General features: G+C 43.1%; 5 protein-coding genes and 1 long non-coding RNA gene across 9 annotated transcripts; 4 read left to right on the plus strand and 2 right to left on the minus strand.

Annotated features, from left to right (window-relative positions):
* Positions 1–1,744: 1,744 nt before the first annotated feature.
* On the plus strand, positions 1,745–27,529 carry AZIN1 (antizyme inhibitor 1). The gene is made up of 12 exons (XM_036400973.2): positions 1,745–2,023; positions 7,601–7,738; positions 14,550–14,747; positions 16,775–16,948; positions 17,210–17,382; positions 20,006–20,140; positions 21,637–21,718; positions 22,540–22,614; positions 23,685–23,850; positions 24,380–24,498; positions 24,673–24,887; positions 25,510–27,529. Exons 3-12 carry the CDS (start codon positions 14,646–14,648, stop codon positions 25,619–25,621), a joined length of 1,353 nt encoding a protein of 450 aa, XP_036256866.1. The 5' UTR covers positions 1,745–2,023; positions 7,601–7,738; positions 14,550–14,645; the 3' UTR covers positions 25,622–27,529.
* Positions 27,530–50,779: 23,250 nt separating this feature from the next.
* LOC118683958 (uncharacterized) lies at positions 50,780–51,805 on the minus strand. The gene has a single exon (XM_036378599.1). The coding sequence runs from the start codon at positions 51,803–51,805 to the stop codon at positions 50,780–50,782; it is 1,026 nt and encodes a 341-aa protein (XP_036234492.1).
* A 519-nt stretch (positions 51,806–52,324) lies between these two features.
* Positions 52,325–56,044, plus strand: KLF10 (KLF transcription factor 10). Its single transcript, XM_036378985.2, has 3 exons — positions 52,325–52,564; positions 52,671–53,547; positions 54,467–56,044. The coding sequence occupies exons 1-3, from the start codon at positions 52,334–52,336 to the stop codon at positions 54,724–54,726; spliced, it is 1,368 nt and encodes a 455-aa protein (XP_036234878.1). The 5' UTR covers positions 52,325–52,333; the 3' UTR covers positions 54,727–56,044.
* A 26,648-nt stretch (positions 56,045–82,692) lies between these two features.
* Positions 82,693–103,936, minus strand: LOC118694239 (uncharacterized). 3 transcript variants are annotated; one of them, XR_008508835.1, is made up of 3 exons: positions 103,567–103,936; positions 88,620–89,680; positions 82,693–88,224 (listed from the first exon to the last, which is right to left on the minus strand). It is a non-coding gene; the product is annotated as an uncharacterized LOC118694239 (long non-coding RNA). The 3 variants fall into 3 exon arrangements; XR_004981388.2 differs by lacking the exon at positions 103,567–103,936 and having other exon boundaries at positions 82,693–86,156; positions 88,124–88,224; positions 88,620–90,493; XR_004981387.2 differs by lacking the exon at positions 103,567–103,936 and having other exon boundaries at positions 88,620–90,493.
* A 349-nt stretch (positions 103,937–104,285) lies between these two features.
* On the plus strand, positions 104,286–189,245 carry UBR5 (ubiquitin protein ligase E3 component n-recognin 5). The gene is made up of 59 exons (XM_036398885.2): positions 104,286–104,584; positions 121,945–121,989; positions 122,459–122,540; positions 122,717–122,793; positions 123,580–123,699; positions 126,789–126,978; positions 128,701–128,860; positions 135,295–135,444; positions 137,432–137,643; positions 141,961–142,077; positions 142,157–142,267; positions 142,971–143,125; positions 145,001–145,118; positions 145,932–146,116; positions 146,889–146,998; positions 148,607–148,719; positions 155,314–155,457; positions 155,555–155,666; positions 155,872–156,026; positions 156,866–157,063; positions 158,195–158,405; positions 162,133–162,259; positions 163,179–163,330; positions 163,730–163,825; positions 164,241–164,364; positions 164,684–164,781; positions 165,586–165,734; positions 166,181–166,272; positions 167,188–167,334; positions 167,434–167,552; positions 167,648–167,774; positions 167,874–168,003; positions 168,235–168,395; positions 168,903–169,142; positions 169,285–169,408; positions 170,006–170,117; positions 171,168–171,299; positions 171,941–172,198; positions 172,542–172,810; positions 174,713–174,924; positions 175,278–175,508; positions 177,028–177,101; positions 177,664–177,836; positions 177,936–178,049; positions 178,587–178,807; positions 179,455–179,575; positions 179,682–179,780; positions 180,049–180,292; positions 180,876–180,987; positions 181,535–181,679; positions 181,966–182,096; positions 182,968–183,028; positions 183,316–183,491; positions 183,860–183,944; positions 184,847–185,002; positions 185,383–185,496; positions 186,733–186,877; positions 187,463–187,548; positions 188,625–189,245. The coding sequence occupies exons 1-59, from the start codon at positions 104,523–104,525 to the stop codon at positions 188,835–188,837; spliced, it is 8,397 nt and encodes a 2,798-aa protein (XP_036254778.1). The 5' UTR covers positions 104,286–104,522; the 3' UTR covers positions 188,838–189,245.
* Positions 189,246–194,631: 5,386 nt separating this feature from the next.
* Positions 194,632–215,303, plus strand: RRM2B (ribonucleotide reductase regulatory TP53 inducible subunit M2B). Of its 2 annotated transcripts, XM_036406926.1 has the most exons (10): positions 194,632–194,912; positions 199,414–199,566; positions 200,987–201,103; positions 202,043–202,176; positions 203,716–203,810; positions 205,779–205,912; positions 211,202–211,306; positions 212,399–212,512; positions 212,986–213,156; positions 214,857–215,303. In XM_036406926.1, exons 1-9 carry the CDS (start codon positions 194,805–194,807, stop codon positions 213,136–213,138), a joined length of 1,113 nt encoding a protein of 370 aa, XP_036262819.1. In that variant the 5' UTR covers positions 194,632–194,804; the 3' UTR covers positions 213,139–213,156; positions 214,857–215,303. The 2 variants fall into 2 exon arrangements, with proteins under 2 accessions (XP_036262819.1, XP_036262817.1); XM_036406924.1 differs by having other exon boundaries at positions 212,986–215,303.
* The last annotated feature ends 71,748 nt before the right edge of the window (positions 215,304–287,051 follow it).

The raw sequence follows: 287,051 nt of genomic DNA on the forward strand, positions 1-287,051 counted from the left end.
AGTCCTTTTCCTAGTTTATATCCCTTCCAAAGATGTGTTTTGAAAAATCTACCTTCCTAATGAATACAGTTTTCTTGGTTGCTCTTCTGTATACATCACTATGACCTTTGTACTCCCCTCTATCCCTTCCTTCTTTCTTTGCCTGTTAATAATTCACAATTACTGTACCATAACGAAGCTCTGCCCAAATTTCTCTTCCTGTCTCTCTATAGCTTTTTCTGGTTTGGTTTTGTTTGTTGGTTGGTTGTTTTTGTTTTGTTTTTTAATATAATCTAATCCCTCGTCCTACACTTGCATTCTGGAATGGGAAATCAAAATACAAGTAAGTCACCGATGAAGGGTATAATACACAACACACCTGAAAAAACAGCATTGTAAACTGTAAATTTTGGTCTTCAAGGGTTTGTTGCAAGTGTATGTAAGAGGTTTTCTGACTTTCTAATCAATGTACTTGCTTTAACTAACTTCATCTATAACCTGCTAGTGCTTTTATCACAAAAAAGGAGACATGATAATGAGACTGCATATATTTCTCAGTTCACTTCCTCCTCTTTTAAAATTATTTGCAAAAGAGAACATGGTAACAGATGAAAAGAATAAACAAATTCCATCTCTGTGTGCTGTGGAACCTCACTCCCATTCTTTTACTGAAGATATGACAAGTGTGTATCTATTCACTCCTTTTCTAAATTCTCTCTGCTATACAACTAAACAAACCCAAATTTGCTTTGGAAAAAAAAATGCAAACTGTACTAACATACCTTTTAAAAAGAACATAAATGTGCCCTGAGAAGAAGTACTTTTGGGAACAAGTGTATCTTTTGGTGGGTTTCAGTGAACTGCATCCCTACATATTTTAGTATCTGGAAAAAATTGTGCTGGGATGAATTTTTCAAAAAGCAGTTCTGTGAGGTTTAGTAAAATTGACAGAGCAGAGCCAGGCTGGTAGATCAGGGTTCATCCACAGCTCCACCATGAAACAGTTTTGTGGCTTTTAACTGAGGCACCTCATTTCTGGGTGGCTCTTTTCTACTTGCAGCTGAGCAACGCTCCCTCATAAGGGCGTTGAGAGAGAACTAAAGGCTTTGAGGTGTGCTGAAGATGTCCCAGAGCTTCAGTGAAACTCTGTGTGAATTCTATGGGTCAGCTAAAGTCTTCCATTCATGTATTTACTTACAGGATTCTTGAAGGCCTGAAATTGCTGGGAGACTGAGGCTGCCAGCTATGCAGTGTAATTAGTTTCCTCTGGTGAGCATTATGAGCAGCTTATCAATGCCCAGGGAATCAGGGTGAGCTGTCAGGCTGTTATTAACTCGGTGAACGAGGCCTCTGGCTGAACATTGAACCCTGGGTTCTTTTTCCACCTGCTCAAAGCCGTAGTGACACAGAATAGATCTCGGGTTAGTGGAAGCCATGACAGAAGCACAGATCCCAGATACCGTGTGAAGACACATATGGTAACCACCTGCCCGGGATGCTGACGGTGTCCCTGCCCTGGCTTGTGTCAGGAACTAACCAAAGACCAGACCGCTCCTGCAGCGCTCTCGGTGCCAGCCAGGGCGGGCGGCCCGCCGCGGACACGCCATCCCCGCCGGGGACACAAGCCTCACTTCCCCGGCCCAGCGCGCCCCGACCGCCGCGGCGGGGGAAGGCGGCGGATCCCGCCCCCGGTGCGGTGACGGCGGCCCGGGTCCCGCCCCCCGCCCGCTCTATAAAAGCGCTGCCGGCGACGGCCCCTTCTTCTCGCCCCGTGTATCCGCTCGCTCGCTCGCAGCTCATCGGCCGCGCTCTCATCTCTGCTCGCCGCAGCCCCCGGCCCGCTCCGGCTCTGTCTCTCTTCGCCTGTGCCCTCTGGTCCCAGCGCTGCGCTGCGCTTTCCCCGCCGGCCGCCCCCGCAGCCTATGGCCCTGGAAGGCGCCGCTGCCGCCGCCTGTATTTCTGCTGTAGGTTCCCACATCCCTCTTTAAAAATTCCGCCTAAAAAGAGAAGACGATTTACCAAATCTTTCGGGCCGTTATCTCACGTGAGTACCGGAGCGGGAGTCCTGGGGCTCTCGCCGCCCGTGGGGGGTGGTGGTGGGAGTGAGGAGGGAAGCAGTGGCGACGCCCACCCCAAGCTCCGAGCCGGGCCGGAGGGTCCGTGGTCACCGGCGGCGGGTGGTAGCGTTAGGGGCTTCCCTCTGCCCGGGGCCTGGGGCTCGGGGCAACGCAGGGAGGGACGGGCAGCGGTGGTCGTGGTGCCCGGAAAGGGCGGAGGGGCAGCCGGCGGGCAGTACTGTGGCGGTGACTGCTGGGGAGGTTTGGGGATGGGGCCAGTTCCTCCCGCTGCCCTTTCTCCGCCCGGCGGCATGGGGCGAGAGCGGCTGCCACCGGCAGCGGCAGATGGAGAGCGGCGGAATGAGTCAGGGCCGGAGCTCCCCCCGTCCCCCGGCGCGCCGGGCGGTGCGGGGCCGCAGTGCGGGGGCCGAGCGGGCGGGCAGCGGGACCCCCGCACCCGGGAGGTGTCGGCGGCGGCGGGCGGAGGGTCAACGGCCGCCGCGCTAACATGGCGGACAGCGCTGCGTGCGAGCAGTGACGGGGCGGGAGCGGAGGCCGGGCACCGGGGTGAACGCTGCGGCTGTGCCGCCGGTCCCCTTCTCCCGCAGTCCTCGGGACGCGGAAGGGCGGCGGGGCCGCCGGCTTCGCGGCCGGCGGGGGCTCGGGGCGGCCGCCCTAACATGGCGGATTCCTGCGGAGGGGGGCTGTACGGTGTCTTCCCCCTCGCAGCCGGGGCAGTGCCCGCGGCTGGAGACCCGCGCCCACCGGGCGCTGCTGCCTCTCGCAGGGCGCCCCTGCCTGGGAGTGGGAGCCGAGGGGCGTCCTCGCCTGGATCCCTTAGGGCGAGGGACTGCCCGATGCCCTGTGGCAGCAGCCTGGGCTGGCAGCACGGGCTGCGGTGCGGGTGCTGCAGGCTCCCTTTACGCGTGTGACCCACACGCCGTACGCTCCCCCGAGCCCCCGGGGGCAGCCGTGTGTGACAGGCTTCAGCGTTGGCAGCCTGACGGGGGCAGAGGCAGAAGTGCTGGTGGCATGGCCGCGGCGTCTCCTCGCCTGCTTCTCAGGGGCCATGTTGTGCTTCTGTGAGCGTGATTATCCATCCGGGCTCCCGCTGCCATGCTCCACTTTTCCCCTCACCTGAGCTGCACGAGGCCTCCTCACCTGTCCCCTCGGCATGGTCAGCAGGGGCCACGCCGAGGAGCAGGGCGGCAGCGCCGGCTGTCAGAGCAACGCCCGAGCCGTAAGGGCATTGCACAAGTGACGCTTTCCGGGACTGCCTTCACGCTGACGGGCCGTGGGGTCATCCGGCATTTGGAAGGGGAACCCTTCCCTCCCGTTAGCAGTCCTCTCCCTTTGCCCGGGGAGTAGTTCTCTGGTCATTAAACGGGTGCACCCTTGACCCTTAGTGTAGCAGTAGCAGGTTTGGTGCCTCCGGTCCTCTTGGAGGTCTCTTGGTTGAGCTCAACCTTCTGGGCTTGGCTGTCTCTGCCAACGTATTTTGGTCCATTTGGCCACTGGTGTACTAGTGGCTTTTGGAAAGTATGGAGAAGAGATTCTGGTTCAGCTGCCAGCTGAATTCTTGTGTGTAAAGTGTGTGCACCCGAATGTTGGGGTAGCCAAAGTGTGTGCGTGTTGCCTGCAGTGCCGTTCCCTGTTTGGTAGGAGGACAGCAGAGTTATAGTGGTAGGAGATCAGTGGAGGTGTCTGTTCCTGGTGGTAGGGGAGCTGAAGGCACGGTGAGCAAGTGGGCTCATGTGTGCATAAGTGGGACGGTGTCGTGGTGTGGCTGAAGAGGATGCTGGTATGACTAAGTACTGGACAGCACTGCAGATCTTTTCCAGTCATCAGTCTGAGCCCATGAAGATGCCTGTGTGTGCTGGGGGTTACCTGGTTGTGGTGAAAAGGCAAGAAAGTGAGCTTAAATCTTTTGAGCCTTTCTGAAGGCATCCCCTGCGGTACTAAATCCTGTACGGCTGCCTTGTGCCTGTAGGCAGGAGAAGCACTGCATTTCAGACCTCTGCAGCAGTCTCTGGTGACTAACCAGGATACAATTGTGTAGTCCCAGTCGGTTGTAGCCACCCTGAATGAAAACACGGCGTGAAGGCCAATAAAACAGCGTAGAAATGCCTACCATCTAGTCAGATACGTGATTGGGTCTCTTGTGTGTGAGTGGATTGGGGGGTAGTCCTGCCCTACTTCTTCTGCCCTCCCCAGCTGCCGGATTTTTGTCTCTGAAGACACTGCACTTGCCCATTATTCTTCCTTGGATAAACGTGGGAGGCAGTGGTGCTGGGGGGGAGGTGGGGGTTGTGAATAATGGTGATGGTAGGAGGGGTTTGTTCCAGTCTGGACTGGTCCAGTCTAGTTCTTTCCTTCCTGTCACCGTGTGAACAATGCTGCTGCTGCTGTGGCTGATGGCTGTGACAAGGCAGCCCCTTCCCCGTGTGCCTCTGGCTGTGGCGAGCTCCCTTCTCTGCCTCCTCTAGGCCAAGACCCCCAGCCTGCTCTCCCCCATCCCTCCTGCTGGGCATTGAGCTCCAGGGGAAGGCTGTTAAACCCCAGAAAAAGGAGGCTCTTTGGGAGGGGGAGGGTGTTGTTTGGTGGTGAGCAGCTGTGGGAATGTTTCTCCTGTGGGCACAGTTTTACTGGAGGCAAGAGGCAGGATTACTGCCTTTCAGCACTGCAGCCGGCCCCTGGACCCGCAGCTCATGCCTCTCACTGCTCCCTGGAAGGCTGCTGCAGGTGTGTGATGGCAGCAGTGCTGCTGGAAATGATTCCAGCTCTCCAAATTAAAGGGCAGACAGAGTGCTCTGGAAGAGAATTAAGACTGTCCCTTCCTAGAAGCGAGGCTTAATCGTGTAGTGCACTAATTGAGGTATAATGGTAGATTTCAGCTCTGGATGCCGTTGACGTATCACAGGAGCAAGAGTGTGGTTCATGGAGAACTCCTCAGGGAGCTGTGCTTCCTTCAGGACCTGCTCCCCCCCGGGGATCCCCTTGCCACAGTGTCCTCTCCCTGCTCTGGAAAATGCTAACTGTAACTCCAAAATACCTAGGTTTTTCTGGGAACCAGAGTAAGTTGGTGCCTTGGAGTCTGTCACTTGGTGTAAATGTGCAAGGTCATTGTAATTCTAGATTTTTAGGGTTTGGTTAATGGATATTTTTGCTCAAGCCACTGAAGGGTCTCTCCTCAGAAACAGATGCAGTGGATTTTTTTTTTTTTTTCAAGAAAATGGATTGATGCCTGGTTTTGTAGGCCTGTTATCACACACAGGGAGGTGAGGGGGGCCAGTGAACTGGAAAAAGCCTAGCCCTGCTGGGCACTTACAGGGCTTGCTGCAGGGGTGCAGGTGTTCTGACAGCTCTGTGCTGTGGACAGCTGGGGGGTGATTTGGGTCCTCAGGTGAGTTGTGACTGTTGTTGCTTGAGCTGTAGTCAAACCTCAGGAACCTGCTAGTAGAGTATACCAACAGAGGAGAGACAAACACGTGCATATAGGTGCCACTTGAATATTAAAAGGCAGAGCTACCTTGCTTAACTATTCCCACAACTCAAAGCTCACTGCTTAGCAAAAAATACTTTTATACCTACTTTAAAACCTTTAAACAAGGAATGCTTCATTGTGGTTGATAACATGTGCAATTTTTGTAAAACTGGGTTTGCCCATATGGGTTATGGACATCTAACACTCTTGTACTTAGTGGTAGCCCAGCTCTGCCACTCAACAGCAAAATCCCTTTCTACTGCTTAAAATAGACTAAAGTGACTGCAATTGGAAAAGCTCAAATTGTTCCATTTTCCTCTGAATGTTTACAAGTGGCAAAGCTGCACAGAAAGAGCAGTCAGACTATTTTGTATATGTTTGTGGAGATCCTTTACATAAATATCATTTAGGAGAAGTTCTGAAAGACAGTTAGAACTTGGCACAACTCAGAGTTAACTATTGCTACAGAAAATTGTTGGGTTTCATTCCTGCTCCACAGGAATTTTCACTGTGACCTTTCCTCCCTGGGACATGGGAGAATATTTATTGGCATAATATTGCAGGTGTTATTTGGCTGAAGCATTGCATTTTAAGTTTTGCACTTAAGGTTGTGTGCTCTACCTAGAAGCACTTGTGTTTAATGACTTGTTTGGCTAGGAAGGTAAACTTAATTCCTGTCACTGGAAAATTTGTATGAATTGTTGAGTATGATCAGAAGAGCAGTAGGAAGTAGTGTGACTACCAGTTAATTTTAAATGTTGGCCACACCTTCCTGTTGTGTGCAGAACTAAATGTTACTAACTTCTTGCTTTAGTGAAAGAAAAGGATAAGCTTATATGTAATACATATGCATTAATTCTAGCTGGCAAAATTCTGTAATATCTCAATTTTGAAGCATCGAGGTTTGTTTTTAATGTTGCATGCTAGTAAATGCTAATTTATGTGGTAAAGCTGCAGGGATTGCTCGGTGGGAGCTGCTGTGAAACAGTTACCCTCAAGTTTCATTACCTCTGTATGTTATGCAGTACTTCATGGAGTGCACTTGTTTAGTTTTCCAATAGCAAGAATTAAGTGAAAAGTGTATTTCAGGAGTTTAACTTACAGGGCCGTGATCTTTTGTGTGGGGTGATTCCCAGAAGTCAGGCTTTTGTAGTCAGCTCATGTAGTATTACTTAAATAATGGAAGTAGGAATGGTTCATTTTTAGAATAGGTTGATATGTTCTATGTTTAATGCCATATATCGCAGTGACTTTGTAGAAACTTTATTGTATGTTGGGTTTACATGTGACCAATTTGGTAGTGTATTTAATTGCATGAAAATTATTGTTGCTTTTAGGAGGAATAACTTCTCAACAGGCCTAATAAATGTTTCCTTGACTGCTTTTATGCTCATTGTTCTGTTTGTGTGATTGCTTTACCTTGAGTAAGCTAGCCTTGTACTTTAAAATGCTGCTTTGCTGATGTGTGTAATAGCCTTTAAGGGCCAGCTGAAATGTTTCCTCATTCCTGAAGACGAGCATAAGTTACTTTGTTTTTACTGTCTTGCTCATTTCTGGATTTGTCTGTGTGGTGCTCAGTTTCACTATATAAAGCACTATTTTTCACCCACATAGCTTTTTCACCCACATGCCATGTTCATTCACAGCAGAGGGAGTAGGAACGTGGCAAGGGAATTCTAAAATAGAAAGGAAGTAGGGAGGGGAAGAACGCAGTGGTTACAGGGTTAAAAACACTTCTGGGAGAGTAATCCAGTGTTAAGGCATACTTACCCTACCATAGGATCATGTAGAGATCTTTGCCATTAGTTTTGAAAATCTCTCATTCAGACTGTGAAACATAAGTAAAATAAGCAGTCTCATGTGTTTTAGCAGTTCTTTGTACATCTGCCTTGTTCTGGCTCAGAGTTTGTATTAACTCTTGAAAACTGGGTGTTTGATGTGATTATAAACTTCCATGGTGGGGTGTTGCAAGCCTCCTTAAAAGCACTACTGAAAAGGTATTTGTTACATGTTCTATGATAAAGCTTTTATTCTGTTCTGGCTATGAAATTTATTTTTGTGTGCATTTTTCTCCCTACAGGGCAAAATCTCTGATCAAGTTTACAACTATCCAGAGGGCTTAGGAGAAGTGCTTTATAGAGAGCAGTTCGACTTCAACGCTGAGCCACCTTGGGAACCTAGCTGATGATAGTAGGGTTCCATCTCCTAACTTGTCCATGTAAGTCTCTCTTCATCTGTATGCAGGAGGATAAGCACTTGCAAAAATACAGCTTGTTTTTTGATAAGCAAGGTCTGGATGTAGATTAACAAAATTACATAGGACTTTCATTCAGGATGGCGAGAGGGACTAAACTAAACATTTTATTCACCTAACACATTTCTCAGTGCAATTATCTGATGAAATTCTGCAGTAAACTTGGTAAATAAAGCTACTTTTCTGAATTAGGGGTGTTGGCTGCAGAAATCCTGAAATAAAATGCTGTAACTTCAGTCTCAGTGATAATTCTGAAGTCATGAATTGGACTGCATGACTGTTAAGATCAACTCATGACTTGCTAAGTGCAGTGTAGTTTGAGTAGTTTATACTGAAATAGTTAAGATTTGCTATTGTAAACAGTAACTCAGGCTGATCATGAAGGGTGTGCCTTCCCAAATGCCTGTCTCCATTATTTGTTAATTACTATCCATTTCCGCAAATAGTTGTAGTGGGGTTAGAGTAGAATGTGGAATTTAATGTTGGATGGAAAATGTGTACCAGTTATAAATGCCTTTATATTTTGAGGTGGCAAATGAGTATTAAAGGAAAACAAGACCATGATAATGGAAAACAAATGAATGCACTTAGCTCATCTTAAGGAGCATAGAAAACTCTGAAATGTATATGGTTATCATGTTCTGTTAACTTAAAATAGTTTTATGTGGTTTTTAACAATAGTCTTAGATATTACAAATGCATTCAAGCTGACTTTATACAGTATTTGTACAGTATTACTTTTTTCTTTTCTAGCTGAAGGCATTTTTGTTTGGCTTACTACCTATAAATTATGGAATGCTTTTTAATGTAGAACTTGCAAGTGGTTAAGTACATCTTACTGAGCCAGGTACTTTTTAAAGACCACAAAGATTCCAAATGCCAGTTGTGTTAGTATGCATCCTAATAAGGTACTTAATGTAGATAAGCTCGTTCTTTGAAAATACCACAATTGCTGAGGCACAGGATGAGCTTGGTTTATCCTGACTTTTGGCTCTATCTCCAGAGGTTATGTTCTTTGTTTTGTTTGAAATTTACTGAATTAACTGCATATATCTGGTTCTTTGTAGTTGAATACTCCAGTCAAGTGAATTCAGTTAACACTGAGAATTTTCTGAATATCACTGTTATGTTTAAGGTGTGGTTTTTATAAGCAAAATAGCTGAGAAAATTGCCTCTCCTGTTCAGTTTAAGTTTTGGGTTGCTCTTGTATGTGGCTAGAACTCTTGCATGACATTTTGCATTTGAACAGGAATAAAGTAAAGTAGTAAAAAGCTAGGAAAGGCAGAAGAATTGTTAGAAAGGAGTGAATAAAGTATACAATCTTAAGGTACTATAAATACATCTTAATTTCTAAAACTGTTCTAAAACTGAAGAGAGTTTTGGCTGTGACAGAAGTTCTTACTGTTGAGATGAAGGCTGTTCTGGTACCTTCTTTGAGATATTCCTTCTCTAACTGGTAGACTCCTGTGCTGTGACAAATGATACAAGGTATAAGTTGCCCTAGAATGGAAATGCCACTGGATTTGCTTCATTTGCAGCTGAATGTTCAGATAATGTGTATTTATTTTGAGGTTGGATCTATTACGTGTTCAGCAATTATGTACTGTACACAAATAGAAGTGATTCAGTATTGAATGTAGTGGTGATGTAGGTAGCAGTGGTGTTTGCCAGGAAATCTGCACCTGTTTTGGTGTGCTGAAGCACAGGTCATTGCCTCAAATGCAGCTAGGATGCAAGTTTAAAAGCTAATTGGTACTTTGTCTTGTTCAACTTGCAAAGTGATTTAATTGCAAAAAGGTCAAGTGAGCTTTTAAATATCACTGTAATGTTATATGTTAATGTTCCAGTGGAACTAAAATAAAAATCTTCTGTCTGAAGAAGGTGTACTTACATTTCCATTAAACTCACTTCCTTTTTATCATTTTCTCCATCTCACTTTTTCATTGTATTACACTGGTAGGGGAAGACTGGGGGTTTAGTTCCGTCTGCTCTTCAGGCTCTCACTCCCTGAGCAGTCCAGCAACTGTGGCCTGAAGTCTTGCTCCTTTAAAATCTTTTCTATGTGTTGCCCCATCTGATTGGCCAGAAATGATGGAAGTCTGATGTATTGGCAAGCCCTGGCTATGCTAAGTGGAAGCAGTAGCTATCTGGACTCACTAATTGACAGTCCAGGATACTAATTTTGAAAGCCTTAGTAACCTAGTGTAGCTGGAGCTGGTGGCAGCTGGGGAACAGGAGGGCTGGGGGCTGGGAGTTGTGGGGGCAGTGGGGAGGCCAAACACTAACACTGACTGAGCAAGTAAGGAGATGGAATAGGGAAGTGACTGCTGGCACTGTTGTAAAAGAGAAGTGCTGCTCTGCTACCACGGAAGCATATGTGCACTCAGAGTAACCATTCTTTTGTAAGCTTTGTGACCTTCTTGGGTCTGAATAATGTATTCAAACTTGAGGAATGCAGAAGGAGGTTTTTGTTCCTGTACAAGATGCTGGATGGGCCATTATTTTTTCAGTTTCTATCCCAGTTGCTTGCTTCAGCAGAATTGTTCTTTCTACACTGCTCACTTAACTGTGTGGAATGCTGCTGAGAGAACAGCATTCTGAAGCTGCAACTGACCTAAGCTGTACAGGTACCCTACTTATGGCCTTCAGTGGATTTGTGCTGAGAGATAACTTGAGTAATGCAAAAAAAGACACCTGTTTCAGCATTTCCATCAGCTAGTTAGTGGTGGTGTTCAGATAACTGAATTACAGTTGGTGAAATGGTGTCTTGGAATTTTTTTAAAAGATACTTCCATTATAATTAGGTATTCCCTGCACTGAAAGCGGAGGACTCGTGTATAGGGAGTATATATATAATATATATACTTCTCTACTATACCTGTTCTGTACTGAATTGCTCGTGTCAGTGACAAAATTTCTTTTTTTGATTTGTTACCCCTGTTACCCCAGTATTGCAAGGAATGAGAAAATAATTTGTTTTTAGCCCTTTTTGATTTTTGCATCAGCATAATTATTGGTCATAAATACTTTTGTTTAATAAGATGTGGTTGAGAGGCATTATTTGGAGCCCATTTCATTTGCAGAGACTTTTTTTGCAGAGGAAATTTTTAATGAAAGACCCAAACCTATAGGTGTTTGGGGTTTTTAAAGTTCTTTTCTTAGGCCAAACAATGCATAGTTTGGACAATGTAAAGAAAATAAAATTTTGTGTGTTACGGATGCTTACATGTGACAAGCGTGTGTTTAGACTCTGTTCAGAGAATTTTAATTTTCTTTTATTCCAGATGTCTGCAGTAATTGCAGTGTTTAAATATGTACACTTTTATCTTAGAGTTCTTCATCTGGGAAGCCATTGTGTTAAAGAGCCTGAGGATGTAATGCTTACTTCAAAGAAAGCAATTACATGCCTATGTAGAAGTCTCATACCACTTGACAGCTTTTGTTTGACTTAAAATATATGTCCTGGAGCATTGTGCAGACTAACATTTCAGGTGTGAGAATGGGTGGTGTTGCCACACCAAGTCTGTCAAATAATGACTTGCAGTAAGTCAGCATTTCCAGCAAGGAGTGAGCCCTGTGCTCTAATGAGTTCTGACTCATCTTACAGACATCAAAAAAGTCCTAAACCATCATTTAGATTTCCTTCTGCAAATTTTATCACTGATTCTCCTCACCCTCCTCAGGAGGGAACTAGTCAGGACAGAATAAGGTGACAGCAGAGTCCCAAATCCTACTGTAAGGTATTAACCCCTTAAAGAATTGTTTCTCTAGCCACTGTCTTGTAGTGGTGCTGTAGCAGCGCTTCTAGGAATTTGTTTTTTCTTTGTAGAATATTCTTCCTATCAAGACTGAAGAGATGTAATTTATTCCAAAAAGGGGAAATTGGACAGTAGTCAAACATTAGCTTTTTTTCTACTAGATTAATTTTGTTAAAAGGAAAAGCTTCCATGTCTTGGATGTGCTTAGAAAAGGCAATCACTGTTTAGCATGCTGGGAGAGGATATATCAGTTGTTTATGGTTTGTTGCAATTGTCATTGAATCTGCACTGGCATATATTCCTTTTGGTGTACCTGCCTCTTGACCATAAGATGCTTTTTGATGAATGAGCAGGAGACAAGTCTTGTTTAGGAAATAATCTTAATCAAAACTAACTTACTAGATAATTGTTCTTTTTGTTGGTGGTGGCTTTGGGAGTTGGTGTTAGAGTCCTCCCCCCCCATGCTTTACTTGACCTGAGTCTCCCCAAAATTAAAGGGGCAGCTTTTGAAGGAAAGTATACTTTTACACCATCTGTCTGAAAGCTGTGGACACCACAGTCATTAACTATGGAAAAAAAAGCCTTTCTTTTAAGACTACTAAACAATTAGCTTAAATCTACTCCACTGTAACTCAGATGAACATCCATGCTCAAAGAGGAAAAGTGTGCAGTTAATTAGATTGGGCAGCTTCATTTGAAATACCAGGTACAAGCAATTAGCTATGTGTGTCTGGTGAGTGTAAGAATCATTCAGGGCTGTGCCTGGTTCCACTGGGTGTGCTGAGACCTTCCAGTAGGGTAGATCTGGGGTGGAAGGGCTCTTGACTGTCTGCAAGCTTTAGAGTGTAGGAAGTGGCTTGTAGCATGGAAAAAAAAAACCTCGACCAAAATTTAAAAATCTAGCTAAGTAGTGCCCTTATATATACAGTAATTCCTTAAAATGTTTCAGTAAAAAGCTGATGCCAGCATTTCTTTCTTGGGGGGGGGGGGAAGATAACTCAGCTTTTTGGTCCTCTGCCTCTGAAAACCATGGATATTTTATGAAGATGACTGTAGTGTTCATCTTTGTTGGACTGATTCTAAGGCAAACTAAGTTCACAAGCTTCTTCAGTGGTGGTATTTTTTAAGGAGTTTTAGCTATTAGTCTCATTCTGAGATATGACTGACTAAAGACTTTTCTGGTTATTATAGTCTACCACCTAGTCATTGTTTTTATAACTCATTAAATCCTTACACCAATGTGATAATTATCTTGCTCTTCTGTGATTTGGATCTTCAGGATTCCCTTAATCATAGGACTCACTATATATGTGTGAGACAACTTATTTCTTACCTGCTCTACTTGTCTTTATCATTCAGCTTCTGAACAGAACTGAATATTCTTGCTGCTACTGACTTAGCTCACCTGGCAGTAAATTCCTCTTGTAACAAACATAGGGGGCATGTTTGAGTTGTGCAGAAAGCATATTAAAAAACCCTGCTGGCTCCTTTCCCGTTATTTGGCATAATGACAAGCAGGAGCAACTGCTGCTTAGTTGTGGTAGTATTAAACTACAGCAAAGTAACTTTGTTCCTATTGTTGACAACATTAACCAAACCTATGTTGCAAATTGTGTATTTTTTTTTTTTTTACTGTATGGAGGTGGTGGATGAAACATGAGACTGAGTTAATACCATGGCCCTGTGATGATTTGAAGCCAAAATTATCTTAATTTATATAGTCTTAATGAAGTATTTTTGGCTTTCAGCTGTAATGGTTGTGGTTTCTATAAATACTTTTAATTAGAAAAATAATTCTGCTATTGTAAATCTAAGTGCAGGTGGCTTTAGAAAACAACCATCACTTTTTACAAGTACTATGCAACTTCTGTTGAGATATTAAAAAAGCCTTAGGTCTTCATTTAGAGAAGGAATCTAGTTAGCTAGCTGGTTTTGATCCATCTTGTGTTAGTCATAAAGATGACAGTTGAAACAAAAATGTGGTCAGTGGGTTGATGTAAGCTAAGAAGCTGTTTTTAAACAACACCCACAACTCTAATGGAATGTGAACTGCAGATTGTTCTATTCATCAAGTAAAGCAAATGAAGGTATATAGTCAGCTGTTGGTAATTTTCTGCTGTCTGCTGATTTTTACTTGAGATTAGTCAATCTGCATTCTAAGACTATATTTAACAGTATTTTCAGTGTTTTGACCTTGTTGATTTAGATTGTCTTTTGGAAAACACTGTATAAACTACTAACTACCAAGCTAATTTGCAGTGAAGATCTGAGGAGAAGCAAGATGCAAATAAAGTTAGACTGTAACTGTTACTTTATTTTAATAACAATTCTACTTGCTAAGGTTATCACTTTTTAAATTACTTCTAGCCTAGTGGCTTCTTTTTATTAACCTCTGTTTTGCAATTAACAGTTTTAAGTGTTGTAGGCAATGTTATGAACAGAACAACAAAATAAATGTCTAATAAATACGATGTGTAAATGCAGTGGTTATAAATTAGCATCAAAGGAACTAGAACATTAGTACAGATATCACTGCTAACATTTAATCAATAAGCTACAAGTTTTGTATAACAAATTCAGGAATGTTCTGTTACAGGCAGTCTTCCAGTTGCACATTTGAATGCTAGCATTGCTTAAGATGCTTTACTTGAAAAGAACTGAGCTGAGGCATTTGTACAATTATGCTGCACTCGCAGTATTTTCATAGTTTGCATAAACTCAGTGCAGATCAGTGTGCATACAGTCTGGAATTCTTCTCAAGAACAGCCTTGCATCAGTTGTATCTGGAAGTTAGTGTCAGATTTTAAGTACCTAGCTTCTGTTTTATTCTTGGCTTCCATAGAATTATTCTATCCATATCTCTGACAAATGCAGGGTGAGCAGAGTAAAACATCTTTGGTCTTTGTAGAGGGTGTGTTACTGTTTGTAGGACATCAGGTGTAGAAAGCTGATTTTTAAACAGCAGCATGGTGTGCTTTGTGCCTCTTTTTCCATTGACACTTGTCTTCTTTCTACAGTTTGTTGCATAATTTAAGGACCCGGATTTAAGGCTTGGAAGCCCATCCCTTGTGTTTCTTGGTTTATGACTGTCGGCTTTGTGGAATACGGCTGAGATGAAAGGATTTCTTGAGGATGCAAATTACTCCATTGGTCTGTTGGATGAAGGAGCAACTCTTGCAGATGTTATTGACAACTGTATTTATGAACATACTCATGTAAGTTTGCTTTTCAGGTCTTTTCATTTAGTTCCCTAAGTCTTCAAACTAGGTCAAAGTATTTTAGAGCTGATGAGCTGACAGCAACAGAGAAGCAGTCAGCTAAGCCTCACTCACCTTATTTATAATGTAGTTTCCTCTTCTAATTCTGCTGCTTTGCTGTTTTCTTGCTTTGGGCAGAATTCTGTTGGGGAAATTTGGGCATCAACTCTTACTGTCCTGAGTGTGACTAGCAGGAAAGTAGTCTGGCTGATATAATTAAATACAGGTTCCCATCTCACTGTTTGAAGAGATTTTATTAGCAATGGGGTTTAGATCAAGCACCTAAAATTATCCAAGTGGATATATTCAGTTAGAACCTTTTTGTTGTTATTTCCTTGAAAATATGGCAGAGTTCTGAAAAATGTTTATGCTGAGCCTGTTTAAAGCCATGTTTAAATTTTCTGTGGGCCATCATGGTTAATATTCATACATCTTCCTGTTACCCTCTCCCCAGTGGAAACTCTGGTACAAGCACATTGTGAGGTTCTCTCTTTCAAGAAAAACTGTAAAAGCTACTGAAGTTCAGCTGCCAACTGGAAAGAAAGTTGAATAATTCTGTGTATACAGTAGTCATTTTTTGCATAAGGCTTCACTCATTTCTTAGGAGGCAGGAAGATGTAGCTTTTGTTCTGTAGACAAAATTGTAGAAAGAGCAAACTTTAAAAATGTTTCATTAAGCAAATCCTGTGTTCTTCATATGCCATACCTGTGAGTTGCTCACTTTTCCCTTGGTTTATCAGAACTAATATTCATGTGCAAGTGGTCAGCCTTAGTACATCAAATAGCTAAATTCCATGGCCTTCTGAACTCAGGTGTAGGATTCCCAAATCCTGATTCCTAATATTCTTTTTCTGTCTAGCAAATAAATAGGTAAACTACTGGCAACATGTCATGTCTCCAACCACTGACTGGCTCACAGAGGATAGCTGCCTCCTGCTGCTTTCATTTACTCCTTTAGCTCAAGGGGTAGAGGCCTGTGCCATGGATCTAAAGCTCCAGATCCCAATCCTGCTGGTGACCCGTACAGGGGGTCAGTATGCTTCCACCCGATGGAATTTCTATTTGTGTTTTTTAAACAGAAATAAAGACTTTGTATAAAATAAGCCACAACATGTAGAGTTTCATATCTGCAAAAGTCAAGTGCTAGAATTAACATTTGATGTACAGTCTTGATTCAGATCCATCATGTGTTTTGTGATGGTCTTTGATTGATTTACAGTAGGGCATTCACCTACAGTACTTTTGCAGAGTGCACATTATGGGCAAATCTGGAATGATCTGTTTGCAGTTGGATCCACTACACCTGCATCATGACTCAATAGTGAGAAAGACTATATTGTAATAGATGTGCAGAACTTAACATTCCAGAAAAGTCTGTGCATTTTCTTAAAGATTATGTACTTGATTGTCACCTTTAACGTGAAGTCTAGTTCTTAAAATTCCTTTTGAACTTCATTCTTCACAAGATGTGGAGAACAGTCTCAAACTTGACTTCCTGAACTAAAATACCATCAAACAAATTTTCAGTAAAACAAGCTATTAGATGTTAAAATAATGTTAGTGCATCAGATTTTATTCCATTTATAATAAAATAATTCATTGAGACTGTGGAAGCTTTCATCCCAATGGATCTTCTTCCTATAAATAGCTGCAGACTTCTGAAAATAAAAAGTTGAAAAAAGTGTGTAACTTAATCTGTGTTTTTTATAAAATCAGCATTTGGCATTTAAGTAGATTCTTTTATTCAGGAATCTCAGAATATTGTCAATAGCATTCATAATATCTCTGAAGTGGTAGGTATTCCCTTTGTTTTTTTAAAACTAGTTCATATTGCTAGTTGAACAGAAAAACATTATTCAAGGTCAAATCTAAAAGTTAAGAGCAGGGTAAAAAAAGGTACATAGTTCTTTAAGACTTGGGGTTGTTTGTCTTGACAGCAAACCTACAATTTCAGACATTTTATTTTCCTATTCTTCCTTTTGCAGACTGGAAAAAAGGCATTTTATGTTGGAGATCTTGGAAAGCTTGTAAGGAATAACATGCAATGGCAGAACGTGATGGCACCAATAAAGCCATTTTATCCTGTAAAATGCAATTCTACTCCAGGTGTACTCGAAATTCTGGGAACCCTTGGTGTTGGTTTTGCATGTTCCAGTAAAGTAAGTTTTTCTTGCCTGTGTGCCTTATTTTCTTTCATATGTCTGCTGGTGTAAATTCATCTCTTCGGTGCCAGGTGCCATGATTATAAATAACATTTGAACTGTGAATTCATTTGTGACTCGCTATTAAAAATCTGTACTTCTGCCCTAGAAGCAGTAGATAGTTTTCACTTTAGTGTGGTAGAGGAGCACATCTAATAAAAATTCAGGAAAGATGGTGCCATGCACTTTGTCAAACTCTGGTATGCTCCTGCTTTTCAGTCTGAAATGGCATTGGTACAAGACCTGGGCATTTCTCCTGAAAACATCATCTACACAAACCCTTGCAAGCAAGCCTCTCAGATCAAGTATGCAGCGAAAGCTGGGATAAACATCATGACTTGTGACAATGACATTGAGCTGAAGAAAATTGCACGTAACCATCCAAATGCCAAGTAAGTGTCAAAATCTTGGTTTTGCTTTTAATGTAGGGAAACTTTTTGCCTGTATACTGGGTGGTTTGAGTTGCAAGCAAAGTTCATGGCTTCTTTAGTACAAATCACTTGTATCTGTTCTTCTTCTGTCTCCTTCGAAAATAGCTTTTTTGCATCTCTTCCTACTGAGTCTTGGCTTCTAATACAATGGCCCTTGGTTTGGGAAAGATCTTGGGAGAAAGTGATTTTTTTTTTTTTTTTAGGGCAATCTTCATGTAAAGGTTTCAGGGATTAAAGTTCAGAAGTCTATTATTTCATCATCTGCAAATAACATCTTCCTCCTGCTCTGTTTTGCCTTCAGTGTTATGTTCCAGGGAGTTGTATTTGGATATTAGTGGCTCTGGCTGAAGTCAGGGCTGAGCTACCAGCAAATGACCATGTGCATTGGATCCCACCTGGGGTTTGGGCACACTCTGCAGGTCTATTAAATATACCTACAGGCATTTCCACATAATTAAAACAGGGAGAAATTTTTTCAGTCACTTTGGTATTAGCTCAGCTGCTCTCTGTAGAATAGTGGTCAAAGCTGATAATCTGGCTGTTAAATATGGCAACTTTATTGCTAGTAATGTATAATGGTCTTTTGGACTGACAGGCACTCCTGTCATTTCACATCACATCCCTCACATATGAATGCTTTAACTTTGGGCCATGCCTTTAAGAAATATGGAGCCAGAGTGAAGTGAATGTTATAGTGCTTTGCAGTGATTGAAGATATAGCTTTCCATAACTGTCATTGGAGAAACTGAATTCCTGATATCCTTAACAAATTCCTTGGTTCTGAACAGTCATGATTAAAGTATTGTGTCATCTCCCAAAACTGTGACTTGTTTTGGTGGTTTTTTTGGGGGGTGGTGGTATTTGAGAGAGTTTTTTTCTTTGTTCAAGACTACAAGATTTAATATTGCTGTTGCTGGTGATTACACTTCATCCTCATGGAAGTCTGTTTGTGCTTTGCATACTGGAGAGAAATTTCTGTTCAAAAATGTTATGCATGATAGGTAAACTTTCTGTAACCGCTGGCCCTGGTATACTTAGTGGATTCGAAAGCCTTGGCAATGCTAAAGCTGACTGTTAAACCATTAGTGTTTTACCAGTTATTCACTGGTGGCTTTAGAGTTTTGTTAGTTTTTATGTTGATTTATTTCCATGATTCTAACAACTTCTTAGATTTCTAGAAGTCAGATTTAGTGGGTTTTGCTTGAAAATACCTTGATTCACTTAAAATGCTGCTATAACAATTTGTCAATTTAATGTTGGATGTCTTAAGGAGAGGTTTTAACTAATCTTAATATGAGGTTACAAATCATAGTATGGATTTGAATTTTTCTATTACATTTTAAAGAGTTTGACTTGTAACAATTTTTTGCTTCAGTTAGCACATTTTTCCAAATGCTTCACAGAATATTGTTTGACTACAGATTTTTTGAACACAGTTTTCTGTGCTAGTGAGAAGCAGGAAAGGAAATGCTCGTGAGTTTCTCAAGATGAAATGGTACAAATTAACAAGGATTGCAGGGCAACCTGTTTGAGAACTCAGGACCTTTTGCTCTTTACAAAATGCATGTTAAACACACCAGGAAACATTTGGAAAGTACTTGTAGAAGTCATGGTAGATGTTAGGCCAACTGTAGTGGCCAGGCTGAGTTCTGTTTGGTGCTTGTCTTATAAAGAGCTGTTTCACTCTGTGTGTAGAGTTTTTTTCACTCATTTACACTCCTCATCCTGGTTAGCTGCAATGTGCTCTGCCCAGTCTGCACGTATGTCATGACACCACCTCTGTTTAGTTTAGTGGATGAATAATTACTTGATCTTATGGGGGGGAGGGTGTGGCTTTCTCAGTGGACAGCAGTTTGAATTTGGGAGGTTTGGGGGTATGTCTCTAGAGGTTTGGATGTGACCATGCCTTTGCCCCTCAAGTGTTACTTTAACATAGAGAAAGGTCAGCATTGGCACTGCAGTTTGCCAAACCTACCCAAAATGAGGCTTTGACCAGACAGAGGAAGGTGTTCCACTGCATAAGAATGTAATAAATGGTGCCTGCTGCCTCTGTGCTCCACAGTGTCCTGGAAGAAGGGGCAGGGGATGGACTGACCACCCTACCCCCTCATCCTGAGTCCATGTGCTCAGCCAAAAGGGGAGGTTATGTGATATCGCCACGGTGTGCTTTCAGCCTGGATGCTGAGTTTAACTAAATCTGATACATGTCTGGCTGAAGGGGAACCTCTGGGCTGGGGAGGGGTACAGAGATGGGAAAAATCATATTAGTCTTACTGATTTTTTGAGGAACTATGCTTTATTAGAAGGTAACATTATTTTTTATTACAGCACTCAACAGACTCTTGCTGCTGCAAGAGTCTTAGTTGCTGCATTTCGAAATCCCTTGTCCTTGTTGGCTCCATGTTTTAGCCCCTAATTGCTAGTTTTTTCTCTGTACAGGATTGTTATTATTAGGTTGCCTTGATTCATCCATCGATGGAGCTGGAGTACTGACAACATAATCAACACACTTCTGACAATCTTCAGGCTTCACATGTGCTGATGATGTAAACCAACTGCCCCAATCATCTTCCCCTTCTCTTAGGCTCTTACTGCACATTGCCACAGAAGACATTACTGCTGGTGAGGAGATGAATATGAAGTTTGGCACCACCCTGAAGAACTGTAGGCACCTTATGGAATGTGCTAAGGAGCTGGGAGTCCAAATAGTTGGTGTCAAGTGAGTAACTTCATTGTCCTCTGCTGGCTGAATAGATATTTGTGTGAGGTACTTAACATGTAAAAGAGAAAAGGATTTTTCCCTGGTGACACTATTTTACAGGGTTTTTTAAAAAATCAACAAAAACCCCAGACAAACAATATCATATTAATTTAGAATTGTGAGCTTTTGCTTGCAAGCACAAACTAGTATGAAACAAAGTAACTATTACAGGGATCAAAACAACAGGAAATTAAGTATCATAAATTCCTTCTGTCAGCATGAAAACTAAGTTTAGAAGCCTCTCTTATTCTCTAACTGTACTCTTGAGCTTCTATGGTAACTTGATTTGTATTTTTCCACCAATAAACATCATAACAGAAGTGCTAGTACAGCATGGAATAGGTTGGATAGTTTGAACAAGATGAACATGGGGTCAGATTTTGTAAGAGTTAAGGTTCTATATCACCCTTTGATCATCTCAAGACAAAATACTCAGATAAATTGTTGGCTTGCAGGTGGCAGGAATGAATCCTAGAGTTCCAAATTCTTACAAATCTGTGGTATTTTAATTGGAAGCTTGATGGATATTTTACTGAATCTGAGAAAAATGCACGCACAAGTCTGCTCTGTCTACCTTCAGCTACAAATCTATCACATGCTCATAACTGTTTTAGGAAAGCAACCAAACAAATAAATGGGTCATCAAGACAATAAAAAATTGTTAAGCCAGATTTTGATGATTTAAACCGCAAATGTTTTGTTGTGTATCTGTTTGAAATGGATGTTAAAGCATAAACTGCAAATGTCTTAAAAAATAGATACTACTGAAAAAAACATTCTTCTTCATATAGTGTCTTAACCAACTTTTATAAAAACCATTTGCCTCTTGTGCATTTTTTTAAAATAATTTTTAAATCCACACATGGATTCATGCAAGTAAGTTTGAAAAGTGACCTTTGCCTCAGAATGGCATTCTTTAAAGGAGTAGACTTAGAGTAGAGAACACTGTGTCTCGGGTGTGTGTATGGTCTGTCTAGAAGCAGTGGGCCATATGCCTCTTGAGGAATCCCATGGGAATGCTGGCACTTTGTTCTAGCACCTCAGTGACTAAGTGCATAGGGCAGTACTTGAATCTCTTGAACAAGGAACAAGAGGGGATTCAGGTGCTTGTGGTAGGCATCAGTACTTCTCTGCAGCTTTGGCGCTACTGAAAAACAGCTTTCAGCTACTTTGATAGTGAAGACTGAAAAATTCAGTAAATCTGTTGTTTCTCAAAGATAAGAATATTGTGGAACATTCTTAGGATTAAGAGGAAGAGAATTCTCAAGTACAAATTCAATAGCAGGCAGTGGTGGTCAGAGTTTCTTTGCACAGTTGCTGTATATTATCATTTAATCTTGTTTTGGGGCACTTGGGAATGAATTGCTTCTGTTGCTGTTTTATATGATGAAATTATTTGCTTGGTCTGAAAGCTGCATGGTTCAGTGTATTTACTGTGTTTTTATTTCTTTCAGATTTCATGTTTCAGGCTCTTGCAAGGATCTGCAAACATACATTCATGCTTTGTCTGATGCTCGGTGTGTGTTTGACATGGCTGTAAGTACATCTATACTCACAAGCAATTGCTACAGTAGAGGAGCCATTCTATTCTGATTATATTAACAAACCAACTACATTCTTTCCAAAAGAAATCCTTGGAAATTGAACTTTTAGTAAGGGACTAAATACTGCTTTGTCATGTGTGATAGAAGTAAAACCAACTTTGTCCTAATTATGGTAATGAATACTGTCCCACTGACAGGCAGTAGCCTTACATGCTGTTTAAATTAGTTTCCCACTTTGGGTCAAGCCTTTTTGATATTCAAATCTCAGTCCTGTAAATACACAACTGATGCTTTTAGGTTACATTGAAATTGAACAATTGTATGCTGGCATTTATTGTGGTATGAGGAGTTTGTAAACTAAACAGAGAAGACTGCAAGTCTTTTTACTCTTATTACTGCAGTGCCTTAGCTGTGGCTGGTAACGTGTGGGGGCAATAAAACTGAGGATCTCACTGATCTTTGTGCAAATTTGTTGCAGTGGTCTTGTCACAAAATTTGTGAAATCCTAAAATTGTTTTGTCAGAATACACCACCTGTTCAGCAAATACTGTCTGAATATAACAAAAGCCACAAGATGGGAGTTGATATTGCTGTGGGGCTTGCAGAGAATTGTATAACCAGCCTCTATTGACATCCCAGTGCTTTGCTTCTAGATTTATTTGAGCTGTACTATGCCCTTACTCCCTCATTAGATGAACTCAACTAAATAGTTTCAAAAGCTTAAATACACAGAAAACAACCACAGTAAGGAGCAACAAAATCTTTTTGCATTTACTGTTGTTTGCGTACTTACATTCTGCCTATGCGTTTTAGGAAGAATTTGGCTTTAAGATGAACATGTTGGATATTGGTGGGGGCTTCACAGGTTCAGAACTTCAGCTGGAAGAGGTATGCAATGTGTTGGAAATTGAAACTCTTACTTTTGAAGATATTGAGTGTTTAACCTTCAAACTGTAGCTTGAATTGATAGCTGAAACATGGTTAAGTTCCATGTTAGACTGTAACTCAAGATGTTGCTAGTTGGGTTTGTATTCTTGATCATGGATAGTGTAATCCCTTCTTGGAGGTGATCATGACTTCTTTTTAACCCTGTTCATCCGGGGTGAATGCTCATTTAAGTGTGTTAGAGATTAAATTGCTATCTGAAGCAGCCTCAGCAATAATACTTCAAGGTTTTTCTTGACTATTGTCCAGCTAGTGACTCTTGCATGGTTTTGGACAGAGTGCCTTAGCATGCTTTGGATCATTAACCCTGTTGCTACTGGATGAAAATTTCCAGTATTTTGCTTTGGAACAGAAAGCTAAAGGTCTTGATTTGGCTGGCCTCTGATTTGGCCTAAATGCCACCTTTAGTATGAAGTGGCATGTAGAACAGGATACCCAGTTTACACTGGTATGTTGTCTTAAACACAGGCTCCATGAATTCAGCACAATGAAAATGAGGTGTTGCTTACAGCAATCAGGGCTTTTCTCTCAATTCTAATGGTTCTGTTCACGGATCCAAAATAAATTTGTTAATCTTGACATATCTGTCCTAATATATGAGCATTAGTATTAAATAATTCTGTTTCTAATATGATACTATTCAGAACTGATTATGAAAAGGTCCTTTACCCATTCTTGTGGGTTCATATGTAATTTTACATTATCTGATGTGCTGGATGGGCATTGAAGTTACTGGTGCACTTGTAAGTACCACAGCTTGAGCTTCAGTTGTGAAAAGAGACTGTGTAGTACTCAGACTCATGGTTCTCAATCTTCAGTGTTTAGCAGAATGACCAGTTTTCTTACATGTTTTCTTAATAAATTGTTTACCTCTGGTAAAGGCATTTCTCAGAGATTGGAGGGGCAGAGTAAGCATTTGGTGTGCTGACTAGACTTGTTGCTGACTGGAAGTATGTGTGTGATACATCTGTAAGCTGAGTTCTTTGGCCTTACCTCTGACTTCAATTTCCTAGGTTAATCATGTCATCAGGCCATTGCTGGATGTCTACTTTCCTAAGGAATCTGGTGTTAATGTGATTGCAGAGCCTGGATGTTATTATGTTTCATCTGCATTTACACTGGCAGTGAATGTCATTGCAAAGAAGACTGTTGGGTATGATAAACTTCTTCCTTCTGGAGGTAAGGGTTGGATTTGTTTTCTGTGTTATGACTCAGCACAGGTAACTGCCCACTATTAGTTGGGATTGACTAGTTTGTTTATATGTTTAGTGCATCCCCTAATTCTTACACTGTAATATGCCTTCTGGATTCTGACCATATGTTATCTGTGTGTCTCACTGGTACTTTTATGTGGCACTTCTTGTATCCTTACTAGGTTAAACCTGTATTGGGTGCATCACAGATGGTGTGTTAGAAGGTTCTGTATTAGAACATAAAAAATCATGTCACAAAGCAAGCTACTTCCCTGATTCTCTGGATTTATATTCTTAGCAGTGGTTATTACTAAAAGTATTAATTGTATTAAGCCTCTCAATGTTATAACTGAATTTATAATCTGGTCTCATACAGATTACTCTGCTTGTAATTCTCCTATTCTAGTATATATGGAACCCCCTTGTCAGGAGAAAGCAGCTGACTTAAGTTAGATTGCAGAAGGACTACTTATGACAAAACATGCATGCAAGACAAGTTCTTTTTTTACTTCCAGTGGAGCAAACCAGGAATGATGATGAACCAGTATTTACATATTACATAAATGATGGTGTTTATGGTTCTTTTGCAAGTAAATTGTCTGAGAAACTGAATACTATCCCAGAGGTTCACAAGGTGAGTCCTTCTATATTCTTCAGAGGTAGTCCTTTCTATCCTTGTCTATTGAATATATATTTAACACTTCATACATATATAATTGCATATTATTTATTAAATTAACCTTCTGTATATTTGAAAATTCTTGTTCAATAAACTGAAGCCTGAATTGCCTCAATCATTTCCATATAGAAATACAAGGAAGATGAGCCTCTGTTTGCAAGCAGCCTTTGGGGTCCATCCTGTGATGAGCTTGATCAAATTGTGGAAAACTGTCTTCTTCCTGAGTTGAGCGTGGGAGATTGGCTGATCTTTGACAATATGGGTTCTGGTACCTTGGGTGAACAGTCCGCCTTTAACGACTATCAGAGGCCACTGATTTACTACATGATGTCTTTCAGTGACTGGTAAGGAAACTGTCTTGGTAGTGGCAAGGTTGCTTTTGCTTCCTTCAGGAGTGTACACTTACAAATTACATTCAGCGGCAAATACAGGGAAATGCTGAGTGCAAGAATGTGCCTTTTTAGTTTGTGGATTTTTTTTTGTCTCTGTTGTTTTGACTGCTGAGACTAAACTGAGCTCTGTGATAAAATGCCTACTTTGCTTTAGGGCTGACAAAGGAAAGCAGAATACCTGACCGATCTTACCTGTGAGTTCAGTGGCAGTCGTAAAGTCTTGTACTGGCTTAACAAAAGCTGTTTAACATCAACCTTTGAGCTTTCCTAATACACATATCCACAGCTTGTGTGCAGTGTTGTCACCACCGTGGGCAGGAAGGGGAGTGATGCTCTTGTGGTGATGGGGGAGTGTGGTACCCCATTCCTGTGCTCAGGCAGGGCCCTGTGCTCCCACCCTGGCGAGTGGCAGCATTTCTGAGTGCCAGGCACTGGCACAGCTGGGCTCCCTTCTGCTGAGCCAGGGCCAAGCATGCGGGGGCAGTTGGCTGCACACACTGCGTGGCGGCTGCTTTCTGAAGGGAAATTGAACCGGAAAACCTGCTGGTACATCTCTTGACCTTTTCTGCTGCAGGGATGAGATGCAAGATGCTGGAATTGCTTCAGACACATTGATGAAGAACTTCTTCTTTGTGCCTTCGTGCATTCAGCTGAGCCCGGAAGAACGCTTTTCCACTGCAGCTTAAACAGGCATTAACGCTTCATTTAGACCTGCAGTTGCAAGTCTGTAGTTTGTCTGGTCAACATTCCAATCTGGAAGAAATGGAACAATCTTCAATTCAATTCATTCTCTTCAAAACTTGAAAACATATTAATAGTAATGGGGACCAGGCAAAACAAGCTACAGCTACAATTCAGTGGGAGGGGGGGAGGGTTAGATAATGGTGTCCAAATTTAAAATCAAGTTCATTCAACCCCTGAGCGTTAAATATGCAACAAAATGGATGACTTAGTGGAGATGGAAACCCATCACTTGGGTTCTTCAACAGTTTACATACAAGTACACAGTTTTTATACTAAGGATTCCTGTTAGAAAAGTCTTGTAAAGTTATTGTCTTTCGCCCAGATATATCAAATGTCAGTGGGAGACCAGTGTGACTTCATTAGATGTTTTAGTGTATTTAGAATGTGTAAATTTGTGCTTTGAACTGTAGTTTAATAAATGTAAAATTGCATCATAGTATTTGTTGTATTTGACCCATGATGTATCCCTTGTATGATTGCAATAAAACTTTGTGTAGATTTTACTGTTTTTCAGGCTAACTTTGGGAGGAGCTAGGCAGATAGCTATAAAGTAGATGTATATATGATTGATTTGAGAAGCTTTCTTTTCTCAAGCCCATTGGTTCAGCTTTGTGTTAAACAGTAAAAATGTTAAGATTGATCAATCTGTATGAAGTGAAAGTCATGTAAGTTCCTGGAAGGCTAAAAGGCAATTTGTGGTGTGTTTTTAGAGCATGACCTTAGATTCAGTTCTTCACACCAACCAGCTAACCTGCACTAGGCATGGGTGTGCATGGAGAGGTTGTCCCAGCTTGTGTGCATGCAGTGCCCTGAGGCAGCATGAGTTAGTCCAATTCTGCATGTTGTCACAGAACCTTTGGCTCCTTTTTTAATAGTGTTTGTTTGAAAAGTCTTAACTTTCAACTTTAGCTAGTTCTGTATAGTGCTGACTCTAGGGTAGGGCTGCACAAGACTACAGAAACCTCAAATGCTCTCTTGCACTGGACTTCATTTCTGTATCCATAATGTAAAGGTAAATCAGACTGCTGCAAGTATATGTGCATTGAGTAATGAACTGCTTGAACTGGTCAGAGAATTTCTTTTTGTGTTACTTTAGCCTCTCAATTTCTTCAAGGTCCTTTGCTTGCTTTCTCACTTTAACTTTCCCTACTTGAAGACTGGGGGGTGGAGGAGAAGGGGGTTTTAGGGTTTTGAAATAATGCACTGAGGCCTAGATCCTACAGATAAAAGGGACTTTTTGAACCCTTTAGTTGGAGGTAAAATTTATACCCTTTGGCTGCAAGTGTACTTCACACGAGTGCCAGCCAGGAGGAAATTTTATTTTCTGACTCTGTAAAGGAAAGGTTTTATGAAACTTCATTAAGTTTTACTTGAAAGTAAATTCTCAGTTTGGATTTTTCAGAACAGTTTTACAGGTCAGTTAGGAGATAAAAAATGGCTTATGCTTTGGAGATGCAGTCTAAGAAGCACTTATTACTGTAATTAAATGTACAACTGAAAAGGGAGTAAATTAAAGGGGGGAATGTGTGATTTGGTTTGGTTTTGGTTTTCTTTTTTTTTTAACCTGAAGTTACTTGCTGACCCATGTCAAGCAGTGATAAGCTCTTCCATTTACTGTTGAGGTCTTTCTAGACAAGACAGACTGCTGTGTGGTTTTTGACTAAATGCAACTACAGTTGCCTAAGGTTAGATAATCAAACAGGTTTCTGTCATACAGTTTTTAAAAGTTGTTTTATGTTAACATACAGAGAAGTAGAAAACAATTTCTCTATAAATGCAGCAGTGGTCAGAGCAGAAATACTTGCTGTACTTGAAGACAGTCTGCCATTAAAGCCAACCTGGAGTCTGAACACAGTATGTATTTCAGTTTGATTTGCTGCGTGCTACTGTTTATGTTGTAACTGCAGTTCGGAATTTTTACCAGATATGAAAGCTGGATGATTTCTTTAGATTACTTGGAGGTGATGTAGCCCTGTTGTGCTCGCTGGACAGCTGCAGCCCCTCCTGCTGCCGAGGCTGTGCAGGAGCAGGGGTGTCTGACACAGGCCTGCAGACGCTGCTTCCCTGTGTGCTGTGCTGGTCCTGCATGGCCTGAACGCTTCCCTGACCCAGCCCTGCAGCCTGCCTTCCATTGCCTAAGAAGGATCCAGGGCTGTGGGCCCAGACAAGGCTGTGGTACTGGTGTTGCCAGTTACTTCTTAGGAACAGGAGGAAACGGTTCCAACTTTTCATTGTGTGCCCAAGCAGCTGCACGACTGGCTTACCTTGGATCAGAATAAAAGTGGGTGCCCTGGATCCACAACTGGATCTTTTGCTGCTTCCTCTGTACTCTTGTTTCTGCTTTTTGGGGAGGGGGAGGGGTGTGTGGAATTATCTATGTCTCAGGTTTGAACCCTTGGAGTTCTTTTAATTAAAAAACAAAAAAAACCACCTAAAACGAAACTAAAAGAAAACCTGCCACCCAACCAAAAACAACACCCCCCAAAAAAAAACTCGGGCTAGAAAACAGCTTTTAATCCTTGACAGCCAGGCAACTGCCCTTGTTCTGGTCCAGACTGATCTTGCTGAACCAGGACTGTACCTTGTGAGTCTCCTTTTCTGTGAGGTGAGGAGGGGCAATGCTTTCCGGGCTTTTCTAAGGCCTTGGGCAACAGCTGGAAAGCAAATTCAGCCCTAGGAAGTAGCCTGGATGCCAGCAAGGGGGTGGCAGTGGCTGCCTGTAGGAGGGGTTCAGTGGCTGCTGGCAGTACCAGCTGATTGCTGCAAGGAGCCAGGAGAAGCAACAGGGTATGTACCAAAGATGGCTTAACTGGCCTGATCGTAATTGAAGGAGAAAATATCTGTGGCTGCCACATGTACTGCAGGAGGGTGTTAGATGTTACATGCCTAATTTTTCCTTTTGCTGGAAGTAAAGTACTTGCCCCGAGTTTTAGGGAAAAGCATGATCTGTTGTATCCATTGCTGAGGGGAGTGGGGGTGTCTGTGGCACTGGCGGAGGCGCTGCCACGTGAAGGTCTCTCTAACCCAGGACTCCAGGGCTGTTCCCTAAGAGCTGGTCCTTTTACAGATGTGGGAGGGTGGGGACCCTTCCTATTACAGTCCTTGTGCTTGGAGTAACACGCATATTCACTTTATTTGCAAGCTTGTTTCCCTCTACATTTCCATCTATTTGCAACTCAGTCTCAGAGTTGAATTAGGGGCATTAACAGGATTACCCTCTTGGCTCACAGGACAAAGCTAATTGTGTTTGTCAGCCTGAGTTTGGATGTGGCAGCAGGGACTCCCTGCTGATCCCCCCTGTCTTCAGCTGGCTGCTTCCCATAAGTTCTGTTAAATATAATCCTTTATTTTAATGTTCTCTTGAAATGATTGAATGCTGCAGTGGGCAGTAGTGCAGAGCCCAATCTGTCACATGTGCATCGTGTCTTGTCCTACTGTGCCATGTCAATACAGGCAACTCCTTCGTATCAGTCAAATAGAGGAGAGAATTCAAGCCCAAGATTTTGCATTTAGATCTTGACTATATTTTGCTTAACTATCCCCTCTCTGAATTCCCTTCTTCATACCCTTAAGCAAACCACTTAGCTATGCGTGTCAGCAGCTTATTACCCCTTTCCAGGGGAAATCCCCGGATTGAAGGTGATGAAGCAAGGAGAAGTTGTGCACTACAGGTCACTTGTCAGTCGCTTGCTGCAGCCAGGGATGGCCGAGGGATGTTCTGGGCAGCAGTGCTGGGCTCCACGGTGGACACCCTCCTCCCAGTAACTCCGCTTTGGAGCACCAGCAACACGCAGCGAGCTCCAGTGCGAGTAGTGCCGTTCGGAAGCAGCCCCTGAAGCAGCGGCCTTGGGGCACTGCTGGGTCTCCCGGCCCCTCTCCTTCCCCCGGCGGCCGCTGGAGCTGTGGCAGCAGCGGGGCCGCGAGAGCTGCGGCCAGCAGGGAGCTCCAGCGCCCGCCCGGAGCCGCTGCGGGGGGGGAGCGGGGAGGAGGGAAAAGCCCTGCCCGCTCCAGGCCCGGTCCAGCCCCTCTCCCGCCCGGGCCCTGCGCCGCTCCAGGCCCGGTCCAGCCCCTCTGCCGCCCGGGCCCTGCCCCGCTCCAGGCCCGGGCCCTGCCCCGCTCCAGGCCCGGTCCAGCCCCTCTCCCGCCAGGGCCCTGCGCCGCTCCAGGCCCGGCCCTGCCCCGCTCCCGCCCGGGCCCAGCCCCGCTCCCGCGTCCCGGCGGCGCCGGGGAGTCCCCGCCACACGCTGCGAGCCGCCACGTCACGCTGTAAGGCGCTCCTTAAATGCTCTTGGAACTGCGAACGGGGAAAGCCTCTGGATGCGTGAGGCAGTGCCAAGGGCTGCCCAGACAGGCTGTCGGGATCCTTTCCCAGCCCCGACGGGACACAGCCCTGGGCAGCCTGGTCTGACCTAATGGCTGAACCTGCCCAGAGCCCGCAGTTGAACCTAAGACCTGCCGGGCCCTCTTCCCCACAGAATCACCCGGTGAGTCTGACAGCGGATCACAAACCCCCTTTGCAGTTTGTGCTGCACCACTGCCCTGGCTGAGCACTGCTGGCCCACACGGCTGGAGCTGTGCTGGCAGGTGCTGGCTGGAAAAGCCATTCTTTTGAGCTGAGTGAGGATCCAAAGCCTTTCTGTTTCGTGTGAGAATGGGGACTGACCTACCCACACTAGTACCAGATACAGGGGAAAGGTGGGAGACACTCCAGGACACAGGACTCTGTCTCCCATACACATACGAACATTCCCATCAAAAGTTGCAATTTCGACAAATTACTACTCTTTTCCAACAGCGAACACCTGAACAGCAAGTTCCCAGCCCGCCCTAGGTTTTAAAGTGCGTGGTCCTGGGATATCAGCACTGAGGGGAAGGATGAGGAGCGGACACTCCCTTCTCCAGCTGGGCTTCACCGGGAGGCGCTCGCCCCCGCCGGCTCCAGGCCGCGGTCCCTGGCCCCAGGCGAGCTCCCCTGGCACGGCTTCAAGGCCGGCGCTAAGGGCTGTGCCGTCAGCGGGGCTGATGACATGGCCCATGTTATTCCTGCAGGACAGGGATTAGCCCCACCAGCCACCGCACCCAGCGTCCCTGCCGCTGCACCCGCTCCATGGGCTGCACCGAGGGCAGGGACTGCGGCGGGGAGACGGGGACAAGGTGGAAAGGCAGCCCTGAGCACCTGGAGAGCTGGCGCGGTTCATTCCCTGGCGGGGAGCGGTAACAGCGGCGGCAGCGGCCCCGCCGTTTGAGGGCTGCATCCCAGCGCTGCGCTCCCCTGGGCTCAGGTTTCCTTCCTCCCCACCGGAGCCGCTGCCAGACCCAGCCCTGCCCGCGTGGCAGGCACGGGCTCCTGTGGAGCCGTCCATCTGTCCGTCCGTCCGTGCTGCAGAGCCAGCGGCAGCTGGGCCTCACCTCCCTTAACCCCGCCAGCTGAAATCAGTTCAGATGAAATTTTCCACTTGAGAATCGTGCGAGACCAGAATAGCTTTCCAGGGTATTCTTGTTTTTTTTCCCTGCTAGCTAGAGGAAAGCCAGGCAATGCTTTGCAATATTTGCATTTAAAACACTCTCTAGATGGCTTTAGGAAGTCTCTACTGCATGGGCAGCCCCACAAGGAGGACCACTCAGGCTCCAGCGTGCCAGGCTGTGGCTGCTGACTCGGCTGCTGTTCCCCTGGCAGTCCCATCCCTTGGGACCATCAAGCTGAGTCCCACGGAACCATAGTGCATTTTTCCACAGTGCTGCTGCAGCGGCTGTGGGGGCCCTGTGAGATCCTGCAAGGAGCTGGACAAGTGGGGAATGGACAAGCGGGGGAAAGGCAGAAACAGAAAAGGCATTCCCAGCTTCTGCTCAGGCCCCAAAGTGGTGTTTGTTTGGTGGCTTGTGAGAAAAAAAACAAACAATCCACAAAGCAAAGTTGGTTTGGCTTAGCACATTTAGCCTGCTGTGCTTCTGCTTCTGCCAAATGCATTTTGCAATGTCCCTGGAGCTCTCCCATCGCTGGTGCTGCCAAAGGGCTGGAGCCCCTCTCCAGCAGCAGCAGGCAGTCCCAGCCCCAGCCCCACTGCACCCATGGCATGCACCCACCCCCACGGGCCACTGCTGCTCTGCCTGCATGGCTGGCATGCAGCTGCTCTCCCCTGAGCCTAAGGCCTTGGAGGATGCCACCTGCTTGGGCATTCCTCTGGGGTTCAGCCATCTCAAACCTCAAAGCCAAGATAAGGGGAGTCATCTGTAGCCTGGCAATGAAGTGGCAGGCACATAAAGCCCACAGCAGCCTTGCAGCCCACGGCTCACACATAGCCTGGCTCCAGATCCTGGTGCTCTGGATGACCTTCTGGTGCCTCTCACCTGGCTGCAGGCATGGAAAGCTGTGGCTCCAGGCACTAGCTTGGCACAGCACACAAAGCTGCTGCTGCTGCTGGCCCAAGCAGTCTCTGGCAACCATGAGGTAACACCTCCAGCTCAGAGCAGGGAGTTTCTTTGACATTAAACCTATTAAACCATCAGACTGGTTATATTGGATGCACCTTGAGCAGGATGAGTCCTGCTCCAGTACAAAACCCTGGAGGACACCAGAATTAGAGAAGTTTTAGAGGAGAGATCTCTGTCTCACATGCCAAGTGCCCTATCATGCACTCACACAGGACTAAAGCACTCAGATGAGATGGTGGCCACAAGGCCCTGGTGCAGGAATGCAGACAGCCTGCATGCCACACCAGGGCCACACTGCAGCCACAGCCAAGCTGTGTGCCTGGCTGCCGAGGCACTGGCATCCTCCACGCCTGCCAGCCAGAGCCTTGCACCTGCCAGGACAGGGCAGGAGACCACTCTGGATGTGACATGGCCAGCAGAGAGAGGAGAGAGGGGATATGGTGCCACTGTCACACTCTGTCACACCACAGCCCTCTGCAGTGCATCACAGCCCCCTGCCCCCAGCAGCACTGGGTTTCCTAGGAGCTGGTGCAGGCTCCCTGTGCCACAGACTGAGCCCATCTGCCCAACGTGCTGCTCTGGGCTTGGAGAGGGTGCAGCTGGGCTTGCTCCACCTGCCTCCTTCCATATGATCACATTTTCTTTCTACCTGTGACTTTCTATTGCCTCTCCAGTGACTACTAACAATCCCCTAAACTCAGACTGACGTTGTCCCTTCAAGCTTCTGGGGTTTGTCTCATACTGCAGCAATTTCACCTTAAAACATTGTCTTGTAAGCTTCTATTTCCACACAGTGCATGTTTTACACACACAGCATACTGGGCTTTCTGCAGCATGTCCCCAGGGTATTCAATAAACCAAAAGCTGTTTCTTTACCCAGTACAGTTCCCAGCTTCCCACATAAATGAGATCTAAGGTGATTTGTTTCATTTTTAATTCCAAATGAATGATTGCAAGTCCCAGGAGCAGGGTTTCAGATAAGATGCACAATGGAAAGGTGAAGCTGAGGACATGCACCATAACATATAAGGCATCATGGTCTGGAATTAGCTACACTCAAACCAGCTGAAGGCCCTGACAGCTAGTCAGAAGGCATTGTTTCAGCATTAAGTAGATTGCTATTTTTTTCCAAAGACAATCAGTTTCTACACTAGGCTCCCTTGCCCAGTTGAACAAACTGATAAAAGCAAGAAACAGAACTGTAATGCTCCAGATGGAAGCACAGTGTTTGGCTTGGTATCTAGTCTGTAATTCACACAATGTGTCTGTACTACTGTCTACAAATGGCAGGACCAGATCAGTAGAGACAGCTTATTAAATGATTGTGGCTTCTGTGGATGTTTTAAAATCAGTGATCTTGGGATTTCACAACAGATCTCCTAAAGGTCCTTTTGGATGGTGCACAGGCTGTCCTGTGCCCATGGAAAAACAGCAAAGGAGGAGGATGACATGGTAGTATGCCTGTCTCACTGTCAAGGAAGTTTCTCTCTCCATTTGGGAGCCACTCTGGGAGTCTCACTCACATTACCCAAACTGGGCAGCTCCAGTGAATTGCCAGGTGCCCCACCTGACTCCAATCACACACCACTCACACGGTCACCATCCCCACCCTGCCTTTCCCCTAGCAGAATTTCAAACATCTGGCTCCTTTAAGTATTTTAATTGTGGGGCAGCAACAACAGCTTGAGCAGGTGCCTCTGGGGAGGGAACCCCCATAAAGAGATCTCCTTGGTTTCATACCTTCACAGTCTGTGCACCTGCTCTTCGCATGCCTTGCACACATCTCTGGGTCCACTGATGATCTGGGGTCTCAGCTGTGCTGTTCATCAGGCCCCGGGTGACCATCCACCCCCACTGGGTCCCCGTGCAGGCAAAGGGTTGGTGTCCACTCATGGCTCGTTTCCTGCAGGCAATTATCCCCCCCAAGGCATGATGAGCAGCTGGCACACCCAGCTACTGGCACACCCAGCTACTGGCACTCAGTGTGCTCCTCAGGCCTCTCCTGAGCTGGCATGGCTTGTAGATGAGTAACTGAAGGGTGATGATGCAGCCATGAGCTGTCACTCACTGCATGTGCTGTAGGTGCTTTCAGCCCTCTCACCTGGAGCAGAGAGGAGCTGCTGGCCACTCCTCATGCCCTTGGCAGAACATGGGGCTGCTCTTGCTGCAGGCAAGAGGGAGCAGGGCCCTGGGGATGGGGCTGATGCCTCCAGCCTGCTCTGTGGCCACTCCTGTTCAACCAGAGTCAAACCAGAGTGTGTCTGCAAGTGTGCAAAGGAGGCACACCCTGAGCTGGCCGAGCAAGCCCTGCGGAGGGGATTACACTCATGGCAGGGACCACAGACATCAGGGAGCCACAGGCTCCCCTCCTGAGTGCCAGCGGCTCCGTGAGTCAGGCTACAATTAAAAAAAACAAAAAGGAGTGCAAGAGAAGGTGCTGGTGCTCCATGGTAGTTCTCAGCCCTTTTGGTCACAGGGACAGCCACAGGGCATGTGGTCCTTCCAGGGCTTGGAGTCTTATTTGTCAGCTCTTGTTCTTGGGGCTGGAGAGGAAATGGGGAGGGAAGCACCTTTGATAAATTGCTGGGGACAATTGAGTATTTTCTTTAACAAAACACCTACAGCATTTCCATCACTTGCAGACAACCCAAAATCTGAAGTTCATAGCATTTCAACATGTACAGGTAAGGCAAAGTAATGTTTAAAAACGGGTCTAAATCTATTGAGTTGCATCTTCTTTTGTGTGTGCCTAAAGCACAGCCAGTCAGTCCCATGCTCACTCTGAGAATAAGCAAAATCCCAAATTATGGTATTCCCAAGGAAATCCTCTCCTTGGTGGGAGTGAATGAGGAAAATGTTGCTCTAAACTAGAAGTCAAACCCAACAGAGTGCCACCCAAAAGATTGGCAAGGAGATCCAGGTCAGGTCTGGGGATGGGCTGGTTTTCCCCACACTTGGGCTTGCTCCAGCACTCTGCAGTGCACCAGCCCATCTCCACCATCCAGGCAGCTCAGAAAGGCATCACTCACCCTGTGCAGCCTGGAGCTGCACTGGGTACCCCGCTGACAGTGCTAGGAGCCCCATGTCCACTGCCCGCAGCCACTTCCACTGCTCGCACTGGCCTCCCCTGGGCTGCGGGCCGGGGATTTCCTTGCAGTGGAGCAGCTGGGAAAGGCACTGGGATGGATGGATGGATGGATGGATGGATGGATGGATGGATGGATGGATGGATGGATGGATGGATGGATGGATGGATGGATGGAACACGCTGCGGCTGAGGCTCCTCAGGGCTTCAAGCAGCACCTTGCCAGATATGGAGAGTGGCGCAACGAGCCGCCTGGGGAAGCAGCACCCAGACAGGCTGTGCTTTCCTCTTCCTGCCCGGACAGAGCTGCCTGTGCAACATGAGCGCTCCCTGCTCGCACGGTGTAAACAGAGCACCCGCAGCCTTTCACCTACTCCGCTCTGTTTACAGATCCCATCCTCCCTCTTTTCCCACCACTGCACAGCAGCTCCTGCTCTGCGTGCGCGGTGTTGCACTTGGCAGGGCCGTGTGGTGCTCTCCTGACATACATCTGAGGCCAGATACGTAACTGTACTGCTGAGAGATTTAAGATGAGAAAACCTTTCCAGGACATTTAAGCTGTACAAATAATGATAATAAAAGGCCTTTACAGATGTGTAGGCTTAGTCCAGACAAACCCTTTGCTACTCTGCTCAGTACAAAATATAAACAGACTGTGATTTAAGAGTTCCCTCAGTAAACGAAACAGCAAATGAGTAAAATAAACTGATATGTGTAGAAAAACAAATTCTTCTTAAAATTCCACTAAAACACATTTTTATTTCATGGCAGCAAGAAAAGAGCACTTAGAAATTATTTTAACATGGAAAAGGTCTTACCCCAATATGCTAAGATAAGCAAAGAATTATGACTGAGATTTTCAAATCTACCTAAGGGATTCAAGCCTCCAATTAAAACAAACAAAGTTTTAATCTTTAAGCAGCCTTGAAAACCATCCTATCTCTGTGCACAGGTCCATGCATATAAAAGTATATAGAGCTTCATGAGTAAAGATCTAGCATAGACCAAAGCAAGCATTTCAAAGCATTCTGAAAATATAAATACATAAAAATGAACTCTGGAGACTTGCGGTATTTGAAAGAGTGCTCATATGATCTAATCAATACTCACTGTTTATTTAACAAGAGTAAATTTGATCCAAAAGTTTCTAAAACCTCAAGCTCTCCAACACCCAGTGTCAGCAGGATTATCCAAGGGCATTCACCCAGAGTTGCCAAATAGCTCTTCAGTAACACAAACAGACCCACACAGCACCTGAATTTGGGCTGGTCAGATACTGTGCCAATAATAGTCATCCCAAAGAGAGAAGAGGGGTCTGTGCATGCAGGCTCACTCGTAGATCTGCACCTAAAAACAAACATGTCTTTGCTGTATCATCTGTGTCATCCTAATTTGGATCCAAAAAGCTTCCTTCAGCATGGGTTGCTATGCTGTGTTTCTTTAATTTAGGAAATGCTTTCCAGACATGGTTTTACTTCACGTTCATGTACTTTAGTGTCTCAGCTTTGCCCTCCATGGCTGTGCTGACCAGGATGGTACAGCACTGATTTCTCTATGACAGCAACTCCTCCAGTTGCTCTTAAATGACATCTGAGCTTTTAATTAACTGAGCCTAAGGAAACAGACCCAAACTGTGACAGGCTGACAATATGTGACAATGCAGCTCACATAGGACACAAAACACTGCAGGGAATAAGAAGGAGGTGTCACACCAGTTTTAGGAGTTCCCAGGACTTCACCAGAAGCAGGAAGTCTTGTGAACCTGAAGCTCAAACAGCAGGCAAAGCTTTCTGGAGAATTGTTACGGATATTACATGTTCCAGATAAATTACAGTTTAGATCATTCACTGTCTCATGAGACTGACCTGGATTTGAGGTTAACATCAAAGCTTCCTGAGGACAAAGGAACCCAAAGGGCTTCCACCTTCCTCCTTTTTTTCTGTACTCATGTTCCAGCACTGGTCCCAAACAGTGCTCACTGATTGTGAGCAGGACCCCTGAGAGCAGCATCCACCACCAGTGCATCCAGTTTTGTGCAGCTGAAGAATGAACGCACAAGCAGAATAAAAGTGTGGAAAATGTGACCCACTTTATCTGACAAAGCCTTCTGCAGGCACAAGAAGACCCTGACCCTCACTTGCTGCTTTCTCTTCCACTCACACCCACATTGATGCTGGGAATGCCTTTTTTGGGGGGGCTCTGAAGACTGTTCCTGGTGAGTGCATGATCCTGACTGCACAGAGCAGGATGTACCAGTTTTCTGACAGTTAAAACTGTTCTAGCTGCAAAACAAACACATGTACACACACAGACATTATAACATCAGTGGGGTTTTTTACATCTGGTGCCATCAAATATATGAAGATGGTCTTCAGGACCATCTTGAAAACTTCTCAAAACTAACTAAGGCATCTTTAAACTAACCAAAGCATCTTGTTAGCTTCTTGAAACTAATGACTAGATGCAAGCTTTCTTCTGGTACACACCTCTTTCCCATTGCCTTTTAGTCCTTGCTCTTTACTCTTGATGCCAGTTCACTGCACTGGCATCAAGAGCTGCAGAATCACACTGTCTTTATTTCTGTCCAATATTTGCATTTTCAATCCCTAAAAAAAGGGAGATGAAACAGTATTTTGCAAGAATAATTTTGTCCTTCCACTACTGCAAAACAGTAACTTTTCAACAGCACCTGTGCAAAGGCTTCCTGAAAGTTTGTGATGGAAATGAACACATCAGTCCATTTTCAGCCAATCCTCTTTGTGTAGAAATAGAGCTTACCTTCAAAACCCACCTTAAGGTAACTCAGAAACAGAAAGATACTAGAAAAATGTTGAAAGAAAAAAAACATTTTACAAAACCAAACGTTCCTAGAAGTAGCGAGAAATTAATGTCAACTCTCTCCTGGGAGAATGGAGCTAGTTACACACAGGCTGTCTCCTGACTTTTAAAATTATTTTTCAATACAAAATATACTTGTGAAAACTAAACTGAAAACCAAAGGGATCACAAAGCCTTTTACATCAGTCCTTCAGCTTTACCCAAAGAGACAGAGCCAGGGGCCAAAGAAGAGATTTTCACGATGGACAAGCGTGTTCCTGAAAAACCTGGAGGAACAGAGCCACTGCCCCTCAGCAGAGCAAACTTGCAAGTGACAGCTGCCATGCTGTGCAGCACATCCAAGGGGAATGGACAAAATGGAGGCTTCTGGTGCAGGATAACGGTAACCAAGCTTCCCCTGAGGCAGCTGCTCTGTGAGACCCTGGTTCACTACAGGATCTGAAACTCTCCTTTATGTGTCCTGTCTCAATAGCTACACCATACCTTCTTCTCTGCTTCCTTGGTGCCCTTGCAAGTCCCTCAGCATTTTCACCTTCTCTAAATTTGAGTGCCCATCACAGTGTCTCCTCTCTTCCCTCAGTTTTTCCCCAGGTCTCTTGGCAGCAAAGAGTGGTGTGTGCTATGTTTGAGCTGCAGAGGTGGATGTGAACACCTGCACGCCAACAGCCAGCAAACAGCCTGAACTGCTCCCACTGTACCTCCACAGGACTCTGCTCTGCCCAGCTGATGGTTCTTGTGGGCTTGTGGTGGGATCCACCTCACTCCACCTGCTTTGTAGAGTCACCCACTGAGGCTGCTGCCCAGGTTTCCATTATCATCAGGGAGATGGAGTCAACAGAGCTCAGAATGTAGTTCATTCCACATCAGGGAAAATAACAACTTGCTTGAACCTGGTGGTTTCTATTTATTAGCCCTTCACTGACGATAAAAAGAGCTATAAAACCAGATGCTTGTGTTATAAACACCTAATCTTAAATGAATTCGACCCATAGTGACTCTGGGTACACTTATATACACTTTGCTGTTGAAACCGAAGAACAACCATGGGCCCAGGGTCAAACACTGCAAACTGGCTCAGTTCTCTGCTGCAGACAACAAGGATCCTTTGGAGCAGACAATTTGTACCTACAGAGAAGATGAAGGGGAGCATGTCAGCATAGGGCCCACCTGCCCAGGCCTTCTTGCCTTCCCATGCCTGTGTACTCTCCATGCTCAAGAGCCTTCCATGGCTGTTTTGCAACAGATGCATGCCCACATATCTACACCCTTTCAGACACTGACCTTATCCGCTGTCCCTTCTTCCCCTCATGGAGAGGAGACTTTGGACCAGGGCAACAGCAGTCATAGGCAGGTTCATGTTGATGAGCTCTTTAGAAGGCTGCTTGCCAGCCCTTTAATGCCAACACATCACTCACAGGCCCTGCAGAGTTGTGGGCACCATAACCAGCTACATGGACCCAGTCTGCACCACAGATTCGGTTGGAAAAATGTATCCTCGCTACTATAGACAAGACAGTCCCTCTTCTAGAAAAGCTTCCATTAGGTCAGGATGCCACTGTGCATGTCACCTCAAACAAGGCTCATACTGTCCCCTTTTCTTCTTACTGTTTGTTGTGGTTTAACTTCAGCTGGCAACTAAAGACCATGTAGTTGTGTTTTTGCTCACTGCTCCCCCCACCCCGTGGGATGAGGAAGAGAATTGGAAAAAAAGGTACAACACTTTAGTTGAGATAACAACAGCTTAATAATTGAAATAAAATGAGAGATAATAATCATAATAATGAAATATAATATATATGAATATAATGAAAAGGGAGGGAACAAAAAGAGCTATAAACCCAAGAAAGACAAGTGATGCATAGTGCAACTGCTTACCACCCCTGTCCAATACCCATCCTACCCCTGGGCAGTGACTAGCAGTTTCCAGACAATTCCCCACAGTTTATGTACCGAATATGGTATTCTATAGTATGGAATATCCCTTTGGTCAGTTCAGGTCAGCTGTCCTGGTTGTGCTCCCCACTGTTTCTTGTGCAACTACTCCTCATTAGCATAACAGAGAAAGCTGAAAAAACCTTGATTTTTGGCAAGCCCCACTAGCAACAACTAAACCATCAGCGTGTTATCAACATTATTCTTATCCTAAATTGAAAACATAGGACTGTACCAGCTTCGGGGAAGAAAATTAACTCTATACCAGCCAAAACCAGGATACTGTGGCTCCCACAGAGTGGGATGTCTGTAGGACCAAGGATGAGCTGTGGGAGTGAGGTGACTCTCCAACAGTGAGCTGCAAGACCAAAGTGTCTGTGTCCCATGCAGAGCTGCAGGAATGAAGTGTATGTCCCAAAAACTGAGCTGCAAGAGCCAAGTGAGACACACACAGAGGAGAATTCAGGGAGCAGATGGATGCTGGCAGCCTGCTGCCACCCAGGGTTTGGTATGCATAACCTGCTATACCTGGAATCCCAGCCACACCTGGGATCTTGCAAACGGATTAAAATCTTTGGGCAAGTTTTTCTGGTCATGAGGGCAACCCCACTGACAGGGGTTCCCTCCCTGAAGTCTCTGACCAAGCCAACACTGTCCCTGCACATTGTGCATTTGGAAAATAAAGAGAGATCTATCTCCCTGCAGCCCCACATGCCAGTCTGAGCTCACAGTGGAGATACTTGCACTGAGGAACACCAAAGCTGGCTTTCACAAAGGCTCTTGTTTTAAAGATTTAAAGTAGAATTGCTTAGTCCTTATATTGCTGCTAAGAGACTACATGAGCAGCGAAGGTGTGGCTCTTAAGATGTCTCTAAATGAAACACAGGGCACTGATCTCCACAGGTCTCACAAGTGTGCCCCTTGCATTAATTCCTGTAAAATCTTAAGAAAAATAAGGAAATCAATTACTAATAGAGAGTGGGTGGCTTAACAGCGTGTTGGTGATGTGTTTTGTACCATGATGCCAAGGGTGTGGTATGTGAGCCAGGAATTTGGCAAGAGACAGCAGCAGGACATGGGAGAGCTCAAGGCCTGCTGACACATACAGAAGGAGTGTATCAGCTGCAGGGGGCCAAACTGGATGCAGTTTAGTCTCTATCAGATGAAGGACATGCTACCTGCCCTTTTTCATTTTAATTTTCCTATCTAGAGATTGTTTGTTTGTTTGAATATAAACTGAGATACACAGTGGGTTCAGGTATTACATTCATAAATTAACACTGTGGGAGCCATTAACATCTCTATCTAATTTGTCATATGAAGATTAAATTAGTCAATAGTCCAAAAATAATTAAAGGTAGATTTAAAGGAAAGAAGATCCTTGGATCCCATGACTTCTATCAAAATACATGTCATGGTTAAAACCCTACCACTCAGCATACACAGCCACTTGCTTATTCCCTGGCAATGGGAAGAGAATCAGAAAAATGAGAAAATTCAGGGACTGAGATAAAGGAAGTCTAATAGGAACACAAACAAAGCAAACCAAGGAATTTGGAATTCATTCACCCCTCTCCATGGACAGCCAGGTGTTCAGCCAGCCTCAGGAAAGCAGGGCTCCATCACATGGAATGGTGACTTCAGAAGACAAACGTCATTGCTCCAGACATCCTCCCCTTCCTTCTTCTTCCCCTGGATTTATATGCTGACCATGATATGCTGATCCATAGAGTGTGGGATATCCCTCTGGGATATATAGCTGGCATCAGCTATCCCAGCTCCCTGTGCTCCTCCAGCCTCCTCACTGGGGGCATGAGGTGAGAAGCAGAAAAGACTTTGACTCTGTATTAGTGCTGCTCAGTGATAATGAAAATATTCCTCTGTTATAAACACTGTTTTCAGGACAAATCCCAAACACAGGCCTAAACCTGCTACCACAAATAAAATTAGCTCTACTGCAGCCAATGCCAGCACCTTCTCCACCCCTTGTTCCACACCTTTTATGCCATGCTCAGGTCCCACATGGTGTGGGGACCTGAGCGTGATGTTCTATGGTCTGGAATGTCCCTTTGGCCAGTTTGGTTCAGCTGTCCTGGCTGTGCTACCTCCAGGCTTCTGTGCAGCTCCTCACAGGCAGAGCATGGGAAACTGAAAAGTCCTTGACTTAGGGGAAGCACTACTTAGCAACAACTAAAACATCAGCATGCTATCAATGTTATTCTGATGCTGAATCCGTAACACAGCATTGTACCAGCTACTGGGAAGAAAATTAACTCTATACCAGCCAAACCAGGACAATACCTATAGTGGGAGGTCTGGAAATTCCTGTGTTAGGAAAAAAGGCAAAGTGTCCCTGCTGACTTTTATATTATAGTGCTATGTCCCATACCACCACCACCTCATCTCCTTCATACCTTTACGATGGTAATTTAGGATTTAGCCCATCAGATCATCTTAAAATGAAGCAGCCTTTAGGTCACAGTGTAATAAGCAAATTCTGTTTTGGCAGGAAAAGGACACAAATATGTTTCTAACACTTCCATTGGGAAAAATATTTATTTGATCATAGCAAGAACAGGTGGCTTTGTTAGCTACACAAGCTTATTCTGCAACGTTTACAGGCAGTCTGCTTCTCATTTTATTGGCTGTCAGTTCAGCTTCTAAGTAACTGATTTTTGATAGCACAAAATTCAAATTGATCATTTAAGTTTTATACTGAATAGTTAAATCAATCATGACACTGAGAAAACTTGAAATATACTAAATATACCTTTTCAAGTGGTGAAATGCACAGACCTTTATGTTATCCTCTCAAGCAGAAAACATTCTCTGTTGTGTTTTCTGATATTTTCCAAGCTCTGTCTGCAACAAAAGCAATGTCACTTTGCCACACTCTTCCACAGCTCTCCAAAGGTACCTATATTGTTGTGAAATGACAAACTCCATGTGACACAGCAGTGTTGCACTTCACTGGAGGTTATCAACAAACCCACCAGCATTGCACAAGTGAAGAAAGATCACACAAGATACTAAACAAAATTAAACACATGGTCACACCATGGGAAGTGAAATAGTAAGCACTGAAGGAATTAACAAATCATTCCAATATTAATTCCTGATTGCCACTGTACTCCCAGGATTTCTTGGGTCAAGACACTCAGTGAGTATGTGACTTGGCTGGTTTGAGCTGACCAGACTCCTGTTTTGGTTTGCCTTCCAAAAATGCAGATGGAAGCAGGGCTGTAGCTGTGCAGGACCCACCATCCTGTACAGTGTCCTCAGAAGAAACACAGCCACAGGACCCAAGGAAAGTTCTTGTTGGCATACAACCTAATCCTGCACTGAAACAGTTGAGTATAAAACCTCTCACAATTTTTAGTGTGTGTTGAAGCAATCTTTACTTACCTGGGTTCTTTCTGTGCTGACTAAAATAGCCATCTTGTCCTACAGTCTTATGTGAAATATGTACTCATCAGAAGTAAAAAATACCCCTTGATGTCCTGACATGAGAAGTGGAAAATGTCTCTTGCTTATTTGTAGGTAGAAATCAAAGAGTTTAGGATAAAGGAACAACTTAAAACACCTTCTTAATTTTGCATGTCAAAGCCAAGATAAGCCACAGATAACAAAGCTGTTTTTCTGAAGTGAGGGGTGAGATTCAGGAGACTGTAGTTTCACCTGACTTAGCCGCAGCCCCTAGATCAGTTAGAAAGCTGGCCAGTACATTACTAGCTGTGTTCCCAATTTTCTTTTCTAATTTATTGTCCCAATCCCATGACAATTTAGCTTTTCAATCAGAAAAACAAGGTACTCTATCCCTGGAAGAGTTCACAGCCAGGCTGGATGGGGCTTTGAGCAACCTGGTCTAGGGGAAGGTGTCCCTGCCTGTGGCAAGGAAGTTGGAAACAGATGATCCTTAAGGTTCCTTTCAACTCAAACCATTCTATGACCTGCAGGATGGACAAGTGGGTCTTCTGGAAATTTAAAGATATAGCGTAAGAGGCATACATAATAACCAACAAGTGCTTAACAGTCAAAATCCTAAACATACATACAAGAAAGAAAAAAGAAACATACATTTCCTCCTGGGTGGCATAAAACCACATTCCCAGCTTCTCTGGGAAACTGATTGGAAAATACTTGTGAATTGACAGTGATCCTTTAGCTGCTTCCAGTGCTACCAGAGAAGATCAACTTCACTGGAAACAGCTCACTTGCCAGAAAGAAGTTTCTCTCACCTGCCCTTTGGCTTCACTAGGGATGTTTGAGGTTTCCCCTGACCCCACGAGGCTGTCTCCTATGGCAGCAGTGCAAACATCAACACTGCCGACAGCCTCTGAGCCTTCCACTGAGCAGGCACAGCAGGACTGGAACTGCAGTGACTCAGGCACAGCCACAAATGCTCCAGAGACAAAGGGCCATAAGCAATAATCTGTAAAATGCACGTACACAGAAACTGGGGTGACTATCACACAGAGCTGTGGAGGAACATGGCACTGCCAGGCAAACAGAATTTGCTCCATCTGGCAATCAGACTGGTAAAGCACAGTAAAACCCATAAACTGAAATCTTAATGACAAGTTCTGTTTTTCACTTGGTATTCCAATCAGCAATTGAAGAACTGGGATGAAGCAGATTTTTCTTAAGGTTAGGATATGTGAGGAAAATGGGGCATGAAGAAGAAGGAAAAAGGAGACGAAAAAAGCACCAAGCTGTCTTGTTGCTGACTGTATGCTCCCTCTCCCCAGTTATCTGATATATCAAGCTTGGCAATTGCTGTCAGTAGCAGCAGAGATACTTATCTAATTCAATAACTGAACGGGAGCAGTAGAAGGACAGGGGGAAAAGAACAGCCCCACACAGTACAAGCCTCTCATGGCCTGGACTTGCTGTCTGCTGCCTCCGGCCCTCCTTCCGCCCCCTCCCCGTTCTTCATTTGCTCCCTTCCTTCCGTCCTTCCTCTCATGTTCCCCAGCTGCCATTTCAGAGCTGCCTGTCCCCGGCCACCCCCTCAGCCTCAGCTGCTTTCAGACACCCACTGCATCGTTCTGCATATGAAAATGAGCTGTCACATTTTCCAGCCTCTGAAGCAAGAGATTATTTTTGGGAGAGGTGGTTTTGACAGTTCTGCTCTGTAATTCGAAGGCAGAGCACAGAGCAGGGGGAGAAGATACAGTGTATGAACACACACACAGGGCTCCTGACTGCATTTAGAAGGGACTGGAGGTCTCTGGTGGCACACAAAGCTGCTGTGGACTGTGGGACTCAAGGAGCTGATATGTCTCCTCAGTTCTGAGGACTGCTTTTCCCCTGAGCCAAGGCCAGCTGCTACCAACACAGCTACAGGACATGCCACTGAGATGACAGTCGAGCCTGCTTGTGGAGGACAGGCACAGCAAACCCCCTCTCCACCCTCTCACAAAGTCCTTCACCCCACCTGCATCCCGATCCCCCACACCACCAGGCAGTCTTTTTTCCAGAGCCCATACCCCCTGCGAAACCCAGAACTGGTCTGTAGATCTGGCCTAAAGGAGGGGAAGTAAAACAGGTTTTTGACCTACCAGTCCAACCCCAGTCTTTCTGAGTATTTTGACTGCAGCTGGTCAGTGCACAACGCAACACTTGCAGAGCCCTGCACCTGGATGGCAGCAGCAGCAGACAAGCATTGACATGGTGGGACAAAGCCCAGGGGTGAGAAGAATCTCTCACACAGCAGCATGAGCAAGAGCCTGCCTGAGTAACCAGACAAGCAGACTGGAGAAAGGTGTGGCTGCAGAGGGCTGCTCTGGAAACTACAGTTGAAACAAGCTGGTTTAAAGAAGCAAAGAGGGCAGTTGGGGAGGCAGGGCTGGAAACATCAGTGGCTGGAGGTGTCAGTGAAGGAGGAATACATTAGGGAGGGTCCAGAGATGGTGGAGGAGGCAGCAGAATCTGAATGGCCATAAGTGATCCAGAGCAGGCTCTGGCAAGTGCAGGTTACTGGGAATGAGGCTTTCATGGAGCAAAAGCAGTACAGACATCACGGAAAGGAAGGTGCACTAAGGGGTATTAAGAAACATGGTGTGTGCCAGGGGCACATGAGACTGGCAGCTGGGACAGGCAAGCCAAGAGGACCTGTGGAGAATCACTGCTGAAAGGGGTGCCAAGGGCAGCAAGGGTGATCCTGCAGCAACCACAGCAACAAAGAGCTGAAATGGCTTTCTGGGAAAGCGAGAGAAGGATGGGCAAGGAGATAAAGCAAGGACAGGGGAGAGAGAAGTAAGAGTGGGAAGAGAACAAAACAGAACAGGCCACCTGAAGCATGAGCTGCCATTGCAGGTCACTCCTTTATTTTCTCATAGTCACACCATAGCAGAGTCGAGAATACCTGTCAGTGTTGGATCCTAACTCACTTCATGTCACATAAACAAAGAAATATGGCCAAAACTCCAAAGTCATCCTTACGACAAATCTGAAATGCACATGATCAAGCTTAAACATCACTACGCTAATTTCACCTTTCCATTTTATATGAAAATAATTGCATTCCCTCCAAAGAGCACTTTACTTATAGAAGATTACTGTGGAATCACTGTAACTTCTTCCAACAGTCCAGCACACATCTTCAGGATGTTGCCATAGCAAGCAAACTAAAAATGGTGACAGTAGTTCATGTTACAGACTTCTGTTCATGTTGGAAACTAGATTTTTAACAGTTAAGTTCTTACTGTATCAGTAAAATATTTTTATATGCATTACATACAAGTAAGGGTGAAAAAGTGTCAATTTTCTGCTGAATGCACAGAGAAACTATTAGTTTTGTGAGTGGATTTATAACGTTGGCTGGTGCAACCTTTAAGATTTAGTTTTAGTGGCAATAATTTGTTTCAAATGAGATTTCAGAATGTTTTAAATAAAACTACTTGCAATCACAAAAACTATAACAGAACTTGCCATAAACAGCAAAAAAATAATTTCACCAAGAACTACTGAGTAGTTGTTCCACAACCTTTATTTCAGCCAGGGCAGATGCACTTGTGAGGCAGGAGCTCTCTCCCCAGCTGTGCTTTGTGTGACAGTAGCACCTTCTGGCAAAGGACAGCATGTTCTGGGAGCCAAGCAACCATTTTATCAACATTTTTCCCTGTAGATTTGAGTGTGAAACACACAGTAAACACACTTTCTCCTTTCTCCACCCAGAGACATGGGATCCAATGCAGTAATTTGTAAACAACTGCTTGCTACTAGTAGTGAAAGGAGTTTGGATCATCCTGAAGTGAATTCTCTTTTGGGAATTCCCTCTAGATAAGGCAGTCAAGCCCCAATGTGTTTCCCTGCAGGCACTGCAGGAATCTTATAAAATCTGTCAGAAAGTCAGGCAGATACCCAGGCTGCAGAGACAGGGGATGGGAGATGCTGGTTTCCCTCTATGGCATGCTTTCCTACAGGTGCCAAATGTGGCAGCTGTAGGAGCAAGGAGAAAGGGATCCCACCACTGGCAGCCTGGTGCAAGGGGGCATAGTAGGAGAGCACATCCCATCAGATGTGCCTGGGTACCACTGTGAAGCCAAATAACAGAGATTCCATCTGTACAATGTATCAGTTGAAATACTGGAATTAAAGCAATAAATAAATAAACAAACAAACAAATTTTTAAAGTGTCTTCCTGGGAATAAAATTACCACTCTTGTCAATACATGTGTGTGAAATGATTAAGTACTACTTTGAATTACTTACATCTATGGTCATGTTTTGCAATATTTATATCCTTTTTATCCTTTTTTATCTTCAGGCTGGAGAAACTGCTCATTTCTTGCAGGTTGGTTTGGGTTTTTGGTGGTTTTTTTTGTTTGTTTGATTTGTTTTGGTTTTTGTTTGTTTGGGTTGGTTTTGTTTTGGTTTGGTTTTTTTTTCCTCTTTCAGGCATAATTAAACTCTCTGGGATAGGTGTTCCTTGCTTCCTTGTGCTCCAGCAAGTTACAGGAACACATCATCTGCTGCCAGACCCCTTCTGCCAGTTGGGATTGGCTGACATGGGGAAGAATTCAGCAGAATGAAAGAATAGGACTGTGACACCATTGAAAAGGGGAAGGACAGGAAGAATGACATAATCACAGAACAATTAGGTTTGAAAAGGCATCTGAGACCTTTGACTGAACACCACCATGCCAACTGGACCACCTGAGTGCCACCTCCAGTCTTTCCTTAAACACCCCCAGGGATGACTCCAGGGCCTCCCCGGGCAGCCCATTTCAGTGCCTAATCACCCTTTATGTGAAGAAATTCCTCCTAATGTCTGACCTAAACTGTCCCTGAGGCAGATTGAGGCTGAATTCTCATCCTGTTGTTTGCTGCCTGGGAAGAAAGCTGAACCCCCACCTGGCTACAACCTCTCCTCAGGGAGTTACAGAGTGATAAGGTCACCCCCAGCCTGCTTTTCTCCAGGCTAAGCACCCCAAGTTCCCTCAGCTGCTCCTCACAGGACTGGTGCTCCAGGCCCTACATCAGCTCAGCTATCCTTCTTTGGACTCTCTCCAGCACCTCCATGTCCTTCTTGAATTGAGGAGCCTTGAACTGGACACAGCACCCAAGGTGTGGCCTCACCAGTGCTGGGGAGGGTCACTGCCCTGCTCCTGCTGGCCACACTATTGCTGATGCAGGCCAGGATGCCACTGGCCTTCTTGGCCACTGGGCACAGGCTGGAAGATGTTCAGTAGCTGTTGAGCAGCACCACCAGGTCCTTTTCTTCTGCACATCTTTCCAGACACTGCCCACAGCAGGTAGTGCTGCATGGGGTTATATGGACAAAAGTGTAGGACTGAGCAATTCTCCTTATTGAACCCCCTACCACTGGCTTTGGGCCATGGATTCAACTTGTCCAGATCCCTCTGCAGGGAATTCCTACTCCACAGCAGACTGACACTCACACCCAGCTTGGTGCCATCCACAAATTTATTGGATCCCCTCATGCAGATCATCAGTGAAGAAATGAAACAGGACTGGGCCCAACACTCATCCCTGGGGGACACCACTGGTGACTGGATGCCAAATGGATGTAGCACCATTCACCACCACTCTCTGGGCCTGGCCATCCAGGGAAGAACTTGCCTCTCCAAGCCATGGGCTGCCATCTTTTTCAGGAGTATGCTATGGGACATGGAGTCAAAAGCTTTCCTGAAGTCCAGGTAGGCTACATCCACAACCTTCCCCTCATCTACTAGGCAGATCACCTGGTCATAAAATGGCAATCAGGTTGGTAAGGCAGGACCTGGCTTTCCTAAACTATCCTGGCTGGGACTGATCCCGTGGTTGTCTTGTATGTGTCAAGTGACTGCACTCAAGATGATCTGCTTCATAACCCTGCTGGGCACTGAGGTTAGGCTGACAGGCCTGCAGTTCTCTGGATCCACCTTCTGGCCCTTCCTGTGGATGGGTGTCAGGTTGGCCAGCTTCCAGTCACGTGGGACCTCCCTAGTTAGCCAGGACTGATGATAAATGATGAAGAGGGGCTTGGTGAGCTTTTCCACCAGCTCCCTCATCACCCTAGGATGAGTTCAATCCAGTCCCATGGAGTTGTAAGCATCTGTGGCACAACAGGTCTGCTTCCTCCTGGATTACAGGGTGCCCATTCTGCTCCCTGTCCCTGTCTACCAGCTCAGGAGGCCTGAGGATAACTGGTCTTACTGTGGAAGACTGAGGCAAAGAAGGTGTTAGAAAGAAATTAAAAAAAAAAAAAAAAAAAAAAAGGAAAATGCTCTGACCAAACGATGCTGGACTGCTTGGGAGGAGAAGAAGGAGGGTAAATCTCTTAAGTGAGGCTAAATAAGCAGGAGGAAAGAAACTGAACCACAATTAAGCATCAAAGCATTTCTAGCGCCCAACACCAGTCACAGCTGCAGCCTGGCCTGGATCTGGCTTCTCAGGTCCTGACACACACAGTCGCTCTTTCAACTCTCATTACAACTTTCTGACGGGAAAGAGCCCGCCCTAAACCCTGCATGGAGCAGAGCGGCTGACACGGCTCCCGCCCTGCTGGCGCGCCGCAGCCCGCGGGGTACCGCGATCAGCAGTGACCCAGCTAAGCCGCAGCTGTTCCGAGCCGCCCGGGCGGCAGCAGCCGCGGAGCGGGCGAGGCAGCGCGGGCAGACACGGCCGAGCCCCGCGGGGCCGACCTGCCCGGGGTCTCCTCACGCCGCGTCTGCCTCGGGTCCCCGCCAACAGCGGCGCCCTGGGCTGGCACGGGCAGTGCCGGTGCAGGCCGGGGTGGTCCCGACGCGTGGCAGCGACCTCCCCCACCCCGAGGGTGCTGCCAGGACACAGCAGCGGGTCCCCCGGGCGCGCCCAGCCACGGGCACGGGAAAGAAAGGCCCGAGGAGGTCGGAACGACCGCGCCGCTCTCTCCCTCCCCCTACCCGCCCGCGGCCCCGCTTCACCTCAGCCCTGCGGGGAGCGGGGGCCGCACCGGGGAGGCTGCTCCCTCCCCCGCCGCCGTGTGACCTCATGCAGGAGGAAGCGCCGGGCCGCCCCCGCCGCTCCCACACGGATGCCGGGGAGGGGAGGGAAGGGCACGGCAGGGGGGGCGGGGGCGGCCGCCCTGACTCAGCCGCCGGCGGGGACACGCCGCGCTGACACTCCGGCCACGCCGCCGCGCGGCCGCCGATCACGCGCGGCAGCCCGGCGCCCATTGGCTACCGCCCCACACACCTTTGCCGGCGATTGGCCGGCGGGCGGCCGGGGCCCCGCCCACCCCCCCGCGCGCGGGCCCGGGGGCGCCGCCGCCCGAGTGGGGAGCGGCGAACAAAAAGAGGAAAACCGGGAGAGCGGCGGCGGCACCTCAGGGGCGGGTTCGGCTTCTCCGGTGAGCGAACCGGGCATCCCGGGGGTCCGGGCGGCTGGGACGGAGGGAGTCCCCGGGGGTGGTGCGGCACGGGGATCCCTGGGGCACGTGCGGGAGGTACCCCCCGATAGGAGGGACGGCGGGCGGGAGGTCGGGCTGGGGCAGCGGCTGGAGGGGCTGAGTCGCGGTGTGGGACTGGAGCTGCTGGGGTGGGCTGTAGGAGCGCCCCTTCGCGGGGCAAGCCGGCGAGGGAAGCCGCGGGAGGGACAGAAACCGCCGAGAACCTGTTGGCAGCGCCGGTCCGGCGCCGTGCAGCCTCTTGTGCCTGCGTTCCCGACCAGGTGCGGGCGCTGGCCTCGGCGGCTGCATGTACCGGGTGGCAGCGGTGACGGAGGAGGAGAAAGCCGGGGGGATCCCGGCGCCACGCGGGGTGGGCGGCGCGGCGGCAGGGAAGCGGAGCGGCGCTGCGGGAAGAGCCGGCCGTCGCCCCCGTAACCCGCTTCCCGCAGGGTCGCCGCTTCGCTTCGCTTCGCTTCCCTTCCCCCACGGCGGGAGGCGTCGGGTGTGGCGGCGCTGACCCCAGCCCGGCCCCCGCCCGCGGTGACGGCTCCTCCCGCCCGGGCTCCTTCCCCCGCCCGCCCTCACAGCCGGCCGCCGCCGCGCGCCGGAGGCGGGGGCACCGCGCGGGGGAACTGGGGGAAAGGTCGGCGCGCGGCGGCGCCCGATCACGCTTTGTTCAGGTGCCCCGCCCCGGGCCGCGCCCTGCTCGGTGCGGACCAATGGGCGCCCGGCGCGGCTCCGGGGGAACCAATAGGGGAGGGCGGGGGCGGTGCGCGCGGGGGCGGCCGGCGGGGTGCGCTGAGGTGAGGGTGGCGCGCGCCCAACAGCCGGGGGTGGGGCCCGCGCCTGAGCCCCGCCCACAGCCCTGCGTGAGGGCCGGGCAGGGAATACACAGAGCGGGGCTGCGGACGTGTGTATCTGTACGTGTGTCTCGGTTCTCCGAGCAAGTGATTTCCCTTGCATGTACGTGTGTGTGAGAGAGATCCTTTGAGTATTTTCTAGAACATTTTTTGTTGTTAATACCTTTCGAAGAAAATGTGAATCAGCCCCAATGCGGTTCTTTCTCATGTGCCAAAATAAGCACAATCCTGAGGGGCTGTGTGTTTCCAAAGCAAAAATAGAAAGAGGGTGGGATGGTGGAGGAAGCTCTGATTTACTTTTTTTGGGGGGGTGTGAAGATTTTTCTTAAGTTCTCAGACACAGCTCTTGCAATGTGGAATAACTTTAACATACTTAAGATCCAGAGTAGTTCTTTTGTCTCAAGTAATTATATAATTTTCATCTGATGGTCAGATTTCCCTGCTAACAACTTCAGAAAAATATTACATAAATAAGGAAGGCAGGAAAATACAGGTACACAAAATGGATTTACCTTGTACGTGTTGCCCCGTTTGTTTTTACCAATGCCTTCTTACAGGCAGCTGCAAAATACTCAAAGTTAGCATCAGGTTTAAAGTTTCTCTTTTTGTCTAACCAAAACAGGAGTAAGAAATGGAGATGATGACTGAAAAACAGAGAGATATGAAGTATTTCTGGAATAATACGCCTGAAAAAAGCGATTATGAGGCTGTAGAAGCCCTTATTTCTATGAGTTGCAACTGGAAATCAGACATCAAGAAACATGCAGAAATGAGACCTATAACTCCTGCATCTGACATGTCAGAAGAAAGTGACGAGGCTTTGCTTCCTGGAGCAGCAGACTTCAATGCCATACCAGCATTTGTAAGTTTTCCAATTTGTGTGTGTGTGTGTGTGCTTGTTTTTAACAATTAATGTGGTGATGTCCTGTTAGCATCCCCCCCTTACTGTGTCTTTTTCTCCTTCACAGTGCCTGACCCCTCCCTACAGCCCTTCTGACTTGGAGATGTCGCAGGCGATCCATCCTCTCGGCAAGGCGCTGCCCGAGGCTGCCAAGCCTCCTCTGGCCACACCTCGGAGAGAAGCAGAGAGGTCTCCAGCAGCCAGGCCTCTGAAAGCTCGAGTGACAAGTGTTATCCGCCACACGGCTGATGCCCAGCTCTGTGACCACAAAACCTGCCCTGTGAGAGCAGCCAGTGTGCTCCAATACCAGGACAGTGCTCGGAGGGAAGCAAACAGGAAGCAGAAGGCCAAGGAGGAGCCCTCTGTGTGCTCTGCCGAGGCACCGAGTGCAGCCACTGCTGAGGCCAGCGAACTGTCCGAGGCAGAGGGAAGAACTGCAGAGCCAGCTGCTGGTCCCGTGCCCTTGACAAAGCCCTCGGTGAGCAAGGAGGAGTCTGTCCCTGAGCCAGCAGAGCAGCCAGCGGGGGCAGCACCGCTGTCCCCTGCCCAAGGCAGCGGGGCCCCCCCTGTGCCAGTGATTTGCCAGATGGTCCCACTGCCCACGAACAACAATGTTGTGACGGCCGTGGTGCCCAGCGCCGCGCCGAGCCAGCAGCCTGCCCTCTGTCAGCCCATGGTCTTCATGGGCACCCAGGTTCCCAAGGGTGCTGTCATGTTTGTTGTGCCCCAGCCAGTTGTGCAGGGCACAAAGGCTCCCATTGTTAGTCCAAATGGCACGAGACTCTCTCCCATTGCCCCCGCTCCTGGCTTTGTACCTTCTACAGCAAAAACCACTCCTCAGGCTGATTCTTCAAGAATAAGAAGTCACATTTGTGGCTACCCAGGATGTGGGAAAACGTACTTCAAGAGCTCCCATTTGAAGGCTCACGTCAGAACACACACAGGTTGGTTACTGCTGCTGCATGCTAAAATCTAATGTAGGAAACTGTGGTTGTGTGTACACCTTGTTACAGTTGTAGCGATTTCTGGGTCTGTTTATTGAACAAATGGTGGGCCAGCAATGAAACACTCTTTTTGCCAGTGTGCATTATAATGCTGCCTAATCTCTGACGGGAAGTCTCTCCGAGGGGAAGTTGACTCAGCACTTTGTTTGTGCTGGACTCACTTTGGGTCAGAAGGTGTTCAGTAATGCATCTGTGGAAGCAAGGCATTGCCCAACGTGGAGCATGCTTTCCAGAGTTAAAGATGCCTCGGTAGGCTTTTCCTCAGGAATGTCTTTGCCAGAATGGGTGAAACTTGGAGATAGTTCTATGAGAGGATGTGAGAATCCACTCCAAACTATTCCTGCCTTGGTTATTCTAGAGTAACTTCTCCAGGCTCAGCCCTTAACTGCAGTAGCAGAAAGAGTTCCATGTATTTTCACAGAGGCTCACAGTGCACTTCTGGGGCTCAGTTACATAAAGCACCACTGCAGGCTGCGCTTCAGAGGGGAGTTTTGGGCGTGCTGAGTCATCATTATCCGCAGTTTACACGGAGCTGAGTGTTAAAATCAGCTGTCTTGAGATGTGAAGAGCATTTCAAACAATTCGGTTCCGGAGAATTTTTAACCTTTAACCCTTTTTAATCCTTTAACCCTTACCCATACTACTTAGCCTTGGAGATAGTGAGTCTGCATGTTTAAATATTAGTATATAAACAATTTTCCACATTTTGTGTGTATAATGCTTGCTTACTTAGATTTTTGGTTCAGCTGCCTTAATAGAAACTTTCCTGCCAATTAAGTGAAATCCTGCCAGTTTAGGCAGCGGTGTTTATTGCTCAGTACTCACTGCGTTTTTCCCTTTGTACTTTCTTCCCTTCCAGGAGAGAAGCCGTTCAGTTGCAGCTGGAAAGGCTGCGAGAGGAGGTTTGCCCGCTCTGATGAACTGTCTCGGCACCGCAGGACGCACACCGGGGAGAAGAAGTTTGCCTGCCCGATGTGCGAGCGGCGCTTCATGCGCAGCGACCACCTCACGAAGCACGCGCGTCGCCACTTGTCAGCAAAGAAATTACCCAACTGGCAGATGGAAGTGAGCAAGCTCAGTGATGTAGCCGTGCCACCAGCCTCTGCGACCGCCCAGTGAAAGGACTTGATCTGAAGACGGTGGAATTAACTGTTGTTGCTGGGGTGGGCTGGCTGAAAAAAGGCTTTTTCTCCCGGTCTGTGGTTCTCCTGCACTGGCTGCTGCCAGCAGTACAGAGAGGCAAAGGCAGCCTGCGCTCAGTCACAAAAAATGCTGCTGGGAGAACCAGTGGCTGACTGGAATAGTGGGTGTCTTTTGCACTGGTGAGGAGAGAAAGAAAGGGAAGGCTCTGGCGCCGAGCAGCCACATTGTGCCAGTTTTGAATTTTGCAAATCACTTGTGTATGCTCTAGATCCAGTCCCATGCAAGTGTTTCTGAGGGTTTGCTGCTCATGCCTGAGACCAACTCCAGTTTTAGCTGTCAGTTGTCCATCTTCAGTAGGCGCAGATAAGGACAGCGGCAATGTTCAGGCACAGGCTTGAAAGCCCAGGACCCACCTGCGTAAGATAATCTAAATCTGGTTCGCTACTTCTGCCACCTTTGCTTGGTAGGAGTCTTTTTCTCCTAACTGTTCTCCAGCCCCATCGTAATCGATGATTTGGTGCCAGACTCCTGGAGATTTTGGACATCTCCTTCTGCATGGGGTGGTTTACACACCCAGCTTTACACTGCTGTGTCCAGAGGGGCTTGGGATGGGCATGCAGGGGCAGTGCATGGGCAGCCAAAGGGCAGGAACATTTCCGAATCGTTATTAGCTTTGTAATGTTTTCCCAGCTGCTTTGGCAAGCTTTGTGATTGTTACAGCTGGTTATAGCTGGGCATCGCATGATGCTTCTGCTTTTGTGTTGCTTATGGTTTCCTTTCCACCTTCTCACTGCGCTTGTCATGAGCAGGTAACGGGCACCTTGAAGACAAACTTGGTAGCTGTAAACTACTCTGGTTGATTAAAGAGGAAAACCAAGAATCTTAGGCTTCTTGATTTTGTTATTCTTTGAAAGGCAGTTTATGCTAAAATTGGAAGGGATATATTATATATTGTATTAAATTAGAAAGTTGTGATTCAAAGAGGAAAACAAGGCAGTAAAGACACGGGCATAGAATTTAAACCAGCTTTTGTGACAATGCATCAATTTTCACTATTTGTATTTTATCATATTATGTTGAGGACACATATCAGAAAGTGAATGGTTTGAAAATAGTGTATTAGATCTGCTTTTTGTGACTACTTTAAAGATTTGCACATTTCTTATGTTGTACTTTATACTTTGTTTACAATAAACCAATTTTCTGTAATGTTGACCTTTTTTTTTAATTCATAGTGGAACTTACCCCTTGCAAGGAAAATAACCTAAAAATAAAATTGTCCTGACCAATGGAACACTATCTCTTAATTTTTCAATATTTTTAAAGCACTATAAAGCCCATGGGAATGGAGTTTCAAGTCTGTGCTTACTACTGTGCATCTCTTTTGGATTGATTTTGGGTTCTTTGTCCCAGCTTTTCATCCCCCTGCTTTTCTTCAGCACCCAAGCTAATCATGCCTCTGTGGGCCATTATGACTCTGTTGAAAAGTATTTCCTTGACGTTGGTGATTGCACTGCCTTCCCCAGGAAGGAACCTGCTCGTGTTCCTGATGGCCTGGCTGTCGGGCAGAGGTGGTGGCTGCCACCCCACAGTGTGGGATCTGGGTCCCTTGTGGCCCTCCCCAGGGCCACTGGGCATGAGGTGCTGCCCCCGAGATGGGCTCCAGGCTGGGGGTTTGCCTGCCCTATTGCAGGTGTTGCTGCAGGAATCCCCTGCCAGGAGGAGAGCAGGGAATTGGGGTTCTCAGGGCAGAGGCTGGGCAGTCTGGCTTTTCTGGCTGCTGTCCTGTGTGCCAGTGATGGCCATTGGCACCGCTCGTGTGCGCTCTTCCGCCTCCTGCTCAGATCCCTGCACGCAGGGATCCCCACATTTCATAATGGCACGGATGCTGACTCAGTGCCCTTCCCTGCTGTGGGTTTGGGGCACTCCTTACCTTATCCTGTGTGGCACAGGGCCCTGCGTAGGGAGCCTCTGAGTCATTGCCCTTCTCGTTCCAGGTGGGATATGCCATCATAGCCCAATGCAAAAGAGAGGCTCCTTCCTCAGAATGTGAGATTTGAGTCCCATTCCACCATCTTGCTTCATGGTATTTCTCATTTCATGGCCATGAGATAAATTATTTTAACAGCTCTGGGTCTGAGACCTTTCCATATTTGCAAGTAGCCACTGGACTAGGAACAAGGTCCCCTCATCAGCTCTCCTGTCATGCTGATCCTTGAGTGCATTTTCTGCTGCAGGCCTGCAGAAGAAGAGCATACAGAAGGTGCCACCTCCCCACTGGTACTGTGCCCATGCAATGTCACTGTCCCTCCTCAGCAGCGCATGCCGTGCGCTTTGAAGCCCCTCTCTCTAAGCATGGAGCTGAACTTAAATCTGACTTTCCAGGCAAACACTCTCCTGCTGCCATGCAATAACAGAGGAAGAAAGTGGGTTTCCATGCCGTGATCTCCACTGCCTGTGTTTTCTGAAGGAAAAGCAGCTGCTGGTGCTTTTTGAGCAGCAACGCACTCTGGAAGTATGCAGGGGCTGTGCCCTGGGACCACCCACTGGCTGCACTGCTGGGAGGCTGCCGAGGGAAGCTTGTTCCTGGCATGCTGAGAGCTAAATAAAATACAGCTTCTCCCTCTAAATACAGAACTTAACAGCAAGAAGTGCACTTCTGGCTGGTTCCAGCTGAAGACAGAGTCATAGTTGTGAATTTACCTCATGCCATTTTTAAAGCTTAACCGTGAAAGCCAGCTGGAAATTACATCAGCTATTTTGGGGTTTAATCCAAGGCTAACCTGAAAAATGTAGTTGAAAGGGCATTATTAGACACCTTTTCAATGCTAACTTTATTGTGCAATCAAATTTGGCTGCATAGTAGGAAGATTGATTTTTATGAATTTTCTACAGATTGCTGTGAATAATTAGAACCTCCTTATTCCTGTATGTAAAACAAAGGCACACCTCGTACTTTTTCCTCCTGTTTGGGTTCAGTGATGAAGCCAAACAGAAATACAAACCAAGACGCTCCCAGCAATGCCCACAATTAGTACTTGGATGCCAACACTGGCTGGCACTGGCTGTGGCAGGGCTTGCCAGGGTGGCCACGACTGTCATTTGCTGTGCAGACACGTGGCTCTGGGGAGTTAATCCAAAGGGATCCAAGAGATAGCATACATTCTTGGTAGATTTTGGAAGGATGGATAAAAGCTCCAGCTTGCAGCTTAGCACTGCACTCTGGAGTGAGGCACACACAGAAAAGTTGATGCTGCAGGGCTGACATGGATTACAGGAGCTGGAGTGAGACACATTCTGTGTCTCAGATTGCAGCAGGGAAGAGCAGTGGGGGTGTCACAACAAACTGTCCTGGGAAGGAGGGAGCTAGCCCCTGTGTCCAAAGCAAAGCAATACCACCCCACGCTCGGTGTCCCTCCCTTAGCACTGGGGAAGAGCAGGAGAGGGAGGCTGAGGGTGCCTGCCTGCCCTGGGTGTAGCACAGGCAGCTCATTCCAGTCACAGGACTGGCATCAGCAGGATAGGTTAGGGGGCTTGAGGTCTGCTTATCCCACCCAAACGGATCAGCAGTAGGGAACTGCAGTGCCAGGGTACCCTGCATACACCCTGAGTACTCTGTGAGTGTTCAGGGATTTCAGTCTCCAGAGAGGATGGAGAGAAGGCTGGAAATAGCAGACATTTTTCCTTGTGGTTTGGAAAAGAATGATTTCCATTACAGCAGGAGTATTTGTGGGAGACTTAGATGCTCTATGAGTGAACTAATATGTATTTCAAAAGAAGAAGGGTCCTGAGCTGGGTCAGCATGTCTGGACCCCCAAATGCAGCTGAGACAGGAACCAGGGCAGCCTGTCTACCCTTCTTTCCTGGTGAATGTGGCTCTCTGAGGCTTTTCCTCCTGAGCTTTACCATTCAGCAGCGCTATTTCGAGACACCCTTAACCAACCAGTCCTGTAATCCTGGCACAGGCTGTCTTCAGCCTCTGTGCCAGGGTGGGTGCCATAGTGCAGATGGGGCTTGTGCCCAGAGAGCGGAGAGGAAGGACTCGATCATCAGCTGGCCTGAGACTTGCATGCCACATGCAGCGACATCAGGTATTCCCTTGGCAGTTCCCCACTTTTACTGTAAATGGATGATTCATTTGTCTGCTTTGGCAACAAACTTGGATAACCAAGGAAACAATCTGTTAGAAAAGCTGGAGCACAAAATCAGGTCAAGAGAAATGATGAATGAATATGTGCATTATGGGCTCAAGCTTTTAGTTCTGTCTCGCATATTTTCTGCAGAGAAACTTTGCTTCTCCCGGAACATGTGGTCAGGGGGAGTAATATTCAGCTAGAACAATTGGGTTTGGGTCTTACAATGTAATTTAACATGTCACACAGAGCTTCCATGTGTAGGAATATGAGGATCTGGAATGCTTTCTGTTGTGCCCAAAAGAAAATGTGATACTTTGGCAGTAAGAGAACAAGAGCAAAACACATCCTTAGCTATCTCATTATATTAATGAAAAGACAGGAGATAAACTTGCTAACTCACTTCCTGTGCTGTGATATAAATCAGGTAATCATCATATAAAATGCATTAAATAATTCAGAAGCTTTTTTAGGATAACACAGTTTTGATGAAACTTCATACTTGACTATGTAGCCTAAGCTGAAAGTCATAGTTGTCTGAGGAAAAAAAATTCTGCTGTTACCATGACTTCATTTCAACTACTCAGGAGGTTTTAGTAGATGTCAAGGTACTTGCATGGCAACAACTTCCTAAAAAACTGTACACAGCTGTGGTGGGGACTGCCTGTGCACTAACAGCTGTGGAGAGGCACAATCTCGCCCTGCCTTAGCTAAGTATTCCCCAGACCCTCAGCAAAACTTAAGTGGCTTTGAATAGCTAGGACAGAGTCTCCTCTCTGCCCACCTCATCTCCTGACTGCTTCCAACACATGCAAGAGGATTTGACATTTGTCAAGTCTACCTTTAAAAAAAAACAAAACCAAAGAAAATAACAAAAGCCTTCACAAACTTCTCTTTATTGCCATCCGGGCTGAATTCCATACAATTGTCTTTGTTTAATGGTGAAGACTGGGATCTTCTCAGGGATAGCCAGGAAACTGGCATGGGGTTCTTGTTGTGAGCAACAACCTCAGGCAGTTAAAACCCTTCTGCTTGTGAAACAGAGCCTTTAGTGCTTAATTGCCTGGCAGTCACTTGGAAAAGAGCAACCCTCACCTCCCCTAAATCAGAGAGTATTGCATGCAGCCTGTCTGGAATGAAAGAAAAACAGGATACAGAGAGTACCTTAATGGCCTAAAATGCAGGGTTATCAAAACGTGAATGAAACTCCCATCCAGCGAACAAAGCAAGTCCCCTGAGCACCCATCAGCCGTGATGTAACATCACCAGTCGCTGCACAGCAGAGGAGCAGCTGCTAAATAAAAAGGCATTTGGGAGGCACAGCATAACAAGAGGGCAGAGCAGCCATCTTCAAAGAAGCTGTGCAATCAGCTCAATGAAGACAGAACTCTTGATCAGCTGTAATCAGTATTCCTCAGGTAATCCTGACTGAGGCAGCAGGGGCTGCAAAAGCAGAAGTGAGGGCTAGGAAAACCAAAGGGATTCCCCTGTTTGCAGCTGAGTGTGTTGGGCTGCTGCTGGCATCTGGTTGCTATGCAGGTTTAGGGAGTAGTTGCCTCTAACGCTCTTGGTTGAGCATAAGTGGTTTTACTTCCTTTTCTTCTCTCCATCATGACCTGCCCTCACAGTGCCATGCAGGTGCTCTGAGATGTCAGGATTCCTGCCTTCCTGGAGATGAGAGCACCTGTTCCTACCTGCAAGTGGCTGAATGCAGTCCTGGCAAGAGGGACTCTCCCCACTCTTGGGCTGTGGGGCACCTTACCAGGAACTCCCACCACAGGGAATTGGGTTTCCCACTGGTACCACATTCCTTCCACCTGCAGGTGACAGTCACCCTGTCACCCCACCTTGTGGCACCACTCTGCTCCTGGTTCATCACCAGCTTCTGCAGCCCAGAGCAGTGCTTGGGGCATGGGAAACCAGAAGCAGCCCTGTGGCACAGCAGCCTTGCTGGGGGCACTGGAGCAGCTTGAACCTCTCATTGATGCTGCTGGCTGCATCCCTCACTGGCCCTGACTCATGGGCTCACCTTCCTTTCCAGCACTGGCACCCACCAAACCCCCAGCCCAGCTTGGCAGCCATCCAAAACTGGGGGCTCTTCTTCTCCTGAAGCCTGGGAGATGTTAGTTAGTGTCTTTGGGTCCTCACCTCCTCTCCTGGCTGCAGCTGAGGTGTCCCAGGAGCTTCCCAGGCTGCCAGCAAAGCTGGTGGCTGCTCAGGAGGGTGGTGTGAAACCTCCACATCCTTTTGCTAGGAAACCATGCTGGCAAGAGAGTCATTCAATTTTTTGAAATAAAGGGAAAACTGTGGCATCCCTGCGAAATTCTCAATGCAGTACACAAGTCAAAAACGCCAGTCATTGAGCTAAGGGAAAGAAAGAAATTGTTACTTCCAGAGGGAAGCAGGGCAGGCAGAAAGGAGGAGCACTTACAGACTGGCTGGCCCTAGATAGCATTGCTCTGCCTCGCACTGATTCATCTCAGCATGAACCTCCCAGCCATGGGACAGCAGGAATTACTTCAGGTCTTTCAGTATGAAGTGGTCAGTTGGTAATCTGCAGCTGGGGAATTTTTTTTCCCCCATTTAAGCAAGGGACTTTTCAATGCCCTATTTAAGTGAAGCAACAAGTATGATGAGTCGATGATGAGTCACCAGGCCAGGAAAAAAGCTGTAGGAAGGCTGGACTATTTATAAAATGTAAAAGAAAGAAAGGAAATATATTCTAGATGCAGTTAGATCTGGACGGTGACTCCAACTTCTCTTGTGGGACAGCATATTCCCAGGCGCCAGACGGCAAAGCTCTCGGGAGGGAGGGAGGGAGGGAGGGCAAGCGCTGCCAGGGCGTACACGGATTTTCCGAGAGGATTCATTGGCGCGGCAGGGAGCGAGGCGCTCCGCAGAGCCGCCGCCTACCGCGGGAGAGCTCCGCAGTCTGCCCCGAGGGGCACGGCCGGGCAGCCGGGCTGCATCCATGGGAGCGGAGGGACATCGGGCAGCCGGGCTGCATCCATGGGAGCGGAGGGACATCGGGCTCCCCGGCTCCCCAGCGCCACGGCACAGGCGTGGGCTGCGAGTGCCGAGGCGGCTCCCGGCGAGCGTGCGTCACCGCTCGGTACCCCCGTGTGTCACAGCCCAGTACCACCGTGTGAATCCCCTCTCGGTACCCCCGTGTGTCCCCGCCCAGCACCCCCTGAGTCCCCGCCCGGTACCCCCGTGTGAGTCCCCTCCTGGTACCCCCGTGTGAGTCACCGCCGCGGCCGCGCAGGCGTCGCGCTCCGCTGGAGCGGCGGCGGAGGAGACTGGAGGGGATTCCTCCTCGTCCTCGTCCTCGTCCTCGTCCTCCTCCTCCGCCGGGAGGCCCCGGGCCCGAGCGGAAAGCTCTCTGTAGCTCAGCCCCTGCAGCTCGGCTCCTCAGCTCACACCACCGTCCCGCAGGGAGGGCTGCGGAGGTGGCGCGGGAAGAAAAGCCGACCAAAAGAGCTCTTTGGCAGTAATTGTGCGGTGCTGGCACGGCTGGCAAGGGCAGCAGTGCGTGTGCAAGCCGGCCCAGGGGGTCCCACAGACAGGAGACAGCACTGCCTGACAGGAGGCTGGGCAGCGGAAAGCAACGAGAGCTTCACCTCCGGCAAGCACCGCCCGAGCAGACGCCAAGGGCACAACGCGGCATGGCCTCCTGATACAGCAGATATTTGTGTGCAATATACACAATCCTTGGCCTTTTGACACTTAAATTCTGGACAGTTGTAGCTGTTCTGGAATACAGCTGGGCAGGGTTGGAGGGAAGGACCCATTGCTGGGAGGCAAAGAGCATCTGAGAGCCTCAGAGTCTCACTTGCAGAACAAGATCCGTACCTGTGGGAAGGGGTTGGGCTGCAGGAACACCTCGTGCTTTGGGTGCAGAGGGGTCCTGAGCACGGGTCGGGCCGGTGGCTGACACAGCTCTGTCCTCACATCCCTGCCTACCCTCACATCATCCCTACTTCTGGCACTGTGTCAAAATCCAAAAGCCTGAAACAAAACCGTGTCATGGCACAGTCAAAGAGGTGCTTAAACAGGACAGGGGGACCAGAAGGTGACAAGCTTTCTTTATCACTTTAGACATGGATTATGTGCTGCTGGCTTGATCCAGCGTGATCCACAGTTCTGATTCAGGACATGGCTTGGTGCTGATGTTCAGCACGCCCCAGTTTGTGGGACATCTGCACACCTAATGAGATTAATACCTTTAGGAGTTTATTTAGGCTCTAGTTTCATAAAGCACAGGATCTGGGGAAGAAGGAGGACAGAACTTGAGCGTTTAGGTGACGGTGTCTCTTGACTGACTGAGTGTACTCAAAGTGAAAATATGGTCAGTACTATTTGCACCCACTTCAGGCTTTGAATGGGCAGCAGCAGTCTGGTGAGTGAGCAGTGTGAGCTGAGTGGCAGCTCCTCACTTGCTGTATCTTTAAAGAAACCAGCCAGATCAGTGTGTTTCCAAAGAGAAATCAAAGTGATGCCTTACTGAGGAAAGTTAGGTTTTTTTGCCATAGTTAAGAAAGCTGACTGCCCTTGTTAGCTACAGCCTTTAAGGAAAAAAGAGGAGTCCAATTTGATGTACTTACAGTATTTTTGGTGTTAGTAGGTAGCAAGACATAATGTGTTCCTGTGAGGCTATTTCAGTGGCTTTTACCACCACCACCATCAATAGAAGCTTTGCAACAAAGGATTAACAGATTAATTTTTCAGTGCTGCTGCTGGGGAGGAGGAGAATTCCTCAGCAGTATGACAGTGCTGTCTTGTGTTCATCACATCATGTCAAAAAAATACAGACCCTGACTCCTGAAAGAACTTCAGCCTATGTTGAAGACCATTTCAACACTAAAGCAAATTTTAATTGACCTGAAAGATGTTGTTTTCTTAAATTACTTCAATAAAAATTATTTTTTATTACTTACTCCCAGTAAGGAACAGATCTGCTTTATTTCTGCATGTTGCTAATGTTGGTTGGCTCAAATAGGCTGTAAATAAACTTTTTTTTTTTTTGCTTGCATTGTTGCAGCATGCAGTCTGTGTTGGTTTGGAGCTCTTGGGAAGGCACTGCCTTACTCCACAGAGGCTGAGCAGGGCTTGCAGAGTCTGGCAGCTTCAAAGCAGGTTTTAGATGCTACAAAATCTGCTGCTCCAGTTTAGTGCCAGGTGAGACAGCCTGAAGTGTCTGCAGGCTGGAGACACCTCTCCGTGTCAGTATTTGGATGGTTGTATGTGGTTCTGGGTGTCTTTCCCCTGGACTCACCTTCCTGTCCGGAGCTCTGAGCCTCTGGTAGTTACTCTGTGAGAACTTTGGTTCTTGTCTTACTGGCAGCTGCACTGGCTGTGCTTGGCAGAGGGGATTGCCTGTGCTGTGTTGGAGAGGAGTCAGGAGGGCCAAGCACTGCTTGGGCTCAAGGGCAAAGGGTGGTTTCCATTTCCCTTCTTTTTTCCTCTGCTGGGTGTTGATTGACTGGGGAGAGGTAGGTGCACTTTGCCCTCCCCATTGTGAGCCTCTGAACTGGTACAGAGGTATTGGTACCTCAGGTGTGGGGCTTGGGGGGAGGAGAGAACCAGGCAGGAGGAGCAGAGGGTTGGGGCCAGCCCTGCACCCACCTGCACCAGGAACCACAGCTGAGGCCGTGCCACTGTGAGTGTAATTAATGCCTGGGTTACAGGGGCGCTTTGCAACCCTGAGTACCGATTGCAGTGTCATTTCAGGGCTGGGCTTGACATCACAAGGCTCTCTCTGTCACCCAAGTAAAATAAATTGTTGCTGTTAATTAACCCTTTTGCCTTTTGGCCTGTTTTTTTCCCTGGTACTTTTTGTTTACACACTGATGTTCTCCTTTCTGTTTTCCTTGTTGCTGCCTACTTACTTCTGTCTTCAACGTGTATTGAACAAATTTAATTTCCTATCCTCTGCACAGTTGATTTGCCACCATTGCAATTTGTCCCCAGCTTTGTGGGTGCACAAGTGGAAGTGGGATGCTTTGATACGCTGGGTTGGATTTTAAAGTTTTGACAAACACTGATATTTCCCATGGCAACAAGCTCCATACAATACTCAGCACAAACCTTGCTCTTGCAGAAACAAATGCAGCTCTGCAGTGTCAACTGCTTAGATATGAAATGGGCTTCTGTGGCTCAGGTAGGATGGGGGAAGCCCCAGGGCTATGCTGGATGCCACAAAATTAACCACACAAATTTACTGGATGTGACCTGACACTGTGCAAGATGAAGAGCCTTTGGGTTTTGCTAGGACAGTAGTTGGTGCAAAAACCTCTTCCTGTAAGTCCCCCTTGCTCTGGCACCCTTCTGGATCCCCCAGAGAGCAGGCACCACTGCCAGTGTTCCAGGTCTGGGTACTTGCTGCCTGACCTGTTGACATGTTAAACTGAGCACCCCTCTGACCAGGCATTTCCAGGGCAGCCCAGGACATGCCCCTGTGGAGCCAGCTGGGCTTACCCAGCTCTCTGGCCTTGGTTTGCCTCCTGGCTGGCCAGGCTTGGAAATGCCACTATGCCATGCTATTTCCTTTGCATCCAGTTTCTAAGGACATCTAGGAAAACCCTCCTGATCCTGAGGCCACAAGAAGAAATTTAAATCTGTGGTGGAGCTGCTTTAAGCTCTCCCTTTTTGTACTTCCCAGCATACCAGAGCCAGGACTGAACTACCTTGTGTTTCAGAGAGAAACATATACAGAGCTCTGTGTGAGTGTGTGTACCCACTTTTCTTTTTTCCTAAGAATGTCCAAAATTGTTTATTCCTGACATTTCATTCCGAACCAGCACTTGCACAGCTGCCTGCTGAGAGGTTCCTGAAAGGTACAGCTTTCCTACATGACACATCATTTGTGTAGGACACACCATGTGTCTTCTAAGGCCTCACAAACCTGCCTGAGCAGGGGGACCATGTCACAGGGATGCCAAGGCTTGAGCAACGGGGGAGAACTCCTGGGAGGAGGCAGCAGTCAGGGGAGGGCTGTTGCAGAAGGACCACTTGGACAGTGTGTTCCACTGGGCAGCACCTGTGCTGTGAGCAGTGAGGGCTGGCTGGACACAGCAGCCCCAGCTGTTCTGGCCACTGTGGTGCAGGAAACGGAGCTACAGAGGAGGAAGTTGTCAGTGTAATGGGCCAAGACCAGGTAATAAGTTACATAGACCCCATGCTTTTATAGAAGGCTGAATATTTTTATTAAAATATTTTTTATTAAGAAACCCAGGCTTTTATACCTTAGTTTGTTACAGGTTGACCTAATTGGTCCTTCAATCAAAAAAACACTGTCACCATTGGCTAATTAAAAAACCACCCTTTGCTAAACAAATCTCCATAACACATTCCACATGTTCACAATACCAGGTGTAGTAAGTTAAGAATTGTTTCTCGTTCTTTTCTCTGATCTTCTCACAGCCTTTCCAGAGGGATGCCTGAGAAAGTTCTGTTTCTCTCTGTGGCCAGGGAGCTGCTGGGGGTGCCAGGGCTCTGCTTGTGGCACACGAGGTTTGCTGTCCTGAAGAGAGGGACTGGAGGAAGACTGAAGAGTGAGAGGCTGGGGTGGGAATTGCAATGGGTCCCTGAGGGAGCACAGGGTATGGGTAGGGCAGGGTGTCTGCTGGCACGCTGATAGTTTGGAGTTGTGGCTCATGGGGTTCAAAAATATGTTACCCTAGCATTGTGCAAAGCGTAAAAGCTGTAAAAATGACAAATTTAGTTGTAGCTCGGCTTCCCACAAAAAAAAATAAGCCCAAGTAATGTTTTCCTTTTGTTGTTTTCTTCCCATTCTTAAGTGCAGTGCATTGGCATTCCTCATGCATTCCTCTCCTTGAGTCAGACCCCAGGGGGGAGAGAGCAGCAAGGGCCAGGCCAGGCCAAGGCTGCAGGATCTTGGCTGCAGGATCTCAGCTCCAGCCAGGCCAGGGCTGCAGGATCTCAGCTCCAGCCAGGCCAGGGCTGCAGGATCTCAGCTCCAGCCAGGCCAGGGCTGCAGGATCTCAGCTCCAGGCCAGGCCAGGGTGAGGGCTGCAGGATCTCAGCTCCAGGCCAGGGCTGCAGGATCTCAGCTCCAGGCCAGGGCTGCAGGATCCCAGCTCCAGGCCAGGGTGAGGGCTGCAGGATCTCAGCTCCAGCCAGGCCAGGGCTGCAGGATCCCAGCTCCAGGCCAGGGCTGCAGGATCCCAGCTCCAGGCCAGGGCTGCAGGATCTCAGCTCCAGGCCAGGCCAAGGCTGCAGGATCTCAGCTCCAGGCTGGGCCAGGGCTGCAGGATCCCAGCTCCAGGCCAGGCCAGGGCTGCAGGATCTCAGCTCCAGGCCAGGCCAGGGCTGCAGGATCTCAGCTCCAGGCCAGGGTGAGGGCTGCAGGATCTCAGCTCCAGGCCAGGCCAGGGTGAGGGCTGCAGGATCTCAGCTCCAGGCCAGGGCTGCAGGATCTCAGCTCCAGGCCAGGGCTGCAGGGTCCCAGCTCCAGGCCAGGGTGAGTGCTGCAGGATCTCAGCTCCAGGCCAGGGTGAGTGCTGCAGGATCTCAGCTCCAGGCCAGGCCAGGGCTGCAGGATCTCAGCTCCAGGCCAGGCCAGGGCTGCAGGATCTCAGCTCCAGGCCAGGCCAGGGCTGCAGGATCTCAGCTCCAGGCTGGGCCAGGGCTGCAGGATCTCAGCTCCAGGCCAGGCCAGGGCTGCAGGATCTCAGCTCCAGGCCAGGGTGAGGGCTGCAGGATCTCAGCTCCAGGCCAGGGCTGCAGGATCTCAGCTCCAGGCCAGGGTGAGTGCTCTGCTGCAGGGATCTCAGCTCTGCTGTGTCCATGTCCAGCAGAGGCCAAGGCCAGTGCTGTGCTGCAGGGTGGCAGCTCAGTGCCATCCCATCCCTGCTCCTGCCTGTAACATGCTCAGGAATGATGCACAGGGAGCACTCGTTTGGGGGCTGTTTTTATTGTAGCTGTTCTTCCTTTTTCCTCTTTCAGAGTTTTGAAATCAAGGGCATGAACTCTTCCAGCAGGGATCTAAGACCCTTTGACAGGAATGTTGCATGTCCCTGGCACAGGGAAAGATGGGGAAGAAGGGCTGAATGTGCCTGTCAAGAAGGCAGCAGAGAGCAGCAAAAGCAGAGGAAGCTTTTCTGCTGTGGCTGAGCTGGGAAAGCTGTTACCTGTGGCTCCTGTAACATCACCTGCAACCTCCTTTGAGGCAAGACCTGCAGGACCTGCAGGACCTGCAGCTGGGAGTTTCATCTTGGCAATGTCTTGTATTTTTTTTTCTTTTTTCCTGTCCTGAGGTAATTTATTTCCCCTTCCTCCACGTAGTCCTAAAATTAAGCAAAAAGGGGCCGAGAGGAGTTTTGTGACACACAACATGCCTGCAAGCAGGAGACATTCTGTGCTGCCAAGGCTTTGCTCCCCATCCTTGCTGGAGCTGCCTCTGCCTGCGTGTCAGTCCCCAGGAGCCACCGTGGTGGGACAGAACAGCCTTGGCACGTCCTGCTCAGAACGGGCTCCCCGGAGCCCAGAGCTCCTCCCGGAGACTGAGCCGCGTTGCAGGCGGCCACCCCTCCCCTTCTGCTGCCATGTGACAGCCCGGTTTGCAATTCAGGAGAAGAACAGAGAAAACCTGCTTCTATTAATTTTTATTTTGGCATTAGAAAGGCAAATTGCAGTTCTCAGCAGATTGGACTGATCTGATTAAATTCTAAGTGGTTCCTATGCTGATGGCAGTGCTTCAGGTAACTCAGTAACAAGCCAAAAAAATACTGCTTTACTGAGAAATATGGGAGGTTTATTTTTCAGTCCTTGTAGCTGCTTTAAGATTTTATTTTTTTAAAACAAACAAACCAACCAACCAACCAAACCAAAGTAACAAAAATCCCACCCCCCTTTTCTGAATCTGAATATACTGATTTGGAAATGAAGCCATAAACTTTGAAGTCCTCCATCCCAAGACCTTGGTGTCTGGGACATGGACACAGCATTTTGTTTCATGCAATGGGGTTTTCATTAGTCAAAGCTGACAAAAAGCCTCCAGCCCGATTCTTATCATTCTCCTGGTGTTTCCAAGGGCATTTAGGGGATCATAAATACAATAAGGGCCTTTAGGAAAGTTTACAAGGGAACAGAGGAAGTTTCTAAGCTATGGTTGACCCCCAGAGGTATGAAGGGCACTGGTAACTATATGGAAACCTGATTTTAGGAAGTTAGTTCTGTAGTAAAGTCTGTGCTAATAAAAGATAGAAACACATCTTCACACAGTGACACTTTCTCTCTGCCATTGCACTGTTGGAAGAAATCTAAGCCAGCACAGCAGGAGGGTGTTCAGCAAGTGGTGCCACCTGTGGGAATGTGGGTACCTCCAGAGCAACCCCACAGCAAGGGCTGCCCCTCTCCCAGTGTACAGCCCAGTCACTCCACTTGCAGTTTGCAGCTCCTGGTGCTGAGCCTGAAGATGCTGAGGCTGCCCAGCACAGGTTGCCCAGAGACATTGTGGATGCTCCACTACTGGAAGTGTTCAGGGCCATGTGGGACAGGGCCCTGAGCAACCAGATCCATGGCAGTAGGGTTGGGACCAGAGGGACTTAAAGGTCCCTCTTCCCCAAACCATTCTATGGTTTTTCAGCAGGAACTGGTGTGGGGACATGCTGGCCCCAGTGCCAGGCACTTGGGATCTGAGCTGGCTGGGCTAGGTCAGTGGTGAGCAGCATGGGGAACAGCCACATCCTGCCCAGGGAGAGAGCCTGGGACATTCCTCTGTGCCTGCCTGCACCCCAGCCCATGGATTGCACTGCCCAGGTAAATGCCTGAGCTGCTGGAGCAGCAGTGAGGAGGACTGCTTGCTCTCTCCTGGCATTGGTCACTGCACCCCTGGAAAGGTTGGCTTTGGATGGTGGGAGAGAGCCCAACCCCTCAGCCACAACACCCTCCTGAGCACCTGGTGTAGATGCTCCTAAATGGCAAATACAGGAGAGATGCTTACCCAAGGCTGCAGTCAGGAAGACTTTGCCCATTCCGTGCTGTGGGCTTTTCTTGCCCAGCTCTGCCTTTCCTGCCACAGAGAATTGATCTAGGCTTGCCCACTGTCAGCTCTTGCCTGGTGGGCTTCCCTGAGCAGTGGTCCTTTTGGGGCAGGAGGTGGCCCAGGACCAAATCTGCAGCCTCCTCTGTGTGTGATACTGAGATGTTGCTGCAGAAAGAGCCCTGCCAGCACCTGTAGTGGAGCTCTGGAGAGAAAATAATTTTAGCTGGCTGGGCTCAGTGCCCAGCAGAGGCTGAAACAGCCTCTCCAAGAATTTCAGCCCTGTCCAAGACATCTTCAAATCCTGGGAGACTGGAGCTGGGAGCAGAGTGTGACAAACTGCTGTGCTTCTGGGCAAACACTGGAGGTGGTGAGGAGGCCGTGGTGAACCTGAGGCTCCCTGGCACCACCTGGATGTTCCTGGTGCTCCCTGACACCACCTGGATATTCCTGGTGCTCCCTGACACCACCTGGATATTCCTGGTGCTCCCTGACACCACCTGGATGTTCCTGGTGCTCCCTGACACGTGGGTGCCCTCGGTGTGCTGAGCAAGCACGTCGCTGCGGCGTGGGCAGCTGCCTTCAGTCTGCTGCAATCTGGCTCTCTGCAGAGCAGGAATTGGAGCCAGGTGCAGCAGTGACCCAGGGAAAAGACAATTTTTTATTTCCTTTTAGGTTCCTAAATGAAACAGAAAATAATGTTGTGCTGCAGATGGTTTTGAATGCTTCTTTTCTGTAAATATACCTGCATCCAAGATCCAAACTGCAGTTTCTCTGTGCCAAGAGTAGTCCACAAACAGCGACTGATGGCCTTCTGTACCAGGAGTGAATGTCCTAAAATAAACAAGCAAAAAAGGGGAAGAGAAAGTTAGATCAAAAGGAATGTCAGTTGATAAAGTAACAAATCCATTTGCTTATGTAACTTTTACAACCCCTTAGAACTGTGGCCAAAAATTGAGCAATTCCCTTACTTCTTTCTGGTGCCAAGTGACTTTCAATCTGCACTATCTATATTAGCTCATATGAAACTCTTTTGCTACTGCTTTGTTGATTTTAAAGCCCAACTAACTTGGTGTTTTGAATTTAAATTACTGTGGCATTTGCTGGTGGAAAACACAAGCCTGTGTGACTTGCTTTTGTTCTTTATTTTTCTTTATTTGGAAATTTTAAGTTTATTTCTTTGCCCAGTCAATGACACTGGTGATGGTCACTTTTATTTCAGCTGAAATGTGTCTTAAAACCTGCTGGAGAGTCTCTTTGGCAGTGTGAATGTCTTGTCCTCTGAATGCCACCTGCCCCAGCCTGGGATCCCTATCCCACCTGGTGGTGACAGGAGCCAAGGTTTATCTGGTCAGAAGAACCCAGCCTTATGTGGTCAGCATGGATGGATTTGTAACCATGTGCCCTCTGTCCTCAGCCCTTTGTGTGGAGCTGGGCACCTCCTGGCAAGCATTTATGTGGTGTAGGAACAAAAGAACAGGTGGGATATGTGCAAAAGGATTTACTAGCACTTCCTTTAAAATGTTAATGCTGCCTCGGGCCTTTTGAGGGTGTTCAGTGATGTGCAATAAATTGCTTTTATATGGCTTTGTAAGCAGTTGTGAATTTAAGACTGTTTTCAAGGAGCAAGAAGTGGTCTATCAATAATCACAGTCAGGGAGATGGAATAAAAACCTTTCCAGCAAGCGAACATAAAAATATCTGGCCTTTACCTTTTAAGTCTTCTTGATAACATTTGAAATCCAGTTAAACCTCTATACCCAGGAGAAAACTAGCACAAATAATGTCAGAGAGATTGATGCTAATGCTAAGCAAGGGACAGAGCCTTGGGCTCTTCAAGCACATTCACTTACCTTTCCTTCTGTAAAAATAAAAGGAATATTCTAAAAATGTTATATTATTAGAGGTCAGCTCATCTCCCTACTTGTGATTTGTCATACTCTGCTCTGGCATAATAAAAAAGTGATGAGCTGTTGTTTTTGCCAGATCTCATGGGCCTTCCCACATGAATCATTGGGAGCAAACTGAACTTCATCTCTAATTGGAATTCAAAGAGGCTGATGGATAGAAAGCTGTTAATAGGTCAGAAAGAATAAACTGAGGGCTAGAAAGGCACCTGAATTTGAGTGGAAAGTCTGGCTCTCCCTGAGGGGAAACAAAGTGGGTGAGAAGGGTAGGTGCTGTGGGATGTTTCACTTCCAAGCCAGCCCCCATGATGGCACAGATGAAGTCAGGTCTCTGGGCGCTGTCAGGAGACACTCCTGCACAGATCCCAAGCCTCAGACTTACATCTCCAAAACATGATGGGCCAGGACTGACCCAATATTGCTGGAAGAAAAGAGATTAAGGACCAAAATTCAAATCCTGGAGAAACCAGAGGCTTTCTTGGAGCACAACAAGATGTACAAGATTTACAGACAAAGAACCAATTAAACTTTCTTGTATGAAGATACCTGTTGTGCAAGAATGTGAGTGTTTAACTGGTAATTTCATCTATTTCTGATTTGAAAGACAAAATTTCCCTTACAGAATACAAAATGTGCTGGGATTCAAGCTGCTGCTGCCATTGGCAGGGGAGGTGCAGGAGCTCCTTCCTACACCGTGGTGAGACTTCCCCAGGATGCTCTGTAGAAGCTAATGAGCCTTTCAGACCAGCAGGCACATCAGGCCATCTGTTCAGCACACTGTGCTTCAGACCATTACATCTCAGCTGCCTGTCCCTGAGTTGAGCTAAATCTTGGGCTCTACTCCAGTTTTTGTCGAGAGGAATCCAGTATTGCCTTGACACACCGTCAGCAGGGGGAAATGCCACCAAAGCTTTTGGCATGTCAGCCATATTCCAAAGCCTGTGCCTCTCCCTGGTTTTGGGACAGGCTATTTGTGTAGCCATGCCCACTATTTTCCTGTTTGCATTGCTCCAAAGCCAGCTTTCCTCCTAACACGCTCTTACGTTTTATGCTCTTACTTTAAATTTGTCCCTCACTCTGATTCCTTCTGATGTTGTTTGGAACCTCTGCTCTTTGCTCTTTTAATATTTTGTCCATGTTTTTTTCACTCAGATGAAGTACAGACTCGAGCACTCTCTGTACCATACTGTGCTGAGTCTCAGACACAGAAGCTTTCTGCCAAAACAGTTGGGACATGGACATGGTTCTCAGGCAGTCTAAGTGTGCAGCATCTCCCACCACAATGACTCCAATGTCCTCTCAAGCCTGTGTTTATCTTGTCTATGGAAATTCTTACCTGAAATTTTTTTTCTGCTACCATTGGCCAACCTTATCCTTGTTCTGTCAGTAAAACATTCCCAGAGAGATGGGCAGAAAAACAGAAAGGCCCCAGCACTGTCCTTAGGCAGCACTGCTTCTCATCCTGGGTGACTCCTGCCTCCAGTAGCTGCGGACATGGCACAGCAGAGGCCCAGTGTGCTCCTGGCACAGAGCAGGGGGCACAATGATCTGGCTGCAAACAAGGTGCAGCTTTTGCTTTGGGGTCCCAGCACCCAGGGGACAGTCTATGACTGAAAAATTCCTGTCACATAGGCTATTAGAGGGCAAGTTTTGGTTGTGCTGCCTGCAGAGCTGCCTGCTGCTGCTGACACCAACAGGCAAGGCATCCCTCCTCTCCCCAGCTGCACAGTGCTCCATGAGTTCATTTTCAAATGGCCTCTTTTAGACCAGATTTTACCTTGCATCTAAATCTAACCATCTCCTGGTGGGAGCCAAGCTTTCCTGCTCCCTGGCAGCACATGGCCCTGAGGCCCAGGCTGGGGGCTCAGCAGTGGGTGTGCAGCCCTGGTGAGCTGTGTGTGTGTTTTCTCTCATACAGCTCAAGGGTTCATGCAAAATGCACCAAGTGTGCAGCACATCGAGCTGCATCCCATGCAGGGTGTCCCGTGAGCTGTGGTTCCCATGTGCTCATGCTGACATCAAGACCTGCATTGGCTTCTGGCTCAGTCCTCTCCACTTGCTGTCAGGGTGATGCAACACCTCTTTAAAGGTTGGTTTGTGCTTTAGAAAATTCCCCCCAAACACAGCTGGCACATTTGCCCTCACTAGATCCTCTCTGCAAGGGCTCTGGATCCATGTGGTGGGATTGAGGTGGTTGATCCCACTTCCACAGCAGGCTGCAGGCCCCCTGGGAGAAGAATGGGGTCCTGCTGTGGTATTCAACCCTGCAAACACACAAAGTGGGGACCCAGGAGCAGGAAACTTATTCTTCTTACTATTAATGTCCTTGGGTGGGCTGGTGCTGACGGAGCTCAGCGCCGAGGGTGCACTGCACTGTGCCTGCTGGGAGCCAGGAGGACAAGAGCCAGTTTCCAGGAGCTCTCATGAGGACAGGGCTCAAGCTGCAGGCAGCAGGACCCTGCCTGCAGGGAGCCCAGGCAGCCTGAGCAAGGCACTGCTGGGAGCCAGCAGGCTGCCCAGCCCCCAGGGCCACTGTCTGGCCAGTGGTTACTGACCTATTTACTGCTGCTCCCTCCCTGCCTGCAGCCATCCTCTGCCATGTCAGGACTTGCTTTTCCTCTGCTTTCCGAATGAAGCAAGCACATACAAATGTCTGAAAAGTACTACAGTGCAAGCATTGCTCCTGCTCCTTTAGTAGGTGCTCTGAAGAGTAAACAGTGAGTGCTTCCATCCTCCAGGTTGTTTTGGTGCTTTAATCCAATATGAAGTGTCATTCTCTGTGCACACTTCGCATACCTCTCCTAGAAGAAACTTACCATATTGTCATGGAGTCAGCTGCACCACATTTGAAATGTCCTGCTAACTGGGTACCCAGGCCAGACTGGATGGCTTGGAGTTTATGTAGGTCAGTCCTTGGGCTATTTTTAAATATTGAGGTGAGGATTACATTACACTGGTGCACTATCATCCACAAATCTCTCCGGGTGCCAGCCCGGGATTTCAAGCTGAGTGCCTGGCTCTCCAGGCACACCAAGCGGCCAAGAATGGGTGGGTACCTGGTCAGACAAGGTGGGATTTTGACACTTTCCCCAAGATGATTGAATTTTCCTCTTAGCTCTGTGTCCTGGTCATGTAAATATCTCTGTGTTTCTCCAAGGGCGTTAACTGTGTAGGTGTTCACAGAAATGGTGAAGATCTGCTGTGTGCTATTGTTGTCCAGAGGATTTAGTGGGAATAGAAAGTGCTCAAGACATGGCATGAGTGGGCTCATAGTACTGGAATTTAAATTTATTCATCTCTTTTCAATGTCCTGAAGCCTTACTGAGTTTGGAGTCAGTGAAACCTCAGCAAGGCTGTGTGACTTTTAGCTGCTACAATCAGCTGTTGCTACCTGCTACAGTGCTGGTTTCCTTTTCTTCTGCTGCCTCTCTACCAAAAGATGCTCACTGATTTTAATTATTCATTTGCATGAGGTCCTTATGCCCAATTTGTTCTCCACTTCACATCTCCTACCGCAGTCATCTCTTCTGCATCCTGCAGATTCTGCTCAAATTTAAACATTTCTAGCAGGTTTCCAGAAGAGAGGGAAAAGCCAAGACACAAAGCAATGGTGGTCACAGCTTGGCATTTCTGTTGCAGCTGGATGAGCAGGAGGCAATGAAGCACCTTGGAGTTGCTCTGAGGGGCTGTGCTCAGGTTTGAGTGTCTTCAGTGCCCCTTGCATGGCCCAGCCTCTCCTCTTCCCCATCCCTCTTCTGCTCTGCCAGAGGACAGAGCCTTCCCTCCCTGCTGGGCTCTGGAGAGTCTGTCCCAGTGGCTGCCCATGGCAGTGCCTTGCCATGGCTGGTGTCAGGCTGCTCGTCCCTGGGTGTGACAAACTCTGCCGGGTCCCACTGACTCCTGCTCACACTCTCCTGGAGGCTCTTCCTGGGCCATAGCCAGCTGCTCTGGCTGGTGCTCCTGGTTCTGTGCCTGCAGGAGCAGGGCCCTGTGTCCCACACGCACAGGCAGGTGGTGGCTGCTGGCCGCCCAGGTGGCAGCCCGGGGCCGGGCCGTGGGACATGGGAGGGGACAGGCTCGGCTGCTGTGGCTGCTGCGGGCCCTGCCCCTCCCTGTCGTGACCCAGGACTCTGCAGGGCTTTGGGGCCCAGCCCTCGGCAGAGAGAGGATTTTGTTTTCTCTTTTGACGTGTTGCAAAGTGCCACATGCACTTGTGTGACTGTGAGGCAGAGCCCTGGCAGCTCTCTCTTTTGCAGGCTTTTCTGCACCCACGTGTGGAGATGCAAAAAACTATGGCAAAAAACCCCCCAAACCCAAACAAACAAAAAAGAAGAGGCTGCATTTTATTATTCTAGCAAGTTAAAATCTGTTCTAGTGAGGTGTGGGTGCTGATGATTTTTAGTTTTCAGATTTTTTAATTCTAGCATTGTTGTCACTTGCAGGCCTTGAAAGACTCTGTAACACCCCAAGATAGGGACCAGCACAAGCAACCAGAGAGTGCAGGAGAGAGCTGCTATTATTGATAATTGATGTTGAAATTGAGAAACACAATTGCATGGAGAGGATTTCACACCACATAGCAGGGCAATTGAAAGGATAACCTCCAGGACAGCAAAACTTGTTTCACATAGAGTGGGGTTTCAAGAGAAGAAGCAAACCCTCACACATCACTTGTCAAAAGAAAGGCCTGACCTACAGCAATTGGAGGGGCACAAATGGGATGGCAGAGGGAATTAGAAGACAGACAAAGTTGGAAAACTTCCTTTTCATTCCAGAGACCAGGGAAAGGACCTGTAGGGTTAAAGAAGAGAAGCAAGAGCCAGTGTCCCATGCTCGTGGAGGTGGCAGCTTCACGACAGTCATGCCAAGCGTGCTGGAAGGATCAGCTTACTCCTCACCTAAATTCAGTGCAGCGTTATTAATGAGGTGGCAAGTGCAGAGTCCAGAATGACAACAAATCTATGGAGTCTTTGGTACAAAGCAGAGTTGAAAACATGGGTCCTGCTCTCTCTTATAAACTCTAAGGGCTTTCTCCAGGGGAGATGATGGAAAACAGGCTTGGAAAATTTACCTAAGAGACTAAGATGCCAAACAGCTTAGCAAGGACAATGGTTAAATTTAACTTTAGGCACAAACACAATGGATGGATGAAGCTTCTCACCTCATGAGGAGGTTCAGTAGAGGGCAGCTGCACCAGCCCCACCTGGCTGGGGTGATGCCCAAAGCCTGGCCATGCTGCTGCTCTGAGGATGAGGACAGGAGGTGTGAAGAGTGGAGCTGGCCCCTGTGACAGGCATTTAATTTAGTCCTCGGCAGAAAGAGCCCTGCCAAGTAGGCACTGCCCACTGGGAGCAGCAGCCCCCTGCCCGAGCAGTGCTGTACTCTCAGGAGCAGTGGGCACCGAGGCACCGGGGGAGAGGAAAGATGGGACCTTTTCACCTTCTCATGAAGACACTGCTCTCCCCAGGTTTTCAATAGCAGGGAGAGAAACAACAGTTCAACACAGCCTAAGCCTGTGTAGAGCACAGCAGAGCACTGCCTGGCTGTAGGAAAACCCCTAGAAATTGATGCCTGAGGAAAGGTCTGGATTTAGCATCCTCAGATGACCTCTTGTTACAAATTCCTTGGCTATTTATAAATGCCCCCCATAAGACTAGAGTTCAAGAATGCACTAACATTTAGAACTACAGAGCCAATTCACCCTCTCTGATATCTTCCTCGTGCTAGGGAATTCAGAGAGAGTATCTGCTGCATGAGGATGGTCAAGATGGGCCCCAAAAATAATTTGTTGCAACAACATGCTGAAGAATACATGAACCACTGAAGCTCCTGTTGGGCTGATAACTGTGGCAGAGACAGGCTGGTGAAGGAAATGAAAATGGCCTTAAACAGGAGCCTTAGCTCCATGGGGGAGAGCTGCAGGATCAAAGGTCAATACAATCCAGAGTAGTAACCTAATGGGATGGTGGTCTGTCAACAGGTGGTCTGTCCTGAGAGCTCTTGCACACTCAGGATCACAAAACAGCTCTGTCTCTTGTTCTCCTCTTCACTTGCTATTAGTGTTACAGAAAAAAATGCCAGCTCCAGTGTGTGCCAACCTCATTGCTTTGTGACACCACCCTCAGTGTGCTTGCTCTGAATAAAAGAGTTGCACGGTGGTAAATTTCAAAAAATAGTATCTGCCACCTAGTGGTAAATGAATTTTTTTTATGGGAGATGATGATGTTACAGCTTGCTGGGTTAATGTTGGCTTTCCGAAGGTATTTTCTCTTTGAAAACTCTCAGTACATGTTTATGATAGATTTTGGGCTAAGTTCTAAATTGTTAACAGCATGTAGGTATTAACAAAACTAAGTGACTATTTCAGTGATTTGATTCTATTACAGAAAAGGTCTCCAAGATACTCCTACCAGGCTAGACTAGCAATTCACAGATTTTGAAATTATGAATTCAGAATTTTCCTCAGAAAGTCATATCTGTCAATAAGTGCTCAAGAGTGTAATTTGGTTTCAGGAGCACGAGGAGCCTAATTTAGGGACAGAGTGTGAAGAGCATGTGTTAAAGGATGAGCAATAAGGATATGAGCAGCCATAGCCAGCCCTGTGATTGCCGTGGGACTCGATGTATTCTGCAAGTCATGGGTAGAGGGGAGGTGTTCAAATATGTTTCCCTTCTGCATGCTTAGACAGCTTCTCTAGAAATCATTACAAAGTGCAAAAATCCTGTCACAAAGGGGTTTTGGTTTTATTACTTGGTGGGTTGCTTTGTAGGAAGATGGTCTTTCCCAGTCCATCCCCAGTCCCTATGCTGCTGTGTGCTCTCACTGGAGGCTCCCTTGCAGCCTCCCAGGTGAGAGGGGTGGCTTAGGTTTAAACATCCTTGGCCAACACCAGCAGAATCAAACTACCTGTGCATGGGCACCCTCTCAGTGTATTAGAAATGTCTGTAAGAATGATGAAGAGACACTTGATACCAAGGCCTGTAGTGACTGGAGAAGCAGTTTTAAATGGAAAAAGATTAGATTTAAATGTGACATAAGGAACATTATTTTTTTTTTTAATTATGAAGGTGGTGATACACAGGTTGCCCAGAGGCCAGGTTGGATGGGCGCTTGAGCAGCCTGGAAGATGTTCCTGGTCATGGTAGGGGCCTTAGACAAGGTCACCTTCCAAAACTATTCCATGGTTGTATGGTTCTATATTGACCCAGCTACACACTAAGCCCATACAGTTTAACATTTATTAACAGATGTTATTTTAAGTGGTAGCTGGATGCTGAAAGTATCCCAGAAGAAGTTAATTTCTTGAACCACAGTTAAATTACCAAGCTGTTTCTAGCCAAGCTAAACTGATCCTCAGCTGATCTGCGTGTAAGGTTTGACTGAAGGAGCTCCCTTCCACCCAGAGAACAGGAGCAGGTGGTGATGGAGCCTCCCCCAGCCATGGACTCAGGGCTCTGTAACCCATCCCCTGTGATTCACCACCCTCATGAGGTGAAAGTCAGCTGTGAAAGTGAGCCTGTCTGTGTGCAGGCTGTACATAAACGACTGGCTTTGTTTTCTTCAGGTGTGAGTGTTTCCAGGGGAATATTCCCTGCTGCAGCAGTGAGTGGGTGCTTTTGGCACTGGGGACCCCTTGGCTGCACTGAGACACATTGATCCAGTTGGTGTGAGGGTCCTTTAGGAGTCAGGGTCTCCACATTTCTCAGGCAGGCTAATGGCAGGGACAGCACTCCACTCTGAAGAGTTTCAGCTGTGCAGCACACCTGCACAGCAGCAGCCCACAGGTGCTCACCCTCTCCCCCGGCAGGTTAGGGAACAGATTCTGTGCCAGCACAGCCTAAAACATTGAGCTCCCTGTTAGAGAAGTCTGCTGCAGGGGAGTGCATCACATGAAGAGGAGGCAACCTTCCTCCCTCCAGCCCCAGGGGCTCATGAAGCCTGAAGCAGGTGGTGCTCACTGGGGAGATGCTGGCCCAGGTGGCTGGTAAATGCAGGTATGTTCTGCTACACTCCTTTCTGCAGTGGGAGGTAATGCTACTTCCCACAGGAGTGCATACCCAAGTGCTGAGGCTAGGGCAGCAAAATTAAAATTGCCTTCAAGCAATTATACTGACAATTCTCCCCCTCTCCCAACATGAAAAATGTTTTCTTATTATTTTGGAGCCATTGATTCAGCAGGAAATGATGTCATTCCCTCCTCAGCTGCTAAGAGTTCTATCCTAATCCCAACTCTCCTAAGGAAAAGCTCTCTGTCCTTCATCCACGGCTTTTCCCAGCCAGGCACTCTGTGCAAGAACCAAGCCAAGGGAACAAAGGGTATGGCTTGATCTTTTGGGGAGAAGGCTCCTCCCCTCAAGGGGTTTCTCTTCAAGATTTTCCTCCTAGAAGTACCCTAGAGCTCAAATGGAAGAGGTTGGATTGAGAGAAGTGTCCTTACAGAAATGTGACTGATCATAAGTGGTGCCTCTCAGCCTTTAAAATCTGTGAGATTGTATGCCCTGAATCCACCATCTCTAGCCCTGCTTTCAGTACCCAGCAAGTGCCCACAGTCATGTATGCCCAAAAATATCTTTGTGTTTTCCTGATGGCACTCCCCTTTTTGCCCACCAAACCCCTTCAAAATGAGGCTCACTCAACCTGCTCAGAATGCTGTTTTCTTTAATGGAAGAGGTAAGAGAAGCTCTGACACAGATCTAAATGTGATGAGGAGAAGGCTTGAGGCAGAGGAACGGCCTGGCTGGTTTAGCTTCCTGCTGCTGCTCAGTAAGGGCGAAGGGCGCACTTGGGTGGCGGGAGGCACTTGGATTCCACGGAGTATGTCACCTCCTTGTCACACACCCCTGGCGGCAGGCAGAATTCCTTCACGAACTTTTTGTAGTTACTGGTCTTTGACAGGCCGGTGTTGCACTCCACCTTGCGCTCCGCTGACACCGGTCACCTTCCTGTCCTTCACCGTCACCATGATGTCTCTGGGGTCAAAACCCTTCACATCGATCAAAGCCAAATTTTGACCACTGCACGAGTTCAACATCATGCCAAGTCTTTTCGTTCTGGAATTAAAACGAGAGACCAGTCTTTACTTTCCCGTATCCCTTGCAATTTATTTCTCCAAAATGGCTATTTTGCTCCCACCCTACTTACCTGTATCAACCTTTGCTCCCGATAGCAATGTCAAACCTCCCTTTATCCTACCCTAAAGGTTGCCAATGCCCGTAGGAAGCAGGCAGCTCTCTCTTACCTCTCGTTTCTCGCAGCGATGCACCTTCTCCGGAAGCAGGGCTGGGGCAGGCAGCAGCAGGAGAGGACGCAGCGGTTCAGGCGGGCCGAGCACAGCCTCTCCCGGAGCAGCTGCAGCCGCAGGTCCAGCAGCCTCATCTGCCTGTTGATGTGCCGCAGGTTCTGCATGCTGTCCTCCGGGAAGTAACAGTGCGACATTGTCAGGCTGTAAGTGTGTCAGGGCAAGAGCGGTCTGGAGCACCCTGAGAGCTTCATCTGCTGCTGAGCCTGGGGCAGGGCTGCCGTTGTTCCCGCAGCCTCCCGGCGCTGCCTCACGGCTCCGCGGGCCCGGCCGCCACCGTTCCGCTGTCACCATGGCAACAACGGCCGGGCCCGCGCTCAGCCCAGGGCCTGCAGCGCCCGGCCCGGCCGGGGATGGACATGGCAGGGACAGGCTGGGGATGGACCCGGCAGGGACAGGCTGGGGATGGACATGGCAGGGACAGGCTGGGGATGGACCCAGCAGGGACAGGCTGGGGATGGACATGGCAGGGACAGGCTGGGGATGGACCCAGCAGGGACAGGCTGGGGATGGACATGGCAGGGACAGGCTGGGGATGGACCCAGCAGGGACAGGCTGGGGATGGACCCAGCAGGGACAGGCTGGGGATGGACATGGCAGGGACAGGCTGGGGATGGACATGGCAGGGACAGGCTGGGGATGGACATGGCAGGGACAGGCTGGGGATGGACATGGCAGGGACAGGCTGGGGATGGACCCGGCAGGGACAGGCTGGGGATGGACATGGCAGGGACAGGCTGGGGATGGACCCAGCAGGGACAGGCTGGGGATGGACCCAGCAGGGACAGGCTGGGGATGGACATGGCAGGGACAGGCTGGGGATGGACATGGCAGGGACAGGCTGGGGATGGACATGGCAAGGGCAGGCTGGGGATGGACCCAGCAGGGACAGGCTGGGGATGGACATGGCAGGGACAGGCTGGGGATGGACATGGCAAGGACAGGCTGGGGATGGACATGGCAGGGACAGGCTGGGGATGGACACGGCACTGGGACAGGCTGGGGATGGACCTGGCAGGGACAGGCTGGGGATGGACATGGCAGGGACAGGCTGGGGATGGACCCGGCAGGGACAGGCCAGGAATGGACACGGCACTGAGACAGGCCGGGGCTGGACACGGCAGGGACAGGCTGGGGCTGGACACGGCACTGAGACAGGCCAGGGATGGACCCGGCAGGGACAGGCTGGGGATGGACCCGGCAGGGACAGGCCAGGGATGGACATGGCACTGGGACAGGCCGGGGATGGACATGGCAGCAGGACGTGTGCGCAGTGGCTGGGCTGCAGAGCCCCACGGGCCTTGGGGAGCACGACTTGCATGCAGTTTCGTACACAATGTTGCTTCAGCGTGGCTGCCCAAAATTCCCAACAATGATACTGACCATCAGCTTCCATCCCGTCACCTCTGACAAGGTCTGGAGCCCAAGCCATGAAACATATTCCCTGGGACTGGCCTGTGACACAAAAGCTAATCCCAGCCTCAGCAGCGCCAACACCCTTGTCTCTCAGGCATCTGCCCAGTGGCAAGCCAGATGATGTGTTATTTTCCCAAGGTGAAATATGAATTTGACTTATCAAAAAAATCAAAATAGCCATATTATTTTATATTTTTATATTTTATATTATTTTATATTGAATGGTAGCCTCATCCATAAAAAGAAATAAATTGCTTTGTGCTTTATTACTCATAAAAGGCATCACTTTTTTGGTCTGAAGACCAATGTTTTATTTAAAAGCTGAATTCAAAGGCTGACAACATGTGAAGTGTCCCTCTTGTGTGGAGCCTGCACACCCCTCTGATGGCACTACTTTGTCTTTAAAACTCTGACACTATTCTCTTCAGCTCTACATGAAAGAGTCCTTCAGGAGGTCTCTCTTGCCTGCTGAGCCTGAACCCTTTATTTCCCAGAGGGGGTTTTGTTTGCCAAGCCCAGTCTGAAGAGATGAGGTCTGGAGCCGATCACTTGAACTGAGCTGATCACTCTAATCAAGCTCAGTCTCCCTTCTGATACACGAGTAGGGACCACAAATGCCCCTGCAGAGCAAAGATGCTGAACACAAGGGTGTGTATCAAAACAAAACTTCTGCAGGGAAAGGAACAGCTCAAGAAACAATTTGAAGCTAAACCTTCCTGGTACATGAAACTGGGGGGTTGAGGATTTGCCATGTGCCCCACAGGAGATTGAGGAGGGTCTGCAGGCAGTGGGTTGCTGACTCCTTTGGGATGCATCTTTATGCCAAGGGATGTGAGCTTTTCCCCACAGGCATGCTCATCCAGGGAGACTGTCCCCAGAGCAGGAGAGCATCAGCATGGTCTGCAAGCAGAACACTGAGCAGAGGGGCCTGCAGGCAAAATAACCTTGGGGGGGCATCACCACATACCATACACAGGATAGCAGGTGTGTGTGGACACAAATCAACCAAGCAGGTGCTGGCCAAGCTCTGCTCTCCTCCACTGCCCCCTTTCCCACCATCATCACAGGCAGAAGGGCAGTACCCAGCAGTGCTGTTGGCTTGCATTGCCTTGGGAGCAGTGTGTGCTTTGCCTTGTCTCACTGTATCCCAAAACCTCCCAGGAAATCCTGCAGTTGGATGAAACACTGTGCCCACTGTGGAATTAATTAATCCAGGGATGACAACACTGGTTTATAGAGACTTCCCAAAACACCCCTGTGTGGAGCTCCTCATCCCCAAGGGCTCTCTCACACCAGCCACATACCTGCACTTATGTTTGCAAGCAGTGTTTAAAAAACATAAAAGCCTATCTGCAGGCAGGATGTTTTTGTAATGCTCTGAAAAAAAGGGCTGTAGCTTTTAAAGCAATGGAAATATAGAGCTCTGAAAGTAATTTGTAGCCTTGTTTTCCATTACTGCAGCAGCTAAGCAATGTTGGTAAAGATTTTCTTCATGCTTCTATTGCTGTTTTTCGTTACTCACACACTTTTCAAACTTTTGGTCTTCTGCTGCAAATTGTTCACTTTGCACATATAAGAGATGGATGGGTGGCTAGACTAGACAACTCAATAATTATGTTTCATCTTATATTTTATGAAATTTCTATGGAGATCTGTATGGCAATCATCCTCAGTGTGACTTCCTAGAGGCTGAGCAGAAGTGGGAACCTGCTGTGGCTGACAAACGACTCTCTTGGTCATATGTACTTGGAGAGAGCTTTGGAAAGTGGTTCCTGCCTCTTTCTACCACTAAGCACTGTTTGCAGATTACAGCAGCTGAGTATTAGAAATTTAATTTCAGTGTTCTCAGATATATGTGGTCATTTCCAGTAATGCCTCCAGAGAGCTTACAGTCTGTGGGTGTCATTTTTAGGAAAGGGGCCCTCAAAAGCATTCAGAGAAGAAGGACTGATCTGTCTCTCTTGGCAAATGAGGATGGGCTGCCTGGAATCCCTTTACAGGCTTTCACTCCCTTTGGGTGCTGGCAGCACACAGAAACCCGTGCTCTTAACAGCTCTAAGGAGTCAGATCCCACCTCAGGCTGGTACATGAAAGCCAAAAACTGTTAACAATAAAAATCCCTGAATTACAGCGATTTCTGAAAAGATGTGACTCTGTAATAAGGGTTGGGCTCCTGACTCATGAGAAGCTATTTGATTTACAGAAACAGCTCACTCCTGAGGCAGGCTGATCTGCCATGTGTTGAACAAGCATTTCTTGATAGGCTGCTTCCCACAGCCACAGCCGTGTCCTCCACTTCCTCCCCAGCTTCCCTGCATCAACGTGCTGTGCTGGGCTGGAGCAGCCTCAGATGGGGTGGGATGGATGGCTGAGCCAGGCCATGAGGATCAGGCTGGAAAACATCACCCACTGTGAGTAATGCTGCTGCTGCTGCCTCTGGGATGTATCAGGAAGAGTGTTGTACTGCAGGAAGGTGAGCTGCTCTGTAATTATTTCCTGTGAGCTGTGGGACAGCTTGCCTGCCCTTCTGGGCACGGATGGGTAATTATGGGCCCACACTAGAGGAATAAGCAACCTCGTGCATGTGACTTGGACAATGTCACTACTGTGGAGCTGGTGATTCTCAGGCACAAGGAAGTGGCACTCACATTTCTGTGGGTCTGCCTAGCTGGCCTCACTTGAAAGGAGCACCAAGCACTTCCTGGAAGGTAGATGGACGAATAAGAATTGTTTTGAGTACAGATCAACTCCACCTTGAGGGTGTGCTGTCTGTCATTTCAAGAACCAACTCAGCTCCATTTCCCTAGGAGAAGGAGGGACTTCTGGCACACAGTGTGTTACTGCAGCTGCTGGTGGGGTAGTTCCAGTACTTCTTCTGGTAGAGAGGATTTCTTGGTGTTTCTCTTTCACTGCAAGTCAGCTGGTGCTGTAAATGCAATGTGGAGTTGCTGGTGGCATGCTGGTACGTGGGTGCTGCATGTTACTGGGACATGGAGAATCAGCAGGGTAATAGCACTGTGGTTTCAGCTTTAGCAAGTCCCTGCCCAGTGAAGCCAAGGTGAATTTTGACTTCTATGAAGACCAAGCCCCATGTTTGGGGATGTTAAGGAAGCGAGTCCACTAATGAGCCTAACTTGCAAGTGCTGCTTTGAAATTGTCTTTACTAATCAATGGAATAGGAAATCCTCCTGTTTTGTATCTGCTGCAGTCCTAGGGAGTCTGCACAGTCAGCTCTGATCTGGCATGAGGAGGAGAATGAAGGAGTACATGTGCTACAGCATCCATGTCTGATCCAGCCCTTGTCAGTCTCACAGGTTGTCTTGAACCCACTCCCACAGTGACCTCAAAGACAACATCTCAACACAGACAAGTCAAACACAGAATAGATTCTTTGGCTCCTTAAGCATCCCTGGCTGTCAAGGTCTTTCTGATACCCATGATGCTGAGAAGCTCCTCAAATATAAAAGCACAATGGAGCAATGGAATCTGGCAGATGTCCTTCATTGCTTACTGTCAGGTGTAACTCTCTCCCCTTGTTCATAGCACAGAGCCAGGGACCTCTCCACTCTGAGTCCACTGAGTTCATAGAGTCCTGTGAATTTCCTGGGGAGTCCACAGAGATGGATTTGAAGATACTCCATATGACCTGAAACTCAAAAAAAAGCTCCTAAAAAAGTCCTCAAAAAACACCCCGCATAACTGACCAAACAAATAACCCAACCCTAAACCTCCAAAACCCCAAAATCTAACTCCCAGGGCTGGAAGCACTGCTATCTTCTTTGCCCTTTCAAACACAATTCCTGAATTAACCATTCCTTCAAGGTTTCTCTTGGTCTCTTTTGAGCAAGAGCACATCAAGTTCAGCAAGTACAGATCAATTCAGAGTGTGGTCAACATATTTTCAATACCAGGTTTTGACAGTGTCTGAAGCACTGATTTACAGGTATCAGGCAGAATCTATCAACACCCCAATCACCTTCTTAAGTGGGGTATAGGGATATCACTTGAAGCTGAGTCTGTACCAACCCTCAGAAGAAATCCAGGTATTGTTTAACTGAGAGTGCAATTGCATACAGAGCACTGTAGCCACACACTGCACTCAGGTAAGCATGTGCTCAAATGGATAATAATGATCATTTCCTCCTCTTCTCATTTCCATATGGAACAGAAGTAATTAGCCATGTAACTGTGCCCCTAAGTCCAGTCAAGTATTGCTGAAAGGCTTGGAGCAGACCCAGGTGTCAGGCTCCAGCTCAGCCTCCTGCTCCTTGGAGTGACTTCCAGTATGAACCTGTGGAATTAACTCCTGGGATGGTATTTCTGGATTGCCAACACACTGTTTATGTAAATGAGACATCCTTTGATATTCTGTTGGTTTTTCCAACATATTTAACACTCTTTAACCTTCATAGGAAAAAATACTCATGCTATATCAATAACTGCTTTTTATATCTTTCCTCAAGGAATTCTTTCTCCACTTGAAACTCATAATGGAGCAGTTGAATTCCTTCAATTCAAATTTAAATGATTCATCAAATATTTTGCACTAACTCCTCAAGCTACTGCTCAGACACACTGATGCTTAGTCAACTTTTTTTAAGAGTTGTCTTTTCCTTGTTTTCCTAGTGCTGTCCTAACATGTCGTCCTACTAAATAATGTTCCTGCATTATCCTGGGCTCTCTCCCACTCCTGCTCTCCCACTGGCACACAGTGGTGGGGATCTGAGAGGCAGGACCATATTTTTTACACCCAAGTGAATAAATGTCCTTCTTCCCAACAAGGTCTGCTCTAAACAGGCCAGGTGGAAGAAAAGGAAGAGGGTACCCTTCCCTTTAGCAGCAAACTGGTTAATCAATTCCTGACCTGCTCATGGCATTATTCACTCTAGCTGTGCATGTTTGAATGTAATTAAAGCAGTGACAGGTCTTTCCCCAGCATACTTCAGGGCATCACACTACCCAGCATCATTGCTAAAGATGCTTTGTCCCATGTGCACACGGGATCTTGACTAAAACATCCTGCAGCACCATGCCATGGAGAGCAGAAGCCCATCAGTGGAATGTCAGTGGTGCTAATTCACTTGAGGGCCTGGCCTTGCCAGCCCTGCCATTGCTCCTGCACTGGTGGGGCAGTGCAGACTGCCTGGGCTTGCAGCAGCTGCTTGCCATCCTGCACAAGGAGTGATGCTGTGGGAGAGCTTCTCACTCCCTCCATCAAGCCAGTCCCTCTTCCCAAAGGTAGTATCTGAAAGCTGCTGCAAGGCTTAAAGGGAGCAGCCTGCTGAAAAATTGAAATTTTTTTCTGTCTGTCACCACCAGAGTAATTTCTAGGACTCCTTACCACCTTTCTGTAACAAAACGAGGAAGACTGCAGCAGTTTTCAGGCCCTAAAGCTGCTCTGAAAATCCCCTTGCTTCAGCTTTTGTTTTCAGCCAACATTACTGTATTCCTACTGTTCCCATTTAGTACAAATAGCTCAGCTAACTGAGCACCCAGAAGAGATGTAAATTGTGGAGTAGCTGAACATGGTCATTATTTGTGCTTTCCAGTCCTCAGAGGTATGAACAAGGTAAGTGGTATTAGCCAGCCATGTGCAACACCCCGGGTACAAACCCCCATCTGTGAGCGAGTGCCAAGAGCCACTGGTGCCTGTGGAGTTCAGTGTGTAGTGTATCTACTGGCTCTTGTTCTTCCATTGAAGGTATCTTGTCCACCTAAGTGCAAACAAAATGTTATTTGCTACAAAATCTGCATTCTATGTTGTTAGTCAATAGTCTGACATTTGCTTCTGTTCAGGAGAGTCCTCTACAAATGAAACACAGTTTTGCTGCAGGAGTAGAAATCAACGTGCTAGTTGTCTCAGTTTGAAAAGACAAGCGTCTGCTAAGGAAGACAGGAGTCTCCCTTGAAATGAAAAATGTAAACCCCCTCCCTCCAAATTATTATAATTTTGAAATTAAGGTGGTCTCAGGCAAAAATGTGAGAATAACAGTCCTGTACTAGGAAAATTAAAATAAAAATGCAGTAGTACAAAAAACCCAACCAACCAACCAACCAACCAACCAACCAACCAACCAACCAAAACCTACTGACAGAATCAGAATATAACCTGACAGCCTGTTGGTCAGGGTGTTGGTAGCAGTCTGATTAAATGGTGGCTGCAGTCCTCCTGGAGTGACAAATGCAGTTCTGTTGAAGCAGGGATCCTGCAGAATCAGGGTTCAGTTCTCCTCTGAAGGTCCAGTGGTGGTGCAGACAGTCCAGTCTTCCTCTGGGAATCCAGTGGAAAAGGCTGAAGGTGGTGTTCTAAATCTCAGGTTATATCCAGGTAGGAATGCTTGGCTCCTTCCCCTGGGCAGAGCATCTCACAATGTGAGATTACAGTGATTTTATCAGTCATGCAGTGACACTCAATGACCCATTAACAGAAGATATCCCCCTGGAGGGAGGATGGTGGGGAAGACAAAGAGCACTGCCCTACCTGGCTTTAACAGATGGTAATAGAATACATACTTTTGCATTGCAGCCTAAGGCACTAGTGCAATATGAGAGAGCTCTCTTTTAACAAGAACTCTCTCATTTCTTCAACATCCATGTTCTCTTCAAAAGAAAACAGTTTGCAGGTGCCTTTTGTTTTCTCTTCTAAAAGATGAAGGTAAGGCCTATCCACTTGTCAGAGATGTGTCCCGGTTATTTGAGCAGTATCAGAAGACCTCTACCTTTCCATCAGCGTGCTTCAGAAGGTACTCCCCCAAAAGATGGTATTGGCAATTGATGCTGCTGCCCTGGAAGGTGACCCTGAGCATCCAGTAGGATGTGAATGAGAATTCCCTTTGTGGCAGGTGTGCTGGATGTTTTGCAGCATCACTGAGTGCAGGGGGAGACTTGTCCATCAGCAGAGATCCTTGAGACTTATGCAAGAATGGTCAGAGCTGTGTGAGATGTCACATTTTCCTGGGAGAGTGATTATTTCATACCTCCTTTCATTCCAAATTTGGAATGTAATAGAAATATCAAAACTAAGCTCCTTGAAGTCTTTTGTTTACATCCTGGTGTTTGGATTTTTTATGGGATTCATATAAAATCAAAAAGTATTAAAAACACTTGATAATGGTGTCAAAGCTTCAGTGAAATCAGTGATTATGTGAAACATTTCCACTCTTGTCTGTTCTGCTAGGAAGAAAAAAAAAGTCAGCTTGAATAAAAAATTAATTACCAATTAAATTTATGCCACTCATTAACATCAGCTGTACATTCCAGGCAGTGTCTTCCTTTGGCAGCCAGCTACCACCACCAGCCTCCCATCATTTCTGTGACAGCTTTTCTCCACACAGATGGAACAAGGCTCTTGTGATGACAAGAAAACTCCAATCTCATTTTGCCTTTTTTTTCATTCTTTCCTGTTTAAAGGGGGATGAGCAGTTCTTTTTTGCAGTGAGGATCTCCTTGGCAAGGTGCAGCAACAGCGGTGGCCCAGAAGAATGAGCTGTGAGCTTACAGGTCCTACCTCATGGCACTAAGCATGGTGAAACAGGAGGTGCCAGCCTTACTTTCTTCTGTAAATCTATCCTAGGGTCTCAGAGGTTTTATCTACAATATCCTTAGAGCAGAGGTAAATAAGGCTGGTGGCTAAAATCCAAGGGCTTCTGTTATCTTGTTTCTGCGGTGGTTTAGGGCCCCTTACAGGGATGTGAACATCTACCTGGAAATACATCCTGATGTGCCACTCTACAGTTGTTTAACCACTTAAGTACCGTGAAATAAAAAGTTCCTCAATTTTGAAACAAATTTGTCTTTTCTTCTATATTTTTTCCCTTTTCAATTGCTGGTTTCCAATCTGGAGAACACCTGGGGATTACCCAAGGCTTGTTGAATCATTTTCAGCCTCTGTGAGTAATCATAAAATCAAATAGTTTAAGAAGAAAAAAATGGAAAAATTCTTTTTTGAGAGGAAAAATGAATTAGCCTTGGAGCTTGGTGTCCTCTCCCAAGAAACTTGTGAAGTGTGTCTTACAATGTGGGAACAGCAATTTGATTGTATTATAAAACAAGACTGGAAAAATGCACAAATCAGACTGACAGGCACTTCCAGTCAGCAGTGATTACAAAAACTCCAGCTCACAGCATGAGCTCTCTCTAATCACATCCAGGGGGTTCTATTTTTGAAAGGGATCAAAGACCTGACAAAAACATTCTCACCATCTCCATTTTAGAAGAATTCTGAATCACTCCATATGCCACGGTGTAAAATTTCAATTCTTTCCCTCCTCCTTTGGCAACACTGTTAGGGTGTGAGACAGGGTCAGACAGTAACTACTTGTATGACTGAGGAGTTTAAAGTTAAGCCTGTGCTTTGATGAACCGTAACAATCACACCCTATTTCAGAAGCACTGATCTCTGAGATGGCCCAGATGCTTTGCACCTCCTAGGCTCAGGTCTGTGAGGGCTGCTGCTTTGGAAGAGGCAATTACCTGTGCACAAGGATGTTGTGGTGATGAGCAAGGCTCAGGTTTGCTCCAGAATCCCGCCTCTAACAGTCCCTGCCTGTGCTGGTTACTTTGGGGAAGACCCCTTCTCATTTCCAGCTGGAGACACAGTGCTGCCATAGCATATCCTGATGGGAGGGCTCCAGTGCACACCAGTAGGCTGCACGGGGCTGTGCCTGCTCACTTGGTGTTACTACATCACCTTTTCCCTTTGTGTCACACCAGCCTTTGGACTTGCCTTTCCTGTTTCTCCTCACTACTCAGCTGTCCTGCATCTGAGCAAGACCTGCCCAGGTCCTGCCTGCTCTGCACCAGTCTTAGGCCCATGGCTGTGGTGAGCACAGAGACCCAGAGATGTAGTGACACATTAACTTGTGTGGCTGAGGAGATGATTCACGGGAGGAGCACATCCTTGCTTTGGGGCAGCTGTGCCTACCAGAGGGGCAGGATGGACAGCACAGCTGCAAGGGATGCCTGCTTCAGCCACCCAGCACCAAGGGGAACCTGCATCTCCCAGCACCCCATCTGGGGTGGCTCTGCCTTCAGAGCAGGGAAAGCAGAAGGCTCCCCAGCTGCAGTCAGCAGGCACCTTGATGGGCTTCACCCTCTTCAAACCTCTAGCAAACACATCCACTTCCCTCTAAATTTTCTCTGCAGCTGACAAAGGAGAGGGGTGCTGCTAGGACATGGCTATTCCCATCAGCAGCTATCCAGCTGAGTCCGTTGGGTCCTCGTTTTCCTTACCTGCCATAAGGAAGGTGCAGGGAACTCCCTCAGGTGTGAATGTCACTGCTGTAAAAGCATGTGATGTGGGTGCTACTTTCTGAGTCACCAAGCGTGGAATCTGAGAGTCTTTGGATGAGACCTTGCTCCAGTAACACCACTGGAACTGCTTTCTGTGCATGCACATATTCCTTTCTGAAATGCCGAAAAACCTTCTTTGAACCAAGAAAGCTCCAGATGTTACTATAGCTCTTATAGTTTTCTTGCTCCAGAAACTAAAGGCTTTTCTTTAAATTAACAGCTGAGTTCCTGGCCTTACACACTGTTTTGAGCCCTCCCTCCCACAGCATCTCACAGGGACACAGCTCAAAAGGCTGATAGACCATCAAGTGCAGAGCTAGTCTATACCTGTCAGGAACATACTGTGCTGATTCCATACATTAATTATATGCTGTATAAAAAAAGCATTTCCTAAGAGGTTTGTTTTTTTTAAGTTAAACTGAAGATCTGGATCTTTTTTATGTGTCAACAAACTAGATAGACCAGAATGGAAAATCCTGTAAGAGCCATACTTCATGTATCAGTATTTCATATCTGCATCACATCTTCTCTGGAGTGCCTTCTTTGTTTTGGAATGAACCCTGTTGTTATAAAAGGAATCTTTCTTTGAAGGAGTGCCCTCAGGTTTAACATGTATTTCTTATTTCTCCTAATTTATTGCTTATCTTTGAAGGAGCAGGAAATCCCCTTGTCCACCTTTTGGGTGCTAATGGCTTGTAGCAAGATGGGTGTTTCACCAGGTGGGCAGGGAGGAGTGCAGAATGAAGGACAGGAGTTTGCTGGTGACACACCTTCAGGGGGTTCCCACACAAAGGGAATTTCACAGCCTAGAAATTTCACAGCTCTGGTCATTGTGCTCACAGCAGCCATTCCTCCATCACTGTACCTCACATCACCCATTTTTGCAAAATGATACCAGGGAAGTGTGTAGACAAGCAATCCTTAGCAACCCCTCATAGACATTGCCTGTCTTAATTCCAGTCATGAGCTGCACTGACAGATGACTTCATGATGAAAGAAAAACCTGGTCCCTGTTGATTCCCCAGTCTTTTACCTTCCAGTTTCCTCATAGAAATGGTCTTAAATGGTTAAACTATGAAGTAGCCATACAAAAGAAATCAAGTGTTAAAAGGATTAAGATACCATCCTTAAGATTTCATCACAGTTACAACTACTTGGTATGAAATTAGGGTTTTAGCGTGTGCAGGCTGACACTGTGGACCTGCAGTTGTAACATTTTTGATTGATGCACCTCAGCTTTCTGAAGCATCCCCATGCAGAGAACCCACCCGAGCTGGCAGCATGCCTGCAGGAAATCTTTGCTGGCAAAGCCACCATGCAGGTCAGTGCAAAAGCAAAGTGACTCCATGGCTGTGCCTGCAGAGGGCTAGTCTAGCTTCCAGTTTACCTTATTGAAATCTCAGCATGGGCAAGGTTAGAGCTCACAGAAGCAAAGATCTTTGCTAAGAACCTAATTAAGATGAGTGCAGTCAGGGCAGACCTTGTCTGGACACAGAAGTCAGGGCTTCAGTGTTACTGTGGACAAGACCTTAGTGTTGAGTCTTCAGAGATGGGTCTGGGAAGAGCTTACAGTCCCCCCTGAAGCTGCAGTAACTTAAAATGAGCTGTAAGGCATTTCCAGGTGCTGCATTTATAGAAAACAAGGTGTACTACAATTTTACACCCCTGTTTTTAGGAAATGCCAGGCTGGCAGGTGGTGACAACTCTTACAGGTGCCTGTGCTGCAAAACTTTTCCAGAGCACCATAGAGGTTTTGTAGCAACTTCCTTCCATGGTCTTGGTGCTCAGCTATGTTGTTTGCCATCATAAAACAGTGTTTCTGCCTATTTAAAGTAGTTTAGTTCTTTTAAGCTGGCCAGGCATTGGCAGTACAGCAGCAGTGTCTGATTTATACCCTTTTGAGCTTTCTATCCTTATATTCTTTTCCTCCAAAACTAACAAAACCTGAACCAATGTAGAGTTTCAAGCTTTTTTTTTTTTTTTACTAACCAGACCTTCAGCCCATTGCTTAAATAGAAAAACTGAGCAATAGATAAACTCCAAATTCAAAACAGAAAATCCAAATTTAAAAACAAATACACACAGCAGCAATGTATTCTCTGATCTCTGCATCTCTTACATAGCTCCTCTGGCATATCAAAACCAACAGATGTTGATCATGTGCTTTGGACAACTCTTTCCAAATACGTGAGACACATCACATTTTTGAGCCAAAAATGCTCTTAAGGACAAGCAAAACCAAAGTAGCTAAACTGAGATAACCTTTATGTGCACACATGTGTATCCAGTTTGAAAATGGTCATAGGTTTTAAGCCTGTAAACTCACCAATAGCATCCAGGTTTGAACATATTGAAGTGTTTATTCAGTATTGCTGGTTGAGACAGGCAGCTTCTGACAGGCAGCTTGAAATTACATCTTTAACTAAAAAGAAAGTGTGAGGGAGCAATTTGGTGAGTGGAGAAAATTTTAAAGGGTTTGGGTGTAAGAGGGTGCAAGAGAGAAACCCAGATTACTTCTGTGTCCTGGAGCAGCCCCAAGACGTTGGCTCCTGAAGTAATTCACTACAGAAATACATATTCTGGTGTTTTCCTTGAAACCTGCACTGCTCTGTAAGCTCTCTCACAGAGAGCCACGAATAACTATCACTGTATGATTCTATTGTATGATTCTATGAACTGGAGTGCAGGAGGAAATGTGGGTTCAAGTCCTCCCATACTGAAGCCAGAGTCCTTCCTGCCCTCACCAGGATCCACCCCTGCCTGATGCTGAACAAATCCAATATTCACAGGGCATGGCATCCCACATGAGCATGACTGAAGCACAAACCCAGTCCTTCCAAAACTGCTCAATGTGAATTCTCTCCCTCTTTCCCTGGGCTTGGCTGCCACTATTTTAACCCATCATCAGGCACCTCCACTAGTGATCAGCTGCACTTACATCCTGGTGCATGTTGGGGATTTGCCTGCTCTTGCCATTTGCCAAACTTTACTGCTATAAAATACTGGATTTGTTGCTCAGCACTAGTGCTTGCACCAATGTGACTATGTCAGCTGTTGGCATCAGTTGCAGAGACCAGGGCAAACTTCCAGAGCAGATCAGACCTTGGATTTCTATCAAAACCCATCTGTTCCTGACTGAGAGTTATTCCCACCACCTTTATAGCTGGGTGGGATAATGAGCTATTGAACCCACAAATTAGCACAACATGGAGTTCTTTTAATAGCTTTCCTCTACAGAAAGTCAAGGCTGCTAGTGCATCTTGTGTATACAAGCCAGGCCAGCAAGCTAGAGGACTTAGAGCTGACAGTGTCAATTGTTTTTAAAGTGTTACTGCAGTGCTGGCATTTGAAAAGCAATTTAATATTTCTCCCATGACAGTCACTTCAAATATTCTGGAAACAACCCGTATGAAACCACGGATGACAGTTACAACACTTGTCTTTTCTGAGATGCCCAGACCAGATTTGTGCACAGCTTGTGCTGGGCAGGACTGTGAGGTGAACAATGCAGCAAACACAGCTCTTCCATCCACCTAAATTCACTTGGCACTGGGGGTGTACAGGGGGTGAGCCTCACACCTCAGGCCCTGCCACAGGAGTGTTGTAATTAAAGAGCACAAGGGCTGGAAGGAATTCACGCAGAGCTGCTGCAGCAGCACTCCCTCTGCAGCAAGCTGCAGCACCAAGGGTTAACACTCTGCTGCCTGCCTCACAAATCTGCATAATGCCTTGCTTTGGCAGCTCATTTGCATAATTTTAAATTACTCTTTTGTCTGGAAAATAAAATCTAAAACATAGGTTCAGACATAAGTGGTAGATACTAATGTTTCATATGCTAAGAAGGCTTGGTTAAGTCTATTTGTCTGAACTCGACAATAGAGGTTGTAAAAATAATTTTAACAGAGAGATGTTGTTTCTTTATTGCACAGCCTTGAGTGCCATTTTGACTTCCTAAATAAGGTCTAATGTGCTCACCCACCCCTCACAGAGGGGATGAAGCTTGCTCAGACTCTGGCTCTCCAGAGGGCTCTGCAGCTCCATCCTTTGCCGGGGGGGGGGCCCAGCCCACCCCTCTCATTAAACTGCAGAAACAACGCAGCAGCTGGAGACTGAATCCCTGTCATCAGCACATCCTTACCAGGAACGGGCTTCCAAGCTGTAGCTGTGTACTCAGAGGTGTTGACACACGATGAGCTCCGTGTCCCACCTCCCACTGCCTGCCGGAGGGATTCAGCTTAACAGAGGATGGATACCTACATTTCCTCAGGTGAATCACACCCAGCTCCATAGACTGCCATAACTAAGTCTCCAGTGTGGGAGATTAGACACCTGAATTCAGGTATCTGTTTTCTGGATCTGATTCCCACTCCAAATTCAGCTGACAGCCTGTGAGGTGGTCTTTGTGGGCAGAGCCCCATACCTCTGTTATTTTTTACCTCATACTGGGAGAGAGATACAAAGCACAGTGTCTTTACTCTCCATGATGTGTTTCAGTGTAGGAAAAGGGCTGTTAGCCTGCACTGGCACTTCAGTGTGCTTTAAATCATAGCTTATCAGAACAGCAGAATAAATCCTAGGAAATAGAAAGCCAAATGGATAAGTTGTCTGTCATTATGACTGAAGCCTATTTGAACTCCTGCCCTAGTGCCTTACATGCTATAAACTTCTGTACATTCCTCAGGCAAAAGCCTATAGCTTGTGCATTAAAATTGAACAGCATTTCTAAATGGGACATCCCGAACCAATGTATTTGTGCTCTTGCCTCAGTAGTCCCAAAAGCTAGGTGACACAAGAAGACATTTCCCAATGGACATCAGCAGTGTGCCCAGCAGGCATTCTGCCCAGAGGAGCAGCCAAGGAGTTCCCCTGCCAGCTGGAAGGCATGGTGACCGGGAAAATTTCACACAAATTTAGCTGGGTCTAGGTAGGTTGTACAAAGTGTACGGGAGTAAAGGCCAAGTGTAAGTACGTAATCATGAGTGAACAGATCTGCCAAATCCTAACAAGTTTATACCTGGCTTACCTGGCAAATTCAAACTTTGAAGTTTCCTGCAAGAGATAATATACTGACTGCCCTCCTTCAGATTCTAGAGGCATTACAGTTTTCATGAAAATGTTTCAAAGATGACTTAGGGCCATATTTCTTCTCCTTTCCCATTTTGCAATACCTAAACCTTTTACTTGACACGTTTGTTAAAAAATAGACTACATACAGTATTAAATATTTAAGCCCCAATAATTAAAGTCTCAGTTCACAGCAAAAGGCAAGTGAAACTACCTGTATGTTCAGTTAGTAGCAAGTAATTCTGAATGTGCAAATCTGCCTGCAGTTTCGTGTCAACTACCTGTCTATAGAAATATGCTCACCAGCACATATACAGGCATATGCAACAGTGTTGCAATTGCTGTTATTCACAATAAAATGCTCAGCCATCAGTTAACTGTGTCCCTTTCCTCTTAACTGCAATGGAAGAAAAACCTTTCACACTATTTATTAATATTTTTTTCCTCCATTGCTTTTAGTGAAGCTAAATGTTAACTGCCAAAGCAGTTCCCAGCACAGCCTTTGTGTGCTGCATTTCCTATTGACCACTGTCTCTGTCGCAATTTTCTGCCTTTCAGTACTGAAGCACCATCACCATAAAAATCCTGTTTTGTGGGACTCCCAAATGTTAGAGCTACCTCTCTTCACATGAATTTAATATATACTTTTTTGACATTTAATCACTTCTGTGACTGGTTGCAAGACCCACTGCAACGGTGTTCTCATCTAGGGAAGATGCTATATGGACATGGAAGAACAGCAAAAAACAACCATCCTGTTCTATGTGAATGTCCTTAGTGATTGAAAGGGGGAAAACAAAGAAGAAAAAAGATCATAAGACTTTTAGCAGAAGGTGCAATCATCCCTGGAAGCAAAACTCATCCTTTAAAGGGAATGGGCTCTGTTTGACACTTTCCCTGCACCTCCTGACGGGAACCTCCAAGTGCTGAAATATGGCAGAGATATTTCAGAAGGGATGGTGGATTTGTAGTCTCTGTGTACACTCATTTTGCCAGGTCAAATTTCTCCTGAACAGCCGCTGTTTATAAGCCACTTCTCAAATGACACAGCCTCTGGTTTGCTTCAAGTGCCAGCTGTAAACGGGGGCTGCTTTGGAGCTATTTCACATGCAGATCGGTTTTCTGTCTGTGTGCCTGTGCTATTGTTCAAATCAGCAGTTTGGGCTCGCAACTCGTCTTCCTCTCACCCTCTTCTGTTTGATGTTGTGGAGCAGCCTGAGAGCACACAATGTGGCCTCCTTTGGTTTGGTAAACCAAATGGGAAACTCTGCTCCCAAAGTGCCTCGTTATCTCTAGGAAAGCTGGGGATGTTCAGTCCATGAGGAACAGTTAGAGCTGACCAACAAAACCACCCTCAGTAGGGGGATGGCTGGGGACTTGGCACCCACTGCTTTGTGCTACACTGAACTTCTCTGGAAATGTTTAATTTTTAATATTTTTTTCAAGGGGAATTAAAATCCAAGAACTATCTATTGTTTCTTCCTGTATTATAAATAGCCATCCATGACAAATGGCTATTTAATGACAGAGGAACAGCAGCTAAAAAGTATGTATGGCTGAAAGAATGTATGCTGAAAGGTAAATCCTGGCCCCACTAGAGTCCATGGAATAATTCACTTGCTTTTTACCTGGAAGGTCTCCACTCCTTTCCCTGCCAAAAACAAATTTACTCTGCAATAATTTCAGAAGGCAGTACCTGAATCAAGGCCACACAGAACTATTGCTGTGAATGCATTTCATCCACACATTTTATAATGATGATTTTTTTTTTCAAAACTGCCATCTTTGAAGGTAAATATGGTTACCTTCAGAGATGGCAGTTAGCTAAGAGTAGCTAACCCAATCAAATGAAACTAATAGGAAAATAAAAAAAACCCATTTTCTTGTCCTAGTTAATCACCTGGACTCCCTTGACAGCCTGCAGACAGATAAGGAGAAGGCAATTCCCTAGGGAACCCAGAAAACCCCCAGGAACATATATACCCACCCTAAAGTTGCCAAAGTTCAAACAAATTCTGTCTTTCCTTACCAGGAACTTAAAGGAAGCTGCTCTGATACAAAAGAACACAATTCTGTTTTACAGCTGCCTGCACAGGAACACCTGTGCAGGTGACACAAAGTGTCAGAGATACTGCCACCATGTACACTGTGCAGGCCAGCTGTGCCCATGGGACAGTCACACAAGGGGATGCCCACAGCCTCTCCTCCCTCAGCTCCTGCATGGTGCCCAGGATGCCTGGTGAGCTCCTCTTGTCACACTCAGCTGCATTTGTCAGTGGCCAGGTCTGGTCTACACATAAGGAAGTGATCATGTAAACTTTGTGGTGGGGCCTGGACAAGAAGAGATGTCCTGGATGCCCAGTCAGAAGGAACAGATGTTCAGAGGTCTCTCTGTGGGAGCTGGAAGAGAAAGATGCAAGTAAGGGGCTACAGCCATGGTGAGAAGCAATGTCAAGTGAGTGTCAAATCTCAGACCACCAGGTTCTGGTAGATCTACAAACTCCACTGAACACCGGACAGAGACCTTACTTGATCCCAGAGATGTTGTGCCAACACCCCCAAACAAAGAAAGCAAACCATACTGTAAAGAAAGGAGAAACAGAGCATGGGCTCCTTGAGTTATTTGGGTTGGAAGGGACATTAAAGAACATCCAGTTCCAACCTCCCTGCCATGGGCAGAGATACCTCCCACTAGACCAGGTTTCTCAAATCTCCATCCAACCTCGAATGCTTCCAGGGATGAGACATCCACAGCTTCTCCAGGCAGCCTGCTCCAGTGCACCACCACCTTCACACTGAATAATTTCGACCTTATCTTTCACCTAGATCTGCTCTCTTCCAGTGTAAAGCCATTATATGTGCCTTTGTAGAAAGCCCCTCTCCAGCTTTCTTGGAGGCTAAATTTCTTGCAGAATCCTAATTTGTGTCCCTGGAGTCCTTCACTACAGAGCTGAAGCGAGGAAATGCAGAGTAGATCAGACTAGGGAGGAGAAGGGAAATCAGGCACCTCCAGAACTGTCTGATTTTAAACAATGTATTTCAGTCCAGGCCGTGTGTCAAAGCTCACCATTTTCACTTCTGAATATCTGAGTCTCAGCCAAATTTTGACACAAATTTCTGGTCTCAGAGGTCTCTGCTAGCTTAATTGACCTAAGCATTGGAGAGGCAGCAGGAGAACCACCTAGTCCTCCAGCTAGGGGAAAGATAAAGATCAAAGCAGAGCTCAGCTTCTTTTAGTTTCTGAAGAATCTGAGGACAGAGAAATGATGTGTGCACTATTAGACATTGAAAATCCCAGTGCAAGAAAAGTTCCATCGAAAGTGAGTTTTCATCAGCTCTGCTATGAAAGAACTACCTTGCTTCAGTCTGTGACACAAGGTGATGGAAACCTTGCCATGTACTTTGCTCCTCATTATAGGAACTTCTTTTCAGCCTTGGGAACAATCTAGAAACTGCAGTTTTTTGCACAGCATTCTTGCCTGACATTTCTAGGAATGTTGGCCTCATTTCTTCCAGAGTAACATACAATCTTACGGTGCCTGCCTGATGTCATCTTTGTTGACACGTGGAGTTAACAGCCTGGAAAGTGCACTCTGGAGCTCTCCTTCACTGCCTGAAGCCTTTATTTCAACTCAGGGCCTCTTCCCTGACTTCTGCAGGTCCCATCAGCCACAGCCATCAGCCTGTGGTACATCTGCACCCACTGTTTACAGAGCAAAGTCCGTTGCAGTCTCTTACCCCAACCCTCCCATCTTTAGCAGGTCCCCTCCGCTCAGAACGAACAGACTCCTGTGTAACCCACCAGGCCTGCTGCAGCTGCCTAGCAAGAAGTGGGAATAGATCTGTCCCAGGGAATGTTATTCAGAAGTTCCTGATCCACTGGAACTGAACATTTGTGGAGCAGGAGGCTGATAAGATGACCTCCAGAGATCCTTGCCAAACTGTGTGCTTCTACCAGTCTGAAACCCTCAAGAAACACTGAATCTCATCAAAACTGAATTACTGAATTTCAGACATGACAGCAGTGATTCCACAGGAGTTATTTTGTATGGTATTTCCAAGTTGACAAAACTCTTGCACAGAAAATTATCAGAAACTTGTTCTGCTCGTTGGGTGTTGGCGCATTTATAGCTGCACCTTCATGAGGAAGCTGCTGCTTTACCTGTACACCTGAAAATATCACTATCTACACGGGAGGAGCTCTGCAATGTAGGCAGCCAAATTTCTTAGACCAAGACATACAGTGTTGTCTCAAAGATATATTTTGTAAAGAAAAAAATCTGGTTTGGTCCATGACTTGGCAAACATGAATTTAAAATATCATTTCAGTATTGGATGCTCATATCCAAGACTGGGGCAATCGAGAGAACTTCAGACAAATCTTCTATTTTGAAGTTCTTAAAAAACACAAGTTGTAAGAATGAGTAGTTCTGCAATCAGAAAGCAATTCTATTGAAGTCAAATTCAGATAATCAAAGAGCCATCAAGCTGTAATTATCTTCCAAAAACAAGTGGCCAAAGCAGTTCAATGCTTGCCACTTCCTGGTAATGCAAAAGTCAACCAGTAAGATGCAGCCTCACATCCCTGAGCTGGAGCTTCCTCCATATTCCAAACTCCTGTCAGAATAACATCATCAGCTGAGCACTTGGCTCTGTGCCCTCTCACCTGTGCTTAGCTGCCATTTTAGACAGCAGTGTAAACTCTTCGTGTGAACAAGAGCTGACACTTGCACTACTCAAGTTTATTCTGGCTCTGAATACAAGTTCCAGTGGAATCCATTTTAATTTTTTTTTCAATTTTGGTCACACTGAGTGTTTGCATTGGCAAAGCCACAAGCAATGGGTAAAACTGGGGTTTAGACACAATGTAAATAAAACTACAGAAAAAGATTGCTTGGAAATGGCCAGCAGCAGAATGCTGAGGCCTAACAGATGTGCACCCCCTTAGGGCTTTCCCAACTCCTTCCCTGTATCTAGCAGGTTTCCATAACCCATTAACTTTTAAAGGCTGTGTGTTAATGGTGGAAGGGAGAGAGCAATGGAAATCTCTTCCTTATACACATCCCCTTGAAGCATTCCAATGAAAAAGTCATTGCATTTGGAAATTTAAACACTTTGGAGAGCTACATCTTGAACAGAAAACCAAACATAATTATCTGGAACTTCCCAAAACCTACCAAAAATTCTTGACAGCATTCAGAAGGGCTCTGCGGGAAATCATATGACCCATCTTCCTACTGTTCAATGGAAAAAAGAAATGACTGCCAAAGGGAAATATTTATTTTTTTATTGTCTGGGGAAAAAAAAATCAAATTGAGGAGCAAGGCTTTTCAGGTGCTTATCAAAACATGCAAGTGATTCTGATAAAATAACTCAAGTCTACATAGCTCATGAGAATCACTGTGATAAACACCACAAATATTTTCAGGGAAAGCATAAATACTGATTTTGGGGGGAAAAAATTAAAAAATCGAACAAACTTAGGTACAGTCAAACACAGAACTAAATAATAAATAAACTCTATGCTCTGTCCTAACAGGGAAAAAATGTAAAAAGGTAAACATGGACCTACTAGTTTGTAAATGCACAGCTACTGCACTGTCTCACTACCAAAGAGAATGAGTGCTATTCCATGTCTTGTAGACTTCCAGAAATGTTAGTATTTCCCTCCCAGGATAAGCTAAATTACTTATTTGTATTCTTGAAGGCATTTGAGTATCAGTGCCACTTGAGAACAGAACATATGGGGAAACTTCATCTAAGAAATCTGGAATGCATCAATTGAGTACTTCTTCTCTCTATGACATTTCCTCATGTTAATGATAGCTTGGAAAAAAACCTTCACAAACTCCCCAAATCTCTGGGCAGCAAGCAGCTGCATCAGCCTATTCTTGGATTAGCTCCTTTCAGCTGAACTGGAAAAAGAGCCTAGGAAGAAAGAGGAGTGGAAGATGGGAAGTTTCAAAGTTTCTTAAGGTCTGGAAGTGGGGAAACAAACTGAGATTTTTAATGTTCATGATTATACAGACACAGAAATCAATTCTAACTCACTGAACTAGGTTCCAGAGGTTTTTTGCTACCGCTATCATGTGATTACCATCATTCCTCACATGCTAAAAAAATCCAAGTCAGTTTTCCAAATTTCTGATTTCCTGAAAACAAGCAAGAGCAGGCTGCAAAAGCAGTAAATTCCAGTTAAAAAAAAATCACCAAAATCAATGCTTGGTACAATCCCTGCTAAGGTGTTTAGTTTCTATAGAAACAAATGGCTGTTCTATTGGCTTTGCTACTCAACCTTCGGTACATTGAGATGTTAATTTGTTCAAAACAGCTCCATTGGCAAGGTGTGGAACAGTTGAAGCCTGTCCAGAGGGAAGGCATGCAAGGCCAGAGGCACCGGGAGTTTCACAGCGTGGTAGCTCTTTTTATTCTTATATACCACCAACCCACTGGTTAGCCTAGAGAAGACTGAAGAGGGACCGCATCAAAGATATTTATATCTTAAAGGAATGTGTCAAGAGGATGGTGCCAGACTCCTTTTGCTGGTGCCTAGCGACAGGACGAGGACTAAAGGCCAGAAATACAAGTGAGAAACAAGTCCCACCTCAATGTAAGGTAGAGCTGCCTTAGGCAGAGTGGCAGAGCAATGGAACGGGCTGCCCAGGGATGTCCCTCCCTCTATGGAGACATTCCAAACCCACCTGGCCACGTTCCTGCGTCACCTGCTCCAGATGACCCTGCCTTGGTAGAGGGGCTGGACTGGATCATCTCCAGAGGTCCCTTCCAACCCTAATGATTCTGGGAACCTCCCTGAAAAACGGTAAAAAACTCCAGCTGCTGCAAGGAAGGCTGGCTAGAAACGCAACAAGAAATGCAATTGGAAAGGACAGTGCCAGCAGCGGCCGCGGAGAGTGGGTGCCGACGGGCACTGGGTTTGAAACACCTGCGGGCATCGGGGCAAATCCCTGTGCCCCCCACAGGGCACCCCTGGGACCGGCACAGCGCGGCCCCACACGCCCTCGCTTCCTCCCCGGGGCCGCTCGGGCCCTGAGGAAGCGGCTCCGGCTCCGCTCCCGCCCCGCGCCTCAAGGGAAGCCGCGCGCGCCGCCCGCCGGGGAGCCGCTCTGGGCGGGGAGGGGGGGGGAAGAGAGCGGGGGGGGGGGGGGGGGGGGGGGGGAAGGCACGTGGTGCTTTACGTCCCTCTTGCGCAATGACGTCATCGCGGCCCGCCGCGAGGGCGACGCACCGGGCCAATCGGCGGCGCGCTTAGTGGCAGGGGAGGGAGCCGCGCGCGCCAGTCAGCACGAGGCTTGCACGCGCGCCGCCGCGCGCGCCGGTCGAGCCCCGCCCCTTCCCCGTCGCGGCGCACGGAGGGCGGGGGAGGGGGGAGGGAGAAGGGCCCGCTGGAAGCCAAGATGGCGGCGCGTGTGTGAGCGCGGCGCGGGCCCAGCTCCGAGCGGCGCCGTTGCGGCCGTTCCGCCCCGCCCCGCGCCCGCAGCGCCGCGGCCGCCGAGAGCCCTAGACTCCGCCGGGCGGCCCCGAACCACCCCGGGGGAGGGACGGAGGCTGAGAGCCCCCTCCCCCGCCGCCCCCATTGTGTGCCCGGCCCCCGCCCGCCCGCCTCCCGCTGCCGCCGGGGGGGGCACCGGCGCGGAACATGACCTCGATCCACTTCGTGGTGCACCCGCTGCCGGGCACCGAGGACCAGCTCAACGACCGGTGAGGGGGGGCGGAGGGGAGGGGCCCCCTGGGGGCGAGGGGAGGGGCCCCGGGACAGCGGGGCCGGCCCGACCCCCCCCCCCCCTCCCCCCCCCCCCACCGCCGGGCCGCGGTCCCGCCGGGTCCCGGCGCGTCCCGCTCCGAGCGGCCTCTCCCGGGCCCCCGCCGCCGCCGGCTTCGCCCCGCGCGGGGCTGGGGGGCCGCCGCTTTCGCCGCGGGCCCGGCGGGGGGCTCCGGCCGGCCAGGGAAATCCCGGCGTCCGGCCGAGGAAGGGGGTTCCCTGGCCGAGGGAGCGGGTTCCCGGGGATCCCTGGCGGAGGAGCGAGAACGTGTCCATGTTAATGAGGGATGGAGCGAGGCAGACAATGCGGATGGGGGATCGCGGTGTGTGAGAGAGAATGACGGGAGCGGCGATAAAGGCGGCAGCGCTGTCACACGCAGCGCCGGTGTGCGCTGCCTTCCCCTGCTCACGCACCGGGTGTTCGATACAAAAGGAGGCCCGGTCTCCGAATCACTGGTGGTGTGCGGTTTGGCTGAGATGGGGATGACAGCTGCCAGCCTGGAAACCACGCAGCTAACTTTATGTAGAATTGGGGGAGAGAAATTGCAGGCTGGGGAGAAACTGGAGTGCTTTGAGAGAAATGAATCCATGAACCAAATTTTCTTCACTGCTTGACGTTTATTTGACAGATCTGTGTGGCTGTCAAATATTTCTTCTATAGCAATTGCTAATCGTATGTGTAATAGCTTGCAAATTTTACCTCTGCGCTTTAATACAGGAATTCTTAAAAACTTAATCTTTAATTTCTCACAAATTTATGTGTGAATAAATCGTGGTGTTTAATCATCACTGGATAGAAACCTAAGGTGTTTTTACACTACAGATAAATGTTATTTAATGATTCTGAACAATATTTAAGTATTTTTAAGTCTTAAAAAGCATGAGCTCTTGGTTATACTCTCCTGGTTTTGATACTACCAGTAGGTCAGGGTCCAGGTCGCTTCACAGTTGTTTGTAGTTAGGTCACTCTTCCTAGAGCAGTCTTTGCTGAGATGCCTCTTAGAGCAGGTGAGGTTGAGTGTGTACAGTGAGGAAAAGAGGTAGTTTTAAAGACAGAAATTCTGCCTAGCTACATAGTCTGTATGTTTACACAGGGAAAAGATAAAACAGATCTAAAATCTGAAGTGTGTTAGTGTGGACTGTACTTTTTTCCCATAGCCTGATAATGCATTTTACAGAATCCTACTTCCTAGGAGGCCTAGCCATTCCTACAGAACCGATTTGCTTTCTCCATAGGTACTGCATTCAAATTTGGCATAGACCATCTTCCTTTAGAGTGACAAACTGAGAGATGATGCTGTACTAGGACTTATTGCTTGCAGTCTTTTGGTTTGGAGTAAGATCTAGGCCTTTGAACTTGAAAGGACCCCAGTGGGTTTTCTTTTTTTTTTTTTCTTTTTATGTTGATAGGCCCTTAGAAAATATTTAGCATGTAATTATCACACTTTGCTCCAAGTGAGAGAGCTCATCTGTTTTTTCTTTAATGCTACCTCTTCTGTTGACATATTTATATAAAATACCAGTTCCTTTCAGTCTTCATAATGCTTTCTTGTTTTTTAAATTTTTTTTTTCTTCTTACCACAGCAGCAGCTCTTACACCTACTTTTTGATACAGGAAGCTTCAAAATGGGTGGTAATTGATATATGGAGAAAGCTGCAGCAGTGCTGTTAAGTAGTGACTGTTCTGAAAAAGCAAGTGACTCCTTGATCTGAGCTGCAAGTCAGAAATTTCGACTTCATAAAAGTAATTTTACTACAAGTGCAGTCGCTGTGTATCAGAACTTGTAATGCAGTGAAATCAGAATGATTCATAAATAGGGTTGAGGCACACACATATGTGCTGGAAATGCCAGTTCAATTTTATCAGTAGCATTGCTGCTTATTACTATTCTATCAGTGTTGATCAAGATCTAGATAGCTTAATAAATTCTTATACACCTAGAAGTTGGGATCTTGGAACATCTCGTGTCTCTGTGATGGTTCTTTTCTCTCTCACTTTATAGGCTTTTTTGAGTCTGTGCTGCAGCCAGTGATCAGTCAGGGTTTTTTTCTGTCTGTATTCTGAATGATAGTTGTTTCTCAAAATCAGATTTTGGGATCATATTTCTGTATTGTATGCTTTCAGTAATGGATTTGTGTTCTGCTCCTGAGGAGTAATCACTTAAAACCCAAGGCATTTATCGCTGCAGTCCTGTGTGTTCAGGATACAGGACACTGTTGAATTTTGTAATTAAGCATTTGATACATTATGCTTAATAACCAGTGTAGATGTGTAAAGGCAGTAGTTTTTGGAAACCATCCTTCTTCTGAAGTGTTGCCCTGCTCTTAAGTAGTTGAAAAAATGTGAGGAAGTAGTTTTTTCCAGTTTGGTGTGGTGCATTTTCTGTCATTCTGTTCTACAGTTCTTATTAGGCTTTCTGTGTAATTTGTTATCACACTTATTCATGCAGCAACTGTGAGAATGGCAAAACACTTCAAAGAAAAGAGGAGAAAGTAGCTGTAGAGCCACAAATAATCAGAGGACTCCTGAGCACATCTGCTCATCATCTGAAAATACTTCTTACCTAGTGTTTTTGAAAATGTAGGTTAATATTGCACCTTGATGGTAATTATTAGTCCTCTCTTGAATAAGCTGAAACAGTGTTGGCTTCTTCACTCGTGTCTGGGAGCTGTGACACTGAAGAGAGTTCACAGAGGACAAGGTCATACTTAATTTTGTTGTTGTATCAGGATTCATCTTTTGAAATGGATAGGGAGGCTAAGCTTTTGTTTAGGATGAACTGAGGTAATTAGGGTTTTTCTAGTAAGTTTATTAAGGAGGACAGGTAACTTGGAATTTTTTCCTCAAGCCATTTGTTGTGAATGCAAACCATGCAAACTGAATATGAGGAGTTTAATGGGAGAAAAATTCAGTATGGCCTGCAGTTTGAGAAACAACTCCATAGGGTATGTGGGATGTAAATAATTAATGGCTTTAGTATTTGAAAAAGAGGTGTCCAGCTTCTGTTGCAATGGGTGTTAGGTATATTTTGTCAATTATCCACCTCTTTTGGGGTCGGAGACTTTGTGCTTTGTGGAGGAAGTTTGACACAGATTCATAGATAAGTTAATCTGAGTAAATTCTTAATATATTTCTTAATTTTATATTGGGTGAGGAAGTGGGTGTAACCATGACAAATAGCCTTTTCTTGGCTGTTATGAAACCTCACAGGAGCAGTTTAACTTGCTGCTCTGGGAAGGAGAAGGGGAGTCTTTCACCTTACAGAAATGGCTTTCCTTACATGAACGAACCTTCACAGACAGGATTTATCTCAAAGCTTTGACTTTGTTTTTACCTTGTACTAAGAAAATTCTTGTCAGCTACACCATTTAAGTCTTAGCATAGAGTAAGATGTAATTTTTGAAGTGGTCATTGACACAATGTTAATGTGGTCTTTCCTGAAGATGAGATGTAATGAATTTGGTTAAACAGAGGGTATTCTGAATATGAGGGTTTAGAAGTGTCATGTAGTAAGTTTCTGGCAGTGACATCTTTGAAACCAGTAGCACACCTGAGAAAAGTTAATTTGAAGCTTCAGTGAGTCTGTATGTGGAGTCATCTTTGGGGGAAGAAAGGATGATCTCGTTCTTTACATGACTTTGTTTTCCCTTAATAATACATTCAGTGCCTGTCTCTGTTATTTGAATGTTACTTACTTTAGGCCGTGCCTGAACTGAAAATTTGTGTACTTTGCATTGCCTGCATTGTTTGCACTCTCTGAATTTATGTGGAAAAAATAGCTAGCAAGAACATACCTTTTTAATCTGCACATCAATTTAAGGTACTGTGCAAGTGATCTGTGGACTTGTGGCTGCTGCTCTGGGAAACGCCACCCCCCCTTGCATTTACTGATGAGCAAATCTGTTAAAAATCTCAAGCAGATGTTGCTGGAAGGAGCTGGCGTAGGGTGTGGTGTGGCTGTGCAGGGAGCCAGCAGGGATGTGGAGCTGGTGTCTTGGCCCCACACGTGTGCAGCAGCCCTGCGCAGGGAGGGAGAGAGAGCTCCTGATAATGAAAGTGTTCCTGTTCAAGTGATACTGCACGACCTGAACACCCCCTCTGCTACGTCTGGGGGAGTACCTGTCCTCTTGTGCAGAGGAAGGCAGCCTGAGCACAAACTTCTCTGCTGGTACTTATGTGTGATCTGCATTGCTGCCCCGAGTTGGAGAAAAGAAAGGATTGACAGATGTGTTCTTAAATAGAGAATCTGCAAGTTTTGTGCAGATAATACAGTACTTCTTTTATCTTAAGTGATTTACTTTGGTGTGCTTTAAACTCTTCCTAAGCTACTTAGCAAAAGTGCAGATTGCCCACCTCAAACAGGAATAGGTGGTTTAATTACTGGAAGCCATAACTGATGTATTATTTGAATTCCCTGAGTTATAGCTGCTTGATGAACTTTAGTAACAGGCAAAGTGTTGAACTTGGTTTTAGGATTAATTTCTTGAAAGCATAGCCAAATTTAGATTGTGCTCTTTCAGAAGAGAAGAAGGGAACGGTATGACTGTCATGACATTATTATTATCATCAGACTCTTAGATGGAAACACTTTTTAAAATATCAAATGGTTTGGCTGTCCCAAAAGATTTGCACCACCACTCTGGTACTATAGACTGTTACAAGATTCATATGTGCAGCAGTGCATTAAGATTTGATCTTGCTTAGTATTGTTACTTAAGAACAATAATTTGGGAGGTTAAACATCAGAATGTACAGTGTTATTTCATGTCTGATTGAATGTGGAAGGTTAGTTTTACATAGGCCAGTATTCTAGGCCTTTTTGGACTTTGCTCTGCCAGGGTCCTCTTGTGATTGCAGCTGCGTGCTACACCCCAGATGCTGCTTTTTAGAGAGTACATGTGTAATTGTCTGTGAATGTTCTTGCTGAAACTTTCCTGAGATGTTGTAAGTCAAAGTAATTGCTCTCTTCTGAAGGCGGAGGTTTGTTTTCCCTGCCTCTTACATTGCACTAACTGTAAGTTTCTGATCCCATAGGAAACCGACTTCAGTTGCTAAAATGATATAAAGATAGCCCTGGTAAAGTGAAGATAATTTAGTGCATTAAGAAGTTGAACTGGTTTATCTCCTTGTTGGGTGCACATCAGAATATTCTGAGAAGTGCTGCGGGAGGGAGAGTTGGTAGTGAAGAACGGGAAAGAGGAAGCAGGGTTGAGTTCCTTCCATTTTGAAAGCAGCAAGTTTATTTTGGCTACTGTAATGTGAAACTGTACTGTGAATGTGATCTGGGCTGAGAGTAGTTGTGACCTGTCACAAGGAATTTGGTAAAATAGTAATTGGGGCACAAATGTTGCTTTCTTTTTCCTTCTCAAATCGGATATGTAAGGTTTGAGTGTATTTGTTGGACCAATAATAAAGTAAGACTAATTGACTAAGATATTAGTAGCTGTATTTTAAGGTTGGCACTGCAAGTCAAAGCTGTCAGAGAACAACATTTTAAGTCAACAACATTTATGCACTAAATATTTGTAAAAGTTAAAAACTATAAACAATGACATACATTTGAGGTAATTTTTGGTATAGTATTTATGAAATATTCTGATTGCCATGTATGATCTTTGTCACATTTTTGATTCAATCAAAAAATAAACATGAAGGGTATGACACTTTCTTTCTTAAACTATCTGAAGTGGATAACTGTTCAGTACACAATTATACTTACATGAAAAATGACTTGACACTTGAGGAAAAACAATCAAGGATGTACCTAAGCTTGGCAAACTGCAAGGTATTGTAGCTGCCTTTTCACATTCCTGGCACAGTTAAAAATTTGTGACTTAAATAGGTGATATTATGTATTTGAAACTTACGTGAAGAAGAGAAGGGGGTTCAAGGTATTTTGTTTTAGTGATTACACTAGCAGCAATCTAATTTGCAGTTACTTTTGCAAGATGCTTAGTGTAAAAGCTGCTATTTTGGCTTTCTTTGCACCAACAGCCATTTATGCAGGAAAAAAAATGCACAGAAAAGCTACTTGTGCTTTTCAGTTGTACAGATTTTTTTTTTAACCTTAAGTTCATTGAAGTCCACTAAGGATTTGGTTCTTAGCAACAACTCCACATAGGAGACTGCAGCAGTTGGCATCTGTATGTGCCCCAGAGAAAAGGTGAAGACAAGGCCTGGTTGCAGTAGTTAGAGGATTTTAAATTGGGAGGAACAATTTGGAGAAAAATGATTTTGAAATAAAAGCACAAACCTAATTTTCACAGCGCACACATGTATTTTGTCCAAACCCTTAAGCTTGACAGTTTAAGTGAAGATGACACAGCATTAGTTACTCCATTACAGGAATAATTATCCAAACTTCAGATCTTATTTGCTCTTTCTGGCATAGAACTATTTTGACAATAAACTCTGTGCTCTATTTCTAAAAGTCTTTCTGTGCTTAAAAAATGCAGGTCACCAACATTGCTTTCTTTTCTCTTACCCTTCCCCTGTAGGGAAATTAGTATTTTGCTTCAATTTAAAAAATGTTTTTGTTTTATATGAGAGAGAGCACATACTCACTGATACAAAGGCATGAAGTGCAACAATTCTGAGCACGTTGAAACATACTGTAGACCCAAACAGAAAGGTTTAAGGTGGGAACTCTGGTTGTCTGCATTTACACCTAAAGCTGCGAGTTTGGTTCCAGGTGAGGAGTGATGTAACCATTCAATTTGCTGTCTTTGGAAATTTCGTCTTCATCTCACAAGTCCCTCTGCTACACCCAGCATTGTCAGGGTAATTTCTCATACTAAATATGCTTCACCCAGTCTTTCAGCAAATCCTAGCTGCTGCACTTTAAAGTGCAGTGTGTTTTACAGCAGCAGTCCATGTTGGTACAGTGAATATTTAACATCCCAACTTGATTATTTTGTTGCAGTTCTAAAAATGATTTTTAGTGTAGCATTTTACAGTTTGTCTAACTGGCTGATTTTTGTAATCCCAAGCCAGCTGCTGTTAAGGTGATTTCTCAAATTGGTTATATCTACAGTGGAGATGAACCATGTATTTTCTGTAAGGTTGTTTTGGACAGCTTTTCATCAGTAAACTGGTTACTACCTTTTATCAGAAAAAATGCCTGAAGATATTTTGGTCTATCTTTCTGATTTAGTTTTTACATTATAGTGTTTATGAAAGAGTGCAGAATAAAAACTTTGAAAACATTTCCATGATTAGTACTATTTTGGACATTAGCTGTGTTGGGATTTCTTGCTATCATTGTTTTATTGCCAGCCATGAGATCTGCCAGTTTAGTTTGTGGCAGCAGTAGTGTAATGCAGCAGATAAAGTTACCAAGGCTGCTGGAGATTACTGAAATCTTATGAAATTTGTCTTCAGCAAAAAAGAGCCCCAAAAATAATCCACATTTGAGAGAGTGTGTTTTTTGTATGTCAGATGAATCAGTTCAAAATATCTCAAATAGCTGAGGCTGATAATAACCATGCAGCTGTAGTTTGTCTATTCATTAGAAGATAGCCCAGAAACTGCTCTGTACCCAGGTCTTGCTGGTGTTACTTTCTGCCTGCAGCATGTTTGCCATCATCTCTAGTTTAGCTGGGTGCTAATTTTGTCTTTTTTTTTTCTATGTGCTATAGAAGTAGTAGTTGACTACTTTAATCCAAACCTGTGATAAAACAGCATTTTAAAAATTTGCTTACCATCTTTCATTGTGCTTCATTGTCTATTATCTGTTATGTTTCCTCAACCTCTCACCTTTTTCACCCTTGGGATAAATTATCTCTATATAGGTAGCGAGTTCTGATACAGAACTCTATATAGGTAGGGAGTTCTCAAATGAATCTTGGTTGGCATCTCTGGATTCTACTGAAAATTGTAATTTCACTGGGTAGGTGTCAGCATAGAGTCTGACATTGACTCTACATAAACAAATGTTTGTGTTACAGTGTTTTTCCAAAAACTTAACTGGAGAATAAGTATTTGCCTATGGGAATAAAGTTGAATGTACATCTTACTCTGCTTTTGCTTGAAGCCATTGGAGTTTGTCACTTCCTTCAGTAAGGATGGTATAATTTTAATTTTTTGTTCATTTTGCACAATTAATTTTCTTAAATATGTCTCTGTATTTATTCTTTCATTTATTGTATTAAATTCTTGCTATTCTCTATCCAGCCTAAAAATAGTCAGAGCTGTATTTTTTTCTCTCTAGTAAATATCAAGATACATTCTTCTGAAGGGAATTTATGGCTTTTAATCTATTTCATACTTTTTTAGCTTGACTTACTGTTGTCTGATCTTTAATGAAGATCTTTCTTAGGTTGTTGGAACTCTTTTCTTCGGCTTTGAACACAGTATATTATTAACAGCAGTTTTTCTTCTCTCATTTTAATTTTTTTTAAGTCATGGTATACACAGTTTACTGACTTTGACAAAATGTGTCTGTCTCTAGAGCAGTAATTTAAAGGTACTTAATTAAACCTTCGAATGAGATGGATCATTACATCTTGTCATTGTGGGGCAGATTGGGTAGGCAGGAGGTAATCTGGCAAGGAGTGCCCTGTTCCTCATAGGAAGGCTGGGGACTAACAGGCTGTTTTGCTGGAATGGCCAAAGTTTATTTTTTTCTCTTGTGGTGCAGAATATGTATCTGGCAAGATTGTTACCAGAAATAATATGGCCCTAGGCAAAATGTGATGCAGGAGGTACTCAGTGTGCTGCTTCTTCTAGGGCAACCAAAACACTGGTTAGTTACACCAAGGGAAGCACCTGGGGTTTCATGGCTGGGGTACAGGCAGATGGAAAAAAGAATCCTTTTTTTGGCAGTGCAAAAAAGTATTGGGATGAGCTGTGCACCTCAGAAGCTGGGGTTTCTTACTTTGCTTGTACTGTGCATCAGACAAAGCGATTTGGCTGCTTGTTTTTCTGGCATGGTGCATGCTCTCTACTCTTTATTCCAGGCCTCAGTCCATTCCTAAATCAAAGATGCAGTCTGAGAGAAAGGTTTTGAAGATGTGTTTTTAGTGGAAGACAAAGCAATCTTCAAAGTGAAGAGGAGGTCTGGTATTTAAAAGGTGGTTTTTAGCAAGTTTGCAAAAATGATGTGCAGATAACACTGTGATATCAGAGGTTTGTTGGATATTTCAGGGCTTGGAATTGGAGGAATTGGCAAGTAAAGGACTGGACATACTAAGTGATCTTTCCCTGTTGCTAAAACTAATTCAGAATGAGAATAAGGTCGTTGGACTTCATAGCAAAGCAATTAGAATTCAGTTCTTCTTTGTGCTTTGTTTTTAATAAAATCACTTGTACAAAACATACAGTTGCTTTTCTCTAGTCAAGACACTGAGCATTTAACAATGTGACAGTTCTTACTTTAAAAAATATTTTTATAGCATTTGAATGCTCTAATCAAAGACCATTTTCCAACTTTGCATAAAAAATGATCACAGCTCCCAAAAGCTTAGAGCAAAGGAAAATGGTGAAGAGATGATTTGGGTTCCCGCAGTGGCCTCAGCTGGGACCGGAACCTGGCTCTCCAGGTCTTAAGCTGGTATGCTGGTGAATTCACAGCCTCCCTGGTGGCTTGTTGTGAACTCCTGAAGGAACATCAACAATCTTATCACAGTGGGACACAAAGAGGTTCTGTGATTTTCAGTGACTGGATTTTTATTTTGATAGCATTTTTTAATGGAATCACTACAGCACTGTTCTGACTGTAAAAATGGGATTTTTTCTTTTCTTTGTCTTAATGGGGTCTTTTAATTTTCACTCATTCTAGTTTAACAAGTATACAGCTTCCTATCTGTGTTTTGATAGCTAGCATTTTTTTGTTGTTCAGTGTAGTAACACTGCTCATGCTATTATCATGTGTGCATTTTTCAAGTATCCTTGAATTTAGAACCATGGGGTTCTAAATTCCCATTATTCGTGTTTTATTATCACAAGAGGATATACTTCCTAAAATGATGGATAGTTGAATAGCTTACAACCTTAGTTGTTTTAAGATTCAGAACTCACCCAACTGAGGTGGTTGATCCAGTTGTTTAGCTGTGGGGTTCTGGCTAAAGAAATGGTCTGCTAAATGTTAAACAAAACAGCTGCAAGGACATTGTGCAGTTGAACAGAATGTGGGACCACAAAATGATGATTTGATGCATTCTGCACCAGAGAACAGATTTCTATCTGGATTTGCAAACTATACTTTTGGAAATCTACTGCCATAGAAGGACCTCAGATTGAATCTGACTCATTCTCCTGTAATGTATTTTTCTTTTTTTCCCCCCAGAAATGATACTAGGTGTTTAGGCAACTTGTAGCTATAGGTAGACTTCACTATAGACTTCACTACCAAATCCTCTAGATAAAGTACTAAATAACATGTAGGCATGATGTTAACTCCTCTGTGGCAGTCCTGTCAGGATCGTACCATTTGTGATTTCTTCCTGTTTGTATTCAGATTGTTAACTGAAAAGGGGCCATGCTGTTTCATAGTTTATGGGTATTTGCTTATTTAAAAAGCATGATTGACTTTGTATTCCCCTTGAGCTAGGCTATGGTCATCCTCTGCACTGTTACACTGTGGTGTGGGGTTATGGTTCTGTCTTTTTTTTTAAATTTTTTATTCAGAGGGGGATGTTTTTAGTGTCACTGAAATCTGATGAAGGGGTGTAAGTAGTTTCTGAGCTAGAGGAACCAGTCACCAAGCTTAAGAAGTCATTGCTAGTTAGAGGCATTTCACAAATTCTACAGGTGTCTGCCCCTGGTCTTGCTGTTCCTGCTAAAGAAACAGAATACTTCCAGCTGGATATTTAAGTACCTATGATTTTTTTACGGAATGTGTAACTCTCTGACACTTTCCTGGCTCATTGGTGTAACTTTTTTCCTGTGTCACTGACCATAGACGGATTCTATGCAGCAAAACATGAGCTCCCAGCTTTTCAATGGCAAATCCCCTCCTTTTGCTCCTGTGCCTTCAAGTCAAATAGATAGAGATCACATCCTGAAAGCATTAAGTCCTCAATATCAATTGCAGAAAGGCTGAGGTTGAAGGGACCTCTGAATATCATCTGGTCCCATTACCATGCAAGGCCATTTACAGCTGGTTGCCCAGGACTGTGTTCAGGTGGCTTTTCAATAACTCTCAAGGGTTGGGACTCTACAGTCTCCCTGAGTAGCCTGTGTAATTGGTCACCCTCACAGCAAAGAGGGTGTTTCCTGATGTTCAGACAGAACCTCCTGTGTTTTAGTGTGTGTCTGCTGCCTCAGGTCCTGTCACTGGGTGCCACTGGAAAGAGCCTGGCTCTGTCTCCTTTACTACCCTTGCTTTAGGTGTTCATATATGTTGAGAAGATTCCCTCCAGAGCTTTCTCTTCCCCATGCTGAAGTCCCAGCTCTCTCAGCCTTTCCTCTTGTGAGAGATGCTCTAGTCCCTTAATCATTTTCGTGTCCCTTTGCTAGACTCTGTCCAGTATGCTCATGTCTCTCTTGTAGTGGGGAGTCCAGAAATCCCAATGTGGCCTCATGAGTGAGTGCTGAATAAAGAGAAGGACTGTCTGCCTCAGCATGCTGGCAGTACTTTCTCTGTTGCAGCCAGAATGCTGTTTGCCTTCTTGCTCAGGGCATGCCTGCTCATGTTCAACCTGGTGGCCACCAGGACTTCCAGGTCCTTTTCTGCCATGCTGTTTTCCAGCTGGACAGTCTCTGGCATGTGGTTGTTCCTGCTGAGGTGCAGGGGTTTGTGCCTTGCCTCCTCTTGGTTCTCATGAGGTTGCTGTGCTCTGGATGGCAGCGATGTCCTGCAGTTGGGTGCCATCAGCAAACTGGCTGAGGGTACCCACTGGCCCATCATCTGCATTCATTGTTAATGACGGTGTTGAGCAGGGCTGGACCCAGTACTGACCCGTGGGGCACACAGCTTGTCACTGGCCTCCAGCCAGACCTGGTGACACTAATCACCACCCTCTGGACCCAGATGTTCAGACAGTTTTTGGTTCACCTCACTGTCTGCTCATCCAGCCTGAGCATCAATCAACAGCTTCTTTGTGAGGATTTTGTGGAGCACAGCGCTGTAAGCCTTGCTAGGCAATATACACTGCTCTCCCCTTGTTCTTCTGTACAGTGATACGAAACCTGCCTTCTTTCCTTAAAACTGGAACTAAAATACATGTTCTATTTTTGCTAATTTTTCCTGTCATGCTTTAACGTTTTTGTGGGCTGTCTTATACCCAACTTAGGTTATTGTCTATATCAGTGTTGTTATTAAATAGTAATGGTCTACTGTTAGAGAATTTCTATTCTACAATCACTGTACTAGCTGAAGACTATTCAGTGACAGAAAGCTGTTTTCAGGACATTGTTTGGTCTTTTCCATTAGCATTCTACTGCAGGTTCAGCACAATGTATTACCATTGCTCCAGAGGGAACTATGAAGTGATAAGAGCTACCTTTATCAACCAAACTGACAATCCTGCAAAACAGGAAATAAAGTTTGGTAGCCATGTTTTGTAAACCTGTGTTGGCTGATACTATGAAATAAAAGAACAGCTGTTCAAGTCAGACAAGAAGTCCATCTTATTTTCCTCCTGTTTTCTGCTGACAGAGACCAGTGCTAGATTAACAGGAGAACAGTGTTAGAATAGGGCAAACATACAGTGATCCTTTTCCAACTTCTAAGAATTTGCAGCTTGGGGATTTCCTGAGCAGCAGGTTTTGATTTAGTATATAATAACCAAATAGTCCTAATTTATAATTCTTGAAATGTAGAGAGGACACAGTGTAAATACTCATGGTTCCCCTGAGTACTAACTGAGTAGAGCAATGGGTTTCTTTGTCATCTAGTTCATCTAGTTCATTTCAGTGATCTGTGTATTATAGTCTAAACACATTATCCCACTGCCCTGATGAGCAGTATGGGTTACCTTGGAGCCTGTCATTTTGTACTTCTGCTTGGGATTTCTTTTTTTTTTTTTTTTAATGTGCATTACTTTATTTTTACAGATAATCTTATTGCCTGCTTTTGTGTGGTACTTTAGCATTTGATTTTATGGATTCTTCTCCTTTTCTACCCAGAATGACTTAAAGCGCACTCTAAATCTTCATTTATTCCAGTAGTAGAAAGGTGTAGCTGTGGAAGGCTGCCTCCTTGGAAGCCTCTCTCTAATGTTTGAGGTGGCAGTCAGGGTGAGGATCTTTTTCTATGCTGTATTATGGCACAGAAGATAGCTGGGTGTGACTTTGCATCAATGACAGTATCTAGTGTCAGAGTGTTATCATGGGATTAGGAAACAAATGTATTTGCTTAAGCTTTTCATTGGTGTCCATTTTCTGCATTTTTGAGACTTGTTTTTGTGACACTGATAGACTGGCACAGGAGCTCATTTCCATGTGATTCAGGACAGGCAGGTGAGAGAGGTCCTTGATCTGGAGGCTGAGTTGCTCTGCTGGGCCAGATCCTGTGAACTGACCCCAGAGGGGCTTCCCTGGCTTTGGCTCACTGTGCTCAGAGCACTTCAGGATCAGGGACAGGGATTAAGGTTGTATTTACCTTTTAAATGTTGATAGGTATGTAATACTGTTCTCCAGTGCTTAAATGGATTGTGTCATATGGGTGTGTCCCCTTGGCTATCTGCTTGTTATTTTTATTAGTATAAGTGTTAGACTTCCCTTGGAAAAGCATTGTAGTGGTACTTGAGTACTTCTGTCTGCGCTGGTGTGGAAGTCCCATGTTTGTTGGCATACAGACTTCATTGACATATTAAGTTGTTTTAAACATCACTTAAAAAAATCTACCGGGCCTGAAGTAGCTTTATTTCTTATTTATTTCCCTACTTGAAGTTGTTCATCATACCAAGCTGGTTTTAGGGGTTTTAGTGTTTTGGGATGTGTTTTTTTTTTTGTTTGTTTCTTTCTGTGTGTGCCTGTGTGGTTTTTGTTTGGCTGGTTTATGTTTTGTTTATCTGGTTGGTTTTTTTAAAAAGTACCTTTTCTTCCTCTGCAACTCTTACCTTCAGTATTTTGAAATTGAGTTTCTCTATAACTCTTTTGCATTTTTGAGCCTAACTTGCTTTTATAAAACCAGATATGGTGGAAGGATGGCTCCTGAGATGAACTTGTCTGGAAATAGAAATCTTCTTTGAGAAAAGTAATGTCTTGTGATGAATAAAAGTGCCATGTCAGAAATCTGAGCTGTGTAGTCCTGACCTAGAGCCTTTTTGGTTGCTTAGTGTGAGCATAGATCTCTTCTATTCTGATTAGTTTCTAGAGGCTAGAAATTGGAGCTTCAAAACTTGAACTAAAAGAAATCCCTCCTTGTCTTGGACAAACTGAATTTATTTTCCTCACAACTGTTTTTGGATTAATTTCACTAATAATATTTAAAGAATGTGTGTCTTGATAGAAGCCATCATCACTAAACTTTCTGTCTAAAAGTGTTACCAAGCCTAGTGTATTTCTTCAAAAATGTTTGTGATGAAAATGCTTGTTGCTTCTAACTTCGTCCTTTGAAGTAGTTTAATTGCCTTTAATGAGACCTTTTTGAAGTGTAGTCTGTCAAGGCATTTATATTGGAGATTTCATTTACCACAGAAAGGTCTTATGACCTTGATGTGAGAATTGACTAAATCATCTCTGCATTTACCTCTTCCTCCAGAGCACCATCAGTTGAAATTACTGCACTGTATAATTAAAATTAACCTGATCTTAAATAAGCTTTTCCCTTCAGAGGGTCAGTGATACAATACCCTGCAACTGTGCAGGTAGAAAGGCTTAGATTGCTGCAGGAAATTATTTCAAGTTTTTATTTTCACAGAGAGACTCTCCATACAGAGTATACAAACACATCTTTCTGCTTTGTTCTTGTTTTCCTCCTGGTTTGGTTTTGTGATTGGTGTTCATGTGAATGCTGGTGCCAGCACAAAAAAGGGGAGGAATGAGGATTTTATGGCTTTTAATCTATTAAAATTACCAGCAGCTCAGCAGGAACAACTCCAGTAGTGTTCTGCATCAAATTCAAGTCCTTATGGACTTGTAGGAGCATATGAGCAGTACTTGATAATTTTGCTGTTACAGCAGTTGCATATGAGATGGTTGAGGCATTAGATAGTTTTTACTTGTATTTTTCTTTCTATAGGAGAGTTTAGTACTTTCAGCATTGTTGCTTATAGCTTTCTCTGTTCCCTCCTGTTAAAAATTGACAACAGCCTCTTTTCAGCAGTATTAGATCTCTTTTGGCCTGTGCTTGTTGCAGATAGACCTGCTCTCTTGAGATTGATGTTAGTCATGGATTCATTGCCTATTCAAGTCTTGGCTTTCTGAGCATATTTCTTTCCTATTATTTCATTTTTTACAGGTATAAAAGGAGTATGATGATATTTTTCAAATTTTAATGCTGATTTCTTTGGTAGTGGTCTGGTCTTGTGACCAAGGCTCAGATAAGGAAGCTTTAAATGTTTCTCATAGACTAGTCTAGTAACCATCTCCAATAAAGTGCTGTTCTTTTGCCATCAGCTTTTCTTGAAGGCAGTGCAATGAATTTAAAGGTAGGTTTTCCTATTCTGTAATTATTACTCATGCTTGCCAGGAGAGAAATGTTAATGGGAAACTGCTCAGGATTCCTGTGGGAAATTGTTAGGTGATAAACTCAAGACATAGAACTTCAGGGATGTTTAACTTCTCAGGTATCACACAGCAATCCCTGCTTGCTGTATAAAACCAAATGATAAGGTGAGGAGTGTATGCTGTTCAACTTGGGGTTCATTCCATAGTTTCCCACAGTAGTTCACTCTTGTAGGTTACCTTTTGCACAGATTGCATGAGAAGCTTGTGTTTTCTCTTGCTTTTGTGGGTTATCTTCACAGAAACCTTGTCTGCCTATGTACTCTTGGCCTGTGTGAAGTGGTTGTGGCTGGAAATTGGGAGTGTGAAATCGCCTACTTACATATTGGCAGCTTGGCTTGGTTAGCAAAAGGCAATTCTAAAGACATTCAATTCCATCCTGCTGTCTTCTTTTCACTTCTCCCTTCTTCTTGGGCTTGGAAGTTACTTCTAACAGTATGAAATACCTGGTTTCTCAAACAGATTTAGAGATTTTTTTCTTTTTTTTTTTTTTTTTCCTTTAGGACAAGTACTTTGGAGTTATACACTGTTGCTAATGTTAAGATTTCACTGTTTGGACCTCTAGTCTATTTTCTTTCTCATGCTCAGGGTTTGAAGTAGCTGAAGTCTGATGTCCATAGCCTGTGTGTAGAAACTGAAATTAAGCAAGTAAAAATGGAGGATTTTAAGGCATGGATTCAGAGGAAGACAGTGCTGGTGTGCCTGTTTTTTTTGCTAGGTTTAGAAACGTGTTACTGATTTATGCTAGGATGAGCATGGTACCAAAGCTGAGATTTTTTTATCTTATTTAAGACCTTACACAATTTTTACAGAATTAGTCTTGATTTTATATCTTGATAAAATGCAAGTTCTCTGACTATAATTGGAAGCTCTTTGAGGATTTTTCAGGTTGCTTGTCTTCTTTGGGAAGAAAGGGACCCAAGCTTTAATTGACATGCTTACCTGATAGTACTCCAGTGTCTTTGCTGCCCATAGAGGATCTTTCCTCAGTGGATTGGAAGTTACCTTAGAAATTACTCTATTGCTTTCTGGTTTTAGAGGCAGTGTCCTGTAAGCAGGAGTGGTATATGGGTTGGCCCTTTCTTGTGCTCTGATATTTTGAGCTTTTGGAAACATTGTCTAACTTTTAGTAATGTTCTACATAACCCTATAAATAGTGATGTTTCTCTGGATTGTTTCTTCTGTTAGTCAGAATTTGTTTTTGTCCCTTTTGCTGTTGACTTTTGTTCATCTATTTCCTTGTGTTTTCTGTTTTGGGGAATATACTGTCATATTTTTGGCTCTCACGTGCCACATACTTGGATTTCCTAGAGGATTATAATCCTTTCTCCTCTGGGATACTGTATTCAATCTTATACAAGGAAATACAAGTATATCTACAGTTCCTGGTCATTGCTTTATATGTTTATTTTGTGCATGAAATTGTAAGTGGTTGTAACAAGGTGAGAGTAGTGGTTTTTGATAGTGACTTGCAAAACACACAGAAAGGCAAGCAAACATTGGTTCTGTGGCAAGGGTTAAACTCCAAAGTAAAACAGCCTCACAGCACCAAGTAGCATTTATATTAAACTTCAATAAATGTGGTGGTAAGTTGTTCCCATAACATCATAAGTATGCTGGGTGAGTGGATGTTGTGGACTGTGGAGTATGTAATCAAATTAACAGCTTCGTTTCTTTCTGTTTCAGATTAAGGGAAGTTTCAGAGAAGCTGAATAAATATAATTTAAACAGGTAAGGCATATCATATGCTGCTGTAAATAATTTAGGAAAGTACAATTTTTCTAATAGCAACAAGAAGCAGAAGATTTTACAGTAGGTGATGGAATCTTAGAAATCCTCAGTGCTACTGATACTGAAGTCCAGACATGCTTCAGATAACACAGGAAGAAAATGAGGGGTTCTCAGTTATGATAAATTGTATTATTAAAATCTTCATTACAGAATGACTTCTTAATATGAGGTATAAACCCTGTTGTTTATTGCTGATCAGATTAAGTGAAAACTATTATCTTTTAAGATCTTTTCCCTGGATTTTATGTGCTGTGTGCTTCAATTAATGCATGTTTAGTCATTTTTGAAAGTTTTTTGTAGTGGTAGCCACCACTGCACATTTTTCCTTTCATGTACAGCTTGACTTTTTTTTTATTTTCCAGACTTCAAAAGTTCTAGAATACTGTAAATTCTCACTTTTTATTTGCAGCCACCCGCCTTTGAATGTATTGGAACAGGCCACTATTAAACAGTGTGTGGTGGGACCAAATCATGCTGCATTTCTTCTGGAGGTAAGTTCCTGAAATCTTCTCGGATAACAAACTTGAAACCGTATAGTTAAAATTAGGTATTCTAATATTAAATTGATTAATACTCTTCAATAACTGAAGACTTGTGTTTTAATTTTTTTGGTAAACTTGACTTACATTTCAGTTTTGAACACTTACTTTTCTTGTTCTAAATACAGGATGGTAGAGTCTGCAGGATCGGTTTTTCAGTTCAACCAGACAGATTGGAATTGGGTAAACCTGAGAATAGTGATGGGTAAGGAATGCTTTACTTCTAAGATATTTTTTAAACTCGATAAGCAGCTTGGCTGCTTTTCTGGTTTTGTTTTTATTTGTTTGTTTTCAAAGTAGATTTTGGAATGGGTACTTTGAGTAGAGACACAGTGGTTATGGTGGTGCAGCCAAACAGCCTAGCTTGACAAACTGGTGTAGGAAGAAATAGTATATGTGATTCTGAAAGACTCACAGACTCTCTTTAACTTGAAGAAACAAGCTACTCCAAAAATAATCCTTAAGAAAGAAGCTGTGTTAAACTGTTAAGCTTAACGTAGAATCCACTCTGAAAGTAGTCCCATCTGGCAAGGCTCACTTTCTAGATCTATGGTCCTTAGTCCAGGTAAGTCCCCCTTAACAGGACTAATTAATGGTTCACATTTGAATTTAAACTACTTAATATTGAAGTAGCATACTCAGGCTCAGGTTTATAGATAGAACACCTGCTGATTACAATTTGTACATATACACTAATGGAAAATTTAGCACAGTGGCTAACTCCAATCACAAATTAGCTTAATATGTATTTGCATCTGTGCTATTATGGATTGCTGATGTACGTAAGGTCTGTTAGGCATGCTTTCCACTTTGTTTTTCCAGTGTACTTCTTAATATACAGTTAGATTAGTTTGGAATATTCCCCAAGGGTGTTGCTTAAGCTGGTATGTTACCAGACTAAGTCCCTGAGAATTTCAACCTGGGATTCCAGGTTTTGTTCTTAACCCATTTGGGATTGTTTTGTGACTGATTTACCATCTTTTACTTTCAGTTCAAAGTTGAGCAGTGGCTCAGGGGCAGGAAGGACATCCAGGCCAGGCAGGACTAGTGACTCCCCATGGTTTCTGTCTGGTTCTGAAACTCTGGGCAGACTGGCAGGCAACACCCTTGGGTAAGTTTTGATAGGATTGAGGCTGCAATCTGTTTGTTCCATATTTGAGTATATGTGTATACACATATATAAATTGTATGCAGTATGTCTAAGGGAACGTATAACTACAGCAGTTGTGTAGGTAGGGTATAACAAAAAAACTTGATTGACTTGGTTAAAATAACAGACATTTAAGTGACCCTTCAGCACATAGGGTACAGAGAATTTTTCATATATGTGCAAAGAATAACTTGGTTTGGGCTGTGTTGTCTTCTTTTGAATGTTTTTTTAGTTCCTTGATTTTTGAAAAACAGGCTTTTAGAGGGACACAATCAATTTAAACCATGATAGGCCAGGAGCATACAGTGAAATGAGTGCATTTGTGCAGGAAGAACCTTCATTATGGGCTCCGTTGTTTTGTGCCTTCCACTCCCTTGCCCCAAGTCATAAATGGTGTTTTGATAGCCAGGGTCCTATACATAGTAATGGAAAAGGAACATTTGGAAAAGGTTGTTTCTCAGAACCTTTAAAATTGTACTATATGCAAAATGTACTGTATAGATCCAGATTTCTTGTCATTAGCTTTAAAATTGATGGTGTCCCTTTTTATAGAAATGTAATTTACATTCCATAATGACAGTGATCTCTTTGTTATGTGTTTTTGTAAGACATGTCTAACTATGCTGCTTCCTAATGTTACTGACTGCAGTAATAAGAACCGTGGTTTCTGCATGTGAATGATTTGTTAAGAAGAAGGAACTACAGTGATTATGTAGTATACTAACTACAGTGATTATGAGTATATACTCTATCATACTCATACAGATCATATTTTCCATGATTTTCCAGAAATTTTTTTGTTTTTTCATTACCAAATCAACTAATTTCATTTGGGCCTTAGTTGCATGAAGACTAACCCATAACCTTCCCAGTTTTTTTCTGAAACCATTACGCATCTTAACCTAAAAATCCGTGTGTTAAACATCAAAGACAAACTAGTATTGTCATGTTTAAGAACTTACTGTGGGACATGTAACACTTTTTTTTCCCTCCTTATTCTTAGCTAAGCATAATGTGTTAAAATTGTTTGAATCTTAGAGATTAACCCTGAAGTGTTCCTAATGTCTTCTCTTGAATGTCTCAGAAGTAGGTAGTTGCAAGTCACTGAACTAGTAGAATAGCAGTAGGCACTATAACTAGTCTGTTAAATGGAGGGAGTAATTATCTTAATAAATTGAATCTAAACCCATTCAAACTGTAGAGCCATTAGAGTAGGTAACTGGATTTGAAAAATTGCCAGCATGTTGCTGCATAGTAGAGAGATGTGGTAAACTAGTAGGTGAACAGAAATGAGATGAAAGGTTTCTATTCTATATTAATATTTATTTTAGGTTTAGATGGCTTTAATAGCAATGGCTGTATCCTTATTTGCCTTAACAGGGCCAGGGTAGGACACACAGGGAATATTTGGATTGTTACACAAATAGAAATGGTTTTAACTGTTAGATGTCTAAATGATGCCATTGATAGTTTATAACTTAAAGTAAAAATTGGATCTGTAGTGAGTATTAATATCTAATATAGAACTTTTTCTTTAACCCCACCCCTCCCTGCAGAGTGTTGAATTGAAAGTTACTCAATAGAATTTGACTTCCCCTCAGTCCTGTTCTTTTCCTCTCAGCCACCTTCCCACCTTTAGAACAGTTTAAGTGGCTCATTTTATTTAAAATGTCACATTCTTTAGTATTTTGTCTTTCTTTTTTCTGTTTTCAGTAGTATATTTTTATTTTTTAGAATTCTCTTTTAACTCATGAGACAAGACTTTTCCTAAAGACACAATTGAACTGCTTTTTGTCTTGTCATTGTCTCTGGTCTCTAGCTAGAATTCTGGAAATGTAGGTGTCTGACAGAGCCTTGTCTTAAGCAAGACACTCGAGTTACTCTGTGATTGCAGGGTCTTGTCAGGAGGAAAAAAAAACCCAATTAAAAAAGGGTGCTAGTAATCAACTGAAGGCATACAATGCAAGACAAGTATTCTTACATAATTAGCTTTTGATAGACTTTTAATGTAAATTTATTAGATACTGTTTCAGAGAATGTATCTTTATTTTCATGTCTGATTTTAAATGTATTTTTGAAAGGAGTTTGAGGCTTCAGGTGGTCGATAGCAGGAAGGGTCTGCTGATACAGATTATTAAGTAGCAGTAATACCATATCCAATAACCTTTAAGGTGTATTACAAGATAAAGCTTAGCTAACCTTGAAGAACAAGCTAGAGTCTCTTGTCTTTCATGGCAGCAGATTATCTTGTCTTAAATTCAGAGCAGATTCAATTGACACAGATCTGTGGTGATAATTATTAATGGATAATTGTAATGAAGGTGAGGTGTCTATTTCTACAAATCACTGTCTTTTTGTTGCCTTATTTTGATGCTGATTTGTAGAAACAAAGAAACCGTTCAGTCAGTTAAGGCATGTTTTTGCAATGTGTGCAGTTGTTGATTTCTGCAATAGGAATATGTAAAAAGTAGAGTATCTCTTGAAAACTATTCCTGAGGATCAGAGAGCTATCTAGTGTAAGATTTCTTTTGCTGTAGAGAAGATGACTTGATTTTTCTAGTATAATCTCAACCAATTTCTTAATGTAAATCAAGTATCAGAATCTTTAGAAGATCCACCTAAGCATAGTGATGTTCTGTCAGAGCCACTGACAGTGAAGTTGGTGCATGTGTGCTTTTATAGCAGGAAATTGACAGATAAGTCTTAAATGTTATGCTGCTGCTACTGCTTTTAGAAAAATCTGGGAATTGATCCTTTTATGTGTTTATGTATGTATACATCCACGCAGCTATATGAGTAGGAAAGAATGCAAGTTCCAGCTGGAGTCCTGTTTTTTTTATTTCTTCTGCATATTTCAGAACTTTATCAATTTCCTGGTGTCTTGTTCTGTCTAGTTTTGAGAGTTACTTTTATAATGTTTGTCTGTGAAGTCAAGCTGCAGTATTTTTCAGAGGATGTTAATAAGTTATTAGTAATAAAACTAAAGATGTTTGAAGTAGTCCCCAAGGTATGCTGCTGTACTAAAAGAACAAATAATCTAAATCTTCTAGAAGTCGCTGGAGTTCAGGGGTTGGTGGAAGTGGAGGAGGATCTTCTGGTAGATCATCTGCTGGAGCTCGAGACTCTCGAAGGCAGACCAGAGTGATACGCACAGGACGTGACAGAGGGTCTGGACTGCTGGGGAGTCAGCCACAACCAGTGATTCCAGCATCAGTCATTCCAGAGGAACTAATTTCACAGGTGTGTGAACTAGAAACTGCTTGTTGCCAAAAACTTGCAGAGCTTCTCAGAGCATGTGTACCAGAATGTGTTGTAGTAGTACCCGTTCTCCAAGGAGTAATGGCATGCAATTGAAGAAATTGACTTTCCTTATCTGACTTGGTTTTATTCTTAAGTACATAGTGGAAGTGACAGACTTTTGGATTAGAATTAGAATTTTCATTTCCAAATGTCACCCAAGACAAGGTATATGTTTAATGTAGATGAGAAAGTCTGTGTTTGGTTGCAGAGGGGAGATTTAGTGAGACAATCAGATATTTGAGAATAATATCAAATGTTAAGTTTCTTGAAGGAATGTAATGAAGGAAGGCAGATTCACTCTTTTTTTTTGTGTTTGATAGAAGGAATGATCCATTTCAGATGTAAATGAAAGATAGAAAATTTATTTATTCTCTTGAAAATACTGATAATTTTTCTTCATGGACACCTGTGCTTAATTTTTTATAAATGTGACTTTTATGAATGTTGGGTATATATTGCTCTGCTTTTGCCTTTTAATGCACTAAAGTCTGAAGAGGTGCTACAGTCTATTAAAACATTTTCCTCTATATTTGAAGAAAAGAATACGTTCAAAATATGTGACTAGTTCATGCATTTTAACTATTAGATTAGAACTAGTTCCTGGTTGACATTTGGAATACAGAAGTTAGTTGCTAGGCAAAAGATAATCCGCTTTACTTCCCTTGCTGTGATATTTTGCCTTCTTTGTTTAATTTTATTTTTAAATAGCGTACTTTTTTTGCCTTCAAAATAGAACACGTCTGAAACATTTTTGAGGTAAATTGAAAGCAGAGCAATGGGAAAGATCTTAGCAGATGGTCTATAGACTCTAGGAAGTCTGAAAAATCTGTAAACTTCTGGCATAGAAGTTTATGACAAAAAATTTACCTTTGTGTGCTATTAGAATTTTTTTTTTTTGCTTGCCAGCAGACCATTTTATTTGGTGCCTTATTTTTACTCTGTTGTGAAAGTACTCAGAACTTGTTTCTTACATTCTTTTGTTTCTGATCTTTCAAAACTCTCATAATCTCTGACATTTGGTAGAGGCTAGTCTGGAAAAACAAAGTGCTCTGAGTCCTAGGGTCAGTGGAATAAATCAGAGTTTCTCTCTTTTTTTTGTAAATTCATTGGACTTGATATTTGGGAGGTTTTATCTACATTTGCACTTTGTTAATAAAAACTTCAGTGTTGCAGAAACTGCTGATGATAAGCCTTTAGAAACAGAATGATGAGGAAAATAGAGTCATTAAAGTGGTTTTGTTTGAAGGGCAGTGGAAAGAGAAACCAGTGTAAAAGGGATTGAAGTGTAGTTTTGGCACAGCAATTGATTGCAAACTCTGTTGATTGACATACTAAGTTTAAACACTTTTATAGAAACATGCAGAAACTCTCAAAACCAGATTATACTTATTATTTAACTGCAGCATTAAACATTCCAGGAAGTAGATTCTAAGATTCTGCTAGAAAATTTAGTGACAAAGGGGTTCAGTGACCTAACTGGAGCTGAGAGAAGGCTGGATATCAAGTACATGATACTGTGAAAAATTGATAGGAGCCTGTGTCTGTATGTACTGTTATTGACTTGTGATTCTTATTAGACTTTTTTTAGACTTAAGCATTTTCTTATGAATAGTGGTTGGTGATCTGAGAATGACCAGTAACCAATTCACTCTGCTCTTATAGGCACAAGTTGTTTTACAAGGGAAGTCCAGAAGTATTATTATCCGAGAACTCCAACGAACAAATCTTGATGTAAACCTTGCTGTAAATAATTTGTTGAGTCGTGATGATGAAGATGGAGATGATGGGGATGACACAGCAAGTGAATCATATCTTCCTGGAGGTTTGTATCCTGCAACTTTTGATAAAAAATCACCAACAAACATGTTCTTATTTTTCTGTATTTAAGTACTGACAGTGAGTTCTGTGCTGTGCAAGGTACGCAGCGAAGACAATTGTTGCTTATAGGAACAAAGTCTAAAGATGTATAAAACAAAAGAAGGACTGGGATGTCTTGAGGGATTAGAATAGCCACTGAAGAGTAACTGTTGATAGTGTTTGTTGGGGGGCATGAAAGTTATGGGGTTTTTTAGGATCCCAGGCTTTGTAACACTGGCATTACTTTCGTCTATTTTGCTGCTCAGTGAGATGCTGAGACTGCTGTGTGGCTTGCTCATAAAAGCTAATTCTAAAACTTTCTAGTGACTTGCATGTTTTTTACTACTAACATATATTCTTAATATTCATAAAAGTTTTTAGAGCAAAAATTACGTGCTTTTCTAAAATCAAGAAGCCTTAATAGAGGGCAAAACACTTTACAGTGGTTACAATTAGATCGAGAATTTAGTCTTCATCTCAGGTTCCCCTTATAAATGCTGTTCTGGCTATAATGGCAAAATCCTGTAATGTAAGTGCAGCTGTTTTTGAAATACTGCCTGTCCCATAAAATTGCTTTTTATAAAAGACTTTGAATCTTCTTTTGCATTGGCTAAATAATTTAGGCAGTCTTTTCTTTCTGAGTGAACAGATTGGAAAACATAGCAGCCAAATCCAGGGTTGTGTTAGTTGCACTGCACGAAAAGAGCACATCTGAGCTCTGGCTACATAGTAGCTTTTCTTCTGTGTGTCAAAATGATGTTTTGATATTTTTCTAATAAATGGTTGTATTTTGGTTTTTTCTTTCTGCTCATCTGGTTCACCAGGAAGGTTCATGGGCTTCGTCCATCTTTAGCTTGTCAGTCATGTGATTAGAGAATGGGTTTTTTTTAATTTCTGCAACAAAAACTTTGCATTTCATTTGGCTTCTTTTAGTTTTAGTTGCATCTGTCAAGCATCTTTATTTTGCTGTAGAATCAAGACTCTTTTGGTGAAAGGGGTGAAAAATCTTGAATCTCAGTCTTATTTTTTGGTGATCAGCTCAATAGGATTAGACAGATGCACTGGAGGAAGTTAAATCTCAGAAGTTTCCAAGTGTTCAAAGCACTTCTCAGTCTTAAGGATACCCAAATGCATTCCTCCAGAATTGACCTTAGGAAGATAAATTACAGTTAGGAACTTCTACTGTAAATTACTGCTTTTAACCATACTAACCAGCCTTCAACAGCATCAGCTGTTCTCTGACTACCTCTTGTGATTCTAAGGATCAGTTAATAGGGACTGTCTGACAACCTGTGACTGGTAACATCTATTTGAAGGTGCCTCCACTACAGTCTGTGAGTCTCATCTATTTGAGATGGGTTAAAGTGATATGCAGAGTTTCCCTGTCCTCACTGGATGTCCAGAAAAAAATTTTCTCCTTGGCTTAATCTTTAAATCTTCTTCCCTGTTCAGAGTAAATTTCCTGTAAGGGATTGCAATGTCCTAAAATTAGGTATTTTCCCTGTTTTACCCCACAGAGAAATTGAGCTATTTTTTCCCCGGTTTTTATGGGAAAATATATGGAAATGATGGCTGAAGTGACACTTGATCTGTCTTAACACCACTCTTTGGAGATGTAATTTCTGATTTGTAGAATGTGCATGCCTTCTCTGTCCTAAGTTTTACGGGTGAAAAACAGTTTGTTGCACAGAAATTGATTAGTTTGGTATGATCAGTTTGAAACTGATCAAAAATCTAGCTGAACACTAGGCAGTGCTATCATAACTCTACTGTTGAAACATTGAATAGAAAAAATTAGCAGCTTTGCTTGTGTCACATGACCATGCAAGCTAGTTTTCAGGAAAACCAAAATGGCCAGAGAAAGTTGCCTATATCTCTTTTGAAAAGTATTTTTGCTCTAGAAACTTTGCAGTCTTCCTGCTTTCACTTGCCATCTCACATCTGGGTGCCCCTTTGGAAATAGAACATCATCAGAGAAAACTGTGGATAACTGATACATGCTATATGCATTCAATTGTTAGGCTTTTTTATTGTTCTGAAAGATAAAGAACCTTTTTTAAAATTATGCCAAATTATGCTTTAAAGCTTTTTGATTTTCATTTCAAGCACAAGAAAAGCAAGTGAGAAGACAGAATTTGCCTCTGGACTTTTGAGGCTCTTGCATTTCAATTAAAAGCATATGTTAATTTTGTCTTTCTGCCTTCTGCATGTCTGATGCTTTGTGACCCTTAAATTTAGGGGTTACTTCTCTAAGCTTTCCAAGCTAGAGAAATTTTTTAAAGCACTTTACATGTAATTAAAAAAAATAAATCATTAATAAGCTGAGATACTTTCCAAGTACTGTGAAGTTAATATATTCTTGTTTAATGGATCATATATTATTAGTATTGTAAACTTTATGCATCTGACTTTTTTTTGAGGTAGCAAAAAACATGTTTCAATCCTTCCTGAATTCTCAAAATGTCTTAAGTGAAGAGCAGAATGTTACTTTTCTGTACAGATTGCTGTCAATGAGTGTCTCTTAAATATTTATTTTTGGATCCTGGTGTACTTTGATTTTTGGTTTTTCTCATCTAGTCCTGTTTCTTTTGTTCTATGATAGTTAGCAGAGAGGACTGTGGGTTAATTTGTTTCATAACAAATACGTAAGGAGAATAATCAAGGTAAAAATATATAGAACAAGTTCATTTATCATAGGAAAGACTCGACAGCCTCTATGAGGCTCATACCAGGCTGTATTAGAGGGCTCTTGTAGGCTTTATGTTCTGTTAATAGTTGGGTTAGAGATGCTGTAGATGTTAAAAGGTTTTATTGTTTGTGCAGTTCAGAGGAGTGCATATTTGCTCAGTAACTTGTGCATGGTACGATGGGTTCTCACTGGTGGGACTTGTGAAATGTGGGTTTGACAACATCCAGGCTGCTTTGCAGAGGAGAGAGATGGGCTGGTGTTGCAGCAAGGCTTCCTGTGCTGGCTTCCAGGGAGGGGAATGGGAACTACAGCCTAGTGTAGGATCAGCTCAGTGGTTTGCCTTTAGGGAAAACAATTAGATAATGGGGTTGGGGGTTTTTGTGGTTTTGTTGTTGTGGTTTGGTTTTCTTTGTTGTTGGGTTGGTTTTTTTTCTCTCTGTTTTTGTGAACTTCAAGTTGGGTAATATTTTGAATAAATATTATCTTATCAAGAATGAATTCTGGAGTTCTGTTTTAGTCTAGTTTCCTAGGAAACCAAAACAAATGTTTCTCTCCCTTCACTGTCGCAGTTTTGCCAATTTAATCCAAACTTGAAAGAGGAGGAGGTACTGAACACATTGAATACTTGAATATTTCATAAAAGTGTGCAGCTGAGAAGAGGGGAGAGAACTTATGATTGCACCCTTAAGGGAGAAAGTTTTAAAGGGAGCTCTACTTATCTAAGCAACGCCTTCAATTGATGAATCCGGTGATAATGCTATTTGATGTTTTGTTTTTTTCCTCTGAACTGGATATCTTTTTCCTTCCAATTTTCTTTGGTATTTAGTAGTGAATCAGATATTTTCTTACAAAAATAGGTTCATCAGAAGTATCACACTTAGATGTGAAGGGAGCAGTCTGATTCTGGTCTAACACTGCACAAGATGAATGATATAATCCCATGGGATTTGTCTGAAGAGCAGGAAAATAAAGACATAGAGAATGTTTTTTTGGTTTTTTTTTGGTTTTGTTTTGTTTCGTTTTTTTAAACTCTGGATTCTTAAACTGGATGTAGCCTTGCAGTATCTGTGTTTTCACAGCGCTAAAAAATTCCAGTGATGTTTGAAGGGGAGTGGATTTGGCTCCTATCCCTACTGGTTTTAGCACCTTTCTTTGCTGATATAGAAAATGGAAGAAGGGGGATCTCTTTCAGAAATACTGGAAGAAAATTAAAATCTGATTTGAAGCTGAAATAAGAGGGTAAGAAAAGGCTTCATTTCGTTACTCATCTTAATGCGTATTTAGCCCAAAGCCACATAGTTTTGGTTCTTACGTCTGATACTTGAATTTTTACCTTTTTTTTTGGAAACACAGCTAAACTCAAGATGCCTGACCTGGTGGAAGGTGTGTGTGTATGTGTGTGTTACAAGTTAGTGTGTGTTTTCTGTCGAGAGGATTTCTCACATAGCTTACCTTAAAAAAATCCAGTGTTGTCTGTTTTGAATGAGGACAGAAATTTCTTTTCTGTACTGGGCAATTTGGTTCCTAGAAAGAGATCAAAGTTCATTGCAGTTTTTTTCCTGGACACTGACCAGAAGATATCAGATCTAGTTGCTAGAGTATGGAGGGGTTGGAGCTTACCTAGGAAAAGATGGTTGTGGGAGGAGGGAGCAATATGTCAATATTGGGAAATACAACAGAATCTCATCTGTGTTCCCAGCTCTGAAAGTCTGTTACTTACAAGTTGACACTGAAGGTAAGGTGTACTGCAGCTTTATAATTGTGAAAAGCCAGTAGCAGGCAGGGTAGGGGTACTCTGAGTGATCTGAACTGTTTTAGATAAAGCCTGTTTGCCAAATGTGAATTTTCTTTCTGAAGATCTCCAAGCAGCCTGTCATGGATGACTTCCTAAAGTGTACTGTGTGAACTATGGAGTCCCAAATGGTGTGCTTTTAGAAGCACAGCCTACACTTGAGTGGATTACTTAATTAATGCAAAAAGCATTTATACAGGTCTTGCCTTAAACCCACTGTGCTCGCTGGTTTGCAGTGCTGTTTTTCTGTGGACATTTGGTGGTATGAGTTACATTTCCTGTAGATGAGAGTTTAGAAATACAAGGATGAATATTCTGATGTGCAAGCATGTGAAAGTCTTAAGTGAATTAATACCATCTCTAAGAGCAGACTTCTGCTCCTTTCAGTTTTTTGATACCCTCTACTTTGGGTTCCTCCCTCCATTTCATTCCAGACACTGAGAAAAAGACCCATAATAATCAGATTCTGCTGTCAAGAATGCTTATTTTCTAGCCACTGTTTCCTTTTATGCCTATGAGATAGAGGCTGAGAACTGGATGTACAGGAATTGTGCTGCTGCCAGGGTTCCTGAAGGGAGTCTGTGTATAGCCTCACATGGGATTTGTGGGTGGTTTAAGCTGATGAGGTTGTCTTGCTGCCAGAAGGCACTGTCCTGCCATTCCCTTGCTTGGGGATGAGATTTTTGGGCCTGTGTGGGATAGTAGAACCTAATTTGGGGAGCCTGATTTTTTTGTTTGTTTGTTTTTTTTTGTTTTTTTGACGTCAGATTTGCTTGAAGATTTGGGAAGGGCAGAACTATTTCCTTTTGCAGGAAGCAGTAGGGTCTGGTCAGCTTTGCAGCATGTGGTGAAGCTCCGCATTTGGGGCTCTGATTACTCCATTAAGTCAGTCTGAAGATCCATCCCCACCTTATTTCTAAACCTAGTGAACTTGTGTTTCAAGCCAGGTGAATGCACTCGTTAGATTTAGAAATCCATCCTTGTCCCAGGGAGGTGCCCGCCACAGGGATAAAGGAGGGAAGTAGGACTGACCTTTTGTGGTAAGATGGTGATCAGGTTCACTTGTCTTGACAGTCCATATTGCTGGCCTTCAATAAGTCACATGAATTTCCAGTAGCCTCTTTTGTGTGTGGATAGAAGCTTTAGGTTAGTTACTGGAAGGAGATCGTTTTGCATTTTAATGATGATCATTACTCCAGGGAAACTCAAGTTTTCCAACACAGAAGCGAGGGTACTCACAGTATTTAAGTTCAACCTTTAGGTTTGGTTAGGTCTTCTTTTTAAACTGCATGGTATTAAAACATTGTGCTTTTTCCAGATAACTGTTGTTGTTCGTGTAGCTCCCATTTAAAGATTTTTATTGAGAGCTGCAAGTTGCTGGCTTGTGAATTAAATGAGTACATCATTCTCTGAAAGAAACATTGCATGGGGAAAGGTGCAGTCTTTGGCATCAAAGACGTGGCTGTGTGAAAGCTGCCTTTCTCTGTCAGCTCTGTCCTCCCTCCATTCTAGGTCATCCTGGGAGTTCTGCATCGCATGCATGAGTGTGTGTGCACATGTGTGTATATGTCTCCATCTTACTCTAGTGCCTTTAGTTCTTTCAAGTGACAGTCAAAAGTTTGAATTTCTGGGATACAGAACAATATGTTTTGGGAAAGTCTTGTTTGGGAAATATAGTTAGGTAAGTGACAGAGCAGTTCTTGCAGAGAAGCTGGTTTTGTTCACTAGTTCACCAAGCTTGATTGTAAATGTCGTTGCATAGGAGGCACATGAGTTTGCACTGGTGAATCTGAAGAGCAGAAATTCAATTAATAGATAGGATTTTTTTTTTGTTTTGATATTTGTTTAGTTGATGGTCTCTCTAGCTGATGTTTTAAGTAGCTGATTATTCACTTAAGATCCTTGTCTCCTCTTATAGAGGATCTTATGTCTCTTCTGGATGCTGACATACATTCTGCTCACCCAAGTGTCATTATTGATGCTGATGCTATGTTTTCAGAAGATATTAGTTACTTTGGTTATCCATCCTTTCGGCGCTCATCACTTTCCAGGCTAGGCTCATCCAGAGGTAATTTTGCACCTTTTTTCTTTGTAATATGTAGTTTGCTGTGGGAAAAGCTAGTGATAGTACACACTGGTGGTTTAGATGCTGATTTAATGTGAAAGTAGACTGTGCTATGTTGTCAAATATAGAGTAGGCAAGTAGATTGCTCATCAAAATTTTTATGAATTCTGACTGTTAGCAGGTAAGTTCTGCAAGAATGTTGGTAGTCATATATTACAAATATAATTGTTAATCATTGCAAGGTGTTATAAAATTATTGCATGTCAAGTTTATTTTAAACTGTAGTGTATGTACCTACTAACATAGATTGCCATATAAATATATAATTTGGTTCAAAAATTAGTAATAATCAATGACATGCAGCATTCTTAATACTTTCTTTTTTTCTTCTTCTTCTTCTTCTTCTTCCTCTTCTTCTTCTTCTTCTTTCTTTCTTTCTTTTGGGTTGCTCTTTGTACGCTGTTCTTCATGTTTCCTTAGTTGTTCCATTACAGAAGTTACCTTTATGGAATGAGGAACTTTAGATAACAAGGAGGGAGAAGAAATCTAAATTTTACTTTTTTGAAGGAGATTTATAATTGGATAAGGAGAACTATTGGCAGGTGATAAAAAAAGCTCCTTGAGCAGTGTTAGGGCATTTTTTCTTTCAAGCATTATACATTTGAAAAATTTATAGCAGACCATGCAGCAATTTCTTATCTTTTTGAGGGTGTTGCCAGAAATACCTAGAGTATTTCCAAACTGTTAATCCAGCCTCTGATGTGATTGTTTATTTAGTACAGTTTTGTTGCCTTTCATGAACATGTTTTAATATATTCATTGCTGAATATGTAAGTTCCTGTTACAAAATTATTAGTCAAGGGCCAGTGTGATGTTTGCTAGAAAGTAAGTACAGTACTTATACAAAATACATCTGTAAGACGGGCTGTCGTGTTTGGCTCATGTAAAAACTTTCCCATTTGTCTAATACAGCAAAAGACCCAAGACTTGGTGTAATCCATTGAAACTATGAGATAATAATGCATCATCTCATCAGTATATGTAGTTCCAGTTGATTTTTGTGAGCATAAGTGAGGTACTTCATAGGTTAAATACATTTATGTGCATGTGCGAATATTCAGCATCTGACATAACTCCTTCTAAATTCCTCCTTTTTTTTCCTTTCCTAAGGTTATTCTATATAAAAGGTTGTTCTGTATAAGATGTTACCACGATTTTCATAGTCCTTGTTTTCCATGTGTAGTTGACTTGTGGAAAGTTAGCTTGATTACCTGATTTAAAAAAATTTTCTGCATGAGCGAACTGCAGAGTACTGGCTTTAGACAGTTTATAGGCTAGTTGGAGGGGAAGCATTTTGGTAAGAACATTTTTCTGTCAGGATCCTTTTAAAAACTTGTCTGACTCTTGAAAAGTTTTCATTTAATCTACTCAAAGCAGATACACTTTAATTTATTAAATCCAGTCCTATAGAATATTGCTTTAAACGAAAGGGGTTGGATTATCAAATATGTATGAGAGCTTTTTTTAACGCTTTCTTTCTTTAACCTTTTCAAATTACTGTTTTTTCTGGGAAAGTTGCTGTGAAACTCTCTAATAAATAACTCTTTTTTGGTTTGCATAAAATCTGGCAGACTGTATAGACTTAAGATTCTTCTGTTATTGTAACTACATTGATAAAACTGCAAAACTGCATATTGTCCTAGAAAACTAAATAGAAATGTTAAATGTATTTGGCCTCTTATGATGTAAGTGAAATTTCTCTAGCATTTTCATAGTGCAAAAAACTGTAAGCCTTTATTTCTAGCTTATTTTATGTTTAGTGATTCTAAAGTATATATTCTTGAAAGAGTTAATATGTTGAATGTTGCATGTCAGGAATATATTTTTGATCTGTGTGAGTAGATTAAACTGCTGTTAGTTGCATCCTGAAGGGTCTTTACTAGAGAGTGGCTTACTTTTATCCCACTGGTGTGACCCAATTGCATACCAGTTCTCCTTCTTCCCTTAGAGAGAGACTCTGAGCTGTTGCGTGAACGTGAGTCCGTTTTACGTTTGCGTGAACGAAGGTGGCTTGATGGAGCCTCATTTGATAATGAAAGAGGCTCAACAAGTAAGGAAGGGGAACCAAACCTGGACAAGAAGAATACACCTGTACAAAGTCCTGTTTCTTTAGGAGAAGACTTGCAGTGGTGGCCAGATAAGGTATGGAATTCTTTTATCTATTATTTGCATGCTGAGCAATTGATCTGTTTATTTTTTTTTTCTGAATAAATACTGTGAGTTGCCTTTTTGATGATGACATTTTAGTTTTGTGAGATAATGTAATAAAGCATATTCCTTATTATGCACACGGTTAAATTACACATAATTATTGACACCCTTATAGCTGCCCTTCTGTTACTACTGTTTTAATTTTCTTCTCTGTGTATTTTCAATATACTGCTGTAGATCATAAGGCTTAGGGTTTTCTGTTTCTTTCTTACATTTATTTGGGTGCTCAAAGCATTGGCAGTAGGGAACTCATGAAACAATCTAAACTATGCTTCATCAAAGAAATGTTTTTTGTTAAGCATTATTATTCCTAGAGATACTTTGTTTGAGTGGATTGGGCTTTTAAACTACAGTAGTAAAAATTTGCATTTACTTGCAGTTGTGTTTTGAGTTGATCAATAACTTGGTTGCTCCTTCAAAGTCCTTTGGCTTTGATTAGCTGTTTCTCTTTATAACCTTAATTCCATTTTCAAGGCAAGAAGTAATAACTGCAGAAGATAAAAGTAGTAGAAACACCAGCTATATGTACCAACAGTTGAATATCTGTGGTCATTGTCTTTGTGAACTACCTAAATGTTTGGGGAGATGAGTTTTTAAAAGCATAAATAAAATAAAACCCAAACCAAAGAGCTTCCTAAGAATGGAAGAGATCATCTATGTTTAGTGGACCAAATTTTATTGACTTGCTCTAGTGCTCCCATTTCTGTCTGTCCATGGGGTCTGTGAGGTTGCTTTTTTGATCTGTCACACTTTCTTTCTCTGTGTCTCTGTTCATTTCAGACTAAATCTAGATAGAAAGCTTGAAAACAGAGGTGAATATAGAGGCCTATTTCTGCTAACAGCAGCAAGACTTCAGATGCAATTGTCTTCTTCTGGGCATTCAGACTGAGAAATTAAGAGACCTAAAAAGAATGTTTGTCTAGTAGTTGCTTTCTACCAGATCTTTCATGTCTAAAGTGTTTTTCCTTTGTTTGTTTTGGGTTTGTTGTTGGTTTGGTTTAGTTTTGTTTTTTTTATCTAGTAACATTGAACTTCTCTGTCAGTGAAAGTTGGCAGCTTTCGTCCCCCTAGCTCAGAATGAGAAAATCTAGCTTGGGAGAGAGACATTCCAGGAATTTAACATCAATGAATAAATGTAGTTTAGATTTGGAATACTGACTCATCATCTTTGTTTTGGTAATGTTACTATGGCCGTTATTACTAGTAGGGTTTTTTTGTTTGTTTTGCTGTGATATCTAACTCTATTCCTGTGCACTTTATATACTGAACTGCTTCCCACTTACCTGTTTGCATATGCACTCATATAAACCCCAGCTTCTGGGCTTCCAGCTAAATCAATGTGTCTAACTGGAAAGGCCTTCCATTTTTATTCAAAAGTAATTTAATTTTGCATCATTTCTTTCAGCTGAACATTCATAAGAAATGGTTCTGTGTCTTCTCCTGCTGTAAATCCAGTATGAATTTTTGTTGGTAGTATTTTCCAACAGAAATTCTTGAAGGGGAAAGTCCTGGGAGAGATGGTTTAGCAGAGAGGTCAGTTCAGATGTCTCTTCCACTTTGGAAAATAGGAAGGGGGTCTGGAAAGGTTACTGGAAAAGACAGTAAGGTAGGGGACAAGTGAAAGCACACGAGAAACCACTACAAAAGAACCAGTCATGTTTGCAAATATTTTTCCTTTGTTTTTCATTATTTGGACCTTTAGCATTTGGGACAGAACTCTGTAGGAGGCTGTGATGAGGGTGGTTAACTTTTGTTTGCGGGAGGTGAAGTACCAACCTGGGAGGCATGGGTGAAACTTTCAGAAAGCTGATGGTACTCCCAAGTGCATCAGTTTCACCAGCAATCTGAGACTGACAGTGTATAGACATGTTGCTCAGGTACTGCATTTTCTCCACCAAATAAACATCATCAACTGCTCAGGAATCCAAATTAGTGAGTACATTCTTCTGATATTTCAAATATCAGAATATTTGTTACACTGTGGTACTGCCAGTCTGCATTTGCACTGTATCAACCTTGTGCCACATGTGTAGGTAGTGTAGTAAAGGCAAGTATGGCTGGTCTTTCTTTTCTTGCTTGACTGTAATTTAGGTGCAAACCAAGCCTTTAGTTTTTTCAAGTAGGTGCATTCTGCTTGAGATACTAAGATTTTGCCAGTAGTCTGCATCATCTTCATGTATGTTAATTTCACTGGTCTGAAATCAGAATTTGTTGTTGAACACGAGTCTCAGGTTTACAGAAACAGAGCTGTTGTGTTGTTTGTGCATCTTTGGGCAGTTGGTTGAATGGCCCTCTGGAGGTGAATGCAACATTGATCGTGAAGCACTTAGGTCACAACTGCTAATATTTTGATGAAAGGGAATGAAAAAATTTGATTGGCAGGTCTCTCTAGTATTCAGCTTCTGGTACAAAGGTGTTTGTTTTTAAAAGATCTGTTAGCAAGATGAAAAGTCAAAATGAGAGTGTCTTGGAGCAAAAATTAATTGCCTTCCATACTTAACTGTGAGGCATTAGGCCAGCTAACTTCTGAAGATTCTTCTATGCTGATGAAGTCTAATGCATCTCATTAGACTACAGTTGGTTCTGATGACAGTTCTTTCTCAGAATGTACAATGTTTATGCCATGGCATGTATTAATAATCATGATGTGGATTAGTAGTTGTGTTACTTCTTTGCTATGTTGGTAGATGCCCTCCAGAACAAAATAGTTCTCTAATGATTTAACCAATTCTAGAGACTCTTATCAGGCTATAAAAGAAAATTGCTTGTGATTGTTTCTGTCCTTTCCTCCTGCTGCTTTTCTTTTTCCCAGAAATAGTGGTGAGCATTTGGTAAGAGCTGTACTGAATGAATCCTGTGTCACTCAAGGACACATTCACACCTTTTGGAATGTGCACTTCTGGGCATGAAAACAGTAAAAAAATAGTGTAAATCCAGACTTTCAAAACTAAAGTGTTTCCACTTTTAAACTTCTGTGGTGAGAAGTCTGCTAATTTAGAGGACAGGTAAATGTACTGGATAGTGGGACTTTTTAAATAGCTGACTGAGTTCAGTTTCCCCTCAGATGGCTGAAGTACTTAAATGTGGTGAATTGTAATCTGAGAGTCAGTTAAACATACTGATCTGGGGAGATAACCACTGCAGAGAAGACCAGATATCATCTTTCACATCTGTAGCTGTTGAAGACAGCATTTGATTTTATGCTAGTTTAAGTTGCATTTTTAAAAATTTTTTTGTGAAGCTGTAAGTGGAAGAAAAATTTGAGTTATTAGTAGTAAGGAACTTCAGAAAGAACACGTTTTTCCTATAGCTGCACTTGCTGAGGAGCAGTGAAACTTTACAAATGTTTCTCAGTAAACAGAAGTTAATGTTTTGTAAAATCACTCCAATTCTCTGTAGCTTGAGATCTGTTTCAATGCAAGGAAGAACAGGAATTTGCATAGGTGAGGTTGTAACATTGTATAGTTGCATTGATACAAAACCCAATCTAACAGGGAGGAAATCAGACCGCTGAGATCCCTGTAGGTATAGCATGAAGCAAATGAACGAACTGATGCCATGTAAATAGTAGAAAGATACCAGGTGAGTTTTGATAAAATGTTAAAAAGGAGAAAAGGGCGAGACGAATAACCAATAATTAGAAACTTTCCCAGCATGTCAGGTTATAATGATGCATTATTGAGATATAGCACACTGGTTTTTTAAAAACTTGATGTTGTTTGCAGTTACTTACTTTCAGAAGTGAAAGGTAAGAGTTAATTGACAAAGCAGTGAATTTGATAATTGATTTCTTGGGTAGCTTGGAAGATACTTTCCTGACTATACTTAGTAATGGAATAGTGGAATTATGTTGCTTTTTTGTTAATTTCAAACAGCCAGAATTTCAAGCAGAATTTTTTTTTCAATGTTGCAAGTCAAGAGATCTTCTCATCTCTAATTTTATGGGCTGTGTTGTATTCTTAAAGCACCATGTAAGCTCTTAATAAACTGTCCAAGTTAATTGCCATGTATATGCTATTGATAAAGGTCTTGGAAATAATATCTTTCTTTATTCCCTCACTTCATCAGAAACAATGATGTTTTGTGTGAGGGGGCATGATGATCTTGAGACAGACTGGATATATCTTTATTTTCAGGTTCAGCATTCATGGGTGCTCTAAAAAAAAACCAATTCCAAGTTCATTTTTTTGCATTTATAGATGTATTTATAATATCATTGTCTTAGATTTTGTATTTCTGTGTTTGTAGGATGGAACAAAGTTTATTTCTATTGGAGCTCTATATTCTGAGCTTGTGGCTGTTAGCAGTAAAGGAGAACTCTATCAGTGGAAATGGAGTGAATCAGAGCCTTACAGAAATGCGCAGGTACTGTATAGCTTTAAATATTCCCCTTCAGAATTATTTATATGCTTTGAATATCTAAAATACTTTTTTGTTTCTAAAGAATCCTTCACTACATCATCCACGAGCTATGTTCTTGGGGTTAACCAATGAAAAGATTGTGCTCCTTTCTGCAAATAGTATTAGAGCAACTGTTGCCACGGAAAATAACAAGGTATGAAATGTTTGCTGGTTGCTGAATTTGACAAAGCTGGGTTTTTTCAATTGCTTGCAGTATATTGTAGAGAAGTTGTTTCTTCAGCTTCATCTGCACTAGAAAGGACTCAATTCATTTAGTCATTCCTTTCCTTTCCTCCCCATGAAATGCAAAAAGTTTTAAAGAAAGATATCTATCAGATTTAGAGCTGAAAAAGTGAAAAGGTTGCCTGATGATATGCAGCACTTGACTTTCTGCTCTTACAGTAGAAACTGACTCTGGTTTGAGAATAGAGAAGCTTGTTAATGTTCTGTAGAGATTTAGTAGAAAAACTAAGGACATTGAAGCTTTCAGTGATGTAAAGTAAGTTAGCTAAATATGCTTTTCAGCCCAGTTAGAGTGAACTTGAAATTGATTTGGTAAAGACACCAACACATCCATATACTTCAACAGGTTTCTCCTTTGTTTTCAACCTTTTTTGTTAAGGTTGAGGACTGGAAATAGAGGGGAAAACTAATCTGAAAAGCTCTCTTCTGGGGAAAGAAAGATGGTAGGGGATAAATTTCTGACGCGTATAATTGTTTCTTTGTTTTGTGATACATTTTTCCCCCCATTCCAAACCCAGTAAATATTACATTAAAGATGCAACTGATGTGTGACTTTTCTTTTTTTTTTTTTTTCCCCTCTACCTTCTCTGTTCCTTTCTTTCCCTCTCCCTTAGGTTGCTACATGGGTAGATGAAACTTTAAGCTCCGTAGCCTCTAAATTAGAACACACTGCACAGACATACTCAGAGCTTCAGGGAGAACGGATTGTTTCTTTACATTGTTGTGCTCTTTACACGTGTGCTCAGCTAGAGAACAACTTGTATTGGTGGTAAGTAAATACTGTGGTTGTGTTCAACAGTGTGGATGCTCTGGATGTCTTCATGTCTCTGGCTCTGAGAAGCGTTGCAAAACTGCTGAACCACCATTGTTGATCTTTGGTTCCCTTTATAAAATATATTTATTCTCTTTTTTAATGCCTAAAGCTTCCAATTATAACATCTTTAACAGAATAAGGTCATTCTTTTAGGAGATGTGTGTAAGTGCTTTAGCATTCAGATGTATCAGTACTACACAGGATCAGAGAATAATCTCTATGCCTTTTGGGTCATTCAGATTATAAATATGGAACAAACGTACCCACATATGAGGTTGACGTTCCTCTGTCTGGCTCTGTTAGAAGATTTGGTCTATTAGTTTGTGGTCTAAATCTTAAGGAAGGGGGAAATAACAGCAAATGCTCCCTCTGGAGTTTGTTGTTAAAATATAACCCTTTCAGACATAAAATATGAAATGTTAGTTAAAACATTTTAACTAATAGCTTCATGATTAAGAAGCTTACACCACAAAACCACAGACAAAACAAAGCAGAAAATGAACCCTCAAAAATAATATTCCAAAGGGCTCTGAAATGAGTTTCTAATTTAAGAGAATTAATTGAGTAATACTAATTCATTGTCAGCATGCATTATTTTTCAGTGTGTCAGGAGTCATTGCATTATGTATCATGCCTAAAGTTCAAGTGGCTTTGAGGCATGGATGAGCTCAATACTCAGTGATGAGCTGGAAATGAGAGCATTGAAAATTAATTGTATGAAACAGCTTTCTCATTAAATTCTATTAACTCTGGAAAATATTTAAGTAGACTTGAAGCTATACTTGTAAACTTCTGGTTCTTGGCTCTTTCATTATTTCATGGCTGACATGGCACACTTTAATTACTCTTTGTAGAGATACTGCTAAGCTGTAGCATTAGATACTTGGCTGTTAGAACCTTCCATATTTACTGGAATAATCTGTGCAAAGTACAATAATACTTATTAGTGTTTACATGCAATCTTTGGAAGCAGTTTATTATGTAATATGTCTTTTTCTGGTTGAATGTCAACCATGGTGATTTTATTGGTTACCAGATGGATACAGACAGAAGCTTCTGTTACTATTGATACCCTGAGTTACAGTGATCTGTAGTACATGAGACAGGATTTCAATTTCCACTGTTTCACAGGACTGATGCTTTTTACATTTTACCTAACATGGAGGAGCTTCTTGAATCAAAGCTTCTCACTGCATAAGCCACTGACTGAAACGTGAAGTATCAAAATAATAAGCATTACTATAATATAAGCTTATTATATAATAAGCTTAGCTGTGTATGCAGGCGTGATTTTCAGCTAAACCAAGAGGATCCAATTACAAAAGAAATGGGTTTCCCCCCTCTTGCAGTGGAGGTTGTAAGAGCCCCAGACACCTTCAGCCATGTGCCCAGAGAGAAAGTGAGGCTTTTCAAAAAATCATGTTCCCCAGAGGCTGCAAATTCTGGAAATTATCACTATTTGTGGGAAAGATATCCTCAAGTTCAGAGAGACAAGCTGCATGTTGAAAGCTGTGACTGGAGTATACCACTTGTGACAGAGGTTTTGCAGCACTTGACTGGAAGGAAAGCCATTTGACAATGAAATAAGTCATGTGCTCTGCCTCTTCCTCCACCTCTGTATAAATTGGGGTAGTTGAGGTGAATTTGGAAAGTTGGGGTACATATGGAAAAAGATGACATTTCTGCAGTGCTTTGAGATTTTGGAGAAGGTGGCACACACACTTGAATGTTTGCTCATGGTTACATTAAGCAGAAGAAATAAACTGTTCAAAGTTCTGAACAAAGCTTTTCTTTCACTGCCTTTTTAAAATAACATGCATTTTTCCACAGGGGTGTAGTTCCTTTCAGCCAAAGGAAGAAAATGTTAGAAAAGGCCAGAGCGAAAAATAAAAAGCCGAAGTCTAGTGCTGGTATCTCTTCTATGCCAAACATAACTGTTGGAACCCAGGCAAGTACAGCTGTCACCAGTGGCACTTTCACCATGCTATATGCTGAGCTTACAATGTGCTCTTAAAAAAAACACAACAAAAGTAATTAGCACAAAAAGTTATGCACAAAAGTGATAGCAAAAATGGGAAATAAAAATAGTATGTTTGAATTACATGCCTGTACATGGCTGTGTCCTGTCAGTATTGTTGCTGTTCTACAAGTATGACTCTTGCTGTGCAGAAGAACAAGATGTACTCATGCAAAGTACTTCTATTTTAACTTACCTACTGATACTGTGTTTTGACAGAAAGTATAGAAATACAATTCCCTGTAGAACAAAAGGCTTGTAAATGATGAGGCATTTAAATGCCTACAGTATTAATATCTGGGTTTGATTTATTTATGCAGTGTGATAGACCTTTGCTTTGAAGCCTTTACCAAAAAGGCTAATAACTGATACAGAGGATTTTTTTTGATAAGTACTAGAACTAATACGAGACAAAGCGGCCCTTTCCCAGGGAGCACATTTCTTTTGATTGCAGAGCCATTCTAATTGACACTGTGATGAGTCCCTGTTATTGGATTAATTGTTCCTTTTGTAGTTGAGCATCTAAATATTGTACGTTAAACAGTTTCAATGCTAAAGCTGTTGCTTTCAGCTGTGAATTTCACAACAGCTGCTTTTTTCATACATAATGCTGACTTTCCTCTTCACCTGATTCCATAAGTTTTCTATTTTGACTACTGCATATGCCACCAAGAAAATAAAGTACATATGATTTCCCTCAGTAGAATTAATTTTTCTCATAGAAATAAATATTTCTGTCTCTAGGTGTGTTTAAGAAATAACCCTCTCTATCATGCTGGAGCAGTTGCTTTTTCAATCAGTGCTGGAATTCCTAAAGTTGGTGTGCTAATGGAATCTGTTTGGAACATGAATGACAGCTGTCGATTTCAGCTTCGGTCCCCTGAGAGCTTGAAAAACATGGAGAAGGCCAGCAAAACTACTGAGGCCAAGTAAGTGTGGAGACCATCTGCATGTACACACAGCTTGTTCATGTGGTACTCTCCTGAACTGGGGAGCAATAATGGAAAAGGAGGGTCAAACTTTTGTAATTTTGAAAATTTTGTGATCTTTATGAGGTATTAGGTTTCTTGTAAACTTGGCTAGTTGTGCAGAAAGCCTCACTGCAGGAAAGGTGTCTCACTTCTGTGAAAGCACTAAGTACATGTGAAATGCAGGAGGAGTATTAAATGAAGGCCTCCCTACAGTGTTTCATAAGGTTTCCAAGGTTTTATATTTTAATAGCTGAAAATGGAACCAGCTGTTTCCTGGCTCTTCATGAGGTTAAACAGATCTCTTTCAGCCCCTCCATAGCTTGAAAAAAAAAATCTTTTGGGTTGACAGTGCCATTTAAATGTTTCATAAAGCAGATTTAAACAATTTCAAGTAAAGCTTGAGAGTGTTTAGCAGCTCCGGAGTTTCAGGTTACTGTATAAAGCTAATAAAAAAGCTCAAATGAAGCTCATCATGTTTATTTTCTGTAATAGTGTGTGTCTTTTCTCAGTTAATGTTAAAAAGCTAATCCCTTATTAAGCAGCAGTGTACCATCCCCAGCTTCAAGGTTTATAGCCTTGTCAGTTAGGATGGTTGTTTGCAAGTGTGGAGTTACTTCTTTAAAGTGTTGTTAAAGGAACAATGCTGGGATACACTGGTGCTTTGTCCATTGTCATAGAAAAAATTTCACTTTTTTCTTTCTTCATTTCTGAGTACTAACTTTTATTCTAGACCTGAAAGCAAACAGGAACCAGTGAAAACTGAAATGGGTCCTCCACCATCCCCAGCTTCCACTTGTAGTGATGCATCTTCAATAGCAAGCAGTGCATCAATGCCATATAGTAAGTAATGTGTAGCTCAGAATAAACTTAAATAATTATGCAGATAAGAAGTTTCCATAAAAGGCAATTCTACAGTGATTCTGTCCTAATTTCAGAATCCTTTGGTGTTTCAGTTTGTACTGTAGTGTAGGTGAAGGCTTTTGTAACAGACTTTGAATAATCTGTGAATTGTCAGTGTTAAATAAATGTATAAGCAGTGACTCCTTGATGTGAGGTGTGTCTGTGCAAGTGTAACAGTTCTCAGAATCAAAAGTATCCTTCAGGAGGTGATCAAGAGGAAGTTCTAAAGATAAATTTATTTTTAGTTGCAATGTGATAATGGGTTTCTTTGCAGCCAGGAAGTTGAACTTGTTTTGGAAAACTTCTTTAAAGATTAGGCTGCTGTTGAACAGCTTGCCTTGTAGTTGAAAGTCAGTGCAGAAAGCAGTAGTTTGTATCTATAACAGAAAATGTCTAAAAGGAGACATTCTTTACTAACATACAAAAGCAGTCAGGGAAGTTTCATAGTACAAGTTGTGCTTAAAAACCTGAAGGGCTACATCCGAATTTGTGCAACTGGACTCCTTTAAGCATTTTTTTCTCTCAATTTCAACACATAAATAGATAAAATGTAATTACAATGCCATCATTTGAAGAAATCTTCTCTCTACAGCTTATTCTTCTGATTGTTCACAAGCTGCAGTTTTAAGCAGCATTGACCTGATGACTCAAATGGCCTTGTGCAGTGACTGAGAATCTCATCTGCTCAGATCTGCAGTACTCACTTATTTTATTAGAAGTCTTCTACTATTGATTTCTTTTGCAGTTCATTCAGCTGTAATTTTCCACTGACTACAACTTTGCTTGGGCTTTTGATCTAGTGTTTGGAATTAACTGTGCAATTAGCTTAGAAGTTCTTTGCTTCTTACTTTAAATATGTTGATAGTATTAATTACGCTATATACTCAACTTGGAAGATTAAAGGTTCTTGTCAGTGTTAATTTAGCCATGTTATGTATTTAGATTTGATTTTGAGTGTTCTACAGCTGCTGTCGAGATAAAGTCTGCAGCAAATCTAACTGTACTGCAGTTGCCATTAGCCCAAATAGCTATTTTCTGCCTCATTTGCTGTTCTTCTAGAAGTTTACCAAGTAATCCATATGTGGCAGGCAAGCAGACTTTTTGTAAGATTGGTACAAAGCAGTGTAGCAGGGGTGACTGAATGTTCTCAGAGTCAGCCATTTCACTTACAGCATGAGTATGTAAGCCCTGCCAAAACAGAGCTTGTTCCTTGTGTTTTAATTTTTTGTACTCTAGTTACCGTATTATTTAAAATTTTAAAAAATACTGTATTCTATTACTTTTCTTAAATATCTTTAAAATTGCTTCGCTTATCATATAGGCTTTATTAGTTTCCAAATCCATAGAAAAACATGAAAGTGACATGATACGTTTGTTAGGTAGCTCTGACTCTTAAAGTTGTATTCATGTTAACCTCTTGTTAATTTCTGTATTTGACTGCTGATAATGTTTTTGGGGGAAAGGTTTGGTGTTTACTGAAAAACGCATTTTGATGCTTTGATGAAGTATGTCAAGTCTTTCTTTTTGGTGCAAACTTTTCTGTCTCAGAGCGACGACGATCTACTCCTGCCCCGAAAGAGGAGGAGAAAGTGAATGAAGAACAGTGGTCTCTGAGGGAAGTTGTATTTGTGGAAGATGTTAAGAATGTTCCTGTTGGCAAGGTTTGTCTAAAATCTAAAATACACTGCCCCACTGTTTTTGGGGAGGGGGGAAGAAAGGGTTTTTCTTTTAAATAAGCTAACTGTTTAAAAAAATCATACTTTCAGGGATGCTTGAGAATGTTTCTGATGAGTATGATTTTAGCTGTGTTTATATTTGTCCATAGCATAATGATAATAATAGAGTGGGTGTGTTGTGAGTAAAACATGATAAATCTTTAAAATTTTGGTATTTTAAGTTGAACTACAATATTACAAAAAACAGATGTGTTTTTATCCAAAATACTATTTTGTTGTCTTGAGCAATAACTCCCACATGTCCAGTGAGATTGTGGAGGGTTCCAGTTGTTATGACTGACTTTTGCACGCAAATAGGTAGAAGATTTGGGTGAATCTCATGTTCTGGCAAGCAAAGAACATAAATATTTTTGTTAGAAATTACACGCTTCATTAATATGATTAAAAAGTTATTTGATTTATTACTCCACAAAATCCCTTTGTTTAATCCTTGTAATGTTTTCATTTTTTCTGTAATAAACCTTTGCTCTGACTCAAGAGCCATGTAGAGGAAAATACTCCCTTTTCTCCTTTGGCACTGTTGCATGATGTTAGGAGGGATTAGGTCCTCTAGACATTTCTCTGGCATGCTTTTCAAAAATAAAAGCAATGAGAAAACTGATAAGGTTTTCCTCAAAAGGAAAAGATTGGGTTGCTTTCTACTTGATTCATAAAAGATTTAAAAAAAATGTTATCAGAAGAGGATCAATAACTGTCCAACAGAAGGCAGCTGAAGTTAGTAAGAGTTATTTTACTTGCATCCCTAATGGATTTACTTGTGTGGCAGTGTAAGGTTTGCCTTCAGCAGTATCTTTGAAAGGAGCAGGCTCACAATGAATTTTCATTATCAAGTTTAGGTCATTTCTGCAGAAGGGAATATGGAGCAACTTAGCTCATTGTAACACTTCAGTTTCTCAAAATAAGATTTTGAGATGTAGTTGCTGAATCCATTGTTTTCCTCTGACACCATCTTTGGGAAAATCCCTCTTGTCCTTATCTGTCCTTCTCGTTTTAGATCCCAAGATTTTCAATACAGAGACTGTTCCACTATGTCTGTATACAGTTGCAGAGGTGTCTGTGCATTGCATCAAGAACTGCTATGATCAGTATAAAAGAGCTTGAATTTTTATGTTTACATTTTCACTGGAGTGCTAAAATCATTATGTGGCATGTCTTCTGAAAAGAGTTCAGTGGTGCTGAGTCTATTCTAGATCAGTCATTTATGGCAAAAATGCTTCTTTTCCTTTATAAAGCATGCTGTCCTTTTCCAGTGGTGTATACTGCCACTCATGTTTTTCCTTTTGCAGTTTTGTAATACTTAATCTTTAGAGCTTAGGTAGAATCCAGCAGACAAAATCATAGCTATTTTTTGCTTGGTGGTGTCCAGGTTAAAGTCAGAAATGCAGTTTATTACAAGGCAATTAACAAGTTTGAGCCTTGTTACATGTTCTGTTTGTAATTTGGATCAGCTGTGTGATTGTAAGGAGGAAAACCAGAGGCACCTCAGTCTGCAGAAGAGTTACCCGTGGCAGTTTTCTCCTACAGACTCCAGAGTAACATTGTTCATTATGGAACAGTAATGTTTGTAATTGAGCTTGTTGTGAGCTGAATTATACACAAAGAGGATTTGAATTCTGAATAATCTGACTATTATATCCATAAGTAATTTTTTAATGTGTGTGTACAGAGGTTCAGACTGCAAAAACATGGTTAGATGGATTTGGGCTCTTAGGACTTGATGAGTTAAGAAGTTCTACCCTTTTATAGTCCACCCAGATATACATTAATCTGGTCTTCCATGGTCTTCTCTTTACTGACTGACAATCTGAAAGGTCAGATCTTTGATGTTTTGTTATGGGAGGCTTGAGTGGTATGAGCATCTTGCACGAGAATATACTATTGCAGTGTAACTTGGGAACATGTTAGCCTTGATATTTCAGAAAATTGGAAAGGCTTTGAAACAACGTTGAGTTTTAAGAACTTGATGTTACAAATTGTGGTGTCAGTGGAGCAACACTTAGCTTCTCTCAAAGTGTCATCCAGTAAAATACGTGGTCATGGAGCATTTGAATACTTGGGCATCTTTGAGAAATACACACTGGTAATTTGGTGGATATTTTTTGAGCACAGTATGAAGTCAATTGCACTAAATGAATTGATTTCTGAGGCCAAAAATCTTGCTGTATGTAATGATTCAGATTTGAAGGAGTAAGAGGAATAAAGCAATTATTTTTGTCCTTTTACCTGCAAGAGCATCTGAAACTTTAAGCATTTATATTCTTTAAAATAAAATGAATAATGTGTGGTAGCCATGAGCTTCTGTCAAAATGTTTGCTGTCTTTTAAAATTATTTCGATAATTCTTTGTTTTACACAAAAAGAAAAATTTTCACTTAGTCTTCAGGACTTGGAATTTAGAGGTAGGAAAGGAAGGGGTTCAGATTTACTGATGTACAGCCTGTGTTCCTGAAATGGTTTTGTTTCTAGAAATTTTATGTTCCCATGCTTTTGGATGTATGCAGCAGCTTCATGATGTCTCTAAAAAATGTCTGTTTAAAGTCTTTCCATGACCCTTGCTGTGTTCTGTAGAACAATGGGCAGGTAGAAGATGTTGACTTCTAAAGTGCCCCTGTCTCTCTGGGCACTTCGTTGGTAATGTAGCAGCTCTCCCCTGAGTGCTGAGATCCAAGATGAGTGTTTGTGATCCTTCTGATACCAGTAGATTGTGCAATCTGCATTTTACACACTGCTTTGTAAGTGTGGATTTCATATGATGCCAAAGCAGTGAATGCCCAAGGAGTCTGATGAGAGTGCAAAGTCTTTACACTGAGGTGGTGTTGAAAGAGATTAAGAATGCATGTCTGCTAGATTCTCTCTTGTAGTTAGTCATCTCCTTGCTCCTTGGAATTTATTACCTTCCAGTCTCATTTCAATTTAAATCCTTCATGGCTTGGAATGAAATTAAGTCTTTATTCCTCCACATCCATCACTAGATGGAAGAGATAATCATTCCAGGATTATCTACCTGATAAAAGACTGATGGAATGAAATAGCCTGGCACTTGTCCTATCTCTTGTCTGCACTGGTGAGAAGTCTGATGGAGTGTTCTTTAGTGTTGTTGAGAAAAGATATGGGCTGAAATAAGCCTTTGTTACTGCTCACTAGTATCAGAGGGATGAAAGCTTTTTTCTGTTGATCCCACGCACTTTGGGATATTCTACTTCACCACATTAGCTTCTGGATCTGTTCTTCTGAAATGGCTTAAATGGTGTCTGAAATCACTGCTAGAACAGAGGGATGGGGAACCTGGGTTGGAGCTGCTTTTTTCTTCTTTGGCAGCTGCGGTTCGATTTGGTCTGAGGCTTTCCATTGGCAGTGTCCAAGGCCTCCCCAAACTGCTTCTGGTCATCAAAGTTATCCTCAACCAGGTGAGAATCCTGTGTGTTACCAATTTTGCAGTTCCTACACCCAGAAAGCCTATCAGCTCCTAGGAATTTTGTAAAACATAAATTTGGATTTAGTAGTTTGTTCTTACTTTGTATTGCATTTTTTCAGTCAGTCACTTGATTTTGTTTTTTTCCTTTGATTCCTGTCTGAGATTGAAGCCTTCCAATGAGAAGGATAAATTGAGATCAGACTGGATCTTGCCCTAGAACAGTTACCCACTCCCTATTATGAATCTGTTTGTAATCTTTCAAAGTTAAGTATTTTTTAAAATTGTGTCAGTATTTCTTTGAAGGTGAAGAAATATTTCTTTCTACCTTTGGGGTGGAGATAGAAGCCTTTTCTGTGATGTTAAAATTTCTTCCATTTCAAAAAGAAGATTGGATAGGAAGTTAAAAATTTATTTTCCCTGGTCTTCTCCTGCTGTGTTTTGAGGAAGAATGTGGTGATTTTGGAGAGGGAAAGATTCAATGATTTCCAGTGGCATTCTGGTGTTAGGGACTGTGGAAGTGGATTGATAGTAAAGATAAAGGAGTTAACAACTGTGTTCATCTTTTAGTTTCTCAAATAATTTTTTTATTCTATTAAAAAGACCAGGTGTTGTTATCTTGTTGTTGAAAATGCACTAAAAAGGTATTCTGCTTTTCAGAAAAAATTCTTTAGTTTTCTGTTTTGTTGCTTGCTTTTTTCATTCAATTCATTCTCTTAATTAAATCCTAGTAAGGCACATACTGTGTATGTAGTTATGTAAAATGCTTGTTTCTAATTGGTGAAACTTCTGCATTAGCAGTATCAGCAGTACATTACTTGTGTAAGCTAAAGCATCTCAATCCTTTCAGTTTTTGCATTTTATTTTTAATGAGTTCTAAAATTATCTCAGACTTACATAAATTCAATTAAAGAGGAATGTTTACCTTGCATATTTATCTTGTTTGGTGCTGGCTCATTATGCCACATCTTTGCTTTGGAGCTTTCTATGTCCAGTTGCTATCAAATGCTTCACTCAAGCTCATTGCTCACTACTACATCAGGAGATAGTTTTATTTTCCTTCTGTATAACAACCAACAGCTGTAGTAGTAACTTTACCTAAACTGATTTTAGGTTTGAAGAGGTGATTATCTTCTTAGCAAAATCTTAATAAGCATATTTTCCAGTTTTTAAAGATACATGATTTTCCTGGTGAATGGGAAAGAAAAAATATTTGTCATGTGGAGGCCGTAAGAGTTCCAGCACTTCAAAACTGTCCTCATTTCTCTGAACGCATCAAAAGTGCTATAAGTGAGAAATTATGTAGTTGGTAACACTATGAGCAGCTAGAAAGCATGCAGTAAAAACTTTTAATTATGGAGATATGTTAAAGATGGGGGAATTGTATCTTTTCTTAAGGTGTGCTTCCATCAGAAAGCAGCCCAAATTTATAGAGTTCTTGGAGCAACATTTAGTCATTTAAAAAAAGAAAAAGATTCTACATGTTGGACTAGAAGATCTGATTGAACCACTGGCATGCAATTACAGGCCTATAAGTTAGTCTGATTATCTTAGAAACATCTTGGAATAAACTTTTTTTACTAAACCACAGTTTTCTTCTAGAGGGTTGTCTTACCAATCTCAATAGAATTCTGCCTTTGTATAGTCCAGATGATGGTTAATGTTTGTGAATCTTTTGACTAGGTCTGAATTTTGAAATTTTTGGGTAGTATTCTTACAGCTGTCAGTGATGCTCTACTACTGGAACTTGTAATTCTGCTTCCAGAGTGAAGTTTCAGCATGTAGGGAGCAGCTGCTGTAACTCTGTCCACAGTAATCTTTGTCACAAAAAAATCTGCTAATGCTTTAAGGTTGTCAATATATCATTTTCTCTAGTGCACTTGATAGGCTGCACTTAGCTAGAAAAATTGGTAGAAAACGTAGATTTTTCTTACATACAGTATTTTGAAAATTTGAGACATGCTTTTTATAGTTGGAGACCTTTTAGATAAGTTGGTTACATCTAGAGTTTTGTTTGTTAAGCACTTTCTGTGTAGAAACAGTTGAGAAATTAGGGCTTATTAAAGACTGATGGTTGCTTATATCTAGTTTTGCTCAGGACTGAGAGCATACAGAGTTCTTATTTCTGCTCATAATTAAAACATTGTCTCTTCTTTCCCCACCCCCTTCTGGCTTAGCTTTGTTTTTGTTTTGGGAAAACTATGGTCTCAGCTGGAAATTCAAAGGGCATTGCTGTTTGGTGATAGCACAAGAAGTTCCTGTATCAAGGAAGCCTGTTTTGACATGATTAGATATGCATGGTAGCAACTCTTTATAGAGGCTTACAGTCTTGGAAATGCCTGTGTCAGTGTAGAGTTGAATAGCTCCTGTTTCCTTGGGGGGCCAGAGGGCAGACACACACGCACACACATGAAGAACATCTGGATACACTTGTGTGAATCCTTCAGTCCTAAGGGACCGAGTGAAGAACTTGATCATTGAGTGTACAGAACAGATGCTAGACCAGTAAAATAAGAGGTCTTTTTTTCCACTGTGTATAGTCCTGTTGAGGAAAGAGCACAAAAAACTTTCAAGTAGGGCTAAAAAAAGTCTTTTTCCTTTATCTTGAAATATAAGATCTAATGGGCACTTGAAGAAGGAGACTCAATGTAGACTTGGTTGTTGTTGAATTGTTGGCTAATGTTTGGAATTCACTGCCACAAGAATAATGTTTATTTCCTGAAGTGATTGCACAAATCAATAAGAGAAAGGTCTATCCAGGCCATTAAACATGAAGTTGTCCTCCAGGAGGTGGAAGTTGGAAAGAGACCAGGGGAGTACCTGTAGGAGCTTCTCTAGTCAGTTGATGTTGGCTTCTCTTGGACGTAGGATGCTGAAATGGAGGGACCTTGGATATGAGTCAGGATGCTTATGAAGTCATTAGGAAATCCAAGTTTTTCAAATTTTGGTAATTTTAGCAAAATGACAAGTCCAATGACCAAGAGCTATACAATTTTATCACTGGATATTGCAAATTGTTTCCTCTCCCTGAAAAACGTGTGGTTTATTTTGAAGCAAATCAGATTCTGTTCAGCCTTTTGGTAAAACTCTATTGTGTTCTGCCTGTAGGTGCTAAAAGTGGATGGTGCATATGTTGCTGTGAAATTTCCAGGCACCTCCAATAATGCAAACTGTCAGAGCAGTTCTAACTCCGATCCTGATCCCTCTTCTCTCCTCCAAGACTGTAGGCTGCTCAGGATAGATGAACTGCAGGTATGTGTTTGTGAAACATGGAGGAAACAATCAGTATTTACAAGTGTCAGCACTGTGTGTGCTTAATTGCAGCTTAAAATTTTACATCTGTTTTCAGGTTGTGAAAACTGGTGGAACTCCAAAAGTTCCTGACTGTTTTCAAAGAACACCCAAAAAGCTGTGTATTCCTGAAAAAACAGAGATCCTAGCAGTAAATGTAGATTCAAAAGGTAAGTAGGACTTATCCCGTTAGTCCAGATCTCTTGGTTCCTTTATTACCTGTCTCTCATCCAAGTGAAAAACACCTACTTTCAAAGTGACATAAACAGGTGCTTCCATTGATATTAGTACTTTCTTGAAAGAGCTTTAGTTGGGAGTTCTTTTACTATATGCCATCCTTAAAACATTAACTTTTTTCTTCATGTGTTTTTGAAGGAGTGCACGCTGTTCTGAAAACTGGGAACTGGGTTCGATACTGCATATTTGACCTTGCCACAGGAAAGGCTGAGCAGGAAAATAATTTCCCTACTAGCAGCATTGCATTCCTGGGTCAGAATGAGAGAAGTGTTGCTATTTTTACAGCTGGACAGGTTTGTGGTTTTGTGTCTCAATCATTTAACCTCACTGCATATCTGTCATATTTGAATGAGATGGTACAGCTTTCTGTAAGACTTCTCCAAAATATGGCAAAGAAATAGTTTTTTAAACAGGTTCTGAGAAAGTTTCTGCTACCTTTAATATTTTGATGGCATAAGGGCAATAGCAAACAACTTACCTAAGCACATCTTATTAAACTCTACCTTGAATGTAAAAAAGGGGAGAAAAAAGGTGACAGAATGGTTCTTGGATTAGTATCAACTTGTTATCTGGCTGCATTTTGGAATGTGATCTTAGCTATATTTTGATCTTAGCTGGGTCAGATATAAATCCACTCTTGAGAATAAATGGAAATATTAACAAAGAAAAAAATTAATCTGTAATTGATTGAAAGTACAGATTCACTAAAAATGATTGAGGTTTTGTGCAACTCTTCCACAATGTGGTATACTTTGTTTAGGATAATTGAAAGAAACAGTTTTTGCAAAATAATTCAATTTGAATGTTTCATTTCGATATATTCAACTTGGAGCATTTAAGTAAGCTAAAAGTATAGTTACTATTTGTTTCACTGGTAATGTTAATCAATAAATGATTATCAGAAGGAAGATAGTTCTAGTAATATTTCTTATGTTAAACACATTTCAGGCATTTGCAAAAGAGAATTTCCTATTTTATGTTGCACTACTTCTAATGATAGGAGTTAATGACATAAATGAGAATCTTTGGTAAACTGTTGTAATTGTTCTCAGTCAAGAACTGGATCTTTTGGGAAGGATAATATTTATAAATTGTGGAGACTTAATAATGAAACCTTTTTCCCCAAATGTAGGAATCGCCTATTATTCTTAGAGATGGAAATGGTACAATCTATCCAATGGCAAAAGATTGTATGGGTGGGATACGAGACCCTGACTGGCTTGATCTTCCACCTATTAGTAGTCTTGGAATGGGTGTTCATTCCTTAACAAATCTTCCTGCTAACTCGACCATCAAAAAGAAAGCTGCTATTATCATTATGGCTGTTGAGGTAAAATATTTTCTCTGCTATGGAATTATGTGCTTTTTTTCCTCTTGTTATTATAAAGTTATGCTTAAAAGCAGATTCGTGTTTAGATACTGATTTATGTTTTCACTATTTGAAAGAAGCGAATTTCAACTGAAGATTCTCTTAGAAACACAAAAACACCAACAAATTTGCCAAGTAAAGTGAAAGACCCTTTTGTGGAGGGATGCATGACTTCTCTATCAGGCTTTTAATTAGTAGGATTTTTTTAGGCATTGATTTTGAAATTGTTACCTTTTTATATCTGCTAACACCATGCAGTTTAATTTGTGTCATGGGTGCACGGTTTTTCTCAGAGATCCAACAACTTGTTTTGGTTGGATCCCTGAGAATGCAATACTTCTTTATTTTTTTTCTATTATTTTAAAATTATCTATTTGGAGCATATACTAGGAAGCTAGGAGAGGAAAGTGAAGGTTTTTTCACTTGAAACACCTGTGGAGTTCTATCCTCATCAGTGATGTTGTATGAGTAGTTCTGCTGTGAATTTATATGTCATACTTGTAAAATCTTGTCAGTAGTTTGTTAGCTCTGCTGTGTGTTCTGCTGCCACCCGGAGGTACTGTGTACCTGTTAGACTGAGATGGATTTCACAGTGCAGTAGTATTCCATCATTATGGAAAAACTGGTTATATATGGGGTGAACTTCCCAGACCTTCAACAGCTTTTAATCATTCACTTCTCAGCACATAAATCATATGTTTAAAAAGAACTAGGTTAGAACTCATTTGTGTACATCCTTAAGCTTTTTCAGTTGTATCACTTTTCCCACGTTACATGGAGCTATGAAATGGAAGTAATCTATCTTAAGAATCCAAGTGTGAAGCCAAAGGAATGCTTTTGTGAGCCTGATGGCATCTGCTGCTCCATTCCTTTTGCTTGTCTGTGCCTGAATGCACACAACTCTGTTTTTAACAGTGCTATAATTGAGATGATGAATATTCTGAACAGCTCCTGCACTAACTTCCAGCCAGTGCTGAAGATGAAGACCTTCCTATTAATTTCAAAATTAGAAGAAAACTAGAAGTATTTATGGAGCTTATATCTACCTTTTGTGCTTCACATTTCTGAAATATTTTATTCTTTTGAATATAGAAACAAACATTGATGCAGCACATTCTTCGATGTGACTACGAGGCTTGCAGACAATACCTGATGAATCTTGAGCAAGCAGTTGTCTTGGATCAGAATCCACAGATGCTGCAGACGTTCCTTGGCCACAGATGTGATGGAAACCGTAATATCCTGCATGCTTGTGTGTCTGTATGCTTTCCAACCAGCAACAAGGAAACAAAAGAGGAAGAGGGTGAGCTCAACAATATAATGAAAATAATTTGAAAATAATATTTTCATGCATTTTCAAGAAAATATGAAATAAAGGCTGCATTCTTCATATATGGGTATATTAAAATTTAGCACCTAAAATGTGCCCTGGCCTTTCAAAGGTGCTAAGACAACATTTTTATTACTCTCATAAAGTTTTATGAGAATTTTTAAAGAATTCAGTAGTTAAGAGCACTAAGCTGTTTAAATTGGCTGTAAAAACTTTTGACATTCACATGTTAATTTTGAGATGAAAAACGTATTTTTCTACCTTTGTATCACTAGTATCCCCTTTATATCACTGGTAAAATTTATGAGAAATGGTATTTAATAATTTTGAAGTGCTGTAGAATAAGTTAATAGCTTCAATTAGAAATAGAACTTGTCATTGATATGTATTAAGAAATGTGGAAGAACAACCTGTTAATGCCAGTTACTGACACAATTTTAAAATGCCCGTTAAATACTGTTATGTAAAAAGCATGTTAACAGAACAAGGTTGCTAAGTCAAGCACTCAAAAATTAGGGAATGGCAGAATTAAGTTTACCCATGTGCTGTACACGGGTGTGCATTGTGGAATGGTCTTTAATTACACCATCATACTATTTTTTCCACAGGACTACCTCATTCAGTGCACAAGATGGACGGTGCTCACCGAATGGGTAGCTATTCAATATTTCTTTTTATCCTCATCATTCAGTGTGTGGCCCCATTCCTTACTCTTGCACACCATACAAACCCTGCACTGAATAATGAATGAACTTCCTTGTGGGATTCTTGTATGGTGCTGTCATTGAATTTTAGTCATTTATAGACCTTAATTGTTCCTTATATCCCTATTTATAAAATGGGGGTAATGTGCAGCTTTTTCATCTCTTGCTTGGAGTTTTATTATAGCTTGAAGTTTTTCTGTATTCAAAGCTATTAACTAATTTTGAGCATTCTGTTTGAGAAGCCTAGGGCCTGATTTTGAGTAGGTGTTACTTCAAAACACTGAATTCTATGACTGGATTAATCATAGTTTTAGTTGTGCTGTGAATGTTAATTATTTCTGTGAGTCAAGCACATTTTAGGTGTCCAGAAATGAGTAAAATGTATCACGATCATCTGTAAAAACTTGTTTCACAAAGTTCTGTGTGCTGATAGATGTGTCAAATAGGTTCTGGTTTTCCAGAGCAATGTCCAGTGTCATTAAACACAACACAGTGTTTCCTCCTCTCCTTCCCAAGCTGTTGCTGCCTTACTACACCCCTCCCTAAGGCTGCAGCAAACTAGGCATAAACAGCCTGCTCTCTGTACAACCCTTCATCTCCAGTGTGTCGTCCATCCTGTGCACTGACTGAGGCAGGGGTATTGTTGCTGGGGTGACAAAACAATCAGAGACAAAAAACCCAAACCAAAATAAACAAACAAAACCAAACTGTGTAACTGAAGATTGTGTTACTATAAACACACAAGGAAGTTGAAATAAGGATGCATGGGCAAACTTAATCCGACTTCTCCTAATTTGAGTGCTTGTCTTTGCAACCTTGACATTTTTTTCAGTAACTTCATTTGGGTGTAATCTAACTTTCTGAAAAATGAAAAACATGAACCTGCTAGACTTGTGACACTCCTCTGCCTCTCTCTTTCTCCCTCATAAAACTTGTCCTTGAAGGAGATTCATGTCTTTAGATTCAGGTCACATTTAGCTTCCACTGTAACTGTTAGTGATGGATATTAGGACAAGCTTATTTTCTGTTTATCATCTGGAGGGCAGTGATGACTTATGTTACTGTCTGTGAGTTACATGGTTGTCTCTTAAAATGTAAAAGAAGTTTGATTTAGAAGTAAAGGCTTCAATTCCAGACACACAGCTATGATGTTTCTTAAAAATTTCTTAACAATTTAGTGCCACTTCCCAGCTAGTACCTGCTTGAGATTCTTCACTCTTGTTTATACAGATTTCTTCTTAAGTGCCAGAAAGGAAATATTGAGGGCTGGGATAAGCATTTTTTTTCCTTCTCTTCTTTCTCACATCCTGTGCCTAGTTTAGCTGTAGCTCCTGCAGTGTTGGATAAATGATAAATGAATTGCAGGAAAAGTGGCCCCAGAGCTGAAAAGCTGGGGGAAGCTGCTCTGCTGCTGTGAATTGATACATCCTCAGTCTTGCCAGTAGAAGGGATCTTGGGAAAAGCATCTATAAAAGAAATGTCCAAAACATGTGAAATCATTAAAAAGTTGTGATACTGAATTTCAGCTAATGTCACTGAACACATAAAAACTGAGGGGTTTTGCCTGGAGAACTGGGACAGATTTCATTAGACAATAGAGCAGCAAATCTCCCATTAGAGCCAAAGCATCTACAACTGATGGTTCTTCAAAAACAGATGCTAACTTTGTAAGTGGAACAGTGAAAATTCAGTTACAGATCACTTTCTCCAGAACAGATGAAACCTCTGCTGCAGAGAGTGGTTGTATTGCTTGAGGGATCACTCTCCAGAGCTGTGACCCCCTTGTGTGAGAGGTCCAGAAGTGATGAGTTGTGAGTTATGAGAGCTAGTGGTCTGAGAAAGGAGTACAGTAAAAATACCATGGCAATTCATTTACAACTATGAATCAACCTGTAGCTAGGGGGACAAGAATAGTATTCTCTCACTGCTAACTGTTTAATAGTTGTCTGCTTTGGGTAGTTGGTGATCTTTGTCTAAGAAACCTGCACATGCTTGTGAACAAGCAAAACCAAGGATCTCTTTTACTTAGGGTAGTGGTGAGTGGAAATACTTAAAGAATAACCTTACTGTAACAGCTGACACACACTGTCAGATTACCTTATTCTTTTCATTCTTTGAATAAAAGGTATTAATAGTACTTTCCTGTTAAAAAAAAAAATAAAAGGGAACTGTCCAGGCCTTAATACTGTCACTCATGAAAATGAGTGTGCAGGGAATGGTGACTCTCAGTTTGAAAAGCCTTTGACTAGAAAGTGAGCTCTAGCCCTTGCAACTTTGAGACATGTCCTGAAAGAACAACTAGAGTCACCTTAAGAAAATACTTTTCTTTGTTCAGAAATACACCTTTTCTGTCTACTTTTTTTAAAAATAATATTCTGTATCTTGCTTTAATATTCTGTATCCCACTTGACAAAATTCAGTCCTCATTAGGAATAGAACTGGTAGGTGTTATGATGCTTAGGGTTGTAGATGTTAGAAGAAATGCTAGTTCTTTCTCATGTAAACTGATTGTACTGCCTTCTTATACTCCAAACATAGCTCTCCTAAGCAGGTACATACCTGGAGTGTGTATATTACAAGCCCACACATTTGCATTGTTCACGGATGCTCACTGTGAAGTGTGGTTTGTTTTCTTGTTCTCCCAGTCTGGTGTTTTGGTGGTTCTGTTTCTTTATTTGTTTTTGTGTACTTTTTATAGTTGTTGTTTTTGTTTGTATTTTGTTTTCTTTGTTTTTTATAATTTTTATCAAGGCTTTTTTGAATCCTTGACTCAGCAAGTGTCTAGAATCAGTTATATGATAGGACCTTGTATGTTGATGATACTGAAAGCTTGTTCAGGATCATTGTTAAGCTCATCCAAACTAAAAATTTGTATATGAGCCATGTGTGTCTCTCTAAATGGGAGAAAAAAAAAATCGCGATATTCCATATTTTATACTCCTTTATTATAATTTTCCCAAGTAAAATTTTAGCACTGAATTTTCTTAATTTTTCAGAAGCAGAGCGCTCTGAGAGGAACACCTTTGCTGAAAGGCTCTCAGCTGTGGAAGCTATTGCAAATGCAATCTCTGTTGTGTCAAGTAATGGTCCAGGAAATAGGGCAGGATCATCAAGCAGCAGGAGGTAAACTGAGTAATGCTTTTTTCTTGTTTTCTGAATGCTAATTTCTGTATTAATTACCAATCTGTTATTAATTCTTTTCTTCAGCCTAGCTTAAGAATTGGCCTCTGTTGCTAGCTTAAAATTGGATTTCAGTTCTTTAAGCACCAAACTAGAGGTCTAGTGTTTTTTTGAACCTTTTTTTGTGTAAGAACTAATGGTGGGATATTTCTAAACCAATCCTCTTTTCTGGGTTCATGCTTTGTCTATCAGTTGTGAAGTGGAAATATTCCTTCTTGTGGGGAAAAGGAATTTGAGGATAAGCGCTGGTGTTCTTTACCAAGAAGTATTAAGTATGACAGAATTACTGTGATGGTGGCCAGGCTTGTTTTAAGAGAATTTCTGTGGGAGATGGTCACTTAAGCAGAGGAATAATAGTGAGACCAACAGAACACCACTGGGGAAGAATTTAAGTTGATTCATTTTATTCTAAGCAGTCATTAAAAAGAAATTCCATCAAGACCCATTTTTTGTCATTTCATTAACCTCTTTTTGTAGTTAGATTTTAAAAAGCAGTAGCAACAAAGGCAAATCCTTGCAAAAGCTTAACACTCCTGGCAATGAGCTTGGGCTAAAAAGAATGTCAGATAGCAGTAAGAATGCCCATCAGCTGCTCTCTGCAAGAGGCAGTGCTGTGGTGCCTAGGGATGTGTTCTGGGCTCAGATCTGACTTGAAGCATTGCTGAGTGACTCCTCTTCCAGGACTAAAACATTCTGGTGCAACAAAATGTAAGCAGAAATACCTCCTGGCTCATTCTTACTTATGCTGAAATAAAATGGTGATAAGAGGAATTTGCTTTCTTTTTTCAATGTGAAGTTTTTCTTTAATGTGTTCTAATTATAAATGAAAATGATAGTATTTCTGCCTTGGTTTTGTATTTAGTTTGAGATTGAGGGAAATGATGAGAAGATCGTTGAGAGCTGCTGGATTGGGCAGACATGAAGCTGGTGCTTCATCAAGTGATCACCAAGACCCAGTTTCTCCACCAATAGCTCCTCCCAGCTGGGTTCCAGATCCTCCTGCAATGGATCCAGGTAAGTCTGCTCATATATCACATTAGACTGTAGAAGGAGAGATTTGATGAAGAACCCATGACTTTTAGGGTGAATAGTAACTTATTTTAGTCTCACCCTGTAATCTGTCCAATGCCATTAAGGTAGCAAGTGTTCATTGAGATAACTTGAAGAGTTTACTGAAGACTTAACAGCTGTTCTTTAATCCAGTATATGTCTTTTTAATGCTGGTGTCAAACTGCTGGGAAGTCTGCTTTGTAATGCTGAGTTACATTACAGACCTAGGAATGTGGCCGTTTGTGGGAAAGATTGCCAGTTAAATACAGAAAACCTGCAGTGTGTTAGACATTGCAGCAAGAGCATATTGTTAGGGATGTTTTTATGTATTGATATACATCCTGCTGTTCTGTTTACTGAAAGATGGTGACATTGATTTTATCCTGGCCCCCGCTGTGGGATCTCTTACCACAGCAGCGACTGGCACCGGCCAAGGACCCAGCACCTCCACAATACCAGGTGAGGACATCCTGCTTATTTGATTATGCTTTAGAATGGAAATTAGCTCTAAAGCTGTCTTTGCTTGCACAGACTTTCTGCATATGAAAATGACTCTTATCAGATGAAGATTGGATTGAAGCAGAATCACTCAAGTGTGCAGAAAGTAAATGAAGCACCATACTGTGTTTTATGTAAAAATATACATGGAGAGTGACAACTATGTAAAACTACGGAAATCAGCATGAAATTGGGATTACCGTCTCTATTTCAAATATAATTTGGAACTGAAATTTACAGTGCTTCATTGAAGTATTGCTGAAACCACTGAATAGTCAAGTTACCAGTTACTCACCACAGTGAACGACTTGCTTTTAGCACGTAGTCATTTTTTGAGGAAAAACAGTTTCTCTGCAATTTTTTTTTCTTGCTGCAGGTCCTTCTACAGAACCATCTGTAGTGGAATCGAAGGATCGGAAGGCAAATGCTCATTTCATACTGAAATTGCTGTGTGATAGTGTTGTTCTACAGCCTTATCTTCGAGAATTGCTGTCAGCTAAGTAAGGATTTTCATGAGAGTTGTTTTGGAATGTTACACTACCTTAAATCAACTACATAGAAGCCTTTTTAAAAAGGTTACATAAAGGCCTGTTAGTTAAAATTGAGAATGTTAGAATACAGCTGTGTTGTGTCCTGCCATCCTTTAAAAGTATGTCTGTTTCAGAGGAGTAAAATAAACAAGACTGCTTATTCACTCTGTGTTTTTTCTATTTGCACAAGCTCAGCAGTGCTAAGTTTTCATGTATTTGCATCCTGCTTCTCCTGTTACAATGAAAAAATTCGGTGTTCTAACTTGTCTGTTGGGGTTTTTTTGCCTAGGGATGCGAGAGGCATGACACCATTTATGTCAGCAGTTAGTGGCCGGGCATATCCTGCTGCAATTACAATTCTAGAAACTGCACAGAAAATTGCTAAAGGTACAACAGTTTTTGTGACTGCTAGTGTGTGGCTTCCTTCTAAACTTTGGTGTGTGTGCAGAGTCGTAACTAGCACTGTAGATTGCTGCATGTTTTGGAAATTCTGCTATTATGGAGTATCTTACTCTTTTGCAGTTTGTGTATTGCAGTAGATTTCTATGAATATTATTGCTTTTGTGTTCTTTGTAGTCTTTTTGGCATTTCACTGTTGTATAAACCAGTGGATTAAGGTACTGTTTTTGGTAGCACAGTTGTATTACATGGAACTTCTTTGGTGAAATTGAAAAAAACCTGATATGATACAGTGATATGCCAAGCTAGATCCTATTCCTGAAAAGGCTTATATACAAACAAATATTTTGGGACTCTGTTGTAATATTGGTATTTAATTTTTTGGGAGAAATACATGAAATTGAATTTAGGGAAAAACTTTAACACATTAGAGCTTGTCGCACCACAGTTCTGTAGGACTTTATGTGGGACAAAAATACTTCTTTTAAGAATATCGTCCACAATCCTTCAAAATGGTGGTTAATTTAATTAATTAAAGTATTAGTGAATTTAAAACTGGGGAAGACATAATGGTTGTGTTTTTCAGTCAGGAATTTGCAGTGGCTTCTATAAGAAATAATGTGACAAGCAGAAAGTTTTCTCAAAAAGCTCTAACAGGTTTTATTCAAACTTCTAATGCTATATGAGATTTTGTAATGGCAAGCATCTGCCAAGAATAGATTCTTTTGCTGGGTATTTTTGGGTTTTTTTTTTTGGGGGGTTGTTTTTAACACTGTTATTCTATTATTTTAGCTGAAGCAACTTCCAGTGAAAAAGAAGATGATGTGTTTATGGGAATGGTTTGTCCTTCTGGTACAAATCCAGATGACTCTCCTTTGTATGTTTTGTGTTGTAATGATACATGCAGTTTTACCTGGACTGGTGCAGAACATATTAACCAAGTAAGTTGTTGTGTTTTTTTTTTTCTTTTTTTTTTTTAAGCAAATAGGAATGTGTTTCAGCCATGTATTGTGTTAGTCTACTAATCTGATTTTTAAATTATTAATTACATTGTTTAAGTTACTGTGACTTTTAAGTCTGGTGTAAGTACTGCCTCCCCAAACTGCTATGTAGTCTGAAAGCTGATTGTGTTCCTCACAACATGGTTGTTACTGGGTGTGGCTTTTCCCCTCTGGCTAACTTTGGCAGGAATTTTGATGGACATGGCTCTTGGAAATCACTGAATATTCTAACCTAACAACTAAGTTTCACTTTGTAGAACTGACCTACTTCTGAGTTTAGGCATCAATTTAAACAAGTGCAGTTTCATTGTAACCTGAACTAGTGTGATATTGCAAGCACTGTAAGGAAAAAAATGATACATAATATTCCTCCCCCCATTTTTTAGGATATATTTGAATGCCGAACATGTGGCCTGTTGGAATCACTTTGTTGTTGCACAGAATGTGCGAGGGTCTGTCACAAAGGACATGACTGCAAGTAAGTATTGTGTTCCATTTCTTAAAATTTAATCAGTATTTTGTGGTTTCCTTTGTTTACTGATGCTTAATAAATTTTTTCATTGTTTGAAGTGTTCCAAACTTAGACAACAGAAGATAAATGAAATAGTTTTGTGTCTACTCTATAAGATTTATTTAATAGGTCAGAATTGAAAGAGTAACCTGAAGTGGTTTTGTACTTTCCACTTTGTAGTATTTAGAGTAAAAGAGTAATTCTCACAGTGCATAATATTGTGAGAACATTCTATCTAAATAATGCTGTGTTTTCATTTTGGGCTCCCCTCAGTGTTTTATGTATCCTGGTGACAGATCATTCTTAGGAATTTTTGGAAAGAAATGTAGGATATTAATCTTCTAAAAATCAACTGTAACAGAAGGAAAAGTGAGCAAACAATCAAGAAATCTGAGATCAACCTGGCCCAGAGCTTCGAACCTGCATGTGTTCTGTGCTGTTACAGGGTGTAAAAGTTATAGCATTAATATCCCAGCTATAATGAGCTAACAAATACAATTATAAGGATATTCTCAGCACCATAACAGTTACTGACATTTTACTGCATGTCATGAGTATTTTCAGCTTAACTTTCTTGGATGGAGGCTGTTTTAGGGAAGAATAAATGACATTGGATGAGTTTTACTAAGACAGTATGAAAAGCTCTGTAGTTAAACTGCCCTCTTAAGATAAGTGTAGGAAACATGGATGATAAACATCAAGTGCTGCCATATAAAATCTGTATTTCTCTTTTTTAAGCTAGGTTTTGGCATTTTGCTACTATCAGAAACAAAAAACTGCAGAAAGAAATCTAAGCATGTACACTAACACCCTCAGCTTGTGTAGAAAAGATTTGGTATGTTACTGAACAGTGTTGCAGTTCACCTTTTCTATTTCTTGTAGGCTCAAACGAACATCTCCAACAGCCTACTGTGATTGCTGGGAAAAGTGCAAGTGTAAAACACTAATTGCTGGGCAAAAGTCTGCTCGCCTTGATCTCCTTTACCGCCTGCTTACCACCACAAATCTTGTTACCATGCCAAATAGCAGGCAAGTTCATGTTAGCATTGACTAGGGCAGAATTAAAAAAATTATTTTCTAAATATATGTGGTATATTGTATTTCCACTAACAATTTTTTTCATTACAGGGGAGAACATCTGCTGTTGTTTTTAGTACAGACAGTTGCCAGGCAAACTGTAGAACACTGCCAGTACAGACCGCCTAGAATCAGGGAAGATCGCAATCGTAAAACTGCAAATCCTGAAGGTAAGAGCTGTTTCAGTGAAATAAATGGCAGATCCCATATTTCAGTACCTCTTCCTTATGCTTCCTTGGTTTTTTTGTTTGTTTTATCTTTCTAGATTCTGATATGCCTGATCATGATTTAGAGCCTCCTCGTTTTGCCCAGCTAGCACTGGAACGTGTTTTACAAGACTGGAATGCACTGAAGTCCATGATCATGTTTGGCTCCCAGGAAAATAAAGACCCGTGTGTATCTACACGTAGTTGTTGATGTAAAGTTTGATCTAATATTTGACACCTGCTGGCTTACATAAATTTATTTCTTTTCTTCTTGTTTTTTCCAAGTCTTAGTGCAAGCAGTAGGATAGGTCATCTTCTGCCTGAAGAGCAAGTTTACCTTAATCAGCAAAGTGGAACTATTCGCTTGGACTGTTTTACACACTGCCTTATTGTCAAATGTACAGCAGACATTTTGGTAAGCACTCTTAGCCATGTTTTACATAGGCTTTCTGAATTATAGGATATTGTAAGGTATCTCAGGTCATGTGCTTGGAAACTAATTTGAAGGTAACTTCAAGTTAATCATGATTTTGTGAATTTATACTGTTATGACTGTGATCTCCTTTGAGTTTAATCTCAAAGGAGATCACAGTTCATGCTTCAAAATTGCATGCAACTAATGAGTTGTAATGACCTCTTTCTTCAGCTGTTAGACACTTTGCTGGGTACTCTGGTGAAGGAATTACAGAACAAGTATACACCAGGCCGCAGAGAAGAAGCCATTGCTGTTACAATGAGATTCCTGCGTTCTGTGGCAAGAGTCTTTGTCATTCTTAGTGTGGAGATGGCTTCCTCCAAAAAGAAAAAGTAAGTGGCAAAGATGTATGTTAGTTGTGGTGTTTTTTTTCCTTTATTTACTTTTTTCCCTATATAATGAGTTGATAAAAATCAACAATAGGCAGAAACATCTGAATTATTTTGTATTCTGTAGACAGACTTGGAAAGATGTGCAATAGCTGCTGGTATGTCATGTAATTTCTTAATACAATGCTTGTTAAACTTACATGTTCATACCAAACTTTTTGTTTGTAGTGTATGGGTTTTTGGAAATAGGTTTTTTTAAACATATTAAAATTACAGCGTATGGTTGGTTGTCAGTAGTAGATTTAGATATCAAGCCTTAGTCTTGAATTATTGAATGATAAATGTTTTTCACTGACTTGAATTAGGTGCATATTGTTTCTATACACACAAATGCATGTATCTCTTAAAAATTATTTTTTGAGAAAAAAATGAGGACAATTAATATTGCCATGAAGTTTTTGGGAAAAAAATATGTATTTGACATTTATCTTTCTGTATTTTATCCCCCAGCAATTTTATTCCACAGCCAATTGGAAAGTGTAAACGTGTATTTCAGGCATTATTGCCTTATGCTGTTGAAGAGTTGTGCAATGTAGCAGAATCTCTAATTATACCAGTCAGGATGGGAATTGCACGTCCTACAGCACCCTTTACCCTTGCTAGCACTAGTATAGATGCCATGCAGGGAAGTGAAGAACTGTTTTCTGTGGAACCTCTGCCACCCAGACCATCATCTGACCAGTCTAGCAGGTAAAGCTTACTATCTGTTCTTTTCAAAGACTTCTTAAAGGTGGTTTTATTTTGGAGTTTTTGTTAGCTTTGCATTAAGTGATAACCAGAGGTCCAAATCGACTTTTTCTTAGGATTTATTTTTATATATTTTTCTTTTAAGTTCTAGTCAATCTCAGTCATCCTACATAATAAGGAATCCTCAGCAAAGACGAATCAGCCAGTCACAACCAGTTCGTGGCAGGGATGAAGAACAGGATGATATTGTTTCAGCTGATGTAGAAGAGGTCAGTTTTATTTTTGTACTTTTTTCTTCTCAATATAGCAGACCTAATACATTAGCCCTTGCTTTGACATCTGAATCTGAAATCTATGCATCTGATTTGAAAAAGATATTAAGTAGTACTTCATGAAATCTTACAGTGCTGTAAGCATTTTTAATAGAACTTTGTAATTGTTGTTTTCTATTTTATTTCTCCCTGTTAAAGAAGTTTTTAAGTCTTTCAGCACATGGCAGCTATTATGTAGGTTCTATTAGAGAGCTAGAAGGTTTTTCATCAGATAAAAGCAGATAATACCTCTTCAGTGTTTAGAAGATAATTGTTGATTTTGTAGTCTGTTTTATCCTTTATGGCATTAAAATCTAACATCCAAAGCTGTTTTATTTGTGTATGTAATTTTTTTCCCCCCACAATACTATAAACTGTACAGCCACGTACAACTACTGTGGCTGTAAGTTCATTTTTTGTTCACATCAGTTCAATTTTGAGGTCATCTTTGTAAGATGGGTTTTTTTAAAATCAAACTTTGCACTCTCTTTTGGGAAACTTATAGGTTCTCTGATACTGAAGATAGTCTGGCCTAATATTACCATCTCTTTCCAGGTTGAGGTGGTTGAGGGGGTGGCAGGTGAAGAAGACCATCATGATGAACAGGAAGAACACGGTGAAGAAAATGCTGAAGCAGAAGGACAGCATGATGAGCATGATGAGGATGGTATGTTTAATGTACATCCTGCACATTTACTGCTTGAGTGAGAAAACTATGCATCAAAAAGAAAAGCATCTTTGAGTCACCAGTGGTAATGATTTGGGAGATTTGCACAAGTAGAGAGAATCCAAGGGTTCCAGACTGCTTATCTTACAGAAGGAGATGTGTAAAATTTGAGATAACATGTAGTAGATAATACACGAACTTTTTCTGGCTGAGGAGAAAATATTAAGTTCCCAAAGGCATCAGATGTTATTATATTCTTGGTTAACAATGTGTTTTACCTTTTGTATTTGCTACTGTAAGATGTTCTTGATGATGGGCCACTGTCAAACCATGACAATGGTAGATGTGTTCTCAAAAGCAGTTTGAATCCTGGCAAGCTAATTCTCAAACTAATCACAAAGTACTAAATTATGATTCAATATTTTGTAGACATAATTCATCAATCCTGTATGAAAATGTTTGAAATTATTAAGACTTGTCTTGTATTACTTAGCTTGGGGTTAGATGACCCAAAGCTATGATTTAAAAAAGTTATCTTCTCTTTCTGACTGTGCTTTGTGTTTCCAGTCAATCCTTTTACAGTATAGTAAATCTGTTTACTGATTTGCTGAATATTCAAACATTTCATTCTTAAAGCTTAAAACTGAAATAGAACCTGTATATTTAATAAGGTTTTTTTAAGTTTTCAAGTATTCCTTAAATACTAGTTGAAACAGCATTTGGTAAATTGTCCTAGTACATGTGTATGAAGAGTTGTGGAGTCTTGTGGCTGGAGTGACTTATTTTGAATCCTAAAAGCCTTTATTTTCACTGTGTGTTGAATGTACATGTACAGAGCAGAGTGAGAGTGGGTGGCTAATTGCTGGAAAATAAGAAAACATGCTCTAGGTATTGCTGGGTGTCTGCACTGCTTTTATGACCCCACTGCATATCCATTAACTTCTGCTGTAGTAAGAGTGTCTGGGGTTTGTCTCTATCTTATATGAGTCACCACAGTAATTATAATTTTATCTTCTGAACATGAGATGTTTTGTCCTGTTGTTTTTATAGGCAGTGATATGGAGTTGGATTTGCTGGCTGCTGCTGAAACAGAAAGTGACAGTGAGAGTAACCACAGTAACCAGGACAATGCCAGTGGGCGCAGAAGTGTTGTCACTGCAGCTACTGCTGGGTCAGAAGCAGGTACACCACATCTTTTTGGGTCTATTCTAGCTGGTTAAATTTAGATATTAGGAGTAAGTACTCTCCTCCTTCCCTAGATTTCCTGTTTTTCCTTTGCTCTAATAGTAAGGTACTGTGCAGACTTTTTGGACAAGGAAATGCATGAAGTTGTGACCTACATTTTTTGCTCTTACAGAGCAGCTGCATGTGTTAGAAATTACCATGTGCTCTTGTGTAGTGAAATTAAATGGTCTCACTTATTTTCAAGTGTAGTAGTTAGAAACAATGGTTTATGGTTTAAATCAATACACAAAACCCGAGCACTCATTGTACAGGTTTTTGGAAGCAACTGCCTTACTGTCCAATTTGGAAACATAATTTTTAGAATTCTTTTCCTAGGGGTAGAATCTGTAAAGTATTTTTAAATCCAGATACTTTTTAATTTATACTTTGAAGTGTAAGTAATCATACTGCTTTTTCATTACACCTGTGGATAATTAGCAGTATCTTATAATGATAATTTATTGAACCTTTTCAATAGTGGTATTTGAACCTTTTTAGTATCATGTAGTTACTCATGGAAGAAGTCTACTATGCTGACATGATACATGTATATGTGCACAAGTGTGGAGCTGTCAGTTATTGCTTATTTTTCTCAACAGGAGCTAGCAGTGTTCCAGCATTTTTTTCTGAAGATGACTCTCAATCAAATGATTCCAGTGACTCTGATAGCAGCAGCAGTCAGAGTGATGACATAGAGCAGGAGACCTTCATGCTTGATGAGCCTCTGGAGCGAACCACAAACAGCTCGCATGCCAACGGTGCTGCGCAGGCTCCCCGTTCCATGCAGTGGGCTGTACGCAACACCCAAAACCAGAGGACTGCCAGCACAGCTCCCTCCAGTACGTCAACCCCAGCAGGCAAGTCTCAGTGAATTGCATGCATGAATGCCAGCTCTGGCTTTGTTCCTTCCTCTGCTTTTGTTTATTCTCTTAAGGATGAAATCTTATCTCCTTGTCCTACTGCTGACCTACCTTGACTGTTAGAGTTCCAGTTTTGAATTTAAAAAAAGGGAAAGATTCGTCGCAATTAAGATCTGAATATGCTTACTGTAGTTAGTAATTGTTTGCTAGTTACAGTCGTGATGTCAGTAATATTTACAAGTTTATTTCTGTAAATCTTGATCATGAAATCAATCAACACACAAATGACACAGCAAAGATTAAATGAGTTCATTAATTTAATCTTTTCTTTTATATTTAGCAAGTTCAGCAGGCTTGATTTATATTGATCCCTCAAACCTTCGTCGGAGCGGTACCATCAGTACAAGTGCAGCAGCAGCTGCTGCAGCACTTGAAGCCAGCAATGCAAGCAGCTATTTAACATCTGCAAGCAGCTTAGCAAGAGCATACAGTATTGTGATACGGCAGATATCTGACCTGATGGGTCTGATTCCCAAATACAATCACTTAGTATACTCCCAGATTCCAGCTGCAGTGAAGCTGACTTACCAAGATGCAGTTAACTTGCAGGTAAGAACATGGAAATCTTCACAGAAAAAATGTAATTTCAATACAGCTGGGGTTTTTAAGGTAAAATGATGAATTGTTGAGATTGAAAGTGCATATTGACTAATCTCAATTTCTTTGAGGGTCAACAGTCTGCTCAGGACTGTCTGTTTATGTTTTGAATATCTCCAAGGATGGAGATTCCACAGCTGCTCTATTAAATGTTTGACAGCTCTCACAGTGAAAGAGAATTTTTCTTGAGTTTAAAGGGATGTACCAAGTATTTCAGTTGTTGCCCACTTATCCATTCACTGGGTATCACTAAGAAGAGTCTGGCTTTGCATACTTCATAGCTTTTTGTCAGGTGTTTGTACACACTGGTAAGATCCTCCTGAGTTTGTTTCTTCAGTCTAAAGTATTCCCAGCATTCTCAGCCTCTTCTTATGTTAAGAGAGAGTGTGGACTAAAGTAACTGTGGTCACTTTTTAAATTAAATTGATAGTATTTCATATACGTATATTCTTTCAAAAAAAGGAACTTATGTTGACTTTGTTTAAACAATGTCTGACTGGTACGTAATTAATAGTTAAGTGAGAATTGACTAGGGATTTCTGCTAGACATCTGTTGCCATATTCTAGTTGACGTAAACTGTTGAGTCTATATAAGAAGAAAGTTAGTAAGGGCCAAATAATTGAATGAAATAAAAGATTTGTACAGGTAAATGTACTGTTCACTGTCCCTTCCTTCAGGGACATGGTCATTATTTCCATGTTATGCACATATTTTTTATACTGTGCTCTTGACTGTCTGTTTTTGAAAATTTATGTAAAATGCATCTGTAGAGAAAATACATGTCAGACAGCAGTCTTCCCCTTCATGTATAGACTTTAGTTTCAGAGACTGACAAGATTGGAGGGACTCCAGAGTGTTTAGAAAGTATGTATCAACTTGTACCTGGGCATAGTGATAGGGTAAAATTGTATGTACTGAATTTAGTACAGAAGTCAGCTGTGAATAACACAGGTGCAGGAAAGGACTTCTGATTTGGGAGAGGAAGGTTAGAAAGATATTCTGGGATCAAGTGCTGGGGTAAACAAACAGGGAAAGAAATAAGAGAGTGTAGTTTTATTATGGAGGAGGCTAAAATAATTTTTTGTTCAGGAGATTTTTAATGAGAAAAGTGAACAGGAGATCTGTCCAGCTGAGGCAGCAAGAGGTTTGTCTTAGCACAGGAAACCTGAACAGTGGAGGTTTCGTTTGGACACAGAAATGGGGTTGAGACAGCATTTTGTTATTGTAGTGCATTAGAAGTGTGAGGGATATTTTTGAAGACCAGAATGCAGAGGAATGAAGAAAGCAGACTAATGTTGGATCAAAAAAAATCCAACAGGTCAATGGAGTTAGCAGATGATAAGAAAAGCAGGCTGCAGGGCTAGTAGTGGGAACAGGTGAAGCAAAGATGAGACCAGGAGGTGAGACTTGTGTGCAGACATAGTTGTCTGTGCAGGTCTTAACTTTGTTGTCTTCAGTGAGTAATTTGCAAGGGGTGAAGAATGGTGAAAGATCTGGCTGATGAATTCCACGGCCGGATGGAGGGCTGTTAAAGCTAAAAGAAAGTCAGGAATTAAGCTCAAATCATCAAGTTGTGCACACCTGGGAGATGCTGAGTGGTCATAATGGGAGGAGTAGAAGAGATGCCCAAAAGAGAGAGAGATGGTGAGAATGCTTTATAGATATCAAAGTGGTAAGCAATGAGAGCTGCAGTCCACCACTGTAAATCAGCAGTCTCAATAGAGCTTTCAGAAACTGATCATCAGTAATTCTTGAGCGTGGTTTTACAGCCTCTCTGTAGGGAATCGGGAAGATTTCATTCTTGTCATCTAGTTCTATTGTTTGCAAAGCCAGTTAAATCTCATTTTCTGTAGAATTATGTGGAAGAAAAGCTTATTCCTACTTGGAATTGGATGGTCAGTATCATGGACTCTACTGAAGCTCAGCTGCGTTACGGTTCGGCATTATCATCTGCTGGTGATCCTGGGCATCCAAATCATCCTCTCCATGCTTCTCAGAACTCAGCTAGAAGGGAAAGGATGACGGCCCGTGAGGAAGCCAGCTTGAGAACACTTGAGGGAAGAAGGTATGAAAATAATTTGATTACTGCATGCAGTATGAATTATCAGTTTTATAGTCAAATCTTATTCACAGACATCTTAGGAATCTAATTCTGCAGCTCTGGAATGCAGTTGTTTTGATTTAAGTTGGCTTCCTGTGTTTTTGCTACTATTTGGTTTATTCTGACATACTAGATTAATCTTGAGCATTAACTGAGCATCTGAGCTGCTTGAGCTATGCTTTTAGCTTGTTATCACTATTTTTGTGTGGAGTTCATTGAGATTTTACATCCACATTTCAAATACAGGGCTTATAGATAAAGTATGTGTTCTCCTGTGATGCCTGATGTCTCTGTATTCAATCCTTTTCCTTCACTAGACGTGCTACTTTGCTCAGTGCCCGTCAGGGAATGATGTCAGCACGCGGTGATTTCCTGAACTACGCGCTGTCCTTGATGCGTTCTCACAACGATGAGCACTCAGATGTTCTTCCTGTTCTAGATGTCTGCTCACTAAAGCATGTAGCATATGTGTTTCAAGCCCTTATTTATTGGATTAAAGCAATGAATCAGCAGACAACCTTGGATACTCCTCAGCTGGAAAGGAAAAGGTACTGAAGTTGACTCCTAGAAACAAAACCTACGTAAAAAAAAAAAGCCCTTTTGTTTCAGTCATTGGTATTGTTCCTCAGCAGCTTACATAAACAGATGCATTAATCTGTATGTCTGTGTGTGGGTGTGTGTAGTAACATGCATATCATAAATGTGTGTAGTAACATACATATTATAGAAAGAGTTTTTGTAATGGTATATAATGTACCTGTGTTTGATAAGCCTGTTGCAGTACCCTCTTCACTTCATTTTATACTGTAAAATGTTTTTTTACTGTTGAAACTTGAGTTGAATTTTTCACTCTCAGTGCCTCTAAAAGACATACTCAGGACAGTTTCTCAGTTAATGATATGAGACATACATTTGACATGATAGCAACTTAGATAGCTGTCAAACATGTTAAAGATGACATTGGAGAAAATGTCATTGTCTGATATAATGGGCTTTGTGGTTTTGACATTCGTCTGATATTTAAAAGCACAGTAGGGAAATCAATAGCTGAAAATGTCCTTGAGTTGGAAAACTGCTATTTCAACTATCGCATTTTACAAGGTGCATTTATTACGATGTTTTAAGATTTCTTTTTATTTTTTTTTCATTTCAAATGCAGTTAAAATACTGTGTTCTGTTTATCTTGGTAATGTAAGGTTTGTTATGACCTCAAAGGGGGTGTTATCAACAGTAGTTTCCTCACAAATAAGAATGATATAGTACAGTAATCAACTTTTTGTACTGATTTGAGTAGTTATAGCCACAGCTTTAACCCTTTTCCAGGCAATTACATACTTCCAGAAGCTGCTTTTCAAGAAAAAAAAAAAAATTCACGTACTGAAATCTGTCAAATAACTGTTCATAAAAGAATTGGGAAATTTGCATGAAATGCTTTTAAAACTGTGAAGGCCTAGACCTTTTCAATTAAAAATGAGTGGTTCAAACAGTTGCTTCCATTAGATGACATATTAGTAGTCTGAGTTAAATGTATTTTATCAGTTTATCAATTTCATCTAATTTCAGAACATGTTTCACAATGCATAAGCTGCCAGAAATTAATACTAATCAAAGTTCTTGACAGAACAGTAGTATAATATAGTGAAATCAAGTTTTTTAATCTGCAGCTTGCAGACTTACCTTCTGGAACTACATCAGTGAGATTATTTTTAAATTTTGAAATAGTAGTCACTTGCATTTTTCTTCCAGTAGTGCAGGATTCCTAGGATTTTATATTGATACAGTGTTTAAAACCAAGTATCACTGCCCAAAGCTGATTTTGATCTTAACTTTTAAGATCAAAGTTTGTAGGTGGCTCTAAGGGTAACTGTGTGAGTGATGTAGTGAGTATGTAATGAGAAGTTCTCTACAGTGCTTCAGTTTTAGTTTTGTTTTTTTTATGTATAACTCTTAAGTACACTTCCTGATTATGCTACAGATATAGATGTTTTGCCTAATAATTTCTTCAAGATGATTGACTCTTTATTTTCTTCTGTTTTGTTGTTGTTGTTTTGGATGTTTTTTATTAAGAACTCGTGAGCTTTTGGAACTGGGTCTTGACAATGAAGATTCAGAACATGAAAATGATGACGATACCAATCAAAGTTAGTATACAAAAATTGACATAGCATACCAAAATGCCAGACTTTCTTAGTGCTTTTTCCCTTTAGCTAGCTGAGATTTTGAATAAATTTTGCTGCTTGTATATGTAAAGTTGGGTTTAGCAAGATTTTCTTAGCACTGTTACTTTACCAAGTTTCTTCTACCATTGCCTATTTCATTGCCTCACATTTCAGGGCCATTTTTTCATCTTCTTTCTCACTAAACTGCAGCATTCCTTACCTACCATTCTACATTAAAATTTGAATCATAGTTAAACTGATCTTTTTTATCTGATGAAACTGTGCTGAAAATGGTAGAATATATACTCACACATACAGTGTAGGAGTGCCCATTCAGTAAAGCTAGGTATAGTAAAAAGAATATAAACTATAACTAAGCAAATTAATAAAGATACAGCATTTGCAGAAGCATCCTGTAGAAGTGCTAAATTTGCAGAGATTCTCTTCTAGTCAGGTAGCTAAGAGGGAAGGATATTAATTTTTGGCATTTTATATCCTTTGCTTTTTTAACTGTGAAAACTGATTTGAAATCTCTGATCTCTAGGTGCTACACTCAACGACAAAGATGATGACACCCTCCCAGCAGAGACTGGCCAAAACCATCCATTTTTCAGACGGTCAGACTCTATGACATTCCTCGGCTGCATTCCACCCAATCCTTTTGAGGTTCCTCTGGCAGAGGCCATCCCCTTGGCAGACCAGCCACATCTATTACAGGTGACATCAGAGATGGTGTTTTGGAAGAAAACTGCAGTTTGCTTTTTCATTCCTCACCGAAGTGCATTATTGACCCAGAGCTCTTGTGTTGCTTTTCAGCCAAATGCTCGCAAAGAGGATCTGTTCGGCCGGCCCAGTCAGGGTCTGTACTCGTCTTCTGCCAACAGTGGCAAGTGCTTAGTGGAAGTTACAGTGGATAGAAACTGCCTTGAGGTAAATGTAAAGCTTTATTGTTTTAAACAATATGGTAATTTAAACTAGAACCTTCATTCCTTAAAAAGACACTTTAATGTTTTCAGAGAGGATTTTATGTAGCTTTCAGAATGATAATTTAAAAGCTCAGTGCCTGTGAAAACTTGAAGTCTTTATGAAAAGTATGCTTAGTATAGAAACTTGATGATTATTGACTTATAGCAGCTTTCAGGTAGTATTTTGAAATGCAGCAGTACAATTCTGAGTTAATTTTAGAATGCTAATTATATAATTATTTTTAAATCTTCCTTTAGTCCGTCCAGTAGATTTGACTTGCCTTCAGACTGATCATTAATTGGCAAACATATGAAATGCAAACACACAGTGGGGAAAATAGGGTTTTTTTTGTATTTATTGAAATGATAGAGGTCACTGTGTTTTAACAGGTCAATTACAATGTTCACTTTTACGTGATTTAAAATACACACCTATGAATATATGTGCTTAAAAGCTTCTACTCTGCTTTGAAAGTGCAGCTAAATTTTACTTCTCTTTTAGGTTCTTCCAACTAAAATGTCTTATGCAGCCAACTTAAAAAATGTTATGAGCATGCAAAATAGGCAGAAGAAGGAAGGGGAAGAACAAAATGTGCCTACAGAAGAATCTGAGAGTTCAAAACCAGGGCCTTCAGCTCATGATCTTGCAGCACAACTGAAAAGCAGCTTGTTGGCAGAGATAGGATTGACAGAAAGTGAAGGGCCACCCCTCACATCTTTCAGGTAGCTGAGTTAAAAATTATGTTTTGCAATATTACTGCTCTTCTAAATGGCTGTTTGGGAGTCTGGAAAGTATTTTTGAAATTAAAATGGGTAGCTTAATTTAGTTTGCATTTGTAGTTTCTGATTAGTATCTTCTAAAGTGAATAGTTCAGAAGTCTTCAAAGAGGTCTGTGCAAACTGTAGGCAAATTCCTTTACTCCCTGACTTCCTGCTGCAGATGTGCTGTGACGTCCTGGGTAGCCAGGCTGAGCAGTTGGAATCCACAGCTTGCTATCTCTGTCTGGTGGTGCTGCCCACACTTAATGCAGTTATGAATTGAACTGCAACTGCTCTCCCTTCAAATTACAGCTGTTTTAAAAGAAATTGAGGTCTTGGTTGATGGGAGATCAGTAACAGTGCATTCCACATAGCACCAAAAGTTACATGCTTTTGGAGTAATTACCCTTTGGAAGCAAGACTTGTGTTTCTGCTGAAACTAAGCAGCTTCATGTGCTTAGTTGTGCACAGACTTAGTGTACTGTGTCATTATTTATCAGGAATAAAAAACTTAGTTGAATGCAGAGGGTAAGAAAAAGCTGAAGTACACAAAATGTGTCTGAAATTTAACTTGATTCCACGTGTCTGGTATTTTTTCTTCTTTCTGTCAGGCCTCAGTGTAGCTTCATGGGCATGGTTATTTCTCATGACATGTTGCTGGGACGTTGGCGCCTTTCTTTGGAGTTATTTGGTAGAGTGTTCATGGAAGATGTTGGAGCAGAGCCTGGATCGGTATGTATTTCTCAGTGTAAGGACACTTCCTCTTACAACTAAATTGTGACTCTCCCTAAGTATTCTAATTTTGAGGTTTGTCTGGTTTTTTTTTTTTAATTTTTAGATCTTGACTGAATTAGGTGGCTTTGAAGTAAAGGAATCGAAATTCCGCAGGGAGATGGAAAAACTTAGAAACCAGCAATCGAGGGATTTAACATTGGAGGTAAAAAATGTTAGTTTATCTTCTAATAAATTTTCATTAAAAGTTGAAGTATTACAGTAACTTGATAGGAAAATTTGTATTTCAGAGTCTGCAAGCAGGTGTCTTAAATCATACTTTGTGAGTTATGTTGCAGTTACTCTGTAGTTTTTCCCAGTCTGAATGTTATTTTTTGAATCTGTGGAGCAGTGTCCAGAAATCTGTTATGAAGCTGAAAGTCTCCTAGAATGATAGTTAGTAAAGAAAGATTTTTTTTGTATTTTTTTACTAGGTTGATCGAGACAGAGATCTTCTGATTCAGCAGACCATGAGGCAGCTGAACAATCATTTTGGTCGCAGGTGTGCTACCACTCCGATGGCTGTACACAGAGTGAAAGTTACTTTTAAGGATGAGCCTGGAGAAGGCAGCGGTGTAGCACGAAGCTTTTATACTGCTATTGCACAGGCTTTTCTGTCAAATGAGAAACTGCCAAATCTAGATTGCATTCAGAATGCCAACAAGGGTACCCATACAAGTAAGTGATGCACAGCAGTTAATCTACAGAAAATACTAATAAAAACCTTGGGTGCTTTATTTACATAGAAATACTTGGCCTTGTTCCAGAGACGGCTCTTGTTAGCTCAGCCCAGAATCCATAAAAATTATGCATTAGTTCTCTGGAGCAGGGAAATGGCTTTCCTCCCCTCCACACACTTTCAGAAACAGGAACTTCTTGTTTTTCTTGCAATAGGACTCTGCTTTAGGTGTGCTCAGATTTTTTGAGTGTCCTTCTCTCCAGCAGGTAATAATTGTCAAGATTTTAGCTACTAAGAGCTTATATATTTTATTACAGCTGCTCCATCTGACTTGCCACAAACACATTTTGATGTTTTTGAAAGTATATGTAAACTTTTAGAGTATTTTATCATTTTTAAGTTGGTACAAACACTTCAGGTCCTTTCTTAAGTTTGGCTGAACCCAATCACTGCTTCAAGTGAAATGGTTCTGTCTCATTGATGTCTGTCAAACTCTTCAACCTTAGTCTTCCTTACACTGAAACTTAGGTAGGAGAGAGAAGTATAAAAATGTTTAAGTTTATGAGGTTTTTTGCCCTTCAGGTCTGATGCAGAGATTGCGAAATAGGGGAGAGAGAGATCGGGAAAGGGAGCGAGAGAGAGAAATGCGGAGAAGTAGTGGCTTGCGAACTGGTTCTCGGAGAGATAGGGATAGGTAAGTGATAATCTTTATCTTGATGAAGATATTTTGTCAAATACAGTAATTGCCTTGGATATTGTCAGGAAAGATACTTTTACTTCCTCCAGTCACTGGAGTCTCTTTCAGGAGTGATTTGCAGGGTAATTTCTTGAAATTCGGTCTCTACTTTTAATTCTTTAAAGAATTATTATATATATATTATATTATATTATAATGCTTACTTTATCATTAATCGGTTATGTCTCCACCACAGGCCATCAGTTTCTTCTGCTAAAACAGTAACAAAAACTTGTGTACTAGAATAAAATTGTGAGGTAGTTTAGAAACAACAGTGCCATTGGTGGCATGTCTGACAACTGTATCCAAAACACAAGTAATACTAAAATCTCTAGTTTATTTTGATTCTCTCTTTCTGATTCATTCTCTCCAAGCAGCTATGAGCAACACTACTATTCCAGCAGTAAAGCTAATGCTAATATCAATCTGTGTGCAAATAATATTGTCCCAGAGGATTTTTGAATTTTTCTCTGAAATGAGTACAAACTGCTCTGATTATCTTAAGGGACTTCAGAAGACAACTGTCCATTGACACACGGCCTTTTAGACCAGCCTCAGAAGGAAACCCCAGCGATGACCCTGACCCTCTCCCAGCACACAGACAAGCCCTTGGAGAACGGCTCTACCCTCGAGTGCAAGCAATGCAACCAGTAAGACTTCCCTAAATGATTGTTCTTCTCAGCTTGTAATGTAAAAATTTAATTCCTTATCCATAATTGAAATAATTGAGACATAATTGATAGTATTCAAACATGCAAGACTGATTTTATTTTATTTTTAATTTTGTTAAGATTTTGTTTCTCTAATTTGTTTTTTAGCTTAGTAGGTATCTTGTAATGCATTCTCTATTTAAAATATCAGAACTTTCATAAGATCATATTTGAAAATAAGAGAACTGGAGGAGAATAGTAAGACCTATCACTCCTTTATCCCCAGGCATTTGCAAGTAAAATCACAGGAATGTTGTTGGAATTGTCTCCTGCTCAGCTGCTTCTGTTACTAGCTAGTGAAGATTCTCTTAGAGCAAGAGTTGATGAAGCAATGGAACTCATTATTGCACATGGCAGGTAAAGTATCAAAAGTGAGAACTGATTCTGTGGCCAAAGCACTTGTACTGTTCTACGTCTAACTCCAATACATGCAGCTTATTTCTTGATAGTCAAGATATTTTTCTTTGGACAAGTGACTTTTTGGCTTTGGTTTAATCAATTCTGACTGGTTTCAGAATATCACAGTTCCTTATTGAGAGCAGCCCTGCTGAGAAGGACTTGATGGATGCTGGTGGATGAGAAACTGGACATGAGCTGGCCATGCAATGCACCAGATGTGTTCTGGGCTGCATCACAAACAGCATGGCCAGCAGGTTGAGGGAGGAGAGGATTCTGTCCCTCTGGTGAGACCCCACCTGCACTGCTGCATTCAGCTCAGGGGTCCCCAGCACAGGAAGGACATGGACCTGTTGGAGCAAGTCCTGAGGAGGTCACCAAGATGATCAGAAGAATGGAGTACCTGTCTTATGAAGAAAGGTTGAGAGAACTGGGGTTGTTCAGCATGGAAAAGAGAAAGCTTATGGGTGACCTTCCAGTCCCTGAAGGGAACCAGCAAAAAGATGGCAAGGGACTTTATACAAGAGCATGTAGTGACAATTCAAGGGGAATAGCTTCAAACTGAAAGAGAGGAGGTTTAGAATAGATAACAAGAAGAAATTCTTTATTGTGAGGAATAGTGAAGCAGTGCAACAGGTTACCCAGAGAAGGTGTAGATCCCTGGAGGTGATCAAGGCCAGGTTGGGGCTCTGAGCAACTTGCTCTAGAGGAAAGTATTCCTGCCCACAGCAAGGGGGCTGGAACTAGATGATCTTCAAGGTCCCAAATTATTCTACCATTCTGTGAGTCTGTGATGGTGAAATTAAATCTGCCTTTTTATTCCCTTCTCAAGGGAGAACGGTGCTGACAGTATATTGGATCTTGGATTGCTAGACTCTTCAGAAAAAGTGCAGGTAATGAATCACCTGTTGCACAAAATTTATGTAAGATTCAGTTTTATCAGTTGATTTTAATACCGGAAGCAACTGGAAGCTTTATCATGCAAGACAAAGTTCTGTTTAATAATTTCATTTTGAAAGAATTAACCGTAATTAGTCAAAAGTATAGCATGTCATCATTAGGAAATATCACAGGAATTCTTAACCATAGGAACCTGAATCTTTGGGTCCAAGCAAATAGCTTGATGTGTGTCAGTAACTAGAATGAAGTGTGTTAATTGCTGCTTTGACTTTGAAAACAGGAAAACAGAAAGCGCCATGGATCCAGCCGCAGTGTAGTAGATATGGAATTAGACGATACCGATGATGGGGATGATAATGCACCACTTTTCTACCAGCCTGGAAAACGAGGATTTTATACACCAAGACCTGGTAAAAACACAGAAGCAAGGCTGAATTGTTTCCGGAACATTGGCAGGTATTCTACCATAAACTTTTTAGTCTGAAAAAATGTAAAAGGCAATCGTGCACAACACCAGGGAGAGTACCAATGATCCAAGCTGGAAGAAACTTTTTTTTTAATGGTCTCTATTTCTCACACTGAGCCTAAGTAGGGGGGAATTTGCATATGTCAACTTAAGGTTTCTTTTCCTGTTAAATTTTAATTTTTTTATCCTTCTTTTAAAAAATTATGTATGCCTATGATTTTCATTTGTGAGCAATATATTTGGAAAGCTGACTCCAGCTTAATTCTTAGATTATTAGAACTCTTAAATGTGAGTTTGCTGAAAGATCTCTAGTGTAATTTCTGCTGTACCAAAACCAACTCCAAATATATTTTTTCAGAATCCTAGGATTGTGCTTGTTGCAGAATGAACTATGTCCCATCACATTAAATAGACACGTAATCAAAGTTCTACTTGGCAGAAAGGTAAGTCGAACATAAAAATTTTAATTTCCTGTAATTACTTAAAACCTCATCCATAAAACTGGGCTTTTTCCCCTAACCACATGTGTCTTAACTAGCTGAGCTGATATAGGAACTGTATGGAGGTCTTCAATTTGAGGACTGTTAATTTTTTCATTTCCTAGATTTTGAACAGAGTGGATATACTAGAAGTCAGGTATTTGACTAAGATCTAATGATTTTGTAATAGGTTAACCTTCAACTCTCTTCAGAAACTACAAACTGTCTCTGCTTTTTTTCTTCCTGAGCTTCAGAAACAATAGTGTTAGACAATACTAGGCAATAACTTACAGAAAAGCATTTTTCTGGGTATTTGAGAGAGCTCATGGAATTAATTTGTAATTAAATTTTGTCTCAGGGGTAGATATAATTTAATTCAGAGCAATAATTACTTAAACTTTTGACTAAAACTGCTACCCTGGCCCAGTAAAAGCTAATCAGGTACTGCACTTTTGTTGCATTAGTCAATGGCATTGTAAGTTCTGTCTGATCCAGCAAATTTAAATCAAGGTTTGTTACTACTGGTCTTTTCTTAAGTTCACTTTTGATCACATAATCTGTTACTCAACGTAGTATAATCTTTATTGAAAAAGACTTAATGGGAGAAATGGCCTTAAATTCCTCCTGGTGTCTTCCAAGAGTGATTGCTTTCTAAATATTCTCTTAAGGTTTTTCTTGTTGAGTATGTATTCCTTTCAGTATTCCAATGTACCTTCTAAAGCAGACTGAAAGTAGGAGTTTAACTGCATTTATTTCTGTGTGTTTGTATCTTCTGTTGCTAGTGCATAGATCTGGCACAGGTCACATAATTTTGAATACATTGTTAAACACCTGTTACGTTTCAAACTTCTGTCCTTTTTTTATAGGTGAACTGGCACGACTTCGCTTTTTTCGACCCAGTTATGTACGAAAGCCTTCGGCAGCTTATCCTCGCTTCCCAGAGTACAGATGCTGATGCAGTGTTTGCAGCAATGGATTTAGCCTTTGCAATAGACCTGTGTAAGGAGGAGGGTGGAGGGCAGGTAAGCACAGCTAAACTTGTGGCTCTCTAGTGTCAGAGTGTGACAGCTTATGCAGGGTGTAGTGTGCACATAATCCAGGCTCTTCTCAGATGACAGATAAAACATTTTACTCTTCTTGGATTCAGTGCAGTGTTCTTAGATATTGAAGCCTGGATATTTTTCTTTGAAAATGATCTAGAGCCTACTGTAGACCCTGGTAACTGTAGTCAGTCCTAGGGAATCTTTAAAACTAACCTGTAGTAGTGAATTTTACTTGGGCTTGGAGGTATATTGAGTAATAAATCACTCTGCAGCATACTGTGGTGGTTGTAATAATCTCATTTCCTTTATATCTCTTTTCTTCTTCCCCTTTTTAAATGTTCCTTATTTCTTTGCCATAGGTTGAACTTATTTCCAATGGTGTAAATATACCAGTCACTCCTCAGAATGTATATGAGTATGTCCGGAAATACGCAGAACACCGAATGCTGGTAGTAGCAGAGCAGCCTCTACATGTAAGTTTTTAGTAGAGTTTTTTTAAAAAGAAGGAAAAAAAAAATCTGTCATCTTTCCATCAGTTAATTATTATCCTCATTGTGGTGTTGCTAATCAGGTTTCTTTAAAGTCTTGACAGCTTGATTAAAAGTATTTAATTTTTTTTTGGTAATTGTATAGCTATTTATGTAGTACTGTGAAGACTGAGTGAGTAATTTATTTTATTGTAGGTCTCATTGGTTAAATATATATGTTTATTTCTTGAGCTCAAATGGCACAAATCCTCTTGGAAATTTGGCTTTGTATTTGGCAGCTACTTTGTTCTTAATAATTTATTACCTTTGATTTGTTTGCATCCTTGTTCTAAGGAAAAATCATTTATAAAACCACTTATACTAGCCTGGCAAGAAACATAAAAATTATGTTTTTTAAAAATTATTTGCTTTTTTAAAGCCCTTGTCAAATAACACTTACAGAATAATATATTTTTGTAGACAGTTAATGAAGACCAGTCTATCATGATGCTACATGTAAACTAGGTTGCTTGTGCTCGTTGTGGTTTCCTCCTGCACATCTGAGATAGGGGAGCAGGGCAGATTACCTCTGTGCAGCTGAGGTCCAAATTCTCACAGAAAGAACATGTTCCTGGAATTAAGATACTTGATCTCCATGTCTGCATATATTGCTAATTTGACTCTTGTTTATTTTAAGAGTTGAAAACCCTTACACTTATATTCACTTTGAAATTTTCTAAAGCAAATTGATTCATAGTATTTAATTTTGAATATGGAATTTCCTGTCTTTTCAGGATATTACTTACACAGACACACATACACATATATTTTATGTATGTAGTATTTTTGAAGCAGAGTTGGCATGTGTCTGAGGAAGCAAAGTAAAAGGAGCATACAACAGGCTTTTTTTTTTTTTTAATTCTCATCAAATTCAGCGCAGCTTAGCAAATACCTGAACATTTTAGCATTAGAAGAGTTCCTGTGCTTCTGCTCCTGGTGAAATACAAGCTCAAGCCAGTACTGCTTTCTTTTGCTCTAGTAGGTTGGGTTTAAAAATTGGTGCAGTTCTTTGTTTCAGAAGATTTGCATCTCAGATGATAAAGCTTTAAAAGAAAAGAACAGCTCAGAGAATAATGAATCTTGAGTTAAAGGGAATTTCACATGAAACTTTTGAGTAATGCGTTTAAAGTAAATCTTAAAACTTATAGGGTTACAATGTGCATTTTGTTGTTTTCACTTAAGGCAATGAGGAAGGGGCTCCTGGATGTACTTCCAAAGAATTCATTAGAAGATTTGACAGCAGAAGATTTCAGACTTTTGGTAAATGGCTGTGGTGAAGTAAATGTGCAAATGCTAATCAGCTTTACCTCTTTCAATGATGAATCAGGTATGAAATAACTTAGTCATAAACAGAGTTGCAGGTATAACTTAACACTGTTTTTTCTGTGTGGAGTAGTTACTAGCATTAAACTTGAACTAGTAAGTCTGCCATTAGTTAATAAGCCAGTGAAAGCTGTAATAAAGTTATTACTTGGGATATTTTTTTTACATTCCTTAGAAAATATTTACCTTCAGTTAAGTGAGGGTGGAGAAAGCATGTTTTCCAACTTGACTGTCACAAGATGTTAAATACATGGACTGTATTACTGGTAGTATATCTTTCTTGTGAAAATTCTCTAGAACTATAAATGTGATGGATGAAAGTTTAATACTTCTTACATAATTTTTAAACTGTGTTTAGTTGCAGTTGGGCTTTTTGGTAAGGAGGGAGGAGTGGGAGTGGTACTGAGTTATGTCAGTGTTAGCCTTGCATTCAAAGCTATTCAGTTTGAAATTACTGATCTCCAATATCAGGACTTTATGAATGTGATTGTAGCTGAGATCCAGCTTGCAGCACATGTAAAACAGGTCTCTTAATGTTACTGTCCAGTGCAGCAGCTGAATTGTTATTTCAACTTGTTATTTCACACAGGAGAAAATGCTGAGAAGCTTTTGCAATTCAAGCGTTGGTTTTGGTCCATAGTTGAGAAGATGAGTATGACAGAAAGACAAGATCTGGTAAGTTGTCCATTCCCATTGGAAACATGCAGGAAGAATTGGAATAAGTTGTGTCAATACTGTTCTTAACTGTGTCTACCTGCAGAGACTTTGTGAAGAGTTAAGGTAGCAGAGCAGGGTAGTAGGGTTGGGTAAGACTTGATTCTGGAAACAACAGGTGTGAATGCCAGACCTCCTTGTAACTGAAAGTAAGCGTGGTGTGTTCTTCTCCCTGTTCATAGGTCTCTTACAGAAGCACAGTTTCACTCTGCACAGTTGCTCTTAAGATGAGTAACTGTGGTTATTCAACTCTGTTGTGGGCTGGTAGAGTTTTGAGGTCAAGTTCTCTTCATGCATCATCTACTCACCTGAATTCTGCGTATCCTGAGGGCAATATGTCTGTCCTCTCTGTAAGATGTCAGTAAATGATACCATGTCCTTCTCAAGGCCCTTTAGAAGTGAGAAGCTGATGAGAAGCATGAAAGAATAAGATACTGTTCAGGGGATTTCATTTTTAAAAACTTGCCTGTAAATTTTATTCATTGTACACCTCTTAAAATGGTTTGTTTTTAACTTCCTACTCTGTAAGGTAGTATCTCTCCCTTACAGTCTACTAAAAGGAAACAGAGAGTACTCTGAAAAGTGCAAACCCTAGAGCACATTTTTCAAAGAGTGTCTATGCTTACACCTTGGTGGTGACTCAGTATTTCACACTTGAGATAAAAAACCAAATGCTCTCTGTTGCTCCCTTTTGTTTGTACTAGTACTACATCCTGTAGTCTGACTGGTTTGTGAGACATTCCTGCTTCAATTTGTATTGATGGCGGTCACCACCTTCCCAGATGGATATTTGGACATGCTCTTTACTGAGGATTTGTTGATACAGGATAATTTTGAGTGCTGCTTTTATCAGTTTTATGAAGGAAGTGAAGGAAGCTACTACAGAAGAAAGTAGAATAACTGTGGAGTTTAGTTTGGCATATTGAAGAGAACATAGTATGATCAATCTTGCTGTGATTGTGCAATTCTTTTTTAACCTATCCCTACACAATTTGTAGGCAGTATGGATCTTAATTTTAAACACTGTCTTTTTTCAGGTTTACTTTTGGACCTCAAGTCCATCATTGCCTGCCAGTGAGGAGGGGTTCCAGCCTATGCCATCCATCACAATAAGGCCACCAGATGACCAACATCTTCCAACAGCAAACACTTGCATTTCTCGCCTTTATGTCCCACTCTATTCCTCTAAGCAGATTTTGAAACAAAAATTGTTACTCGCCATTAAGACCAAGAATTTTGGTTTTGTGTAGAGTATAAAAAGTGTGTATTGCTGTGTAATATTACTAGCTAAGTTTTGTAGATTTTTCCATTTGTCTATAAAAGTTTATGAAAGTTAATGCTGTCATACCCCTGGTGGTACTTCAAAGATTTAAATGCAAACATTCCTGTACTAAATTTGTAACATAAAGGCCTAAGGAGCACTAGCAATATGTGATTGCAACAGTTTGCTAGTCAATAACTCCTTTGCCTAACCCCAGCCAAAGATGACAGCAGAACAATATAATTTACACTGTGATTTATCTTTTTGCTGAGGGAGAATATGTAAAATGTTCTGAAAATTCACTGCTGCCTTTGTGGAAAGTGTTTCAGCAAAGGTTCTTGTATAGAGGGAGTAGGGAATTTCAAAATAAAAAATTAAGTATGTTCTGTGTTTTTAACTTTTTTTTATGGTGTTTAATTTGTGGTTGGCTGCAGTTGTGTATCATGTATATTGAACTTGTAAAAAGTTCCTGACAGCTCAGATCCCAGAGTTGGGATTGTTCACTTATGAAACCACTTCCATTGCAATTTTTGTTCTATTGCATTGAACTCTGGCACATCAGATACCATCACTAATATTTTGCATGTAATCTGTACCTTTAGTGGGTTTTTTTTTCCCTGTACATATTTGATGAGGCCAATGCACAGTATTTCATAGTTCACAATCAACATTTTTGTATCCTTGTTACAGTGAACAGACAGTCAGGAGATTGTTCCACTACCAGTTCTAACCCAACAGTTGTACTACATTATCTAACTATGTAAACTCAGCCTGGGCACTTTCTGGTAACTGTAAAATGTTTATAAGATCATGATTATTGAAGATACATTTTTTGGAAAACTTTAATGTTCGTGAGCTGCTTAACTTCTTTTGTATCTAGCCTTTTTTTAAGTATCTTGTTACAGTTTTTTAATAAAGAAATTACAGACAAAATACCAAGTCATACTGAAGAAACAATAGTTTTTATTTATTAAGCCATTTATACTTTAGCTAACAGCATACACTAAACATAGTTGGTCATTAAAAATCTGAATTTTGTAGCTGAAAAATTGACATGCAGAAGACATTTAGCCTACATTTTACAGTTAGCAGAGAATCCTGAAAGAAATGGGCCAGGCAACCCCTCCTTTTAACAGAATTGGTTTGAAGGAAAAGTGGCTTGTTCTGAAAACTTTCAAGGCAATTAGGTTAGAATAAATTTCTCAAACTTCATTGTAGTGAGTTTTACTGTATGTTTTGAAGTGCTTGGTTAGTTTTGGGGAGGGCAGTCTTTGACCTTGATGTAGGATTTCTTTTCCCTAAGGCTTGAGAGGTTTTGAGTTAGAAATTGGTTGATGAAGAAAGGAGCTACTTTTTCAGTGTAAAACTAAATTTACGAAGCTTAGCAGACTTAAATATTGAGGGATAAGAACTTCTGTGGTGGTGATGTTCTTCTTTCTTGCTTCTGCAACCCCATTAGTTCATGTTAATGATTTTTTTTCTCCCTTTTGTTGGGAAGAGCTGAAGTAATGTTCCATCCAAATCCTAGTAGAACTCACCTTTGCCAGAGCTCCTCTGGTTTTTCCTTTCTGTCAGCTAGTTGTAGGATGACCAAAAGTTATCTACATCTGATTTTCAAAAAAGCCTCTTCATTTATTTCATTGCTAAAGGTATGGAGTACAGTTGATACCACAAATTCTGATCACCAGTTGCCAAATTGATGCTGAAAATCCTCTCTTCCAAATCAAGTGGATTGTTTCAGGCTTGTGTAGTTAAACTGCAGATAAATAAACAGATGTAAAATTATTTCTGCAGGTACTAGTGCTTTCTCTAAATCGATCATCCTAGAAAAGGGTAGTTTCAATGTATGAGGATTGGAGCTAGATTTCCTGTTGTGACCTCCAGTGTATCTTAAGTTCAAAACTGATTTTACTATGCTAAAAAGCAAAAGCAGTACAGCCTCACAAATCTAGCTAGAGGCATTTTAGTATAGAGAAAAATTGTGCTGGTGTGGCTGTTCTCTTATACTAAGGAGGATAAGTTACAAAGGTACAAAGCAACATCTACCTTATACCTGACTATCAAACTGCTGTGACACTACCAAAACTGCCTCTAACTGAAATGTGCAAGGTTAGTAGAAAGCAACAAAAGAAACTGTTTAGAATAGCACCAAAACTCCAGTCTGTAAAATAAAGCTCTCTTCCTCACAAAGCTTTGTGAGGCTTCATGTACTAAGAATTATCCAAGGCCCTTGGATGAAAGGCCATATATACATGTAAAGTACTGTGTATATATATATATGTATTGTGTGTATATGTATATAAGTGTATGTGTATGTATAACATATAAATATATGTTATATGTATATATATTTCTGTATATAGATTAAGCATTTTTTAAGTCCTGTAATGTATAGCTAGACAAAAGCTTTGCAGATAGCACAGTAGCTCACCATATATACACACACAAGGCATTCTGGTAAGCAGAGAGGGAATTTAGAATGATATATGCTGTCGTCATTGACTTGAAATATGTATGTAGCTTTATAAATAGCTTTTTTTCCTCTGTATGGTATATTTAAACTATATCAAGATTTTAATAAGAAAAATGTTTATTAAAATCATACACCTCCTCTCCCTTTGACTTAAGCCCTTCTGTTAGTTCACTTAAAGTGTGGTAGAGAAACTAGTTAAATTCTGTAATGTTTATTCTTTTTAATAGTCTAAATCCTTAGCTGTTCACCATTGCTGAGAGGCGATAAAGGTAGCTACTAATAAAATATTATGACCAACTACTAGAGTAGGTCCTAATCTGAATCTAGTGAAACCTTGATACTTTAGTGCTAATTTCTGTGACTAATTCTTGGCTTTGGTTTCTTTTACTTAGCTAGCTGTATCCAACACAAGGTAAATCACTTGCTCCAGCTTTGATAATTTTCCAGGAATGAAAAATTTCATCAAGTGGTCTTTCCCACCTGTGTGGTTTGGAAGTGGTTTTTCTTTCCTACAAGTGAGTAATTTGGTCCCTAGATAACAAGCAGTGACAAAGATGGAAACTGGCAATCTTATGAATCCAAAACCATACCCTTGCAGAGCAGCATTCAGGGAGGCAGAGGAAAGAAAATTTTCCTCAACTCTTAAACAAGGTTTATCCTTGTATGCAATTGTGCAAACCATAGAGACCGGCTGGTTTTCAGAAGTTTACTTCTATGCATCTGAAGAGAAGTGTGTAGTGAGCAGGGCTGCACCTCTCCGTGGTAGTTGGAGTGCAGGTGGGGGAAGTTCCCCAGCCACCACCAACCGCCTCCTGTGCGGTTGCTTCTCAGAGAGAGCCGGAATTCAGCACAGCTCCTGGTCACCCTTAACACCATGTGAATGATTGTTCACTAAGTTTGTGCTAACCTCCTCCTTTCAATGCTAACTGCTGTGCCCTAACTCCCTCTTTATAGGTCCCACAGCCTGTGGATCATGTCTCTGTGTGCATCTGTAAATACCATGCTCTTCACTTGGATTTTTCTGGCTTCCTCTCTGTAAGGCAAACTGTGGTTACCTTGTTTAGTTGCTCTGATTCCCTTCTTCTTTCACGCTTTGTAGGATTTGACCTTTTTTCTGAATGCTTTCATTTGCCTATTTAGTAACAGGTCTGCTAAAACCAAATAGAAAATTCTGCATGTCCAGCTTAGCTGGATTTCAGCATGTGTGGCATTATCTTACTCTGAGGTAGAAGATATACCCACACATTAAAATGTGTTGGTGAATGGGTCATGTGAAAGCTTCAGTGAGTGCCTGGAACTCACAGTGCTGGAAGTTTCCACATGATCTCCGTGGGGAGGATATGAACAGGCTTCACAACTGGAGTGTGGCCTCCCTCAGTGCAGTCACTGCCCATCAGGACTTCTGGCATTATCAGGAGCTCTGATTAATCCTTTGCTAGTTGGAAATTGCTTTTGTGGCTTTCATTTGCAGCTATTTCAGATTTACTGAACTGAGAAGCATGGAGGGCTTTTAATTTTTTATAAATTTTAATGGATTTTTTGTGGAGTTGTCTTAGAGGATAACTTCATGTCTTGCTTTGAAACACAATCCTGTTAGTATTTTCCACAAACTACTTTTTTCTGATTATCACCACAAACTGCTATTATAGTAATAGACTGTTTAGCATAACAAGAGGCAGCTGGTTGCTCCCAGGTGTTTCAGGACTTTCATAATGGTGAAACTCTTCAGTCTCCCTTTGTCCAGTGGCAGTGACAACTAACCAAATGAGTATGCTTGAATACTGTAGTCATGTTGGAAAATAGATTGTTGCCACAACCTATGGTAAGGTTTCTCTGCACAGAGACTGCAAGGAGACTTAAAGAAATTTTAGGCTTTAGACATACTGAAATAATTCACAAATTGATTTTCTGAGAGTGAACAGCGCGAAGCTGAAAAGCAGATTTCACTTTAATTTATAAATGAAAATTCTTCAATTTACCTGAAATGGCATTTTCATATACAAAATTAGAATTATAACCAGTTTTAAAAGGCAGCTGAGTTTGTTCCAAAAAGTAACACCTTTTGGGGGAGGGAAGAAAGAGCTAGGATGGTTGAAGCAGTGAATACTACATTTGCTATAGCAGGACAGCTGCCACAGTAGTGAGGAACTAAGGGAGGAATACAGCTTCCACCACCTATCAGGGAGCTTGTTCTAAACAGGACATTGTAGGTGCAGCTGAGTAGTCTGAAATCTTGCAAAATTGTGCATAATGCTGTATTTCATTTGTATGTGCTTGTCTGTATTTTAGTGTAGGGTACATAATTTAATTTTTATAAAACAAAGCTAACAGAAGTTGGCAGACTTTTGTGGAGGTGCAAGAACCGTCACATGCGGTTTGGTTAATCCTTTCCAGTATTTTTCTTTTTTTGTGCATCTTTAAGCACCATGTAAGTAAACATAAGGGCAGGCATTTAAGAAGTTATCTCCAAACACTTGAACAATTTTCTATTGCTAATTATATTAATTTATGGTAGATCTTAATCCCTGTCAGGACAGGGCATTTCCTTATTTAGGAACTCTGAAACAGTAGCCAGGACAATCAGATCTGGGGGCTAAGAAAACTGGTAGACCAGTCAATGTCATTTAATATGAATAGTCTGCTGCTTGTTGGTTTTGGTTCCACAAACTCATGCATCTCCCCCTTAAACCACCAGCAAGTTCTGTATTGCACACATCAATAGAATTTGTCTGTAAATGGGTCAGTTGGGTTTGCTCTACATCAATCAGTGTTCCTCTGATTGCTCTGGACAAAAAGCTGGAATCACTCGTACTCCATATACTTGGTATGAGTGGAGCTGTTGGATGTAAAGATTAAGCAGCTTGTCTAGGTATCTCTGGGAAATAAAACTTCAAGGATTTCTCAGAAATAACAGTACTCAGGTAACAGCAGATATTGTTAATGTGAATCCACCTTTTCTCCTTTACTTTTTATGTGTTCCTGCTGTGCTTTTAAGTAAGTTGCTCAGTCACGTGTTTCTGCTCCTCAGAAAACTCAATGGAAGAAAACCAGAACTGTTTTTGTGCTTAGTCACAGATCTCACCACGGAACTTTTCTTATCCTCTGCCCTGGTGAGGCTTGGGCGTCTCTCACAAGGCATCAAAAAGCCGCAGGAAACAGATGCAGCCCAGAGGAGCGCAGCTGGCCTGACTCCCCCTTCCCGTGCTTAGGAATGGAGAGAGGGGAGGTCTCAGTCACTGTGGCACTCAGGTGCCTTTAAAAAAAATACCCAAAATTCTTAACGGCACACGAATTCTTAAAGCGGCACCGAAAGTTGCCTTTCTGGAAAGGGGACACCCGAATCATTTGAAGCTCTCTCTCCTTGCAAGAAGAGGGAGAAACAAGTATCCATCGTACTGCCACAGACAGGCCCTCGCCGAGCGCGGCCAGGCTGTGTTTGTTACACAACTGCTGAGTCCGCCCCGGGGCGGAGCGGCCTTGGCCATGGCCGTTCCCCCTTCCTCCGCCGCCGCCCCTCCCGGTGCAGTCCTGCCGGCCATGGGCGAGCGCCGGGCCCCGGCGGCGCCGCCGGAGGCGGCGGGCCCGGAGCGGGTAAGGCCGGGCGGGGCGGGGAGCGGGGCCGGGCCGGGCCGGGCCAGGCGGGGGCTCCGGGAGCGGCGGCGGCAGCGCAGCCCTGTCCAGCCGGGCCCCGCGGCCTCCCCGCCGGGCCGGGCCGCCGCGGGGGGACCCCGGCACCGGGGACCCGCTGCTTCGGACAGCCCTGGAAAGGGCACGGGCCGTCCCCCCGCGCACTTGTCCCGGCCGGGCTCGGCAGGGCCGGAGCGCTCGGGCACCGCGGCCCGGGCAGCGCTGGCAGCACCTGCGGGGGATTCGGGCCTTCGAGCGGCGGCCGCGGGCTGCGGCACGGGGTCCGGGCAGTGCCGCCCCTGCCGTCCCGGGGGCTCTGCGACTGCCGGGGCCGGGAAGGTAGAGCTCGTCCTCCTGCCCCGAGCCGCCATGGAGGCAGGTGTGCGTGTTGGTGATGCTCCCGGCTTCCCAGGCCCTGCGGACCAGGAAGGTCTGCCCCTGGGAGGCGTCCGAGCTGCATTTTGGTGTCCCCAGTATAACCATGCTAAGCCGGGCTGAGGTGTTCAAGGAGAAAGGATCATCATGGCAGGGAAACCCACGTGGTCTTCCTGAGCCCTTGTGTCTCATTAGCACTCAAGTATCCAAAACCAGGTGTGCCACGTTAAATACAAGTATAAGAAACCCCTTACTCTGTCTCCCTGAACAGTGATGTGCTGTACCCATAGTGAAGTGCATGGTAGTCCTGTCATCCCCTCAAGCATGTGAAACCAGCAGGTGTTGTGCTCCTCAGATGCTGTGCAGTGCAAACCATCTCTCCCAGGAATGGTGATGAACTCACTGCTGGCATGGCCTGTGCTGCCCAGGGCTGGCCTGGACACTTTGGGAGCTCGTGGGATGCACATGTGGCCTCTTACTGGGGTGTGATGTGAGGGTTCATGGTCACATACCACTGTGTGTGTGTTCCACATCTCAGTGCTGGCTCTGCCAGCACCTTTAGCTTTTTCCCTGGCTACAGCTGTTGTAACTGTAATGCTTGCACAGCCAGCCCAGCAGCTTTAGCTGTTGGGGTGATGGTTGTGTGTATGTATGTTAATTATTTCCTTGTTTGCTGAATTTGAAATTAATGGGAGGCGTTTTAGTACCCCTAAGCAGTTATTGTTGTCCATTTGGTTTATTGTCATCACCAGAAGAGTTTTTCTCTCGCAGTTGCAGCATAACTGGGATATGATGTACTGGAGTGTGTCCAGCAAAGGGCTGATGGTTAAGAGACTTCAGCATACAGAGAGAGGCCATGAGTACTGGGACTGTTCAGTCTGGAGAGGACTCCAGGGGATTGTGTGAGTGGGTGAAAATACCTAGTGGAGGGAATAAAGGAGAACAGAGCCAGGCTCTTTTCAGTGGTGCCCCATGGTGGGACTAGGGGCATTGGTCACACACTGAAGTACAAGAGGTTGCATTTACGTGTGAGAAAACACTTGTTTTTCCTGAAAGTGGTCAGATGCTGACGCAGGTTGCTCATAGAGGTTGTGTAGTCTCCGTTCTTGGAGATACTGAAGCCTCATGTGCTTGACCCTGCTCGTGCAAGAGTTGGCCTGTGCCCACCAGCTTCAGCTCTTTTACACATTTAGATCATGTTGTCTGAACAGAACGAAGCATGTACACATTATAAACTGGGTGCCCTTTGTCATTATGGTGAGTGTTGACTGTTATCACAGCATTGAGAAAAAGATCTGGGGTGCTCATTGAAGGTAGTGTTGACTTAGGGACTTCTACCTTCTCCTGCCCCTCACACTCCTGCCAGTGCCCCTGGATCCAGGAAGGCAAGGCAGGGAATGTATTATGCTCCTTCAGCACAAGGTGGTGACTGCTCAGAAGCCTCAGCAGTGATCAGAATGTGCCACACGCTTGAAGCTGAGTTAGAGAGGATGGGATTGTCTTATAGCCACTGCCTGCCTGCCAGCCAATTTAGAGCACATGAAAGGCTCCTTTCCCAGCAGCCTACCTGTGAAACTCCTCTGCACCCCTGAAGGTGATAAGGGAGGTGAGATATAGGTTGAGCAGGAGGTTCCAGTATGTTCCAGTATACTCTCATTATTTGTTTGAGAGTATTTTCCTGTAACTGATCTTTCCTTTTCTGAAATGAAAAAGACCCAAACAACCAGAACTATCTATTTAACAAAATACTGGTACAGTTTCTAAAACTGCAGGCCAGCCAGCCTCACCTGAATCCCTGGAAAGATGATGGGATGGCTCATCCTGCAGTCCATCTCTAAGCACATGGAAGACAAGACGGTCATCAGGAGTAGACACTGTGGATTCACCAAAGGGGACTTGTGCTTAACCAATCTGATTACCTTCTATGATGGGACAATTGGCTGAATAGACAAGGTAGAGCAGTGGATTTTGTCTGCATGGGCTTTAGCCAGGCTTTTGCCAGTGTCTCCCATGGTACCCTCATAGGCAAGCTCAGAAAGCGTGAGCTGGATGAGTGGATGCTGAGGTGGATTGAGCACTGGTATAGTTTCAGGGCTGTCACTGGTTGTGTCCCCCAGGGTTCACTGCTGGGCCCAGTATTCTTTCACTTATCCATCAGTGACTCAGATGAAGGGGCAGATGCCTCCTCAGCAAATTCACTGATGGCACAAAGCTGGGAGGAGCAGCCGACAGGTGATGCTCCCTGGGAAGCTGGGAGCATCACCTGTACAGCCCTTCAGAAGGACCTGGGCAGGCTGGAGATGGGGAGAGGAATAGTCTGAAATTCAGCAAAGACAAATGCAGGTTTGGGGAGGAATAACCCTGGGGACCAGTACAGGATGGGGGTGACCTGTTGGAAAGCAGCTCTGCAGAGAAGGATCTGGGGGGTCCTGGAGGACAGCAAGCTGTCCATGGGTCAGCAGTGGCTGGGATAGCAGGGAAGACTTTTGCAGTGTTTCCATTTTCAAGGATGTCACTGGGTGCAAAAACAGATGGAATTGGCTGGATGCCATTCCCTGAGCAGGTGTGTGCTAAGTCAAGGTGCTGAACCTGCCAACTCCAAATTCTCCCAATTCCAGTGAGTTATTGAAGCCATCTATGGCCCGGAAAGTAAAAAAGTTCTTCAACTCTCATGGCCTTGAGCAGAAATTCAAGATGATGCTGGGAAATCTATCTCATGTAATCGAGTAGTATTTAGAAATAGAATAAATTGGTAGAATTGTAACCCAGAATATGCTTCAGTGATGTATTCACTGGGCATCTGGTGTATCTATGCCAGCTATGCAATGTGCATGGATGTTTGGGTTTTGTTTGTTTTTTAAAATGTAAATGGCATTATTTGTTTGAGAGTATTTTCCAAATTGAAGTAAAGGAATGCTTTTTATTATGTGAGTAGTTACAAGCAGACTGGGTAGGGAAAAGACTGCCTGATACCTCCAGGAAGGTAGAAAGAACGGTGTTCAAAACCTTCAGCTCCCCTTCTCTGCTGTATTATATGGAACACCTTGTGTACTGCCTGTGGTTAGTTATCCTCTACAGCAGTGTCAGTGGGATCTTGGAGCCAACCCAGCAAGGCATCCTGCTTGCTGAACCTGTGATCAGTGTGAGTCACCAGCCCTTCTGTAGAGCTTGCACCCTGCTGTCCTGACAGCTCTTCACAGCAGTTGTTTCTGGTGAGTGCTTGGTGACATGTCTGCAGGGATGCAGGGATTGATCCTGGGAGCAGATGTCCCCAGCCAGAGGTGAGGTGAAGGCCCTGCTCAGAGTGAGGTGAAGGCACTCTCTCTGCTACTTTCCACTGGCCTGTTTCCTAAATATCAGCTGTCCACACCTCCCCAGTTCGGCTGGGCTGGAACTCTGAAGAAGAGCTGTGCACAGATGTCCTCTGGAAGGCCACACAGGAGGATCAGTGTGGGATGGGTGACTCCAGGCAGAGGTTTTCCTGCTGCCAGCTGCTGGGAAGAGGCACTTTAGCTCCATATTGAGGGAGAGCCTCCAGACCCAAGCTGTTGTGTGGGCTGTCCTCACAGACTGCATACACAAACCTCCATGCTGAGACTCGCTGTGGCACAGGGCTATCCTCTGCCAATTAGGATTAGTTACTGTCATCTCCTGGCTTTCTTAAGGCAGTCAGTCCATCCAGGTCCTAATGGCTGAGCGTGAAGCAAATGGCTGGGAGGTACCTGGGCAGTGAGGCTGGTGGAGCTGTGCTGGTGGCAGCTGCAGCACCGTGCCGTGACCTCACTCGTGTCTCCGGTGTACGGGACCGCAGTGGCTGATGTCGGCCCGGGCAGATTTCCCCCTGTGTGCACACAGACAGGCGCTTCCTGGCGCCGGCACGGCTGGGAGGGGGCGCTTGGTGAGAGCTGTGCTGGTAGAGCCGGGCGGGCAGCGCTGCGGGAGCACTGATGGAGGGCGAGGGGACACCTACCCCAGGGGGCCAGGTGGGTGTCTGTGTGACACGGGTGAGCTTCAAACCACACCTTTGGGATAGTGTGAGCAGGAGGAATAAATGGCAGTAACTTCAACCAGAACTGTGCTTTATTTTCAGAGCTCGTCGAGTGCTGCTGAAAATGGCTCCGACCTTGATGAAGAACCTCTACTCAGAAAAAATCCCCGCCGGTTCGTCATCTTCCCCATCCAGTATCCAGACATATGGAAGATGTATAAGCAGGCTCAGGCCTCCTTTTGGACAGCAGAAGAGGTGAGCCCTGGGCCAGTGGGTTGGCAAAAGACAGACCACTGGGGTCCTGGCACATCTTTCCTAGCTCCGCTGCTGGCTTCTATGTTGCAAAAGTTGGAATTAATTTCATCAAACATCAGGTGCCAGCACGAAAGCAAAACTCCCTTCATTGACAGTGGAAAGCAAACTGCTTCCACAGGGTGATTCAGCAGAGCTGTTTTAGTTGCTTAGTTTAGGCTGAGATGGAATTTTGTCCTGGCTTGCTTCTCTGGTTATAGAGAAATCCTAAGTCAGATTGCTCTGATTCATGGTCAGACAGCTCCTACCGTGCTGTGGTCTCTGAACCTGCAACTGACTTCTTGCCCATGTAAGATGCTTTGGAAATTTCATGCTGTTCCTTAATATTAGGTACCTAAATTTCCAGACAGACAGTGTTAATTTTGCTAAAAATGCATTTAGCTGACTCCTGATTGCCCTGGTGAGGTGCTTGCCCCATGTTCCAGTGCAACCTCTAAAGTTCTTCCCCAAGGTTGCTGGTTAGCTGGACCTGAGCTCATTTGTGGGCAGTGGTCTGCAACTGCAGAGGAGTGAGATGAAAGCACTGGCAGCCTCTAAATAGACCAGAAAACATCATGGGATGATGAGGAGCTGCTGTTTGTGGAGGTGGTATTTCATTGCCTGGCTGGGAAGCTTGCTGCCCTGTTGCAGCAGATCTTCATTTAAACTGTTAAAGAAAAAGCATTTGAACTCCTGCCTTACCAGCATTTCCCTTTTACTATGTACTGGTTCCTTCTTACACTGTCCTACCATCTGTGGGTGCTCTGCATTTTTCACATCTAACTCTACTTTAGTGCTGTTTTGGTTCAGAAATCCTACAAACAGAAAAGGCCCATGTGAAGGAAGCTGTGGTTTTCTCTCATGGCTGGGGTTTGGTCTGATAGACAAGAACAGTTGCACAACATTTGCTCCACACCATTCTTTGACAACGTGGAGGCTGAACACCTGCCAAAGGCAAAGTTCCCTCAGTCCATCTTTTGACATGCTTGGGTCTAGCTTTCTTGGAGTATCAGCATTTATTTCAAGTAAAATTTAAGTGTCTCACAATGAGCTGTGGCTATTGGTGTGTGTTCATACTTGTGGCAAAAAGATACTAAGGGTTTTCAAAATCTCATTTATTTATTCAATAGACATCAATTTTCATTCCAAAATACAAAAGTGTTAACTTGTGAAACAAGTACATGATGTTACTGTTGCAGAGAGAGGCAACAGTACTGCAGTGTCTCTGTTGTCTTTTACAGTCACAAGTATTTAAATTCCCTACATGTAAAGATTTGAAAACAAATGCCAAAACTCTGCCTCAGTCACTTGACTGGGCTACTTGTTTTTACAGAATGATAAATACAGAAGGAGAATAATGTTTTCCTTTTTTTCTTTTCATTAGGTTGATTTGTCAAAGGACCTGCCTCACTGGAACAAGCTGAAAGCAGATGAAAAATACTTTATCTCTCACGTTTTGGCATTTTTTGCAGCCAGTGATGGAATTGTAAATGAAAATCTGGTGAGAAAGACTTACAGAGGGCTTGAATACTTAGTCGTGTTATTGTCTTATTAACTTTTCATTTTGGCTTTTTCACATTAATTCATAGGTTTATTAAATGTGTACTTTTTTCTTTCCACCTCATCTTTGTCAAGTGGAACAAACAGCTTGTTTGTCTGGGAACAGTGTTCTAGTTAAATTGGGTCAGCTGTGGTCATCAGGACTCCAAATCACATCACCATTTTTAAGTTCAGTCCCTGGTTGGCTGTGGGATATGCATTTCTGAATGAATTAATGTAGCCCCATATTTTTATTGTACTCATGTTAATTGAAAAGTAGGGAATACAGACCATGGCTGTGCTGTGTGTTCCTCATTTTGGTAAAATCTGTTTTGTTCTCACTGAATGGTATCCTAGAATCTCTTTGGGCTGCAAGTGGGTGCTGCTAAAAAGGTGGGGAATTCTTCCTGATATCTGTTCTGGGCTGGAGAATATCTTATCACAGGTTAGCAGTGGTATCTGTCTGCAAATGCCCAGTTTAAATCTCAAATGTTTGAATGTTTATAACATTTGAATGTTTATAACATGTAGTATATATGTGCATGTATTGCATGAACATGCCTTATGTCATGCTCTTTTATATTTTTAATGATGAACACAAAGTCGGAGGCTTTGTTCAGTACTGTTTAGTACTGCATTATTTTGTAGTTCTTCCCCGTGTATGTGTGTCCTCATGCTTCAGCTCTTAGATGTATTTACTTCTGTATTTACTTGCTTTATTTTCTTTTTTATTTTCTTCTGCACCACAGCTGTCCTATTGACATGTCTGTGAACAAAGTAGGACAGAACTGCTCCCATCCTGTCTCTGTAGCAGAGATCTGTTGTCTCTCCTGTTGAGCTCAGAGCAGTGTCATGCAGGACTGTTTTGTTGTACTCATTGCATGCTTTCTGGTTTTGGCAGGTGGCACGTTTCAGTCAGGAGGTGCAGATCCCAGAAGCTCGTTGTTTCTATGGCTTTCAGATTCTCATTGAGAATGTTCACTCAGAGATGTACAGCTTGCTCATAGACACCTATATCAAAGATCCCAAGAAGAGGTAAACCTCTGGATGTGTTACAAACCTGTGGGAAATCTGTGGCTGAGGCCAGTGCCACTGTTGTAGGGCAGCATGGCAGCTGTCTCCTGTTTTCATACTGACTTTCTGGGGAAGTTGGGGAAGGTTCCTTAAAGCTTTCAAGGCCTGCATGTCTGTCCCCCAAAATGGAAAGGAGTGTTATTGACCAAGGCTTATTGTGGGAGTATCAGAAGGTTAGTTAATATGTGTATAAATCTTTTATTGCTGGAAGCATGGAGTATGGAAAAATGTTAAAGGTTAGATGGGCTCCTTGAGGTTATCGTGCTCCTGCAGTGCTTGCTCTTACATCAGCAAAGCATCAGCCTGAGGAAATTGAGTGCTCATGATCAAAGTGGTGTTTCCAATATACAGCAGTCAATGTATTGCATCCTTTTTGTCATCAGTGCTTTTTAATGCAATTTGAACTGCATATTTTTGAATGATTGACTTCACCTTTTTTGTCTGAAGAGCTTCCTAGTCCAAACAGGACACATTTGAAAAGCAGCACTTTCCCTCAGAGACTCCATGGTGATGGTCAGGCAGAGCTTGCTTTCCCATCATCACGTGTTGGTGATGGTGGGAGGACTGCAAGGTTTGCTTTCAGGTTTTCAGCATAGGAATAGAGTCTGTGCACACGGGACTTGTCCAGTTTCTTTTGTGTAGCTGGGCAAGATGACATTTTGCTCTGTGGATAGTCTGAAGTAGCTGGCTTAAAGTCTGAGAGAGACTGTGATCTGGTGGGTGAGCACTCCTGGGATGGGATGTTTGAGTTCACAGCCTTCCTCCCCTGAGCATTTGGGGATGTTGCATTCTGTACATTTACCTCCCTCTGCCCTTTTTATCACAGATGACATCATGGTTAAACCTGGCAGGCAGCTAACAGCACACAGCAGCACACAGCAGCTCACTCACTGCCTGCCCCTGCCCAGTGGGGTGGGAGAGAACTGGGGAGAAAAGTAGAACTGGTGGTTTGAGGTAAAGGCACCTGGATAGGACAGGAAAGGAAAATAATAATGATAATGATAATAATAATATACAAAACAAGTGATGCACAATGCAGTTGCTCACTGGCCCCTGGCCAGCTTTCCCCTAGTTTATATTCTGAGCATGACATCATCTGGAATATCCCTTTGAACCACTTGGGGTCTGCTGTCCTGGCTGTGTCTCCTCCCTGCTTCCTGTTCCCCCCAGCCTGCTCACTGGTGGAGTGGGGTTAGAAGCTGAAGAGTCCTTTGTGTAAACACTGCTTAGCCACAACTAAAACATCAGTAAGTTATCAACATAATTCTCATTCCAAATATAAAATACAGCACTGTACAAGCAAACTAGGAAGAAAATGAACTCTATCCCAGATAAAGACAGTACAGATCACCGCTTCTTTGGGGTGGGAGTGGTCTCTTACTTGGGTTTGTTCAGAGCCTTGCGTAATGGCATCCTCTGTCTGGAGGAGCTGGAAGGGACAACCAGGGCGGATTTACCTAAATCATTATTATGATGTTTTGTCTCTGTTTTCTTCTATAGGGATTTCTTGTTTAATGCTATTGAAACAATGCCTTGTGTTAAGAAGAAAGCAGACTGGGCTCTGAAGTGGATTGAAGACCGAGAATCCACTTTTGGTGTGTAGCTTTTTATAAATTTGTTTCTATTGCATATCACAAACTGACCTTCTGTGAGTAAGCTGCACCCCTGGAACATGAAATTAAATTCTCCACAGATGTAGTGACTTCTGGGTCTCTGGTTTAACTAAAGAACTAGAAGTAAATTCTGGTGAGCTTGTATGTTTTTATCTTCAGGTAGAGAAATAAAGTAATGGCAGTGCCCCCTGAAATCATGTTATGAAAAATGCTCTTTTTTTATTTTTATACTGATACCCAGTATTCATTTATACTGAATAACTCTGGTTTCCTCAGTTTTTGCTTGTAGACCTTATTTTCTGGTTTTGATTATTTCTTCTAGTTGGTTCTTATTTTTCACTCAGTGTTCAGAACTGGGCAGCTGAAATTCTTGCAAGTCCAGGTATTTTCTGTGTTCATGTTCCTATAGAGAAATCCATGTTTTTTTTTTTTTTTGTAACTGAGACATGACTGAGCCTGGACAAAAACGATTCAAGAACCATCTATTTCTGGTGTTTCTGGTTTGCTGTTGGAACCAGGTTTCTAGTTTTTCTATCTCATTTCAGAGCTGGGACAGTGGCTCAGCTTCCATCAGTGTGCTGTAGGGCATCCTTAGAAGTGTTCTGCATTCAGCATTACAGTGTTGACTTGGAAGGGTCTCCTGTAGCTGAAATGCATAATGGGTGCACTCTGGTGAATTTTTTAAAGGAAACATCCTCTATATTTTGAGAAAGTGTAGGAGATGGAGAGATTCAGCCTGGTGAACAAAATAAATCTGAACATCATTCTTTTGCAGCATCTGTTCACAGCTCGTGTTTGAGAGAGGTTCTTTTTTGTAGCTGTACATTGTTCTGTCCTGGCTCCCACTGCCTCCCTGGTCTGGCTTTGCTTGCTTGTGTGAAACCCCTTCATCATCTCTTTGTTTGGCTCCCAGCAAGTGTGGGGTGTGCCAGGAATCAGAAAGTTCCCTAACTCAAAAAGCAGTGTGCCCCCTGCTCCCTGCCCCCAAGCTTAATGCATTTTATCCAGATAAGTAATCAGTCTTCTGCTTCATTAAACCTGTATTTTATAAGCAGCCTTTCTCCATTCCTCTATAGCAGTAGATATTTAGTGTTGCCAGAAAAAAATCTTTCTTTAATAACTTCTGTGATACTTGTAAGTTGGTATTGCTCTCTGTGCTTTTTCCTAATTTGAATTTCTTCTGATCACCCAGTGGTTGGCGTTTGTATCTCATAGAGGAACTGGAACATCTGGCTACTTTAGGCTATTTTTTAAAACAAAATTCTGTGCAGTTCTTATTGGGAAAAGGCACCAGAACTTAGTGCCAAAGCTCTGCATGTCAGAACATGCACAATGAGTCTGTGAAGTTGTTTGAAGTAGTGCACATGGAGTGTTGTGGCTTCACTAAACAGACAGATGGTCTTGTAGTCTGAAGAAATACATTCCTGTAGAGAACAGGAAGAACTGGTACCAATAATGCCTTGCTTTCTTTGGATTGAAGGTGGGATAACACAAGTAGTTATTTGTGTCTTGACTTATTTTCTGTAGACTTTCACTCCTTTAAGAATATGGTTTATGTAGATTCCCAACAAGAAGAAATTGTGGTGTAGGATTTTTTGTTTAATTTATAAGAGATTGGCCCTTTTTTTCAGTTTTGGCTGTCAGTTACACAGCTGCTTTCCTGCCTTCCAGGAGAAAGAGACAGTGGAGTACTAATGTCTTGGTCACTTTGGACAATTACCTTCTTTTCCTTCTGACCTGGTTCTTCAGTTATGCTGGGGTTATTATGGCTGAGTGCTGTGCGATGTGTAGACCCACTGTACATCAGGATCTGCTGACAGATGTGGTCAAAAACAGCATCTGGTGCTGCAAGGGAGATTGCTTTTCTCCAGCATCACTCTGTCTGATGCAAATGGTGCCTCTTGCTGATGAGCAATTTGTGTCTAACAAAAAATGTATTATGTTAAACAGGTGAGAGAGTGGTTGCCTTTGCTGCAGTGGAAGGCATCTTCTTTTCGGGTTCCTTTGCTGCTATATTTTGGCTGAAGAAGAGGGGCCTGATGCCTGGATTGACTTTCTCCAATGAACTTATTAGCAGAGATGAGGTAATGTGGCATAACCTACACACTATTTGGGAAGAAAAGTGAGTTTCCAGGGTGAGGGTAGAATTATGTTTATGAAGAACCCGTAGTCTTGACAGAGGAAAGAAGCAGACTTTTACCAATAATTATAGAATCATAGAATCATTTAGATTGGAAAAGACCTTTAAGATCACTGAATCACACTGTTAACCTGCCACTGCCAAGTCCACCCCTAAACCATGCCCCTAAGTGCTACATTCACGTGTCTTTTAATTACTTTCAGGGGTGGTGACTCAACCACTTCCCTTGACAGCAGTTTCCATGAAGTTTTTTGTAATATCCAATCTAATCCCCTGCTTGATGCAACTTGAGGCTATTTCCTCTTGTCCTGTTGCTTGGGAGAGGAGGGCGACCCACACCTCACTACAGCCTTCTCTCAGGCAGTTGTAGAGAGCTCAGGTCTCTCCTGAGCCTCCTTTTCTCCAGTCTAAATACCTCCATCTCCCTCAGCCAATCCTCCTAAAACTGGTGCTCCAGACCCTTCACCAGCTTTGGTGCCCTTCCCTGGACTCACTCCAGTCCCTCAATGTCCTTCTTGTAGTGAGGGGCTCAAAACTGAACCCAGGATTCAAGATATGACCTCACCAGTGCCGAGTACAATCACTGCCCGGGCCTTTTGCCATGCTATTCCTGACACAAGCCATGATACTGTTGGCCTTCTTGGCCACCTGGGCACACACTGGCTCGTGTTCATCTGCTCTCACCAGCACTCTCTGGTCCTTTTCCACTGGGCTGCTTTCCAGCCCCTCTGCCCAAGTCTGTAGCACTGCAGGGGTTGTTGTGGCACAAGTGCTGGACGTGGTGTTTGGCCTTGTGGAACCTTGTACCATTGTCTTCAGTCCACTGATCCAGCCTGTCCACATCCCTCTGCCTTCCTAGCCTCCAGCAGATCAACATTCCTGCCAAACTTGGTGTCTTCTGCAAACTGACTGAGGGTGCACTCAATGCACTTTACCACTGATAAAGGTATGAAACAGGACTAGCCACTCAGGCCAGTAACATACATATGTATATATATCGTACATAACATAGCACAACTGAGCCCTGGGGAGCACTGCCTGTGGCAGCCACCAACTGCATTTAATTCTTACCATGTTTTTTGGCCTGGCCATCCAGAGAGTTTTATAACCAGCAAACAGCACTGATGAACTTAAAGCCTGGGTGCCTCTGGGTCCCTCAGCAGAAATACCTGTTTTTAAAGGGAGCAAACATAAATACTGGTGTCCCAATTGTGATTTAACCCCAGCCAGCAATCAAGCGCCATGTAACTCTCTCACTCCCCCACCAGTAGTGTCAGGAGAGAATAGGAAGGTAAAAGCTGGAAAACTCGTGGGTTGATATGAAGACAGTTTAATAGTCACACACACGAGCAAATCAAAACAAGGAATTAATTCAGTGTTTTCCATGGGCAGATGTTCAGCTATCTCTAAGAGAACAGGGCCCCATCAGGTGCAACAGTGACTTGGGAAGACAAATGGCATTACTCCAAAGGCACCCCACCCCCTTCATTGTTACTCCTTCCCCCCATTTTATATACTAAATGTCACATGGTCTGGAATATCCCTTCGGTCAGTTTGGGTCATTTGTCTCAGCTTTGGACAGGTGTTGTGTCTCCTCCCAACCTCCCATGCACCCCCAACTTCCTCACCTGGGTGGCAGTACAAGAAGCAGAAAAGGCCTTGGCTCTGTGTAAGCCCTGCTCAGCAATGGCAAAAACATCTCTATATTATCAACCCTGTGTTCAGCACAAATTCAAAACATAGCCCATACTGTACTTGAAGAACACCAACCCTACCCCAAAACAGCACACCAGCCAAAACCAGCACACCAGTGTATATAGTATTATCAAAAAGATGGACTTTTTAGATTGAAGGGGATGTTTGTTTTCCTGTGCTGTGAAGGGAGGCAAAGGCCCAGCTGCTCAGGGGATGGGGTGGAATTGCATGGTCCCCAGCTGCAGGGGGGGGTGGCTGGAGCAAGGATCTGGATAATGTGTGATTGAGACTTGCTGTGCCTCAGCTGCTTCAGGCAGGTTCAGGTGGGCTCCAAGTAACACTCCTCACTTGCTTCTGGTTGTGGGTCCCAGAGCTTGCAGACAGCCACCTGCATCCATCACCAAGGCAGCTGTGGCAGGTTGCTGCAGAAGCAGCAGATACCACTCCTCTCCATGGTCTTGTGTTGCTGCACAGCAATAGAATCTCCTGGGAGGGGGCAACCACAGATCTGCCTTTGAGGAGAGTTGATCTTCACTTAAGATGTGAGGTGTCTGGGGGGCTGCAAGTCAGCACACCAAATATGACAGACCATGTGCTTACAGGTGCCCCTTCTTTGCACTGCTTCCTTCTTTCTTTTTCCTTGCTCCTTGCAAGTTGGCAGCTGTTGTTTATGGCTAGGGACTGTGCACTGCACTGCTTACATCACTGTCAGCACTGAAAAACTAGAAAGACCAGTTTTGTATGCAGTATAAACATGCTAGTGGTTGTAACTTAGCTGAGTTGGTCTTAATGTGTAAAGAGCATTTTTATAATGGAAGTGATTTTCATGGGTTAGATAAATTGCTTTGAAATGAGACATCTTAAGATATGTCTTTAAAAGACACTTTTGAAGAAAGTGATATGAGTAAGGAAAACCAAATAGTTCTTCAGCCTTCACCTTCCTTGTTTCTTTTGTGAGTCATCATGAACTGATCCATTTGAGTGAGGTAGGATTTGTTTGTTACAAGGATCACTTGCAGGTGAGTGAATGTAACTGTACTTTTCTGCAGAGTCAAGCACCAAAAGACTAAAATTTTCTTGAGCTCTGCTGGCATAATTCCAACTGCAGTTCTGTTATGAAGGTTAAAGCTTGGTGTACAGAGCACCTGCATTGAAACCCAGTGGCAGTAAAAAGAATCCACAGTGGAAAACTACAAACTTTTGATGCACCTGGACAGATAAATGATCAACGCTCAATGTGTTTTTTGAGCTACTGGCTCTGCTCCCAGGCTGTTGTTGAGCTGGTGCATCTCTGATACTGAAAGGTGCAAAGCTGATGGGTGCACCAGTCAGCAGAGCACATGGGTTCATGGAGAAGCCAGCCATGTCCTGTATGGTGATGTTGCCCTGGATAAGACCATGGGAAACCTTGCAGCAGGCAGCTAATGCAGTTACTAGAGGGGGGGATATTTCAGGGCTGTTCCATGACCTTAATCAGAAGGATTCTATAGACTTTCCAGAAAGGTTTTCACAGAATCACAGTACTGTTAGGGTTGGAAGGGTCCTCTGGAAATCCAAGCAGGGTCACCTGAAGCAGGTGGCACAGGAAGGTGTCCAGGTGGGTTTGGAATGTCTCCAGAGAGGGAGGCTCTGCAATCACCTGGGCAGCCTGTTCCACTGCTCTGTCACACTTGATGTGAAGAAGTTCTTCTTTGTGTTGAGGTGCAACTTCTTGTGTTTTAGTTTACAGCCATTGCTCCTCATCCTGTTGCTGGGCACCACTGCTAAGAGTCTGGCACCCTCCTCTTGGCACCTACTTGTCCTGGCTTCAGCCAAAGACAGGGTTAATTTTTTTGCAGTAGCTGTGAGGGGTAGAGCCTGAAGTTGTGTGGCTAAGACTCTACTGTTATTGGGTACCATCTCAGGTCATTGACAGGGGTGGGGAAAAGGGACTCCCTCTCTTGCTCTTGAGAAGAACGGTGTTCCTTCCAGTGGGAAAAAAATGTAATTGGGAAGAGCAGGTGGGTGTTTGTTGTGGGTTTCCATGTAAATAGCTTCTTTGTCTTACACATTTTGTTGTTCATATTGCTGTTAACCATTCCTTTTGTTATCTCATTGCTGTTTCCAGTAAATTGTTCTTACCCATCCCACGATTTTCACGTTTTGTGCCTCCCTTCACAGAGCAGGAAGGGGCAAGGGGAGGCCAGGGGTGTCTTGGTAGGGGTGGGGAGCAAGCAAGTGGCATCTGGTTTGGGAGAGTCTTGGTAGGGGCACTGAACTGGGGAGTACCATTCCTAGACCACGACACCGCCTTTGAGATAATTATATGCATCAATAAGATCCCCTCTCAGTGTTCTCTTCTCCAGATTAAGCAGACCCAGCTCCTGCTCTCTCTTCTCATTAAAAGATGCTCCAGACCCCTCATCATTTTTGTGACCTCTGCTGGACCCTCTCCAGTAGCTCCTTGTCTCTTCCATACTGAGGATCCCAGAACTGGACACAGCAGTCCAGATGTGACTGGGATGGGCAGAGGGAGAGGATCACCTCCCTTGAGCTGATGGCCCCACTCTTCCCAATGTTCCCTGAGATACCCTTGGCCCTTCTGATCACAAGAGCACTGCAGGCTCAGTCAGCTTGTACCCACTGAGACTCCCAGGTCTTTTGCAGCAGAACAGCTCTCTAATAGGTCAGCCCTCAGGTTTTGTTTTGACCCTTGTTAGTGATAATATTGGATTGTCTTGTAGCCCATAGTCTGCCAAATTCTTTCTGATTGGTTTTCACTCTGGATGTGCCCTCTTGGTGTTTATTGGCTGTAATCACCACCTTGCAGTTGAGAGGAGAGATAGTAGCACAGTGCTCCTTTAGTCTGGCAGTGGTAGGTATGGTTGAAGCAAGTTAAAGAGAAGCTGAGGTGCCTCTTGGAGCAGCTGTCTGGGGTTGCTTGTCTCCTGATATTTTGTTACCTTGGCAGGAGACTTTTCTGGAAATCCTGGAAAGGAGCACAGTTTACTAGGCTCTGTGTAGGATAGCTGAGTGAAATGAGAATGAGAGTTTAGTTGGGGAAGAGATGATTTGTTAATCTTGGGTTTGGTGGCTTTATTCTGAATCTGCATTTCTGAAAATGCTGTTGGGAGAAGCAAGGGAAGAAATGCTACTGAAAGAATTTAAATCAAGTATCTCAAAGCAAAGAGCAGGTAAACAGCCTGTTTTAACTCACAAGTAGTTTTGCAGGTCTTGATGTAGAAGTCTTCCAGCAAAATCATCCCTGACAGGAGGCAGAGACCAGCAAGGCTCTGTGTAGGATCACTCACAGTAGAGCACCCCTCAGAAAAGTTTTACCTGAGAAACCTGTATACTGAACATTATTTTGGCACAGGTGTTAGATTTGAGATGTTACTGGATGGTAAACTACAAGTCCACACTATATGTGATAACATTAAGACTTTCATAAAAGCAGGAGGCTGGGAAACTTCAACCCAAATGACACTGCCTGAAAGTAAGAGCAAACTATGTGGAAGAGGGAAAAACTGACTGTGTTTTCATTGTTCTCTTATTTCAGGGTCTGCACTGTGATTTTGCTTGTCTAATGTTCCATTATTTAGTGAACAGACCATCAGAAGAGCGAGTATGTGAGATCATCGTTAATGCTGTAGAGATTGAGCAGGTAATCCTGGCTGTGACAACATTGTGGGCAGCTCAGGCTCAGTCTGAGGTGTGAAAATAAACAAATTAACTTCTAAGTTTTGGGATTCCATGTTTGATTCTTGGCTCAGGCTTGATTCCTGATGCATTATACCATTCCTTCCCTCTTCCTTAATGGTGACAATAAGAGTCAGAGACTTTCTGATTCAGTTGTCAAGCAACTGGGGCAAGCTGAAGCTGGCAGCTGGTTTTCTCCTTAATGACAGAAAGGAAGAAAGGCTGTCTTATTTGATAGTAAATAGAATAGTTACAGTTGGAAGGGACCTACAGTAATCATCTAGTCCAACTGCAGCTGTCTCTTAGACAGGAGTTTGTTTACATCTGTCCTTTCAGGATCGTTGTCTCTCCCTATTGTATTCACATCTCTGCTTGTCCTCAGGAGAAGGCAGGGTCTGTTCTGGCCATGGGTATCATGCTGTCTTCTGGCTTTCCCTGAGGTTGATGTCAGGTTCTTTCATGTGAAATGCTGCCTTTCTGCCGGCACGAGTTTCTGCATGGCTGAGTGTTTGGCAGGATTTTCGTTCAGCTTTCTTTCCTGCTGTTATCTAACAACTGTGATGATGACAAATGTTCCTGCTTTGTCTCACAACACTGAGACAGGTATGCATTGGTGCCTGAATATTCACATGAGTTCAGCACTCATATATATCACTGCCCTCTGATCTGTCACTCTAGTGGCTGGAAGCCAGGAAAACTGGTGATTTCTTGATCTATCCCTGCTCCCACTAGTAAGGTCTGTAGGTTTATTGAAGTTGGAGCTTAAGCTTACACTGAAGCTTATGCTGGGGGATTGGAGAAAAGCAGATTAGAGAGGCAGTGATAAAAATCTTATGCCTTTTCCAGAGTAACAGGCTAAAAATAAAGGAATATACAAACAGTTACTGAAAACAGAAGATATTTGTTGAATTTAGTGATGCAAGTTATTTATTTAGACAACTTCCTGGGGAGCCTGGAACATCACAAAGTATGTTACTGTGAAACACAGGTGTCTTCTCTCTTTTTTTTTTTCCTTAAATTTCATTTCTCTAAATGTCATCTGTATTTTAACTTCTAGGAGTTTCTAACTGAGGCATTACCTGTGGGTTTGATTGGAATGAATTGCACCTTGATGAAACAATACATTGAATTTGTTGCAGACCGGTTACTAATGGAGCTTGGGTTCTCAAAGGTAAGAGATGCAGTTGCCCCAAATGCTGGCCTGCCAGTGCAGCCCAGGAGAGCTGTCAGCACAAAGCACTCCCTTGTCATGCTGGGGAGCAGGTCATATTTAGCACATGGACTTCCTGTGAGTTACAGCTGAAACCACAGCATTCATACCTATGCTTCACTGTAAAAGAGCAAGAACAATTTAGGCCTTTGTTTCCCTTCAGCTGCTCAGCAGGTTTGTAATGGGAAATATAAGCTGTGGTCAGATGCTGCAGTGCTTGAAGAATAGCAAGCACCTTGCACAAGTGAGCTAAACCACAGACCAAACTCCTGGGAGTGGCAGTGCTGAATTTGCTTAGGTAGGGGTCCATAGATCCTCTAGGATATTGCAGCCAGAGGTGGTCTAGTTTGAAAGAGTTTGACAGTTTTGTTTGTGGTGGGGTTTTTAAAGCATTATTTCCCTGTCAGAATCACCAGTGTGTTTTCCTTCCCCAGGTCTTTAATGCAGAAAATCCTTTTGATTTCATGGAGAATATTTCTCTGGAAGGAAAAACAAATTTCTTTGAGAAGCGGGTTTCGGAATATCAACGTTTTGCTGTTATGGCAGAAACAATGGACAATGTCTTCACTCTGGATGCAGATTTTTGACAAATTGGCAAATGAATGGTGACTGTTTCCCTCTCCTCATCTCCCTTTATGCTGTGAAGTTGACTTAATTTCTTCTCATGGAAATCAGAGTCTACTGGGATATTTTTCCTGAGTTTTCATGTTGTTTGTCAGAGGAGTAAATATATTTCTATCTGTCTCATTTGAAAAAAAAAAAGGGGGATCATTTGTAAAAACTTTCGGCTTTGTAAAAGGATGGCCTTTTTAAGATTCCCTTGACTCATCTGCTGTCAATGCTGTCTTTAAAAATGACATGGAATGGATGCTACTACTTTTTAAGACTTTGGTAGTGTTTTAAGAAAGCAAACTGCATATTTACCTCATGTTATGGTATTTTAATCTGAAAACCAGCTGAGGTATCACTCCATGTAAAATGTTGCTATAAATTAATTTCCTCTTTCCTGTTTTCATGTTTATAGATTTTGTATAGAGTAAAAGCTCTTCTGTTTCATCCTGTTGCAGATACAGTAATAATTGAATGTGGGAAAACATTATTGAGGTCTGAATAGTAATCGAATATTATTAAACCTGGGAATTATGGGTAATGTCCCCATTAACCTGGATTCTGGTCTGAAAAAATTTTTACTTGGGTTGGAAAACTGATGGGTCTTGGTAGGCATTTAATTCAAATACATTTGATTCTTGTGTTACAGCTGTTACTGAACAGGTCAGTGGACTTTGAATGGTCCTTGAAAAGGCACACCTGTTAACAGTGGAGAAAAACCACATCCTATAGTTCTTTGGCTTGTGCTGCCTGTTTTCCCATGCTTCACTGATCAAGTGCCTTATTAAGCAATCTGTAGTTGTATTTGTAATCATCTGACACTGAAACAGCCAGCTCTGGGTGTTGTCCATCTCCCCTTGTCGTGCTGGGTGGTTTGATATTCTCCCCTTCTTGGCTGCACTTGTGCACTGAAGGGGTGAGAAGACATGCCATTCCAAGGGATTATTCCTTGAGGTGCTACAAACAGACTCCTGGGGCTGTAAGGAAGCACCCAGTAATGTATGAAGGTACATCAGGTTGTGTGTCTGATGTGAGTCATTGAACCATTGTCACAGAAGAGCTTCTGAAAGAAGGTATTAAACATTTCAAAAACAAACCAGAAGTAGTATGGAGTAGCAGCATCTTACAAAGCACTGTTTGGTTTTTGATTGTGTGCCTGAAAACTGTTTGTAATTTTTTGATACCACATGGAGAGAATGGAGTGATTGAAGAGTGGTTAATGCACTGCAGTGGTGCTTGGGGTGGAAGGGATACTATTCAGCTGTACCTGGCTTATCTGCAAATAAGTAGGCTCTTTTTTCCAAGATAAGTGAATATACAGGAGCTAGACAAAGGGTTCTGCTTTATTAAACCCAAGCATTTTTCATAATATTCATAATTTTGTGGAAGAGCTTTTGTAAGTCTTACGGTTGCAAATATCTTATGCTGCTTTTGATATACCTGGCATGAGCCAAACTGACAGCCCATGATGGGTTAGCACATGTGTTATTTCCCTGCCAGCCCACATCAGCCATAGTCCTGGGTACCTGAGTTCCATGGAACAGGTCCACTGCCTTAGCATAGTTCCCAGTGAACAACTGTCCCTGCTGTAAAAATAAGCAGCAAAATTCACTCTTGTTTTTTTAGTCTCTTTTTAGTAAAAGATCAGGAGTATGTACTGAATATGGAAATGGAACAGCTTTTTTTTTTTTCCTAGAGAAGAGCCTGCATCATTTGACATAAGGTACTTGGAAGAGGGCAGAGTGGAACATTGAGAATACAGAGAAAAGTTGGAACTGGTGGCCCTCACTAACATCCTGGAACTGCAAGAGAACTGTGGACTCAGAGGGAAAACTCAGTGCCTTTTGGAAATTCTGAGTTGATAGGGCAGAAAGAGAAAATACTGTAAATGGGTCTGTTGTTGGAGTAATGGAAGCTATTATGTCACTGAAAGTACTAAAAAGTATTTATTTTGAGTCTTGTGAATTATAATGAGAGTATAGAGAGCGTTCTAATATGAAACTGCAATGTGCTCAGGTTCTGTAAATGTCTATGAGATACCAAAGTCTGGTACAACGGCTCCCACTCGATTTGTATGTAAAATATGTGTGTTGTTTCAATAAAATCTGAGTGTGGGGAAGCCCATGCCTTCATTTATAAGTTACATGCTTCCTTGTGAAATCCAAAGTGATAAAATTGGGATATGACAAAGTCAGTATTCACAGCTTTTGGATTGTGGGAGAAAGTTGTGAGTGCTCCATATATTGTCTTGCACTTTTTGGAGCTCTTGACTTGCTCTTTCTTGTTCCTGGAAATAGGTTTTGCAGTCTAGTGAGCAAACAAGTGGGTTTGGTGTTTGTTTGCTTTGTTTTGTTTTCATTTGGTATTTTCTGGCACAAGGAGAAATCTTTTGGGTGTCTATAAGGTTCAGTGAAGAAACACTCCAAAAATGTATTGTCAGTGGGTGGTACCTGATATATCAAGAGCATCATGCCCTTGGGGCAGGCACCCTGACTGCCTGGGCACAGCATCATCAGGTTCAGGCCCCAAGCAGGGGCCAGCCAGGCACCTGCCTGAAGCCAAACTCTGATCACCTGGGTGTGAGCTGGCACAGCTTCACACCTGCTCATGTAGGCACTGTCAGGGCTGTCATTTCAAAAGTCTTGTCCCTGCAGCCTCCTTGAGACAGGCATGACAGGCAGAAGGCACCTTCTTCCCCCAGCACTGGGCACTGAGCAGAAACCCCATGGGCCTCTGAGGGCTGTGTCTCACACTGTGGCCATCAAGCTTAAGAAAGCCTGGTGGGTGTGTGGGGGGGGAGAAAGTGCAAAGCATCCCTTCAGTGTACATGGTCTGTGTGCCCTGAGTTGGAATAAAACTGGTGTGTGACTTCAGTGTGACAGTGAAGGTGCTTCTTGGAGGTGTTTGTCTCGTGGTGAAGAACATCTGCAAGGGTCAGATGACTAGAAACCTCCTTCTGGGGCCTGCAATAGGAGCTGTAGCTCATGGGAAGAATTCCCACTTTTAATTCCAAAGTGGCCTCTGTAGTTCCCATTGTTCCCATTCAAGCAGACATGTGCCTCCTGGCAAGTCCCCTGAGTTGGTTATCAGTAGCCACAGGCAGACATGGTGCTCCCAATGCTCTGCTCTGGCTGTGAAACCACTGCCCAGTGCAGTAGGTCAGTGAGTATTCCCAGCCCTTGCTGGGAAATCAAAGAAAGCAGGGGAAGGCAGGGCAGTTAGCAACCTCTTTCTTAGTGTTTCTGGACTGGTAAGATTTTTGCAGCAGATGAGGATGCTGTGAGTGTGGCAGCACCCTCAGAACTGCTGCCAGCCCCTGGCCAGCTGACACTGTGCTGATCCACTTCCACCACATTTCTTGTCCTTGTCTTTGAGTGATGAAAGCTTTGGAAGAGCAAGTGTGGCCTCCCTGCTGGTCACCCAGCCTGCCAGAGGAGCATCTTCCTTCTGGCCTTCCTAGGGGGATGATCTGGGCTGCTTTTTCCTCCTGGTGGAGCCCTTGAGTCAGCAAATATTGATGTTTCTGTCAATGTTATCCTGCACTCCTTCTGGGAGTCAGTCCCTGGCGGTGCTGATGCGTTGCTATTTCACGCAGCCAGGTCTGTGTTTGCCAGGAGGCTGCTCCTGTGCCTGGCCCTGCTGTCAGCACCGCACGCTGCAGGGATGCCCAGACCCTGTGTGTGTGTGTGCGGGTGTGCACGCCTGGCACACGGGTGTGCGTGCACACCACACACACCAGCACAGCTGAGGGGAGGAGCTGTTGAATGGCAGCTTTTAGCAAATAGGGCAAGGTGGGCACTGTAATATCACTGTTAAGAGATGCTATTCCTGATTTGCCAGCAGCTCCTGCCTTGCCCTGGTTCCCGTGGCCTGGGCACAGATGACAGCAGCAGCACAGCCTGGCCACAGATGGGCAGTGCTCCCATCCCGTCAAACATAATCTGGCTCTTGGAACCAGGGCTGCCCTGAGGATAGAGCGGTGCTCTGCTAACTTTAGCTGAAGTTTTTCAGCTTGAAACACAGGTAAATCTCAGGAATGGCTGGTTTTGGCCAACGTGGAGCACACATTTCTGCTTTGAACAGTAATTATGGCATTTGGCTATTTGAGTGTACTCATGTGTGCATGCTGGGGAATTTCCTGTTGAATTTTGACCCTTTGAATGAAATAAAAGGATTTGTGAATGACAGACATGAGATTTCCATGACAGGCAGCGGTGCTGCCAATATCGCAGCTTCTTGTGGAGTTGAGCTGACCGGGGGCTCCTGCCCTGCAGGTCCTGTCTTACAAATATGCTGAAGGACTTACCTGGGTAATCTCCTTCTTCTATTGCTTTAGCCAGCCCTGCTGATGGGTTCACATCATCCATCCCTTTTTGTGCTGTAGTACTACTTGGTTACTGTGGGAATGGCTCCTATAACTGCTGCAGCATCTCGAGGAGAGCTGTCACAGAGAACTGCCTGGCATTAGGGTGAGGTGTTGACTCCTGCCATGGGGACAGGCCATCTCTGGGGCTTGTTCCAAGGCCTTGCCTGTTCCTTTAGGAAATGCCTCTTGCTGCAGAGGCAGGGGGAAGTCCTCACCAGCAGATACTGAAAAGAGATCTACAGACTGGTGGGAAGTTATTTTGGATTCTTCTGTGACTTCACCAACAGGGACCGATTTTGGATTCTGTCCCTCTGGTGCTCAGTAAATGTCAAAAAAACCATCTGTGCCAGCCCAGTGACAGCTGGATGTGATCTGCTCAAAGCCTATCCTTGAAAGTCTCTCCTAAATGCCAGATTCCACTCCTACCCAAATCAGGCCACTGGGATGCCATAAGCAACTCTGCTGCTCGCTGCTCTGCCCACTCTGTGTGATGGCTGGCAGGGTGCTGCTGTGCTCTTCCAGCTGCAGCTCAGGCTGAAGTCCTGCCTGGCTTGGACTTGGCTCTTGCTGGTCCCAGTGTGCAGTGCCAGAGCCAGAGGAAAGGCCTGCAGTGAAGCACTGGCCTCTCAGACTGGGGCAGATGCTGACCAGGACCTTGTTTGCTTGCCCCAGCCTGGGCTCAGAGGGAGCTGCATGCTCATGAGGCTGGTGTGGTTTTTATAAGCCCCTCAAAGGAGGCCCTCTTTTAGGTCATCCATAAGTTACTTTTAGTGAAGAGGTTCCAAAATCACATTGAAGGCTCTCGGTGGATACCAAAGGAGTTGGTGGGGTTTTTTTTCTTGTCAATGGGCAGATCCAAGAGAAGTGTTAAGAACAAATCTCAACATCCAAATACTTTTTACTCATCTGACAAATGCCTCTGGCAGTGCAGCTTAAACTGAACTTGAGAGCTTCAGGGAAAGTCTGCCTCCCCATCACTATTCCTTAGCCCACAGACATGGCTCTGAAGAGATTATACTTGGTTTGATTTATGAGGAAATGCAAGAATCCTTTTCACAGCTGGTGGCCTTACCATGCAGGAGGTTGTCCAGGCTCTGCAACTAGGCTGTGTCTGCAGGTCTGTGACCAAGCAGCCTGTCCAGGGCCCCTTGTGTGCTGATGATGGACACCACTGCTGGCCTCTGCCATGGGGGTCTCCGGGATGGGATGGGCTGCTTGCTGCTTCACAGGCAGTTTTGAGAGGTTAATTGAAGGCAGACTGCTGTGGCACATCAGCCACCTCCTAAGAGACTGGGACCGCTCAGGGAGGGATGGAGAATCCTGAAAGCAGTGACATGCCTTGGGTAGGAAAGGCATGACAAGAAAAAAATGTGCTGGTGGCAGTGGGAGTGACAGTGAATTCACTGCTCATTGCTTAGATGCCAGCAGCAGAGCCACAAAAGTGGCCATCATACACAGACTGGTGTGGTCACTCATGTCCTGCAAGAGCTTCCCTGAGGGCTTCATCACCCAGCTCTGGGGAACTGAACCCAATGGTGAGCAGCACAAATACTAACTAATAAATATCTAATAATAGTACTGAATAATCACACTGGTGCTACCATCTGCTCACTTGGAAGTCATGGCAGAATTAGCTTTGGGAGCCTGGAAAATCAGAACTTCTGGGAATATTGCCTGCCAGTGTTAAACCTGAGGAGCCCAGAGCAGACCTGGAGAGGCCTGAGCCCTGAAAGCTTCAGCCCCACCATGGCTGTTGCTGTTCTGACCTTGGCAGCAGCAATGCTGAGGACTGAGATGCCTCTGCTCTGAGCCACAGCCCCTCAGTGGAGAGATCCTCCTTGCCCAGAGCAGGGCCTGTGCATGAGGACAAGCCCTGGCAGACACAGGAAGCTTTAGATCTCTTTGAAGAGGTGATTTACAGCTTTGGAACAAGTGTGATTCTCTACTGAACAGAATGTTTCATTATTAGGTCTCTAGCATTTGAAAATATTTCTATGGGCCTTTACTGGTTTATTTGCTACTGAGTTAACTTTTTCTGAGCTCAGGCTTGCTTTAATCCTCACAGTATGGAGCAGGACTTGGGGTGTCCTTTGGAAAGTGGCAGCTGTGGAGCAGCTCCTCCACACCAGGCCTGAATCCAGGTATATCTAAACCATCTTTTGATGCCCAGAAACTCCCCCAATATCTGCTTCTCTCTCAGACATCTCAGCTCTCCAGGTGGGAGGAAACCTGGGTTGCTGCGACTAAAAGGGAGAATGGGCATCAAACGAGGCTCCAGGAAAGCAAGAGCTTTAAAATTTACCTCAGCTCTTGAGTTCCTCTTGGTGAGGTAACTATGGAGAAGAGTTTCCATTAATGAATTTAAGCCAGGTTAGTGAATAAAGGCTGTTCCAATCTTGGTTGCAGGGTCCCAGGGCAGTGATAAAACCCATGGTGCAGATGAGTACCAGTTTAGAGTTGTTCTAGCAAGCATTTCTGCCCCGTGAGAAGAGGCTTGCCTATCAGTTATTGATTTCTTTTTTCTTTCAGTTTGAAGGGAAATAGATTTAGATTACAGCTTATTAGAATGACTGGAGAACTGAATGTTTTTATTAAATCACTTCATTCACAGTGTGAGCAATTGCTGGCTTCAGAGACAGGTGTTATGATAAGCCCTGACAGAGCTGCCTTGCTCCTTGCTCAGTCATCCCTCTGTCTCCTGCTCAGTCATCCCTCTGTGGGCTGATGGGATGCTGTCTGGAGGGCTCCTACAGCCACTACCACATGTGCCTCGTTTTTGGATTAACATCATCATGGAAAAAACAGCACTGCTTGCTTTGTTTCTCCAAGATTCCTGTTGTTAGAAGCCCCTTCCATGAAGTCGGTCCAGTTTGCTTAATTCCTCATCAGCAGAGCAGGGTGTAAACCCAAAAAGTGTTTTCCCAGCTTCTCCCACACTGAGCAGGGCTTGAGGGCAGAGTGAGGATGTCACCTGCCCTTGGAGCAGCTTTGAAAGGACAGCAGCTGGCCAATGCCAATGCCACAAGCCCTGCACCCAGGCAGAGGGACAAGGTGATGAGTCTTCCTCCTTATAACCCCTCATAGCTCTTGAGCTGTGAGGCTGTAGGGTAGTGGCCACAGCCATGGTGTCACAGACATCTTTTATGGAAAATCCTTTCCTTAGGATTTTTCCTCCTGAGAAGCTGAGAGGCCTCAGGAACAAAATGTAAACATTGATTATCTGCTGCTGTGGAATGCAACAGGTGGATCTTCGATTGGCCCATGTTGGATGTTTCTAATTAATGGCCAATCACAGCCCAGCTGGCTCGGACAGAGAGCCAAGCCACAAACCTTTGTTATCATTCCTTCTTATTCTATCCTTAGTTAGCCTTCTGATGAAACATTTTCTTCTATTCTTTTAGTATAGTTTTAATGTAATATATATCATAAAATAAGAAATCAGGCTTCTGAAACATGGAGTCAGATCTCGTCCCTTCCCTCATCCAAGAACCCCTGTGACCACCGTCACAGCCATGGGATGCACATCCTGCATTTGGTGCAGGCAGGAAGTTTTATGGCTCTCCATAGGCTGCTGAGGCCAGACAAACTCATGGGGAAACATTGCATGCTGCTGAGATCAATGCAGGGATTCTCCCAGCAGGGCATGGCCTACTGCAACACTAAGTCACTGGATAAGAATTCCTCTGTATAATTAAAAATTTTAAAAATTAAAATTATTATTAAAAAGAATTGTCTTTTTGGCTGTCTTGATTTTTTCTTTTTCTCCCCCCGCACTGGCTGATTTTATTCACCTTAGGCCCATTAGATGTGCATACTTGAAAACCATGAGGTTCTTGAGATGTGTCTTAAAGCTCTTCTGTAACTTAGAATATTAACCTACATTTACTCTTGGTGCTGCTGTACCTTGTGGTGAGATACCTGCATAAGCAAATCTTTCTCTTCCACATCCATTAGATGGAAGTAGCAGCATTGGCACATGCTGATTTTAAGCATTGGCACTGTATTTTAAGCTCAAATAGTGTTACTCAAAGTCCATAAAACAGAGACCAATTGCTGCCACTTCTGTTTCATTTGTGTCATGCCAATTCATTTCCCTGTTGCCCCTGAGTGTAGGTCCAAATTAACAGGGACTGGTTAGTCTCACGCTGACCACACAAAAAGTCACGGGTTTGGCCAGAAGTAGGGAAGGCAAATTTTCCCTCTAGACAGGTACTTTTGCTTGTGAGGCTGAAGAATGGAAGTTTACCACAGTTGGACATGCAGCAGTGTTGTTCCACATAAATACTGCTTCTACAGATGGATGGCTGGGGCTGGGGTGAGGAGCATTTTCCATAGACCTCAAAGATGGGAGGGCAGATCCTTACACAGGATACTGGTGAGTACAGAAGCACAAAATCACAGAATAGTTTGGGTTGGAAAGGATCTTAAAGAGAGTTTAGCTCTAATTCCCCTGCTAAGGGCTGGGACACTTTCCACTGACCCAGATGGCTCAAAGCCTCATTCAGCCTGGCCTTGAACACTTCCAGGTTGCTTCTCTTGGCACCCTGTTCCAGTGTCTCACCACCTTCACAGTGAGCAATTTCCTCCTAATATCCAGTTCAAGACTGCCCTCTATTCAGTGTCATGGGGAGCCACTGGAAACACTGGACCCAGTCAGTGCCTGACAGATGTGAGCCTGGAAGTGTGGCCTTGGTGTGCTAAGCACCTATAAAGTCCCATTCTCTGCTCTTTCTGCATAAAGCAATGCTTACACACAGGTGAGAGGGTAGGATAGAATGGAGTTTGTCCCATGCTGGGCAGGTGCTCACCTTCTCTGAGGGCCAGCAGCATTTTAGACTACACTGGAACAAACATCCATTTAAAATAAACTGAGAGAGCTACAAAGCTGCAGCCCATTGGCAGAGACTGCCAGCCCTTGTGCTGTGCTTTACACTGCAGGGCTGTGCTGGTGGGGGCTGTGCTGTGCTGGGCTGGGCTATGCTGGTGGGGACCCAGCCCTGCAAGCAGAAGCCAGCAGGGCCCCTTGCTTGACTGCCTGGTGCCTCCTGGCAGGATGAGGTTTGGCAGAGATTGCCAGGGGCACTTTACAGTGCTGGCTTAAGCAGCATTCATTTATTTCCCAGTGACCACCCTGAAGACCTTATCCAAAGCTAATTAATTGGCAGCAGCAGCAGCTGTCCCAATTTAATCACAACAGTCTGGCTTTTGCAATGAAAGGCAAGATCATGAGAGGGTGGTAGACCTCGGTTCAGGGACAGCAAATACCTCCAGGGCAGTGTCCATCCATGTGGGACACCCCAGCTGCCAGCTGGCCTGGGTGCCACCCCAGCAGTCGTGGGCTGCAGGCAGCTGGTGATGTTTGTAGTGAGGAGCTCAGCCTCCCTGTTTCACAGCTTCCCTCCCTCTGGCCCCTTGGAGCAGCCTGTGCCACATCCCAGCACTGCTCCTGTTAAAGGGCTGTGGTAAAGCCCACACAGGTTATCCTTGGCTTCTGGGGCCATTTTGTGGCAGGGAGCATTTACAGGCTCATAAACTTTATTTGAGAGCCCTTGTAGATTAGCCAATAAACTTTCCAGGAGTGAAACATGATTCTGCCCAGAGAGGGGTTTTGCATCCAGAGGTTTTCCTCAGTGGCCAAATGTGTGGTGGTCTGGGACTGTGCTGTGCATGGATCTGTCAGCCAAGATAAGCAGCATGGGCTGAAAGGTGCCAGTGGGGCTGCCCTGCAGACTCTCTTACTTGTCCTTGCCCTGGGGTGTGAGGAAAAGGAAGATGTCTCTGTGAGATGCAGGTGGGTCTGAGAGACAGCCACAGCAAACACTGATCTGCAGCAGCTCTTGCTGTGGCTCAGTCTGTTGGGACCTGAATGTGCCATTTGCTGTCTCTATTTACATGTGCTGGGAGAGGAAGAATGAGAGGATCATGTGGAAGGCAAAATATACTTTACAAAATTAAAAATAAACCACAGCCCCCTGCTCAGCTGTTCTTTAGCATCTACTCCTCCATGGTAGGAGCGTCTCCTGTGGCTCTCCATTAGTGATTGATGAGTTGTTTTTCCTAGAGACACTGGCCTGCATGATGTGGCATCCTCCCACGTGGAAGTGGATGCCAGCTGCTCCAGGGTGCCAGTGGCTCCTCCTGCTCAGGGATGAGTTGTGCCCATGGGAAGGAAATGCCACCAAGAAACCTGGTGTCTCCTTCCCTCCCTTCATCCCCTTGAGCAGGGCTTTCTGCTCCTGTCCTGGATGAAAACCAACCCCTAATCCTGATGGTCCCTGGGGTGGGTGCTGGCCATTCCTTCCTGCTTTTGTGCCACTGAAGCACTTGCTTTTTGCCCAGAGAAGCTCCCTGAGGAAGCACATGGGTGTTGGTGCCATAGCTCTGGGGTGTTCCATGCACCACTTTTGGTTTTGCAGGGCTCTGGGCTATAAGGTAGAATGGAGCATGGCTGCTGGGCAGTCACTCTGTAATGCAGTAAAATTGTATTTGTATTTCTGCCTACACATTACCATGGATCTTGCTCTAGGGGTGTAATTAGTGTAAGTTATGAGCTGGTGTGCTTGAGGCAGAAGCTGGTGTGGAAACCAACTCCACAAGCACCGGAAGAAGTAAATTAGAATAATCTTGATATGACCTAGCTTAATTTACACCTTCCTCACATCCTTGCAGCTCTCTTCCAAACCTACAGAGTGTCAGCCACACAAATTTTGGCTGCTGATTAAGAAAATTCATGGAATCTGTTATGTGAAGAAATCAGAGGAAGATTTCACTTAAATGTGTTCCCTTGGGATACACAATATCCTTCTGTACTTCTGGTAACATTCAGGCTGCAGTTCCAGGTGATGTTTGTTGCACAGGACTCCAGCCCCAAGCTAAGAAAAATGTCATGGAGACTGGGACATTGGTGGATGCAGAGCAAGTTTGACCCTATAAATTTCCTGATTTTGTGGCAGGACCTGTGTTATCTAACACTAAAGTCAGAAGAAAGGAGAAACTGTAGAGTTTTCAGAGTACTTGAGGTCTCCTGGGTAAACTTTGCCTTTCCTGAAAATTGCCTGAGGGAGCAGTTCAGTCACACTTTCTGTGTTAAAAGCTCCAGAGGTGAATCATGAAAGGTTTCCCAAGCACACTGCTGAGTAGGAGCTGCAGGTATTGAGTGCAACAGGTAAATTCAGCCGTGGCTGCTTTGTAGCCATTGCACTGCCATCATTTGTCTAGCACGTGCATTCTCCTTCTCTTCTTCTGGGGTCATGAAACAACCTGCCCCTACAGCCTTCTCCCCTGCACCCTCACAAACCATGGCAATTTGTCTGTCTCTACCCTGTTGTTCTATTTCTAGAGTCCCATACTGTTGTTATCAGATTTCTAAAGTCCATACCTCCTCAGCATGTTCTCATAGCTGCAGATCTTCACAGCACAGACTCCTTCTTCTGCATCTTGTTCTCACTCAGGTCAGAGCTCCTCTAAGGCTCTCCTTGACTGGCTAACCCACCCCCTTTTATCCCAGTTACCTTTATTGGTCACAGCTGCAGCCCAATTAAGGACATCACAGCTGCAACCCATCAAAGACAACTGGGACCTCCCAGGGCAAAGCCTATGTAAAGATGTTCAAGTACAGATATTCAAATACAATACATTTCCTCTACTATACTACCCAGCAGGCTCTGGTGCAGAGCAGCAGCTAGAAAGGTGCTGGTGTGGCTGACAGGAACTGGATCTATGCTGGAAGGTTGAAATCTGCACATGGATGCAGGATGGTGCCTGAAGTTGTTTCATCCCCTGTACACATAGGGACATGCAACACGTACATCTGGTATTGGCTCAGCACCAGATCCTGACTTTCAAATGTGGAAGTGGCTTGCTGAGGAACAATATGGGTTAAACCACAAGGTACTGGACATGATTTGAGTCCTTCTGGGAGCAGTTTTGGCCAGTCAGACTGGAAATTGGAGCAGATGATGAATGTCTATCATTGAATTTATCAGTTCATAATGAAGAACCTCCAGAAGTAGAAATGTATAGTAGAGGAAATGTATTGTATTTGAATATCTGTATAGAGGCTTTGCCCCAGAGGACCTGGTTGTCCTTGATGGGCTGCAGCTGCAATGTCCTTAATTGGGCTGCAGCTGTGACCAATGAAGATAACTGGGATAAAAGGGGGTGGGTTAGCCAGTCAGGGAGAGCCTTGGAGGAGCCCTGACCTGAGAGAGGACAAGATGCAGAAGAAGGAGTCTGTGCTGTGAAGATCTGCAGCTACAAGAATACACCAAAGAGGTATGGACTTTAGAAATTTGATAATAACAGCAGTATGAGACTCTAGAAATGGAAGAACAACAACAGAAATGGTTCATGGTGTTGATTCTAAGGCGATCACCGCTGAGAAAACACTTGGTAGGTGTGAGGGATAAGATAACGTTTTGCTTCAGCCATTGTAACTAGCCATAAGAACATGTGCTCATGTCACCTTTGCAAAGGTGTAACTAGCACAAGGCCAGGCCTCATGGGAGTGAGGGGGAGGAAAAGGGGAGCAAATGATGCTGGCTGCTGGGGAGAGAAGGGAAAAAGGAAGGTGTTGGTATGAGTACAGTAGGTGGTTGGATGTGAATTCCTGAGTACCCAGCCCAAGGAAAAAAGGGACAGAGACCCCCATGGGCCAGGGAAGGACACAAAAGTTTGTGCATTTTGAGGGGAGGTGTGCCTCCTCAGTGAGAGGCACCTGACTCAGCTGACTTGTTTATATTAATAAATAGTCTTGCTTTGATGACTTTTGTCTTTTTCCAACTTTATCGGTGAGTAAGTGTTTCTCACAGTAGATGCCCAGCTGCAGGTCCCTTCTGAGGAGCACCAAACCTTGTGAGTGCAGTCTCATGTCTCTCAGGGAGTAGTACCTGGAGGAAGACACTTTCTACCACACTTATCTCCTGGCTTTGCTTGGGAGGTAGATTATTGTTCTGGAGATAAGTTTGTCCTCTCTGCCCTGCAAAGCAAAGGATGCTTTTCAAGAAAGCGGAAAACCAAACCAGCATGAAACTTCTTTTTGGTTTTCTAAGCTGGGCCCAGTCAAGGCCAGACCTCACTCTCCAGTTACCAGCTTCAATCTTGGTTCATTAGCTCAGTCACATCTGCCTCATCTGGTCTGTCAAACCAGCCTCTTGGGGTGACAGATTTGCCTCTGCTTGGTGGAAAGTGCTCAGGGAGTTTATTTTAGCTTATGTGGTCTTCAGTGCCAAGAAGCTTGATCTGATCTGATGTATCTGATCTTTTCATGTGCCAAGTGTGTCTCACATTGTGGTGTTAGGAACAGCTCTCACTGCTCTTGATCTTTCTCCCTACCTTTTAGCACTGTTTCTTCAGTGGCTCCCATGTTCTGGTTTGCTCCTCTGGGGCTGGGAGGGGAGCTGGCACATCCTCTGCAAGTGATGAGTTAGCTATCCCCCATTCATATTGTCACATCCATCTGAGGAAAAAAGCTCCAAGTGCTCCCATCTTCCTGGAAGGCGGAGATGTTAGTGTACTATACACTCTAGCAGGAGAAAATAAACGTCTGTAAGAGACATCAGCTGGGACCTGGCAACCTCTTGTTACACCAGTGTAACCTGGGGGAGAAGGTGATGGATGCTGGGGATGGTGCTGGAAGGGATTGATTTCTTCCACGTTGAACTTCCATTCATATTAAAAAAAATTGATCCCAGCTCTTTTAAAAGACCACATGCATTACTACAGAGTCATATTACAAAACTGCAAATTTAGTGATGTATTTGAGCTCTCAGATGTTTGTTATTACAGTCTCAGTGTACCTTCTTTTCCTCTGAAGTATCCTTTTTGCAAACAATGTCTTTCCCATCGCTGCGTGTCCCTTTTCCTTCCCAGCTCCACCCCTTGCACTAGGAAGGCACCGTGGCCAGGCACAGATAGGCTGATGTTGTTGGGATGTTTGCAGGAGTGAATTTTCTTTAGTAAATTGAAAAGGGTCTCAGGTAAGTGAAAGTTCTCCCTAACTGTGAGGAATTGACAATCTCAGCTGGTAGTTTCCTCACTGCCTTTAGGCTGGGACAAGGCAGTTTAGTTTTGCTTTTAGGGTCACCCTTGTTACCATTCACATAGAACAAGCTATCTGAAAAATGTATTAGGTAAAATCAAGTGTATCAAGGAGCTATAGTTCTTTTCATGGTGGGTTTTAAGGTAGAAAAACCACTGTAACTTAGAGCATAATCTCAATTTAATTTTTAATAAATAACATCCATTTTTAAAAATTCAATGCCTGTTCTTGATTAAGTTTTGAAGAACTGTGTGTACTGGATAACAAGATGGAATTGCATTAACATTCATAATTTAATTTCTCATCAGACTTCAAAAGAATTTTCTGCTCACGTGAAGCAAATTTCAAAGTTGTTATGGTTCATCTTCCAAAAGTCCCATCTTTTTGATGTTAGTGTAAAAATGTATTGTACAGACCATGGGACAAGCAAAGTATGAAGTAATTTTCTTCAGCATCTTTCTTAAAAGGCCATAGAATTTTGACTTGTTTGTGAACAAGCAAATACCTAAAGGAAAATCCTTTGTTTAATCTGAGCAAAAATGTTTATTTATATTATCCCTTTTATCTAAGTTGTCTTGAAATATCTTACAAACAGGCTAAAAAAGGTATTTTAAAGTAAAACTGCATGAGTTGAAATGTAACTTCATCTGTAAATTATGGCAGAAATATTAGAATTCTCCAGAAATGTAATTCAACAGTTTAGTGTTAGTCTGAGCTTTAGTTACCATCCGGAAATTTAGAGAGGTTCAGGAAGGGACGCCTCAGATACAATTTCAAAGGATTAAATCTAGATTTCCCTGTTTTTTTGCCAAGTTTCCAATGGGTCTGTAACAACCCTACTGGATAAGAATGTGTCATTGCTGATGCTGTCATGCCCAAAACTAATAATTCTGTGGCTGTATTATATTAAAGCTCTTATCTGTCAATTGCTATCTTAAAAAACAAAAGTTTTTTGTTCTCAGCAATGTTCTGAGGTGAAAATAGATGACAGGAAAGATAAACAGTCTCAGACTGCAATAAAATCCAGTGAAACAGGAGAAAAAAATCAGACCTTGTATTTTGAAGGAAATAACATGGGCAGAAAGTAATACATAAAAGAAAATAATTTTGAACACATGTGTAGGATTATCACTGCAATTTGCCAATATATTATTCAATAGCTTAGTCTAAAGGGAATGTCCAAACCCATAAAATGTGTAATTGGAATGTGTGCCTTGATTGAGACCTATTTTGGTCTGTGTGAACTGCTCCTGTTGTATAAGAAGAAGATTGTTTGAGAACTAACAAGAAGACTCATTGAGATAATTCTGACTGGCTCTAAATAGCCAAGAAAACTCATCAAGATAATTCCAGCTGGCTCTAAATAACTGGGGGTGTACCAGTTACTTTGCTGACAAATGTCATGACCATGAAGACTTCTATAAACTCAATGGAGTGTGATTCAAAGAACATTAAATTTTCATTACAAGCAGGTTTGTACCTCCTAAAACAAATTATACAGTGAGTGATATTTCAGCTTTGGCAATCTGTGCGCATGCAGCATGGGTCAGTCACTGATGCTGCACTGTGATGCTGTGGGTAGGATGTTCAGCTGAGAGCCAAGGTGTACTGGCACTGCATGGAGTAGGGTAACAGCCCCTTCAGCAGCCACTGAGAAGCTCTTCAAATGTATTAGCACAAGGTAAATAATCAAAAACCTGGTCCTTGTGGCATAAAGAATATGTGTTTTGAAGCCTTTAGGGTTTGCTTCATATGAAGTCCAGAAAAACCTTCCTGCTGCATGATCTCATTTTTCTTGGAAGCTTTATTTGATTTTCTAGACACCTTATGTTTAACTACTCAGGATAAATAAACACAGAAATTCTCACTTTTTCTTGATCCTGTGGTGGACACTTTTCACTGTGTTGCTGCATAAATCTTTTGGTTTTGTGAAACTCACCGATTCCATCTTAGACTTCCAGGCCACATCTACAGTACTAAATTAAATGTGCCCATGTTTTTTAGCTGTTCTAAGATCAAGTTGAATGGGGCAGCCTGGTCTTGCACTGTTATCATCTCACCCTTGGTGCAGGGCTGCATCCACAGCACCTGCTGGGACAGCACTAACTCCCACATTTGGGGCTTGTTTGGGAGAGTATTGCATGATGTGGGCCAAGACCCTGCCAGGGACTCCTAAAATAATTGAACATCCCACAGTGTTCACAAGGCATCCCTCATGAAAGTATCTTGACATTCTCTTTATTTCCAAATAAAGCAGCACCCTTTGGTCTGAAAGAGAGTGATCTGGAACAAGGTAAAGATCAAAGGATGGTCAAACCCATCTCAGGAGAAATGAGGCCCAACTCTTGCAGTGTTGCATCAATGATGCTTTCAGTTGCTGCTTAATGAAACAAGTTTTGTATGGTATTTAAGGCATTCCTCCTACGCTTCATGTTTTATGTATTTGTGTATTTGCATATGTGTCTGTGCCTTTTTTGTTTGATTTGCTGCCTATCAGATGCTTTCTGATGTCTTCCATGTGACTGGATTAAAAAAAAGTATTTACAGCACTTTTCTTCCATCTTGTTAAGTCTTCATGACTGCACATCTTCCCCAGATGTTTTGATTGGTTTAGCACATTACTTAAATTTAAGAAAAAAAAAAATTTTGTTACAAAAGATATGAGAAATAATAGCTCAGCTGGACATGGTGCAGGGCAGTCTGCTCTGGGTGGGCCAAGCAGGGTCTGGGACCAGGTCACTTCCAGAGATCCCTTCCCACCTCAACCATTCTGTGAGGGCATGTGTGTGTGGGGGTTAAACTTCGTTATTGCTCCCCAGATTCGCCATGGCTGATTAAAGTCATGGATCAACATGTCCTGGGAGAGGACCTTGGAAAGTGTTGAAAGTAGCCCAGTTCCCATCAGGCTTATCCCATGCTGACCCCAAGTGCTGTTGCGGAACAAATCCTGTCTTCCTGCTAGGGACACATGGCTTCTCTGCCTACTGATTGCCAAAAATGCAGCAGGGTTTGGCCTCATTTGACAGCCTTGTGGGTGATTATGCTATATATGTATTGATTGTGTGAATAATGACTATTTCTCCAGGTTTTGTTTTGCTCTGGACTGCAATCTGTTTCCAGTGTGTAACAATATTCCTCTACATATGGACTTCCTATAAATACCTTGCTGCAAGTCTTTTCTGCAGTACAAATACAGCAGAGTCCCACTGATATGCTGGCCAGTCTGTGATCAGCAGAGGCTTGATTTTAATGCAGTTCAGATATGGCACAGGGAAATATGGCAGCTTAAGTCAACAGTCTGGAGTAGGACTGTCATTACTGTAACTGGGCAAAAGGGACAGAAATAACAATTGTGAGGCATGGAAGAATAGGACTGGTAGGGTCCTCAGGAGACCACCCCAGTCATTCCTGTTGGCTAAGGCAGCACAAATCACACTTCTGTCAATCCTTATGTAATAGCCAAGCCTGTACTTGACAGGATAATCCAGGCTTCACTGCTGGATCCCATCATCATCCCAGGCACTGAAACCCAGTGTGTCACCTTAGGCAGTCTCAAACAAGCCTTCCTTCACAATATTTTAAAATTCCTTTACTTTTTCCTCACCAGGAGTGCAAAACAAACCCCCCAAAACGTAAGAAGTTAACTCACTGCCGCTGTGCAGTTTGTGTTTGAAGAACATTCTGAATAAGCTGCCCAGCCTTGTCTTCCTTGCCTTTCCCCATGGGTTATAGTGAACAACCCAGCTGCCTCAGCAGTCCTTCCGAGTCCCCTGGCCATGCCTGTCAGTGTTTGGTGCATCACAAACCATGAGTCTTAGGGGTAAATGTCACAGATGGCACTGCTCAAGACATCTGGCTCCTCTCACCAGCGCAGACAGTGCTCTGCGCCACATGCTCTGGCCATGGTGGTTGGGACCCATTGTCTGTTGGCCATTGCCAGAAGAAGTCTTGGAGCAGGAGAAAAGGACAGGTAACTTTCCACACAGAACAATGAAAAAGACAAAGAAATCAACAGGGACAGAAGAGAAAAAGCATCTCAAATTTAGACTGCCCAGAATGAGTTTCTCCATAATTACAAGTGACCTAATACTGCTCCTAGGGGAGTACCTGCCTCCTTTTGCTGGTTTTCTTGAAAATACGTCATTTTCTGCAGAAGGAAGTCGACTTCAAGTGTCCTCTTTTGAGATCCTTTGGGAATTGAAGGCATTTAGGCTGTTTCAGACTGAAACTACCATCCTGTTATTGGCTCCTCACCACTAACTCACTTCTCCTAAAGCTGACTCAAGCCATTGGTACCCCACGAACAGAATGCGATTTTTGGAAATGGATTTGTGAGAATGGCTTTTTGAAAAACTTAATTTCAGGTATTTTTTCTGGAAGGATTTCTGAAGCAAACTCCGCAAAGGCCTTCCTCTGTTCCCATCTCTGCCCCTTGCGCAAGGACACTAAGGTAACCTTAACTGCTGTCGCCTGCCCCTTTTGCCAAAACACCCTGATTGCTGGAGTCAGGCTGGCTTCCCACTGACATCCTTGCTGAATTCAGCTGCAGCTGCAAGGCATCTTTGCTTTACTTCCCTGTTCTTCCCCTTTGCTTGCTGCAGTTTTGTCTTGCCCAGAGGGCACAGTGCCATCTGTGACCATGGCCACCACACTGCCATGGGGCTGCAGGGTGCTGCCCGTGGTGTGCCAGCAGCTTTTCCAGAGGGAAGGCACCACATGTGCACATGTGGGGTGTGCCACTCAGCAGCTTTGTTTTGTCATTCTAGGGACACTATTGGAAATGACATTCATTGTAATGTGTTCATCCTACTGGATTTAATTAGAAACATTCAGCTTTAATTAAGTGTTTGTTTTGCAGTCCCAGTAGTTCCATTTTGATAAGGGTCTGTCATGCAAATGCCAAATGAAGCTGAGGAAGTAGATTATTGCATGTCATAGTTCCTGAGTAATGATTAAAGACAATGCAGTGTGAGATACAGTTGCTGAGAGTGGGAGGCAACTCTGCTTTTCTTCAAGTGTTTGCTTCATGCTTTCCAGGAAATTTCCTGTACTATTAGTTCTCTCTGTCCTCAGACTCATTCTTGGCTTTCCAGCATCCTCCTCCCACGACATTTTCAGGGACTGACAGGGGTGCAGTGGGGACAGGGAAGGTTGTGCTGTGTCACTGACTCCTCTATCCTTCCACCCAGGACAGGGGGAGCAGAGCTCCATGCCAAAACTGTAGGCTTCTTTTTCTCTCTCATTTTCTCAGTAAACCTGCAATTTTTCCTTTTTATACAAGAGTTTGGGTGCTAATGCTGCAGCTGTCTGACTTGTCCATGGATGGGCCACTCTTTATATATAAAAAAGCTGCATATTCTGCAGCTGCTGCCTCTGTTAATGGTTTTCTCTACTTACATACAAACCTTTATTGTTTGAAGTGTAACTTGAAGCTTAGCAGAGAAATAGGTTCCAGTTATAATTAACACATAGGGAACAGACCAAAGCAAGAGTTTTCCCATGAAGACTTACTAATGCATGAACTCGTGCTTTACAGATGAATATGTTTTCCACATCAAACATCCTAAATACTATTTTGGGGGTTTTTTTGAGAGAGAATGAGCAGAGAAAAGAATTCCACACCTCAGACCCAGGAACATAAATCAGCTCTGACGAGGAATTTCTACCTGTGAAGAGCCACACCACTCCATGATGACAGTCTCTCTTTCCCTTGATTAGGCCATCATCAGAATGAACCCTTTGTTGTTGGCCTGGTGTCCTCTCCCTCTGGAAGTTCAGTCCTGAAGGAGATGAAAGATTATTAAAGGAAGACAAGTCCCCACTCAAACAGATTTTGCAGTCAAACTGTGATTTGTGAGCAGATGAAGCAGCTTTGTGCAGAGCTTCTGAACCTCTGGAGGTTGCTGTTCTGGGGAGACAGAGCAGGTAGAGCACCCAGGGCAAGATACCCTCCCCAGTGCAGTGCCCTGCAGGTAGAGTTTGCCCTTCCCTTGGAAGTTCCTCTGTCTCTGGGTAGGTACACAAGCAGATTATTTGTCTTTTCTGTTCGCTCTTTTCTGTGCTAACAGCCTCTTGCTCAGTCTTCCTACTTCCTACTCTCACCCTGTCTTTCAATCTCTTCATTTTGCTCTTGGGAGTTTTTCTGCTCTCCTTCTGTCCTTTCCCTTTTCCAGCTTGATTTTCCCAAGGTGATCCAGCTTCAGTAAACAGCTGCTGATCTCAAGAACCTGCTGTTGTTCCTGGCAGAGACATCCCATATAAACCAAAGACAGGAGTTCCTCAGTCAAGAAATTTCCACAATGGGAGCTTCATGACACTGTTCAGAGCCAGATCTCCAAATGTTAAGGTACTCAAGCAAAAACCATAGTTTAATATGTGAAATGTTAACAGTATTTACATTTTATGCCATAGCATAAAAGAATTTGCATTTTAAGAAATGCAAATTGCCTTCCTTGAGTTTATTGTGTCTTCTGTCCTCCAACAATCCCTCATGAGAAGCAGGCATGGCAAACAGCCACAGAAGTTCCCATGGTGGTTTGAAGCCTGCTAAATACACCACACACAGCAACAGAAGCCTTTAGAAGTCAGCTTTGTCTCCAGATTTAAGTGTCCCTTTGGCTCTGCAGTGCTGCTGGCCAGTCTTCCAGCCCCTCTGGAGAGCAGCCTGATATGGGTTACATGCAGGAGCCAAGCAAGAGCTCCTCCTAGTGCAAAATATGGTGGAAAGAGAGAATCTCCATGCATGGGGTGTTGGGATGAACACATGGGCTGTGCACCATCCCCACCTCACGGGAACTCATGCCAGGAAAGGAGCAGACCTTCTTGCCTTGGCTGTGGTTTCCCTCCCCACAGGCAGTCATTGAGAAACATCCACACTTTGTCTCTGAGGTAGAAAGAAGTGAGAGAGAATGTTTTGAAAAGTGGGAGGTGAGGACTACCACACAGCTGCTCTGTCAGCTCAAAAACCTTTCAATGCAATGATAACAACAGCCTTTGAGTGAGGCTTTTTCCTTTCCCTGATGGAGCCTGAAGCAACTAACTGTGCAGCTGGTCTGGGGAAATGGAGGAAGGACAGAGGCCTGGGCATGGGCTTGGACAGGGGTACCTCCTCCTTCTCACAGAACATGGGATGCTGCAAACCTCCCTGGTGCACGTGTAGAAGCTTTGTGAGGGAGCACCATGGTGCATTCCAGGAGTCCCAAATAGCTGGTGACACACAGGAGGGGACCTTTGCCACGAGGCAGATCAGACCCCCTGCTACTCAGTGAGAGCAGTGGAACAGGGAGGGGACGCGCATGGAGGCTGTGACACAGCTGAGGAATGTGCCACCCAAAAGGCAGAAAACAGTCATCCATTCCCACCTCCTTCCCCTGATTTGGGGGATGAGTGCTTGGGCATCCACCTTAGCAGAGGCACAGGCTGTGTGGCACTGTGGTTCCAGAACCAGAAGCCCTGAACTTATTAGTGAGGGCAAGTAAGACCTTTCTAAATAATATTTGTTTTCTGGAGCTGACAAGTGATCTGAAAAAACATGAAGCCTTATGTAACTCCATCTGGGTAGGTGAAAGTCTTCTCCTAACTCCAGCCTAAAGCAAATTGCTTGCCATTTACTTTCTTTCTGGCTTGACAAAGTAGCTGTTATTAAAAGCAGATCTTAACCATGAAGAAATGCCCTTTGCACTATTGTCTACCCCTTCCCATGCTGCAGAAGCTGGATGGGATTTCAACAGCATGTTTTGGGATTCTGGCAATGTTAGCCTGTTTTGGGGCACTGGTAATGTTAGCCTGTCTCTCCCTTCTCACACTGCCTTCTCTGCTTGTTTGTGGGACACATTTTCCACAGCACTTCTTCCCACACACTTCAGATTCGCTCTCCCAGCATTGTAGCAGTGATTTATGTGCTTCTGTGCTGGCAGCCCACCACTGTGTATTGGTAGGATTACATAAAGATGGGTGACAGGGAGAGCTCTTAATCACTACATGAAAAAAGATTTAACTGTTACCTGTCTCGCAACGAGGAGCAGCACTTTTAAAGCACTTGTGACATTTTCATGCTTTCCATGCTTCAGAATTTTATTTCAAATTTTCTGTCATCACATATAAGCCTTGATATTTGGTACAGGAATTAAAAATATTTATGTATCAGCTTTCAGGGAAAGAACATGCAGGGTGTTAATGGCCTTTTGAGTTCAGTTTTTGGCTCCCATTCTGAGTTCCTATTCTCTCTGGATGTCCTGTATCAAAAACAAAGTCTCATTTTCCTTTGATATGCACATAGACACACACAAACACTGAAAAGCAGATTGCAGAAGTGAACTGACATGCTGCCTGTTTATGAATACCCATTTCTCAAAAGCATTCTGGAATAACTTCCTCTGTTAACTTTTATTCCAAAACAACGTTTATACAGTGGATTATAACCAAACAGCTAAAATACAGCAGGGTTTTCTTTTGCCTCATAACAAAACTTAAATGTGCTCCCTTTCTATTCCCAATGTGATTTATTATACATACAGCCTCCCCCCAAGGCAGACACCTCATCTTCTTTTGTGTCTTGAACACACAACAGATGTTTAGGAAGTAGCAAACTTATAGTGTAACAGCAAGAGCTAGAATATAAAGATATGTGATTGTAATAAATGTTGTGGTAACAATATTAGATTTTTGTGGTTTGCAGTTTCAACTTTGACTTTCAGAAAGTGACATTTATATGTGCTCTGGGAATATGATAATAATCTTGGTACTCCAAAGTAGTTTTCCAGTTTGAATGGTAATATAAAGCAAATTAATTTGTGTTCTTAGATTAAGCATCTCCCCTTCCCTAGATGGTAATGAGTCAAAGCTACTACAATAAAATTTAATGTCTGCTGTCCTCTTTGTGAGGTTTTTCCTTTAGCTCATATGCATTCAGTAAAACTAAAAATCCAGAACTGTTGATTAAATGTCTTTCCATACAAAAAGCTCCTAACGTTGACCATTCTGTGCACTCACAAATTAATTATAACTGTAGTGTTTAAGAAACAAACCAAACTAAACCAAAACAACAAAAAACTTTATTGCACCACACCTCTGTTTGCACAGACTCCACTTTTTCCCCTTTAAAATATTTACAAGGACATTTTCTATTCAGTATTTCCAGTGGGATGCTGCCCAAGAAGTGTTGCAGAACCCAGTGGGTGCTGACTGCAGATGCCACTGAACTTGATGAAGGTGGAAGACAGGGTAAATGCAAAGACTGATAGGTGCATTACTGGCTGGAAATAAAAAGTCCATTTGAAACATTGATGTTCTTTAGCCTCTCAATTCAAATGTGGAGCAGCAGAAGGGACGACAAAGTGTCCTAACAAAGTATCCAGATGACTATGTTAAAAATCTGATCTTGGTTTCCAAGGAAGCTTTTTGTGTTTCAGCTATCAGAAAGATGCTATCAGAAAGAACATCATAAAATTGTTGCTCCATTCTGGAATGAAATAGAGGTGTTCTGACCTGGGGAGAAATTCAGAGGGCTGTCTTTAGTCTGGAGACTCTGCAGGGGGTGTGGACCTCAAGCTCCTACCAAGAGAAGCACAGATACATTTGAGTATCTTGTAAGGTTGTCATACATACACACAGAGCCCTGGAATCTGCTGTTCACTGTTGGGCCCCTCACTACAAAGACATTGAGGTGCTGAAATGTGTCCAGAGAAGGTCAATGGAGCTGGTGAAGGGTCTGGAGCACAGGTCCCCTGAGGAGTGGTAGAGGGAGCTGGTGGTGTTTAGCCTGGAGAAAAAGAAGCTTGGGGTGACATTTTTGCTGCCTACAGCTGCCTGAAAGGAGGCTGCTGTAGGCAGCAAAAGGCAGCAGGTGGGGATCAGTCTCTTCTCCCAGGTAACAGGCATAGGACAGGAGGAAATGGCCTCAAGTTGCACCAGGGAAGGTTTAGGGAAAAATTTCTTCATAGAAAATGTCACCAAGCACCTGAAGGCTGTTCAGGGAACTGTTTGAGTCACCATCCCTTGAGGTATCCAAAAAATGTGTGGATATGGCATCAGGGGACATGATCTATTGGCAGATTTGTCAGTGTTGGCTTAACAGTTGTACTTGATGATCTTAAAGGTCTTTCCCAATCTAAATCATTCTATAATACTGTGAAAAGATGCTACTTTGGATTGGGGGTTTGACATTGTCTTTCTGATGTGCTTCCCAGTATAAAAACTTCTTTATCAGCAGAAAAATGAATATTGAGGGTATTTTATAGTCATTAAGAAGAAGCTTAGCTACATTCATAAACACAAGTATCTTAGCCAAGGCACACAGAGAAAGCCTAGTGTTTTGTTTACAAGGAGATAGCTGCCCTTCAAATATTTACAAAGAATGAAGGCAAATTCAAGAACAGTTGGCAGAAGGACTGGAAGCAGTATTGAGGATCTTCATGCAAGCTTATTATTCTTGGGGTGAAAAAAGATTTAGACTTTACAAAAATAGTTAAGCCTGAAATTATGAATGTAACTATGAAAAAAAAAATTTGAACACAAAAAATGCCAAACAAGTTCTGGATCTGCAGACACATTACATGATATTGCCCTTTCAGTTTCTTTGATCAAGGAAGATTATATGCTGGAGGGAATACATCTTTGTGTTAGCAAATGTGAGTTACAAAGAGGTTAGGAATGTTCACACCTATCCGTGGACAAGGACAGTGTGTGCTACACGTTTTATTTAAAAAGGCATGGCAGGTGAGAAGAGAGGAATGTCTATTTACCACAGCCTGACTGAACAGGTTGAGTTTCCATGCCTGGGGATGGAAAGCTGTGCCTCAGCTGGGAGGAGTGTGAGTAATTTAGGACAGGGCAGGGAGGAGTGGAGAGAATGAGCAAACAGGGAACTCAAGTGCATGGATGGACCAAGGGACTTGGGGAGGAGAGGACCATATCTTGGCCCCTGGCATGGTGGAAAGGAGGGGGCCTTCTCAGGGGACCATGCAGGCTAAACTGCTGATGGGCAGAAAACAGAAGACTTTCTTCACCAAGCCAGAATTGACTGGGGGAAATTTGTTTTCTGGTCTTACTTTTTTAACATTTTACTTCCAGCAATTCTGATTATTTGCTTGTTGCTGTTTTTGTTTACAGACAGCAACGGTTTGCCTGGCTCTAGTTCATGATTTTGCCTCATGATGAGTCATTCCTGCAGATGTCAGAGGCATTTCAGTGTGCCTGTTTGAAAGCACAGGTGGGCCAGGTCTGCCCTGAGGCTCTGGCCAGCACAAGACCTCACTGAGGTGTTTTGGCCATGCTCTGCTACCCTGTGTGCAACTTGGCAGACGTGGTGCCATCTCTGCCAGTCTTACTGTGAGTGTCTTGCAGCTATGTTCTCTTTCAAAGACTTTGCACCATGGATGAAGGGAATGATAGTTATCTGCTTTCCACCTCACATGTAGATTTTTCAGGGCTGTTTCTGTTCTGCTTTGAATGTGAGTGGAAAGTGCTTGGCCATTTCATGTGGCTCAGGCTGAGCTTTTTTCCCCCCCACTGGGGAAATATCTGCATCTGATGGCTCTTCACACTCATGAGCACGAAGAGCTGATGGCCACTGCCTTGTGACAGAGGATGCCAGTGCATGCCATTTGTCAGAGACTAGTTTTATTTATGTTGTTTGAGGATCATTGGACATTTTCCTCAACAGATTTAGAGGAAGAGCTTAATCTTCTTCCCCTTGATTTCCTTGAGTTTAAATTGTTGGAACGAATTAAGGACAGAAGGCATTTTCCTAAACATTTAGGCTGTGAGATTAGGTACTTCACCTCAGTACAGTCTTCACAGTCTTGCTGGTGTCAGATCCTCATGACTGCAATGGTTAAAAACTCAATTTCCGTAGTAGAACTATTTGAGGCCCATTTATAACTATTTGTTCTTGTTCCAAGGCTGTCTTCCAGTTTGAATAGCTCTTTTAACTCCCTGGTATTCCCCTTCCTCGAGGGATATTTATAAAATCTCTCCTATCACCTTTCAGCTTTTGCTTAGAGGCTGAGCAAGGACATCTTTCTTAATCTCTCCTGAAAATTCTGGTAGCTTTTTTCCTGCACTTCTTCCCATTTGAACTCTTGGATATGGCTGATTGGAGTGATCAGCAGCAGTTTACTATCTGTGCTGCTGTGGATTGAGGAGTGCTTGGTTTAAGATCTGTCTGCTAGAGCTGCCTATTCACTTTTAACCCTGTTGTGCAAGTAACAGCAGGAGTTCTGTGGGAATGACCAGCCCCACTCCCTGCTCTAAGGCAGATACATCCATCTCAGGTATTGGATAGGGGAAAAAGGAAAAAATAATACAATACAGCTGACACAAGCAGATCTTCACAGAAACATCTTGGAGCCATCAGATCTTGCAAAAAATTATCTGAAATCCGCACCCTGATGAGCCACCCTTGGGTAATGCACTTGATAAACAAACAAGATGAGCAGGACTGTCTCATCTGACTGGAAGACCCAGAGGTCTGAAAATCAAACCCTTAACAATGCAGCTCCAGCAAGTCTGCCTCTGTGGGGGTCAGGAGCACAAGACAGTCTTTTGAGGCCAAGAACTGGTGAAGCAGAGACTTGCCATGGAGCAATCCAGACTTGTGTCCCACTGACACTGCTGCAAACACCAGAAGTCCTGTCAGCAGACTGGCTCTGCCCTTGGACAGTGGCTCACTGTGCCCTGCTCCAAAGGAAGAGCTGCAAAGGTCCAGCAAGACCAAATCATCCTCTGCCATAGATATTATTTCCAGAAGGCATTTCATGTACTGAGCTCTGGAGGTACAGCACCATGGCCAGATTCTCACACTGCCCTACATCCTCCTCTCCAACATATCCTTTCCTGCTGCTTGGCCTTGCTGCTCCATGTCCAGCTGCCAGTTCTTGCCACTGAGCCTCAGCTTCATACCTAACACTTGGTGATGCAGCTATGGACCCCTTCTAGCCACTGCAGGGAAGGCAGGTTTGATACTGTGAACAAGTGGGATACAGACCGAGATGGAGAGTGATGCAAAGACCACCGATGACATGTTGCACTTGGAACAGGCCAACTTCCTGGTGCTCAGTTGTCATCTTGGGATGAAGTTGTGCTTGGTGTAATATTTGGTGGCAATATTTTTCAAGGTTTCCTTGTGCCCAGAAAGCTACTGTGAGAGATTTTCATTCTGTGGAAGAGATACTAAACTATTTTTTGAGAAGCTGCCAAACATTGCAATTAAACTGCTTGATCAGTCCCCAAATTCAGGGGACTTAGGCTGTAATTTCTGTTCAGCTGGTACATTTCCCCAACCCTCTGTGTGGAAAAAATTGCTAGAGGCACAGTGCCGCTGAGTAATTGAAAAAACAGTGGCTGATGAAGTCAGGGTTTTCCACTGCAGTATGGACTAGGATCCCATTCTCTCTGAGATCTGACAAACCAGAGAAGAGCAGATCTTAAACAGGCTGATGTCTACTCTGATAAGCTGCTTACTGTACTGCCTGGCTTGCAGCATGTGATGTGAGTTCATAAATGTAAGTTATTCTCTCCTGCACTGCACAATTTCTCTTGAAATACTTCTCAAAGCTTCAATGCCATGAGCTAGAGTAAGGCTGACCTGTCCCTATTACACAACTTTTTGTCCTCCTGGCCCTCCCCACCATAAAAGACAGCTTATTTGGTCTCAGGGTGAGCTGAAATTACCCCAGCTTGAGCACCAGTTCTTACATGGTTCTGGCCCTTGGTTACTGTGCTCAAGATGTTTTCTCTTGGCACCACACCACACACTTGCCCATTCACTACTTCCACTTTCCTCCTTGCTCCTCGTCTTTCTGTGCTGGATCTTTCCACTCTTTCCTGTGTGTCTTTGACAATTTGTGCTGTCAACCTCCTCTTCCAGGTCCTCTTTTTCTTCATGCTTTCCTCCATTAAATTAACATTAGTTTTGCTTGCCTTGGTATCTTTCACTGCACATAATTTCTTGGTTCCTTTATGTTCTTTTTTTTTTTTTTGGCTGCTGTTTTTCACACATTGAGGGATCTGCTGCTGGCTGCCACACTCACTACCAGTTCCCATGGGAATCTTCTTGGATTCTTTTTACAGAACTGGTCATTGACCACTGATTTTGCAGTAACCTTCTGTTCCAACACAGCAAAAGCTCTGGCTGTCTCTGTGCACTGTCCCAGTTTGTGGATGGTCAGGCATCTCCCCTCCCCTGCAGGGGCTGCTCAGGGCACCACATCACAAAGCCAGAAATGGGGATAGTAGAGAGCCCTGTGAGCCCTACCAGTGCATGCAGCACCAATTCTTCCAGCATCATTCCTGCAGTCTGCAGGGGGTGATGGTGCTGCTAGCTCTGCTCACCCTCTGCAAAGCTGTTTGCCAGGCTGACACAGGGAATGATTTATTGCCGAGAGACAGACTGAGGGGAGAGAAGAGACTGTGGGTGGTGGATGAATGATACAGGGGGAAGGATGGTAAAGAGCAGCTTGTGAGGGTCCTGCTTGAGGGACCAGGTTGCTCTGGAGCCTTATTTCAGGCAAACAGAAAAATAAAAGGGTAATTCTGGTCATATTTATAGAAAAACACAGCAAGGCAGAGTTTTACTGGACAGAATGTTGGATACATGTTGGAGTGGGAAGTCTGGTAGTAAGATGTTCCTGTTGGAGATGTGCAAAAATATTAAGCATCATGGTTAAGAGCTCATGCAGTTTGCCAGAAGAGACACGTGTTCCCCTAAGGAACAGACCTGCAAACTGTGGGCCTGCTGTGCAGAGTCGCTTTTCCTTCTGCTGCTGGTTTTCTTGACTTTTTCCTGCCTGTCTTCACCTCTACCCTTTGCAGCTCTTGGTCACATCTTATCCTGATTGCTAAAGATTAAATGCTGTTTCACATAAGCCTGTGCAGGTCCCTTGTGGTCTTTTCCTTTCTGGTTACTGTTTCAGATGGAGTGGAAAAGCCTTGGCAGGAATTTCAATAGGATTGAGATGCAGACAGAAAATGCTCATTGGCTTCAGGGCAAATCTAGAAGCAGGATCTGCTGGAAGATTTCAGTCTGCACGTGAATGTGGCCTGTTCCTGAAATGGGGATTCTTGTCTCTGCACTACAGTGAAGGTGATGGGTAATGGTAAAGATGGGAAAGTGGGTATTTTTGGTGGAGTAGCAACTCTGATTAAAACCTGTGCATAGAATTGGATTAAACTTGAAATGGTCACCTGAATCAAAATCAGGAGATGTTGCCATCATTACTATTTCAACCCAGTCCCTAAGAGTGCGTGGCACATCCAAACTGAGGTATGCATCTGTTTTTTTAACATTTTAGCAGAGGCAAGTGGTTTTCAGATTTTTTTTGTGATTATAGCTATCTGCTGCCTGATATAAAGCTTTTAGGTCTGTTTGTTCTGAAAAAGAAATTATGGACTTGAAGACGAGATTTTACCTGTTCCCACTGTTTTTCATTAAATCTTTGACTGAACTCTTGCTATTATCAACAGAAACTGTCTTTGGGATTGCTCCAGCTGTTTTTTATGAAAAATGTTTTGTGTTTCCAGGCCAAAGTATGACATGATCCTGAGTCATGCTTAGAAGTGTAAACTGCCATCATTTTAATAAGATTTCAAGGCATTCATCACTTCACCAAAATTAGTAAATAACATAAGAAACATTCACAGCTTTACTCCAAAATTTCATAAAAGTGTAGTGATTCCTTCCAGTGATTTCCTAATGAAAACACTCCAGAGTTTATGTATTTGTGCTCAAATCCCAACATTTCAATATTCCTGATGCTGTAACTATTGCCTGCCCCAATTTAAATGTAGGAAGAGTTTCAGATTTTATTGTGATAGCTTGGAGCTTGCAAGTACAGCCTCCCAAGAAAGGTGAAGCATTTCAGGGTCTCTGTAAAGCTTCTATCTTAGTTGCCCTCCTCTCGCCACAGAAGCAGTTGCAGAGAACACACATCACTAAATGTCCAGACACATGAGATTAATTTCTGTCATGTGCAAATGGACCTCAAGTTTTCATCTTGCTGTTCTCTGAATCTCACCAATTATTCTGAAGCTTATTTAGGCACATGGTAATTTGTGGGCATTTTACAGCACAAAGAATTGTCTGCAAGTCCTATTGAAATACCAGTTAGGCAAAAATGTTCTTAAAGAGAAATCTCTATTAATTTTGATGCTTTAATGTAAACTTGCCCATATCTGCAAGGGTCACCATGTGATTGTGATATTTTTTATTCTAAAATCTGGCAAACTGAATCATAAAGCATTTGAAAGTTATTTTGATTTTAAATTTCTGGTGACATTTTAAGAGAAAAAAAGTAAACAATATCCTTTAAATCTCTACAAAGCAGTGTTATGATGGACTTCTCACATATCCTCTCTTTTGCTCAAAAGCCTTTGTTAGTATAGTATAAAATTTACTTTTGTATCCTCTTGGGAGGAAGGACAATCTGAGTGCACCAAAAGGCTTTGGATAGGGAAATACCACTCTCCCAGAAGTTACTAACCATGATGTGGGCATGAAAATGTGTAGGACTGCACATCAGTAGGGATTTTATAGTTTATAAATACTGCCACCAGTAGGACCGGACTGGATTTAGTTCTTGATGAACAAAGAAAGATTAGAAAAGTAAGCAAAATTCTAGATTCAAAAGAATTTTTTAAAATATCCTCATCATCATGCCAACCCATAAATTCATGGGACACCTTCATCTAAAATACTTGTTTCACTTCTGGTAGTCCTCAAGAAAAAACATGCCAAACTCTTCTGGACATTTGCAATGGAGGTGGTGAAAATTATTTAAAAGGCTGGAGAAATTTCTGTGGAATCAAACTGGACTCTTCAAATGTGAGTTGCATGAAAAAGGACTTAGTAAGGATGCATAGAAGAACAGGTCACAAGGAGAGGCAAACAACATCTGACCTACATGAAATGGAGTATGACAAGGCATTATATGTCCAAAAAAGTGATAAGAAATACAGAACCCACTCTAACAGTGGTTATGTTTGTAGCATTGTGCTGTTGATGACAAGTATCTGTACTTGGTTTATACAGCTTGAGACAGAGTGTTCACAGTGTATGGGCAACAGAGCAGAAGGGATGTGGGAAGTCCCAGAGCATCCCTTTGCTCTCATTTTCCTCCTAAATGGAATTTTGAATATTTTATTGAATAGCTGCCATGAAGTCATAGCAAACACTATGTTTGCCTGTTTTGACAAATGTGTGACAAATGCAACTCAGTGTAAGCTCTGGCATGTCCTGTCCCCACCCAGCTGCTGCAGCACTGGAAGTGCCCCTTCCAGCAAGGTATCCCCACCTGCCCCTTGGAGAGATCATGTCTGATGCTGATCTCTTCCAGGAGAAAGGTTATTGGATTAAATGGACCAGTAGCAGGGTCTGTGTGGTGATATGATAAAAAAAGTGGGGGTACTGCAAAATGAAATCCCTTAATCAAAATAAATATATTTCAAGCAAGTTTGCCCCTGTTCCTGGCTGCAGCTGAGCCTGAGGAGCTCTCTGAGTGTGTCTGTGCACTCAGGGTGTAACATTCACTTGCATCAAGCAAATTGCCTTGGCAGCTCCTGACAGCCGTGCTCCTTGTGCCTCTGAGGCCAGGTAAGGAGCCTGCTCTGTGCAACTGCATCAAGGGTAGGCTTTCATTAGTTACTACTGAAAATATCAGTGGATGCCTACAGGTACTGGTGGTATCCAGTCACACATGAGTTTGTTTTTCAGCTGTTTCTTCCTGGAGTGGATACTGGCTGGATTCTAAAATTATATATGTTGTATATTATCCAAGTGTCTGCCTATGGTCTCTGAACTGCAAGTTACTGTTTTTTAAAGTGTAATTCTTTCTTTCTTTCATACAATGGGGAAGGTTTTCTACAAAAATGATAAATAAAATTGTTTTAAAGCCAATGCAAAAATAATTCTTATTTCCTAACTTCTACATTTCCATATTCAGCCTCCACATCTGTTAATGTATGAATAATGTAAAAGCACTGTACTATTAACAGTTGTGGGCAGGAATGCAAAAGCAGAGCTAGCAGCAAAGGGCAGCTACTCACTTACTGACCCAGAGCTCTGACAAATTCTTAGTTTTTCTGGGCCTGAGATATATATTTATTTAAAAATGGATGACTTCCTGCTGTATTTCTTGATAATCAACTTCATCCAGCACTGAGGTCTGTAAGATGTTTGCACTTCTGCTTCCCCATGCCTGTTTGTAAAGAACATACCTGCAGAAGAGAGAAATTAATCCACCAGTGCCTCTCTCTCCTCTTTCTTGTCTTTTCCTGACCTCCCACTCCCTTCTGCTTTTCCCCATGACAAGACCAATGGACTGAGAAGCATCCACTGGTTGGTATCTGCCCTGGTGCCTCCCAGGGTCACAGAGGAGCAAGGAGCCAGGGTGAGGTGTGCTCTGGCTGCGGGAGCTGCAGGTGCCTGGCTCCTTGTCTTCCCTCTCACACTCCTGCATGCTCACAGGCAGCTTCTTTCCCTGCCTATGGTCCCCAGAGCCAGGCAGGGAACTGTCCCTAGCTGGCAATGACAAAGCAGTGCCTGCAAGGTACTATCTTTCTGGAAAAGTTAATTAACATCTTCCTATATAGAGTATTTTCAGCTACTGTATCTGCCAAGTGACTCTCAAAGCAGCTTAACCTTCAGTACTGCTGAGCATTGGGGATTTCAGTTTAAAGGGTTCCAAATACCATTTTCTGCCTATTTTCTGTCACAGAGCTCCACTATCCCAGAGGTACAGAGTCATTGTTTTGACACTACCGAACACAAAGGAAAAAAGGAAAATTATTATTTCTGGCTGTTTTTTTTTAAAGGATTTTAGTGTGGAAGAGAAAATGCAAGGGAAAGCTTCCTTTTGCTGTTTGGTAGTATGCTTCCATGGCAAAAAATAAAGATGTTATGAGGCTTTTGCAAAGCATATGTGTGTGATCAGGGGGCAGAGAGGTTGAGAGGAAAATATTATTAATAGATATAACATGGGAAAAATTCAAATTACAGTTCCTCACTTAAGCATAAGGACACAAATTAGAGGAGACTGAAGAATATCTTACCCAAAATGAGAATCTGATCAGACCAAATCTGTCCAAATCCACAGTTCAAGCAAAAGAAAATTACATGCCAGGAAGCCAAACAGCAGAGAACATACCTGCCTGAGTTTGCACTATTTTTAAGCAGCAGAAACCTCTACAGGTTCATTCTCTATGGTCACTTCATATGGCACACTGTCCAGATGGGAAGAAATGTGAAGAGTGTTTTTGGGAAGAGCAGAGGCTCTGCCAGAGCAGGGATGGAGGGGCAGCGTGCCTCTCCCCGTGACTCCGAGACAAACCAGGCTGGAGATGAGCTCTGCTTTATCCCAGCAGGAATCCTGCCTGGCAGCCAGCCCTGCCTCTTCTGAGCAGCAGAATCAATCTGATGCATGGCCTGAACAATCAGGTTTAGATTATGAACATTGGGATGCTCTTTCTGTGTGACACTTGATCAGGAATGAAAGATGATGGGAAGGAGTGAATGGTAGTGCATTCCACAGCTTATTGCACTTCTCCTTTGGGTGACATTCTTGTTAACCCACAGAAGTGTCACTCCAGCATTCAGCTCTGCTTCCTAAGGCACCTACCAAACCCATTGCTTTCTTTATTAAATCAACAAAGAATTGTGAAAACTGTAGTCTGGGGGCTTTTTGTTCTTTAATGACAGGCATTAGTTCATAGGAATCAGAGTGCTACAGACAGGAAGAGTTCGTGTATATCAAATCTGCAGCTTTTTTGGAGCCAAAGACCTTTATATTGTCTCATAAGCTTGAAATCACAGAGATTTGGTGTGTGGTGAGAAATAAAGTCTTTCTCTTTACTAGGCCAGGATTTCACCCTCTCTTAAGTGGCCCTTGGTTACCTACCTGTACCATGCAGAGGTGATTTAAGCTGCTCTTATGGGGCTCAAGCCTCTTCATGGGGTGGGATTTTGATTTTCCTCTGATGTAATATATTTGAGAACTCTATCTTGGGTAACGACCTGCTGGTGGAACGGGCCAAGTCTCTACTGACAACTGTTGTGGGACAGAGCTGGAGGCATGGTGGAAAACATTGCCCTTTCTCTGACTCAGACATCACATCTGTGCATCCTTTCTGGAATTTCAGCTCAAATCATCTGTTAGCACACTGTGATTCTCTCTCTGAAACATCATCTGGGTTTGCCTTCAAAATGATACCTTGCTCCCTCTGTGTTTCATCTGCTGGCTGTTAATGAAATAGTTAATTACAATGACCCTTGGCAGCACTCAGTGCCCTGCTGGCCTGAACAGCCCCGTGCCACAGAGCTGGGGTGTTACTTAGTCAGTAGCTCCTTCTGGGCTTTTACACCTGTCTCTAAGAATCCATTCAAGAACCTGTATATTTTTCACAATTATTACTACATGGAGAATTTTTTACCCGAGTACAACTCATGGAGAACCCTGTGTGTAAACAGGTTGTTGACAAAAATGCTTTCTTCCTGTGCTTCCTGTCCCTACACTTGGAATCAGATTCTTTCAGACAACATTTGGGAAAAGTACTTGAGTTTGATTAAAAGCCAAAATTCCCACATGGAGTTTTCTGTGTCAGATTAATGTTACCCTGCTAGAACAGGGCAATATATCCAAAGCATCATTTAAGGTAAATGGCATCCCACCAGCTGGGACACCAGCTAACACATCAGATTTGTCTAGTTAAGTACTTATTTTGTGGTTTATTACATCCTTAAAAGGAGATGCTGAACTTCCATGAATCCAGCTGACTGTAGCACAGATACAGATACTCAACATTTCACAAGACTCCATTTCACAGAGCTCCATCTCTGGCAGATACATACAGCAGTTTGGTCTTCACACTGCTGGTTGCTGCTCTCTTTTTGAGTGCCAAAGCACAGAGTGAGACTGAAGTGCAGCAAGCAGCAAGCACTTGGCTGACCTGTGCTGTGGAAGAGGTTGGTAGCCTAGAGAAGGCTTTGCTGAGAGCTCCAGCCTCTGTTCCCAGCAGTACCCTGCCTTGGCTGTGCCTTTTGCAGGAACAATCTTTGTGTGTGCTGCCATGAGGGGCAGATGATGAGGTTTGTTTGTGCAGCCCTCCAGCAGCAGGAGCAGGGGCTGTCTCATGTTCCATGTTCTCCTGTTCCATGATCTTTTGCCAGCAGCCTGGGCTTGCTCCATTGCTGGTAACAAACCATTTGCATCATGAGCTGTGACTGGCAGTGCCTATGGCTGGATGCAATGTAGCAGGGCTAAAGCAGCACATGCACGATTTTGAACCTGACTGTGACAAAAGACAGGGAGTGTTTCCTTGCAATTGTTGGTCAAGCTGTGTAAAATGACTAAATAAATTATTTGAAATGTTTATTTTCTGGCCAAACAGTGGTTTTAGCATGCCCAAGGGAGAGAAGTACCTGAAGATAAATGGAAGCTGCCCATAACACTGAAAAGAATCCAAACTAGGTAATTATAACAGCGCATTGAGTTGTTGTAGCATCACAGGAAATTCTCAGGGGAGTAGGAAAGACTTGTACCTGGCTAAAAACCCAGGGAGAAAACTGGTATGTGAGGATGTGTCCTAAACCCATGCTCACTCTAAGATGAAGGTCTTGTCTAAAGACTGAAAGCTGTGCAAGGTTGAAGAAAACAAGGTGGAAATCCTGGAGCTGAATACATGTTTTGAGTAAATATTTTGTCATTCTTCAAACTGAAGCAGGTAATTTAATTCTTTTCTCCCCATAACATTAATCCACTGCTAAGAGGGATCTTCAGAGGAGGTGGCAACCTAGGAATTTGTATGCAAGGAGAGGTGAAGCATAGAAGAACTAGTTCAGTTTCTTGCTGCCTGCCATTCTTGTACAAGGTGAAGGATATTTCAGAGTGAGAGGTTTTCCTCCAACAACCAGCACAGGTAACTGTGGAATCTAATCATCACTTCTGAAGAGGTATTTTCCAGTGACAAGCATGAACTAGACTCTCTCTGACATTTGGCAAAACAGTGAGAAACTGCTCCTGACCTCTGAAACTCCTTCTTACCAGTTTGTGGTTGAAAGTCAACAAGATATACTGTAGTCAATAAAATCAACAGATTATTCATAACAATATTGAGACGTTCTCCTGATTCTGCTATATTTTGAAAATCTAAATGTGTTTTTTCAGTAATTACAGCTGTATTTTATTTAAGTAACTGGCATAACTGACCTGTAATATGTATGTACACAGTTACTCTGTGAGGATAATAATATGTTACTAGAGCCTAGCGTTTGTTGATAAAAATAAAATCTAATTTTTGAGACTTAGTCTTAAAAAGAACAGTGTGAAATGCATTTTACAATATTGAATGAGGATGAGGTGCTTTTCAGAGTAGACCAAAGTTTTTTCCAGGAAATTTATGAGATCACATGTTACAGTGTGTTAATAATGTGATGTGCAGATGAAGGTTACAGTAAAAATGATCTCCCAAATCATGTATAGACCTTGGTAAATTAGCTGAAGGAAACTTGTACTCCATTTGTAGTTCTTATGGTACTCAAAGACCCTTTCTTGACATTTCGTTAGAGACACTTCTAGCATGTTATGCAGACATGCACATCTGAAGCTGGATCTTGCACTGTTTCTCATGTCCCTCCAATGGTGCACCACAGTGGTTGAAGGCACAGGAGGAGCAAGGCATCTCTTGTATCCCCAGCATTCAACTGCAAACAGCAAGGTCTTGTGGGACTGGATAACTCCCAGTCAAGATTGCAGTTCAGTTAATGCCAATTCAGGGAGTCAGTTGTTTTGCTGATTGTTTTTATTTAAAGCCTTTGCTGTAAGCAACATCTCTCCTGCATGGGGCAGGCCCTTCCAAAGACCATGGCTGGCTGCTGTGGTGTGATCCAGGGAGAGTGTGGCAGGGCTTTGCAGATGAGGTGGGCTCCTCACACACATGCACATGCTTTGTGCTTTCTTTGAGCAGCACTTGCACTGTAAGTGTGCACAGCAGTCCTGTCAGGACACATTTTTCCCTTTGCAAAGGGAGCACCTTGGGGTCTTCCTACGAGACAGCAAATCTGTGCTAGTTTCAAAGCATCTTTCTGAACATTACCAAAGCTTCCATGGCCTTCTCAGCACGAGGTTCCTACCAGTCAGGAGCTGTTGGGGGCACTGCCTCTTCAGCTGGAAGCAATTTAAGCAAGCAAATGGGGGTTGTGTGCCCAGGATGTGTAGAAGCTTTATTTCTATTTTTAAATGACAGCCATTCCTCTCCTCCTGACAGGACAAGCTCAGAAGAGAGGCTCCTCCTGTGAATGAATCCTCAGGGGTCTCCAGCAGGGCCTGGGAAGTTCTCAGGCTGCTGATGGGCTCCTATAGGGCTTTGGGCACTCCAGGCCAAGCTCAGCAGGAGTAGGAGGAAAAGCATCACTCGCTGAGATCAAAGGAGCAGTGCCTGCTAACACCCTGGCTCCACCTGGCCCACCAGCCAAAAGCCCCAGAGAGCAGCTGTGTTTGCCCAGAGCTGTCTGAAAAGTGACTGCTTCTGATGTAGTTTTAAAAATAGGGGTTTTGTCATCATAAGTCTAAATTCTGTGCTGTATATTATGAGGAAAAAAACCAGCATTGGTGCCAAAAGATGTAAAGAGCTGAAAGGAGGAGCCCTCTGCAGAGTGCTATTTCTCCTGTTCCATCCCTGCCTCCCCCAGCCTGGAGCATGGAAGAATGCTAAAAAGCATCTGTGTCTCCTGGGAGAAGCCCAGGGAAGCAGCAGCCATCCTGAAATCCCCCCATTCTCTGTGTGGGTGTTGGGAGCCCTGCCTGGCTCTGGGAGGTCTCTGTGCTGCTGCAGGCTGAATGGCAGGAAGGAGAGGGTCAGCTCCCCACCCAGCTGGGACAGGCTCCAAAGGTTTTCATCCTGCCAGGACAGGAACGTGAGTGATAGCTGCATCTTTCTTTCATTCAGGGCCTGACAGTCGTGCATTTAATTTCATGGAATCATGGAATACTTCATGCTATTATTTTTATGTGTCAAAGTTCCACTGTGCATCCTAGTGAGTATGCTTAAGTAACGTGTATGTATATGTAATGCATCTTAAGCAAGATGCATTTCACATCTTACACCACTTCAGATACTTTCAATGGGAAAAAAGAGTGAGGCAAGGAACCCAAACATCTCACTCCCTTCACACAAAAATTACTTTAAATTTAACAGTTAAAGAGCAACATAACAGTTTAGTGGTTTTAATCTCAATTTATTGATATTTTTCATCAGAAATCAGAGCTCCCCAAAAGTTTCCTTTACTATGAAGTATTTCGAAAGCTTAGGTATTAACAATGTTTTGAATATGTTTTATTTTCTGTGTCACTGTTCATTATTTTGAATTTACCATCAAGCTGCATGCTTCCTCACCCTCAATATACTTCTCTGATGTGCAAGCACTGCTATCAAAGATATTCAAATCAGTAAAGCACTCAAGTGTTGCAACATAGTTTAAAGTCACCACCATAAACACCAATCCCAGCATGCAAATTCATAGCTTTCAGCCTTCTCCATAGTATGTAGCTCTGTGCTGAAGAATAAAAATCTTATTTCTGCTCTGTTTACTCTTTAAAAATGCCTAGCTGGATATTTTAATAGAAAATGAGCACTTCTGAAGTGACTGACCCCTAAGCAAGTCCACTTTTCCCTATTTACAGAATAGATACTCAGAGACTAAAATAGACATTATGCTAAGTTAGAGAAACCTAAAGCCATGTGCATGCACTTGTATTCTTTTTTCCCATTTCTGAAGGCAAAGAGCAAGCAGTTCCAGATCCTTAGCTGTCCTCCAATTATTTCAGCAGAAGAGGCCAGGTCAAAATGCTACAAGTCTGGGAGAAAATCTCTGTATACAGAAGCAAAATTTGTTTTCTTCACAATGAAGGGAAAGCAAAAAACACTCTGACCAATGTCACAGTAGCCCTGCAAACAGAACCTCTCTGTCAGACAGCCCTGACCCTGCTTGTGCTGGTGGGGATCCCTCTTGTTCACCAACACAAGTCTGAACATTGCAATAGAGATAGAGCAGTGAAAGATAAGAGGCAGCACAGGAGGTGGGAGTGGGGGTGTAAAATGAAGAGCTCTGGGCTGCAGTTCAGCTAACCTCATATTCCTCTGGATGTAAGAGGTGTCCATGGAATGGTGTGGGTGTCCAGGATGATGTGACCATCCATGTCCTGCTAGTGGCTAGAGATCTTATTTGGGAGCTTGGTAGACACTGTGATTATCCAAGTGGTGTCAAAAATTCCAGCAGGATATTGTGTGGGTGACACACACAACGACCAAAAGCGAGGAACTTGCCACCCTCAGCTGCAAACTGTGCCACAGATTTCCCACATTTCAGTGTGGCTGTTGACTTGAGCAAAGCATAATCACTCTGCTCATTATGCCTGGTGGCACATGGAGGTCCCTTGTGAGCTGGGATGAAGCAGACTATTTGCCAAGTGCATGCAGCATGCAAAACCCATTGGAATATATCTCGTTTGTTTGGAACACAGAATGTGAAAAAGTCTGCAAAACTCCTCACAGGTTGTTTGGTAATTAATAACTTACTCTACTCCCAGAAATTTTACAATTCATCCTCCTGAGTAATTTTCATTATTCAAATGTAATTAGCTGTGGGAAGAGGAGGTGGGAATCACTTGGGACATGAGGATGAACCAGGAGGGAAGGTGTAAGGTGACCTGAGTACTTACACAGAGCATTGGCCATGGCCATGTTGTGAAGATCATTCATTGCTGCCTGGGACCCTTCTCCAGCCCATCTCACTCATGGGACCTGGAAGAGTGGAAATCCTTCCCATATGAATTAGGGTTTTTAATTTCCAACTCCCTTGGTGACAAAACAGATAGAAAAATATTCAGATCCTGACCCTGATATGATCTCCCAGTCATGATAAGGGACATCTCCTGCCGCTTCTCTGGACACAGAGGGCTTGAGCCATTCACTTTTGCATATATTTTAAGTGTCCCTTTTCCTTTGAGATTTTTACCTTGCTATCTTTTCTGACTCACCAGTTTTGAATAGGAAGTTGTGAAGGAGTCATTAAAAGGAGGGTTACTAGAAATACTCAACATATTTTTTGTACAGGATCTCTTCAGGCCAGACCCTGCTGGCAAATAGAGTAGGGTTCTTGAACTGAACAGCCCCACACCCATGCTGATATTTCAGCCCAGGCTTTGTATAAATATACATCCAGTGGAGGCATCTCTAATGAATTATATTTTTTCCCAAATGAGAAATCTGTCTCAAGAACTGATTTCTACTGTGACTAGCTGAAAGCCTATTAAACAGTGCAACAAAAGTCTTTAAGTTACACTATGTGTTGAGGCAGACCTGCTAATAAGTTGGATTTTGTGTGGACTGGAGCATCTCTTTTTAGTGGGTTTGTGCTGTGCCTGTGTTTTTGCCTGTCTCAAGCAGCAGGCTCTGGGGGCTGTTCTGAGAGCTTCATTAAAAAATGCTTTATGGAAGCCCTCAGATCTCAGCAGCAGGCAGGAGAGACCATGGCTGTATAACCTTGCATTTGTACAGAGCAGGGGGTAAGCACCTCTCCCTAATGTCCCCTTCTTTTCATGCTTTAAATAGCTCTCCCTGGCACATGACAATGAAAATGGCTTACTGACATGTTTCTCTTAGCCCTGTGGCTATAGAGTCTGTTCTCTAAAGAAAAATAGATGTGCCCACCATTTGGCTTAAACCCCCTTAAGCAAGTGAATAAAATTAATCAGCTGTCTTTTAACTCTGATTCATTTTGCCTTTAATTCAATTTACAAAAATGTACGGGCAGAGTCTGAGCCTGTGGGCATATTAACATTAATAAAACACAATTAAGCAAATGTTATTATGTTGCCAGCAACAAAAGGAATGCCCCTGAGTATAGAGCTTCCCCTTGCTGGAATAAATACACAGATACAAGAAATGGGTCTGCAGCCCATTGCTTAAGCCCTATTAAAACACCAAAATACCCACTCTGGTTAGTACAAAGGCTGAGAGTTAGCACACCAAGCTATAACTTCCTGAGGGGGAGAAATGAGAGTGACAGGTAGGAAAGTTTTGCCTTTTGTAGTAAAATTTAAAGGCTTGGACTTGATTGATAAATGTGAGATACAGAGCTTTTGGCTGAGACCTTTGAGAATGGTCACATTTTCTCACTGCTTCTAGAGTGGGCTACAATCAAAACTCCACTCCCAGCAAGAACAGAGGAATAAAACTAATGAGCTAAGAAATCAGGCATATTAATAAGTAAAAAGGAAAACAGACATTTTTAAAATGAACATTAACTACCTAAAGTGACCGTAATATAGAATTATGTTTATATGTGTATACATTCATACAACAGTGGTATGAATTGTAAGAACACCTAATATATATATATATATATATATATATATATATATATATATATATTTATGAAAGTTAGTTTTTCATGCTATTGCAGACTTTGCAAGTGCACAGTAAGTATGCACATGCTCTGTAGGGTCCAGAAGAGTCACAATTTACCAAACTCGACAGTGAAGTCCATTCATGATTACCCCAATAGCAAGACTTTACATAGTGACACCCCTCTAAAAAGCACTGAATTAATTTTGTTGTCAGGTGACTGTTAAAAATATCAACAAAATGTAAACATCTGGTCAACAAGGTTAAAGTGGTTTCTTTGGCCTCGTGTTCTGAATTCAAAAATATGTATTTCTAAAGACTGGAGTTGACAGCTTGTGTTGAGCAGCAAACCTTTTCTCAGTGTTTTAACCCTAGGTACTGAGGTTCTCTATTATTTATTCCTTTCTTGGACTCTTTTCCTTGTTACCTCCAGCTCTGCCAAGTTAGGATAAAGGTTTATGCTAATCCACTGGAAGACTCTGAGTCGTTTTATTGTTTCATCAAAAAAAAAGTGATTCATTGTTCCTGAGGAGAGACTAGGGACTTTGTTTTGCCAGGATGCAATCTCTAAAGGCATTCAATTTTAATTCTTTAATGAGCTAGTCTTTTGGGCAAACCAAAATCTGTGTATGGGTGCTCCTGCCCACAGCCATCGCTGCTGGGGGCTGCCATGGTATCCTGGTGCTTTGTTGGACTGAGGCAGGGAGGACACATCCCATTGGGACCCCAGGGCTCCATCTGCAAAGGAGCAGGGCCTGTTGTCCAGAGATAAACTGGCTGGAGTGGATGCAAACCTGGCCACAACACTCCTGGTCTGGGCACACTCCACTGCCTGAGCAGGTGGGACTGCAGGGCTGGAGACAGAAGCACACTCAGGATCTTGCTGCCTCCAGCCCCACATTTGCCCTTTGCTGGGGAGAAATGAGATCTCACACAAGGGGTGGGTCTTGCCTGGGTGGGCAACTCCAACCTTTGCTAGCTCCTGTTCTTCTGCTGGTGCCGTTTTCTGCATGAAAGGCCAGAGGTGAGGATTGATGAGAGACAAGAACAGCATCAGCCACAAAAGGGAGGTGGACCCACAGGAGGAAAGAGAAAGAGAAAAAGAGAAAGAGAGAAAGAGAAAGAGGAAGAGGAAGAGGAAGAGGAAGAGAAAGAGAAAGAGAAAGAGAAAGAGAAAGAGAAAGAGAAAGAGAAAGAGAAAGAGAAAGAGAAAGAGAAAGAGAAAGAGAAAGAGAAAGAGAAAGAGAAAGAGAGGGAAAGGTCCTCTGTGTCCTGCAATGCCTGGAGAAGTGCTGGCCACAGACTTGGAGCTATCTCTGCCAATGTGGATTGGGAGGGTGCTTTTACTCAACATGCAAGGCAAGAAGGAGCATAAAGAGTCGGAGAAAGGACCCAAAAGAAATAGGAAGCAGGGCAGTAAGATGCATGAGCTTTATAAGGAAAGCCTGAGCAATGCTGGAGTTGTTTATCCGATAGAAGATTGATACATGATAGCCATTTCCAAGCACATCAGAAATTCCTAAAAGAGTGTGATTGTCCTTTATGTCTGCTCCACTACAGCCAGCAGGATTGGAGCAAGGGAGGTTTCCTGTGAGAAGAAATTTTTTACTGTGAGGATGATGAGGCACTGAACAAATTGTCCAGAGAAGTTGTGGATGCCCCATTTGTGGAAGTGATCAAGGTCAGGCTGGATGGGGCAACCTGGTCCACTGGAAAGTGTCCCTTCCCCTGGCCAGAGAAGGTTGGAACTAGGTGATCTTTAGGGTCCTTTCCAACATATTCTGTTCTGTTCTAATCTATTCTATTCTATTCTATTCTATTCTATTCTATTCTATTCTAGTCCATTAATATTAGAGATTTCCCAACATTTTCTAATTTTTGGGAGTCAGAAAACGGAGCAGAGTGCCAAGGGAAGCTGTCTACTGCTTAGGTTTGCAGGTTTTGGGAAACAAGACAAGTGTTATTGATAGGAATGGTTTATATATAATTTCTCCCAACCTGGTGCTTGTGGATGGACTAAACAGCTTCTTGAGCCCATTCCAGCCCTATTTGCTGAGATTTCTGTCTTGTATAAGCTTCAGTGTAGGTCTAACCCAGCTGAAATGTTTTTGCTGTTAAGCAAAACAAAAGGCTTACAGATGTGCAAATCAAATTAAGTACTGTAAATTAAATCTCTAAGTAATTTTGCACAGCCTTTTCATATTGTATTTATATTACATGAATGTTATTTTAGTTCACTACATATAAATAACAAGTTGAGAATTGCTGTCCTTAATTGAAACCATCTCTACTTGTCTGTGAGAGAGATTACCATTTTCAACAGACTCTTTGTGATCCACTGGGGTTATTGGAGGATTCCTTTGCATTGTTGCTAGGCAGCTTCCTTCATTCCAGCAGACAGATACTGCTGGGTATGTCATGGCTAATTAAAATTCTCTGTATTTCTGAGTATACAGCAGCCCAGGTTTTCAGAGCTTGCTGCTCAGGATAAGGTCAATTTAATTGGTATGAAGACTGATGAGACAAAATAATAGCAATTGTGCCTGTTGTAAAATAATTTGTTGTTTAATTCTCAGGGTGAATGAAATGGCAAATATCTAAATATTTATTTGGGAATAAAGAGAATTGACCTGAACTATTTTGACATTAGCTTTGTACCACTAATTTCAAAAAATGAGCTATCACATTCAAATATTAGAATAATTGATATAAGAATATTTAGCATGGAACAATCAAAAATTTTTAAATTGATGTAAATTATTTCATTTCTATAGTGCCAATTGCCACTAAAGAGCTGTTCCTAGTTATTACCAGCTCCACGATGGCATATTTTTTGAATATTGGCCAGCAGACTAGGTAAAATTGCCTCTGCAGAATGAGCTGAGGGGGGTTTACAGCAAGATAGATTAGTGCTAGGTGCTAAGCAAGTGCAAAGGCAGCAGCTGTGTCGGGGTGGCCCCAGGCAGGGGATGCTGCTGGGCATCTCTAGCTGTGGCACTGAACATCACTGGAAACTGCCCCTGTGCAGGGACACAAGGCTGCACTGTTCAAAGGACTGAAAGCCTTGGGCAGCTTTCCTTCAGGTGACTCACACTGGGTGTCAGTGCACACAGTTAGCAAATATTAGAGAAGAGTCCTTGTATGAGTTAAATGTGTACAGGATCAGTTACAGCTGCTTTGACCTCCATTCAGCCTCAGGAGAGCATCAGAAACTGAACATTTCTGCACAGAGGAATATGGGTCAAAGAATAAATCTTATTTAATCTCTTAGGAAGTTACCATTTAATAAAATTATTGAATGGCAGGCTGAAGTATGGGGATTATGGGAACCAAGGACACCTGATAGAGAGATTTATTGGAGGGAATAGATTTAATAGGTGCTCGGATTTTCTTTTTTCCTTGGAAGGATTGTTTTTAATCTGGATCTACTTCAAGAAAATGAATAGACTGAAAGAAGCTTTAAACTGCTTCTTCATCTAGGCAAGAATTAGATTTGTAGGGATCTTTGTGGAAACTTTTGAACTCTTTACAAATGCCTTTTACATAAGGTAGGTGAATAGTCTTACAAGGAAACTTTGAACAGACAGCAGAAACCACCACCTTCTTTTCTGCTTTAAAACCTTTTTTAACCAGTTGTTTTTTATGTGCCCCATCCCTTCCTCCCTAAGTATATTGTATTTCTTTTACCTGTTCATGTAAAACACACTTTGAAGGAGACACACTGGTTTTTCCCAATTGTTTGGCAGTTGGTCTTTGTGCCTGGCACCACTTTCAGTGGTGGAGGTCTGGACTGCTGACCTTTCTCTCCTTGACAAAGGTATTTATTTTAACTGTTGTGTCTGCCACTGGTCTCTGAGAGAAGAAAGTTCAATCTCTATTAAAACAAGAAATCTCTGTTCAGTCAGAGCTTGTTGGTTTCTTGGGAATCCCTGATGATTTTAATAATAGAATTCATGTTAACTGGGTCTGTAGAGAAGTGTACGTCGGTCCCAAGCATGGACTGGCCGTGACATGAGGACAACTTCAGCAGTGGCTGACACAAGGAAATTGAATGGGGTCAAGCTCATGATGAAGACATGATGCCTAGCTGAGAAATAAGAATAGCCCTAATCAGTGGAGCAAAGACTGCATGTGTCTTTTAGCTAAAAAACATGAGAACATCCTTGCTTGATCAGTGGTGTTCTGAAGGAGCCATGTGTGTCAAGGCACTGTCAATGAGTTGCCTTGTCTCACCCCAGCACTGCTGTAAAGTGAGCGCGGTGTGTGGCAGTGCTCCTGCAACCCAGGGGGGAGGAATTTACCCTGGCAGCCACTGAATGATTTAGAAGACATTGCATTCTGTAAGAGTGCAATTATAGGGCTTGAGGGATGCTCTGACAGCACCTTTAGGATTTATCCAAAGTGGCTGTGGTGGGTATGGCCTCTGCAGGCCCCCACCCTCCCTCTGCAAACTGTGGTAACAGAGCAGGAGCTGGCAGTACTGGCAATGGGGACAAAGGACAGGCTTGGTCAGAAAGCCTGGTTTCTTCTAAGGGGAAGCTTGGGCTATTCTCTGCACCACACTCTAGCTCAGCACACATCCATAGCTGGGGGGATGAAGGGCAGATGGAGTGGAAAAGCACAATGGAATCTATGTGCCTGTTGGATTGTCAGAAGTGCTGAGGAGATACAGTTCCTCTTGCCATGAAGGCACTGTACTTATATTAACTATTTTTAACATGTGAGAAAAAAGCATTTATACTTTTAATATGCTATTATGTATGATGGCATATTCCACTTTCTGCAAACATATTTACCTCCACCAACATAGGTACTCAGCTTAGTGTTTGTGTTATTTATTACTTTGAATTCTGCTTTAAATGACAGCTATGGTTGCTTTCCCGTATTCCTCTTCTCAAATTCTTCCTCTTTCTTTCCTTTGGTTCCTATAGAAAAAAAAAGCAAACAACTTCATTTTTTGCTGGGATTATTGACTCTGTATTCCTGCAAAACTCCTTTCTCAGCAGTGAGGCTGAGACCTGGGAGCTGGAGGATGGTTTCTTGACATGCCGTCGCTAAGGCACTGGGGATTTTTTCATGCAGAAGGATTTTTAAAAATAAATTTATAAATCCTGTTAGTATTAAATTACTGCAGAAATGGTCTCTCAAGTTCATTTTAGGGCAGTCTCTGAAGATCTAAATCTCCTGGCAGGGATCTTTCACATCCACTTAGCAGGGCAGTAATATTTTGGCACTGTAATGACTCCTCCACATCCTCAACACTGCATGCTGAGCACTTTCTCTTCAGAAGATGCTTCTGAAGAGAGTCATGTGGTACTGGCTTTCTCCAGCCTCTGAAGCCAGTCCCCAGAAATACCACTGACCTCAGAAGTGGGGCAGGCAGCTGCTGGAACTGCCCTGGCAGTGCTCTCAACATGCAGAGAAGGAGGAGGAAGCTTAAGCACCCCATCACTGTCAGCCCAAACACAACTTTGCCTAATTAGGTGGGTGAAATGGATCCAGCACAGCAATCCTGTTACTGAAAGGGTGTTTGATGTCCCTAAAATCTCAGTAAGAGGCAAAAAGTAACCTGATTATGTTAGGACATAATTTAATTACAAGAGGCATGCTGTCCAAAATCAAAGACTGACAATTCTCAGTACATTTATTTAACATTAGGGTCTGTTTTAACTTTCACTGTGGAGTGAAGGATGGGTTTAATTAACTCCCTGATTTCTTGTGTTAAAAGAAATTAGATTTCCTTAAACACTATGGGGAAGAAAAGGCTATCATTTTATATATCTCTAGAGTGGTAAATTATTCATACCAATTTCATTTTAGTTAAAACAGACTTTGCCCAAACTGAACAACAGCTCTCATGTTCTGCACTTGCCTGTGTTTGCTGGGATGCATCAGATGGTGTTCTGTGCCCAAACTGAGCCTTGCTTCCCCAGCCAGTGCCACGAATGGCAGCACCCACCTGTTTGCTGAGAGTGCCAGAGGAGCACAGGCTGCAGAGCCAGCCTGGCCAGGGAGCTTCCACGCCAATGGGTCTCTGTGTGTGCAGCCCAAAGACTCCTACAGCAAGGGGGTCTGGATCACCCTCCTCAATGACAGCCCCAGGAGCATCCTTGGGCTTGATCTCTGGTGGCCTCTGGGGCAACAGTGTGGCAAACACACACCCCCAGCCTCGGCAAGCCAGCTTTCAAAAATTGTTCCATAATATTTCTTTGCAATGGTATGTTCAGAATCAAACATCAGAACTCAGTTTTCTATAATTACACCAGTTTATAGAGCTGTCATCACCATGTCAAGACAGCTAAGAAATTAGTTTGGCTTTTATTTCTAAAAAAATAAGTCTTTTAAGGAGTAAAAGCCTTTCAAATATTTAAAAAGAAATAGAACAATGCCAGTATAGAATGGGCTGCCAGTTAATGACCTGATTTTCTTTAATTAAATACTGATAAGAATGAATATGCTCTGTCCAGATTTTGTATGAGTTAAATACATTTTTCTGCTTTAATTGTACCTTTGCAGATCTACAGTTGGAATATATTAATTACAGTCTTGTTATATTATAACTGGTGAAGCAGAAGTCTGTGCATTTTCTACATTGAAACATGACTGAAATAACTGTTGTCCCATCATAAAATGTGAGCCCATTTCCTTTTATATTTTGTTATTTATTATAATTGTCATTTTTATTTTATTTAGTTTTATTATATCTATTTATATACTTATTATTCCACCTGTACATGCACTTGGTGATAGCACCAGTGGGAGTGTGAATACTAGAGCTAATAAATAATTCTCCACCGAATTGCTAGTTTTATTTATTTAAAAAAAACTGAGTTTGCCACATCAATGAACACTTTGATGAGGACCTTTTTTCCTTATTTTTTTTTTAATTTTACTGAGAAGATCATATTATTTAGAATACTGTGCTCCATATTGAAAAAGTTTAACTTGTTGAATTATGTCAAACAGAAAAACTCAACTCTCCAATGAAGTGAGGGTCATAATTTGAGTCTGATACCCTCCTTCATCTCTGTTATCTGTGCTCTTTGGTTGATGATACCTCTCTCAGTAATTATGCTGCTGATTTTCCCTCTCATTTTTTCTTTTTAAAAGGCTAACACAGTGGTATTTACAGAACAATAACATTCCAGGAAAAAATATCTTTGTGTAAAAATACAGCAGCTGGAGTTCCTTAGCTAGGGGTGGTCTACTGTTGTACCAAGTGGTGGAATTTGTACCCACAAGAGTTAGAAAGCCTCCAGATCCTTCATGATAAGGATGGGAGGACAAAGAAGAAAAAGAATCCGAAGAAAAGAGAAAGGTATGCTTCTACTGGCTTACCTAACAAGTTCCTCAGTTAGACAAAAGCATTTGGATGAGAAGGATTCGAGAGGTGGCAGCATGTGTGGAAAAGTGATGGGGTTCTTCTCTGTTCTCCTTTCTTGCCCCACCTCCAGCCTATTTCTTGCTTTTATATGCTTCTGCCTATCTCTGTGAGGGAAGGCACAGTGCCAGATTTGGGGGTGCTGAGAGTTCTCTCTATCACCCCTTACCCAAAATCAGGAGGAGCACAGCCCCAGAATTGCTCACCCACTGTCCTCGTGGGACCTTCAGAGCTCCCGTCCTCCTGCCCAGCAGCTGCTGGGAGCAGCACAGCTCGTGCTGCAGGGCCAGGAGAGCAGAGGCTCCTGAGCCTTCTCCTTCCCAGTGCCCCAGAGCAGAGCTGTGCTCACTGGGCAGGAAGGGAGGAGCTGCTGCAGAGGGGCAGGCACTGCTGCCCTCACTCACACTGCAGGAGCAGAGGTGGAGCGCAGTTCTGTGCACTTTGGTGTCACATCTCCACAGACTCTGACATTTTGCCATGGTTCCTCTCATGAGCTCTGCTGTCAATTCCCACACCAAGGGATGTGGAGGAGGATGGGGAGAGGTTAGGTTGCACAGGTGAGTTTGCAGAAATGCCAGTGCATAATACTGCAGCAGAGAGTTGGTACTGATGCTAGCAGTGAATCACAGAATCATCAGTGTTGGAAGACACCTTTGGGATCATCCAGTCCAGCTGCCCACCCAGCACTGTCACTGTAACCCCTAGACCCCATCACCCAGAGCCAGATCCAGATCCAGACGCCTCTTGAACACCTCCAGGGATGGTGACTCCACCAATCTCCTTGGGCAACCCATTCCAATGCCTGGCCACCATAACACTGAAAATTTTTTTCCTTCTATTTAATGTGAATCTCCCCTATCTCACATCAGGGCCATTTTCTCCCATGCTCTCACTGCAGGCACAGTAGAAGAGCCAGACCTCCACCTCACTACAGGCTCCTTTCAGGGAGCTGGGGAGAGTGATGGAGTCCCCCTGAGACACCTCTTCTCAAGACTAAACAAACTCAGCTCCCACAGCTGTTCCTCATAATGTTCCTAGTTATTTATCTTGCTGATTTTTGTCACTACATCTTAGATCACAATCCATCACAATCCATCACAATCCACCAGGAGGTGCCTGACTTAAAGACAGACTTTAATATGCTACCAGAAATTTTTCCATGGAAAGGAAAGATCTGTAGAGAGATGCTTTGGCAAGGAAGCAGCCAAGTAGTATAGCAATGAGGTGAAGGGGAGGGCAGGGGGGAACTGAATGGAACAGAGGAACTAAGAAGAGGCAGAAAACTACATGTAGTGCTGTAGAAGTCATGGCATGTGTCTGTTGCTGCAAATTGCAGTGATGCTGCTTCACTGCCCAAAGAAAGTGTGGCTATGAACCTTGGATTTTGAGTTTGGTAATATTGTAGTCAAGGGTTCCAATATAATTCCTGCAAGCAAAGCTCCTTAAGACAAAGTAATTAAAGTGAGGAAATGAGACAGCTTAAAGTAACATGTCAGTACAAGGAGATATTTTAAGAAAGTGCTTCATTAAGGGACTACTCTTTATAATGTAAACAGGGCATTTTTCAAGCACAAATGCATATTTGCAAATGTACCAAAAGCAGTCTGTTAAAGCACCAGTGCATGTTCCCATTTCCTTGACTTGGTCAGGAGAGTGATTTAAAAAGGCACCTGTGGGTAAGAGGAAGGCTACACTGGGTGTTTGAGTGGGAGACCCCATGCAGATTATTCCCATCATGAGCTGCTGGCCCCACTGTGTGCCTCAGCCAAGTGTCCTGGGAGCAGCGCCTGCCACCCTGGGCCCCAGCCCCTGCATCCCTGCATGAGCTTTTTGCAGCTTGACTAGGGCTGGCCTTTCACAATTACCCCTGAAATTTCAGCTGCTGGATGCCAGACAACATGATCTATTTTTTTCAGAAATGCAGATCCTCTGTGCCTGTGATTCATAGTGTCAAAAATAGCCATTAAATCTGGAGTTACCACTAAACTGAAATCCAGCTGGAGCTGTGGATGGGTTTCACAGCCTTGGAAGTTAATATTGGTCTTTTAAGATTGATTCTTGGAATTGCAGCCATTTAAATAAAAGTATATTACATATGAAAAACCCTATACCAAAACCACAATGCTATAAGAAATAATCATAATTTTTTCTGCACTTCAGCTGCCTCCCTGGTACCACAGCCTGCTTTGGGTTTCTGTTGCAGCTTTATTTGTCAATGTTTGTTTGCTGCCTCCCAATACTTATGAGAAAAATGCCTTGTTAACAATGAAAGCAGTAACAGTGGAGTTATTTGCTGTTCAAATATCCCAAAACACTCTGCCAAACAATAAGTAGGAAATAATTTAATTACCAACTCAAACCAATTGCTCCAGCCTACAGGAAGATTTTTTTTGTTTCTTGTTATGTAGAGTTTCTTTCTCATGGGTCTTGTTACTGATACCATTAAACAGGAATTGGTAGTGAGGTCCCAGATTGTCTTAACCAGGATGTTATATCCCATTTGATCTGAGTAATTAGATGCTGCTGGGCTAAACTTCCTGATGCAGTTTCAATGGAATACTGCTTTCCTTATGTCTAACCCTGATTTATCATAAAGTGTCAGGGATGATACTCATTGGCAGGATGAACGTGGTAGGAGGAGGACAGATTTCTTATCTAATAAGGCCTAATGTAACATATGAATTTTAAAAAGCTAGAAGATTACAGCATGTTAGTTTAGAAAAACACTTGTGATCCTTACAGTGATCCTCCCATAAGAAGAGAGCAATATGTTAAGATGACAGGTACTTTTTCAACAAGTAAATAAACTGATTGAAGTAGGTCACTTATGCAAGGAAAGAATAAGCCTTTGGAACCACTTCTTTTTCTAATTGTGAGCTGTGTAATGATATGTAATGAGTGCATCTTTTAAAAAATGCATGAGGCTTAAGACTTGCTCCAATCTTACATATTTTTCTAATAGAAAATTCTCTCATTATGTGATCTCTTGCCATGTGCAATTTTTTCCTGAAGAATGTTTGTTTCTACCATCTTCCAAGGGTTTTTTTCCTTTATTTTGCTTATTATTAATATGCTAGTGATTGGATTAAGCAAACCTGAGGGGAACAATCTGCTGCTGTTAGATGTAGAAGCATGGCTAGGGGTATCTGTAGTAATTATTTTTCATACTGTTACCATGGAGACTTGTCTATGTGTTTTAATTTGGTGTGATTGGTGTATGAATTTTAAGATTTTCTAGAGGCTTGTCTGGACACAGGCAAAGCCAAGGGCTTGGCTGGGCCCAGAGCAGATGGGATGCTGAGCCTGTGGAGCCAGGCCAGGGAGGGAGCCAGCCATGGCTGAGTGCCCCTGCGGCTCCAGGCGAGGGAGTGGAATTCCCAAGGGGGTCATTCAGCCCTTGTCATGCTCCTCTTTCCCCAGAGCTGACCCTGGTTACAGATGAACCACATCAGAGCTGTCCATGACCACAGGCTCGTTTTGGGCAGTGCACATGGCTGCAGAGCCTGTCTCTGGTTTTGCTTGTGGAGAGCTGAAACCAGGACGTGGTGTCAGCAGAAACTCCTGCACCTGTAGGTTTTTGAGCTCTCCTGCTCTGCTTGAGTGAAAGCTGACCATCCTTCCCTCTCCCCTATGGGAAAAGAGATATCTTTTGCCATGTACGAGCTGAAAAAAACCAAAAACAAGATAAAATCTGAGATTTGGGGACAGCCTTCTGGTGTACCCTGTTGGAAGGAAGGGATCAGGGATAGGTGTGGAGGTCACTGGATTTCGCGGGAGGGAAATATCTGGCTTGAAAGGGAGAAGAAAAGGAAGAAAAGCCATGGTCAGAAAAGTGTCATTGAACTGTCTGCCAAGGAAAAAGGCAGTGAGCCCTTGGAAGGTTTACCTGAAGCTCCTGGGCAACTGAGCTGGTGAAGGATGGTGCTTCCAGGGCAGGTCCAGGTGGGTCTTGTCCCTTCACAAGAAGAAGTGAAGTGATTCAAAGAGAAGTAAAAGTGATTTGTGGCTGGATGCAAGACCTGTGTGACAGTCTGATGTCACATGTCCTTCTGGAGGACATGAAGTGCAGATTTGGTGGCCTGGTGGGCTGCCTGTGTGGGGGTTGTGCTGTCCAGAGGTGTGTCTGCCACACGCAGGGCTGTCACTGCAGATGGGCTGGGAGGACCAGTCTTTGCAAAAGGGTAAGTGAGAAACAAACAGTCTGTGTTCAGGCACACAGAGGGCCTTCCTGAAATGAAAAAGGTGGTGCAAGTCGTTTCAAAACCTCAGCATTTTGGTAAATGATGGATTTATTGTTTTGGACCTGCTGCCTTCCACCTCACCCCAGCAAAACCCATGAGCCTACTGGCTGAAAAATGTAATTCCTTTCCAATTTGTAGAGAAATTCTTCCCCTCATTTTTTAGTAGAAGGGAAACCTAAAAGATCATTTTAGACTGGTTTTAAGTACATCACTCAGTCAAAAATTAAAATTCTTTTTCCCATGCCATAATTTAGAACTAAAATTTTAAGTGAAAATTGCCATTTTGAATGAAGTCAGGTCAACTTTATAATTAAGAAAATGAGACATTACATCCTAAAAATGCTGAAATTACATGTTCTGATGCTCAGTCTCCTGGGGTAACTGATTCTTGTGTTTTTTTCTCTCCTACCCTTACTTTCACTTGCAGCTGTATTTATTGAAGCTTTTCTACATGCTCTAACTGGATTGTAACACATCAGTCTTTTGAGTGCCCAAATAGTGAAGTGTTACTGATAGTATATGACAAAGGTATCTTTGTTTCTCATTTTTTACTGATCACAGAGGACAAAACAACTGGAATTCCTAAAATCGGGCAAATTTTGTTCTTGCTTATGAGCAGATGTGTAGGTACTCTGTTTCTACATTACTTAAATTATATTTAAATCTGAGTATTTGAAACTGTCCTTTGGTCTCTGTCTTTAACAGATAAGGAGGGGAAAAGTCAGGTGAAGGATTAATGTTAAAGTCCATCAAGCAGAAGCAAAGAACTATGACAATTATTTTCCAAGTAAAATTACAGAGAATTTAGCAGTAGGGTAGTGCCATAATAGTTTGGCACTATATAAAAAAAACCAGAATAAATAAATAATAAACCCTCTACAACAGGAAGACAGATGATGAAAGATTCTGTGACTTACTAGGAGATATTTTTCATTAACAAAATCAGTAGTTCATCCACATTAGACTTAATCATTTATTAACAGGAAAGAATGGGTTTGTAGTTGAGTCCCAGCAAGTTTCATGATCTGAGGTTAATTACTTAATCTTTCTGTGTCCCATATATTTCCTTTGGGCTCAAGAGAGATTTAATGAAAGATTTATAATGTCTATGATAGTGATAATATTTACCTGCTTTGAATAAATGCTTTAAAACTGGATTAACCATTTTGTAAATAGATTTAAAACTATTGAGGAAGATGGATTATTATCAGTTCTGGCAATCTCACTATTGACTTTACAAGATCTTAGGGCTTCATTTTTGAGGAAGTTTTTTTCTAGGTAACATTGAGCTGGGCACTTTTAATCCTTTGTTTTACTTTGTGTCTGCTAAATAGTGTTACACGCACTATGAAGTTGTTATCTGCTTCCCACCTTTGAATTCCCTTCAGAAAATGCCTCAAGACAAAAGATAGGAAATGGTGAAGAGGAATTATGTGAATTCACTGCAGTAAATTTATCACATCTACAAAAAGCAAAGAACATACTAGTAAATATGCTGCAAAGGGAAAAGCAGTAGTGGCAGAGGTAGAGGAACATTTAGATACCTTCCAGATGTAAACCATCATGCTACTGAGGCCTTCCCAAACATGTTCACATAAAGGTCAGCCAAAAATGGTGAGGAAGAAGGATGAGAGAGCTCAACAGAAGACAAGAAATATTTAAAGACTTTTGGAAAGAAGCTTGCTGCATCAGGACCCCATGGAAAAAGGAATAGCACCAATCTCAAGAAGCTGGATACCTTGTTTGAGGTCAGCTTCAGAGCAGGCAGGGAGGTACTGGTCCAGTTGGCCTCTTCATGAGCAGCTATGTAAATGTGGGCTTAAAGGAGGTGCATGCCTTTTTTGGAGGAGGAAGAAGACTGGGGCAGAACAAAGACTCTGTAAGATTAGCTAAAACTCCTCAAAACCAGACTGGAAAAGGAAGCCCTGAAAATATGCCTGGCAGCATCCACCCCATGGAAACAACAGTGCTATAAATAGAGCCTCATGAGCAATGTTGGATCATCCATGCTTCCATGGAGTTTCATTTTCCAAGGTGTAAAAGAATTCTCTTGTAAAGTTATGTTGATATGGTAGCCCTGTTTACCTTGCAAGCCAAACCTTGGGAGAGGCAATGGGGAGAGGACGGAGAAAGACTGAGAGCAGCAACAGAGTCCAGGCTAGAATTATCAAAGCAGCTTGTACCACAGGCCAGCATCTGGGAGTGGGGCTGGCTTCTTTCAGCAGGGTGAGGAAGACAACCAGCCCCTGGGCATGCCAGGAAGCAGCATTGCCCTTCTCTACACCATCAGCAGCCCAACCATCTGGGCTCTGTGCAGGTGTGGGGCAGCAGTGCCAACTGTGCCCAGCAGTGCCAGCTGTGCCCAGAGCAGCAGTGCCAGCTGTGCCCAGAGAAGCAGTGCCAGCTGTGCCCGGGGCAGCAGTGTCAGCTGTGCCCAGCAGTGTCAGCTGTGCCCAGCAGTGCCAGCTGTGCCCGGGGTAGCAGTGCCAGCTGTGCCCAGGGTAGCAGTGTCAGCTGTGCTCAGGGCAGCAGTGCCAGCTTTGCCCAGGCCAGCAGTGCCAGCTGTGCCCAGCAGTGCCAGCTGTGCCTGGGGCAGCAGTGCCAGCTGTGCCCAGCAGTGCAAGCTGTGTCTGGGGCAGCAGTGCCAGCTTTGCCCAGGGTAGCAGTGCCAGCAGTGCCTGGGGCAGCAGTGACTGCTGTGCCCAGGGCAGCTGCCCCATCAGGTGGAGAGTGACCAAAAGGAGATGAGGTGCCACATTTGTCACAGCCAGCCATGGCTGCAGCCCTCTAAAGGAGCCACAGAGAGCACAGGCAGCTGCCTGCACGTGTGTTTGAGCTGCCAAGGCTTGGCTGCCCATCCCACACCCAGTGATGCCAGATTGTGGGGATTTGTCAGAGTCTCTGGAATTTGATTCACTTGTTTAAATTCATCCTTAGGATAAATCCACCAGTCTCAGCTTGGTTATGTAAGAGCTGAGCTTGGCTGGGCATCTGAGGAAATCTCACTTGCAGAAGTAATTCAGAGTGGCTTTTATGTGAGCAGTTTGCAGTTTCTTGTTGATTGAAAATTGGCTGAGAAATTGTAAACAATGTGTAGTGATTAACAGCAGTGAAATAAGCCACAAGGACTGGCCAAAGGAACTGGAGTTTGGTCTTCTTCTGCATCTTTAATTGTAATTAAAACCAAACATTTAAAGGATTGTAAAGTCAAATTTCCACTCAATAACCAGTAGCTGTTGCATCACCCTACTAAAAGAATACTAAAAAGATGAAAAGGTGGGTCAAAAATTAAACAGGATTAATGTCTGAAAGCACTGAAGTGGCTCCTGGGGAAAGCAGTTTGAAATGCTTACTTGGGGAGAAGTAGAAAATTTAGGAATGAGTAATTCACCAAACACCTCCTTATAGGGCAACAGGAGTCTGCAAACTGATGCTGACAGAAACCCAACATGATTTTGGACCTATATGTGTGTATATATTTACACATATACACACATACACAGAGTTCATGTGGAAACTTCCTCTGCAGGACTATACAGGCCTTTGTGCAAACACATGGCATGGACCCCACTTCAGGTATCTGATCTTCCTTGGAAACTGCTGCCTAGCAATATCTAAATGTTCCCTTACCTCTGCCACATCTGATTTTCCCTTGCAGCATATTTACTAGTATTTGGTACTAATTCTGAATTAGCTCACTCACAGTACCTTTGGTTTGAGAAAAACCAAATGAAATTTTGGCAAGTTCTGGGAGAGCTTTGCCTGAATTGAGATAAGCAGTTTGATAAAACAGTGCATTTTTTCTGATCTACTTCCCTGGCAGTCAGCTGTGTTTCCAGGCTCCATGCCTTGGGACCAGAACAATGCACATGCACTTGCCATGAAAACTTGTCTCCCACATTCCCTGCAATGAGGTTTGACAGTCCTCAAGCAGGTTTCTGAGGCTCTAGGGTGTGCAGCCTGCCCTGAGACAAGAAACCTCAATGCTTCCGTGGTCTGCAGCTGCAGGGGAGGAAATCTGGGGTCCTGCTCTAGGTCAGCATGGCCCCTGCCTCTTCAGATCATAGAATCATGGAGTGGTTTTGGGCTTGAAGGGCCTCTAAACATCATTTAGTCCAACCCTATTGCCATGGGCATGGACATCTTCAACTAATTCAGATTGCTAAGAGCTTGGTCCAACCTGACCTTGAATATTTCCCAGGATGAGGCATCTACCATCTCCTTGAGCAACTTGTTCCAGTGCCTCACCACCGTGATCATAAAAAATTGCTTCTTTATATATGGTCTGAATCTATTATATTTTACCTCAAAAACCAATAGCCCTTGTCCTATCACAAGAGACCCTGCTAAAAATTAGTTCCCCTCTTTCTTGCAAGCCCTCTTTTAGACACTGGAAGGTGCTCTAAGGTCTCCCTGGAGCCTTCTCTTCTCCTGTTGAACAATCCCAACTGCCTCAGCCTGTCTTCATGGGAGCAGAGGGATGGACTTGAGGCTTCCAGCGGCCTCACCAGCACGAGTGATTCTAGGAGTCAGGAGCAGCTGCAAAAGGACTGGTTTCTGTAGAAAGACTAAAAGCTTCTCTTTGATCAGTCATTTTACCTACATGTTCAGGGCTGTGTGTTCATCCCAGAGAGGAAGAAGAGTGTTTGGTGCATGTTTTCTTTCCTGCCACCAGCCAAAGAAACAAACTCTACAACACATTGCTTGCTGTGCTGGTCTGTAATTCCCTGCCCTTTCCATCCTACAGGGTAGATGGTGGAGATGGGCCAGGCCTGAGTGTGGGCTCTGCACAAACTCATTGCACAATGTGGGCAGCACAAAGGCACGACTGTAGAAGACTGGGTGTCGAATAAGAAACTGGATCTGTGTTCAAGTCCTTGGACATTTGATTTTAAAGCCCTGCATGGTCACAGTGTATCACTGGTTTTCCTAATTTCCCAGTATGTCCAGAGCATTGTGAAAGGTGCAATAAGTGACAATGCAGCACTGCTTGGTATTTGCCTGGTGTGTTGTATGAAAGCTGAAGACAGTGTTACTGAATGTCCTTAAACTGTTTGACTTTCCCCAGTCAAGGAGGAGGCAGCTAGGACTGGAGCAGGAGAACCTGTGCACAGCGCAAATGAGGGCTGCAGCAGAGTTGTGCTGCTCAGTGGGTGAGCTGGTGTTTCCTGGCATGTTTTCTGCCATCCAGACTGTGTCCCCAGCCACAGGTAAACCATTGCATAATCCTGAAGGAGCTTATTTGGAGAACAACTTGTGAAAGGTAAAAATTAAAATGGAAAGTAAAGGGTAAAGGTGGCAGAAATCCAAACACTCATTCCTAGCACTGGCTGCTGTGAGTGGGTGGAAGCTTGTCCTCTGAGCCACGCTGCTTCGTGATTTCAGTGCCTGCATTTTCTCCAGACATCTGGTACTGGGCTTCTGACTTGATATGGTACTGCAGCACAAGTTTCATGAACTATCTGCCTCTTTTTTTTCTCCCTCCCTAGGGTGAAATCTTTCTCTAGCTTTCCTTGTCATTGCAATGGATGGAAACCCACAGCCATGTGTAAGTGCTGTCCATGCAGCAGTGTCAGGTATGATGTGAATTGCTGGTACTTTCCCAGTCCTGTGAGGAGGTTTCAGTTGCTGATTGCTGTTGGCAAAGGAGGGAAAATCACAGAATCATGGAATGGTTTGGGTTGGAGGGAATCTTAAAGGTCCAGTTCCAACCCTCCTACCATTGGCAGGGACATCTTCCACTAGAGCAGGTTGCTCTGGGCCCCATCCAACTTGATCTTGACAGAGGTTGCAGGAATGAGCAGGAGGCTGAAAAATTATACTGCCAAAGGAGATGAGGAGCTTGGAGGGGTTTGTGGAGGTAACAAAGGGGAGGATGGGGAGAAGGAGAGATGGAGGGAGGGATGCAGCTAAGTCAGAGAGCCAGCAAGGGCAGGAGAATTGGTGCAGGCTTTGGCTGCTGATGAGGCATGACTAGGAGATGGGATGGGCAGCTTAATGCTATGGGGACAAAAATAGAAGAGTTCTCAACCACCAGAATGATGTTTGGTGGTCATGCCTGAGCCTGGGCAGGTCCCACATTGGCCACTGCTGGAAGAGTAGGTGGAGACAAACAATATCCTGGCAAGGTATTACCTGGCATATCTTTTGTGTTGAGAGACCCTCCTCGTTGTCCCTGGTGAGGTTGAGGAAACAGGTTTTTCTTGGGTACCCCTGGACAGGTCCTGCAGAGGGGCTGGAAGGTGCTGGCAATGCCCTGCTCTGCCCCAGCCCCGGTGCTGTGCTGGTACTGCTGCCATGCTCCTGCAAAAATGCACTGGCTGGGAGTGCCAACAGCTAAACTGAACCTTGATAAATCAAAAGGAGAGGGGCTTTTCAAACATTCTATTATATAAATGTTGTAAAATGAGCTTTAATGCTTTGCTTCTGTGACTTCCAATGAATTAAACAAACTGCTTTTACATTCACCCACGGAACAAGGCTTGATTAGTTGCAACTCCCTTCTGTTTCAATACATATTATGATTGTCAACACCATGAACAGAGCTTTTGTTTGATGAAGAGATAACCAACTAGTAAGAAGCATTTAGTAAACATTGAGACCTAAGAAGAGTAATTTTTTCAAGGTCTGTGGTGTTCATGCACTGGAATGAGTGGTTTTCAGGCCTAATGGACACATAAGGTTTCCCACTGGTGAAAGGATGCAGAGTTGTGCTGCTGGTGGAATGTGTAGGTCTGCAGCCAATCTCCTTCTGGTGTCCTGGCAATGTGCTGGGCATGGCACCATGGAAAAGTGCTGTGCAGGGTATCAGCTAGAAATGGAAGTGCTAAAAAAGTGCTTTACTCAAAACAGCTCTAGTGAGCAGGCTCTCCTCTGAGGTTGTAATGCCAGATTACAATTTTTGTGTGTAGCGTGCACCAGACAAAATGAGAATATCATCTATCTGACAGCTGCCCTCAGCTGACCAGGGGGACATCCCACACCATATGGCACCATGCTCATCATACAAAGCTGGGGGAAGAAGGAGGAAGGGGAGGATGTTCAGAGTGATGTCATTTGTCTTCTCAAGTCCCCCATTACCCATGATGAAGCCCTGCTTTCCAGGGGATGTCTCTTCATGGAAACCTCTTTGGAATGAATGTCTTATTTTGATTTGGTTGTGCATGTGGCTTTTGCTTTCCCTGTTAAAATGTCTTTAACCACAAGTGTTCTCACTCTTATTCTTCCAATCCTGTTCCTTATCCCTTGGGGGAATGAGCAAGCAGTGGTATGGGGTGGGTGACCATCTAGGGTTAAACCACAACACATGTGAGTCTTGCTCAGTTTTGTTCTTAAAAGCTTCTGTTCATTGTTTTGATGGTGACTTGATGGTTCTTGGATGGTGACTTGATGATGTAATATGCAAAACCAAGAATTCTTGTGTTTATTTTGTCTTTAAGAAATTGTCCAAGCCAGTAACCAGCATCTGCCATTTTCTGTATCTGCCTGAGCAGTGTTTACCTACAACAGGGCCTTCCTGACTCCTTCACATGGGTGCCCATATCTTCATAATGAACAGATGTTTCAAACTGAAAACAAGCTATTTTCTCTGTATTTATTTTCCTTTATGCTAAGGATTTATTATCCTTTAGTGATGCTGGAGAGCAAAGAAACCAGCAGAAATTATCTTTCTTCATTTGTGTCCAGAACACCTTACCATTTTGCAAGCTCTGTGCCAGCTGTGATGTGCTTGCAGGCTGAGAGACCCCATGGAGAGATGAGCCCCTGCAGGGGACAGGGGACATGGCTGAGGGCTGGCTGCACAAGGGTCTGGCTGAGCTCCCTCACAGCTCATGCCTCAGACTGAGCTCTGCCGTCGTGTTCAAATGCAGCACCCTACTGCCCTCTCCCTTGAAGCAGAAATCAAGTGCAGGTGTTGGCTGTGGAGACTTCATCAGCTTGAACTTCTTTCTTCAAGAGGGCCACTGTACCCCTCCCAGCCCAGGAGAAATGACCTGGCAGAGCTGAGTGACAGAGCTGAAAGACCCCATTAGATTCACCCTGCAGCCTAGATGGCCAAAGCATGGGTTGAGCTTTAAACAGCTCAGAAAAACCTGTGTGGTGGTGTAACTTTTTCCAATGTCCCTTTTTCCAATCCATCACCTTCTCCTGATCTCCAGCTCCATCTCAGCTGGTGAGAAATGGCAGATTTGGAGCCCAGAGTCTGGTGTGGGTAGCTGTGCAGAGTGCTGCACACTCGGGTTTGCTGCTGTGGCAGAGCCAGGCACCCACTCCCCAGCTGTGTGCTGCAGGAGTGCCCAGCTCCTGAGCAGAAGAAGGAGCAGCCTTGGTGCCTGCAGAGGGCTGTAACACAGTTTGCTTTGCTTAGAAAACACCCAGCTCTTGGCTTTAGTTAAGTAAGGAACATTTTTTGAAAAGACTTTGTTTTTTGAAGTTTTTAATTGACTGCCGTTTATGAGATGATACGTGAGTGAAGGAAGAAAAAGCTTTAAAAATGCCCCATTACATGGAAATACGTCTAGACTGTTTACAAGTGGTCCTTGTTTTGCATTCAGAGCCCGGATCTTTGACTTCCTTTTGGACTATTCTCCACTGGAAATGGGGATTTGCTGCCAAAATAGTCCACCTTTTCCTGAAAGGTTTGGTATTAATAGTTTTGACAGAACATTTTGTTCCTGTATAATACTGGAGTCAGTCTAGCAGTTGGTTCTGATCAGAGGTACAAAATGTGGTTGCTTGACTTTCATTTTGAGATGAAGTATCTGCAGTTTAACAGAAAAAAGCCTGAGCCTATGCCAGCAGGCATCTCTTGAAGTTAGGAGGAAAGTGTTGGCGTTACTGGTGTAGCAGATTACTGGTTTTGCTTTTGTTTAAGGAAATGAGTAATTTTTATTGAAATGCAGCATGTGTGAGTTGGAGTATTTCAGAAATGCAGTTGTGGTCCTTCAGGTCTCCAGAGAGGTCTTTTCTCATCCTCCCCTGTTAGGAATGGATGTGGGGGTTTGGGTGAATCTTTGCCTTTTGCCCAGACCTTGGCAGCAGGCAGCAGCTTAACTGAGGCAGCCAGCACCCCAAAACCCACTCTCATTCACAAGTTCTTTAATAATGAGAGCATATTTGTCTAGTGCCACACTGTAAATCAGAAGGTGGAAAGCAAGGGGAAATCTCTTCCCAGGAGTTCATGATGGGCACAAGAGAAGCTCTTACATTTTGTGTTTTAAAAGCAATTGACAGTGTGCAGTCACCCTAAGGGTGTGTTGGAGGCCTGCAGATGAAAAGAGCTGCAACCCTGAATTTTCACCTATTGATAATCACACCTGAGAAGTGGCATCTATTTTTCTATTGTGTGCAGCACCAAGCAGAAAAACTGTTTGTAGTTTCTCATAAATGATTTGGTCTATTATAGAGTATTATATTCTATTCTATTATAGAATTGAATAATTGAATATGATATATTCCATAATACAATTCTAATTATATTAGAATAATATATAATTATATTATATAATAATATATATTCTATATAATAGAATATTCTAGAATATTCTATTCTAGAATAAATTATTTATTTAATAGACAGAAAACTCACAAACATAAGACTTAAAACAAATTTATACTACACAGGAATCAAAATAAAGAAGGGGAAACCACTAGTAGATATATACAGCATGAGGTTAAAGGTACTTATTAATGTTACAGCTAGTGAAGAAATAACATAACTTAGGATTCAATGTACCTTACCATCCAATGTTCGGTGGGGCACACATCAAATCCTTTCCCTCCATCCCTAGAGAAGTAACCACAGAACCTGAGTCCATGCTCTGGGGGGAGGTCTCCCACATTTTCAGGGTGTGTGTAAAGGCTTCTCCCTCTGTGATAATTTGTGTGTCTTTTATAGTTTGTAAAGCAGTGTCTCTTAGTCAAGAATATTTCCTTTATCTCTTCCCACATCAGCTCTCCAGGCTAAGAAGTTGATTCTTAGCTGGGGCCTGAGCCCTTTTGGTGCCAGAGGGAAGCCCTTGCTGAGCCTTCCAGCCCCTGGGTTATCTCTTCTGTGTGCAGCAGCCATCAGTGCACAGAGGAGGGGATGAAGGCTCCTGCACAGAGGAGGGGATGAAGGCTCCTGCCCATCCCCTCCTGCCCCTGCCTGGGTGCCATCCCCAGAGCTGCCCGTGCCACCCACCTGGCCCAGCCAGGGACCGGCACAGACCTGGACCCCCAGTGCAGCCACAGTGAAGAACTCTGCTGATGCCTTTGCTGAAGCATCATCAAGCTTAGATGCTATTGACCTGCTGCATGTAATAAAAGCAATTCCAGACTTGGCTAAAAGCTCCTTTGGAAAGGCTCCTGACATCTTCTAATTTATTCTTGGTTTCCACTGTTTGATTTTGGTTGCTATTTTTAATGAGCAGCCACTGCAGCCATGTGAGAGAGAATGAATTATCTTTGATAATGATAATTTGTTTCTTGTGGTAGACAAAAAAAAAAAGCAATTTATATTCTTTCAAGAATTTTCCCAAGCAGAGCTCAATAATTAATGCTGCAGACTGTAACACACTAAGTGAAATGGCATTTTGTGAATGTTTTCCTGAATGTTTTCAGGCAATTTTACTTTGCTCTGTACCTGTGATTGCAGGATGGCTGTATACAATTATTGCCATATATAATTTGATTTTTCCAGCAATTAAACAATATCGTAATTTATTCTGCTAGACAAAGATTTCTTTGCTCATTTCTTTGTACATAAAATCATGTTTGCACATGTCAAAAATGCATCTTTTTTCCACACAAAGGATGAAGTGCAATTATAGAAAGAACAGTTAATAATGGCTTTAGGGGAAGATGGTTTTTACCAATCTCTGTGACTGGCAAAATTCCATAATATCCTTCTTAACACTGTTGCTTAAATTTACCTAAATTAATGGAAGGGACCAATCCACCAGTTGAGTCAGGCTCCAAGCTGCTAACAGTATGTGTTAAAGAAAATGGGACCAGATTTTTAGGTTTTTGTAGAATTTAATTATTTTTGTTATTCTCTAATTTTTTAAGGTATAATCACTACATCAGTGCTACAACCAGTTTGAGACTGGGCTTCTGTTGTACAAGTAAAAATAAGTTCCTAATTCAAACAGAAAGTTTTTGTGTCTATTGATTGAGCAAAATCAGAAAGAAGATACCTGGCATTATTAGAGCTAAGAACTAAAAATTTGCTTTAGCAACAAAAAGATGAAGTCCTTTTTTTCCTACCATGATTTTTTATTTAGAGAGAATCTTTTCTAAAGAAAAAAACCCTGATAACTCAGTTGAAAGTAAAAAAAAAAGCATTAAGTGCCATTTGAGAAGGGGTATAAAGCGGATAAGGAGTGAGGGTAGGGGAAACCATGCTTGGTTCTGCTGGTAGCTCTCAGGTTGCTGTGCTGGTTTTGACCTTGTTTCTGAGGAAGAGGACAGCTGGAGATGGAAGCACACACAGCAGAGAGAGAGGCACAGCACAAAGCACAAAGCTGCACTCTGGCTCTGCTCTTTGCAGTTCAGCTGCTGCAGCTGCAGGAGGACTGCAGAGGTTTCCAGCACAAATGCCCATAGCCCCAAAATTCCCTGCTTGGGTGCTCACCCTTGGTGCCATCAAGGCACAAGATCAAAGATTTGCCAGCTGGTTTGTAGAAATGCAGAATGACTGCAGGAATGACAAATTTGTCTGGTCAAAATAGGTCAATAAAATATTTCTCTAATCCCACACTATAAATCAGAAGGTGAAAAGCAAGGGGAAATCTCTTCCCAGGAGTTCATGATAGGGGCAAGAGAAGCTCTTCTATTTTGTGTTTTAAAAGCAATTGACAGTGTGCAGTCACCCTAAGGGTGTGTTGGAGGCCTGCAGATGAAAAGAGCTGCAACCCTGAATTTTCACCTTTTGATTATCACACCTGAGAAGTGGCATCTGTTTTTCTATTGTGTGCAGCACCAAGCAGAAAAACTGTTTGTAGTTTTTCATAAACTAGACCTATGCTTGTAGCCCTCCATACATTTGTCTTACCTTTTCTGTCTCTGCAAACAGTTTCTGAGCAGCACAGGGCCAGCGTAGCCACATGGGTTACAAAACAATGGGAGCATCCTACTCCTGGGGATAAGAGTGCACATCACTGCTGATTTCACTGGAAGCCAGGCTGGGACCAGAGAGAAAACAGCAGCATAAAGCAGATCTATCAGATAAAAATGGTGCCTCTTCCCGGCAGGGGAACAAGGTCTCAGAGGGATTTAATGGGCCGCAGAGAGCGCGTCCCTGTCCGTCCCGGAGCGCCCTCGCTCCTGGCCGGCAGCAGGTCCGGGGCGATGCGGGCTCCAGGGCTCCCTCCCACCCACCTGCGGCCGGGGGTCTACCGAAGGTAATGCTGGCACAGAAATGTTGTTTCCCATCCAGGCAGCAGCCAGCAATGAGGAGTTAAGGGAAGGTTCCTGCTGGGTGGCAGCCCAGCAGCAGACCATGGTGCTGTAAGTGGCTGGAACAGGTAGGAATAATTTCCACCCCAGTCCTGCTTGTGTGTTGTCTGCTTTAGATTTTAGAAGTATTCTTGAATTGTGAAAGAACCTATAAAACCTGAGAATCTAATTTTTTATTGTTTTCAGTAATTTTCAGAAGCATCAATCTTTGGTAGAACCCCATCAAATTTCCTCACAGCATCTCCTCTTTAACTAATTTATCTTTGCCACAAAGTCAAGTTCAAGTAATTTTTTTCCCAAAACAGAACTTCCCATCTCTCACAACTTATTTCTTTTTATTCAACTTATAGACAAAGTTTAGTTTCTTATAGAAAGAAGCTAACAAAACCATCAGCATGTGGCAAAGAGAAGAAAACAAAGAGGGTATTTATTAGTTAACTGATGTATGAATAGGCAGGAGGAGATAATTTTGGTCTAAGAGTGAATGTTTTGGCATAACTGTAGCCAAAACTCTTTGCTGTCTGCTTCCCCAGTGCACAGGTAGCTCTGCCACATGGCTACTAGGGAATGCTGCTAACAGAGTTTAAGATATTATTTTTATCTGTAAAATTAGATGGCAGATCTGTTTAGTCAGGATTTTATTATAATTATGAAAAGTATATGACATTTCTGCTGGAGGGAAGTATCCTTTGACATCTGCATGGTTCCCACTCATGTTTTGGGGGGATGCAATCTGGCCAGAGATCACAGCCTGCAGAGCAGTATGAGAGTCCAGGCACTGCTTGGTGACAGTGATAAAGCTCACTATCAGTTCTGAACTGTCTGCAGAGGAAATTGTTTTCCACCTCAGGAGCAAGAAAACCAAGCAACTAAACAATCATTTTGGATTCATGTCCTCAGACATGTGCATATATCCACACAGACATTTACCTAGAGAGGGAATCAAGTCCAATGCTCAGTCACACTGAGACCAGAAAGTGACGGGAACACTGATGATGTCCATAAATAGATCAGAGATCACAGTGAGCAGCAATTATTTGGGAAAGGACAAGGCTGGCCCAAGACCATCTGTGTATGAGTTGTTGTAAATAAAGCAGATATTAGAAGTGTGTGGGTAAGTATCAGAGTGAGCTGCCCAAACCATTAACAATGCAACAAGGATTTTTACAAGGTAGAAGCTGCAGTGCAAGGCAGCAGACTCTCTAAGCTGATCCTTTTCAGTCATACAGTTTACATTTCTAAATTGAAAGTAATTAATGTTTTTACACACTACTTATGCCTATACATTTGCATGTTCTATCATACAGTGTGTGGTGGCATCTCTTGCCTTCCCCCTACAGGTAAATGTGTGTGTGGATATATGCATCTGTCTGTAAAGGATGGGAAATGAAGGATACTGCCACTGCAAATCTTTACATGTTTATCATTAATGTCACAGAATTTTAACTCCCTACTGCCTAATCGAGTGTCTTTCTTCTGTAGCAATAAATACTCACTTTTTGTAACACTCTCTGGCTGACAAGAAGGAAGGGTAACCATATCCTGCATTACTTTTAGGCAATGCTCACTAGCCAGCACTGCTGAGTACTCTGGCTTTACATCTGTCGGCCTTTCTAAGCTATAGATGCTGTGATTAGTCATTAGTCCAATGGGTCACTCTCATTTCCTCATCCAATCTCTTTTTTAGTTCTTTTTTATTTTATTTGCACATTTTCTCCTATCACAAGAGCGGATGCTCTTTCTGAAGTGTGAGTACATCCCAAAGCCATAGCTGCAGAAATATTGGTAAGGAAAGAAGACTTCTCTGACTCCAAGCTGAGTTTTCTCTCACAGATGTTTTATGAACAATCTTTCTGTTTCCGTAGCAGGTGCTGGAAACTTGAAAATTGGCAGAGAATCCTATTCTAGCTCTAGACTGGTGAAAAATGCTGTGTGTTGGATGTTTGTCATATGTTCCTTAAGATACAGTTTAAAAAGATATTTTTTGATGAAGTGCTGACCCTCTCTGATTACTGTCCTGATTATAGGATCCTTGACCATGGGTGTGCTGCTGGGAGCCTCGTGGGGAATCACAACTCCTCTTGTACAGCATCACCCATGTGCAGGAATAATTCTAAGTCAGCAAAATATGAACAGGATCCTCCATCTGTGTGAACGGGTCTGTTAACTAACAGGGTGTGTACAAAAACCACTGACAGGATTTGAAGCTTAGGAATTAAAGTATCAGTGTCTGGAAAAAATGAAGTTAAGGTGGTATGCTTCCTGTTTGGAAGAGAACAGGGAAGAGAGAATGTGAAAGAAACAGCCTTGCAGTGAATCCTTTACTTTTTTTGTAATTGCCACTAACTGGTTTTCCTTGATTACACTGTTACAGGTCTAAAATTTGGTATGTATCATGTTCATCTGCTAAAACTAGGTTAGAGTCAGTTTGCTTCCCTGCAAATAGGCATTGCATGCTTACATCTTAGATCTTCCTAAATAGATGAAAAAATGATGACTTCTGAATGGTTGTGTCATTCACATAATGTTTGGATGTGTTTGTTTTTGTTACAACACTGTTGATGTTTCTGTTATTTTTATTCCCCAAGTGTTGTGTTAGTCCTATGCTGCTATTTTGTATTTTGTCAGTTCTTTCCTGGAGGAGGTTTCTCTGGAGTCTATTTATCTTTCAATTAGAAATGTTTTCTTTGCAGCCCTACTGATTAATTTATTTTGCTTAAGCATGAAACAAATTGGAGATGCAGCATGGCAAATGTAGGAGTAAAACAGCAAGAACACTTCAGAACATTTTTTGAGTTTTTATTTCAAATACTTTCTTGGATTCTTCTTTAAAGCCTTTTGTTAAGTGCTCCCAAGGGCAGGATGCTGGTTTTGTAAATTTGTGGATCTTGCACCTCATAATACAGAATGCAGTAGCACCTCCTGTGGGAGAGCTGTGCAGAGCCACTGCAATTTCATCAGTAGTTGTTCTGTGCCATTTCACTAATAAGGATATTAATTACAGTGTGGCAGCAGTTCAGTTTTGAAAACACATTTTGATATCTGGAGGTACGAACATGAAAACTCTGTAAGCTCCTACACATCTCATGCAGATGGGATCATGGTAGGCAGGTGCATTTGAGAGGTTCAGGGAGTGCATAGCCCAGTTTTTAGCTATTAACACCATGCTCAGTCATGGGCAGTGGGGAGCAGGGCTTCTGCACAGCTGCACACAGGAGCTCACTGGTTTTGATACTGCATGTTTCAACTGCCTGGACCATATAAGTGACCTTCCACTTGTTAACCCAACCAAGCCCTTCAGCCAGGCCTAGTGCAAGGGACAGGTTTCAAGCCTTGCAAAGCTTCTCTCATTTGGGATATTTGTTATCTTTAAAAAATCAGTGTTGGTGGGACCTCTCAGTGCCCCATTTTTCTTTAGGTTGCCCTGACACAAAAAGTGTCCATACAGCCTTACTTTGCAGCCACTCTTTGCCTTCCTTCCAGGTCTTCTCTGTACCATGAATTTGATATCCTACCACTGAAGAATGATAATAAAATAAAGTCATAAAGCTATTCTAAGGTCTGTGGATGCAAAGGAAATTCTTGCCTGAAAACTGCTCTTTGCAGGGACATCAAACTCATCGCAGTTCTACCTGTCCACATGGTTCAAGTGTAATCACTAGCATTTGTTATCACCTTTATTTCCATCCAGATTTATTATAAATAGCAGTGCTCCTTTCTAGAGCAATTTGTACTACTCCTCATCTCTGTTTCAAAGGCATTTTCAGTAAACAACCTTATTTTAACAAAGCAGATGGAAACCTTTTTATAGCTGTGAGGCACTGGCAGTATATACACCCCTGAGCCAGCTCTGTTCTGCAGTACTGCTCTCTGCTGTACTAAGGAAATGTCTGAAGTCATTAAAGTGTTGGCTATAACCCGTCCCACTTCAGATAAGGTGGATTTTCAAGGTTATAATATTGCTGAATTAGTTTTACAGCTACTCCAGAGGTACCACTGAGCAACTTACATTGATTTCTCTGGCTTCTTGTTAGAAGCTGTTCTCTGAAAGCTGAAAGCAAAGTAAAGCAATCAGACTTCCTTGAGAAAGGCACTGGAAAACGCTGGGGCTCAGGGATCATGTATGTGCCCACATTGTGATGGTGCCTCTGTGCTGGCCTGGCCATTGCACCTTCCCACCTGTGGGACAGTGCTCACCTCATGCTGGAGCCTCAGCAGTGGCAACTGGACAGTTGCTGCTTTTGAGGAATTGTCCTCTTGCAGTGCAGGATGGACAGGTGCCACAGGAGGTGACAGTGTCCCTTTTTTGCTGTTTCCACCATTCCCATAGGCAGCTGCAGGTTTCTGACCTTGTTCAATCTTGCAGGACAGCATCCTGGCCTTCAACAAAAGGAGTATCTTATCAAGTGGCCACATTATTAAACATATCCGAGTGGGTTAGTTTAGTTAATCCCTGCCTCACTGCACGGGTCCTTCATAAGTAGATAATTTCTAGAAAAAAAGAAAATACCCAGAAGAGAATACTTCTCATACCTCTATATTAAGTCAAATATGATCATGGAGCTATCCCTAGAGCTCTGGTTCTGGAATTCTCCTTCCTGCCCTGCCTGGAGTCCCTTTGTTGCATCTCAGGAAATGCTTGGCTGCCATTCCAAAATCACAGGAAGGGTTTGTAGCATTAGACATCAGCATCAGGTGAGTGGCTGTTTTGGAAGGTGATTTGAAAAGCGAGGGAGTTGCAGGGCACACACTCCATGGGCAGTATGGAAATGAGGGGTTGGGCTGAGAGGTCACCACAGCTACGGGGATTGGGCACCTCAATGCTGCTCTGGCCATGCTTGCTTCCTCCTCAGCCTGTTAATTATAAACTGTTATTATCTGGTGTCTAATCAAATCCTTCTTTTAGCAAATTTATCAAATGACAAGATACAACTGACATTCAGGTTCCCTCTCACTGAGCTCCTTCAGTAATTTTTCTTCTTCAAACCCTACAAGAGAACCAACGTGCATCCCTGAGACCTCGCAGTGCCGGGCTTAGTTGGAGTAAAGACTGCTGTTGCTGAGGCCAGGATTTTGAATGCAAGTTAATAATCTGGGCTGCATTTGTTTGAAGTGAAAAGACAAAGAGGAAGATGAATAAAATATTGTTATTTTGTCATATGAAGTGACTTGAGGTAATTTCAATGTTTAGTTTCTTGCCCATCATGGGAGCATTCATGAATTCCCAGCTTTGTCAGGAAAATATAACTTTTTTCATTGCTGATTACCCTCCTGGTGTGAACTGCACAATTTCTTACTCAGAAAAAGATTACTGTAGCCATTTATTTTCTGGTTAAACTGGTGTAAATAAAACAATTGCACTGAAATGATTGAATTTTCTCTTTAAAGCACGAAACACAGATGCAGAATACACAGTCCATTAAAAAAATGTTCTTACTTCCAATCAAATTTATATGAGAAAATTATCAACAAAAATATACATTTTTTGCTCTCTGTTTGGGGAGAAAAGCAGAACAAGGCCATATGCTGAATATGCTTCCACAGTTTATGGAGAATTCATGCAAGATAATGAGCTTCTGCTCTGTGCTAGGGGACGTGGGACTGACCCTTTATTCCCACCGAGGGGCTTTTAGTGTTCACACTAATTATTCCCACTGATAAGGAACCCCAAGGAAGTCAAGCCATGAATAACAGTGCAGACACCAAAAGGGATGGATTGCTTCTGTTTTGGGGAGAAGAAAGGAAATGAGAAGGGGGGTAGGTAGGAACCCCCTGTGCTGGTCGCTCCAGGGCTGGGTGCATGAGCAGATCCATCCACTGCAGCGTTGTGGTGAGCGAGCAGAAACCTAACTCACCCCGAGCTCCCAATTACACGACTGCTTTACTCCTTTGATGAAGGCTTATATGGCTTGGCTCTTCTTCTTTTGATGTCAAATTAATTCTCATTGGCCTTTTTCTGTAGCTCAGGGCAACAGACATCAGTTCTTTGCAGGATGATAAACAGCAAGCAGCCACAGTTGCTCCTGTGCAGAACCTAAATCGATGGCTGTTCTGCAATTGTGGTTAGCTAAAGATGCTGTCCTCTGGCTTATTAAGAAGTAGTTTTCCCATGGGGGGCAGAAATACAGAATTCCTTAATATATTTTTGGACCTCTTTTCAGTAAATCAGGATGTGAAATTGACTGTTCATGACAAGCTTCTGGGTAGGTGAGAGGCTGGTGACATTTTCTCTGCCTGTTAATTATGTGAAATATCTTCTTATCTTAAATTTTGCCAAAGTGTTTATTGGTCTCTGGAGATTACAAATCTCCATTGCTTATGGTGAGCTTTCCATAAAGCAGTGCTGATGCCTCCCTGGTGTTGAAGGGTCATAAGCAATCAATTCACTGATGAATTATCTGCACTGCTTGTCATCTGGGGCTCATTAGCATGAAAATATTTAAGGAATAGAGAAACAACACATTTCTTGCCTTTCCACTTCAGTGGATATTTTGGATTTTCCACCTGCTCAGTGGATAACATGGAAACAAATGCCATTTACCTTTTGTCTTGCTTGAAGCATTCTTTCTCTCCATGCTCTCCAGCAATCATGTAATTTGATTTCTTGCTTTGAGGCCTAGAAAAGCCATTTCTGAGAGAAGGAAAACATTCAGACAAGGTTTTGCCATTGCTATATGCATCATTATTTTGTGTTTTTCTAATGGCTGTAATCAACTCTCATCCTGCTCAAGAAGTTGTACATAAAATGTGTGAGACAATACATATATAAGTACTGTCTTCTGTCAGGGCCTATTGACCTGCCTGTGCCCTAAGAGACCAGCACTGGAAGTATTAGACTAAGGATCTTTCAATTACAATTGCCTATATAATTTTTCCACTTTCTCTAGCTGTATTGGAAAAGGTAAGCTGGAATGTGAAACTATACCTTTACAGAGAATTGTTCTTTACCTTTGGATGCTGTATTAAATGGAATTATTTTCATCAAATCTCATGAATGCCGATGCATTTCAATGTGCAAATATTGAAAATGTGGGGAAGGAATCTACAGCCATCAGGGAATACACAGCTTCCTGCAGGTCATGAGCTTTTCCTGATCCAGGGCAAACACCTGACTTTTACACCTGGCTGACTCTGGGCTTGGTTGCAGGCACCTTGCTTCAGTTACAGCAGCAGTAAAAGCCTTTCACTAGACTGCCCAAAGGGCTGTGGGAAAGGCTGCTCAGATGCACTAAGAATAGTAATTTTTTTTTTCCTCTGGCCATTAAAGTTGGCTTTTATTTGGAGTCTGCTCTGTCAGGCAACTAAAATGATGGATTTAAGCATTTGATTAAAATGTTTACTTACCAAGAACATGCACTTGGTTTGTTTTTTCCCAAATGGAGTAGGAACAGAGGCTGAAACAGAGGTCAGTTTTATTGCACCTGCTCCCAGGTCCTACTCCTGTCCCAGACAGCTCCTCATCCTAAAGATGCTTTCCTTTGTTTTCTGTCTGAGATATTATCCCAAGTCTTCTCCTTCACTTGGGTGACCTCCTGGTGCTGCTCTCTGCCTGCAAAAATCCTGCCTTTACCTAAGACATTTCTCACCTCTCTATGTGTGATCTGTGTTTTGGAGGCAGTTCCTTCGTTTGGGTTTTTGGATCCTACAAGGCAAATTTGGCTGCATCTTTCATTCAGGTGGGATGAAGCCTTGCTGTCATGCTAAAAGGTTTCAGCTACAACAGGCCTGCAAGCACAGGTCCTGTTAAGAGTCATGTTTACCCAAAACCAGCAAGGATTCCTCATTTGCATAGGAGGTGAATTTGAACTACTTACCTACCTACACTGGCAAAAATTTAATTTTCAGGCATATTGTCCCTTTCTTTCGTACCTTATTCTTTCCCTCTTTCACTTAACACATTTGCCATCATCCTTCCTTATGTCCTTTCTCCAAAAACAGCCTCTCTCTGCACACCCCACTCCCTGTAAACAACCAGCAGCTCTGGAATGGGCTCTGGAAGCACTGGCTCAACCTGGGCATCTTCCTCCTGGACA

This window comes from Molothrus ater, chromosome 1, assembly GCF_012460135.2.
Source record: "Molothrus ater isolate BHLD 08-10-18 breed brown headed cowbird chromosome 1, BPBGC_Mater_1.1, whole genome shotgun sequence".
NCBI lineage: Eukaryota > Metazoa > Chordata > Aves > Passeriformes > Icteridae > Molothrus > Molothrus ater.

Coding starts and splice junctions, on each gene's coding strand:
- AZIN1 (XM_036400973.2), top strand. CDS start 14,646: ATGAAAGGATTTCTTGAGGATGCAAATTACTCCATTGGTCTGTTGGAT. Junction 21,719..22,539: donor GGTGTGTGTTTGACATGGCT/GTAAGTACATCT, acceptor TATGCGTTTTAG/GAAGAATTTGGCTTTAAGAT. Junction 22,615..23,684: donor CAGAACTTCAGCTGGAAGAG/GTATGCAATGTG, acceptor TCAATTTCCTAG/GTTAATCATGTCATCAGGCC.
- LOC118683958 (XM_036378599.1), bottom strand. CDS start 51,805: ATGCAAGGGAAATCACTTGCTCGGAGAACCGAGACACACGTACAGATA.
- KLF10 (XM_036378985.2), top strand. CDS start 52,334: ATGGAGATGATGACTGAAAAACAGAGAGATATGAAGTATTTCTGGAAT. Junction 52,565..52,670: donor TCAATGCCATACCAGCATTT/GTAAGTTTTCCA, acceptor TCTCCTTCACAG/TGCCTGACCCCTCCCTACAG. Junction 53,548..54,466: donor TCACGTCAGAACACACACAG/GTTGGTTACTGC, acceptor CTTCCCTTCCAG/GAGAGAAGCCGTTCAGTTGC.
- UBR5 (XM_036398885.2), top strand. CDS start 104,523: ATGACCTCGATCCACTTCGTGGTGCACCCGCTGCCGGGCACCGAGGAC. Junction 174,925..175,277: donor AGAACACTTGAGGGAAGAAG/GTATGAAAATAA, acceptor TTCCTTCACTAG/ACGTGCTACTTTGCTCAGTG. Junction 183,945..184,846: donor AAGTTCTACTTGGCAGAAAG/GTAAGTCGAACA, acceptor CTTTTTTTATAG/GTGAACTGGCACGACTTCGC.
- RRM2B (XM_036406924.1), top strand. CDS start 194,805: ATGGCCGTTCCCCCTTCCTCCGCCGCCGCCCCTCCCGGTGCAGTCCTG. Junction 194,913..199,413: donor AGGCGGCGGGCCCGGAGCGG/GTAAGGCCGGGC, acceptor CTTTATTTTCAG/AGCTCGTCGAGTGCTGCTGA. Junction 203,811..205,778: donor AGACCGAGAATCCACTTTTG/GTGTGTAGCTTT, acceptor TATGTTAAACAG/GTGAGAGAGTGGTTGCCTTT.